Source organism: Aphelocoma coerulescens, chromosome 5 (genome assembly GCF_041296385.1).
Source record: "Aphelocoma coerulescens isolate FSJ_1873_10779 chromosome 5, UR_Acoe_1.0, whole genome shotgun sequence".
Taxonomy (NCBI): Eukaryota; Metazoa; Chordata; class Aves; order Passeriformes; family Corvidae; genus Aphelocoma; species Aphelocoma coerulescens.
In genome coordinates, this window is record NC_091019.1 from 56,813,158 (window position 1) to 57,079,093 (window position 265,936).

The 265,936-nt window shown below is 38.9% G+C and overlaps 6 protein-coding genes and 1 long non-coding RNA gene across 17 annotated transcripts; 3 read left to right on the forward strand and 4 right to left on the reverse strand.

Annotated features, from left to right (window-relative positions):
- The first annotated feature begins 32,874 nt into the window (after nucleotides 1–32,874).
- Nucleotides 32,875–110,857, forward strand: PPP2R5C (protein phosphatase 2 regulatory subunit B'gamma). 4 transcript variants are annotated; one of them, XM_069018278.1, is made up of 16 exons: nucleotides 32,875–32,979; nucleotides 34,542–34,607; nucleotides 49,829–49,988; nucleotides 82,456–82,655; nucleotides 90,026–90,136; nucleotides 90,748–90,840; nucleotides 90,937–91,067; nucleotides 93,363–93,422; nucleotides 95,346–95,454; nucleotides 97,558–97,611; nucleotides 99,374–99,544; nucleotides 100,101–100,228; nucleotides 101,779–101,880; nucleotides 103,753–103,825; nucleotides 106,137–106,253; nucleotides 109,229–110,857. In XM_069018278.1, exons 1-16 carry the CDS (start codon nucleotides 32,953–32,955, stop codon nucleotides 109,358–109,360), a joined length of 1,734 nt encoding a protein of 577 aa, XP_068874379.1. In that variant the 5' UTR covers nucleotides 32,875–32,952; the 3' UTR covers nucleotides 109,361–110,857. The 4 variants fall into 4 exon arrangements, with proteins under 4 accessions (XP_068874379.1, XP_068874381.1, XP_068874380.1 ...); XM_069018279.1 differs by lacking the exon at nucleotides 32,875–32,979 and adding an exon at nucleotides 33,499–34,038; XM_069018280.1 differs by lacking the exon at nucleotides 97,558–97,611.
- A 6,104-nt stretch (nucleotides 110,858–116,961) lies between these two features.
- DYNC1H1 (dynein cytoplasmic 1 heavy chain 1) lies at nucleotides 116,962–162,852 on the forward strand. Its single transcript, XM_069018283.1, has 78 exons — nucleotides 116,962–117,264; nucleotides 119,790–119,877; nucleotides 120,497–120,670; nucleotides 120,900–121,155; nucleotides 122,052–122,238; nucleotides 122,410–122,681; nucleotides 122,791–123,018; nucleotides 123,530–124,606; nucleotides 124,929–125,108; nucleotides 126,039–126,188; nucleotides 126,437–126,583; nucleotides 126,730–126,870; nucleotides 127,003–127,179; nucleotides 127,292–127,402; nucleotides 127,485–127,604; nucleotides 127,825–128,064; nucleotides 128,609–128,764; nucleotides 129,135–129,248; nucleotides 130,428–130,538; nucleotides 130,617–130,826; nucleotides 131,209–131,355; nucleotides 131,579–131,745; nucleotides 132,420–132,593; nucleotides 133,286–133,451; nucleotides 133,532–133,720; nucleotides 133,802–133,990; nucleotides 134,669–134,951; nucleotides 136,280–136,380; nucleotides 137,863–138,022; nucleotides 138,289–138,532; nucleotides 138,724–138,907; nucleotides 139,396–139,608; nucleotides 139,779–140,017; nucleotides 140,123–140,279; nucleotides 140,667–140,894; nucleotides 141,189–141,419; nucleotides 141,531–141,671; nucleotides 141,910–142,143; nucleotides 142,740–142,946; nucleotides 143,044–143,165; nucleotides 143,518–143,683; nucleotides 143,924–144,087; nucleotides 144,365–144,494; nucleotides 145,262–145,395; nucleotides 145,650–145,764; nucleotides 145,886–146,047; nucleotides 146,124–146,338; nucleotides 146,425–146,629; nucleotides 146,769–146,942; nucleotides 147,043–147,162; nucleotides 147,289–147,409; nucleotides 147,995–148,190; nucleotides 148,843–148,960; nucleotides 149,929–150,144; nucleotides 150,688–150,900; nucleotides 151,087–151,214; nucleotides 151,636–151,789; nucleotides 152,523–152,669; nucleotides 152,752–152,902; nucleotides 153,090–153,343; nucleotides 153,494–153,628; nucleotides 153,723–153,817; nucleotides 153,910–154,084; nucleotides 154,917–154,992; nucleotides 156,075–156,235; nucleotides 156,487–156,598; nucleotides 156,680–156,740; nucleotides 157,119–157,242; nucleotides 157,568–157,681; nucleotides 157,963–158,133; nucleotides 158,280–158,497; nucleotides 158,695–158,798; nucleotides 159,203–159,414; nucleotides 159,901–160,054; nucleotides 160,876–161,018; nucleotides 161,396–161,564; nucleotides 161,914–162,041; nucleotides 162,459–162,852. The coding sequence occupies exons 1-78, from the start codon at nucleotides 116,994–116,996 to the stop codon at nucleotides 162,585–162,587; spliced, it is 13,950 nt and encodes a 4,649-aa protein (XP_068874384.1). The 5' UTR covers nucleotides 116,962–116,993; the 3' UTR covers nucleotides 162,588–162,852.
- A 1,982-nt stretch (nucleotides 162,853–164,834) lies between these two features.
- On the reverse strand, nucleotides 164,835–169,371 carry LOC138111853 (uncharacterized). Its single transcript, XM_069018284.1, has 5 exons — nucleotides 169,308–169,371; nucleotides 168,773–168,840; nucleotides 168,069–168,122; nucleotides 166,484–166,543; nucleotides 164,835–166,263 (listed from the first exon to the last, which is right to left on the reverse strand). Exons 1-5 carry the CDS (start codon nucleotides 169,369–169,371, stop codon nucleotides 165,775–165,777), a joined length of 735 nt encoding a protein of 244 aa, XP_068874385.1. The 3' UTR covers nucleotides 164,835–165,774.
- A 3,522-nt stretch (nucleotides 169,372–172,893) lies between these two features.
- On the reverse strand, nucleotides 172,894–180,186 carry HSP90AA1 (heat shock protein 90 alpha family class A member 1). Its single transcript, XM_069018285.1, has 11 exons — nucleotides 180,079–180,186; nucleotides 178,201–178,359; nucleotides 177,742–178,108; nucleotides 177,133–177,266; nucleotides 176,351–176,659; nucleotides 175,643–175,808; nucleotides 175,172–175,362; nucleotides 174,891–175,038; nucleotides 174,278–174,546; nucleotides 173,822–174,155; nucleotides 172,894–173,640 (listed from the first exon to the last, which is right to left on the reverse strand). The coding sequence occupies exons 2-11, from the start codon at nucleotides 178,357–178,359 to the stop codon at nucleotides 173,531–173,533; spliced, it is 2,187 nt and encodes a 728-aa protein (XP_068874386.1). The 5' UTR covers nucleotides 180,079–180,186; the 3' UTR covers nucleotides 172,894–173,530.
- Nucleotides 180,187–185,724: 5,538 nt separating this feature from the next.
- On the reverse strand, nucleotides 185,725–192,970 carry LOC138111855 (uncharacterized). 2 transcript variants are annotated; one of them, XR_011151479.1, is made up of 3 exons: nucleotides 192,891–192,970; nucleotides 187,585–187,805; nucleotides 185,725–187,157 (listed from the first exon to the last, which is right to left on the reverse strand). It is a non-coding gene; the product is annotated as an uncharacterized lncRNA (long non-coding RNA). The 2 variants fall into 2 exon arrangements; XR_011151480.1 differs by lacking the exon at nucleotides 192,891–192,970 and adding an exon at nucleotides 190,238–190,516.
- An 8,252-nt stretch (nucleotides 192,971–201,222) lies between these two features.
- On the forward strand, nucleotides 201,223–248,430 carry WDR20 (WD repeat domain 20). 7 transcript variants are annotated; one of them, XM_069018289.1, is made up of 5 exons: nucleotides 201,223–201,503; nucleotides 228,994–229,176; nucleotides 233,417–233,639; nucleotides 236,428–236,494; nucleotides 245,803–246,311. In XM_069018289.1, exons 1-5 carry the CDS (start codon nucleotides 201,255–201,257, stop codon nucleotides 245,849–245,851), a joined length of 771 nt encoding a protein of 256 aa, XP_068874390.1. In that variant the 5' UTR covers nucleotides 201,223–201,254; the 3' UTR covers nucleotides 245,852–246,311. The 7 variants fall into 7 exon arrangements, with proteins under 7 accessions (XP_068874390.1, XP_068874387.1, XP_068874388.1 ...); XM_069018286.1 differs by lacking the exon at nucleotides 236,428–236,494 and adding an exon at nucleotides 239,581–239,711 and having other exon boundaries at nucleotides 233,417–234,694; nucleotides 245,803–245,889; XM_069018287.1 differs by lacking the exon at nucleotides 236,428–236,494 and having other exon boundaries at nucleotides 233,417–234,694; nucleotides 245,803–248,430.
- Nucleotides 248,431–251,474: 3,044 nt separating this feature from the next.
- Nucleotides 251,475–253,582, reverse strand: LOC138111858 (MAPK/MAK/MRK overlapping kinase-like). The gene is given in 5 exon segments (XM_069018293.1): nucleotides 251,475–251,974; nucleotides 251,977–252,169; nucleotides 252,172–252,204; nucleotides 253,154–253,264; nucleotides 253,491–253,582. Coding segments are annotated over 5 exon segments (543 nt in total). The 5' UTR covers nucleotides 253,569–253,582; the 3' UTR covers nucleotides 251,475–251,846.
- Nucleotides 253,583–265,936: the final 12,354 nt, after the last annotated feature.

Sequence of the window (265,936 nt, forward strand, 5' to 3'; positions counted from 1 at the left end):
CTAGCACTGTTTAACTATCAGTGTCCAACACACTGTATCTTCATACAGCTCCTTCTCATAGAATTTCTTCCTATGTCATTTATAGACATATTTTTGTTAAACATTATCTGGAGAAGAATTATTAATCCACAAAGCAGACTGAATGCATCTTAAAAAGAAGAACTTCTGACATCAGCAGGTTGTTGATACACAATTATTGTTTATTTAAAGAGCTTCTGAGAAACTGTGAGAAGGCTCATTGCTATTTATCCCGAAGCATGGATGTTAGCCTGCAGTTGGAATGGAAACAGACTAATGTTTCCAATGAAAAAAACCCTTCTAGCCAAATTTTAATTGAAGCTAGATAGCAAATGAAACAATTTTTTTGCCTGGGGAATAGAAGACTCTGAAAACAAAATTGTATCAATGAATTTGGGATTATTTTAATACCAAAAGTCTAAACAATATAAATTATATACAGAAAAGTATTTAGAAATTCTTTTGTGGATAAAGAAAAGCCAAAACTTTTTTCCAGAAAATACTGAGGTGGATACTGATGTGTTTTTCCAATGAGAAAATACTTATCTGCTAGCAATCTGATATCCCCAGCTCTGTCTGCTCATGATCACAGACTAATTTTCAAAATTAATCCTTAGGATTTTCATTCCACAGTTTTAAAAGGAGTATCAATGTGTTTTGAAGGCTTTGTTGTCTCTTAGAATTTCACATTAGTCATTAAACAATCATCCTTCATTGTATACACTGTTTACATCTTGCAGCAATGTTTATCTTTAATAGATGATGGTCCAACAAATATACTGGAACAGATTAATTGTTTATCAGTACAACTCATAGACTTGTCTAAGAAGGAAGAGATGTTGTTATTCTGTAACTCAGTGAAATAAAAATATAAGGCACCCAAATATGCAATTGTTATCTTTTTTATTTTGTTTACACATATACTAAAATTTATTCAGCAAAGCAGTTTGGAATTCTTAATTCTTCTAGGAAAGCTTTGTACAGAAGCTTCCTCTGTAATTCATACTTACCTTCACACATACAACTTACTAGATCCTAGATAAATACTCCAGATCAAGACCATAGCTGTAGTATTCCATAAACAAGGAGCATCTGGAAAAATTATTCTTAAAATGTTTGGATCCCCAGAAAATATCAAAACTGTTACTTTAAAGCTTGTGTAACACCTGAGATCATGGTGGAACTAAAATGCAGTCGACAGCTATGCAGAAAAGTTGTGCAGGCTTGGATGGGGAACTTTAAGCTGTGTCTTAGCACTGCCTAGACCAGAGACATTATACAGAGATTCCATTCCACATTGAAAAGAAAAGAACACCATAAGCCCTGAAGAACTGTTTTCTAAGGGCTAACAGTAATGCCATCATATAGAATATTACCATTAGGCACTACTATCTATCCCCTTCAGTAATTAATTACCTCTGATAAAAGACAGTTTATTCAGTCTGAAATACTACTCGACTTCCTTTCTCAAGTACTTTAATTGCTAGACATGGCCAAGCCAGAATGTCTAGCTCGCCAGTTATTTCAATAATCTCTTTCAGTAGCCAGAGTCTCCACCCAAAATCTGAGTACAGCATGTAGAAAATAGGGGCATCCTGTATCTATTGCAAGTTCTCTGTCTGGGAGGAAACATAAATCAAAAACCTAAAATGAATAATGCATAGCCAAGGCTTACAATCTTCAAAGCCTGTGAAGGAACAGTTCATCTAATATCAGTAATTAGTAAAACATTGTTCCCTTTGCAAGAGAAGACTCCTGGCCAACAGAACTGGTCTAAGAATTCTTAAGACTGTAGAGTGGAACTTACTTCTGGAAATGAAAATGAAGGAATGATTAGACAGCAAATTCTCTATGTATGTCCTAAGGTGTTCTGTAACTATGTAAATCACCACTGATGAACAGGTAAGACAATAAAATGGGGACCTATGTCTGCCATATCAAGAACAGTCAGGAATGATGTCATGGCTGAGACACCATCTGGCCTTCATTAAAAAGAGAGAAGAAAGTATTAGGGCAAAAGAAGACAGAGAAGAAGCCATTTGAATCTGTGTCTAGAAAACAAAGCCAAATAGTTCAGCAGCCAACACTGAAGTGATGTTGAGAAATAAGCAAGCCCACTTAGACTGAGGAGAGAGGAAGTTGATCCACATAAGCCAATTCAAGAAGCAGACAGCCTTGGAGTAAAATGCACACATACCACTGGGTAGTGACATGGAGAATTTAGACTCTCTGGCATGAGCACTTCTTTTAGTGATCAGAGAGAAGATGAAAATACAAAAGCTTTCTTAACTTCTGAGAAGAAAACCTCAAATTCTAACCGCCTTTTGCACAGTGTTTGAATCTTGAACAATCAGCAAAGAGAAAACCCCTGAGAACTATGGCCCCAATTGAGAAAACAAAGGTAATCCCACATATAGGCTTGGTCATGTGACTTAACCTTTGCATGTTGTGGCCAACCAAAATGACACTTTGGACCAAATCCTTCGTTCAGGAGAAGCAAATCTATTAATTGCAAAAGGTCTGCAAATCATTCCCTTTCAACAAGAGAACTTCCTTATATGCTATATGCTGAGCAGCAAGGAAAGACCAACAGCACACCTCTACTAATATCACAAGGACATTTTGGATCCTGAGTGCCTGTGATGTAGCAAACCCATTGTAATAGCTAACGTGGACCCATTTCAAGAACTTGTGGTTTGAGAACAGATACTGTTTAAGACCAGAGGGCATATCTAGGACTTGATTTTTTTTCCTCAGCAACAATACCCTTTGAAGAAAGAGTACAGTCTCTGAAAAGGTTGATCAGGCAGTAAATGGAAACAGCAGTGCTAAATATGCAAGGCATTTTTGGGGGCCTGTTTCTTGAAATAAATACAGACTTAGGGCAGGTGCCAGACTTAGAGGGAGAACAGAAATTTGGGGACTGTTCCTCATCAAAGAGATTATCCAATAATAGGGAAATACCAGAAGAATCCCCTTCCCTCAAGGTAAACTGCACGTCTGTTCTTTCCTTAAGCCACAACTAACATACCATGCCTAAAATATGAAGTTGTTCAAAGGAGTAATGACACACATTCTCGTTGCACACAATATCACCCTTAAAACTGCAATAGCAGTAGCCCTGAAAACGTAAATAGTATTACAGTGTTTATCTCTGTACTTGATCACACAAATAAAACCAGCCCAGAAAACCTTTTATCCTTCAATGTGTCCAGCTGCACATTGGTGTCCAAGGTCCTGCTCATTAAAACAAGGTCAAAGCAGAAAGTCACTAATTTCAACAATGCAGGATCTCATTCTACATGGAACATTAGACGGGAGAGTCATATTTTCAGGTAGATCACTAGTCAAAGACCAATTGCTTAAATACAGTATTTATTGCAAAAATACCATGTGAACATAATAAAGGGTTAAGCAGAAACATTTTAAATCAAAACACTTATGAGTTCTTTCCACTTTTATCCCTATTCGTATAATAGCTCCTCAAAAAATAGTGAATTACTTAAACAGTTGCAGCTGGTACAGAATGCATTTGGAATACCCATGTATTTCTACAGCTTAGGCAGCAGCATGCTTTGGCTTAAACAGTCAAAGGATGCCTCAAATTCCTTTAATCTCTTCTTCAAATAAGTGTTTTCTACTTTGTATGAAAAAAAAAATTGGTAGCCAAACTAGCCAAAGTAAGAAATTAAACAGTTTCAGTGTTAAGAAAGGGCTGGAAAAATCATAAACTACATTAGGTATGACAAAAAAAGAGTGGAATGATCAATTAACTGAGGTTCTACACAAACTTAGAAGTTTGATGAACACTAATTGTCTTTATTACTTCAATTAAGTCTAATAGTATAGGGACAGAATAGGAGGAAGCATTATTGATGACAAAAATTAGTCAGGACAGTCAAATCTAAAACTTACTGCTAGCATTTGCAGGAGAATTATGCTGTACTGAGCATAGGAAGTAAAATTCATTAACTACTAAGACAGTATCTCTGACTTTGGAATGTCCTGAACTGCAAACTGCTGGAGCTGGGGAGAATATTCTGACAAAGTAACAATATACTGTTTGTTGCCCTGTTCAAATGCTTTTTTTCCAACAGCATTTTATTTTAGCCAGTGGAGAAGGCAGGAAACTGACCTAGGGTAACCTCTAGTTTAACCTAAGGCAATCATTCTCATGTTCTTAAAATGGATCATGGTTGCATAAAATAAATAAAGGCAGCATACATAAGGTGAAGCCATATAAAAATATAATCCCTTAATATTATCATAATGAGGGATGGTCTAAAGAGGAGTCATTATGGATAATTCTTTGAAAATAGCAGTTCAATATGCACCAGGATTCAAAAAGGCACACAATACAAACTACTGGGAAAGAAATAGAAATAATTCTGGAAAAATATAAAACTGCCATGTTCCCAACATCTACAAAGTATGCAATTTTGACATTCCATCTCAGAAAAAAAGACCCTATAAAACTACAGTTTTCATTTCTAAAATACGATAGTATTTTACAGATTTTTAAATGTATATGTTATACCTATATATAGTATTTAGTATTTCTATAAAACTATAGAAAGAGTATGAAAGACAATTAAAAGTATGGAACAGCTTCACATGGCTGCTCAGGGCCTGGATGGGTGCTCTGTTCACTGGGTAATAAACTGGCTGGATGGCTGAGCCCAGAGAATGCTGATAACTGGATTTACATTCAGCTGGCTAGCAGTCACCAGTGGTGTTCGCCAGGGATCAGTGCGGGGGCCAGTCCTGTTTAATATCTTTATGAATGATCTGATAAGGGGATCAAAGGCACCCTCAGTCAGTTTGTTGATGACACCAAGCTGGGCAGTAGTGTGATCTGCTGGAGGGCAGGAAGGCTCTGCAGAGGGATCTGGAAGGCCGGATTGATGGGTCAAAGCCAATAGTATGAGGTACAAAAAGGCCAAGTGCCATGTCCCACCCTTGGGTCACAACAACCACCTGCAATCGTACAGGCTGGGGGAAGAGTGACTGGAAAGCTCCCCAGCAGAAAAGGAGTGCTAGTCAATAGCAGCTGAACATGAGCCACTGTGAGCCCAGGTGGCCAAGGCCAAAGGCATCCAGGCCTGTATCAGCAATAGTGTGGCCAGCAGGACCAGGGCAGTGATTGTTCCCCTGTACTCAGCACCGGTGAGGTCACACCTCAATTGCTGTGTCCAGTTTTGGGCCTCTCAATTCAGGAAGACCACTGAGGGGCTGGAGCATGTCCAGAGAAGGGCAGTGAAGCTGTTGAAGGTTCTGGAGCACAACTCCTGTGAGGAGCAGCTGAGGGATGTGGGGGTGTTTTGCTTGGAGAGGAGGAGGCTCAGGGGAGACCTTATTGCTCTCTACAACTACCCAAAATGAGGTTGTAGTGAGGTGCAGGTCACTCTCTCCTCCCAGGCAACATGTAATAGGACAAGAGGAAATGGCTTCAAGTCGCACCAGGTGATGTTTACATTGGATATTAGGAAAAATTTCTTCACGGAAATGGTGGTCAAGCATGGGAACAGACTGTCCAAGGAAGTGGTGAAATCATCATCCCTGGAAGTGTACAAAAACTGTGTAGATGTGGTGCTTAGGGACATGGCTTAGTGGTGGACCTGGCAGTGTTATGTTGATGTTTGGACTTGATGACCTTAGTAGTGTTTTCCAACCCTAATGATTCTACGTTTCTACAAAAAGAAAAACAAAACACAGCCAGATGCTTCACTTAAAATTATCCAGAAACTTGAAAGCAAAAGATGACTAATATTAATGTTGGGATAACTAAAGTCATTAATGCAATTAGAGAGGCTAACAGAGAAGAATAATCTGGTTTTTGTTGCTCTGCAAATAATAAGGGTCACCAACAAAATCCTCACATAGCAAGTGAGAAGCAATATCAAGCTAGACCAACCTTTAGTCTCATTTCATGTGACTGACCTGATATTCTAAATTACATGCAGTAAATGAGGTCAAGAATTTATATGTAAATATTCATATAAAAATAAGATAAATACAGCAGATGCTTACTATTATTATCATTATCATTATTATTATTAATATTATTTTATATATATTTATTTTTATGGAAAGAGATACTTAAAGTTGAATCAGATTAGCAATTAGAGTTCAGGAAAATGCCAGCCACAGTAGTTTCCTGTACATTTTTACACCTTCTTTTGAAAGCACAAATGTGTCAGCAATTTTCAGAGATGGGACACAGGACCAGATGGAATTCTTATATTCAGATGAACATAAAGTACAAGCCTTTAAAGTTCTGATTTTTCACAATTCCTGAATAATTTTCATCTCATAAAGCCACATATTATTCCAGGCAACATATTTATGAGGTCTTGTTTATTGTTCTGTATTGTTGATGTTTCTCAAACCTATATCCCAGGACTATTTCTTCTAAAATATTCTTCTTACCATGTCCCACAGCCCAAGCATACCCATGTTTTATTTTTTCTTTTAAATTCCAGTATGACTTAGGCAAACTGAGTAAACAGATTTAATAAGCTGAACTCAATCGTGACTTCTCCACTTACATTTTTTGGCAGAAAATGCCTTTCTGAGTTTCTATTTCGGTAAGATTCACTTAATACATCCAAAGCTGAGTAGGCTTTGATCCACAATTACAAAGTTATAATATATATGGAGAAAGAATAATGCTGGGAAAATGCTCTCTTGGCAAATAGACGCTGGAACAAATTAATCCCACAAATTTCCCACCTTTAATGAGTTCAAGTCTTGCCATCATTAATAATACTGAAATAGTTATTAACATTTATATAAATATAATGAGAAAAGGTCTTTGGGCCTGCCAGCAGGATCGAAAGCTATTGGAACTTTTATCACATGAGCAAGATCAAAACCAAAGCAGATATACTCCTTTTTTTCTTTTGCTTTAAGTTACTCCATAGCCCAGGCATCTGACTATCATCTTGACTTAAAGTACTTGGCTATAACCCAAAGACAGGTTCAAATAAGGTTCTTTGATTCTACACACATGCACATACACACGTTCTTTCAATCCACTCTCCTTGCATGCAGGAGTCAACAGGAGTTAAGGGCAGCACTTCAAAGTATGCTCAGCACTTTGCAGGATGTGGCCCTTTATCCTTATTTGACCCCTTGTACTTGCTTCATTCTGTTTTTGCCAGTTCTACTAATAATGTTCCTCTGCAACAACAAATACTGCTCACACCCCACTGATGCCTACTGCTATCTTTCCTTAAGTCCTATACAGCATCTATCCCCAAGTTCTATATTCTATATAATTAATTTTAGAAACTAAGATAATTCTGAAAACCAAGACAATAAAATTCTCCCTTGAATTTGCAAGGTTGGGAAATTCTTTAGTAAATATATAATTTTTCCCTCAGATATTGTTCTGCTGTAGTCTGCAAGGAGATGTCTATTTATTTTTTAAAATATCAGGACTGAATTCTCATTGCTCATGATCCTAAAATGGGGATTAGAGTTTATCTTGTCATCGAGTTACTCTAATTTTATTCAGACTGGTAAACTGTCTAAACTGAAAACTTTCTGCCTGTATCTTTAAGTTGTCATTCAACACAAATGACAGCATTAGATTAGTGGGAAAGAGGAATTATATACATCTAGAGCTTGTTCTGACAGTCACTTAGGGTGCAGGTCTGTATCCAGGACCTCGCTGACAACATAGCAGAATTCATTAGTTTACAGACTGCAGTTTTACAAAATTAGTAGTGATGAGTACTTTAAAAGCTCATAAGTCTTCTGGACTTTGTTTATGGATCATCAAATGAACTATTAAAATTTCCTACAGATCAGCCACTAGTGCCCAAAGGCTGCATTTTTAAATACATATTTAGATACCAAAACAAAAGTGATTTGAACATTTTGGAGACAGTCAGCAATTTGACTGTTCGTGAGCCTACAAAGCTGTTAAGGAATCACATTTTAGCACCTAAGCTTGCAAATATTAGTTCAAATGTTTTGGACTTTATTCTTAGAGGTCATACTGCACTTAACTATGCAGACATTTAGCTTATCAATTCCCTAAAATTTCTGTTATTAATGGAAGTAATCAATACATTTCCCACAAAGTCTTAGAGAGCCAGGTTGGAAGTTTATCTAATTGGAATCTGAATTGTGGAAACAGCAGTGCAGAAGGATTTTTCATTATTGGCTTTTTAACAAAAAAGCTCCTAATTTCAAGAGGCTAGGTAAAAGGAAGAAAAAGTTGTCCTCCATTTGAGAGACATTGATTGTTTAATATTTCTGAGTTTTTTGCTGTCTACATGAGTATAATCACTTTGTGTATTTTTTCCAAGTAAATGAAATATGAATTGAGTTTTCATATCTTTCCACAAGTCCATTAGTAGCTATAGAAAGAAAGCAGCTAGCAAGACAGGGAAGAGCACACCTACTGTACTATTTGACACTCAGGTTAACACATCCCAACTTCTTTAACAGATCTTCTTTTTCGTGTTTAACCATCACACCTCCTTTCCAGGCCTCCTTTTGTTCATCTGCAAGGGATGTAATATTCTTATCAGAGTAATCAGATGTTTACTATATTAATATTTTTTAAGTGCTTACACATTTTTAGATTATAGGCACTAAATAAATTAAAATTGCTGCATACAACTTGCGGACTCCTTATTTAACAAGTCTCATGAGATAGTTTATTAGCAAATAAATTCTCAGTGAGAAAATGAGAACATTATCCATATATTAATGTATAAATTCAATATTTTAAGAACTCCATTCATAGAATAATCTCTTTTTTGGAAAAATTGGCACTAGAAATTGCTTAGCAGCAGTCCCCACTATTGTTATTTGCGCTATAACCCATATCTACTGCATTAGTAGTACTAATGCATTAATAAATCAGGACGTATTAGTAAGGTACACTAGATAAATCCTGCATGCTTTTCAGAAAAAGTTATGGTGTGCACACTAGATCATACATTACAGATGTTGGATGACATTACAATATAACATTATATCACATTAAATACAGTCCAGAAAATGAAGTAAAATAAAAAGATGAGTTGCAATACCCTATAGAAACACTACTTTCCCAGAGTCTGTCTTATATACTATGATGATTTTCTATTTTTATGTACATTTTAAGAGATAGAATTCCACAATCTGTTTTAACAGACTTAAAAGACAGATATGAATGAGGCTCACTAAAGAGTTTTGGAGCCACCAATGCCTTTGGAGGCAAATAGTAAAGCTGAATGGTCTAATGGTTCTTTTCAATCAAAATTTATTGTTCTTATCCCACATAGGAACTGCATTTTAACATATGCCACAGCTCATTCCTTCCAATGAATCAATGGTAGGAATCCTAAAAAATACTGACCACTGTCTTCTCAAATTTGATATTGTTGCACTATTGCTGATCGCAAAACATGCAACTGCTTCACCTTGATACAAACATACTTTTTAATCTATACTATGTAAAATAATTATTGATTAATTCCATTCTGTCCCTAGTTTTGGAGCATTTAAATGTAATTGGTTTCCAAACTAAAGGCTATTTTCACTCTCTAGCACACACAAAAAAATTAATGCAAAAGGATTACAAGAAAATAAAGACTTAATCTTGAACATACTCCATAATGTTACATAAGTCATAGGAACATGTATCCTGAATGCATCAGGATATTAGGTCTCTAAATTTTAATAGTAAATATTCTTTAATTCATCATTTGCCTCATTCTTGATACCACACAGTTTTCAGAATCCTTCTTGTGGTATGAAATCAATTTTGGTCTTCCAGTGAAATCAGTAAGGAAGTCAAGGAACAAAGAAGCAATTCAGGAAAAAATCCCAACCCTATGCATTTACCATTATGTTAAACTGACTAAAAAAAATAAGGAAAAATTTTAAGCAGTCAAATAAATATTAAGGGAAGTTCAAATATGAACATTCAAGAAAAATGGAAGTCAGAACATATTCTAAAAAGCACCTGATTCTTCATTTGCAGACTAGTTGTATTTTTTCAAAATTTACAATAACCAAAAAAAAGAGAATGAAAGGGTCAAAAAAGCACTCTAAGAACCACATCTTGGGCTCCTCATCCAGGTGTTTTTCTTCTGCAAATAAAACTGAAAGGAACAGACATTCCATTAAACATTTCCTTGTATAAGTCAGTTACTCTAAGATACCTTTGGGGGCACATTTTGTGATCTATTCAGGATAACCAATTCCTACAGTCTAAGCTAGTAACTAGATGACTTTTTAAGGTCCCTTCCAAACCAAACCATTCTATCATTCTATGAACTGGGAAGCAAGCACAGAACATGAGCAGAACAATTCCAGCTGGTGGACTGCCTCATGTGAATCATAACTAAGGCGAGGAATTTGACTGGTCCTCTTTCTCTAATGTTGCAAGGGCTGATGTAAAACTGAATTTAGAATCTGAAAGTTCTAAGGTTCTCCCTGCTGGTCCAAAAACTCAGCCCATTATCACTAACATATTTTGAATCATCCTTCAGCACTTTTACCATACAATTTTTACACAGGCAGTGCCTACATATAAATTTGGTTATTTACTGTAGTGAAGCCCAGAAACATAAAACCCTGCCCTTGGTCCCCACCCAGGCATCCCCTACTCCAAAATATTGTCAATTCAAAGTTCTGAAGTTTTTAGTGCAACTTGTATGCACGAGTAAATAACAATAAAATATGCAGTTCCTGTTAGCAACAGGAGTACTATTTTACAAATCTCAATTCTTTTTTAGAATGATTTGATAAACCTTTTAATGCCAATGAGAATTCTGGTTGTGAAAGAACAGCCACATCAGGGACTAGTCAGGAATATGGAAAAAGCAGAGTACTGTGACTAATATTGTTAATGCCTCTTTACACAAGATTACAGAGTCACATTCTCAAATCCTGAGGGGAATTTGGCTTAGTAGATCACCCTCTCTGATACTTTTAAAGAACAGAATGTAAGGTGCTAAATATATTTATTTGGCAAGAAAATTATCTGGGACACTCCTAGGGGTAAAATAATTTCACAGTAGGTGGGTCCAGGCATAGGAAACTGCTTGGAAGGTAATGAAGAAACTGAAGTGTGCTCTATTAACACACAAAATAATATTCTGGAGTCGTTCTTCATTCCTCAAAAGAAACGTGATCAGTAATGAACTTTTTGCATGAAGTCCCTCAAAGTATCTACTTAACTTTTTCCTTTGAGCAGTAAATAGCTTTGAAAAGTGGTAGTATAAACAACAAACATCTAATGAAGGAATGGTTAGAATGTAGAGTCCCATGGGATTTTTTAAACTGTCGTACAATGTATTAGAAGCCATGAGTTTGTTTTATTAGCTAATTAAACAAACAAAAAAAGCACACAGCATATAAGATTAGTATTTAGTTAAATATCTTTAAAAGTACTATTTTACTAATGTTGCTAATTCCTCTATTCATAAGTTTGTGTTTTCAAACTGTAAAGGAGCATGTAGGATTTAATGATCGATTTTTAAAGATAATGTCAATGAAGAATGAGTATTCTGTCCTAAAGAGAACAGGAAGTGACATAATTACTCAGAAAAATTTAAGAATTAACGTTATTTTAAATTATTATAACAACACTACAGCACTATTTGGTTTAGGCAAAATGCTTCTCATTATTAAATCCCTTAGTCCTGTCACACTCCATTACCAGCAATTTTTGTAGCACTGTTTCCCAGGAGAGACCTGCCGAAATACAGAAATAGGCACTCCCTGGAAAAGCTGTGTGACTCCTCTGTCTGCTAGTACTTTTGTTACACAATATTTTGACCAAAACATTTAGAACTCTTGCTTAATTTAGAAATTTGTTTTTATTTCATATCAGTTTCATTTGTTAATTGATTCAAATATAGAAATAGGATCTCCCATCATGAACCAATATGTTGATGACTTCAGTACCATGTTCTTCATTCACTTCTTTACTCAGCAACTTCTATTTCAGAGAAAGCCAGTAAAAAAATATGCACCTAGAAATGGAGCCATTTTCAAGTTGAAGAAACTACTCCCCCCTCACATCTAAAGGTTCTCAGTTTAAAACTTAAGGCATTAAATTTAATAGCAAATGGCTCCCAGAGCCAGATAATGAATGATTTTCACAATTCTGAGTATTTATTCCCTTATTCATATAGTCCCAGCTCAACAAATAGAACAACTAATTTTTTAAGTGGCCATATTCTGGCCTTCTGTTCTACTTGGTAACAATTTAGTAGTTCTATTGTTTCATACTACTGACAGTATGTAATATTATTAAAAAATGAGAAGGACATAGCTTATTTTTCAACATCCCCAGTCAACTTCTCTTTTCCTCATATAAGATTTAAAATCTCTATCAGCATATACCTGCCTGTAGCCTAGATCTGCACTGAATCCCAGGAGGAGCTTTGCCTTTCACAAGCCAGATTCTGATTTATACCATATCTAGACATTTATTTGAAAGTCTGAAAAGTGAAAAAATAATGTGATATATTTCCTCATAAATCACACAAAGCTGTACATTGAAAACAATTTAATTTTCAAAACTGTAGCTCACAAACTCATACAAAAAATACACCACCATATAAAGTATTTAGTAGTAAAATAGCTTTTTTTAGTAGACACATTTTTTTTCTGACCACATTATGGGAAATCACAAGGCTCTTTTATTCTAGAAAGATTAATCAGTTGATGCGGAACCTGACTGAACAGAGGATTCTGCTCTATGTAGTTCTATAGTATAAAAACTACTTTACAGCTACACTTCATTGTACTTCAGGCTCTTATGCAGATTCAGATCAAATAAATTCAGATCAAATAAATTCTCAACACATGCTTATATGATCTGTCTATTCAATTTATATTAAAAAATAATATTAATACTTTCCAGATATTTAGCTTGGGCAGCAATACACATAAGAGTGAGATGATACTTAAAAAGTTTTGCATCAAAATCTAAATTACAGCAACTGAAATCAGTGAAGACAGACTTTCAGATTTGTTGTCATAGCTCTGCCACATACAGTTGGTCTGCTTTCTCTAACCTGAGATCTCAGTGCCCTTTGTTTAAGACTGATTGCTTCCAGATGTATGGGATAGTGTCAGTGGAGAGAAAGAGAAGGTGTACTTCACACTGGTACAGTTGAAATTGCAGTGAAAAACAGACTCTGCAAATCAAAGTCAATCACTTCAATGTATTTATTTATCCTGTTGTCTGTTACATGCTGAATTATTCTTTCTTATGTTTTTAGTCAAACTCCAGAAAAACAAAGACATTTTGCCTGCACAATTTCTTAGCCATATGACTCTGTGCTGCCCTATTCAGGGCAAGACAATAACCTTATTCACTGAAGAACACCTGCCCTAATGAACCTAATTCAGTTAAGCCATCTGTAAAATGACACATTTGCCATATGAAAGATCTAATATTCTAAGCACTACATACAGTACATCATTACACCATAACAGGGGCTGTTTCATGTGGTTATTAGTGGAAACAGAGTATAAATGCACCAGACTGCAAGTTCACATTCTCCAGATCATTGGTGTGCAACTATTACCTGCACATGACACTGTAGTTCTGCATTGAGCTGTCAGAAATACATCTGATGATTTTATTTCCTGTATTTCTTCACAGATTTCTAACAGAAGTGAACACTCTGCCATTATTGGACTCTCTTTTTGTGCAAATCAGCAAGCAGCATGAACTTCAAAGGAGCAGATAAAATGAACCATGTTAGAGGTCAACAGAGAAGGATATTATCCAAGGAGCTTTGGCTATTCTTCCTGTGTTGTCTGCCCTGCTAATTCAGTTCTGCAGAGCTAGCAGTCAAGACTCATTTAAAAATAGGATATGGGATAAGAAAGTCTGTTTATTAGCGAGTTCTTCTCATGTCTATTCTATACTTCAATGAAACACTGAGAAAACTCTGCATTGGAATCCAAAACAATAAACCATGAGACTTCATAGCCAAATATAATGTTTCCAAATGTTTCAGAATAATTCCTAAATTCCTACATTTGTATTTAAAGTGAGATTCTTGCAATTATGAACACCTGACACTGCAAATTATAATCGTTTGTTTTTACTGTATTTCTTATTACATAAACACAGAATTTTTTTCAGAAGAAAAATTTAAAAGGGCAAAAAACATACATAGAATACAACAACATTTCAAAAAAACACAGTCATCAAGTGTATGCAATTTTCGGTAACATAATACCAAATTAATTTATGTTTAGCCAACAGGAACACTAAAACATATCATAGCCCATATAATACTAAAACTCCATTTTCTTATGCCCTTCAGTTATTAGTTCTAGACATGCAGAATCAAAAAATACAGAATTCAAGAGAATTAGGCAAGTGGAAATAAAAAGAGGAGACAGTCACCTGGTGGTACTGACCTATTGAAGAGAATGTGGAAATTAAATAACTTTTTTTTGCTCTTTCTACATCACAGGCTTATTTTTTCACAGCTCAAGCAATAAAGAGCATTATTTTGGTCCCCTATGATGTAGGACCTGTCTTCATATAAACAGATCACAGCCTGTCACAAATATACTGTTCCCTTTCACGGACCCTCTAAAGCCTTTCTCCCAGGATATTTGGGTATTATTTCTTCCTGACATAACTTTTCATTTCTTTATTTATCTGCAGAACACACATAGCAGAGGCAGAAATTCTGTGACTTCTCTGTATTTCACATTGACAATCCTCAACTCTCAGAGAAGAAATAGAGGAAAAAAGGACAAGTCAATTTCACTGGTGATTCAAACATTGCCAACAAAATCACTGGTTAGTGCTTTCTGACATTGGCCAATCTGTGATGTAAACTGTATTTTTGGGGACTGGACACAAACAGTTAATTCATGAAAGACAGTATTATGATCTGACATTATACATTATTTTTTCACTAGCAGTGTGAACTGGAATTAAACTCATGAGTCAGAAGCAAAAGGATCTGTAACTCAACATAAGTCCCTGAGTAAGATCTTTAAAGTGTTGTAACATCTGAACTCTTTGCATGATGTTTTTAAAATAACAGTATTCATTGCATAGTTACATCTGACCCTTAGTGGTGCACTACTTATAGTACTAATAGTTCTTATTGACGCGTTAAAAATAGTTAGTCTCATTCAAGAGAATTGCTTCTTGACAAGTTATTGTTCCATGGCTACAAATATGTTGTCACAAATTTGTTGTTTTCAAATTGAGCTTACCACTGCATTTTGTATGACTATAGCAAACACTGCTCAAGAGCATTGCGGAACAAAGGCAACAAGACAATGACTTCTCTCTGTGCACATGAGCTGTCCAAATCAAGTATTGCCTTTGGTCCAAGTACAGACCTCAGAGAAAATTTAAAAAAACAGTGCAAAAATTTGGCAATATCAATTGACTGCTGAGGAAAAGAATACTGCATTTCTATGTTCTTATTTTTGCTTTTTTTTAAGGACAATTCACATGGAAATTAAGAAAATATTTACCTTGAATTCTTTGTACAGAACTGAAAAACAACTTGGCACAATAGGAACAAATACACCTGTGAATTGCAAAAACTAGTTCATAAAAAAAAGTTTTATGAATGATATCATGTATATCAACGCCAGTAGAAGCCCTTTAGTATCCAGTGTTTACATCTTATGGGGCATTAAATGGTGACATTTAAAAGACATAATGCCACCTTCTAAAACATGTCTGCTAAATCTGGGTATGGAGAAGAAAAATGAAAGCATTGTTAAACCAGGTATGGGGCCCTGTAACTGGACCTGATACACAAGTGAGCTGGCTGTGTGTCAAATCGTCTTTGAAATCAAAATCAGAGCAGTGGAAACATCAACATGTTCATTTCCATCTGTTCTGCTCCTCATTTGCAGTAATCACTCCATACCAAAAGCTAAAGTCGTGTCTTTAACTGGGTCTTCTCTGTTTCCTGCTTTCACTTGGCCTTGGATTTATGTGGGGCAGGCATGAATGGGAAGCATCAAAACCTTATTAGCCCCAAAATACCCTATGAAATATTTAGATAAAATTTCCACAAAATGTGTCAGAATGCTTAAAAAAAAAAAAAAAAAAAAAAAAAAAAAAAAAAAAACAGAAACACACATACACACACAAAAAAACCCCTCACAGCAACCAAAAAAAACCACAAAAAAGATTACATAGGATTTTTAACATAGATAAATTTCCAAACTTCCAGAGCAGGAACATTTTTAGAGAGTGAGTGAGAAATAATTTAAATTTTTGTACTTTCTATACTTACAGTAAGCAAATACACTTTCAGTATTTTCAAAAGCCCTTTTAGTGGGTAAGTTTAAAATACCAATGCATTGAAGTCTCAGAGTTTGTTCTCTTACACCAAATTTTTCCTTTCATTGTTTTTCCTTAAGCCATATGCTGGATTTTTGAAATTTCCAACCCAAAAAAAAATAAATTAAGAATATTTTATGTGCTTATGGATAACAATATCTAGAGACACTCTGACCATGAGAGTTAGATTTTAACAGCAGAGTTCAAGAGGAGACTAAAATCCAGCTGGTGGTCAGCCATGTTAAACACAATACCTATGAAAAGTGACCATAGCAGAATACAGTTACATAAGTTCAACAGCCTGGAAAATCACAAGAAATCATATATATATACATATATATATTCTGATAGTCACATAAAATATATGTAATGTGGCTGATGCGGGTGGTTGGAGCACTTATTATCATCACATTGTATGCAGCGTTCAGTTAATTGCTTCTTGCTGTGTTACGTAAATCAAAACTCTGAATTTATGGGTAATGACTACCACACACGATCTTTTCAACACACATACCAGTCCCCACTGATGTAGCTGGAGCCTTGTGTTAACACATTCTGCCACTAGAGGATAGTGTTGTCATATGACTATGCACACACATTAAGTACAATAAGTACATGAATTTACTGTAAAGTTCAAGTTGCTTGTTTCCTAAAGCCAGAAAAAAAACCCCCATATTTCAATAAAGGATTTTTTTTTTACTTGAAAAACGCTGAAGCCTTTTTTTCTTAAATAAAAATTAGAGAGCAAAATCACATGGCATAATTGTTTATTAGCTTATACTTAGTAAATTTAATATGCAACCTTAGTAATCTTTAATATGTTATTTGTTTTCAAGTAAATGAGATTAATGCACCTCAGGCTGACTGTGCTACCTGGGAATCTCTTGAAAGGACATGGCCATGGTGCAAGGGTCTGACATAAAGCAGATAACTGAATTTTTTTGTAGTGGTACTAGATATTTGTGAGAATTACAGGTATCAGACTTGAAAATTGACTGACAGTGTTCTGAGGACTATGAGCCAGATCAGGCCAAGCTTAGGAATACTCACTTATGGCAGTAACAGGGAATCAGAAATTCACTCCTGTAATACATTGCTTACACCTTCACTTCAGCAAAGCAGAGATAAATCAGCTGCAGATTTCAATTAAAACAGGCAGACTGCACTTAGGAAAAAACCTGTGCAAGTTTCAGGAATAGGCTGTATCAAATAAAAAGCCACAATGAATTGCTGTCATCAGGCATAAGAAGGGTCTCAGTCATCCCCCGCAGTTCTACCTGACACACTACATCTCTAAGTTTCTCCACGATCAAAATAAGAATTCTAATTTCTGGAAGAAAAAAATTAAAATCTAACTTTAGTCTGGTGATGATGTGGAGAGTATTCTTCTGTGGAGAGATCCGGGATACATTTTACATACTTGTTTTCAGCAATGGGAATCTACAGTGGAACACAGTCAACTCATTTAGACCTGTGATGACCTTATGATGTTATTTCACACACTGAACACCACACTCTTCAGAACCAGAGAGCATTTGTTCTTAATGTTTAATAAGTGCTCACAATTTACTAACATGATTACTAACATTAATTACTAACATGACAATACCTAAAGTAAGGTGTGTATTTACTGAGTTATTTTGTATTGCTTAAATTTAAAAAGTCCATAGGGTTAGCAATTGTTAGTATTTAGAGAAGAAAAATAACAGTACATGTGGCTTAGAAAATGTGACCTATGAGGAGATGAAGAATCTGAGAGTGCAGAATTTTAATTCTCTTTATACATGAAAAAGGTTGTTATGAAAAGATGATCATTTATTGCTCAATGAATTCACTAGAAGGAGGACTGGAAGAAGCATAGGAAATATTAATTAAATAGTACATTGAGAAGAATTAAAATATATATTGCGATCTACAAGCAGTAAACCCACTAAGAAGGCTGTAAAACCTTTTTTACCAAAGGTTTTTTTGGTAAATTTAAAGGTGCTTGTTATAGATTATTTAGGAGAAAAAAACTGACAAGAGCAAAAAGGTTATCATGGATTCTCTCTTAAGGCATATTCCACATTTCCTACATATTTATAATTCTGTTATGATCCTAAACTGTTGTGAGATGAAAATCTCTAGTCATTTGCAATCTTACTAAAATCAATACAAACTGGGAAAATGGTTTTGTGTCTGACACTCATGAGGTCCACTTATGTTATTAGCAATAGTAATATGACATTTTTAGGAAAAAGGATCTGAACTAGGTATATACAAAAGCTATTAATAATTAAGAAAAATCCATCCCCATTCTTGATGGGGTTCTTTCAGTTATAAACACATACTTAGCACACTTTCTCTATGCTCTTGTGCAAAAATGACCATGTAAATAATTCTCTCCTCTTTTCTTAGCTATCAGTTCATCAGTAATAGTGGGAAACCTCCAATCTTGGAAATTCTATTAACAATTTCTGAAAGTTTTTTCACAGTACTGAAACCAGTCACTAGAAAAAGTAAATAGTAGTTACTAAAAACAAAAGAACCCAAATGCTTCAGCTTCGTCACTTCACAACTGAAGCGTTCCTCTTTCAAATAGAGTTATTTAAATTCAGTTAGGATTATAACTTTATTAGGTCATCTTAATTTAAAATGAAGCAAATTTGAGTAATTTTGAACCCAGCAAACTCCAAAAACATTTAACAGGGATTTTTCCTGTGAACTTCTTTATGCATTATATTTCTACAGTTAAAATCACCTTACTGTGGTTGTTCTCATAAACATATTTTACTCCCATTTTAGTAAACTGTTGTATTAACATATGTTAATAATCAAGCTTTACCCTTTAGTGTTTGCAGATGATATTTAAGCAATAAAATTCTGTGTGTGATCCTCCAATCTTGGAAATTCTACTAACAATTTCTGAAAGCATTCTAAAGAAATCCATCAAATCTATCAGATCTTCTATACTATGAACTGCTTCATTTAGATAAGAGTTTGGGTTTTTTGGGTATGACTGCTGAAACTTGTTTTAAGTTGCAGTTCTCATTTTCTAACAAATTAATTTCATTTTCCTTGAAACATTTGCAACAGCTATTTAATTGCATATAATGTCAGAACATGTGTCCTGGGTTGCTCAATTAAATCATTGTTATTACTATTACATAATATTATTATATCTGCACTAACAAGATATTTGGCTGCAGGTATAAGTTTCAGGCACATTCAGTTTTGTTTTCAAATGTACATGATTAAGCAACTGGGAGTAGATAACTGCTGGCAAGTGATCTCTACAGAAATGGCCAACAGCTTTCATAAAAAAGAAGTCCAAATATGTTGTCAACAGAGATACTAAACTCTGATCTATGAAATATTTTAATCAGCATTAAATGGGCTTTTTTGGGCAAGGAGACCTGAAACTGAATTTCAGGTTCGGGATCATGACCACTCACACATTATCCAGGGACATCAGTATAATTTTTCTTAAAATTTAATCAGCAAGTTGCAGAGATTTTAAGAAATTATTTTCTCTCATGTTTCCCCATTCAATCTCTTGTCTTTTGTGATACTGATATGAACTGATACTAGCAAAAACGAGACACAATTTGTCCCACTTGAAGAATAAACCAGTCTAAACCAGTTTAAGACCCATCTGTACCTGTTTACCTATATAACCTCTTCAGAGTTTCTTATAGAAGGATGAATACCAAAAACAGAAAAGGCCTTGATGCTGGTCCTTGTCCTGAAGGAGCAGGACAAAACCAAATGAGCAGTCAGACCAGCAGTCAGACCAGCAGGGAGACCAGTCTGCAGCAAATCCTTAGAGATGCTGTAATTCATGCTGTCAGTTACCTACCAGGCACTGGTTGCCATAGCTATAGATCTCCATCCCTGTGTACTGCAGTAATACAATCTTGAAGCCACAAAAGCATGAAACCTACAGAGATCTGTAGCAGAGGTAAACAGCCAAGCCTTGTGGTGGTTTTGGCCAGTCATAATATCTGATATTAAAACTAATTTTAAAAAATAATAGGCTAAAAAGAACTTTTGTTTTGCAAATGTCTTGGATCAAGGATGAAACCTGGATGCCATTTTCTACCAGACACATAATTATTTTCTAAGTGTATACAAACCACCCTTTCTAAAGAAAAAAAGATCAATAGTTAGAAAAAAGCAAGACTTTCAGAGACATTAAAAACTTAACAGCTAATACAATCTTGTTTTGGCTGCAGGCTTTAATCTGACGACTTTTCAGATCCTATTGTTCAGCAATTTGAAAACAAAAGAACTCCTCCAAATGATAAGGCTGTAAATTATGGGTTTGAATGGCTTAAGTTCTAATGCAATAATTGTATTGTGCCAGTGAAACTGTTAATTAAAAATGTTAAAACACTGTTCAAAACAAACAAAATTCTCTAGATATTTCTGGCTATTTTTCTAGCACTGACTTTGGCAGAGCTGCACCAATCTTTGACAGCATTCAGCTTCTTAAGTCCAAAGCATTACATTACTTGTTTCATAGCATTAAGTAATTTATATTATCAAGTAATAAATTAGTTGTTTTAGTTACAATAAACTATTATACAAGTTATTCTTCTTTGCTCAGACTCCCTCTTTTGGAAAGCTATTTTGAAACAGTGATAAAACTTACTAATGTAGTATAGATTCTTATGAAAACTGTAAGCAAATTCATACTCATGGATCAATTCTAATTTCATGTCATATGCTTTAATTTCTTTTATCCCCTAAAACAGAAAATACAAAAAAACTTGCTGCGGCTACTAAGGAGATGCTGGAGCTCAGAAGCTAAATAATGCTGATATAGCTCATGCTGGAAGAACTAATAGCAACATAGCCAGAGCACAGTCCACAAATACATTATTAATGATGTTTTATTCTCCAATCAGCAGATGGCCACTGAACAGCTCAAGTGACTGGTAATAGGATACACAGCTTTTCATCTCCAAGTATCTGTGTCAGGTCTGCCTCGTGTGGGTTGTAACTGAAAGGTAGTATTTGACAGGCATTCAATAGCAAATATGTAATAGCCAGTCTCAGTCTAGAGACTCTGCTTTTCCTGTGCAATCTGGTTAACAAAGCTGGTGTGTTATTTTCAAACTCAGGGTTAGGTAGGCCGGGAAACTTGATTAACCTTTGAGGTCTAAAGGGTCAGCCCATCAAAACAATTTTGAAACCCAGGTGCAAGTGGGACAATGGACTCAGTGGTCAGTTTCCATTAGTGTCCATCAGGTGGTTTTTCCCAATTACTAGATAAACTTTTAAACACACAAACAAACAAATAAAAAGACAACAAGAACAAAAAAATAACCTGAGATGAAAGGGAAAAAAAATAGTGTAATGAGACAGACTATTTATTGCTTTCACAAAGTTTTGCATGAAGGACATGGTGTGTTCTTTTTTTGCACACTCAAGGCACAAAAATGTTCAGTATGGATTCAAGCATACAGTATGGATGCAAAACATCTGTACCATCAAAAGAAGATTTAGTAAATTGATAAAATCAATTGTAACACAATTACAATGTGATTGTAACTCCCTTCTGCAGGAAGCCTGGTATCTACTGTTTTCAACAAAACTCACCATGTTCAGTGGTCTCCATGAACTTTGAATTTATTAGAGGTTATTTTCATGTTTACTGAACAGAACCACACTTTTTCAGGGAATCCAACTGAAATTCGGAGGATTTCAATACAGACTCAAAGGCTGCCTTCATCGCCTGGAATCTGATAGGAAAATTAGTCATAATGTAGAAGCACTCTTCTTGTGAAAAGAAAATTACCATCAGGGTATATTTGGAATAAGCCTAGCAATAGACATCTCAAACATAATTAATCAGTCAATTTCAAACATAAGGTCAGAATCATATGAAAGGTTTTTTAATGAGAATATTTTTGAAAATGTATGAGGAATGAAAGGGAATTACGCATGTAAAAATGTTGGAGACATGTAGCAGTAGGTCATAGAGTTGTTGAGTCAGAATTGTTAAAAATGTGACCTTGTTACCTCCTTGACATCCATGGACATTATCTTCAAGGTTTATCTGCTTTCAGCTCAGTACAGAACATGAAGGCAGATGCTAAAGACTGCTCTCTGACAGGATTAAATCCCTTAGGTTAAAGATTGCTGAACACATAATTTAAATCTGTATCTCTGTATACATATAAAAACCTATTACAACCTTACCTCAATAGAAAAACTGAAACTCGGTTTGCATTTAAAGCTATTTGTTATCACTGCTATTAGAATCACAGTCCAGATTGCCTCCTTTCTTATTTAGGCACTGGAGAGACAAATTTCCATAAAGATAGACAAGAGAGATAAAAGATGTGAAAAAGAAACAGAGAGATTAACTTGCCAAAATCCCACTACAAATTAATGGTCAAATTAAGAATAGAATCCAGATCATTCAAATCCCAGTCCTTTGCTGAGCTCACAGTGTATTCCCTCAGGCTTTTTCTAAGACATTTTTATTAGCCATCAGTGTTTACTGGTAATTAATGTTAGCCCATAAAAAGACCTTCAAAACACAAAGGATCTGAATTTACCATCTATCAAAATTCCACTTCCTCTGTAACATTTACAGAATAATCAAGAAGTTGGCTAGGAGGCTCCTGAATGTACATGCTGCACTATATGTATTCAAGGTTCACTCAAGCCTACACGAGCCTCTCAGGCCAGCTGATGCCAGACCATCTTCTGCAGCCAACAGCATGCACAGGAGTGCAAGGGGCAGCATTAGGTGATGAACTTCATTTTTTCAGGCCTAGCAATGCTGACCTAGACACAGCTAAGCAGCCTGGAAAAGCACCATCAGAGCTTGAACATTCCTGTGAGTGACCAGCGAGCCTTTGCATCCCTTAACTAATGTATACTTAATACATTTTACTTTTTAGTTGCTCAGCTTTTGGTCCCTTTCCTCTCATTCTGGCTTCAAGGCCACAGCTTATGCATATAGCTAATTTAGCATAGTTAAATAACACTATATATGAAGCAGACTGTTTGGGAAGTACATAGCAAAACCAGATCTTTCTGTGAAAAGGACATTTCCCTACTAATATTTCATATACAGTGCTATAATACTTCAGCCTTGAATTAAAACTTCTGGTTAGTTCCATAATACAAGTAAAATAAAATAAAAATCTTAAAAGATTAGGTATTAGTTAATCTAGTTTCTGACATTCTAGATAAATATTAAAATGCCTTGACTTATTTAGCAGAACTAAAATTCAAATCCAAGTTGGTAGAGCCAGAAAATAATCTAATTAACTTGGGGTGATGAGAAGGATTTTTATATAAATGTATGTAAAGAAACCTTTATTTATGTATCTTACATATCTCATTTCTGTACACATTTTATTTACCTTATTACCATTATCCTCTTTACATATATGAAAGGAGCTTTAAATGTAAAGGGCCATGGGAATTATGAACAGGCACTTATGAATCTGCTTCTTTTCTCTGCTAACAACAGGGATTTTTCATTTCAACTTATATTAAAAAGCAGAGAGCTTTAGTTCAAATGCCTGCTAATTCTTTCTTTGAAACAAAAGTAAAGGAGTACATAAAGAAATTAGAAATGGGCATTTAGTCTATAAATTAGAGAACACACAACAGGTAAAGGGCTGCCCATAAAATTACCTTGGTAGCCCCAGTGAAAGGAAGAGAAGAACAGCTTTCACAATTGGTTCTTGAATCATCTTGTTATATGTATATGGAATTATTTCTCTGAACAGCCAGGAAATGTATGAACCAAGAGTCTTCAGATAAAGTTGAAATTAAATACGTGAGAATAGCAATAAAAAAGTAAAAGCAGAGAACATACAGCATGCTGGAGACCAGACTTGGTTTGGGAAATTAAACTCTTCCAGGAGAAGAGTTGTGATTAATCAGCTGTGCTGACATCAATACATGCCATATTCACAGACAGCAAAAAACTGTGAACAGCAAAAAAGGAGCATAAAGGTAAAACAAAAATGAACCTCTGTGAAGGGAATGCATCAAGTATAAAGATTATGTGTCATGGTTCTGTGGAATGCATGCAGGCAAAAAATCTGTGTCAAAGACCCAATACTTCTAATCAACTTCCTGGTTTTCAAAAGAAATTCTAGCATACCTAAGAAATGATTATAAAATGTAAATACAACTCATATCTACACAAAATTTCTGAACTAAATAATGAACACAAGATGCAAGCAAATTTAATGTTGGGACAAAGTCTGCACAGGCATACCAGATAGTCAGTACACAGCATGATATAAATACAGATGGAAGAGAAATCTGCAGTTAAGTTTGTCTAACACTTCCTATTGTAAGATTCTGGTCTGAAATGCTTATAAGCTTGGCCAATATTTAATTGTTCTGTCTAAATTCTTTCAGAGTATGATTTTTTTAAACCTTTAGTAAAAACGGAGCTGATACCTACTAAAACGTGACTAAGCAAAAACATTCTGGTTTGACGAAGTCAATTAATTCTTAATAACTCTTAGAATTATGAATTTAGAATTATTGATTCCTCAGTACAAGACAGACATGGATCTCCTAGAGCAGGTCCAGCTCAAGGGCTACAAAGGTGATTAAGGGACTGGAGTGTCTCTCTTATGAGGAAAGGGCTGAGGTAGCTGGGCCTGGGGAAAAGACAGCTGAGAGGGGGCCTCATCAATGTCTACATGTATTGGAACAGAGGTAGCACGAGGATGCAGCCAGGCTCTTCTTGGTGGTGCTGAGCAATAGGACAAGAGGCAACAGGCAGAAACTGATGCCCAGCAAGTTCCACCTGAACATGAGGAAGAATTCTTTACTGTGCAGTGACCGTGCATTGGAACAGATTGTCCAGAAAAGCTGTGGAGTCTCTCCCACTGGATACCCGAGAACCATCTGGATGCAGCTCTCTGCAATGTGCTCTAGGACGACCCTGCTTGAGCAGGGAGGTTGGACAAGATGACCCATTGTGGTCCCTTCCAACCCAACCAAATCTATGATTCTGTGACTCAGGATTTTTACCAGCCAGTAGTATCTCCAGCTGAATTAGAGGCCAAGGCTTCCATCATAACACATAAGGAGATTTTGAGTGCACCTGCACTATCAGTTTGAATTACTGCCTGTTTTGTTCCAAGGTCCTCTTCATTACCATTCACTCTGTGCACATCTTTGATTATTCCTGGAATACTCTCTGAATCAAAATAACAAGGCTTCCTCTGAGAAAAATTCTAGAAGCCATTCAGTGACTAGATAGCTCTAGGAAATCGTTTGAGTACAAAATCTCTCTACACTTGGTCCAATCCTCCAACATCATCTTTGCAAACCTTTTGCCTGGCATGACCCCATAACATGTCTCTCTGATAACATGGTAGAGTAGCAGATAAGTAGTGTGCCGCAAGCATTTCTCCTTTTAGCTTGGGCAAACAAAAGAGCGTTTTGTTATTAAAGAACCTTTCAAAATTGTTCAGATGTCTCATATGTAAAGATAGACTTTAAAAGGCCAAGAGGGAATCAGTCTGGCAGAGGCCTCTAGACTATCACAGCTTTCAAAGATAGGGAACCCTGACTGCAGGAATCACCCTGACTACCAAAACAGATCTGTTAAGGCTGCATGATGCTGAGGGGTTCCGGTGTAGACCCAGGCAATGATATTTAAACCCAAATTTTATCCTTCTTAAAGTACACAGTAAGAACTGGCCGGATCCCAGGATGTGAGCACAGCAGAGAAGCGATATCTGTGCGGCGCATGCAGAGATACTGTGGAAGGCCTGCAGAACTCTGTAAGATCCCCGCAGAGCCTGCTCGGTGCAGCGGCAGGCAGCCTGCCCTAGAGGGAGCAAGCCAAAAGCTCTGCTGGTGGAAGCCCCTCCTCGCATTCTGACAAGGAGGCACGCAGTGCTCCTGAAAATCAGAAATCCAGCCTATGCACCATCTCAGAAGACGGACACTTCTGACCATACGCAGACACGGGCCCTCATGAGTCCACAAACTCATGGTACTTGCAGGGTTAAGTCCTGAGTATGCCTTCTGAGTATGTCTTTCAACTCTTCCCACACTGAGATAAAAATACACAGCTATATTAGCTATGACAAATCCTAAAAAAGGCAGGAAAAAAGTATGAAGTGTTGAAGGAGAAAACCTTGTATGGCATCAACAGGAGGTACAATTAATTGGATCTCTTCATTCATTCTATAAATACCAACTTAAATATGACAAAAATGAAAATGTAGGAGTTTTAGCTGCAGTCACCGTTATGTTGCTAGTCTCACTCATCTGATACAAAATTAATCTTTCCTTTGATATCGTGTGGGAAGAAGGAATGCTAGTACATGTATGGGAGCATTGTACTTACTGCAGCAAAAACCTGGAATGAACAAAGACTGCTAAAAATTGCACCAAAACACACCATAAAATACTCAATTTGGACATGAAAAAGAGATGAACTATCAAAAATAAATATGTCCGTCCTACCTCCTAAATGCTAGACATGGACAGTAAATTTTAAACAGATTATTATATCATATTTTCAAGTAACTCAACTCATTATAAAGACAAAAAATAAACCCACAAAAATAGTGGAAATATGAAAGCAGACATCCTCATTTATATATGTCACAGACATATATAAAAACCTCTTTGAGGGTTTTTTCCTGAAAAGATTCAACTACATGACACACAGCAAAATCTTGCTTTTAAGATCTTTTTATTTGCTTCACTGAGGCAGAAGAACATCAAGCGATTTGTACAAAGTGTTTTAATGTTACTATTTTTGTAATTCCCATCTCTCTGGAATTTGGGTATCAGCACACAAATGCAGGCACTTCTCATAGGAATTGGCATTCTGGATAAGACAAATGGTTCATCCGGCTTAATAGCCTGTCTGTTACTTTGATCATCATCCGAATTCCCCCATGTAGGTCATTTTAATACTTAATAACCACTGCGGTAACTGTGGCCACAAGCAGATAAAAATGTTTTAATTATCATTAGGTATTACTAGATTTTTTTGTGATATATTATTTGTCCAGAATATTTCTGAATCTCTATATAGTTTCCTGACAGTAGGCAGTTCCTCCAGTAGGCAGCTCAGCATCACACAGCTGCTTGCTCACTTACCCCCAGTGGAAGAGTGGTGAGAATCAAAAGGGTAAAAGTGGGAAACTTTATAGGTTGAGAAAAAGACAGTTTAATAATAAATAAATACACAAAGAAGAAGAGGAGATAAAAAAAATCCCAAAACAATTGCTCAGCCAACTGATGCCCAGCCAGTCCCCAAGTAGTTCCAGTCCCAGCCAACCTCTGCACACCACCATCCAGTTTTGCTGCTGAGCAAGACATCATACAGTATGGAATATCCCATGGGTCAGCTGGGGTCACTGTCCCAGTTGTGTCCCCTCCCAGCCTCTTGTGTACTCCCAGCCTCCTCACTGGTGGACTGGTGTGAGGAGGAGAAAAGTCCTTGAGGTTGTGTAATCACTGCTCAGCATTAATACAAACATCCTTATATTATTAGTACTGTTTCCATCACAAATCCAAAGCACATCTAGCCCCATGTGCATGAAGAGATGTAGCTTTATCCCAGTTAAAACCAGTACAATGCCTTAATAACATTCTGCACGAGTCTTCCATTCTCATTATTTATGTTTTTCATGTTCATTTTAAAATTAAGTTGGCCCAAACAGAAATCCAGAATCCACACATTATGGACACTGGCTACTGACAACATCTAACGCCAGGCGTGTTACCAGCCACATGTGACAACATTTCCAAGTGGTCCAGAAGCTCTGTTTAAATTCTGGCCTGGGCACCTAAACCTGGCCCACTTTGTCAGAGCTGTATTTGTATCCAGCCATGTCTCCTTCGAACATGATTTATTAATTTAACTTCTTAGGTGGACCTCAGGCTTACAGTGCAGGTTCACTATTCTCTCTGGCCCTGGTCTCCTGGATGAACCTTAACCCTATAAGTAGCCTTCTGTCCAGCTTTGCCTCCTTGGCTCTGATCTGTGTCATAGGAAGTCTTGTCCCCACTCTGGTCTTTGGCCCTTTCTCCTGTCACTTCTGAGGGAATTTTTTGGGTGGATCCCTGAATTCTTGCTTTGGCTTGTCTCAGACTGGTACCATCACCATCCTGACCCCACTGGGTCAATGCCCTGGTAAGAGAGGCCTGCCTTTGTTGCAGCCATGCTCTGCTCCCAGCTCTTTCTCTCTCATGGAGCATCTCCTGCTGCTCCCCAATACAAGACAAGCAAGCTGACTTCTGGTTTTGCCAATAAGCTTCTGGGAGCTTACTGAAGAGTGTTAAGAGGAGTTTCACTACTTACCTGAAGGAAAGAGAGTCCTGAATTTTTTTTAAAAGGGGAAAATCTCCTAGCAAGCATTTCCTATAATACCATAATGGCTTAAATAACTGAAAATATTATTCTCTACATTCAAAGGAAGCCTTATCAATTTTTTTTAAACTCAGAGGCAAGGAAGAGAGTGAAAAGAATTTAGAGCAGACAAAACTTAAAGAAATCTGTATTTCAATGTAATAGTTCCACAGTCATTGAAAATTCTTAAAGCTAAGATTCAGATAGCATAATTAATCATACATGAACATTTTTTCATTTTTTACTAGTCCAAATTTTACAAAAATACAGAGTAATATTAAAGATAGAAGGCATCCCATACTGACACTATTACACATACATACGATTAATTATGATTCTGAATGTGCATCTCTGGTTCAGTGTTAAGTGACGCCAATAATTGCCATTTGCAACTATGTGGTCACACATCGGGCTAAAATATCATGTTGTTTACATGCATGAAGTTCCAAGTTTGACCTGTTACTAATTACCTCAAAAGAGTCTGACTTTTTTACAGTTGTGAATAAATTGTTTTGCAACTTTTACAACGCTGCAGATTCTGACAGCAGGGTATCCAGCACTAATTTTAAAATAATTGAGGAGAATTAAAGCCTTACAATTTAGATTGAGAACAGCACAAGAATTATTTAATGTGATTCAGGGTAAGCAGAATGAACCCACACTTGTAGACAAAGTTCCCAAAAGATGTTCAAGCTCTTTTGTGAAGTTGAGTATACTGGTTTTGCAGCTTTTGATGTTAGATTGCAAAGCAGCAGAATCTATTACAGGTGCTGATTACATAGTTTGTTCCCTCAGTTCCTTCATACATAATCTGGCAGTTTCACTGTTCTTGCCAGGAAAGTTACCTGAAGTAGTATTTTGGCCTGTACAAACATGAGAAACAATCTGTTTCTATTTCAACCCATTTATTCTAGCCTCTTTACTGCCATTGGTGCTTCAGGTTTCATTTCTCTCTTTACAGCTGACACAATGCGCCAGACAACAAAATTCGGCATCAGTCAATGAAGAGGTGTTTTGAGAAACAGCCTGACAATGTTTGACAATTATGTATAATGGTGACAGTTCACTGGCTGCTAAAACCTTGTCCACAAGTTGCATAGTTTCAGCTGAGCCAAATTAACAGCTTCCAGGCAAAAGGTCTCATTGTCTCCTGTCGCCACTGCTCAGTTAGTTTTCTGCCATTTTAACAAGCTGGACTGGCATACCACCCAATTAAACCAGAGAGAGTGCATGGGAAGCAATAAAGTCATGTAACTGGGGATGGAAGATGTTATCCCTATCACAGTGACAGTTTTCTGTTCAGTAAACTCAGGCCAGAGCATGACTGCTCAACCACTGTAAAGGGATTAAAAAACAAGCAACAAAAACAAATGAAAAGCAATCAAACAGAAGAGAATATCCAATACAGCTGGAAAGGACTAACTGTGTAAATACTTCCCTTTCACACAGGACACTTGGCCCAGTTTCAAGCTATTAAATATTATCCAGGTGTTTTACACAATACTTGACATTATTTGGTGATTTAACTCTTGCAAATTTAGAGAACTTGATCAGTACAGTAAAAAATGCAAATTGCAGACTACGCTACATACATTAGTTTTTGACATTTTAATTATAGAGATAACCTAATCAGTGTGAATGTTCTAGTTTTTGAAAACACCTAGTTTGCATAAAATGTTCAGAAGTTAATGCAAATATTAATATAGTCATACTCATGCTCAAATTACATCACCTTATTTACATAGTTATTCCTACTCTGTAGCAGAATAATTAGGCCCAAAGTGACATACTGTTGTAGTAAAAGTAAGATTTCATCATGCAAGTCACTTATCTTAGTCTCATGTTTTATGAGGACACTAGAGCATACAGATGGAACTATTTTTCTTGTAAACCTCCTCCACCCACTGATTATTTCATATAATAGAGCAGGCCCTGAAAAACACAATTGCTTTCTGTTACTGGTGAATTAGACTCTGCAGAAAAGTGAGGTGAGGGGGAGTCAAGTTTTCACAAGGGTTTCTACATCTGTGGTCACAAAGAAAACCTCGTAAACGTTAACTGAGTCAGTGCCATCTTTTAAATCTGTATCCAGTTCAACATATTGATTCAAGGTTTCCCAACTAACTGCAAAATAAGGACAGAATTTTTGCTGCTCCTATTCAGAAGTACTTGGGTAAGAACGAAACTGACAGAATTTTTCCATTATTTGGAAAAACTATGAGCACTAGCAGCACAAAAGAGGCCAAGAGCCAATGAGAAACTCATTAAGCTGCTTAAACTGATCTAAATCTAGGCTGCTGAGGTCACATCCCGCCCCCGCCACATATTTCCACCCCCTTCCTTCAGCCAATGCTAGTGTTTACAGAAGCAGGTGGTGGTGTGCCAGTTCAAGGAAAAAAAAACCCAAAACAACAAACTCCAAACCAAAATCAAACCAATACATCACTTTGGGAGGACAGTTTTCAACCTGATAAATTCTACAAACAGGTTTAAGCTTCACAGTATCAGCATCAGTGTAGGGGAGTGAGACAGGAGCACAATAGCTGAGAATTAAGAGTGCTTTAAGCTTCTACAAAACTGAAACATAACAAAGAAGTGGAAGCTCTTGAGTTTATCTTTAGCTATACAAACCCTTTCACACACTGATCGAACTCCGGACTACACATGGAGGTAGATTTCTTTCCTTTGCTGTCTCTTAGTATGTCCAAAATCCATGTTATTCTGTTATTCCATATTAATCCATGTTATTCATTTATTAGTAGCAACTCATTCATGATCAGCTCTCAGCAGAGGCACAATAGTGGTAACTGCACCTCAAACTCTCAAACCAGAGAAGATGAGAGAAAGGATAAGAGACAGACATGATTTGTTTCCTAGCACTTAAGAAACAGGAAAGGAAGGGGCTGAAGTAAGAGAAATAGCTCTCCACAGTCAGTAAATTTCTTTGCAGCGCCTGGAAAAGGGAAAGTTTCTTTGTCCTTTTCACCACAGCAAAAGTAGTATTCAAATATAATGGAAACAAGCATCTAACATTAGATACTATCCCATCAGACACAAATGTTTATTAGAATCCCATTTCATAAAAATGAGAGCATACCTGCTTGCTCATGCAAGATTTGATACTCACAGGCTAGGTAAGGAATGAGGTAAATTTCACTTTTATGCTGTATTTATTAAGTTGTAATTTTTCTATCCTTTAGCAGTACAACACAATTAGAATTTAACAAGTATGTCCAATCTAAATTTAAACTACTTTATGTCTTGATGCTATTATGAGTGCTAATGTCCGCTGCACTTTTTCCTCAGCTAACAGTAATTTGTGGCTTAATCTGACCATGTGAGAAATACAGTTTGTAAACTTTCCAGATGGAATATTTGCATATTTCTTCTTTTGTCTAAGATTGTCCTAATTTTTGCATTCTGGTTTTGGGAGATTAAAAAGCGGTTTGTTTGGAAAATATTATCTCTGGTACCGGTGGGCATAATGAAAACGTACACAACTGCACTCAGGCTTTTAAAAGCAACCAAGATATCATTACAAAACCAGGCTGCAACTTCGCAAAGCTCACCTTCCTAATCCACATACTGCAAGCGCATATTGAAGACCTCAAAATGATGGACACACTGGATTTCTACGAGAGGGCCAGCGAACTTGAGGCATGCCCTATATTGTTTTATCTCCTTTTTTTTTTTTTTTTTTCTTTCCTTTAACGTTTCCGCTCCCCAGTGACGGGCGGCCGGACGCCCACGGCCGGAGCCCGCGCCCCTCGCTTAAGAGCGGCTGAGGGAGAGGGTACAGGGACTCCTCGGCTCCCACGGGCTGCCACCGGCTGAGAAAGAGCCTGCCGGAGGCTCGGGGCCCTGAGAACACCTCAGCCCTCCCCGCTGCCCCCGCTCAGCCTGCAGGGTCATCCCGAGGCGTGGCCGGAGCCTCGGAGGAGCGGGGGAGCCGCCGGGTGAGCCCCAGGCCCATCTGAAGACCCTTAATCCCGCCGGGAAAGCGCCGGACTTGCCGGGAGAACCCCGGACGTGCCAGGAGAGCCCCGGAGCCGACGGCGGAGCCGCTGAGGGGCGGGGGCGCCGCCAGCCCCGCCCGCGCGGTGACGCGCCGCGAGCCTTGGCCCACGTGACGCGCAGCCAATGGGCGGGCAGGGTCCGCTCCCCGCGGGCGGGGGAGGAAGGGGGGGCGCCGAGGCCGCCGCGGAGCGGGGGAGCGGCAGCGCGGGGCGGGCGCGGCGCGGAGCGAAGCGGGGCCGGCGGGGGCTGCGCCTCCGCGGCCATGCCGAATAAAAACAAGAAGGAGAAAGTGAGTCGGGAGGATCGGGGGAGGCCGACCCCCGCGGGGAGGCTGTAGGGTGCAGGCCCCGCGGGGAGGAGGGGCCTGGGGTGGGGGGCGGCAGCGGCGAGCGCAGCCCGGCGCCCGTTCCCCGGCGCTGGGAGAGCCGCGCGAGGGGCAGCCCCGGGTGAGGGGTAGCTCCCTCCCTCACTGCTGTGTGCCGGTCTCCGCCTCTCCGCGGGTGCCGGGGATGGGGCAGCTCCCGGCGGGGCCTAGTCCGGGGGTGCCGAGGCGGGGTCCTGGTATCGTCTCGCCGGCGGCCGTCGGAGGGAGGGAGCTGGTGGAGGGCGGCCGTGGGTTTGGCGTGCGGGGGAGTGCTGGAGGGAGGGGATGGAAAACGTGTCCTCCTCCGGGGCTGGCTGAGGCGGAGCGGGGAGGAGGGGGTCTCGCTCAGGGCTGGCCCGGGGATGTTGGGGAGGGGGAAGGGGTAATTTCTATGGCAGGGTGGGGGGGGTCCGTCTCTACGGATACTTGCCCGGGCCCCGTCCTGGAAGTTTCGCTGCTGCGTAGCTCTGGCTGCAGTGGGAGTTGCGCTTGGGGGATCTCCATAGGTATTCAAGGAGCACTAATCGCTCCTCGGAGTCTTTCAGCTCCTTTTCCTGACAATAGGAATGAACCTAGCTTTTGCCCCGCTTTGCCTCAGGCTCCAGGGAGTGATTTGTCTGGTGGCTACGAAAGGGGCTTGCACAAGTAGTGATCGCAGAAAACTTGTAAATCCGGCAGGAAGTTAGCTGGATTGCGCTTTATTTTGTGTGGTAGGTAATTAGCCGTATGAGTGGAAGTCAGAAACAGTGAAGTGTGCTGTCTGCCTCAACCAGCTGCTGTCCCCCTCGACTGCTTCTGTTTGGCTTTTAGTTTGTCAATGTCATTTTAAAATTAGATGTAGGGAGGTGGGGTGTTGTGGTTTGTGGGGGGTTGTTTGCTTTAACATTTTCCCAATATCCTTGGCACTTTTGATGTTAAAAACATTGAAACTTTTCGTCACTTTTTTGAGAGTAACAAATCTCAGAAATGGGTGAAGGATTCAAGGTAAGTGCAATTCTGTGAGGGAGAAAATTGAGTGGTCGGCCTACTTCTAATACGAGACTTTCTAGCCCCTAGAACAGGCAGAATAATGAAGTGTAAAACGTGTACTATACTGGTACTAGTTTCAAAGCCAGCTTAAATATAAATATTTCTGAACCAAAAAACCAAAAACAGCAAGGTAGTAAAACTAAGTAATTTCTCAGACATAGTTCAGATCACTTGCATTCTTTGTCCTTGCTTGCATACCTTTGTGAAAGCTTATCTTTATAGGTGAATTTTGAGGCATAAATAAAATTCCAAAGTCTTTCTACAGATAAAAAATGTTTAAAGTGGCCTTGTAGAGACTGATAGATCAATATTATCATCTTCCAGTAAGATAGTATCATTTTTATTCTGTCAGTTTTATTATTAGCGAGTGTCTAAAAAAGCCTGATTCCTTGACTTGAAAATCTATCTAGATCTCTGTTTAAAAAAAAAAACTGAGACTGCAAACTTTTTTTTTTAAGGAACCTGCAAAATCAGTGAAGAGTGGAAAAAGTGGCAAAGATGGACAAGATAACCAAGAACATGAGGTAAATATTACTAAAAAACATAGTATTTTTCATATTAATTTGTAGTAACTTCTAAAAACTGTTTTAAGTTTTTCTACATTGTATTTTTGACATGACAGGTAGTTTTGAGGGGAAAATGGTTGTGGAACTACTGCCCTGGTATTTGACAAGATAAGAGACAATGGCTTTTAAGGAAGTCAGTTTTATTTAGAGTAAATAGATGTTTCCTTGCTACAATTTTAAATACTCATCTATTCCCTTTTTTGGTTATGAGATGTACATCTGTCTTATTTTCTAGTCTTACTATGAGTTTTTGGGCTTCTCTTGTTGCTCATTGTCGTTTTTAGCATTCTCTGTTATTCCCAGAGGTCTCTTTTCTCAAACTGTCAATGCTGGCATGTCAGTTAAGTGTCAGTAGCCTGGTTTATTGTCAGGAGACCTTAGGCTTAATCAAAGGCTGCCAGCTGTTGTGTTTTGTGGGTTTTTTTTATAGGTATAAGTGTGCCATTTTTGACTAATTATTCTGTTGATTTTTTCCTTTTGCATTTCTCTCTGTTTTGCCCACCAGCAAGTCACAGCAACTTGAAAGGGGTCAATTAAATAATTACTCACTCCCTTTCCCAAATTAATCCAGAAATTCAGAATTAGTAGTTTCGTTTCATTTGGAAATCCACTGTTTAGTTGGATTTCCTGAAATTTCCTTTAAAATGTTCATAGTAGCTTGAATGTAAAAAGGCATACTGCAAAGTTATGTATTTCAGCCTCTAAACAACACATCTTGATACTGAAAGATAATGTTTTAGAACAAAATATTCACCCAGCTTTACCATTTTTCCTGCTCTGAAATGACTGTTAGGGATAGGTGGGTTGGACTATTTATTATGTGCACTGCAATGAGTTCTTATTTGTCTGTTGTGCAGAGTGATTCACACTACTGTCATAAATGAAGATCATTAAAACTTGTAAATTACATGTAAAAGTATTTTGGCAAATTTCCATAAGAGTGATTGAGTTTTGGTGGAGGGAGCCTAGCTACTAGAAGGGATCTTAGCTATTAGGGGAGCTTGTAGAATGAAATGGGAAATGTCAGTGTAGATGTTTATAGTGGTGTAAATAGATGTACTTCATTGTGGTGTGTTCTGTCTTTATATTGCTGTGATATTAAAAAGAGTGTCACTTGGCCATAATTTTAACTCCTGTGCAGTTGTAAGGCTTGTCATTATCACCATCTTTGCAGAACATTTGTTGAATACTTATTTTCTCAAGCTTCTGAATGACAAGTTGCTGAGACCAAGACTTACTTTCTTATCCCTCTTGGTACTTCAGGATCGAGTGTAAAGCTCCCCAAGATAGTAGGTGAAGAGCTTTGTATGCTAGCCAAAAATGTGTATGTGGGTTTCTTTGTCATTTCTGTGTTTGTAGATCTAGATTTTTGGGTTTTAAACTTGAAATGTGAGAGACATGAATCTCAGTTGAAGAATATGTTTTACTGTTCATACACTGTTTCTTTTGTCCATCCAGGTAGAATTCCCAATGAAAAATACTGTTCACTTGTCTATGATACTTGATCATGTGTGAGCAGGGGCAGAATGGGAAAGGAACTGGGAATGGGACTGGCACATATAGTACGGTTGTCATTCCCAGGGGGCATTATTTAGTCTCTGTACAATTTTGAACACCTCAGTGCTTGACTCATTATCTTAATTAGTAGACTAATTGCACACAAACAGTAATGTAGACTTTGCATTCTAACGTGGCTGGCTGTAATCATACTGTATGCTAGCTGGTGCTTATAGGAGCAGAAAGGAGGCTATTTATTAACATAGTGAAGATTGGTAAATACAGAAATATTCTGGAGCACACTGTTAATACATTTCTAGGTTTCCTTTCTCTTCAAAAATGGTTGTTGTCATATGTCCTACATATGTTTTAACATGGCTTTTTAAAAATCTTCTTCTAGACTATGAGTAGGTTTGGAAATATGCTGGTTCATTTGGCTTTTTGTTTCTCGAAATGCATTTAATGCATATGCATTTAATACAAATTAATTTAATGCAAATGGCAGATTGTAAAGACTGGAAACTGTCTGCTATTCAAAGAACAGGGACAACACAAGCAGCAGCATCCCACAAATACTTTATTTATAGACACTTTTATAGCACTTAACAAAATTCATGATGCCTTGAACTTCTATAGATAAAAAAGTACAACAGATCTTAATATTTACAAAAATGAGCACGTGTTTTTCCTGTCTTGCAGTCAGGGAAATGAGGTTTCAGTTGATGGAAGCTGTATAGCAAGTTTGAAAAGGGATTGAAATGATTCCTGGTATACCAGGTCCAGAATGCCCATGCTAAAAGAGGGTGAAAATTACTTAAGCTGATGGTTCTTGCATTAACTGTGCTTGGTTGCTCAATGTAATACTAAAAAAGCCTTGCTACATGTGAAGTAACATGGACCTCTCTTCTTATTTGCTGTGTGGTCAGCTGCTGATCCTCGAGGAGAGAGAATCAGAAACAGTAAATGTGTATGTATGGTCTTCCATCCTGGTATACTTTTCTTTAAGCCAGTATGTGGTTTAGAAAGCTGTTTAACTGGAAGTTGCATAGAATTGTTTTAAAAATATTAATTATGAAATTGACATTTTTATGTTGGGGTTTTTTAATGTATATTTTATATTTAGATATTTTTTCCTCCAAAACCCTGCTTAATGACCCCTAGGCAGGAGGAGTCCTATTACTTTGATTGTCCTTCTCTTGTTTCCATCCACTGTTCCGCTTTCTGTGACAGAGGTACCAGAAATGCAGAGTCTGTATGAGGTGAAGGTACCTTATCCTTCTGTACCCGCTGCCATTACTCCAGTTTCCAGTTGTGCATGTTGTTCATTTATGAACAAAAGCTAATATGATTAAGCTTCTACTTAAGCTTAGTTTGTAACCTGTTAGTAAATGTTAATAAACTAGACTAAATAATTGCCAGAACAGTTGAATGTATTCCTTGAAGTATAACCTCTTATTTCAGTAGTTAGTCTAGCATATTAGTGTCATCAGGTTGTAAACAAAGACGTAATCTGTTGTGTATTGGTTTTCCTCTCTATGGGAGTAACGTCTCTACTCTGGTAGATTCTTGGGGTCTTTGTTTATCAGTGCCCAAAAACTATACTTGCACCAAAAACTAATAATGAAAATTAAATCCCTTGGATGTGGTGATTGGCTATTCTAACACATGGTAACTTGTGGACATATACCCTGTGATCTAACTGGCTTTTGAAGAAGTTATTTGTCTCCTGGGTAAGCTTTGTTGAAGAGTTCTGCTTTGTCACAGGGGTGTGGAGGTCTCCTTTTGAGGTAAGGCAGTGGTAATTTAGGGACAGGCTAATTTTTTTAGAAAAGGTGACTTGGTAATAGTTAATGACTGTTGGAAAACATGACCTTTTCTATCTCTAGAAAAACCTAACCTAAAATAATTCAAGTGCAGTACTTTAGCAGTGGTTTTCAAATACTACCACAGGGGAAGGAAGTTAAAATTTTAACCCTATATGTGCTTTATTTCTGACTTTTTGTCTGTGGGAGAGTACGTGCTAAAACTTGCTCTTTTCACCAATCACTGTAACAGTCCAGGACAATTAATTCACTACTGTGGTTCACCTGGTGGATGGAAGGGTCAGAAGTAGCTGGTAGCCTTTCATACAAGACAATAGTCTGGTATAAAACTGGATGACTGGGAGTGATAGCTGCTTCTAAGTCTAGCTGGACTGGCCTAAGATGGCATGAAGCTTTTAAATGTAATTTGTATTAATTTTCAATCCAGATGCTGAGTGGTCTGTAGGAGGCAAAGACTATTTTTGTTGTTTGAGAAAGTATTGGCTTGATGACTATCAGCAAATGAGAACAGAAATTATAACCCATCCTTCTGCCATGCAGAAAAGCAAACGGAAGACTAATGTAGTTTTAAGGAGCATGTGTGTGTTTGTGTATTATCTTCTTGATTCCACGTGCTGTCCTGGTTGGTTCTTTCTGCTTTAAAGGTATTTTGATGTGTTGGGTTTTTTTTTTCTTTTTAATAGACACAAATCAAAATGTAATAAAATGCAAATTGTATTAGCCATTTTTCTTGCTATGCAAGAAATGGATTTATTGACAGCATGTGTTGCTGATGTTGGACTACAATCACTGCTGAAACCAATTTTAAAAAGAATTTAAAATCTTTTAAGTGCTGATCCATGCTTCTATCCTGCCACTGTCTCACAGCCATCACTTTTCAGTAGGTTTATTACTGGTAATGGCTTCCAGTGCAGAAATTCTGTAAGGTTTTGCTCTTAGAAGTTTTTCTTCTGTGCTTTTTGAGGCCTTTTTAATTTAATTTCTTAAGATACTCAGCATTTTTGGATACATCAGTAAATGGAATTGCTGAAAAATTACAGAAATCTCTGTTTAATGGGCCATCTTCAAAACACTTCAGCAGAAGTAAGGATTTTCATCCCTCTGAAAGAACCTGAAGAGGTGGCTGTCCAGTTTTCCATGGTCACCTTTCCTATATTGGCCAGCACATGGTGGGAAAAGATGGCCACTATTCTCACTACTACTTTTATTGATTCCTGATTATATGAACACATATGATTGTCACTTCCATTAAAAGTAGGAAATTACAAAAGGAATGTGTAGGAGGAGCAGTGTTGATGGTTTTGCATGGCTTTTTTAGCTGAGATTGTATGTAGAAGTATCCAAACCTTTAAAGGAAAGCAAAGAATAGACAAAAGCAATAAATCCAGCATCATTTTGTGTTAACAGGTTTCTGTGATCGCCACCAGAAGTTATTTAGAAAGTTGACTGGATATTTTCTATATCTCTTGTTTATTTTTCTCATGTTTACTGTTTGTGATTTTCATTGTGGTGCTGTTTACCCTGAGAAACAAACATACCTGATCTTGGAAGATGGTGCATAGGGACTGTTACAGTGTCCAGTTTGAGAATAGAATTTTCTACTTCAGAATTTTTTAAAGTTATACTTGAAAGTCTTGGCACAAGTAAGTACTAATTTGGCAGTTCATTAAGGCACCATAGCAGAGGAGGTTGAGGTGTAGGGATTGGGGAGGGGAGAAAGTTCTGGGGTTTTCTCCTCCTTGTTAACATGTATTAAGACTACTCCTAAATAATTTCTGGAAATACCTTCTTGTCACAGATACGTATTTATTCATTTATATAAAGTATCCATCATTTAGGTCTTTTCCATTATTGTTGTTCAGTTGTAGAATCACAGAACAATTTGGGTTGGAAGGGATCTTAAAGACCATCTACTCCCAAATCTTCTGCCATGGGCAAGAATGCCTTCCACTAGACGAGGCTGGTCAGAACTCCATCCAGCCTGGCCTTGAACACTTCCAGGGATGGAGCATCCACAACTTCTCAGGGCAAACTGTTCCAGTGCTTTACCACTCTCACAGTAAAGAATTTCTTCCTGATATTTTATCTGAACCTACTCTCAATTTAAAGCCATTCCCCCTTGTTCTCTCCCTACATGCTCTTGTAAAAAATTTCTGCATCTTTCTTGTAGGCACCCTTTAGGTACTAGAAGGCTTCAGTTAGGTCACCCCAAAGCCTTTTCTTCTCCAGGTTGAACAAACCCAATCCTCTCAGCCTTTTTTCATAGCAGAGGTGCTCCATCTCTCTAATCATCTTTGTGGCACTCCTCTGGACTTGCTCCAACAGGTCCATGTCCTTTCTGTGCTGAGGACTCTACAGCTGGATGCAGTGTTCTGGGTGGGGTCTCACCAGAGCAGAGCAGAGGGACAGAATCCCCTCCCTGCCCTGCTGCCCAGGGTGCTTTGGATGCAGCCCAGGATGCTGGTGGTTTCTGGGCTGTGAGTGCAGATTGCTGGGTGATGTCCAGCCTCTCATCCAACAGCACCCCCAAGTCCTTCTTGGCAGGGCTGCTCTACATCTGGTCATCCCCAGCCTGGATTGGTACCAGAGTTGCCTGGACCCTGGTGCAGCACCAGCCCTTGCTCTTGTTAAACCACATGAGATTCACATGGGCCCATTTCTCAAGCTTGTCCAGGCCCCTCTGGATGGCATCCCATCCTTCAGGTGTGTCAACCTCACACCAGTTGGGCAGTCTCTGTAACTCAGTAGCACTGCATTTTTGGATACATTGCATTCGTCATCTTTGAGATGTAAGATTGTTCTTTACATGTTCTTCATAGAAGCTGGTGTCCTTTACAAAGAGATACATTTAGCAGTGGTAGGCATCTTCATCACATAACAACCCTGGCTGGGCCCTGGCTCTTCTCTTCAGTATGTGCACAGCTGTGTGCCCCAGCTGGACAGGCAGAGTAGCCAGTGCTTTCATGAGCCAGTCCCATGCAGTAGTAGTTAAAGAAAACTGGTGGTCTTGCATTTGGAAGAAGAGATATATTATGAAATAAAATTGAAATTTCAAACAACTTGTCCTCTCAAGTTTGAACCATGGAAGGACTATAAATAGATAGCATCAGACCCATTATGTAGCTTTCTAGGGCTATTAGTTTGGGATTTTACTTGTAACATTAGCAAAACAGGATTTTAAACCAAACTCTGTATGAAGTTGGGATGGATTTTCGCTTGAATCAGTTATAACTGATAAAAAATAAAGTCTGTGGGCTTTGAAGTGGGTTTGTTTGGTTTTAAACTGGTGTGCCAACTTCTTTAAAAAATTAATTTGAAACTAATTTTTGATCATGGCTTGCAGTTCTGATTTTCTTTCCTGGAGAGATTATTTTAGTGGCTTGATATAACCATTAAAAAATATTTAACATGTATACACTCTTAGTACTAAATGAGGGACTATTTGATGAGTAGAGAGATGCCATATTTGTTACTCAGAGCATCTACGCAACTTTTGGTTTGTCTTTAACGTCTATAATTTTCCTATTTCCAGTTTTTATTGACATCTTGGCTTTTTGGTTTTGGGAATGGGAATTTCCTTCTGTGGTCCAAGCAAAGGCACCTTAATACTGAATAGTGGAGGAGTTACCTTAACGGCATTTGTTATGTAACTTTAATGTTATGCTTTTGAAACTAATGGAATTATTAAAGTGTACCAAACACTGTTTATACAAGTATTGCCTAAAATGGGATGCTTCTGAAAACAGGATCTTATGCCCTTCTACTTCTTACACAAGGCTGACAACTACTTGTGTAACATACTACGAGGTGTGAGAACTGTGTGTGGTTTGGTTTAGTACTTGCTATCCTCTGCTTCTTAATCATGTTTTTAAGCTCTCTGAATCCTTCCTGAAGCAGCACAGCAATGAAGGTAAAGGCTGTTCTGATCAAAAGGAGCAAAGTGACTTTCAAACATGAATACCAGCATTTTCTAAACTGAAAACATCCTTTTCATCCTTTGTTTCAAATTGCTTCTCTTATTTTTTTTGTAAGAGTTAAGGCCTGCCACTTAGAGAGTACTCAGATATCCATTAACACGTGTAATACAGAATTTTTAATGTAGGTGTATCTCTTGGAGAATACAAATACTAAGAAAAAATAGGTAGCTGTTGAATCTACCCATATTCACAGACTTGAAAAACATACCTTGTATGCATTTTTTCCCCCCCTCAATTTCATTTGAAACCAGAATAAATTTGTAATTCTGGAAGTGGGATGCTAGGCTTTGGGGTTTTTTGTTTTTGTGTAGTTCCCCTGCAACAGGCTTAGAGGGCCATTTACAAAACCCAACCAGCCAAAAGCTAGGAGAAAAATCCTGGCCTATTCCTAAATACGCTTCTTAAAAGATGACTGCCAAATATTATAATTTGCTACACGTTTATAGTGACTTTTATATACTTCCTCATCACTTCCCAATTTAGCAGTCTGAAATACTTGTAAGTGAGCTTCTCCAGTAACATGTAAAATAAAAGCATGATGAGAGCCAAAGATGAAATGATTTGGTGTAACAGTTCTGTAGAAGCAGTTAAGGTTGTTATTCATAGAATGGTCTAGGTTGGAAGAGACCCATAAGATCATCCAGTTCCAACCCACCTGCCATGAGGAGGGACACCTTCCAGTAGACCAGATTATTTATCGTGGACTATAACTCTCTCAAATAGCATCCAGTACAAATACCAAATTGGTGGGCAGGAGATGAAGTAAAAAAAGATTTCAATATGAGTGTGTGAGGTGAGAAGCTTCTATGAATAGATCAGGGAGCACAAAAGTACAGACCTCAGTGGTAAAGCCACATGTGCAGTTGCCTTAGCTCATCAGTGGCTGTATATAATTAAAATTTACAGTACAGTATAGGAGTTAATCAAGTAATTTAAACCAGGCTATGTTTTATGCAGATTCTTTATCCTTATATTTATAGAGATGTTTTAAAATAATCCTTAGGACATTATCTGGTTTAAATCTTACTTAATCAGCTAGCTGATCGTTGCAGGTAGCAATTTTTTTTTCCTAAGGGCATTTGGTGCTTTGAAGTTTTGTGATAGAAGATACATTAGGAAACAAGTGTTGCTTTGCTGCTTTTGTGAAGTACCAGGTGCTCACTGATGGTGGTGTTTCAGCAAACACAAAGCTGCATGAATCCACTTAAAGTCTGAGCCTGGGCATCCTCTCATCTTTGCCAGTATCCTGCAACCTCGGGCTGCAGATCTGAGCTCTGACTGAAAGGAATCAAATATCAGCTTGTTCCTGGAGTAAACTAGTTAAAGCAAAATTAAGTTTACAAGAAGCAAATGGAAAACAAGCCTTATGCTGCTGATATTTAATTGTGAATGTAAAATTATAGTGTATTAATGTCAAGGATGCAGCACACTGACAGGCTGACACATGAGATTGGTTTGGTGTGTTGCAAGTCAAGTCTGTTACACAAAGCTGTGATGATACAGTTCTTTAGAAGATAAAATTTGAGCCTTGTCTGTAAGCAACAGGAAATACAAGCAATGCTTTGTGTTGTGAAAAATAAACAGCAGCAAGAAAGACGGAAGAGGTTCAGCAACTTGTGGATCAGTCTACTAAAGTGATTTGTGACTGTAAAATTTGTTGTGGGCACCCCTCCACAGCAAAGAGGGCCAGATGGCCTTCACTGCTTGTAGGAAACATCCCAGTCACTGATGCAATTCAACAGACTCCATGCTGTCTCTGGCAAAACACTAATGGAACTCCATAGTTAGATCTTGAGAATAGCCAGCAGTAGCACTTCCATGTAAATGCAAAATCGTGGTTGTTAAACAAGTACTACAACATAAATCCATGAGTGCTAAAATATATAAATTTTGCCTTTTTGCTTATCATTATAGCAGCATGAATCCTCAAAGCTTTAGGATGCAGCTCTTGCTATAATAAAAACATAGTAAGTTATGCTGAGATACACTGGATAGTAATCTCTACTACTGCGACTCTTTAAGAGTAATAAGCATATTTGCTAGAAAGGCAGCTGCAGAGATCATTCTAGCAGCTAATCCAGATATCATTCTGGCAAATGATTTTGTTGAGGAAAAACAATAGACACCTAAATGGCCATCTGTGTGAAACTGCCCAAAGCCTTCAGCACGGTAAGATGCCTCTCCAGAGACTCCTCCGTAAGCTGTTTGTCCAAACTGGCTTGTGGTAGTAAAACTAGTGAACAATAATGGCATAGTAGCAAGAATCTTCAACAAAGAACTTCAGAAACGTCTGCTGTCCAAAATGGTACCCAGCAAACATGTTGTTTCCCTGCTGTTTTTAACTGTGTTGTTTATGGATCAGTGCTTCCTTTTGTGTATCCAGTGGATTCCATATCAAGCTTTATCTACTGATTCTCTGTAGATTGAAAATATTGATGTTAAAAATCATAGCTACTTGCTCCATAATAAACTGTTTGCCAGCAATTGGGCACTACTTGCATGAACTAAAATTACTGCAGACTGTCTGGATAGCTCTGTCGGGCCTTATCTTTAATAAATAAAAAGGGTTTATTCTGTTGTTATCCACTTGGAAGGCATGTTGAATTGCTGCTGTTAACAACACAGAATTGAAATCAGCTGATGAATACTGCTCTCCTGGTAGTGTGTTGTTTTGAGTAACTTGCCTTGGTCCCAGCTGCTAATGTCACATCACCAGCCCACTTCTTGCAGGTATGGTGTGGATATATTTACCAGGTTGATGGCAGCTGGGCCATATGCCAGAGACGATCTGTCCTTGTTCCCACCCCCAAACCAGTAAATGAAGATCTGGAGAGAGCTCTGTGGTAGTATTCAAGATTCCTGGAGTGTTGAGAGATTTTCACACTACTTTGAAGTTACTGCAGAGGGGAAAAAATTACATGGAAGGCTCTTTAACTGCTCTCCACCCATTTTGACTCCTTGATCTTTGATTTCAGTTCTCATCTCAAGAGACTATATTAAATTCAGTTTCTCAACCTAATTACATTGATTATGTAAAAAGCCTTAACCTGTTAGCCAGATTTTTTTGGTTACATACTGGGCCCTCTTACAGTTTTGAAAATCAAGTTGTTAATGTCCCTTTCATGTTTTGTGATGATCTTTGTTTAGTTTCAGTAACCTGTATTTCAATTTCATTGTAAGTATGTTTTAGATGTAATCCAAAGTGCTTTCATAGCATTCTGAGGCTGCCTTGGCAAGAAACAAGCTCTTCTGGGTGCTGTAGATCAGACTTCTGTTCATCTTAGTGAAAAATAAGTCCATGGAGGCTACTTACTATACCAAAAAGAAAACAGGGAAGGGTTTAATTCTGCATTAAAATAAGTATTTCCCTCTGTTTCAGATTCAGACTGGTGATTCTTTTAAAGTTCTGTGATTTTTGCTCTGTGTACTTGTCTTTCACGGGGAACCTTAGTCATGTGTGAATTGGTACAGGGTTCACCTATCCAGATTTCATAGTTCAGAGTTTTTTCTCAAGGTTTTGCTGCTGCCGTCATGGAATGGTGTGCATACTGATATAAACTTGAATTCAGTGGTGATACCTATTAGAAGGCAGAAATTTGCAGATTAGTGTTAGACTGATGTGTGTCAAGAAACACCATATAGGGTGCTGCCCAGCACAGTGTTTCTTCAGGCAGAGAATCTCCATTGCGTTGTGCTTAGGAGATCTGATTTTTGTCACTAGTAAGCCATCCAGTTTTTTAAATCTTTTAATGACAGATACATCAAGGTGATTTCACTGTCATTTTCAAATCCTCACCTTACTCTTATCAGTTTATCTTAGAAAGCAGCATGCAAGTTTGCTGCATCATTATAGAGTTGGCACCACTTTGGGCTTGGTTTGGTTTGGCTTTTGATTTTGTGGATCAGAAGGCTTTGTGTCCTTTGGTCTAATTCAGTTACTAGTGAGTGTGCTTTGAAAGGTAAGGTCAGACAGAGTTCTTCTGGTTGCCCTTGTTTATCAAGGTAGCTTGAATTTTTGGGAGACTGTCAGAATGGGAGGAATAGGGTCTTCTGAAAGACTTATTAATGTACGTGGGATGCAGGGTGGATCCTCCTTCCGGTCCCACTGTGCTCTCTTATGTGTTGTCCAAAAGTAAAAGCTGCCTTGTGGGATGCTCGATGATGATCAGTTTAATTTGAACACTGTTAAAGCTACTGTTAAACACTCTTAAAACTGTTAAGCTGCTACAATAGTAAGACTCACTCCTTCAACTTTATATCAAAGCGTGAATGTCCTGGCCAAGCTTAGGACTCTGGCAGCAAGGCACAGGACGAATAGGCAGTGAAAGGTTCCCCTGCTGTAAATAGACAAGTTTCTAAAAGAAAAATCGGCTGTAGCTGTAGATGTGCTTGGTCTACTCATGTCTTTCTTTCCCTGGCTGAAAATGTAGTGTTGTGTTCTAATCTATACCTGCCTGTGTAATGTCAGAGGGGTGAAAGATCCAACTTTCCTCAAAAGAGTGATGTTAAGAGAAGGCATGTACCAGATCCTGCTTGATGCAGGACTCAAGGGATGAAGGGATGCAAGGACTATCTACCTTGAACTGTTGTGACTGGCAAGAAACCTTCTCTCCTTCTCACCTTTCACTCTCTTGAATTAATTTTAATCTTAGTCAAGAGCACTGAGGAACATAAACTGTATACTTTCAATCGTTAAAATCAGAATTTAAAAGTTGAAATCACACTTTAGCTGATTGTCGTAATGTTCATTGAAATATGTAAAGCTCTAGCTTTTCAGAAATAAATGGATCAGAAAACCTGAGGGTTGTGTTTTAATTACGATTTGAAGAAACACATTCTCAATGTGACGTTTTTCAGAGCAGTTTGTGCACATTTTTAGATATTTATCAGCACTTTTGGAATTTAATGTGCCTATCTATATAAATATTTGGGTAGGAGGGAGCCATTTGTCAGAACAAGGGGAAGAATAGGTATTTCTTATTCTAGTCATAGGAAGAGAACCAATAAAAAGGTATCTGTAGTTTGACTGTTCTGGTGTCAAGTACATCGAACTGGTCACTGATGTAGCAGAATGTCCATCACTTACTCTTGGGAGCTGTGGTGTCTGTGGTAGTTTTGTTTGTTCCTGGGAGGAAAAAACTGAGCTTGGCTCTTCGATATGAACTAACAAGCACTGTACTTTCATAGAAAGTGTGTTACCTTGAAATCTTTAGCAGATGGATACACAGAATTGTTAGTCTGAATTTGTTTGCCTTTTTTAAAGAGATGTAGTTAAAATTGCTGAGCTTTGTGACTTAACTCATTTTCTCCAGGTGCCCTTCTATCCAATGCTATCTGCAAGCTCTGGAGGCCAGCTCTTTTGTGGTAGCACCACAGTGCCTCTTGCAGAGGTCAATGGGCACGGCTGTGTGACACTGAAATAATGTTTTAGAACTTACTCTGTCAGCTTTCTGGTATGTGCTGGCTGACTGGATCATGACTGAAAAGCAGGGGTGATCATGCTTGATGGTAGGAAGGAGGAGAAAATCTGTTGGATAAGTGGTCCAGTGATTCAGGGCTAGCATTACTCTGGAGTCATCACTTCTAGATGGGAAGTTGCCATAGCAACAAAAAATGCTTTCTTTCAACATTTCTGATTAGAAATGTTACCCATCCTCTTAAATGACCACTTTTGGCTATTTTAGAATTCTTCTGCAATTTCAAATACTTGCTTCCCTGAGCTGTGTGCTACCTTAGGGTACTGTAGTCTGTGCATGTGTGCAGACATATGAGAGCACCTGTTAATTTGAAATGGAGAATTTGTTTGCGAATAGAGGGAACAGGAAAATGGCTTTTCCTGTTCCAAGTAATGAAAAAATACAGGTGGCAGTGGAAAGTAGCCAGTTCAGAAAAACACCATTAGGCTGAAGAACAATATTGAAAGTACAGAATCCTGTGCAGTAATAATGTTTATAATGCATCTTAATTAGCATTTATTGCTTAATACACAGTAAGTCATTGCTTCCTAATTCTTAGTGCTGTTTTTCTTTTGGCTTAGTCTATTAATAATTTTGTTCTTAATGCTTTTTAAAATGTCAATTAATGGATAGAAATTACGTTGCAGATCACTTGTATTTCAGCATAAACATGTTTAAGCATTTAGTATTTGAGATAAAAAAGTGAAATAGTCTGAAAAATGCAACGTAACAGGTATTACTTGCACATAAATGCTTTCAACTTGCTGATGTATTCCATTTTTACTGGAACAAGTTCTAGAGTGTTTTTGGTAACTGAGGCTTCTAATATTCACTGTACTGTCTCCTCTTATTTGTTCTATAAGTTTGTATAAGGGGTTTTGCTTTTATAATATTAAATTTGCAAAATGGTCATCTTTAATGTGTTTAATGAAAACTAAATGTTTCTTTCAGTCATCTTTGGTATATTAAGTACTGTGTGTATAATATAATACAATTGTTAATCTATTCTTGAAGCATATATTCTTTCCCAGTTACGCTACTAGAACAAAATTTGAATGAAATTAGTGTCTTGGAGACTCAAAAGGTAGATATTTATGTATGGTAACATTTCCATGCACACTGAATGTATACACTACAAGACTATGCAGAATTTTCTGGGAATACTTTTCAGAACATGAAGAAAATTGGTTTCTCTTGCTTTAGCAATAGCTCTATGAAAATGCCACCAATGTTGTTTCATGCAGGAATGAAGCTGCTTTCATGCCTACTATACTTAACAAAATTCTTAATTAAGTCAAACTGCCAAAGTACCAGCGTTACAGCTTGATTTCCATCATGAATCCTATTCCCATCTTATTTTTTTCCCTATTTCTTATCTTGTGGGCACCGTCGGAGAACAATATGATCTTTCCTGTAAGGAAAGAGTGCCAAGGTATATTTTAAGTTGTGTGTGCTTCTAGTTGCAAATTTGAGAGACTTCTACAGCAAATTAAGGGCCTGCAAAATGAATTATGATATTGCAGCAAGAGGTCCTTGTCAGCTGTTTCTATATTTTTAATGTATCACTCCTAGATGTTTTATCATTCTTGTAATGAATATCATGAAATTATTCATATTTTTAAAGTTAACTATTGCCTCCTTTAAACCTGCTTTTCCTCCTTCAAAAAAAAGGGGAATGAGAAAGGCAGCACAAGTTCTGACAGGCTTTTGTTAAGGATGCATTTTATTCAGCTTGAGAGAGAGCACTGTCAAGTGTAGTCAGGGAAAAAAAAGCCAACTGGAAACTTATAGTGGGAACCATTTTTCTTGGTTTATGTTATAAACTTCATACAGAGGTACAGTGACAGTCTGATAAGGATTATTACCATAACAGCAACTTGCTTTGAGTAGGCAGTAAACCACTACAAATCTTAAGGTACGTTTTAGAAGCTGTTAAGCTGCTACAATAGTAAGACTCTCCTTTATATAAAAGCCTGAATGTCCTGGCAAAGCTTAGGACTGGCAGCAAGGCACAGGACAGATAGGCAGTGAAAGGTTCACCTGCTGTAAATAGATAAGTTTCTCTGATCCCTTTGAAGATGAACTTTAATACCTTGGAGACCTGGACTTCTCAGAGGGGGGGAAGGTGTGAGTAACTGAGGAACTACATTATTTGAAATTTTTTTTCATTTGCCTGGTAACTTCAAATAAATGGGCTACTGCATGTACTGAGGTGATCCATTCCCATCTGTATGAGGGCTATGGTACAGAAATGAATGCTGAAAAGATGAGCAGAACAATAGGTGGCAATACATTCAGAGGGTGATGGATACAATAGTTTAATTAAAAGCATATTCATTTTCAGTTATTTCTGTGACTAAAATGGCTTTTTAGAAGACTTTTCTAAGTTCAGCTCCAGTTAACTGCTTTAATTTCTTTTTAAACAGGTGTCAAACAAAAAATCAAATAGCACTCCTCCCCCAGCACAACTATCTAAAATCAAAGTACCAGCACCACAGACAGTAGTGAAGAAGGAAAAGCGTCAGAGTTCTTCAAGGTTTAATGTTAGCAATAACAGGGAGCTTCAAAAACTGCCAGCTTTAAAAGGTACGTCTTTCCTAAGTAAAATTACTCTTATGGGGAAATTGGGGCATGAGACCAAGAAGCATCTCAGCTATCGTACTTCTAATAACTGGACAGCATACATAATATATCGACTGTGCACACAGGCAGACTGCATATACTTGCACTGGGTGGTTTTTTCTTTTGTTTTATCAGTATTTGAGGACTTCCAGTATGTTGCCTTCTTGGCAATCACTATGGGCAATGTCTGTGTGACAGCATATTCACTCATCTTGCGTAAAAGCAGAATTTGGGCTCTCTCTGCAAAATATTAGGCATCTGTCCTCTGTGCAGTGTGCTCAAACCATGCTTTGCTTGTACTAAAATTTCTCTTGACATTGTTAGAATACCTGGTCTGTCACTATTTATGGGTCTGTTTTTCCTGAGCACAGGTCAAGCAGAGTGGTGTCTTTTTAGTGCATATGAATTTTTCCTTTGTTGATTTTAAGGCTTTGTTATCTTTTAGATTTATATTTACTGCCGTCTGTGACAAAAAGATGATGATAACTGATGTGTCTTCTCTTACTAACCCAGCTTTAATCATCTTTATTTGTTCTGAAGGCTTATTTAGAGGAAACAAAAAAAAAAGGCAGTTTTGAAGTGCAGTGTGTACTGCTTTCCAGTGTTCAAGACTGGCAGTGAAAGGCTAATGGATCACTGAAATGTTGAGTACTGGTGTAGGCAATGTGAAATTATTGGGGAAATTATTGGATGACTTTCCTCCAGTCATCATTTTCTTAAGATAATGTATTAGTGTTTCTTTAAAATAAACTCTGCTTCTCAGCCTATCAGAATTACACTGCATTTCATACAGATCAAATTGGATTGCAAGATTTTTCTCTTCACACAGATACTTTTTTTACAAAAAGAATCTGAAATATTGTCCATTATGTTAGTATAGCAGCCTGTATACAAGATGCTGTTTAAAACATTCCAGTACTAAACTACTGCTTACTTAGTTAATTTCAATCTATTTATTACATTTTTAGATAAGAATATTTAGCACCACAGATTATGAATAATATGTTCTGTCTTTAAAACTGACATAGAAGGTTCATGCACAAGCTGTGATATCCAGGGCATGAGTGACATCAGCAAAAGACACTGAATTAAAGTAGTGATTTTTTTATAAGAAGTTATGCATACAGCCACACTGACTGGCATAACCTTTTGTTCAAAGACTCAGCCACAAAGCAAAACATTTGTTTCTTGGTCCTATTTTAAATACAGTGGTTCTGGTAGTGCCTGGTACTGCAGCTCAGGGATACCTGAACTGAGCATGCAATTACAAGCAACGTGGACAGAGAGCTGGAAATGGGAATAATGAGTGCAGATGGGAGAGGAGAGAGTGAATCCATCTTACAGTGGTGAAGTTTCAGATGTTTCCACCTTGGCTGTGTTGCACTTTAAACCAGTAGGCCAATGAAGGGCAGAAGAATGCTTGCTTGTACTTAGAAGAGGGAGGAGTAAAAAAAAAATCTTAAAAACTGTCTGAGGTTTTTTCACAGAACATTCTAGCACTTTTTGACACAGTGTACCTTGATGTGAAGAAATGGTAGGAATATTGTGCACTGTAATTGCCTTGAGTCTGCAATCATTCCCCCCACCCTCAGGTGAAAGGAAGGAAAAGATCTTGAGCTTCTCCCTGGTGGATGCCTGATGCTGTGTGTACATCCCCAGGCTGTCAAGGGCCAAGCTTTGTTATGGAACACTGGTGCACTTGTTGATCTAGTGAGGGTTAGTAATTGCCACCTTTTATTAGTACAGGTAGTAGTAGCTTTAGTATCAAGCTGTACCCAGTCTCATGGTGTCTGCGTAATGGCTGTGCTGCTCACTGCATGTGCTTACTCCTGATGTAATTCCAGCCTGTTAGGGTTGCTGAGAATACTGTTGGCCAGTCATGCTGTTCCTCTGAAAGATACAGATACGTGACTTAATGCACGTTTAGTGGGTCAAGTGAACCTGGGAAGCTTTCTTTTTGGACATATTTAAGTGTATTGTTTAATGTCTGTCTCTGGACAGGAGTTAAATTGGACTGGTAGGCTGTAATTTAAAGGACTGAAATGATTAAGACAGGTTTGACTTCTATGAAGTGCTGGGAAGAACATAGTATTCCTTCAGGTTAGCTGTGCTTAACCGGCTTTCAAACTCCTGTTACTTATAACAGGTGGCTGTATTTCTATGGCTACAGTACCAGGGGAACCTTTCTTTTGTTGGTAGTAGAGAAAGAGTTGTGTATTTTCTTACAAATGTTGCATTGTGGTGTGATACACTTTACACAAGACATTATTTTAAGCACAAAATATAGAATGAGGTTTTCTTTGTATACATAAAGATCCATATTAGAGATGTGAAAGCTTGTCACTGGTAAGTTCTAAATGACCTGTAGTATTGGTGAGATAACCACCTTTCTTCTGCACTGTGGGTCTGGAGATGAGGTCAGCAGATCACTTGAAATAGTGGGAGGGAAAGGAGGAGCTGCCAAGGTGGTTTTCCATCAAGATTTCGTATTTAAGAAATACTGTTTTGATCTTCAGGCATGCTGCAAACTTTCTCTTGGGTGTTGCACAAAAGTGCTGATGATAAGCTTCTGGAAATACCAGCATATTTTCCCTGGTGACTGGTATTAGTGTGGTATGATTTGTGTTCATTGGAGCAACTTATGATTAGTGTTACGCACCCTCAGATTATCCAGGAAGTGGAGGAGCAGGATAGCTCAGATAATGCACAAAGAAAAGGAAATAGATTATGAATTAAGAGGCTCTAAGAATAGAGCTGAACGTAGAAAAGAGAAGTCTCTGATGTAATTTGTTTGTGGAACATCAAGATCCGCGTATTAGCAAAGCTGCAAGCTAGTGAAGCTCCCTGCAGCACAGTGCAGTGCAGCCTCATTTAGCTGGGTAGAACAGGTAGCTTGTCTGCCCACAGATAACCCATAAGTATCTCGAGAGAAGTGCCTTCAGAGCAGTGTCAAATATATTGAAAACATCTTACCTCTTTTCACCAAAAAAAGAAAAATTCTGTGCCAACAAACTTGTGCTGTGTTGGTTTCTGCTTATGCAGTTCCCCTTGTTAGCTAACATTGGTAGTACACGTACTTAAGTTACAGAAAATTGATTTTTGCTCTAAGTTGTTTATTGGGAAAAAATTACTTACTGGACTTAAAGGTGTGTTTTATTTTATTGTGGTCTGAAAGCTTGCAGGTTAGTGCTTTGATTGTATCAAATATAAATGGCAAAGGATGGCAAAGGCAAAGGATGCTTCAGCCTCAGCCTTGAGAAACTTACCAGTTTCTACATTTTTGGTTTCCTAAGAAAGCAGTTTGTAATTTAGAATATGTTAAAACTAGTATATTAAATATAAAATATTAGAATTCTGTAAACTGTGAAAATTGTTTAAAATTTAAAAAATATGTTCTGTATGAAATAAACCACTTAAGTGTTCAGTATTATTATGTAAATATACTTAAAATGTAGCATATCCAAGCTTGTGCATACCTGACCACTGACACACTGAAGGAGTTTGTTCAGCTTTATGCAAGAAGCTTGAATTCATTGTTACACTGAGTAATTTTTTCATGGTAAATGAGATTTTTAACTGTGCAAACAGGTGAATGTACTTGTATTTGTACATGTTATTTTGCAAGAATGTGCTGATTTTAGTAAACAGTAAATGTAGTAAACTAAAATAGAGATAACTTTGTACAAAGTGGTGAGATTTTTAAGGATGTGGTCTGGATCTTTACAATATGTAAGAAAATGCCGCAATGAGAATTTTTAAAAATAGTATTTAGACACCCTAACTAGGATAAAATGTTTTATGCACTGTCAACTACAGTTGTGTCACAAATCTAACTTTAACCTTCAAGTAATACTCATTAAAAAAATGTTCTCTGTCAGTTCTAGAATAACGAATTTGAAAAAAATAAGTCAGTACTACTTAATATTCTGAAATGTTGCAAATTTTCCCAATGAACATATGTTACTCATGCATTTGTAAATTTGGGCATGATTCAAAAATACACTTTTTTGTAGCATTTCTGTATATACTTTTTAAAAGCTGGGTAAAATCCTTTTATAGCCATATAAAGGCCTCTTGGATGAAGTGTTGTGATTTAGTTTGTGGGTTTGGGATTGGATTTTTTTGCTGGTTTTATTTGGGGTTTTGGGCTTTTTTTCAGATAAAAGTGAAAATTGTTTGATGTGATCTTAAAGATGGAGATTGGACATCAGCTTTTATTTTCAAATACAGTTCTGAATTTATTTTAGAAGTTACTATTTACCTTTTGGAGTTGGACTTTTGAGCTCAAAAATGTGGATACAATATTCTTACAAAGGTTTTTATCAAGGTAGGAAGAAATTAGCTATATTGACAGCTGTGGACATACGTACTGACTTTTAGTGCTGAGAAGTACAGAATTGGTTTTTTGAAATAGAATATCTGCATGTGATAGGATTAAACAGATTCTGGTATTTTGTTGTTGAAGATCTTGCCATTTTGATCAGTCCTGGTTTTGATCTGGTGATGTCAGTTTCTGCTTTAGCATTGTTTCAACGTTAGAGGTACTATTAGTCATATCTATTTGAAAAACCCAAAAACAACCAAAAAAACCCCACCCAATAAAAGTGAGGGGGTGGAAAAGAAATGAACATGACAGGTCATTTTTCTGAGCACATTTCATGCAGAGAGCATGGGTCTTGTTTTATTCAAGTAGAGACTTCAGAGCTCTGCCAAATTCTGACTCTGTTCTGTGTAAAAGAACATCAGGGTGGTGTCTCAACTTGTCTGCCTCTGATACAGGACTCTGATAGGGAGGCAAGCATTATTAAATCTTTCCTAATGTTTTTAAGTTGTAAATGGCTGCCTAGGAGATGGCTCTGTTTTCATCGTCTGTACAATATTAAAGTCTGATGAATCAAAATTGCAGAAGAAGTGATTCTAGTTTGAGTCTGACAACTAAAAAAACAATTGTACCAAATTTTGATTGGTAAAACTGATGAAACCATGAGAAAGGAGGAAAAAGTGAGAATTTCTCAAGAGGTCAGAAATGTAAACTTATTGTGTGTTTTTGTCAACTGCAGAGCGCAGATAAGTAAGCAAAACTGATAGCAAGTAAATGAGAAAGCAAGTCAAGTTTTGTTCCCGGTACAGCAGAGAAATTCCACCATGTATGTTGTTAATTTCTACACACTCTTATTGGATTACTTAAGTTTAAACTTAAGCAGTGTGTGTTACCTGTTCGTTTAAAACTAGCATCTATTTTTGTTATACAAAAGAGACTGACTGGACATGTGCAATGTAATTGAATTTATGAGAATCGGGGTGCTAATGGACTGCTTTGAGGTTTGGAGGAGCATTTTTCTTACAAGCTGCTGAAATTTGAGATCTCAGTGTTTAAGATCACTTTCATTGCAGAAACCTACTCCTGCCACTTGTAATTTATGTAGAGAACAAATACTCAGTACTTTGGCCTTTCCAGTGTAATTGCACTTCTTATGTGCGTGCATGGCAATTAAGGAATTGTGTCCGGCTGCAAGGTGGTAGCATCTCTGTTTAGCTAAAAGTATGTTATGCAAAGTACGATGATAGATTAAACAAGATAATGCTGCTATAAAATATAATTTGCCCTAATACATAATTCATTTAAAAGACAAACCACTGAGACAAAACAAATCTCATGTAAAACATCAACGAATGCAGTTTTGTGAAACAGATCGTTCTCTTCTCCCTTGTATGTGACCTACAGTGGAGTGAGTATGCTAAATGCTGTCCTTCTGGTCCTGTGTTCATGCTTTTATAGGTTTTTTTGACATCCCAGTGTTGTATTTAATTTATTGAAACAAAAAGTCCCTCATGGAAAATACTACAGAAGCTTGTTCTTTCCTATATCAGTATGGTTGTGTCAGTGAATGTATGTATTATGTGAAGGAACTGTGGAGGCTCTTTGTCCTGTTACTTTAGCAACTTGTCCTTGAACTTTGATCTTAAAAGCATTATCAGTATTGCGTAAACAGACTTTCCTGTACCGATTTTTTCTTTTAAATGTTTAAAATAATTACTAAAATGTGTGTGCTAAGCATATACATTTCTTAAACCCAAAACTAGCAATTGTTTGGTGTTCATCCAGGAAAATAACATCTATCAAATGAGTAAATATTTTAATGTTAATGGTTATAAAATAACTAATATTAAACTCTTTAGAAATTATCCAGTCTGTATTGCTATGTAGCATTTTAAAGATTAAGAAGCATGTTAGCCAGTGAATGAAGAACTACCAAAAAAAAAAGGTAGTAGAGAAAAATACTTCGCTTGAGTGTGTGAATTTTTTTCCTTCAACTAGTTTTACATTAAATCATAGGCTTGGATTAATGAGCCGTTTTTCATTTCAACTGCCCTATCAAACACCTACTCATTAGTCAGCAGCTGAAAGTGTTAGAAGAATGCACTACATCTGTCACTGGCAGCATTTCCTACCAAACTTGTTTCCACTAAAGCTTGGATAGAATCCATGAAAATAGGATTTAAAATGTGGCATTTATTTTCTAGATTCTAACCTGTCTCTGAATTCAGCTTAGATCTCTCTTAAAATGTCTTTTATTATGCCTTCATTTACAAAAGGAACATTTCGTTCCATTGCATAGATCCTCATTATAATCAGATCTATACATTTTTGCTGCTGCACTGAACTTCTTTCTTCTTAAGACCTCGACAGATCAAACATTGAATTTACACACATAAATATCAATTAGTGTTTGTTGGATAACTAGCATGGTCTCAAATTTCTACTCTTAAATGTAATTTTTACACTTTGTTTCTTTAAAGTGGTATGTGTGACCTGTGTAATAGAGCCACAGACAGCACTGAGTTTGGTGTTATTTTGGTGGATTTTGCATAGGGCTTGATTAAAAGTGTGCCAGTATCTGAAATGAGTTTCCGCAATCTGGCCTAGGAGTTAGGTTTTGGTACCAGATGCTAATTTTAAAATAGATTTCTTTTAAGGTAATGATTTTGTGTTGTACAGCTTTCTGAGCTCAACCAATATCTACTGGTTTTTCTCCCTACCCCCACTTACAAAACTACTTAAGTATACAAGATTGGTTGAAGGAAAACTTGGCACTGTTGAACCTGTGTGCTACAGTGACCATGCAAATATTTGGAAATCCAGATAGAGACAGGAAATCCAGTCAGCAGCAGACGTTTACCAATTTCTCTTTTAACTGATTTTTGCTGTACTAGAAAGAGTAAATACTGTCAATTTTTCAATGAGGAATTGTCTTTTGCCATGCTTCAGTCTTGGGAATTTTTTAAGGAAGCTGCATGGATTGTTCATATGCCTTTCATTTATCCAGGTAAGGATTTTTTCTTATCTCTGTGTTTCTCTTGATAGCTAGGTATTAGCATGGTGTTCACAGCCTCTGTTTCCTTGAAGAGTTTCCTCTTGGCTGTCCTTTGGAATTGAGTCAGAACCTAGTAGGAGAAGCCCATATCCTTCCTACTGCTATGGTTTCTCCTCCAGAATGTGTAGTATCCAGTACCTTTCCTTCTCTAAAACAAAGTTACTGTCTTTGAGTAACTCATTGTTCACGATTGTGATGAGACCCACATTTTCTTTGACATCATTTATGTATGTGTTGTGTAGGCTGTAATTGGAGTGGGGAAAAGTAAACTATATTCCTCCTACCAGAAAAAGCAAGTCATGTTTATTCCTGTCCCTTTTTTGGGTGTCTGTCTGGTGGGCCAGATAATGGAATCAACATGGCTCAAACTCACCCTTTTCTTATTTTAACTCTGCTCAGTTTCCTAACCTGATTCAGCCATGGAGCTGCACAAACCTGTGTACAGCAATTTCAGACAGTTGGGCACCTGTGCCTCAGAAGAGAGGGGTTTGCAGCAGTAGCTCCTATAGGTTTAGCTCAGCTTACCTGCCATGGAACACAGTCTAAGTTAGCAGAAAACTAACCTGACAATAAAGTGGCTTTCTGTCGCTTAGGGGACTGCACCAACTCAGCTGTGGGTCTCATGACCACTGAAGCAGATGAGAGCAAAATATTTTCAAATGTAAAGCAGAGAGGAGTGCAGGAAGGGGCCTGAAGCAGTCTGCAACAAGGCTGTCTTAGGTTGATGAGGAATAGCAATTTCAGCAGTTTGTGGAATTATGCCTTTAGTAACCTTAGAGCTCAGACTAAATACACTCTCTTCCTCTCTCAATCAAAAAATGAAAACTCATATAGTCTGAGAGGTAACCAACCCAAGTGACTTCATGTCAATAGAAGTTTGTGCAATTTTAATTATGTTGTTGATTCTGTCACTGTCAGTTAGAATAGTAGGTGGTGTAGAATGGAAATAAAGGCAACCTTTGGGCAGGTGAATTTGCTGTGTGTGTTGTGGGGGGGATGAGAAGCAGGGTGGGTGGTTGTTTTTAAAATCAACAACCCAAATGGAATGTTTGTTCTTGAAAAAGTGGTACATCGCCTCCAAGTGTAAAGAGTATTCATCAGCTATAGTGCTGGATCCTAACTAAATGACCTTTAAGGTCACTTCCAACCAAAACCATTCTATAATTCTAAAAAGTTACACAGTTATATCCTGAGAACTTTATAGGATTTTTCCTTCATTCCCATCATTGGAAAGTTAGAACTGATGAGCAGGGTTCAGAGGAAACCTATAATAGCTACAGTTTCACTATGCTGTCAATATGGTTTTTTATTCCTTTAATTCTAAAAATGGATAGCTGAAGTTAATACTGTTTTTCATTTTCTTGCAACAGAAATGTCTTCATAAATTTGTTAAAGTAAGCTCTTCTTCCTTCCATTGATATTCATTAGCTCTGTTCCACTTGCACTAATATTCTTTCCCTTCCATTAAGAAGTCAATTCCTAACTCAATTTTCTTTGCAATTTTTTCCCAAATGAAGTTGCACAAAATAATTCAACTTAAGTAAATATTTTCCTTCAGTGGCAAATCAAATATTTTAAGACTGAAACAAAGAGAGGGTATACAAACCTCCTGAGTAGAATGTACTCTCAATCTCTCTGTACAATGGTGAGAAGACTGCAGATGTTAAAAAGCAGAAAGTCTTACAAAGATCGAAGTACTTCAGCTCCACTAGTGCCCTGTCAGAATTACACCAGAAGTACACTGAATAATGGCTGTTTTAACCAGTTTCTCAGTGGTTTACTAAGTACTGGACTCAGACCTAACAGAGTCCAACAAAGAGGAAGAAATGAGAACAGGGTATGTGTTTTCTGCAAGAGAAAACTTACTGAATGTGACTGAGTGTTCTGCCAGTAGAAGTGCTAGTGCTGTGAATGTCACATTTACTCTCTCTAATGAAGAGCTTTCTAGGGGGCTTGACTCTTAAAGCATTACCTAAAATTTGCTAATGAACCTTCAACTATGAAAGCCATGCGGATGTGTAAATTGGGAAATGGCACTGTAACTAAAGTAATGTTCCCTTTTTGGTCTGTTGTTAAATTGTGTCCCTGGGGACCAGCAGCCTTCCTGGCCATTTAATCTTTGCAAGGAGTTCCAGAGAGAAAGAAGCAGCAGCTGACCATTAAAGAAAGCAAAGACATGAGTACAAAGGAGGCGTGATAGAGCAACTGTTCTTAAATGTATGGTTACCAGATAAACTGGAATTTTAAACCTAATTTTTGATGCTTCATACTGTGGTTTACTACTATAAAATAATCTAATTCTGCTTTAAGATGGGAAAAAACCCCAGAATTTGCTACAAGATCCTGCATGTGAAAATATTTCTTAAAATTACTCAAGTTGTTTAGTTTTTTTCCTTCATACATCAAAATCTTGTAGAAAACCTTGTTTGAGGTCAGTCTTGGTTTTATTTTTCAGTCTAGGTTTTTTTAAAGGCATATCTCTATGGTAGCTTTTCGTTTTATAAGGCTGAAACTCACATTGAATTTGGTGATTTTAAAAGTCTCTTCCAGCCTTGATGATTCTGTGATTGTAAGGTATACTCAAGGGATAGATAAAAAAGTTTTTGAGGATACACATTCCCTGGTTTTGCCTAGATTGTAAGGACAAAGGATTTGAATCTCTGTAGTCTTAAAGAAAAGGTTTAAAAAGTTCATGTGGTTCATTTTGATGTTGTCAAAAGCAGGATCAACTACATTTATGTTACACATTATGTTTGGTGATTTTTCAAACTACTAGAAAGCTTTCAGTCTTTTATTTTGTTTCAGTGTGCTTATTGTGAGAGGATTTTATTTAATTTCTAGCCTATTCTTCCTTGAGGTAGGATGCATTTACTTTTTGTAGTGAATGTAGAATAATTAATTCCTTCCACCTCCATAATTATTCTTTCAAGTACTTGGATATTCTCAGTCAAGTCCCTTCTATTTATAAAACAAACACACCAACAACAAACAATCCACACCACATCAAACAGAGGAGCTTTATTTTTTTTTTTTTTTTTTTTAGCCAAGTAATATTTTACAGATTTGTTGTCTTTGGGCTTTCTCATCATGTTTACATCCAGGATGTACTACTTTAAATTTGGCCTTGTCAGCAATCACTAAGTCCAATTGATTTCTTATGGATGATATTCTTCTTTTTTATATCCCAGTTAGTCTTTTCCCTTCAGCAATTGAATAATATTCATTACAGCACTAACTCACCTTTGACAGTGTATTATTGTAGTGTGATGTAATTTTTCTAACCAGGTACACATATGCCCTATAATTTGTTTTTACTTCAAATTTTCATCAGCAAATTACCTAATGGAAAAGTCTCTTCTGATGTGCACTTTTTTTTTCCTTTTCTTTTTTCTTTTCTTTTCTTTTTTGAGTAGATATAAGTTAGGACAGTGTCATAGATTAAGTAATCTACATACTTATTTGCACTATATGGGACATACAGTATTTGGGGAGAACGATAGATGTGGAGAGTAACAAGTAACTGTGCCGATTTCTCTGAACATCACTCCAAGCAGACAAAATGGTCTTTCAAATAACTCATTGTAAAAATAAGTGTGCAAGTCTCACATGATGAAAAAAAGGGTGCTCACAGGTATTTTTGTAAATACCTTAAATAATCAAACTAATAAGTTCAGAAATTGTTATACAGTGCTTTTTTTATTATACTTCTGAGATTATGCAGCAAAACTCTTTTTCGTATGCCTATATATTGCTTCTTAGTCCTTTCCTTTTCAGTAATAGTTTAAAAAGTTTTTTATAATTACTGATCTTTTTAGAAAGGAAAACGAGTATTTTGCAAAATCCAAATTTAGCAACATTAACCTAAACTGAAGGCCGATCCATTTCTAGATTAAAAGAAGTATTCTGGTCCATTTCTAGATTGAAAGAAATATTCAGCATGAAACATGAGGTTTTCATCTGCTTGTCATATGTATGTATATCTATTCATAATGTACATACTAGCAACCAGTGATAAAGCAGTTCATGGAATGCTTGTGAGGTTTTATATTTCTAAATAACCAATAATAATCCAAGGACCTGTATTTTACTGTGAACTACCTACCTTTTGCTATGGCCTTTGGAAGCTAAAGTTGTAAATGTTACCCTCGATGCTGTGTTTTTCCACGGTTAAACTGAACATCGGTTTGGTGATCCTGGGAAACCTTACTGAAGGAAAGGCTAAGGAAAGAGGAAAATAAAAATACATGCGCTCTTTCTAGCAGGTGCTGCTGAATATTATTGAGGGGGCGGGGGTACAACAGCAGCAGTGAGATCATCCTGGTAATAATAAGAAACCCAAACCCAAAAGCAGCAGACCCGTCATCTCCGCAGCCGCTCCGCCCCTGCCGCGGGCGGCGCGGGGCCGGGGCCGGTGCGGGCGCGGGGGGAGCCCCGCACCGGCCGCGCTCATTCGCGGCCTCCTCGGTGTCATTTGAAGTTGCTGCCGTCGGCCAATAGGGCTCCTCCCGCCCGCTGACATCACTCTCCAGCCAGTTCCCTCCAGCTGCAGAACGCTTCAGTTTCTGTCTTTTTTTAAACTAAAATGGAGGCTGGTTTCTTGCCTTAAGGAATACAGTGCCGTGCCTGCTGGAGCCTAGATGTTGACATGTAACAGAGCTGGCAGCAGGATGGTGGTTGACGCAGCCAATTCCAATGGGCCGTTCCAGCCCGTGGCCCTTTTGCATATTAGAGGTGAGTTATTGTGCGTGTGAGAGTGAATCGAGACCCTCTGACGAACGAATAAATGGCTATTGTGGAGCTCGGAGAAGGGGAGCAGGAAGTCCTTTGTAGCTCAGTCCCTCTCGGTTTGTTACAGCCGCAGTAAAACCAGCGGAGAGCAAAACCCATTTTCTATTAAATGTGTTTGGGGAAGATTTAAGAATTCGTGGAGGCATTGCATACATAGTTAAAAGCAGGTTTTACAGCTTTCTGCCGTAACTCTCCCATCCCCCTTCCAAGCTGTGCTGATGTCAAAGGATGTGAAGTCACTACCCCAGAAAGGTACTGAGGGGGGAGGGAAGAGCCAAGTTATCCCTATACCGTTTCTGTAGAATAAGGTCAAACCTTTAGTGTGCTTCAAAGCCTTCTTTTGTTTGAATTGTTCAGATAGAGCTCCCTTAAAGTGCACTGCAGCTTGTAAAAGAATTGGAAGTGTTGTCGGAGAGGAAGGAGGGGGAAGAGATGTGACACTTACTATGAAAATATCCTTTATGTATTTAGAAGGCATTTCCTAGAAGAGATGTGGTTTGGCTTTAACAAGGAAGCTTTTATGTGCCTACTGTGTTGTGCGGTTCTGAATGTTCAGTTTCTTCACATAATACATTCTTTTGGGTTTATAGAATTAGTGGATTGCAAATTACATTTTATATAATTTGAAAATACATGTTGGTATGACACTTCTTTATAATATTGAGTGTGTATCTCTTGTTTTGTATTTTTTTACTCAGTAAAATTTTGCATTGTGATGATGGTTTTTTGTGTATTTTTTTAGCTGGCTCTTAACCAACCAGTGCCTTTTTTTTTTTAATATCTTCCATAGGGTGGTTCTGGTTTAGAACTTTATGAAGGCAGAACATGTATTAGCTGGGATGAGCACACCTTGAACAATGGTATTTATATGCAAGAAACATAGCTAATACCGTTCTTAATTACCTTTGCATCTCAGCTTTCACTGGCATAGGCTAGATGTTAGTACTGGAAAGATTTTTTTTTTTATTATTAACACTCCATGCATTGAAAAAATTTTGCTTTGGAAGCTTATAAAACCCCAACTGTTCAGAAGTCTGTTCCTTTAAGTAGGAGCATGGGTGTTCAGGTATTTAAAAATTATGAATTCTCTTTACCTTTTAAAAGAGCCATATCCTTCTCTGTCTGAAGTGGCAACGGATGAATTCTAGAAAACTAGTTTTGATCTGTGACTGGGAAGAAATGCAGTAAAATTCCTTTGATTTCAAATAAGGGGACTATGCTTGTTGTCAAGAGAATATAAATGGAACTGCCTGACCTGTGGACAAGCCTTTGCTTTTCACTCTGCACAAATCATCTTAATTTAGATGCTGCCTTTTGGAAGAGGAAAAGCACCATCTTTTAAAGGTGCAAGTTAGGAAAACAAACCAAGATTGGAGTCAGAATGATGAAATATTGCAATGATTGTCCTTAATCCTTTGTCTCAATATGGTAACAAGGTTCTTGTCATTGAACTTCCTATCCTGCCTTTGCTCCAATGAAATACATAATAGTGGAAACAATGAATTTTGAGAAACTGTTCTGAAATTTACTTTCCCAAGACCTGTTTTTGGTGCACTGAATAATACAGTAATAAATAAGAGGTTAAAGGGTTTTGTGGTTTAAGGCTTTCTTTGGGTGGTATGGTTTTTTTTCTGTTTCATTGGTTTCAGTTTTTTAATGGCTTATGAGAGTAGACTTTCTTGTAAGCAATTAAAGAATAACTGGGTGATTGTTTGTTTTTCATTTTTCAGGTGGCAGGAAATAAAATGGGTCTCTGGTATTATAGCCCAGAGGGGTTTTTTGACATTGGGAGAGCAAAACATCTCTTCCATACATACATACATGTGTGCAGAAGTTCCTTTGGGTTTTTTGTGGGTACCTCATGTCGCCAGCTGCGCTGGTGCTACCAGTACTGATCCTTCCAAAATGAAGCCTATCAGAACAATACATACAAAATTAATGGCATTAAAAATTAACTGGTAGTTCTGAAGGCTACTGACATGTTATTACTGTTTGTTCCAATGCATGCTGCTTTTACAGTTGTCCTTTTGCATCGTCTGTTGTAATATAGGATTAAATTTCTAGTAGAAGTGCTCCTCTTGGCAACTGTAAGAGCTAAAACTTCAAGGTCAAGGCGGGAGAGGTAGGGCCATAAGCCCCTTGGGTGTTTGTCATAGATACAGTTTGTTGAAATAGAAGAACTATTTCTTAAGCACCAGTTTCATAAAATCTTTAAAATTTTGAGATGATGTAGCTACCATATTTGAACTCAGTCCTGCTTCTAAAAAAAATGTGAAACCTTGCTTCTTTGAAAATAAAAATTGCAATCTTACTTTTAAAATAAATTCCAAAGCAATTTCTGTACCTGTAATGTTTGCAGAATGTAATGTTTCAGAACAAAAAGGAAATTTTCAGCTAGCTCTGATATCATGCCAGATCAGAACCTTTCTCCTGTGCATCCTGAACTGTAGGCAGCTTTGTTGTCTGGGTTGCTTACAGCTTTGCTGAAACAACACAATTGGAAAAACAGATGCAGGTGTTTTTTAAAAACTACATTAAAGTCTTGTGAATAGGAAATAAGAATGTTAGAATTTTACTGATTGCCATTGCTGACATTGGTATCTGCAACATCACCAAAAGAAGGAATAGTAGGTACTTGTAGGATAGGAGGTGTCACGGCCACAAACATCCCATCCTCCTGCAGTTCATTTGGCTGCCGGTGCTCAGTCATCTTGAGTATGGTGCAGCCATGTAATCCTGACTTAGGCTGCTGTGGAAACAGCTGGGAGTCTTGTTGGGGTTCCCCTTTGATTAAGGAGCTGTCTTTAAGCTCAGGCCCATGGCTTTGGTTGTTGCCTCAGCTGGGTTGCAGCCATATGGTTGTCCTGTCATACGCCTCAGTGATCTGGATCCCGGTGTGTTGGCTACCCAGCTTGGTGTGTCCCTCTTCACTGTGCACTTGACCCTGCTCAGTATCAGTATAGCTGCTCTCCTTCCTTCATTTAGGTACTGCAAGACTGTGCCCTTTGCCACAACTGTAGACTGTTGGCAGTTGTTAGAGAGCAGCGTGTAGAAATCATAAATGGAGAACGTGATTTTTGACCCATTGTTGGAAAATAACAAGCACCAAAAGAGCCTAATCCACACTAAATGCAAGTGGTGTGGCACCATTGATGTATATTGGTTGCTTGTGCTGAAAACACTGGCTCAGTGAGAGTGATTGGCCTGCTGGGTAGTGAGTCTTTGGTTGCTCCATCTGCAACAGGCTTTCCTGGGGGTCCAAGTTATGCTACTGCTGCATTGGTCTTTCTAGAGTACAAAGGTAGCTGAATGTTAGCGTTGAGTTGATTGTCACTGATTATCATCATAAACTGAAAACTTAGTTGTATTGGAAAGATAGAATGCTTCCAGGAAAATTACAGTTTCAGTTCAAGCAGCTGTTACAGCCATGGAATAACCACTGTGGTTTGTGATCTTGGATAAAGACTTGACCTTGTGAAACAAATGTAGCTAAAGGAACTCACCTGCATGGAGAGCTCCTTTAGGATCTTTATACATCCACAGGGCACTAGCTATCAAGATGACATTAAGACAGCACAGAGGGTTAATAGGCATTATGCATTTAGCATTTTTACCGCAAGGAGGGAAGCAGAGTTTTCAGGATGAGTCCCTCCTTATGGAGCCCTTCTGGAAGCTGAAGCCCTAGGGTGATGGAAGTGCAGTCAAGGCCCTGACAGGAGGAACCACATAAACAAGGTGAGGCTTGGGGAAAGGAAACATTTTGATTTCCGTCTCAGCACTTCAAGCAGAGGAAGTATCTGTAAAAGCAGCATGGATTAGGACAAACAGTAAACATTTGTCACTAGACTTCAGAGTTACCAGTTCATATTTACTGTTGAGTGTTGTCCTGCTCAAAACCATAACTGTAGGACAGAGTGCAGTAACAGGTAGAAAATAATAGTAATTAATTCTGTAGGCAGAATATGAATGTTCAGAGGAGCAAACGTTTTTCATTAGGAATACAGTTCAGTGTTGATAAGAAAAATCTCTTAATACTGTTTTATCAGAGTGTAGAAGTAGCCCAGATGCCAATGTTTTCCTGAACTCAAGACAAATATTTGAACAAAAGACATATAAAACTGTCCTGATTTGCAATGGCAGAATTAGCAGAATGTAAAGGTTACTTTAATGGCTTAGTTGCTGACTGGCTGGAACTGGTAGTGTCTGTTCATGCTTTTCAAAAATTATTTTCAAGATGTTTTGCAAGACGTACTGAAAGTTGTGTGGGAAGAAGGGTGAGAACACCCTGATAGTTTGTTAACTCAAACTGATGCTTCCTGTAGGCCGTAACATTTCAAATATCTCGTTGTCCATCCTTCTCCTCTGCCTTCCAGAGCAGCAAATGTTTTTTGAGAGATTTTACTTGTCATTTTTTAAGTTACTTTAGATTTTGTGGGAGATGCTTTGACTTTTTTTCAAAGATGATGTGATGTTAACTTTGTACATTTTTTCTGTGTTCCTTGTATATATTCATCTTGAGTGAGGGATCACGGAAGGTAGTTCAGTTTCCATCTTTATATAGTGTTCTCCAGGGCAAAAATGTCAGTGGTAGTGTTGTTGTGATGTAAATATCTGAGTATTTCGGTAGAAATTTGCATGTTCCTCAAAGGTGATGAAAGATCGTTGCTTTTTCTTAAAGGAAAAAGTCTTTCATTTTAGAAAGAATCCATCGTGTGTTTCTTTGTCTGGAAAAATAATTGACCTGAAGATACTTCTGTCTAACCACACTTGCTAAAAACCGTTGCTAGACTGTTGCTTTGCAGGAATTGTATCTGAGCTAAAATAAGAATAAAAAATTATCCATTTGTAATTAAAGGGGAGCAAAGCCCAAAGCTCGCACTTCAGAAGTAGTACAGACCAAACTCAGCATGAAGAACAGTAACCATTTACCTCATGATGTACAAAGGAGGCTGAAAGAACTGGATTTGTTTGGCCTGAAGGAAGGAAGGTTAAGGGGAGATTTGATCTTTGACTAACTGATGGGAGGGTGTAGAGCACAGAGCCAGGCTCTTCTCAGACATCCACAGTAAATGAATGAGAAGTAAGCAATATGAGTTTGCAAACACTGGAGATTGCAATTGTACACAAGGTGAAAATATTTTCACCATAACATTGGTTAAAAGCTGGAACAAGATTCCAGAAGGGGCTGTGAAATCTCTGTGCTTGGAGGTAGTTTGACTGGACAGTGCTGAGAGCAGCTGGGTTTATGTAGTGGGGGATTAGACTAGCAGGAACGACTGTCCCTTCTGGTGAAGATTATTCTATGGTTCTGTCATTCTTTGGTGCTTGTGGGACCAAAAAATGACTGGCCTTGCTGTAACTTAAAATATCAATTTTAAAGTACTTTTTTTTTTAAGTTCAAAGAGCAATATTCTTGCTGTAAGCTCTCTCTTTTCCTGTTGTCTTTTCTCTGTAGTTACTAAGGCAGACTTTCATATGTTTGGTGCTAGCATGCCTATTAGTAGTACTTTTACCTCTGTTAATTCTCAGGTTGTGGTGTTAATGGCGTTTTAAATTATTCTTGCCATGTTTTAGCAAACTGTTAAAGATGAATGACTGGAACTGCTTGCAGTATTAAAAATACTGGCATGCTAAAAGGATGTTTTGTTCATTTCTAAATCTTCAGTTAGGAGCTCAGCAGCAGTCCATAACTCTTCTGAGTAAGCTAGAATTATTAAATGTATGCAGGCAGCTATTTCACCCACATTTCTTTACATTTATCAGCTTTTGGAAAGATCTAATAGATTGAATTAATTTGCTCAGTATTGTGAGATTTTTCTCTAGATTTTTTTTAACAAGTTTGAACTGACAGTTAGTACAGCTTTTAACAAACTGTGTGACCTTGCTATTCATCTTCTGTGGTGTTTATGAAAATGTTGAACGGCGTCATTTCTAACACATCCTTACAACATTTGTAGTAATCTTCCTGCATTATAACAACATTATGTAAAAAATTTAAAAGTCCCAGGATAATTGGCACTTACCAACTTTCTAATACTTTCCAAGAACTTGATACATTTCAAGCATAATTTCCTTTACCTATGCTGAGTTTGCCATTTTGGGGGTAGGGTATTAATATTTTATTATACTCTGAAACTGGCCTATGCTGATTGTAAAAGCATACCTAAAAGTCTCAACGGCACCTTTCATTATACTGTTTTTTTCCTCTTCGTATATTCTGCAGCAGAAAATGAATCTGGTTTATTCTTTTTGTATTTTCTTTGTAACTGTAATACTCACCTGCACATGCATCTTGCACCTTCCACATAAGTAGGTATTTTTAGGATGATGAACTTACTTGGTCTGGGGATGTATGTTTATTTAAATCTTAATTTTCTTTATTTTTTTAGCTTAGTTAAATTCAGTTAACATTTAAGGTACAGTCGCTCTTTGTTGAGGGAAGTGAGCAAAGTCTTCCTGGGAGGAAAGGTACATAGAGGAGACATCTTCATTTCCTTCAGAGATGCTTCCATAGTAGTGATGAATTGTGTTAATTCTCTATGAGTAGATTTAAAATTTAAAATGGAAGGCTTGTTTGTACCTTTGGAAGTATTTCTATGCAAAAGACCTTCAAAACTTCTTTTAGCCCTGCCAATTCAATAAATGGGGTTTCCCATGGTCAGCACACATGTTCTATCCTGCTTTGTGTGTCATAGTTGTTGTCGGGTTTGGATCTAATAGCTCATATAACTTGGTTAAACCTCAGTTGAGATTTAAAGGAGATGAAAATGCTTGTTCTTCCCTTTTCTCCCCTGTTAGCGAACTATAATTTGGTAACCTGAAGGGATGAGAACCAGTATCAACCTTGTGTTCGGGCTGTTCCTTCCTACCAAGCTACCTGGACTCTCCTGGAGTTCGTAGTCATCCATCTTGCCAAAAGTTTCCAATTTCTCATAGAAAATACTCAGCCACTGCTGCTCTTTAACATTGCTTAATGACTTGTACACTTAATTGTTAGCTTTGAAACCCATCCCCTGTTTCTTTCTAGAAGTGTTGCCTCAAAAAGGAGAAAGCAAGGCCATCTTCCTCAAGGACAAGCAGCAGTTCTATTTTTAATGAACCTAGGCCTCTTGTATATATGAAATTATGAGAAGTTTTTTATCTGTTAGTATAAGATAATCTGAATTATCAAAGGACTGATATTGGTACAAATGACTCTCTTATTGTATTACTTCTTGTACTGTTTTGCTAGATCTTTTGGAAGGACATTCAGACATTGCCAGACATAGACTGATGGGTTTTTAATGTATCTACCAAAGAAACTCATGGGGGAGTGTTTTTAATACTTGACCAAGAACAGATTTAAAGGAGGTTGCTTAATTATTATTCCTGCTGCCTTTAACATGGTGACATGCTTATTAACTTTTCACCATGCATCACTTTCTATCAGAGTGTTGCTGCTGCTTTTACTCTTTGTTCTCTGTCACTCCTTTCTTGACTTTGTTGGGTTGTTTTACCTTTTATAGACCCCTTGCCCATAGGAAGAATGCATGTATAGATTCTTCTGCTGGAAACAATAAGGGTGTTAGTGTTCACACTACATGTAAAATATCTAAGGGCATGACTGTAAAATGTCTCTAGAGGGGACTTTTTGTTGAGCTAAAAATACCAGGAAATTATAGGAAGGTAGTCAGCTGGAATTTTTACATTACATTTACTGACTCATGGAGTAATGTGCATGCCCTTTCAAGGAAGCAAGAATGTATGCCCTCAAATTTTTATTCATACTGGTTTGTAATGGTTGCTGTGAAATACATTTTAAGGTTAAAGTTAAGTATCATCTGTTTCTGTGGAAAACTTCTTTTTCCATTTCTGTTTGAAGCTCCTAATAATTAATTGAGACTTCCGTAAAATCAGCTCATTCATTGAACTGATGCCTTGAAGTGGCTACCTGAAAACAGAGGCTAGACAAGATTTAAGAGAATAAAAGCAGGTATTTATTTGAAGGGCCTTCAAAGGTACACCTTGGGCAGTCAAAAAGCCTCCACCCAAGATGGATGCTGGGTCACGGGTTTTTCACACTTTTATAAGTTTGGTCCATTTGCATATCAGGGTTAATTCTCCAAACCTAAGGCATCACTGTGTGCTATCAAATACTGTTAACTACTGAAACTGCAGTGTAAACCACATAATTTAAGTGAGCACCAGCAATATTTAATAGATACAGGATTATTTGCATCATATGCAGACAGGATGTTCATCTGGGGGAGGTGGCTTTTATGCTCTAACCTTGATGCCGAAGGTGGACACCTCATTATCAGTGAAAGCAGAGTCTCAGCAGCCTCACGGAGCCAGTGCCTGCCCTCTGTGTGCACCATCCTGTCTCAAGTGATAAAACTGAGATAAATGGCATGTTGGGTGCATGATGTTTTCAAGCCACATCCGCACATCCTCTAATCAATTCCACTTAATGCACATCAAATCATGTGGTACCATTTCTGCTATAACTTGCCAATTAAGCTTTCTTTTATAAAAGTATAGTTAAACTTCAGGGTGCGGTCTGAGTCTGGGTTGTTGTCAGTAGTGGAAGTGACAGTTTGTGTCAATTTTCATAATTGCTCTTGTTACTAAGAGTGATGTGAATTTTATGTAGTAAATATTTTCTTTGTAAGTTACACAAAGAAAAAATTATACATTAAATGTAAAATTTAAAAACTAATTTTAAAATTGTTCTTTTGTGACTTTTCTAGTTGTTTTTAGAAATCTATTAATTTGAAGCACTTTTTCATTTTAGGGATTTTTATGGATGGTTTTTAGTTTGCATTTTGGATTAAAGCTACCAGCTGTGTGACTTCACACAGCCTCTAGAACCAAATTCTGTTACTGCTTTTATATTTAAAGTGAATGGATAACAATGTCAGTGGTGTTTCAAAGGTATCCTGTGCTCATTCAAGTCATGTTGGAAAGAAAACTTGAACAAAATTATCAAAGCTTGCAAAAAAAATGTGATGTCAATGGGTGCAGTAAGTTTTTCTTGAAAAAAATTTTCCAAACAAACTAGTCTTAACACTAGAATCTTTCTTCTGACCTATTCCCGGAATATTTCTGTATCTTTTGCTCCTATTACATCTAATCTTCTATATAAACTGTCTTAAAATCCAAAAATTGATGCACAGAGTTTTTTTGAGGACTGTCTTAAAGTTAATTGCATGCTATAAAAACAGAGTTGTTCTTGTTCCAGTACAAAATTAAGATTTTATTGGCTTTTGAATTGGAATATAACACATCCTCTCAAAGGCAAAATTTTGAGCGTATATATTTTACTGCATAACTTTCTCTCTTCATGTATTAGAAACTCAGTAATCATTAATGTATCTTAAAGAATAAAGCATTCTAAAGTTTGTAGCTAAATGGCAGAAATTAGAACAAGTTGCTTTCATTCCACGTTAAATCTTTTGTTTAAAAGGGAAAATGTAAATAGAATAGAGTATTTGGGGAAATGTGCTGGGAGTGAGATGTCTTAACATGTCCAGGACTTCTGGACATGTAGCAGGGAGTCAGTCTTGGATTCATAGCTTATACAGCCAATCAGTTTGTTTGTGCCCTGTAAATTTACAGATTTCTTGTATTCCATACTGCAGTTCATTCTTTCTGCTGTGTGAGAAGGGTGGAAATCTAGTGGAAATTATCAGCAGAATGTCAGCTTTTCTGGCAGCTAAGCAATAGGTACATTTTCAGTTCTTACTGAATTCCTTTGTGAGACTGAAGATCAGTTTGACAGAGGCTGAAGACATCTGCTGAAGCAAATATGTCTTGTTTTCAGACAAATATGAGGAAAATAATGTTGGATTGTGCAGGAATAATTTTTGGGTTAAATGGGAAATTATTCCACACTTAATTCTTGACAAGTGTGCAGGTATATAGCATCTTTAACCTTCTTAAATGTTGAAAGCATGTATTTTAGCAGATTTTTAAATGGGCATAATTTGCTTTCTACTTTGAGTCAAAACTTAGCTTGCTTGGAAAGTAATTTTTATTTCCTAACAGGGAAGTACTCATAGTTGTTCTTAGGATTTGACATGGCCAGCACTGACATCTAAGCAAGTTACTGACCTAGTTCTAAATATATTTCTTTATTTTCTTACCAAATCATTGTTGCTATGCTGCTTGATCATTTCTTTTACCTGTATCCCCTCACACAAGGCAGCTAAGTTTGACAGGGTGTGGGACTAAGAAAGGGTTGTTTATGCCAAAAATTGAGGAAAACTATGCACTGAATTGAAAGATAGGGTTTTTTACAGTGGATTAAAAAAAAACAAACAAAAAAACCCAAAACCAACAGCAACAAAAAACTCAAACAAGAAAACAAGCCAACCAAACAAAAACCCTACCACAGCACCCCAAAAAAAACCCAACTGCATACCAAAAAAAACCTGTACTAAAGATAAACTTGTAGTCTATTGAAGTCTATTAAGAAATTGATCTCAAGAAAACCGCAAAAGCCCTGTTGATTTCTGGTGAAAACACTCTTGCATGTCATTACAAAATAATGTGTGACAATTTGGGATGATTTTAAATGTTGGTCAGCCATTCAGGACCTTAGTTTGTATCTCAAGCTCAGTGTGACCTGTGCTGTTTAAGCTCTTCCTATGAAAAAAGACTTACCCTTCCTATTTCTAACTTTAAATAGAGTGGAGAATTTAGAAAACTAAATCAGGGTTGTCATCAAGGAAGGTTTATGGAAGTTTTTGTTAATTTCAAAATAAATATTTGTTTCAGACAAGCAAGGAAGTGCTTATAACTTAACTAAAGTTCCTGCATGAGGACTGGGCATTTGCTTTAGGTTAGAGTGTGAAACATACCAGTTTAATCACAGGAAAGCCGGGGGGCGGCTTTTCTTCCTGTTTTGTAATTTATTGTGTCATCTATCTCTAAGCCTACACATGACCCAGCTTGTGATACCCGTTAATGATTATTCCAAGTGTCGTCATGAAGTTCACCTATTTTGTCATTCAGAAGCATCCAACAGAAAGCAAGCAGTAGGGTTAGCAGGGTTAGCAAATGTACAGGGAGTGAGGAGAGGTGGAGGCAGACTAACAGGCTCTGGAGAAGGAACCAAGTTATTTTACATTTTGCCAGTTGAGTGTTCTTTGAATTGTATTTATCAAGGATGTGTGACAGGTACTGTTGATTGACAGGTTGCTCAGAATCAGAGCAGTATCTGACTAGAATTAGGGGTTGGTGTGTGGAGTTTGGGTGTGTTTAAGGAAACAGTCCATTTGCTTATAGCAGATGGTTAGGCTTGATAAGCTGATTCTTATTTCATCCAAGCGTCCAAAGTGGCAGAGTTTATTCAGTCGTTCATGTGTTTCTTCAGTTTACTTAATATAAATCTTCTTCTGAGTTACACCATGCACTTCATTTATGATACAGAACATAATTCTGGTCTGGCCTCATGAGAGTAGTGCTTCATTTTCTCAGAGAGGCTGTTACATATATTTAAAACCAATTTTAAAGTTTTCAAACACATTTGAAGATACAGGATAATTTGGTTTGTACTACTCCATGAGAATGGATTCAAACACACTCTAGTGGCTATGGAATTGAGGGGTTTTCTAGTGTTTTGTATATAAAAGTTAGATTTGCTGTCATATTAACTGTATGTGTGCCAGGAAGCTTTACTGAGAGTTGTCTGGTTTCTCTCTTTCCCTGTTAGGACACTTTTTTTCTTCCATTGTCTATTTGATTATCCTCCTTGCCATTTTTCTCCCTAATTTTCAGGTAGAATTTCCATTTCATTAGTTCAAGCCCATTTTGGCTTGTTTTACGTGTCATTTCCTGTATAAGCATTCCTGTTTTCCTCTTTATGCTACATTGCTTTTGAAATATTTATAGAGTTATCACTTTTACTTTTCACTTTCTGTTTTTAAACGTTTTAATATAGTGTAAAAATCTTTAAGAGGATATTTGTAATCATACTTTAGAGAAATACTTTTAAAATTTCACATGGCTTCTAATAAAACAGTTGACTTCTGATAAAACTCTGTAAAGCAAGAGCTTAGTTCAGCGTGGCATTGGTCTGCTTTTGAAAAATCATTAGCTAATTTGGTGTGTATATTATTCACTGTTGATCTACTCTTATCATCATTAGACTTATGATGTACACCTGGAAAAAAGTAATTTCAGTGTCTCAGGTTGTTTAATATGCAAAAATTATGCCATATAGTTTAAAATGACAGCAGACAGTTTTTCCTATTTCATTATCAGTCATTCCTTAAAATCTCCCATCTTAAATCTTTGACAGTTAAATGTCATTACTTAGTTCCTCTATCCTCAAAACCACGGTGTAATCTCACAGTTAGGAGATAGCTGCCACCAGTTCTGGATTCCCCAAGGACTGGAGCTTTCAGAGGGGATTAGTGTTGTAAAGCACCTGCTTTGAGCTTCATTATGGGACTGACAAAACATGTGTTTCCCATTCCTTTCAGGGTCTTTTAAGCTGTGGGGTTCTTGAGGTGTTGTCTTTTTTTTTTTTTTGTCTCTCTCTCTTTCTTTTTTCCAGTTGCTGTTTAATTAGTCTGGTAATAGCTCATTTGATTCTAACAGCCCTTCTTTTTTAATTACACAGAAAAATATATTACATTAAAAGCCTCATAATCAAATGAAAAGTCACTCTTGAATAATAATTTAGACAAGAGATTTCTTCATGTGAAAACCAAAAATGTTAAATGCTATGTACCTTAATGAATTCCATCATGTTGCTCTTGCCTCGCCCCCCAATATCATAGAATTATATCATAAAATGGTTTGGATTGGAAGGGACCTTAAAGAACATCCAGTTCCAACCCCCCTCCCATGGGCTGGGACACCTGCCACCAGAACAGGTTGCTCAGAACCCATCTAACCTGGCCTTGAACACTTCCAGGGATGGGCATGCACAGCTTCTCAGCCCAGCCTGTTCCAGTGCCTCACCACCCTCGCAGTAAAGAATTTCTTCCTAATATCTAGACTAAACCTGCACTCTGTCAGTTTAAAGCCATTACCCCTTGTCCTGTCACTCTACTCCCTTGTCAAAAGTCCCTCTCTAGCTCCCTTGTAGCCCCTTTACATACTGGAAGGTGCTATAAGGTCTCCTCAGACTCTCCTTATATCCAGAAGAACCCCAGCTCCCACGTCCTGTCTTCATAAATGAGGTGCTCCAGCCCTCAGAAGCATCTTCATCACCCTTTCCTGGACTCACTCCAGCAGGTCCCTGTCCTTCCTGTGTTAGGGCCCCTGGAGCTGGGCACATTATTAAGGCTGTTTTCATACACAAGCTGTCATAGGTGAAATAACTTTTTTATTGTAAGTGAAGTGACAGCTTCATCTAGGCTGAAGATTGGCATAAAAACAGTGTCAGTGTTGTTGCTTTATTAATTTAAAGCTTGAATGTGTATTACTACACAGAACTTGTTTGATGGTAAGAAGATATCTTTAAATAAGATGGAGTACCTCAATGTCCAAGAAATTGAACTACTTGAAAATGAAATAAAAAGCAGCTTGCTTTTGGATTTAGGTAGAAAATGTGCCACATATTTGTAAAGTATTGTTTTTAAACCTTATTTTCTGTCAGTATTTAAGGAGGTAGTTACTGTATTTTGTGCGTCTGTCACATTTTGGGCGTCAGCTTTTCAGGTGAAAATGTGAAACAGTGGCAGATAGGAACAGTGTAATTTCTCCAAATACAGGGAGATGAAAGGCAGGGTTTTTTCCAGTTACAAATTTCTGTTATCTGAAGAACAGCTAAAAGGTATTTCTGGCAGCAGTTTAGTTCCTTGGGTGCAGAGGAGTTGACATTAGCAGCTGTAATTGCAGCCGGTTCTCATTCTCCTGTCTCTGGAGTACCTGCACAGGTACTGAACATCATGGGGCTGCATCAGGGCAGCTGATGCAGTTGAAGGATGGACTTTGGAAGTTTTGGTTCACTGTCTTAATTACTTCCTGAGACTGGAAACTTCGCTTGTACACCCACCTACTCTTCTCAGCTCACCTTCTAACTGGCCTTGAACAAAATAACTTTACTATGATAATAACTGGTTGGAATACTTAAATGTTTTCTTGTAATCCTTACGGAAGCTCTAAGTACCTGTAAAATACTTTTAATTACTGATCAGGAGTTGTTTGGGAGTCATGAGCCTGTTGTAGACGAGACAAAGTCTATCTACTCTTCAGTGTCCTGTTTCTGATCAGAAATGTGTTAAGTGTTTCAAAAAAAAAAAAAAGGCAGGAATGTTTACAGGTCTCTTACATGGTAATTGGAGAAAGACCTTAAACTTGCAGCTCAATTCTTTTAGAGTAGCCTGTATTCTTTACGACACTTTACAACACTGACATGTACATCCCTTTATCTTCAATAGTGAGATAAGGAACAGAAGTTCGTTCCTCTTCTGTGCCACTTAAAATGTTTATATGCGGTGCTCTCTTGAGCTTAGTACTAGCACTCTGTTTTTCCATGAGTGTTCCTGTGGCTTTGGACACTGTGGTAATTTTTCTTCTTTTAAGCATTTCTTTTGGTGAAGAAGTGTTTCTGCAGGGTCAGTAAATAAAACAATATAAACAGCAGTATTTTCTATGTATTTGTTAGTCCAGTGTATCCATACAACATCTTGCCTGCTTTGAGTTATCTGGAGCCAAACTCCCACTACTAGAGTTGCTACTTACAGTATAAAATGTATTGTGTGTAATTACAGTACTTTCTTGTATTCCTTGTGGGTTTTTTAATATGCTGCTAGAAGTAATAGCTTTAATTAAATTTGTTCATGCATGAGTTGGAAGTTTTCTTCCATGTGCCACCCGCTTATTTCCAATATCATGTGTTAGGATAGAATTCTGTTAATGGGAGACTGTCATCTTTAATTAGTGTTAATTATTGTCATCATGATTTCAATAAAATCACTGAAAACTATAAAGTTTTTCACATGATAGAAATGCAATAAAAATCATCTCAGAATAGTGTTTCTTGCTTTGAATTAGGATGGTAATTAAACTGTTTCAAAATAAGGTAAATATTTTAAATGGAATGTTATCAAATATTCATTCAGTTTTTATAATTTTTTTTCTATTTTTTTTCTGATTCTTCTCATTTTTAAGGACTTGATCACTAGTTTTGGAAAAAGTGCTAGTTCTGGTAAACCCATGTTTTGACAGATGATGTTCTTTCCATACCATGCAGCTCCTCTGCGTTCGTGTCTGGCAATTTCCATTTCTCTTACTCAAGACACTGAACTCTATTCTTTGAAAAAATGCTGCATGGTATTGTCAACTGAAATGTTTTAAGAGAACATTGCAAGATACTAGACTCCTCTTGCTGAAGTCCAACTATACAGGGCATATTACAAAGCTTGATTAAAGCTTTAACGCTGCTTTTTTTGCCAGTGAACATCAAAATTGATGTTCTGACCAGCAGAAGGGACCACGTGACCAATAAATTTAGGGGTATCTTCTGGATAGTACACTGCTTGACAGTTAAGTGTTGTTTTTCCAAATAGTTAACAATTCCAGTCCTTCATTAGGGTTGCAGGCATGTTTCATGAGATGTACTGTCTGCTTGCAAGCAGGAGTCATCCTACATGCTTGGGCTTTTGCTCTATACCAGTGTATTAAAGAAGCAGTTACTTTCAGCATATGGTTTATGGGGTTTTTTTCTGTGACCTTGTTTTTGCACATGCTCCTTCTCCTTTGTGTGATAATACTCTTTGGCTTAAACTTGTGTGTGTGTTTCTATATGAAAAAAATCTAGCTGCCCATCTAAAATGAGAGGAGTTTTATTTACTGTGTGCACATAGTCCTGACTGGTAGCTGTGGGTATCTGACAGTTTTAAAGAAAAAAGAGCTGCTTTTCTTTCAGTGAAATAGGGAGCTGTCAGCCAACCAAATCTGGTACCTCTGCTAAGCTTTTATATGCGGGTAAAAAAGTATTTGCACAACTGAGATTAATTTTGTCTTGTGAATGTATTTTTTGCAAGTTGTCAACCATGTCTCTTGTTTTCTGCTTTCAAAATGATGCAACATAGTGAGTTTTATTGGCCACAAATTGTGTTTTGTGATAGGAATTGCATCAGCTCTTCTCTGTGTCAGGCCATGACCTAAAACTTGAAATTATACCTTTATTTCGGTTCCAATCTGTACTAGAAATCAGCTGTTTTATGTGAAAACTCTGGGTCACCCACTTACCCTGACTTGCCTCTTGTCCTCCATTCAGGAAGTATTACATTATACTGTTGTCACAGAAAAATGGGCTTCAATGAAAAAGGTAGGGGATGGATCTATCTTCAGTGCCCAGTGATGTCACAATTACAACACAAACCTAAAAATATAATTTTAAGATTTGAAGGAACATAAAAAATATAATTGAGAAAACAGTAAGATCTCTACAGTCCTACAAGGAAAAAATACTTGTGTGTCATAGAATATTGAACATAAACTCAGGCACTGTAAACATGAACTTCAGTGTTCTCTGGTTTATTTTTACTCTTGCTAATTTTCTTAAAAACCAGAAAAAAATTGTTTTAATATGAAGACAGGGAACATCTTGATTTGTTAGAATATTAGCAGTGGTTTAGTTCTTTAGCTAGTCTATACATTACAAAAGAAAAGGTGGAGGCGGTAGCTGCTGGGTGCAAACCGATGCCACATCCTGGCTGAGAATCACATGAGGTCTAGGACAGCTACCGGTGTGAGGTCTGTTTGCAGTGAACTCACACAATAGGAGTTGCTGAAGACATGCCTGAAGCTTCCAAGGAATCTGTTTCCATACAGAGTTCGGTGTTGGAATTTCAGCTTTTCTGGCTAATTTGTTGTGTTCTGCTAAGGCACTTGGTAGCTGAGTACCTGATCTTTACCTGGCTGTTTCAAACTGAAATATGGACTGAAAGTGCTGCCTTCGAGAGTGAGACACTGGTCTAGTTAATCTGATAATAAAAGCACAGCTAGTATCAGTTGTAAAGTGGAAAGTAACTTATTTTATACTCATCAGTATATAGACAAGTCTGGCAAGGCCACAGACTAAGATGATGTTGAAAATTTTAAGCAGAATAGCTATTTCTGTATTGATATTGTTAAACAGAAGGGGCAGAACTTGGATATCTCTAGGTTGTGTAACTTGATCCAACAGTTATCCTGTGATTATAAGCAAAAAGCTCTGAAAAACCCAATCAAGACAAAAAGCTGATCTCTCTGGCCCAGAGACCTTGTTCTCATAATACCTACCATCTTTTGATACTTTTTCCAGTGTGTATTTCTCAGGCTTAGGCATAAAACATGCCGTAACAAATTTCTGTAAAGCTGTGTCAGGAACTGATGGACGTTCAATCCAAATTAAGACTGACCTTCTTTGGGATTATGAAAAAATGTTCTTCTGTTCCAGTAGAAGACCAGAAATAGTACTCATTTAAGGTATGAGTACTGATAGGGATGAGTCTTTGGAGTGAATAAAAAGTCTTAGATTATTCTACTGCAACTGTTTAGATGCAAGTCCTGTGAAAATTATGTAAATAGTTGCCACCAGTTGGGGGAAGGAAGCAGAATATATGGGGGTTTGGTTTGGTTTGGTTTGGAGTGATGGTGTTTGGGTTTTTTTTTAAAAAACATTGCTCATTGAATAGCTCTAAGTATCAGTTCTGGTGTAATTTTAAGGAGTAGCTTCTGAATAATTATGACCTTCCCACGGTCACTGGGGAATGGAGCACCAGAGTTGCACAAGTAGGGAATTTTTTTCCTTAATGTCAATGTCTTGGGGTGACTTTGTGATGTGTATCCCCTATCGCTTCCGCATGCCCAGAAAATAATTCTGTGCCTTTCTGTGCCTTTAAACTGAGCCTGAGAGGGGGGAGAGACAAAACTGAGGGAACTTTCTAAGCAGTTTGTTTTCATGTTTTCAAGGACACAGAGATAGCGAGGGCTCTGTGTTCAGCTGCGGCAGTGGAGCAAGAGTGGGGAAAGCACCCTGCTTGCTTTCGGCCGTTGTTTTCGGCTCTGTTTTCTTTCTCCGGAGAGAGACGGAGAGTTGAACTTTTGTTTTCCTGGGACTTTGTTTTATGCCAGTTAATGAAGCAAATGGAAGTGAGGGGTTATCGCTTAATTGAAGTGGAAGGCGATTTAGAAATCGGCATGCAGTTAACTGAAAGAACGTAACCAGATAGCCCCTGGCACATGGCTGAGGATAAATGACTTGTTGGGTGTCCCAGAGTTGCTCTGCAGGTGTGCAGACATGCTCTGCACAAAAATTATGGGCTACTCAAGTCAGCTTCTTAAACACTTTCTGCTTGGTGTCATGTTGAAATCATCCTTTCAAACCTTAAAAGTAGGGATGATCCTGGTTTCATGGCAACTCCTCCAGACAAATACTAGAAGAGATGTGAGGTCCAGACACTTGAAAGCTGTGGATGAATGCTTCTAGAGGGGGTTGTGTCTCACCCAAATAAACAAAACACAGTTCATTAGGAATATGGTTCTCAGTCTATATAAAGAAGATCTCTCAAATAATGAGGATGACTGAGGTACTTAAAATAGTTAAGCCACTTCAGAATAAATAGCAAGGGAGGTGGCTTTCCTAGTTGAGGGTGTTTCTTGACCCTCTTAGTTGTCGGTCTTTAGCTTTCACTATTAGTGGTAATTACGTCTTTAATGCTTCCTCTCCTTTAAAGTTTGTGTACTGTAATCACTGTAATTGTGTGCCCATTACTTGTATAATTATAGTCTGTACTTAGGCTTTGGATTTTGTGAAGTATGCATTCATAGCACCATATCCCTGAGTGTAACTGTTGTTAGGCTTCAGGTTGAACCATTTTCCATTTTACAGTTAATTGGGAAAAGGTAATCACTCCAACCACTTTGTATGTCTGAGACTTTTTACATTCAGGTCATAAATTTGGCTGGCTTTTGGTATGCAAACTGCTCAATTAATTACTTTTTTGATATTTTCTCAGGAGAAATTATTCATTACTATAGGTTTTTAATTCAAATAAACAAAAGCATGGATATTCAGATACCAAATTTGTCTGGCTTTGTTCACGGCACTGGACGGGAATTTTGGTTTATTTGTCAGAAAGTTGTTGCTCTGCATAGGGACACCTGTTATCTAACACCTTCTTTCTACTTCTAGAATTCTTCACTGTCTCAGGTGTCTTGGTGACACTGAAGTCTAACTGGTTGTGGTTTCTTTCATGAACACTACATTTTTATACTGTATGTTCTTCAGGGCTATTACTTTACAGAGGTTTTTTTACTGGAATTACTCTTCAGAACAATTAGGTGCATGTAACTTTAAAAAAAACCTGCCAGCTGTTTTAGACCAAATAAGTCTTCCAGGTTTATAATAACAAAAATACTTTTTAAAGCAACTTCTCTTTGAGAGAGAGGAGCTATTCCAGCTTTGTTATCATAAGAAGTTTTTCAGGCACTTACAAGGAGAGCAACTCATATTTAAACAACTGGACTGTTGTAGATATGTTGCACATTCAGTTAATTAGATTGTACATACATGTGCTTGTATTCAGTAATACCACTTGAAATACTTGGAAGGTAGCTCTTGCTGCTTGTGTAAGAAAATGCTAGCATTTTATGATACTCTAAGGAAAAAGTCATCAACTGGAAGAAGTGGGAGTAAATTGCAGAACTATTTACAAAGTCAATCTAGTCCTATTTTTAACATGTTATTACTGTCTTAGCTAACAATAAAGAAGTCGTTATGCAGAAACATAAAATGTGTTATGGTCTAAACTTAGGCAGGCTCTCTGTGGTGTGTTCACATTTCATCTCTTAAGCTTCGTGCTGTAGTCATGTGGCCATTTTAATTCCACACGAGTTTTTGCTGCAGTCAAAACATGCTACTGCTTTCTTTACCTCTGGCCAGTTTTCTAGTATTTCCTAAATGTTTAAGTCCTGATACTGGAAGCTTTTGCATATATAATTTGTAATCTCACATATATCCATCGTTTTAACAGCTCATGGGATTACTTAAGCAAAACACAAACCACATGCCGGCATTTTTTCAAGTATGTATTTTTTCCATGCAGTCCCTGTTTCTGGCAAGGGCAAGTTATGCATCAGTGTTGCAATTTTTTAAGTCATCCTGACATGTACAGCATATTTCAGTGGGGTTCATACGCAGGAAGTTGTGTGAGGATTTAGAGAGTTTCCTTGTAGTCTTCAGCACTTCTATACCCGTGTTTCACAAAGTAAAAATGGGGAGAGGAATGAAATCCACTACCATATAATTTAAATATTGTATAATTATTTTCACTTTTCAGATGTTCCTCCAGCGGATCAAGAAAAGCTTTTTATCCAGAAGTTACGACAATGTTGTGTTCTTTTTGACTTCGTTTCTGATCCACTAAGTGACCTAAAGTGGAAGGAAGTAAAACGAGCAGCTTTAAGTGAAATGGTAGAATATATCACACACAATCGCAATGTGATTACGGAACCTATTTACCCTGAAGTAGTACATATGGTAAGTGATTTAACAATGAGAACTTTATGTTTAATCATTCAGTGTCGATTCTTCAGCTGTATCACTTTATCTTAAGAAATTTTGCTGAAATCTTCAAAAACAATCAACTCTGTTTGCACATCTGCAAAAGAATAAGAGGGCTTTGAAATTTTATTGCTAGGGTTGTTTTTTTTCTTTTTAAGATAGAAACTAGACAAATATATGAAGCAGAATTAGATGATGGTTTAAGTTGGTAAAAATAAAATCTTGTATTTAAAAAAAAAAGTGTTTCTTTTCTTCCCCTTTTTTGGAATAGATGTTTATAAAAATTGGGAGGAAAGTTAAAAAAGAATTATATATACATATATAGTTAAAAAAAATGTAAATTGTAAAACTGGAATTTTAAAAAATTGGAAGATTAGAATTAAGATCACCTGTGCAATCTTGACACTTGTTGTCCTGTTCAGTACCAGAGACTGACTTTATTCTGTGTTCAGAGGTGAGAATGAGAGTCAGACTTAATAAAGTACACAGGATGGCAGATGAGGTTTCTGCTGGAACAAGTTGTGTGAACCATTCAGACCTGTATTGTTCCTCCCTTCTCACTGTCCAAATCCTGGCTAGCTAGACCTAGCTTATGTTTCTGTTGTGTGCAGGGCCTCTCCAGAGGAGGCGGCCACGAAACTACAGCAGAGTCCTTCAGCTCTCAGCATGGTAGTGACCAGACACCAGTGGCCTGGAGTAGCAGTTGGGTTTGTAGCTGTTGTCTGCAAGGCCCTGAGAACAGAAAGCATCTTTTGAAATTCCTGACTAATAAGCCTACAAGAAACTCTTGGCTATGTGTAACAGGATGGTTTTTCCTAAGGGTTCATAGCTTAGGGTGAATTTTCAGGGGTTTGAGAAAACAGTGCTTCTTTAACATAAATATGAACTTAGTCAAATTTTAGTGGTCCTTCTGCAAATCAGAGACCTTGAAGCTTCTTCAGAGATTCTAAGGATTTATACTATGTAGGATGTTGCTTATGATGAAGACTGTTATCTAAATCAGCCATAAGTGTTTACTGATACAGAAGTTATTTTCATGAGAACTTAATGATTATATGATAATGACACATAACTGGATGTCAAACATGTACCCAAAGCATTGAGGATGGTTAATGAGGAGATGTGGGATCACGACTTCCCCCATGTTTTGATAACTTATTTATATATCTGGGTTTTTTCTAATTGATTGCTTATTTTGGAATACTTGACACTGTTGAAAAGAGAGACATGAAAGAGAATAAGCTTGCTGAGACTTTTTTTGGATAAAATGGAGTTCATGATGAGTTCTTGAATTACCAATGTCAGACTTTGGTGCTTGCTCTGTGCAAGAATTCTTAACTGTCCATATTTTATCACTTGTGCTTTCCATGCCTGTATTATCTTCCTCCATCAAACAGTTATGGCCAGAGTACCTTTGGCTAAGGAGAATATAATACTTCCTTTGCGTTCAGATGCAGCCCAATGGTAATCAAGTCTGCACTTGGGTCAGTTGAACAAATCTTGCAGCAGAATTTGGCTGCTATCTTGATTGCCAATGTTTTGCTGGTAGCATGCAGTGTCCAAAGATTACTTCAGTGAATTTAAAATGCTTTTTGTGTGCAAGGATCTAAAGGGTGTGGGGTTTCCTTGCATTGGTTTTACACAGCACTATGAGAGACACTGTCAGTGAAGGCACCTGGACTGGCATTTTGAGGTTAAGTTCAGATAGGTTTTTTCCTTTGATCATTTGTTGAAATAACTGTATTCTTTCTCCAATAGTGTTACAATCTTTCCTTTAGACATGTATGTGTAGATTGTCATTTACATTTGCTAAATTCTAGCCATATATCTTAGTCAATTGTAGCGATTTTAAGGAAAATTAATGTAGTGTCTTCATGTACTTTAAAACTCTTCCAAGAAACAATGATAAGTTATGTGCTGCCACTGAATTATATTAATAAGGAATAGCATTTTCAGTTAAGTTATGAGGATTAAGAAATACTCAGATTTAAGAATGGTTCTCAGATTGGAAAGTTTGTGGAGTTGGCAGGGAAACTGGGGTTTTGCTGTGCTATTCTGTCAAACTTCAGAGCTTGGACATTACTTGTTTATGTACGTACATGTGTACATGCTAGATGTATGTCTAAGTTCTGTTTGGTGTTATTGAATTATTATTTAGGCCAGTCACTTAGAGCAATGAATTTCACAGGTTATCCATTTAATAGAAATAAAATAATGTTTCTTTTTCCATAGCTTCAAACATTCTTTCTCTCTGACAAAAGAAACATCTACCTTATAATCTGATTCTTCTCTATTCTTTATAATTCTTAACGCTTGTGTCATGACTCTCCACTCCACTCTTCTTTTTTTTGTACTTTAAGTATCCAGGACTAAATTATAATAAGATCTTTTCATTAAGCTATGTGTTCATCTAGTGGCTTAGCCAATAATTTAATGTTAAGCCTAAGTCTGTTTATCAAAAGTTATGAGAAACTAATTTGTAAAATGGATTTAATGTTCTTCGTCAGAGTGCATTCAAGAGTGTTTTCTCGTTCTTCCTCAAAGAGCCAGCTGATACGTCCTTCAAATTCGTTTTATATTTCTAAGCAAAGGTGTCATGAAAAAAGAAATGTTTTATTAGCTACAAGTTCCATTTCCTAGGTATAATATAGTTAAGTACCTCTTCTCAAAATTACAACATGTGTAGGCAAATGTCTGAGTAAATTTTGTAAATGTACATGATATATTTAGGGTTTTGTGATGAAAAGCATCCTTTGCAGATTCTTACTTAGAATAGAATATATGCTTTTTTTACCTCAGCTTTTGAAGAAAGCACAGCTTTATGAGAATATTCTGTTGTGCACTAGCACATAGGGTAGTAGTACTTTTTTTTGATACTATATATAGAAGCAGATCTAATTCTATTCAGCAACTGAAGTGGTTTTCACTGCAACTTTTCATGCATTATTAAAACTACATACTCAGTTATACCCATGTGAGCTTGAGTTTTTTGGTGGTTTTTTGTTTGGTTTTTTTTTGGTTGGTTTGTTTTTGAAGGGGTGTTGCAGGTGTGGTGTTCCCTCTCTTGAGTCTAGAATAAGAGGAATTGCTGTGAATAGAAGTGTGCTACTTGTTGCCCTATTAACTATTAGGTTGGCTTTCTTCATATGAATACATAAGGCACAGTCTTTCAGTTTATATGGCTGTTCATTCAAAGCTGTTCATGTCAGGCTTCACTCAGACTGCTCAGCAGAAGGGAGGAGAAAATGTGTAGTATCTCTGATGCCTACTTGCTTGAAAATATTCTCTTGTTGTATGAAGTGGGCCACGAGAAAAGCAGGGTTTGTGACTACCATTACAGCAAATGCCCCTGTACTGGTAAAAATGCAGGTTGTTTGCTTTTCCTTTTTTTCTTCTCCCATCCTCCTATGTCCTTTGAAGTCGAGTGTTAGTGCTGACAGCACAGACAGAATTTTGACATGCTAGGCCAGTGTTCATAAAGCCTTTAATTTCGTAAGTTGGGGGGGGCTTGTGGAATTTTTGTCGTCATGGGGGGAGGAGCTGGGGAGGGAATGTTTTTCAGTTATGCTGTGTTCACTTACACTTCTGTGGGAAATTTGCCTTAGAGGAAATGAGGCTTTGCAAATTGTGTCTTGTTTGTTTTGACTGAGAAGTTAGAAAAAAGATCAGCCATTGGATGGGTAAAGGACTCAATGATATTAATTCCTTGTAAATTTTCCTAAACGTCAGTGGCTTAATAGACAAGAGAGTTTCAGGTTAGTGCTTTCAATGCAAGATACTGCAGCATGATTTGAGCATATCTGTATTCTGTTGGTCAAGGATATAAAATGCAAAACAGATCACATCAGGCTTCACTGGTTCATTTCTCTTTCCATTTGCTGTTTTCAAAAATACAAAATACAAAACTTTGTTGCTAACACCTGATAAGACACAGATTTTCTTTTTTATAGTGAGAGCCTGAGACTTTAAGAATTCTTTAGATTAGATTATTCTTCCATTTTTTTAACAACCTTAGCAAGTTTTAAATTTCAAGTCTAGTCTTCCTGGATTTTTTTTTCTTGGAAGCCCACTGATTATAGCAAATTTTCACTGTATTTTTTAAAAAAAGGGTGATCACTTGATGTCCATGCTTTTAAAAAGGGGAACATAAAGATATATCAGCTTTGCTTTTAATTCTCTGAAGTAGTAATTATTCTGACATGTCAGTCTTTGTGTGTATCACTTATATCTCAGTTGCTGGAATGAAGGAATATTATGAAGAAAAACAGCGTCAGGATGACTTTTCCCTCATGGGAATATAACGTAAGCCTTGCAGACTTAGCTGATGCAGTTTGATACTGCCTCCCCCTGTCTGCTCAGCCATCTGTCAGATGTGAGATGGCAGGACAGCACATACATATGGTCCTTGGCCCTGCCAGTTAATAGGTAATTTGCAGCATTGTTTTAAACTGGGAATGGAGGTGTTAATGAGAAGTCAGAATGTGAAGAGGGAAACATGGCATTGTTGCTTTTCCCAGACTCCCACCAAAGATGGGTGAAATGCATACCTCTGCAAAGAAGCGTCTTTACAGCGAGACAACTTAGTCTGTCAGAGCTTTCTAGTAAATGTCATGTGATCAACAAAAGAGCTTTGTTTGATGCTATTTAAAAAAAACCAAACCAACAATCAACAAAAAGAAAAAAAAAAACCAGCTCAGTAAACCTGAGAAAACAGTAAAAATGTGCATATGGCACATGTGTTTATTATCTATGGTGGAATTTGAACATTAATAAAGACTGAAATTTTGTCATAAAGAATAGATTTTAGATGTGATGTTGGAGTAGACCTTTCATTCTGAATAGCTACATTGTAAGCAAATTCAAACTTGTGGGGTTTAAATTTTTTTCCTTAAATTGATCTGTACTTGTTGAAAGCGTAGGAACCTTTCAACTGATGCAAAAGAATGTTTTGTTCATTTTATCTTCAAATAAGTCATTCGTTCAGTGCAAGTGCCAGTGGAGGCATCTTTTATTCTCTAACTGGCCCTGGAGATTTCCTGTACTGGCATGTTTGCTGAGCCAAATACTGATTTTCTTGCAAAGGCTCTGTAAATGTTTCTGCTGTTCCTGGTGATGTAGCCTTCTGCAAATAATTTTCTTTATCCTGGCAAATCAGCTTCTCTGCCCTGTTGTCTCTTACTTGGCCAGACTTGGGAAATGTTGACTCCAATTTTCTTCTAAATACCTGCAGAAAGACACCTCCAATATGTTACAGCAATAGAATATCAATAACAATGTGTAAGTTGACTCTTGCCAGTACTTGTGGTGCATATCTAGGATGGAGCCTCACTATGCCTTGTGCTGAAGCCCCATGCAGCCAGCTGCAGTTGATTTGATAAATCAGTTTGGCAAAGGATATAGCTCTCTGTTCAATGTAGTCACCATTCTTATCATGAACGAATGTTTACCAAAATTTATTTTAAAATATCTTGGTATTTTTTAAGCACAAAATTATCTGTTTATTTGAAAACAGAATTCATTTTAGTCTTGTAAGGAGAAATGGAATTGAACAGAATTTCTTTATGGAGCCTAATATGCCCAGTCATAATGAAGGGTCAGGACAATCCACCACTGTGGATTTGTTTTGACCGTCTTCTCCTTCTGCAGTGTGTTCAAGCTGCTGAGGGACTGGGGCATTTGTCTTAAAGGATCATTCTGAAGTAGCAGAGGGGATTTGGGACCATATACTAATTTGAATTGATCTCTGGTTTTTTTTCGTTCTGTACAAAAATAAGATCAGATTGCTTGGTATTGGACTGATGATGAGTAAGCAAGAAAACAGAACAAGAAAGTCTGTTGAGCACACTTGCACTGCTAAACAGATGACCTTTTTCTACTTGCTCAGCAATTCAGTTGTCTCATATCAGTGACTGCCCTACTGAGCATTCTGGATTGCAAGTGAAGTTAAGGAATTTGCCTCCTTTCAGTACTGACAGCCATAGCTGTCCTGCATATACAGATAAAGTCTTTCTCAGGTTTTCTTACTGGAGATACACCCAAACCTTACACTTGCACAATAAACCCCCGACTTGAACACACAGTAAAGTTTTAATTAACTCCTCAGGGTGTGAGAAGAACCATTTGTATCCCTAGCTAGCTATTCCATTCTTACCCACAAGGAAGCCAGCTGGTTTTGCAACCTGTCCTTACAGGTGGAGAATTTGGGATACTGCAGACCTTTTTAAAATCTTTGCACCATTCTAGGTAAGGTTACTCTTGCAAATGCATGTTAAATTTATTCCCAAAAAGTCATGTAAGATTTGTTTTGTTCAGCCAACAAGTTCTTTTTACTTGCATTATATGCATTGTAGGAATTAATATAAATGTGATTATTTCAGATTATATATTTTTATTTAAAATCAAGTTACATGCATTTAGTGATGAGGCGGTTTTGTCTAGAATAGGACCTCTTAGAAAAGTTTTCATTCCATGTGTCAGGGAAGGGGGATTTGTTTACTTTTTTATGGACTTGTAAACTTTCCTCATGCTTAAAGGTTTTGTGAAGAGTGCTGCTTTGATTCCTGCATAGTATGAATTTGTATCTAGACAAGCACTTGTAAACACTAAAATATGTGTGTATCAACAACTGGAAAAGCAATTCATGTTTGTAGACTGGTCCTCTTTCATGAGGATGCTAAATGTTTTGCAGGGGGTTCAGAATTCAGACAGTGAAATACTGAAGGGATTAGGGTGTGTATTTCTCTCCCATCAATGCTCTGTAATGTCAGGTATATGGGCATGGTTTAAGAGAAATACCACTGGGGATGGTGGTATTGTGGAATTTGGTTTTGAAGTGTTCCCATATGTGTGCAGCCACTATGTGAAATGAAACTAATAATATTTTACAGAGAAGAACAGATGTGAGTAATCTTTGATTTGCGTCTCTACTTCTGACTTACATTTTTGCAGTTTGCTGCAAGGTCTTATGAAGTGTGTATATATAAAAATGTTTGTGTAAACATTTTACGTACTTTTGCTTACATACATGTCTGTGTGTAGAGAGATCAGGACAGTATATTATATATGTATAATATAATATATATATATATAAAATATATAATATATATATAACACATCCTGACAGTAGCTTTGTGCTTTAAAGAGTTACTGTGTGGAAAAGTGTTCTCCAGGTTGGAAGTCTTTCAAACAGTTCCTCAGTGTTTAAAATACTGCATTATACAGCTTGTATTTTTGCAAATGTTAATTCAAATAGTTCATGTAAAGAATTCTTAGTCAAAACCATCTTTGAAATCTTTTTTATAGTCATTCACTTGTTTCAGAGTTCTTAAAGGCACCTGTAATTTCAGTTTGCAGTTAATATGTTTCGAACATTACCACCATCTTCCAATCCAACGGGAGCAGAATTTGATCCAGAGGAGGATGAACCAACCTTAGAAGCTGCATGGCCTCATCTACAGGTACTTCATGGAGACTGAACGGTCACAGTCTGTAACAGAATTTTGGCATTAAATTCATAGTTCTAAATTGTTTAGGTTATGTGTTTATCTCAAATCAGTTACTTTTCTATGTAATTTTAAAAATGTGTTTCTTGAATTAAAACTGATAATCTTAAAAAAAAAATCAGTTGTTATCAGTTAAAGGCTCATTGTTTCTTGTGGTAGAGATGTAACTGCTGAGATTTTAAATGAGCTTGTATTTGTCATTATGAATGCTTTGATCTGGCTCTGGCACAGCTTTAGCTTTCAGAGGCACCGTGACAAACAGAGAAGAACAGAGAATTCTTAGAACATGTACTTCTGGGCATGATAAATATTAGATTACTATGTGTCATTTGAGTAAAGAGTAGTGATGGAGCTCAGCAGAATTTCAGCAGTTTAAAGAACCTCAAGTTCTTGTAATTTGTCAGGAGAGCAAAAGCAAAGCTTTTACTTGTGTTACATAGATAAATATAACTAAAAACGTTCTGCAGTTCTGAGCAACTAATTACCAGTTTTAGTAATGTGATGCTTATAAAATGATTCTTGTTTAAAAGACTAATACTGGTTTTCTTGTTGTTTATTTTTTCCAGCTTGTTTATGAATTTTTCTTAAGGTTTTTAGAATCTCCAGATTTTCAACCTAATATAGCGAAGAAATATATTGATCAGAAGTTTGTATTACAGGTGAGGTAAAAAAAGAAATTATTTAACTGCAAGCTCTGAATTGGATTTACAATGCATTAGATTCAGTTAAAGTCCATCCTTTTTCCCTGTTTGCAGCTTTTAGAGCTCTTTGACAGTGAAGATCCTCGTGAAAGAGATTTTCTTAAAACAACTCTTCACAGAATATATGGGAAATTCTTAGGCTTAAGAGCTTACATCCGGAAGCAAATTAATAATATATTTTATAGGTATGTCAACATCTTTGTATTACGGTGAGCATGTTATCAGGTATGCAATTAAAACACTCCAAGACACTACTAGCAATTTTTTTAATTCTTTATATGTTTATACTCAATATTGCTACATCTAACAGTAATTAATACCACTCTGGGAGATTTAGATTAGGGTAGTCTTGCACATGGTGTAAATCTGGCAGCTGAAATTTGAGTTAGTATATGATTTAGTGGGTGGTTTGATATCTTTGTGGGAGGCTTTTTTTTCTTATTGGGTGGTAGTGTTGTATTACAATAATGCCTTCATAAGGTGTAGTTCTTCATAATGCAGAAAATGGGCTGAAATTGAATGACTGAGAGATCTGTAATTTGCTGGAAGGAACACATTTGCTGCTTCTTCTTTCCTCAAAATTGAGATGTACAGTTGAGTTCTTGTGAAGTCTTTGTTGATCACCATAGAATAAACTGTAGTATTATCACTAATACAAAAAAAAAAGGAGATGAAAAATTATTCCCCTGTATTACCAAAGGTCTTTGGAAGTGTGTTTTTACTGCTTTTATGTCTAGTGTGAATGCAAGATTATGGTGCCTGTTTCAATTTTTTCATCTTGATATTCTTTGCTTTTCTACAAATAATTACGTTGTATATCAGTTTTACACTCTTTCCATCACACTTCCCTTTTTCTCTACCACTGTTTTCATCCCAAAATGAATGTGTGGTGCTACCTCTTTAAGAAAATAGTGAAAAGCTGCCAGGCCCTCAGTGCCATCTAATGAATGGCACCCGGCAGTACCAGCTGTAGAGGGAGCTGATCTTCCCTGCCTATGGCAACAACTAAGCCTTTAGAAAATATACAGAGGAGCTACTTTAAAAAAATTAGTGAGCCTCTACTGTCTTGCAGTCAACTGCTCTTGACAGGACATATGAAGAGCCAGTATATCCCAAGGAGAAAGTACAGGTGGATCTTAAAGATGCAGATTTTTTTTCCCCACACATGGATTTTATTTAATTAAATCCATAATGCGTAATTTGGTCAAATATCTGAACCAGATGGTAAAACAGCATTGCAGTGCATTATAGTGCACTTCTGCAAAGTGTTTTTATTTGCCACTTTGCTTTCAGAGATAATGGAAGCAAGGTCTTCAAACACAGATAGTTCTGGTGCTAAGTTTTTGAAATACTTAAGAAATTATCTGGTCATTAGATCAACTTTGTATAGTTTATATATAAGAAAGTTCTCAATCTGATATGTATATGGAAAATTATATAATTTGCACAGCTACGAAGTTGTGGGAGGAAAAGTAAAGCCAACCACAAACTTACAGGAAAGCACACTTAGCTGTATAATATTTAGGAGCTCGAAGTTTAAAAATTTTGCATCCAAATGTAAATTGGTGCACTTGGATATGACCACCAAGGAGGGAAGTTGTTCCAGCTTCTGTCTTGACTTGGTGTATTGAGCATGATAAACTCTTCAGCTATGTGTAGAATTTTAAGAATATTTAATTCAATCTAAACCTTTTTGTATCAGTCTTTAATTTTGCTTGGAATTGTTGTCCTGAATTATGCGGAAAGGGTCTTTAAGTATTAAAAGCTGTCCGTTCAAATATTCTGGATTTAAAGTAGCCATTAATATGTCAAATTTTCAAATTAAAATATGCTTTCAAATTAGTGGAATAACTTTCTCCTAAGTGTAAATTTTTGTAACTCTGCAAATTACCTGAACCCATGCAGAGAACTTTGACAATAAATTTACACTCCGGTGAAGGAGGGTGGAAAGATAGCTGCCTAGTAAATTACAGTGCTCTGTCAAAAGAAGATTCAGGAAAATGTGACTTCCTCTGTTCATTACAGGCCTTTTGTATGCACACAGATCTGTAATGCCAGAGAGCTTTTTAGATTCAGAAGTAGTAACTTTTGAACACCTTGTGCTTGCATTTGCTCTAGAAGGTTGAGTCATGGCATTTAATTATGCCATATACTCATGTGTTACTTTAATATTTAAAACATTGTTTTCTGTGTTCAGTTTTGCATTATTAAAATGGCATAACATATGAGTGTTGAGAAAAGCTTGAGTGTGGGCTGCTTTGTTAAATGTGGGGGAAAAGAGCAAGAAGGTGTGAAGGTTGAAAGCAGTTGGGTGTGCTAGTGATTTCTTTTTCCACAAAGTTTCTTTTCCACTATGTCTGCTTTCCTTTTACTTAGTGGCTAAAATACTTGGGATAAGGCTACCTGTAATCTTAGATGGGGATCTATTAGATCTGTATCTCTCTTCAGCAGTAACCCAATAAAATGTTTCATTTATTTAGGTTTATTTATGAAACAGAACATCACAATGGCATAGCAGAATTACTGGAAATACTGGGAAGGTAAGTCATAGGTTTTGTTTAATTAAACTCACTTGATTTTAAGAGTAGACCTCAAAAATCAAGGGTGTTTTGTGTAAGATTGTAGAAACACAGAAAAAAATTGAACCTCGTGGCAATGGTTTTGGATGTGAATTTTTTTAATACTATTTTTAAGGTCTTATTTTCTGCTTAAGATTCTTGTAATTAACATTAGTTGTAAAGCAACTACCAGTAAAATGTAGTGAATTGAAATTTATTAAAAATCCTTCAACATCACTGAATACATAGTGGATAAACAAAGGAAACACAGGTTATGAAACTTCCGAAACCTCATTTTGCTAACCCAGTCATTTTTCAGATTTCAGTGATGTATCTGTAAGCCCTTGACACTAAAATGTTACAACTTAAAGCTGGTAGCCTCTTTGAAACTAGTGAGGTTTTTTATTAACCAATTTCTGTAATCCTGTGCAAGTGTCTGGCATTTTTTTATACATTAATACAGTGCAAAAACTCCGTTAGGTTTACTTTCTGGTATTTCCATATCTTTGCACATGGAAGGTCAGCAGGAGCAGGTTGCTCAGGGTTGTGTCTGGTCAGGCTTTGTATATTGCCAAGGATGAAGACCCCCACAACCTTCTGGACAAGGGGTTCCCATGTTTGACCACACTCACAATAAAAAGGAGTTTTTTATTCTCTTTGAATTATATATCCCATGTTTCGATTTGTCTCTTGCCCTTTCAATACACATCACTAAGAAGAGTCTGACTCTTCACACCATCCCTTCATGTATTTGTACATGTTGGTGTGATCCCCCTGAACCTTCTGTGATTCAGAGTAAACAACTTTTTCAGCCTCTCTGTGAATGTCAGATGCTCCAGCCTCTTCATTGCACTTTGCTGGACTCCCTCCAGTATGTCTGCATCCTTCTTGTCCTGGACACAGATGCCAGATGTCTCACCAGTGCTGAGCAGAGATGAAGGATCACTTACCTCAACTTACTGGCAATGCTGTTTAAATTGGAAGGATGTTTCAAAATTTCCTAGGTCTACGTTCCTGCCCAGAATAGTTCCTTAATTTTCTATTAAACATTCGGTGATTAAAGAAGTTATATATCCATCATGACTTCAACACACTGTACTCAAGTAATGCCCATCAAGACATACTGGAAACTGTAAAGCTTAAGTACTAGAATATGGAGCTAAATCTTCAAAACCATTATTGAGTCATCAGCTTTTTCATTCTTGGTTTTGTTAGGTTAGCTTTAAGTATTACAAATTTAAAAGTGAGGTTATTGGTTTGGTTTGGGGACTGTTTTTGCCCCCTCAGGCTTCCAAATCAAAATTTCTGTGAGCTCAGTGAGGCTTCTGAGCTGTAACTGTTCTGTATTGGTCATTCATCCAGTCCATTAGAAGTTTCACACAGCATGTTGTTGACACAGAGCTTCTTGTTCTAGTATTGTGAGTTTAGGTAAAGGTGCCATTGACCCAGTACTGAGCTACATCTGCACTCAGCTATAACTGATGGGATATCTTGTGTTGAGGTGCTGTTTGGTTGTACTCTAGGGCCTTGCAGAAATACTAATAGTTAAGCAGAAGTCATGTTTTGACTTGTCTGCTGTTCTAGTTTACCTCTTCTACATCCCATCTCTGTTTCACTTGTTAATACCACAAAGAAGCTGGGAGAAAGTTGTATTCAAAGCTTTGAATCAGTGAGTAGTTCATGGTGAAGTTTGAACTATAGGTACAGTTGTGCACAGCTTGGAAGAAGAATTTGAGACTTTTGAAAAACTTGGCTAAGGGATAGACAGAGATTGATTTGACTATTCTATTCATTTGTAAATATTAGAAAACAAGTGCTAAGTTCAAGATTTTTTGTATATCCTGTACATCAGTGCAGACTAATATATAATTACTGATTTTTATTTTTAAATTTCTTCCCTGGCAGCATAATTAATGGATTTGCCTTACCATTAAAAGAAGAGCACAAAATATTCCTATTGAAGGTTTTGTTACCATTGCACAAAGTGAAATCACTCAGTGTCTACCATCCACAGGTGAGTTTTGCTCGGTGCTTTTCATGCTAATGTTTAAGTAAGCTTGCTTGAAGAGGTTGGGAGATCCAAGTCAGTCTGCTGTGAGTTCAGTTCTAAGCTCCAAGACTTCCCTGCTAACCAGCCTCAGGGAAATCATTTAACACGTATGCCTGTAACGTTTCACTTGTTGATAGAAAAATTAAAAAGAAAACACGTCTGTACACAATAACACCTTTTTTTTTAAAAGCACTATAGTGTTTATAGATGAAACACATGTAGTTGGTTAATGTGAGAGTTCTTAGTATTTACCCACACAGAATTTTTTTTCTTGTCTGTTATGTTTAGACATAAAATATTGCAGAAAAGTGTGGTTTTAATAAATGTAATCTATAAACACTTTATTCTAAATTACATGAAGCAATTCGGCTGAATTCAGTTTGTTGATGTTTTGAAAGGAATTGGGAATTTACTAGGACATCATTTTTTAACTCAATAGATCTTTTTAGAAGTACACAAAAAAGGGAGCTTCTGAGCTGTATCTTTTCTGTGCTAAATTTAGTTCCATTCAGAATTTCTAGAGGAGTGGGAAATCATAGAGTGTGAGAGAAAATACAGTATTGTTGTGATATGCTGAATTTTCCCTTTGAGAGATTGTTACACAACTTTCGGGGTTTTGATTTGAAAGTTCAATATTTACTATGTAGTTTGAGTACTCCAAATTCTAAGTACCATTTCTTCAAATAAAATTACTAACAGCTTGTATTTTTAAGAATACCATTTGTATAATTACAATTCTCTAGCAATTGGAGATGCTTATAAGCATTTGCTTTGGATCTTGTTTTCAGGGACTTCCATCAGTTGCTGTTGAAGTAGTAGGGTAAAACACTTCCCATTTCAAAATTTATTTTTTATTTCCTTATGTCATGAACAAAACCTGTTGAGGGTGTGTACAGCAAGACCTTTTTAATAATCTCAGCTAGCGCAGATGCCTGTGATCATCGGCTTTTCTACTGACCTGAGACATACCATTATCTGTTCCCCTTAAATCACAAAGTAATTCTCCAAAACCTTCAGCTGGCTTGCATTGGTTTTCAGCATCAGGAAAAACAGGGTAGTGACCTAGGGATGCCTCTCTAACATGTCCTACTGAATGAAATGGGAAAGTACTTCAGGTGAGTTTAGTGTGTGAAACGCCGGAGTAAACCCATAAAAATTCACATTGAAACCATGGCAGATACTCAGAAGGATTTGCTGCCAGATACATACATGGAGAAAGTTAATTTCTGTGTTAAATCAAATTTACTTCAGAATTGGGAAGAACAGTAGCTGTAGTATTCTTGGCGCATTCCTCAAGTTATTGTGGGGCATTCTTGGCAGGAATCATCAAAAGAAGAAAAGAAATTGGTTCATCAGCTGAGCTTCAATAAATGGAGAGACTTTAGGAAGATGGTTAAACAGTTTGTGAGGTGTGCGGTGATCTCCCCACTTATTTTGGGACTGTTGGCCTATGGAATGAAAGGGATGTAATAGTTCATTAGTCACGGGTGGACAGTCTCATTCTCAGCATTGCAGTTGGTAAATACTGTAATTCAGCCTCTGGTTGCATCAGCTTACACTGATAGGCATAGTTATCTTTAGTTGTCGTATATAAAAAATCCTAAGATTTACAACTGTTCACTGCACTTTTATCTAGCTTAGGTTATGAAATAGAAAATACTAAACCAGCACGGGACACCAAAATGTTAGCGAGTGGAAAGCACTCTAGAGGACAAGATTGGGATTTTTAAATCCTGTGTTTGAAAAGATGAAGTGTGGTGTAATGCAAAGTACTAGGTCTAAAAAGTTGTGTGTCTATATTATAAAAGTCATCAGGTTGTGTGTGTCTGTATTATAACAGAAAAAGGTGAGGACAGACTTGGAAAGGTTGGAAAGACTTGGTAGAGCCCATTTAGCCTTCTGTTTAAATTGTCTGCCCAATAGGTTGGGGGTTTTTTTTAAATTACAGAAGAACCTTGTGGTTTTATTTGAAGAATTCAAAGTTATTCTTGACTTATGGAAGTGATTTCAAGATGTGTTCAGTTTTATAGTGAAAATTAATAAAACTCTTTTTTTCTTTTACTGTAGCTGGCGTACTGTGTAGTTCAGTTTTTAGAAAAGGACAGCACACTTACAGAACCAGTAAGTTTATCTTGCTAATATTACATATTTTGAACTATTAATATTAATATACCTTACATCTGTCTGAATGTTTAAGGAGGTTTGGGGAACAAAGTATTTATATGTAATCATTTATATTAGAGTCAAATATTTAACCATTTTTATCTATCAAATACAGTTTTTTCCAACAGTCCTTTGGAATATCCAAAATGAATAAAAACAACATTAATAGCATAGGTCTTACAAAGAGACCAGATTTTATTTTGCTTATTTTGTTCTGGCTGAGCAGATAGGAGATGGTAGATCCAGAAGCAGTTTAGTCAGAAATTAGCTTGCCTGAATTGTGCTCTGTTGAGAGATGGATGTTACGATGGAACACAAATTTCTGACACACAGCTACCTATTGGTGCAAGGCTTTTGAGTCAGGTCCTATTCATGTCTACCAGCTTTGGACAAAATCAGACTTTGGTCTGGCTGCACATAATTGCATGGATGAATAATTTTAACCATCCTCTGTAGTATCTAGTGGTTTGCCTCATTGCACCCAGTAGCAAGTAGGTGAGAACTAATCTGTTTAATCAGGAGATCAGTAAAACAATTGCTACTAACAAAAGTGCACATTATTAGATTATGACCATTTCCATTGTAAAATGGGAAACTGGATTTCTTGAAACAAATGGAAGTATGCACCTGAGCAAGAGTTATCTTCTAGCTGGAGCTTTTAGTATTTATTAAGATAGCAAATGTCAAACATTCTATCATTTGTACTATATGGGATCTTGAAGTCTTAGCTTTCTTCCAGACATCAGATAGGATGTTGGATATTTCCTGGTAGAAATCTGAACTAACATGCAACCAAGTTTGTTTCATTTTTTTGATCCCTAATTAGTACATGATTACAACATTCTTTAAAAACTTAGCACATGCATTAGCAAAGTACCAAGTTCCTCTTCAAAAGATTCTGGTCCTTTCAAATTTAAATGTTTTGCTTCTCCTTATAGTTGTCACATGAGATTTTTTGACATCTTATTTTTAAAAATCTGCGTCTATTAACCAAGGCTTCATTGAGGACATACTGTCTGCTTTCATGATTAAATAATACATACGTGAACGATGCACTTCTCAGAGTTGTTTTGCCAGTGATGATATTAAATATTGCTTATAGCTTTTATAGTAAAAAATCATAGAGTCGTAGAACGGTGGTTTGAGTGTTCATGGTTTGGTACGTAAGCAAGCTGGGTGACTAATTTATTAATCATGAAGAAAGTTAAGACTAAGATTAGTTGACTAATAAGATAGTCAAATCAAGCTCAAAGTTTAGGATCAACATAGCTAGAGTAGTTGGTCACCTGTCAATTCAGGCATTTTTAGTAAATATTTTGTTAAAATATATTGATAGAACTTAATTGCTTGAGTTTTGGAGTACATCCCCAGGAAGGTAGAGATTTAAAGCTGCTGTCACTTAAGTGGCAGGTAATGTTCCTGATAATGTAGTAGCAGATTTGCACTTCGATCATGTTAAGTTAGATGTTAAATTTTTTCTCTAGTATTTTGATTATTATTTTTGAACATGTCTTTTAGACACTGTTTTTTGAAGAAATGGATTTAGACCTATTAACAGTTATTTCTGTGACACTGAACTATGTCTGTTCACTGCTGTTAAATGGGACGAGAAATCACGAGTTTTGTGTTCTGCTTAAAATACCAGACTAATTAATGCATTATAATTCGGCTCAAGGTAAAGTGATATTACCATGAAATTATTTTATCTTTGTCTCTACAGGTGGTAATGGCACTGCTGAAATACTGGCCAAAGACTCACAGTCCAAAAGAAGTCATGTTTTTAAATGAACTAGAAGAAATTTTAGATGTTATTGAACCATCTGAATTTGTAAAAGTTATGGAGCCTCTCTTCAGACAGCTAGCCAAATGTGTGTCCAGTCCACACTTTCAGGTCTGTATTTACTGCATGTACAATGATATCAGAATTTTTGTAAAGCAGACTTGTAATGTGGTATTATTCATCATAATGAATTTTATTTGTTGCAAAGAAGTCTTCAATTCTATGTCAAGTTTCAGGGATCCAAACACTAGTTTTACTGTTCCTTTTCAAGAGTGCAATATGTGCATTCGTGTTGGGTGATTCACTTCAGTGTTATGCTTAACATGCAAAAGCTGAAAAACTCAGTGTTTTCACAAGTACCTGAACCCTTTTAGTACATTGTTAGCATTTCATTGCTTGTAATAGAGTTCTACAAATACTCATTCTTTTGGAAAGTATTTCTTTGCTTGACTTTCAGAGTTTATGGGTTATAGATTGAATCATGTCCCTATCAAGGAAAAAAGCAGTTTTTCCATCTCTCTTCCCATCAGGTCCATGACTCTCATTTGCACTACAAAATCAAGTCTGAGTTGCAACTTCTTTTACCTTTCCCTTATATTTTCCAAATGTTGTAATTATTTGCTCTGTAAGAGATTGAAGAAGTGTTCCTTTTTTCATGTCGTCTTAGGTTGCAGAGCGAGCATTATACTACTGGAATAATGAATATATTATGAGTTTAATTAGTGATAATGCAGCAAAGATTTTACCCATCATGTTTCCATCCTTGTACCGGAATTCAAAGACGCATTGGAATAAGTAAGAAACACTTGTACAAATTTCTGCTACTTCACTTATGTGTAGTTCTAGGCTTAAGAGTTCAGATGTGTGAGTTGCTAGTTTAACAGTGTGTTGAGCTGTTTATTCTATGACATTGAAGTTGCCGGATAAAGAGACTTATTTTTGTCAATTTCTAGGAAGTATTAAGAATTGAGGAAGATAGCTTTTCCTTTTTTCATTAAACAAGAAAGAGTGTTTTTAGTGCATCTAATCCATGACATTCTTCTATAAATATGAAGTGAATTTGTCATTCATCTGTAGTTCAGATACTTCTAAAGACTAACTTTGATTTCTGATCACTAACCTCTTTGCTAATTTGCCTTTCTTCTGCATTCTAGTGAAATATCTTGTAAATCTGATCATTTTTTCCTTCCATTTTGTTTTCTTTTTTTTAATCTTTTTTCTTTATTCTCCACTGATTATTTTCACTTTTTTCCCCACAATAACTGAGTACTTACGCATGAAAACAGTCCTGGTCAGCTCCCTTCTGCAGCTGTTCCATTGTAAAGTGCTTCTTTGTTTGAGCTATTGTGCAACTTCTGGGGTAGTGACAGTATCCCAGTCTGGCTCTAACTGTGAATTGAGGACTGCTGGTAGGCAGGCCAAGAATGAGTAATCAGTCTGCAATTAAACACTGGGAAAGAAATGGAAAATAAAGTGATGTTAAAGTGGTTGCTTACTGTCGCTGGGTGCAAGCAGTAACAAATAATGTACTCATTAATAAAATTCCAATTCAATGATGCAATTATACATAGTAAATGTGGGTTGCTGTTGGTTGTTTTTTTCTGACTTTCAAGGTCATGCATTCATTTTGTTCTGAGCAAAAGTCATGCTACCCACTACAGCTGCACTCTTACTTGTAACTCCATGTATTATACAAAGTAATCATTTAACCAATTGCTTTTTGAGCAGTGGTACATCGTAGCCTGGAACTGTAAATTAATCCATAAAAATGCTTCATAAAGCAGATTAGTTATGTGTAATTTTTGTGATGTTTTCAGCTTTACTTTTCTAACACATTTCTAAAGAGTCCTGGCCTAATTGTGTTGAAGTAAGTGCTGTTGCTGTGTGGCAGTTTTCAAAATGAATGGTGTCTTTTCTACACTCCTTTTAATCACTAACCCGTTTTTTCTTGAATTTATCAGTTGCCAGTAAGTTACTTACATCAAGATCTTTAATGTCATCTTGCTGTTTTTCTAATAACCCTAATGGGATTACTGTCAGCTACTAAATTTCACAACTACCCCTGTATTGATACATGTAGTATTAGGAGTGAAGTTCAAACATCAGAAGTGCGAGTGATGAGTAGTACTACAGAGTAAGAAAACTGCATTCGAAGTTGGTAATTTTAGTACTTGTATTAGGCCTCTTGTGGGTAAATTGAAACTTCCACTAATTAATTTTGTTTCCACTTATTCTGAAATTATGTAATTTTCCAGTTATGTAGGCTATTGGCTACTGTTGACCAGAAAAAGTAGATTTCAAAGTTTAAAGTACTCTTGAGTTTCAACCAGAAGTTTTACTTATAGGACAATACATGGCTTGATATACAATGCTCTGAAACTCTTCATGGAGATGAACCAAAAACTGTTCGATGACTGCACACAGCAATTTAAAGCAGAAAAACTGAAGTAAGTTTTCATGTCAGTGTGTCTGTCTGTTCTTGAGTAATTTGTTAAGAGTGCTTTAGCTCTGAAAAAACACTGTGTCGTTAGTGGGAAGTTGCCCATTTGATTCCAGTACAGCAGTTTCAAAGTTGACTTGCTGAAACTTCTTATATGTGAACTGTAAATCTTCTTAACGATAAGGTGTCTCATGTAGGCTTAGACCTAATACTTCTGGGGTCACCATCTTCCTAAAAATTCAGGTTTTTCAGGACACTGCTAATCGTGGAGCCCAGTGTAGAGGATCTGTTTGACAGTTCAGTTCACATTCTGTATTTATTTTTGCATACTTTATTTACCCAGTGTTACTTCCTTTCATGTTGTCACTCAGTTTGTCCCAAAATACTTTCCCAGTATTTTTCAGCATTGCATTGTGTGTGAGCATATCTTCATATTTTTATAAAACTTACTGAAATTCAAGTTGTTACTCTGTTGTATAGTACAGGTCTGTAGTGTAGACTTTATTTGACAGAAGAATCCTGCTAAAATGAGATAGAGAAGTCAGAAGTATTAATGGTTTGGGTCTCATTTTAGGGGCTGAAAGCAGTTAGAAAGTGGGTACTGAAAATACCTGGATTTTACTTTTATTTTAAATTTCAAAGTAAATAGGGATTCTTCAAATAGTGGTTCAGATTATACACCTATTTTAAACTGATATACTGGAAGTAGTACAGATTCTCAACATAGATTGATTTGTCCAAGTTTTGAAGTGCCTTATTACAATTCAAGTAGAAATGAGCTTGTACTGTAACTAATTCTTAAGGTGTGTGTGTTTATAGATGACAAAATATGAGCATTGGCTCTTCAAAAAAAGACTGTAATTCTCTTTTCCCTGATTGCAAGTATGTGGAATCCCTGTTAAATGAGAAATCAAATCTTTTCTTCTCTGATTTTTAGAAGTTTTTATGATGGTGTTCTGAGTGTGAATTAAAGCAGGCAGAGTGCTGAGCAATGTCGTAGCAACACAAAACCAAAACAAAAAATCTCCCACCACGTAAGAACTGAAAAGGGGAATGGTTAAGGAGGTCCTACCTCCCATCTTGAATTAACTTAACTGAGAGCTGGAGGCAAATTGTGTATGTGCTTGGATATAGCTGCTCTTCCATTTTTTTTCTTGACATTTGAATCGTCTGCTCTGTGCATTGAAGCCTGAGAGCGTTTTTAGCACTCCTAGTTCAGGGTTCTTTTAAATTCCACCAGCCTTCAAAGACAGGTGATCATTCTAGTCTCTGCAAGAAGATGTTTGTTTGTAAGAAGGGTAAACAAACCCTAGATTTTACAATTTCAGATTGCATTAGAAATAAGAAAACAAACCTTTTCTACTCTATAAAAATTTTTTTAAAAGCATTTATGTCATTCCTCTGGACTTGCTACTCTGTAGAATGAGCATGGTTTTTATTGAGTACTCTGATAGAATTCAATTCAAAATGTCTCTGTGCCTTTTCCTTTAACCTATTACCTGAAGCCATTGGGCTGACAGTAAAAATCTCTGCCCTTCCCATGGTCAGTTATTCATTTCTTATTTATCAATATAGAATTCTAATATTATAAATAAAACACAAACGTGCTTTCAGCCTAGATCAAAACTTTCCTGTTTTAATTTTAACTTTTAACAATGTGCATGTACTAAAGATAAACTGATACCAGCCAGTTTGTTGCTTTCATGAGAAAATCTTGAGTTTTTTCCCTTTTATTGTTGATTTGAGATCATGGGGTATTGATACGATGCAAATTAACCTGTCAACAGCGGTATTTTGGGCAGTAGACTCAAACAGGTATAGCTAAATAACTTATTCTGTTGAATTCTTTTACTTCTGTATAATTTTTGTTTTTTTTCAGAGAGAAGCTAAAATTGAAGGAACGGGAAGAAGCATGGGTTAAAATAGAAAATCTAGCCAAATCAAATCCCCAGGTATTTAGAAAAGATTAACAATGATCATGTTTAAATACTCTGGTTTTGTTAAATATCAGTGGGGAAAGCAGGTCTGGCTGATCATGGAAATAAAGGAATTTCACTAATTGTATTATGAAAGATACAAAATAAAAGTACTTTTCAAATTTGTAACCTTTCTCTTGTGCAAGTAATTATTTTTTTTTAAAAAGGTTTCTGAAAACTATGATATGAAGTACTTTTTCATTTTCTTATAATAGGACTTACACCATATTGTGGTTTGAAAAGTTAATGTGCAAAATTATGGAAAAATATAGAGAGGCCATAATTGGTTTTTCTTGAAAAGCTGTTTTGCAAACAATAAATTACAAAAGAGATCTTTCTGCCAACTGTGAGTTATGACTGGTCAGTTTTCCTTTGTGTCAAATGGATTAAAATAACGCTGTATGTTCCTGTCTGCTGCATTTGTTCTCCTGCCTGCACTGGGCCAGTCTGCTGGTGAACCTACTCCTCAGGTCTTTCCTAAAGGAAAACATCCTGTCCAGCATTACTTGATGTAACTCCCAAGTATGATAAAGAAACAAAGGTCCTTTAGACTATTCATTATATTTTAAAATTATGGGAGAACGGAGTGGTTTGGCTTGGGTTCCCCACCCCCTTCGTTTGTTTGGAGAATGCTGTCAGCTTTTCTTTATCTCAATCATACAGTTTGCTGCTATGAAGAAAAAAACCTCCAAACATTTAAACTACTTTGCAGCCAGAATTTTATTATACTGAAGTAAGAAACCTTATGTACTGTGTATTTCCAACACCATCTAGCTGAGTTTAAAATGGTGGAAGAGGGAGAAATGGTACTCTAAACAGAAAAGGGACACTTTCTGTTCTCAGTGCTATTTTAAAATAGAAAGTATGAGGTAATCTCTTTTTCTAAGAAGATGAAATTCGTAAATGTTTTTTTCATCTTGGGTCATTTGTCAGGGAACAATTACTAAACTGCTTAAATAAAATCTATTAAAATTAATAAAATTTCAGTTGACAACAGATCAGTTAAATTAATCAAAAAGGGCTATTCATATGAAAGCAGTAATTGACTTTGAGTGGCAAAACATTTCTCTAGTGACATAAGTCCTACAAAAGCCTTGCTTGAAGAGTTACTGATATACATGGTCATTTGCTATTACAAATGATGAGCTATTGCATGTTTGGCTAAGTAAGTGGATTGAGTTGTAGAAAAATTCAGAGTTCTACATTGTCAATTTCCTTTTCTTCCCAAACAACTTTTTGTAAGTACATTTTCTGATACCAGTTAACACTACATGTATACCATACGTTCTGCATAGTCTGCTTGAAGAAAGCTAGTAACTGGAAGCAAATTAAAATAAAAATAACTAATTTTAACACTGAGTGCTCCACTGAATTGACATAAGGATATAAATGCTTTTCATGCTCTAGATAATGGATTTTTAGGGGTTTCTTTTTTCCTGGAATTTCTGTGAACTTTTTCGTTTGTCTAATGACTGATGATTCTTTTTGTTCAGAGTTGTTCCTGATTCTGCAAGACACAAAAATACAATTTAAGATTTTCTATCATTGTAATTATATTTGTTAAGTCCTTGCTGTTAGGGGTTTTTCTAATTTTTCTCATCTGCATTAAATTGTTGGTACACTCAGATTTTAAAATACTTGTGAGGAAAAACTGATGAAAAAGTCTGTGTGTGCACGTAAATAAGTTCTGAATTTAAAACTATATACACCTCATCTGAATTAGAATAAGATCTGAAGTATTGAGATTACTGGACAACAAAGATTTTTTTTTCTTTAATTTCTAAAAGACTTTTGTAAATTTTGCTTTCTGAAGACAGGAAAGTTTAATATTTTGGTTTGAAATTACATTAAATGTATGTTAGGTATATTTGGTCTCTTAACAGTGTATTTCCTCTTCCAACACAAAATTGCACCAGCAAATAAAATGATTGTGTTTGGATTACTACACTGTTCACAGATCACTTAACAACATATTAATAAGGTTTCAGATAACTGATTGCCAAAGTAGATATTCAATACTGACAAAATCTGAGTATTTTAAAATTGAGTCTCAGATAATCAAACCATCCTTTTTTTTTTATGCTGTCTATTTTTCAGCAGGATATTTCTGCCAAGTGAAAAGTATTGGAGTTCCATTCTAAAATTTATTACATAGTCCCTGGAAGCATAATATATTAAACTTAATCTCAAATAACTAGTAGTCATATCATTCAAATGCTCAAATACACTCTTAGTATTTAGATATTACTACTAAGAATGATTATTTTAACACTTTGCATTTTATTAGTACCCAACATATAGTGACACGAGTTTGCTGAACAGTCCTGTTGCAATGGAAACAGATGGGCCTTTAATTGAAGATTTGCAGACGCTCAAAAAGACAGTGAAAGAAGAGGCTTGTCAGGTAAAGCCTTGTGAAGATAGCAAAGTACTCCAATTTATCAATTCATTTAAGTGACTATTAATCATAAACTTGGGTTATATTTTCAGCCCTGTAACCATTTATTCTTGAGTAATACACTTCATTAGAGCTGCTACTTTCAAGTGATAGTATAGCAGCCAGAAATAGTGTTGTTTCTAGTGCCTGTGAATCTGCTATATGGTCTCTTTTAAGGTTTCTTCTACAGAAACTTTAATTTTCACTTAGGAATAGCTTTTTGTGTCATTATGGGAACAATGATTCTGCTTTAAGGAGAGTGAAAACTATAGGTAAAATCTATGACATCATGTTCTAGTCTCATTTCTATGTAACAGTTTTATCTTTCATAAGAAAAGCTTGTCAGTACTAGAATCTGAATGTATGTTATACATTTTTGTTTGTTATTCAGAGCCTTGTTTGTGGCTGAAGCTCTTGTGCTTTGAAAAAATATGTAAAGTCTGTGTCTTGCCCACTCATGGGTCTTCTTCCTCAGTCCACCATCTGTCAGATTCCGTTACCCCATGCAGGGTGAGGATTCTCAAGGTCATTTCCATCCTTTTGTCTGTAGCTAATGCTCAGTAATATTCATGTCTTTTTAATTTAACATCAGTTAAGTGGAATTAGAATATCAATGTTGAAACTAGAGATTTCAACTTGGAGCTGGTTGAAAATGGAGAGATGCCAGGTAGCATTGCAGAATCACTAAGATTTCTGGTAGGAATGTGTACTATATGGTACTATAAATCTGTCTGAATCCAGCAAAGTCTAAGACTGGAGAAATGGAGCCAGAAAAAAAAAGTTGAGTTTGGAGATAAAGTCAGTTAATTTAAACCAGTAAGACATTTAATAAAAATAAGCGTGTGGTCAACCTAACTTGCTAAATTACTGTCTTAAAATTCCAGTGTCATTATCCTGCAAGATTATATTTTATTTGTTATATGGCATTTTGGATGAAGGTTGGAATTAAAAGAAACGCTGGAATGCAAAGACACACTCAAGGATCTCTGTTTTTTAAACACTTGTCTATGTTGTGGATCCCTGTGCATTATATGTAAATCTTGGTGGCTGAATTACTTCCCTCTCCAGGGCAATGAACAAGAGTAGCATTCTCCTGAATGGGAATGATGGTTAGAGCTAGTCAGTGAGAAGCACTGGGCTTACTAAAGTTTCTAAACCTCTGCCTTTCTTCATACGGTGGATAGCTTAGCCAGGCCCACAGGAGGGAGAATGGGGCCTCCTTTCACTTGCTTCAGAGCCTAGAACCAGTTCTAGTAGAGAAAGGTGCATACAAAATTATTTAAAAGAATTAGTACTGTTTAAGTTTAAAGTTGTGTTGATCACAGTGTCTATCTTTGTGCTATTTCCTAACACTTAACTATTTTCTCAGGGTTTATGAGACCTTGGTTCACTTTCTATCCTGCCAGAGAGCATTAAAATTCCTACTTCCTAAGTCTGAGTCCTCCAACATCAGTTCTAGAAGAAAAGCAGCCAGAGTAGGATTCTATGCTAGTAGTTGGGACAATCAGTTAAAAATAAAATTCCCAGTCCCAGCTCCTGGAACAATTTGATGATTTGGGCCAGTATTATACAATATCAAATGCAGAAACAGTAATGTCAGCCTAGACTAAAATCAAGGACTCTCATCTAAGTCTTACCTTCTTTTCTACAAAGAACTCAGCTTTGTGAGCTATAAAGTTTGGGCTATATACAGCTTCATTGGTAGCATTCCAGCTGGAAAACAATGCATCATATCCCTATGAATGAGCTTGATTTGCTACCACCCACAATTCTAAGAAAGGGTGGGGATTTAAAGAAATGACACTAATGGAAAATAAACAAATTGTAAACTAAACAAAATTCTGAAACTTGGGTTGGAACTGCTTAAGCATTCCTTAGCCATCTCTCCAAGTGCATGCTGTCTTCCCTTTCCTTGCTCACCAAGTGTGCAAGAAATGAGATGACTAAAAGATTATAAGCCAAGTTTTCAAGGAGAGGTATTACCTAGCCGAGGTAATAGAATATTTTTAATCAGGAATTCTTTCATTAGAAAAACTAAGCCTGCAAGAGGATGGATAAGTTCAGATCACCGGGCAGGAAAAGAATTGATTTTGGATTAGAGTATTGTGGAAAGCAGGCTAGGTAGCATTCCTGCATCAGTCTTTGAGAGGACACTGCACGGACAGTTACACATCCCTTGCTAAGTACCATCAGCAGTTGATGTTAAAACAAGAGCTACTACTGTTATCCATTGGGAAAAAAAAAAAGAAAAGGCAGTCAAAAGGACAGCTTTGTTTCTTAAATTAAACTTCAGAAATGAGAAACTACCTGAAGATCTATACAGTTTCAGTGAAAGTAAAGTTTATGCTAGAGGCTGGCAGTATAACAGAATGTGCGTACTGAAGAGGTGCTGGACTGACTGAGGAAAGTAGATCAGGAATTTTTTCCTGAACCAGACTTACACAAGCATTTTTAGTGAATACTCTGCCACAATAAAGTTGGACTACTGTGACTTAATAACTTTGAACATGCCAGTAAATCAGTGGCTAGGTAAAAGCCAGGCAGTTTTTTTATAAGGACTTTTTATATAAAAACATGAATAAACAAGCAAATTAGAGTAGGTGATTCAGATATTGGAACTACATAAAAACACTGTTATAAATTGTAAAGATACTTTGATAGGAATACTGTCTGGTTTTGAGAAAGCATTGGTAAAAAGGTAGTGATGTCATGATTGTTAATAGCTTAGAATTTCATAGCTGTTTAATTTTCCTCTTACAGAAAAAATTGGTTTTAATACTTGAAACTGCATAGCTGATAGGGTAAAGAGGAGAAAGTATAAACTTTTTTTCCATATATTTTTTTCTTTTTCTGTAAGTGAATGTACTGATGTGCAAAAAGTACTCTTAAGTAATGTTCAGTAATTAGTATGTTTGGCTAACTTTGTTCTGTTTTTATTTCAGGCACAAAAAGATCAGAAAAAAGATCGTCCTCTTGTGCGACGCAAGTCAGAACTGCCTCAGGATATCTATACCATGAAAGCCTTGGAATCACATTGCAGAGCTGATGAATTAATATCACATGATGGGCATTAAACTATTACAGTGAAATATTATTTTGGAGGAAAATTTTTTTCTGGACTCAGTTCTACAGTAGAACTTAATTTTTTGTGCCATACCAATCAGTTACACACAAAGTCAAAGCTTTCTTCAACCCAGTTCTCTAGGCAATAACTTAATAGAGTATGCAGCTCAAGATTAGTAGTTCAAACAATGGTAAATTACCCCGTTCCATTTGCAGAATATTGGGTTGACTATCATGAAGTGGACGCAATTTCCTGGAGGTGTTGTCATAGTACCAACTAGCTGATAACATGCAGTTTTTATAGTTGTATTTGAGAAAAAGCATTCTGTAAAATCTTTCCATCTAAATAAGTGAATGACCAATAGTTGGTACTAATGATAAACGTGTGTTTTCAAAAGTGAAATTATTTCAAATATAAGTATTAAACTTTTTCTAGGATTTCTCAGCTTTACAGTTGTTTCCACATTATTGCTGTCTTGTAATATACCAGCAGTTTTGAAAATACAGTTATTCTTTCTTATTATAAAACATGGCTTACAAACTGGTAACTTTCATGACAATCCTCAGTCATCATTCCTTTCTAAGAATTCTGTAAATTCATTTCTCTTTTATCTAGGGTAAAGATATATATATCTCTCTCTATATATATATACCACATCCTAATACTTTATGTAGATTTAAAGCCATATCTTCCAGTCTTTAGTGTATAATATGGCACCAGTATTCCAGATATGAACTGGTAGAAAAATTTTTCCTAAAATGAAAATTTGTTTACTATGACTGGGAACAGACTGAATATAAAATTTCATTTTAAGTTTTTTCAAGTCAATAAAATAACTCTTTCACTGTTTTTTCCCTTATCTGAGCTTTTAATACTCAGCATTTTTCTTGGGCTCTACGAGTTCAATATTCTGTGGCAGATACTATGTGTGATTTCAGTTGTATCAGTCTTTATCTGAAAGATGAACAAAACCTTTCAGGTAACACAACATCATAAGCTTATTAAAATAAAAAAAAAAAAAGAAAAAAAAAAAAAAGAAAAGGAACAGACTCCTGAATTCCATTCTGGCTTCTTTTTAAATGAATCTAAGAGCTGAGGAGATAGTGACCATAATTTTACCGTGAAAATATTTTTGTTGTTGTTGTAAAGAGCACATGTGCTGCAAATACACCTCACAAGTGAACTGAAAATGCATCTGAGTTGCTGATGATCTTCAAATGCTGCTATATATTCCACAAGATTACTTGCATGTAATGAGCTTTTTGTTGTAGATGGAAAAGCACGGGAGGAAAATCTCTTTAAAAATATAGTGCTTTGTCTTCAATATTTGATTTCTCTCAGGGTGGCCAGTATTTTGACTTACTTATCCTGCTTACAAGCTGTTTGAAATGTGTTCTGCTATTCTAAATGGGTGATTAGTTTCTTTTGTCTCTGGCAGTAACATGATATAACTTAATGTTTAATGTCTTGATGCATAAAGAGATAAAAAACGTGGCTTCTTTAAAAATAGTTTTGTTTTATTTTTTAAGGAAGTATAACATCTCCTGCATCCATAAAAAAAAATATTGCTCAAAGCAGACATTCATAGTAACCTTGTGCAGATGTAGTGCCTGCTGTTTGTTGGTTGCATTTAACATTCAATTTCCAATATTTGTTACATTGTCTATTGGAAGAAAATTGTGAGTGGTAAATATTGGCTTACAACAACTAAATTTAAAGACCAACCCAACCTTTAAGTGGAATGTCCACTGTGTCTGAAAACATTTCCTGTAAAACTTGAAAAAGAAAATGCTTTACCATTAGGATAAACTATATGAAAACAGTTTAAAGATGCCTTCTACTTTTGAGGGAAAAAGGGTGCTTTTTTAATTGTGTAAAGCAACATCTATGTATTTTGATATACCATTGTTTGAACTTCCATCTTTAGCTGGTAGATTATCAGTTAACTTTGATTTTGGGTGTTCAGTATGTCTGTGCAAGAGATTGCTGAAAGGAATTATTCTTATGTTACCCAAGGGGAGGAAAAAACCCAACTGTATATCAATGTTTGATTGATTGTGTGATACTCAACGTGTAAGAACATCTTTTACTGTCTAGATTTTGTTTCTTTATTGAAGATGAACACTCACCAAAACAGGAAGTATTGTGGTAATTTAGAGGCTTCAAGTTCCCTATAAAGGCATATTTGAAGTTTTGGGCCACTGAACATTTGCTTAGGCAATATTCCAAAATCTTATCACCACTAATGGTTTAGCATGTTTATTATCAATATTTATATATTTCGTATAATCTTGTACTAAACAATTCTAAAACTAATATGTCCAAAATAAAAAGAAAATTTAAAGTAGAATTTTGGTGATTGTTGTTCTTCATAAAGTTCTGTCTGATACCTTCCCCCATTTTCCAAAATTACACCTGTACATCAGGAATGTCAAAAGTAATATTACAAGTGTCTTTTTAGTGTGGCTTTAGTATGGCTTCATTTTAATATTGTACATACATTGTACCTTGTTTTATGGTAATAAGTAATAAAAATGTAGACTTCATATTTTGTACAGAATCGTCCTATGTACAGAATAAAAAGTTCCTAGAAACAGCAAAAATAGGTAAGTGGCACAATTATTTTTCATTAGACAATATCTGTAACATTATACATTAGTGGAATGTTAAGTTCAAATGTACCGACATATTTTTTAACATTTTGTAATTCAATTTTTTGTTCTGGCATTGTTTCTGAAGAACTTCATACACCTGCCATTTAATATGCTTTTATCTAATTTTAAAACTTAAAAAAAAAAAAAAGGTGTATTATATGGACAAATAAAGAACATGTGAATTTTACTTGTTCATCATGAAACTAAATTTAACACAGGGTATCTGGGGGTGTGTTCAGATTATCACTGCTAGCAGAATCAGCTGTACAAATTAAAATAATTTCATAAATTTCTCAAAAGCAAAAAAAGATGGAAGGCCATTAGTGTAAAAAAAAAAAAAAAAAAACAGGAATAATTGATATATTGATATTCAGTAAAAAATGCAGACTTGTAGAACACCAGTCAGTACTAAAAGAGGTTTGGTAATACTCCAACCTACAAATATGAAAAATGCTGCTTTCATACTGTAGTATTTTCCCCTGTAACATTTCTGTATTGACAGGCTTCAAGCAAAGTAGCCACAAAATCTGGGATTATATTGTGGTAGTTGATACATGATCAGGTGGCAAGGGTGTAGGGAAAAACTGAAGTCTGCAGTAGGAGTCGTCTTCCCTCTGCAATCCATAAAAATCTTCAAAAGAGCTAAGGAAAGATTCACATAAAGCTGACCTTCAGCCGCTGGGGGAGTTGGGGGGGCGTTGAGCCTGGGATCAAGAGCTGACTACTGACTTGAGTTATAAATGTAAGATTTGAGTTACAAGTTAGGTTTTTGTGTAGTGAAAAAAAAGTTTTCTTCATGAGCTCAGTAATAAATTCATCAAATCATGAATGAAAAACAAGATACTGAAACAACTGAGGATCCAGTTACTCACTTTTGGAAATCAGGGTTAAATACATCTCAAAATGTTTTAAAATGCTGACAGGGATGATATTTTTTCCATATAAATACCTTAGTGAGTTGCCAACATGTTCAGGAAATGACCTTTAATCCTTTCCCTCTAAGGGAATTAGGCTCTGGGGCTTTGACCAGCAGCCTTTTTTGGCAGTGCTTTCGTGGTTTGGCTTTGTGGAATTGGAAAGGAAGGTGCTAGTATAGCACATATTGCTTGTGTTTGGAGATACGTTCATTTGCTTTATGCACCTCACCAAGGTACTTACAGGAGATAGCTGTGATTTCAGGTTATCCTAGTGTTCTGGTTCCCTTTATGGGTCACCCACCTAAAAGTGGAGCGCTTCTGCCCCTTGGATCTTGTCCTTACTATGTGCAGTGATTGTGGAGACTGACTGTGTATAGCTAATTAAGAAATGCCATTCTAATTACCATATCACTGTCTCCCTAGATTATAGTTTCTTTTCTATGAGGACACTTGGCTTGAGCTGTCTTTACTTCATGAAATAAAACTTTGATGTAGTTAAACATTTTGTATGAAGAAATTCCCAAGGGAGAATTTACTGTGGAGCTGAAGAAGGCAGTGCATTATTCCTTCCTCACCTAATGGAAGAGCAGCACGACTGCAGCTGGCTCTTCCTGGAGCCAGGCACACGGGGACTGCATTCATTCCTGCCCCAGCGAGGTCTGCTCACACTCGGGAAGGTTTGTAAGCAGTGGCCCTGTGGTGAGGAGGGGAGAGGGCAGTCACATAATTGCCTTGAGCTATTTTAGGCATTTTTGTGATCCAGAAAACCGCACTGAGAGGGTTCAAGCTAGCATGAAGACCTTGCCGTAGTAATTTTTCTTGTACACTCACTATAGAATTAAAGATGCAAGAGGATTAGAGATGGGAAAGCAAGTGATTTGCACTAATGGTTACTTGTTGGATTTTTTCCCTTTGTTTTTGGTCTCAAATACTACCAAATTAATATTAAGTATAGGGAAAATCCTTTTTTTTCCCCTGAAATTGTTTCTTTTATAATTTATGGTTTTCTTTCTACATATATTGTATGGCATTTCCTAGGAGCAAGTCTTGTGCCTTGACAAGTCCTATTCTCATGATTCTCTGAAATACATGTCTTTAGTTAAATTATATGGGAAATGTGTCATACTGGCAATCTTGCCTTTGGATGGCTGATTTCAGTGGCTTCTCGTACCTGTAGGAAGGGCCAGGTCTTTTGTGTGCTCAAGAAAAGGACATCCATAATTAACTAGCACCACGTCAAGGCAAATTATTTTTCACCCTGATTGAGCAACATAAAGCCTTTTATCTCTCCATAGACTTTTTCTGCGGAAGAGAACCTGTGCAAAAAGTTAGTTTATCTTGTCTCTGCTTCAATTTCCTTTAACTTTACTTGCATCTTCCTCCTGCTCCCCTTGGCGTAGTAGATTAGGCTGAAGTGATTAAAGGAATACAAAGTCTCTACCTACGCTGGCTTCTAGTTGCAAGTAGCCTAGCACTTAGATACCAGAATTCAAGACTTGTTGCACATGGAGCATTTCTGATTTTAAAACCTACAGTAAGATGAGACTTGTTGAGGGTTTTTTGACCCTGCTTTCTCTGCAAGTCAGCAGCAGTGTATATAAATGTTTACTTGAATTTGTTTCCTCTGCCTGTCCTTCCTTCTCCTTACTTCCCTATTTTCCTTATTTGCATTTTTTCCTTGCAACAGTTTTACAGCAATGAAATATTGTATCTCGCTTTGTAAGCTACAAAATTCTATGACAGTTTGGTGCAGCAGGTGATGACTGCTCCAGAAGAACGAGCATGCCCGTACTGGGAACCATCACTTGAGCTCACCTCCAAAGAGATGCCGAGTTACACTTGAGATGTATGTAGATTGCTTAGGTATATTATCAACACCCTTTAAATGAACATCTCCAAATCCAGAGTGTTAATTTAACCTGTGGGTTTGAGGTTTGGCCTGTACTGGTGCTTACTATGTGGATGTAAGAAGTAGCTAATTCTCCCTGCATTGGAAAGCCATCCACTGAGACCAGATGTGGGATAGCCGTGGTGGAATTCAAACAGCCTAGCAAAGTTAGCGCTTTTTTTCGTATGAAACATGATCCTGAAACAACGTACATGTAGAAGAATTACAAGATGTCAGCAAACTAGACTTTGGAAAATTGAAAATAGGTGAGTGTTGTATTAACCACTGTCTCAGTAACTATATTCAGAGAAGAATCTACCACTATTTTTCTTCATCCAAAAATTTACATTTCTAAGGGGAGGGAGGGGTTTAAATAGGTTTGATTCATCAAAAAACAATCAGCTCTGTTAGTTTTGGTGCTTGCAGTTGAAACTTAGTTGCTGAACAAATAATTTTTCTTCCAGAGAATGTTTGAGATTTTACTTAAGAAATCTGTTTTTTTCAAAGTTGAACTGCACTTGTAAGTGCTTTAGGAGCCTGCCTGAGCATGGCATGCTTTTTCCCTTGGTAGGAATGGAGAAGCTGGGATATGTGTGTGAGCTTTCCTGATTTCTAGTGTCATAGCTGGACATGCATGCTTTAATGCTTAGTTACACTTGTGTAGAGGCTTACAGATCAGGTCTTCCTTTACCAGGCAGGATATTCCACCCCAGCTTCCTTACTTCTTGGGCAGTACATCTGAGCAGATCCTGGGCCTGGGGAGTCTCTGCATTTCCCTGAGTATCTATTGAGGAAATGCATGGGAGGTTCAGACGTGGTTTTGTGTGGTTGCTTTGCTTTTCTCTTGCGGGCAACATTCCCTTTTCTATCTCCATATGAGCAAAAACTGGAGTTTCAGTCTGTGGGTCACCCACCATCCCTAAGTGTACTTTTGGGGAGTCAGTGGAGTTGCTTTGGAACTTCACTGCCCCCTCCCCTCTCCCAGACACATCCAAATGCCAGCCAGGACTGGGGGACTAATTTGGGCAAGGAGAAACGGGATTGTCCATCTCAGCAGCAGTGAGCTAAACTCATCTAATACCTCAATCAGTCAAACACACATTGGGATGGGGCTGCTGTAACATGTTTAGGAATTTTTAAAAATTAAATTCTTCCATTTTTAATTAAAATCCCCTTTCTCACTGACGTACTTTTAGTCCCTGTCTCCTTTTATGTCCTTTGCTTTTGGGATGCAGTCTCACAAAAGACTAGGATTAATGGTTTGGGTGCCGGATTCATTAAATGGTAATTAGCACAGCTGGCTGGCTGGGCTGGGTACGTAAAGCACCGGAGATACTTCAATGAAGAAGCCTTGCAGTTGGCCTGCTGCTTTCTTCACGGGAATATGTAATTTTTGCCACCTGACCTATGGCTTCTGGGTTAATTTTTCACATGAAATAAACATTTTTTTCCTTTGGACAAATGAACCTCGGGTCTGCTTTATCTTCCGGGTAATGAGGCAGCAACAGCAGAGCATATATCACCTGGGCGCTGCTGCCAGGGCACGGTGGGGGGAGGCTTTTTCCTTCTCCTTTCCGCTCACATCCCGCCCTCTATTTCCAGAATAAATCACTCTGATAAAACCCTTGTGGAAGGGTTTCCTGCGGGGAAACCTTCAGTAACTGAAGGTAGCTTACAAGACGGAGAGGGGCTTTTTACAGGAACGTGTAGTGACAGAGCAAGGGGGAATAGATTCAAACTGAAAGAGAGTAGGTTTAGAGTAGATATTAGGAGGAAGTTCTTTACAGTGAGAATAGCGAAGCGCTGGAACGGGTTGCCCAGAGAAGCTGTGGATGCCCATCCCTGACAGTGCTCTAGGCCACGTTGGACGGGACCCTCAGCAACCTGGTCTAGTGGAAACTATTCCTGCCTATGGCAGGCATGCTGGAACTGGGTGATTTTTAAGGTGTCTTCCAAGCTTAACAGTTCCATGATTCTACGAATAGATGATGGCGGGGAGCAGCGGCCGGCGGGCGAGGCGGGGCGGACCGGGGTGAGGCGGGGCGGGGCGGAGCGGCCCGGACCGCCCGTCCCAGGCTCCCCCGCGGCGCGGCCGGGCGGGGCTGGCGGCGCGGCGGGCGGGCATAGCCGGGGCGCGGCTGGGCGGGCGGAGCGCGGTGCCGGCCGGTGTCACTCTGCCTCGGCATGTCTGACTCCGGCGGCGGCGGGGGCGGCGGCCCCGGCGGCGAGGAGGGCGGCATGGAGGTGTCGGGCTCGGCGGTGCAAAACGTGGCCGACGTGTCGGTGTTGCAGAAGCACCTGCGCAAGCTGGTGCCGCTGCTGCTGGAGGATGGCGGCGAGGCGCCGGCGGCGCTGGAAGCGGCGCTGGAGGAGAAAGGCGCCGTGGAGCATATGCGCAAGTTCCTCTCCGACCCGCAGGTCCACACGGTGCTGGTGGAGCGCTCCACTCTCAAAGGTGAGGCGGGAGCGGAGCCGCCGCGGTGGCAAAATGGCCGCTGCCGACCGCAGCCGCCGCCCTGCCGCGGGTGGGAGGGGCGCGCCTCCGCCGTGGCCGCGCTCCGCCTCAGCGCGGGCCCGACCGGGAGTCGCCGGGCTGGGCACTGCGGACCCGCTCCGCATCAGTACGGCCTCAGCCGGGAGGCGCCGGGCCGGGCACCGCGGGTTCGCTGTCGGGCCGGGGGGGCGGCGGCACAGCCCGGGCGGCAGCCGGGTCCCGCTGGCTGCCGCCGCCCGGCCTCCCCCGCCGCCTTTGTTCCAGGGCCCGGGCGGATGCGCGGCGGGGCTGCGGGCTGGCTGTGGGCGCATATCCGGGCGTGCTGCCGCTGTGGCCGGTCCTGCTTGGAAAGGCACCGAAAGTGCTTCGTCAGTCGGCCGTGGCACCGCTCCTGCGGCAGCCAGGCTGCTGGGGAAGTGACCTTCTGGACGAGGCAGATAGCCGCTCTGAAACAGAACAAAAGCCCCAAAACCCCGGATAAAGGGGGAAGAAATACCCCTGGCCTGAATCGACCTGTAAAAAGTATCTTTTCATGGTTAATTAAGGAGTTCCTGTAATTGACAAACGAAGACGTGGACCTTGCCGTGCCTTTGTTTAGTTATCAAAGCCTGGTGGCCGTGCTGCTTGCGCTCGGAACGGCGTCAAATGCTGCATGTAATACTGCAGCTAAGCTGAGACTCTGGCTTGAGCGTCTTTGTTACTTACATGCTGCTGTTACTGACTATTTATTTTGAAAATGACTTGTCAACAAGTCTGTTGCTAAGTAGGCTCTTACTGTCACAGAATGCAGCCTAATGAACGGTGACAAAATACAGCTAGGTTTCATCAATAATGCAGGCTTTTACTATTAAACAAACCCCTGCGGTCTGTAAATGGCTACCTGCCTGCCAGCGTGAGCTTGCAAAATTAAGCTTCTGGATCTCTGCTCCTGGTGTGCTGGTGGTTCTGTTCCTGTATATATCAAATCCTAATAAAGTCATACTTCATATTGCATTATTTAACATGTCAGCAGAAAGAGTGTAACGTCCTGATATATGCCTTGCAGTTGCTGCACACATAGAGAAACATCAAGAAGGTTCTTCCATTCACTGTCTATTCATTGTAAACTTCAGATGTTACTTAAAAGTACCCCATCTTTGTTTATTTTTTTGCCTATTTCCGCTGATTATCCTCCTCCTGCTGTTTCCAAAGTTTGAGACTTCTTTTTCAGTAGGGTTAATTTTCTAGAAGAGAACAAAAGAACAGCTGTCTATGAATTCCTGATGCAGTGTGTAATAAGATCTAAAGAAAACCATTTAATATTAATGCAGATGATTTCTGCATTTTGCTATGCCTGGATCATGCCTAGTTCAGGCTGGAAGCGTTATCTCTAGGCTTATGGCATAGATATTATATATGTATGCATAAAAAGAAATGGAGAGACTCACTATGTGTTTCAAAAGCCAAATACTAATTTATGATGCACAGAGACCATTTCTGTCCATGTCTTCTGGTTTAATAGCAGTTACTTGGGCAGAGTGGATTTTATGATTGCCATCCAGGTGTTCAAACTTAACAGATCTGAAACCTCCAGGAGCATATGGAGAGCTCTGACACTATTAAAAACAATGTTGTTATTATTGAAGCTTGTCCATGGACTACATAGCATGAAGTAGATTACTGATTACAAGTACAATAAAACAGAAGCCTTATTTCTGCATAAAAGCTGCTCTCTGGTATCACCAGCTCCCCAGCCTGCCAACAGCTCTCATATGGATTCTTGTGGTCTTGAGTGCCATGTTGCTCTTTGACCAGGGTTCTGGTGCTTGGGGCCACAGATGTGACACCCTGAGGCTGTATCTCCTAAGGGCTAAAGGAAATCGGAGCAGGACGGAGTCTGCTGTAATGTGTCCAGTGAGAGTGTGTCCCCCTACAGGGAGTAACCTTCTGCACTGAAATCACTGCATTGCAGCACGACTGCCTGCATCCCCAGCAATTACATCATCTGTGATGCACTGACTGTGCTAATGCCTGAGTACTTTCCATAGCTTGGCTTTTTGTTCTGTCAGATTTTTTTTTTTGTTCAGAGACTTAATTTCCAAATAATTTTCAAAGTAGAAGTCTGAAAATACAAAGCCACCTTTGAAAGGAAAAAGCAGCTGTTTAACGTCCTCACTGAAGCATAGTTGTCCTGGCAACATGTCTCAGCAAATAAATGCACGGTCTGTATTGCAGATTTCTCTCTCAGAATGTGAGTTAAAATTCACTTACTGAAATATTTTATTAGTTTTTATAGCAACCTAAATCTTAGTGGAGTTTTGTTAAAAGACAGTGAACCCATTCTGCATCAGAGATATTGCAAAGCTACATTTGACCTAATTAAGTTAATTAAGTTGGTGTGGAACTTAAAGGTTAGAAAATAGCCTGGTAATAGCAGAAGATGGTTGAGAAGGAGTGGCAAATGTGTTAGAAATTAAGTATTTCTTGCATACTATATTTTTTTGCAGAGGATGTGGGAGATGAAGGAGAAGAAGAAAAAGAGTTCATTTCCTACAGTATCAGCACTGACATTCATTATGGAATAAAGTCAAACAGGTGAATTAGTGAAATAGATCTTGACATTTCTACTCAATGTATGTAAAACCACAAGCAGATGTACCTATTTTACCTACAAATTTACCTCTGGCTTACCTAGTCCTTTCAGGCAGTGTTTTTATTCAAGTGGGGCAATAGCTTTTCAAGGTAGAGGCTCTCATTAAAAAAGGGTGTGTCATGAGGCTGAAAGGAGTGGACCTAGGATTTCTATCTCTAGGGTTAAAGAAATATCTCTGGGGTTAAAGAAACAAAATTTTACTAATTTTGGCATACATGCAACTGTCATGTACGCAACTTGAGTTCAATAATCTTTGGTTATGTCTGACTCTTACATATTTGTGATTTATCCTGAGGCATATTTGACTCTGGAGCTTTGTAAAATGTGTGTTTCTTTAGTGTGCCCCTACTTCAGAGTCCTTATTGATAGCTCAGCTTGCTTATTACTGAACAGTAAAGATGTATTGATTTGGAAGACTTGTGTTCAAGTCTCTTAGGAGAAAGATTGTGAAGTATGATGATACAGGTTACCATTTGACTCCTGAACTTGCAGTTAGATTAAAGCTATTGTGTCATTTAAATTTCAGATGATTAGTTAGTAACTCTCTTCTCTGTTCCGTAGCCTGGCGTTCATTAAACGTACAGCAGTGATCGATGCCGACAAACCAGTGTCTTCCCAGCTCAGAGTGCTCACTCTCAGTGAAGATTCTCCATATGAAACATTGCACTCTTTCATTAGCAATGCTGTTGCTCCCTTTTTCAAGTCCTATATCCGAGAATCTGGCAAAGCAGACAGGTAATTAAGTATAAATACTGCATTTCTGTGCTCATGAAGTAAAGTAAGTGTTTAATGATTTAAAAAAAACTCAAACAACAGTGACTCTTCAAGGTGAATCACGTGAATTGTTTAAGCACACAAACACATATGATGCTGTTGCTACCTCTGGAGAAGCAGTTCAGGTCTGAATGCATTATGTATGGTTTTTGGTTTGGCTTCTTACATGGAAATGTCTGTGCTTTTTCAGGGATGGAGATAAGATGGCTCCTTCTGTTGAGAAAAAGATTGCAGAGCTTGAAATGGGCCTGTTGCATTTGCAGCAAAATATTGAAATTCCAGAGATCAGTCTGCCAATTCATGCAACCATTACTAACGTTGCCAAGCAGTGTTATGAACGTGGAGAAAAACCAAAGGTTACAGATTTTGGTGAGAAGGCTGAGGATCCATTGTTCCTCAATCAGTTACAGTCTGGAGTCAACCGCTGGATTAGAGAAATACAAAAGGTAACCAAATAAAGAACAGGAAAAGGAAAACAACCGAATAATAAGAACTTCTTTGTAGTACCTTGTATCTTCTTCATAGTTTATTGGTAAAATGCTGCTTCATGCAGGATACTCTGAAGATCTGAGACCAGGTGTCTCAGTCACCAGAAGACACTGGTCTAAATTAGGCTAAGCCTAGTCTAAACTTGGAATCTAGTCTAAATTGTTCTACAAATGGCGAAGACTATGACTGTTTTATACATATTGGAATAGACTCAAGTAACTGGCATTAGCTGTGAATTTTGTAACTACTCTTCAGATCTTTACTTCAGATTGAGAGGAACACATCTTACTGGCTTGTTTCGTTACTTGCCCCTGGTGCATGCACAACCAGTTCACAGTTGTTGCTGCAGCCCCATCTTGTAATCTCATACTTCCGCCTGTTACTTTTCAAAAGAACTGCTGTTCTGCTGGTGTTACTTAAAATTAGCATCTCAGATAGTACTCTGGGTTCGTTGCCTCTGTGTCCACAGTAAACACATATTGCTCTGTAACAGTTGTCTTTCCTTACCTGAGAGCATAAAACATTTGTTATCTTGCCTGGCTCATCTGCTATTAACCAGAATACAGACACTGCTCAGGAAAGCAGGCAGGTAACATTTTTAGGCTGTGCTGAAGATTGTTATGTGGGGGTTCTAAAACCGACCTTTAGGATCTCTGGAATTACACTCGTCACATGTTGCATGCAGTTCCTACACTTTTCAAAGAATAAGTGCCAAAACTCTGAGGTTGGATTATTAAAACCTAGCGGTTGTTATGTGTTTCAATTATATTTAGTAACAGCAAGTTCTTACAATTGAAGCATCTAAATTAAACTATTTTCTCCCTCCCTTCTCTTTCTCTCCATTACTTCGAAGGTGACCAAATTAGATCGAGATCCTGCATCAGGCACTGCATTGCAGGAGATAAGTTTCTGGTTAAATTTGGAACGGGCCCTGTACCGCATTCAGGAAAAACGTGAAAGCCCAGAAGTTCTGCTGACTCTGGACATTCTAAAACATGGCAAACGTTTTCATGCAACTGTCAGCTTTGATACAGACACAGGTAAAATACTTAATCAATAACATTTTTCACAAACGTCCTACAGTTAAGCTTTTAAAAATTTGAACATTGTGGTACAAAGAACAATGCTGTGAAGAGGAATCTTGGAGTAGTTACAGGTAGAGATTTTGGTCAATGAAATGAAAAGTTATATTCAAAATCTTTTCCATTTAGGTCTGAAACAGGCACTGGAAACCGTGAATGACTACAATCCACTGATGAAAGACTTTCCACTGAATGATTTGCTGTCTGCTACGGAGCTGGACAAAATCAGGCAGGCCCTTGTTGCAATATTTACCCATTTGAGAAAAATCAGGAACACAAAATACCCAATCCAAAGGGCATTGCGTTTAGTGGAGGCTATTTCAAGAGATCTGAGCTCTCAGCTGCTTAAAGTGTTGGGAACGAGAAAACTGATGCATGTTGCTTATGAAGAATTTGAAAAGGTGTGTTCATGGTTTTGTGAAACTGGTTGCTGTGGTTTTGCGTTGGACAGTGACTTTCAGGAAGCATTTAGTTTGGGAGCTAAAGTTCCTGTTCTAAAACTTTTTTCAGGTAATGGTTGCATGCTTTGAGGTATTCCAAACCTGGGATGATGAATATGAGAAGCTACAAGTTCTGCTGAGAGATATTGTGAAAAGAAAAAGGGAAGAAAACCTGAAGATGGTGTGGCGCATCAATCCTGCTCACAGGAAACTCCAGAGTCGTCTTGATCAAATGAGGAAATTTAGGCGTCAGCATGAACAGCTGAGGGCAGTCATTGTGAGAGTCTTGCGACCTCAGGTAATCTTGGTTGTTACCAAACAGAAAATCTGTGTGGCTTCTTCAAGAGTGTTACTATTACTTGAAGTTACCAACACAGTAGTAATAGCAATAGCAATAGTAATAGTAACGTTCAGTTTCCATATATGCTTCCAAAACCAGTTTAGTTTTGAACCCTTGCTAATAGGCTTAGCTTTAATTCTGACTTACATTGCATAATACATGCTCATGTTAGTAAACACAGCAAGTCTAGACATAATACAGAGGAGATTAATAAATGTTTAAATCCTTGAACTTGGCTAAAACCATGGTGGAAAATGAGCTTATGCTGCACAGTAACGGAAGTTTGTAAAGTAACTGTGCTGCCCTATTCCTACTGGAAGTTAAATCTGAAGCATGACCAAAAGTTTATTAAGAATGTATCACTGGATTGTTAGGGGTTTTTTGCAATGTTTTTAGAACCCAACTGCATTTTGCTACTTCCAGGGAAATTCTGAAGTATCCAACTCACTACACTGTGATTCTAATGTAGGTAACTGCTGTTGCCCAGCAAAATCAAGGAGAGGTACCTGAACCACAAGATATGAAAGTAGCAGAAGTCCTTTTTGATGCTGCAGATGCTAATGCAATTGAAGAAGTCAATCTTGCTTATGAGAATGTTAAGGAAGTAGATGGATTAGATGTTTCCAAAGAAGGTACAGAAGCCTGGGAGGCAGCAATGAAGCGCTATGATGAAAGAATTGATAGAGTTGAAACAAGAATAACAGCCCGTTTGAGAGACCAGCTTGGTACAGCAAAGAATGCCAATGAAATGTTCAGAATCTTCTCCCGGTTTAACGCCTTGTTTGTCAGACCTCACATTCGTGGTGCCATTCGTGAATACCAAACACAATTGATCCAGCGTGTGAAAGATGACATTGAGTCTCTTCATGACAAGTTTAAAGTACAGTACCCACAGAGTCAAGCATGTAAAATGAGTCACGTTCGTGACTTGCCTCCTGTGTCTGGGTCTATAATTTGGGCAAAACAGATTGACAGGCAGCTCACTGCTTACATGAAGCGTGTGGAGGATGTCCTTGGCAAAGGCTGGGAGAACCATGTAGAAGGTCAGAAGCTAAAGCAGGATGGAGATAGCTTCCGCATGAAGCTCAACACTCAGGAGATCTTTGATGACTGGGCAAGAAAAGTTCAGCAGCGCAACCTTGGTGTGTCTGGTCGCATTTTCACCATCGAAAGCACTCGTGTTCGAGGTCGAACTGGAAATGTCCTGAAACTGAAAGTCAACTTTCTTCCAGAAATAATTACACTTTCAAAAGAAGTCCGAAACCTGAAGTGGCTTGGTTTCCGTGTCCCACTAGCAATTGTCAACAAAGCTCACCAAGCAAATCAGCTCTATCCATTTGCTATTTCTCTAATTGAAAGTGTCCGCACATACGAGCGAACATGTGAGAAAGTAGAAGAGCGTAATACTATCTCACTGCTGGTCGCTGGCTTGAAGAAAGAGGTGCAGGCTTTGATTGCAGAAGGAATTGCACTTGTGTGGGAATCATACAAACTTGATCCGTACGTACAGCGCTTGGCCGAGACTGTCTTCAGTTTCCAGGAAAAGGTTTGTGTTATCTTTCAAATTCTGCAGAATTTTTACATTTATAGTTCAGTAATGTGTGGTTATCCAAAAGTGTCACTGAATAGCTGAGAACCAGTTCTGCAGCTCTTGGGTTAAGTAGTTGATTGAGTCAGCACAAATTGATCAGCTGGATGGATCTTTTAGTAGTGCTAAAATTGCTATTAGCAGTGCTATTTTCATTTGATATTGCTAAAATTGATTGACTGCTGCATCCAAATAAAGACATGTGATTAACTGTTACTGAGTAACTATTGTTTCCTTGATCTAATCTGTCAAACATCCCATTTTTCCTAAACTATCTCAGGTGGATGATCTGCTCATTATTGAAGAGAAGATAGACCTGGAAGTCAGATCATTGGAAACATGCATGTATGATCACAAGACTTTCTCCGAAATCTTGAACAGAGTTCAGAAAGCTGTGGATGATTTAAATCTTCATTCATACTCAAATTTGCCAATCTGGGTCAATAAGTTGGATATGGAGGTAGGTTGCAGATCAAGGAGTAGTATATGTGTAGAGGTAGCATTCAGGTGCAAAATATACTTCGATTATTCTCTTTTTAGTCACCCAGGGGAAAATTCTCATTCCCTGAAAATTTCAGTGTATTTTTGGTATGCAGAAGATGCAAGACCTGTGTTGGGTTTTTTTTGCTGTTGTCTGTTGGGATCAGTTAATTCAAAGGGAGTTTTGTCTTTTGAAGAAAAAGGTTTGATACAGCTTGACTGCCTAAAAGATGCTGGGGAGCAAGGTAGATAAAGGGTGGTGGAAATTTGCTATTCTGGTAGCAAAGACTTATTGCCATCATATTGTTTGGTTCTGCCTGTTAAGTTTCAGGTTATTGGTCACTAGGCCAACTTCAATACAGTTAAAATGGTTTCATTACATTAAAGTCCATAAGAACCAGGAGAAGCTTTGAACTATATTCAGTGAAAATCTACCAAAACTCCTAAACCTCTTTAATCAGAGAATAGTTTGGCTTGCTAGGGACCTTAAAGATCATCTAGTTGCAGCCCCCATGCCGTGGGCAGTGATGACACTGATTCAGTAGCTCAAAGCCCCATCCAGCTTGGCCTTGAACACTTCCAGGGATGGGGCACCCACAACTTCTCTGGGCAACCTGTTCCAGTGCCACACCACCGTCACGGTGAAGAATTTTTTCCTAATACCTAATCTAAACCTCCTCTCTTGCAATTTAAAGCCATTATCCCCTGTCTTATTGCTACAAGCCCTAGTAAACAGTCCCTCTCCAGCTCTCTTCTGGTAAGCCCCTTCTGGTGCTGGAATGGCTTGGTATAGGAGCACTTGGTTCTTCGAGGTGCTATAGTGTGCCTGGTGTCAGAATATATTGATAGCAAGGATCTTCATGTAGTGAATCTGCAGGTTTTTCCTCCAATGTGCCTTACTTTTCTTTAGATTGAGAGAATCCTGGGTGTTCGTTTGCAAGCTGGACTGAGGGCCTGGACCCAGGTTCTTCTGGGACAGGCAGATGACAAAGCAGAAGTTGACATGGATACAGATGCTCCTCAAGTGAGCCATAAGCCTGGTGGTGAACCCAAGATCAAAGTAAGTTTTCCTGTGAGGTTTTTTTTTTCTTGCATTAGATTTTTTTCTTATTGTCAGTTAATGCATAAATTATTTCTGAGGCTTATATGGGAGATAAATATTTCTTCTGCATCTGTTTTTGGAGAAATATTTTCCTCTTCCCATTTAAGTGCAAGTTTATTTTTGAAAAGTGCTTCTTGAAGTCCAAAATTCTTGTCTATATGTAGCAGTATCTGCCAGTAAAACTGGGTGTTTTACTGTTTCTGCAGAACATTGTACATGAACTAAGAATAACCAACCAGGTGATATACTTGAATCCACCAATTGAAGACTGTAGATACAAACTTTACCAAGAAATGTTTTCTTGGAAGATGGTAATCCTGTCGCTGCCAAGAATTCAAAGTCAGAGATATCAGGTAAGTGTAATGAAACGGTGTCTAAGTCTGAGCAATTGCTTTCACCTTGTCATTAGTTGTCCTCAATATATTAGTGTGCTGCTCTAAAACCAAACCTGAGTGCTCGGGAAATTCATGTATGTCACAAGTATGACTGTGGTTCTTAGGTTGGAGTGCACTATGAGCTGTCTGAGGAAGAGAAATTCTATCGTAATGCATTGACAAGGATGCCTGACGGCCCTGCAGCTCTGGAGGAGTCATACTCAGCTGTCATGGGAATTGTGACTGAAGTGGAGCAGTATGTCAAGGTAGGAGGCTGACAGGATATAATGGTACAGCTAAAATGAATGTGGACTTTCAGTTTTCCTGGGGGTTAGAGGGAAACACATCTTTTGGAATATACTGGGGAAGTTCTGAACATTGTGAAATACCTCCATTAGGTTTGGCTGCAGTACCAGTGTCTGTGGGATATGCAGGCTGAAAATATATACAACCGTCTTGGAGAAGACCTGAATAAGTGGCAGGCCCTTTTAGTTCAGATAAGAAAGGCAAGAGGAACATTTGACAATGCAGAAACCAGAAAGGAGTTTGGACCTGTTGTCATAGACTATGGCAAGGTAAGAAACTGTAATTTTTTTTTGTGATAAATGCATTGAATTTCAGAATAGGTGTATAACAGAAAATAACAAGGGTGACAAATAACTATTATGTAACATTATTCACTTGTAGGTACAATCAAAGGTGAACTTGAAGTATGACTCCTGGCACAAGGAAGTGCTTAGCAAATTTGGCCAGATGCTTGGTCAGAATATGACAGAGTTTCATTCACAAATTTCTAAGGTAAGAAAAGTCATAATCCCAGTTTTTCACTTTCAGATCAACTGTTGTAGAATGCTAAAACACTGATTTGTGCCCTTAACAGTCCCGTCAAGAGCTGGAGCAGCATTCTGTGGATACTGCTAGCACATCAGATGCTGTGACGTTCATCACATACGTGCAGTCCTTGAAACGCAAAATCAAACAGTTTGAAAAGCAAGTTGAGGTATGTTTGTTGTCTTTTGCTAGTGATTCTGACTTGCAGAAATGTCAGGCTTAGCTCTTAAGATGCAGCTTCATGATATTCACGTTCACTTAAAAACAGGCTTGAACTTCATATTCTGAAAAATCCTGTGAGCTTTATAGTGAGCATTTATTGAAGTATGTTTATTTAGTCTTGCAGCTTAAGTTTTGTCTTTTTAACTTAAAACCACTGTGTCTTGTAGCTTTATCGCAATGGTCAGCGCTTGCTTGAGAAACAACGGTTCCAGTTTCCTTCTTCTTGGCTGTACATTGACAACATCGAAGGAGAATGGGGTGCCTTTAATGACATCATGCGTAGGAAGGATTCTGCCATTCAACAACAAGTAGCAAATCTGCAGATGAAAATAGTTCAAGAGGATCGTGCAGTGGAGAGCCGAACAACTGACTTGCTTACAGACTGGGAGAAAACAAAGCCTGTAACAGTAAGTAGTGATGACTAATATTCAGTAAGTGTGGTAGATTTTCTGCATTCAGTAAGAAGTAGGGAGTTTGTTTTTATGCTTTTTTTGCAGTTTTTTGTTTTAGGTGATAGTAGAAGTCTTTTTAAGGGTTATATAATAACCTGTCAGTGTGTTGATTTTTGGCAATAGTTGCAGCGGGAAATTTACCCTTAATACATGGGCCTCTGTTAGGTGCAGAAAAGTGAATGACTTCAGTGACTAATAGAGCTTTGTCTGAAACAAGGATATGTCAGAGGTACGCATGAAGGAGGATTCAGGAGCAAGCTGCTTTTTGCCTGTTTTTTTTTTTTTTTTTTTCCCCCCTGAAAAGCTTTTTAGTATAGCCAAAAACTGCATGTAAAAATGTGGTAAGATTTACTGTGGACTAGTACGTTGTCTTATTGTCAGAAAAATGGAAATGGAAAAATAATGAGACAAACCAATATTTATATTTAGTCCTCGCTTTTAACTTGCCTTCAGCGTAACTGTAGGATTATTGGATTCATGTATCCCATGTAAACTTTAGGGAAACCTGCGTCCAGAAGAGGCTCTTCAAGCTCTTACCATTTACGAAGGAAAATTCGGCAGGCTGAAGGATGACCGTGAGAAGTGTGCGAAGGCCAAGGAAGCTCTGGAACTGACAGATACTGGACTGCTCAGTGGCAGTGAAGAGCGCGTCCAGGTACAACCTGCTCATGCACTTTCTCGGCAGTTTGGGATAAAAATGTTTCAGTTCCATAATTTTCTCCCCCAGGAGAGTGACTTGTAGTGTGTGCTGTACTAACATCAGGGCATAAACTCCACACTGACTCAGTTCTAGCCTTCAGGGATTGTCTGTGATCTCTTCCTCAACTGTCTTATTCTTTTGAAACTATTATGTGACCTGAGATGGAAAAATCTCATCTTGGTCACTTGCTGTTGCAGTTCTGTTGAATTGGCAAGCTATCTGAAGGTTTTTGATGGATTAGAAATATTTTGTTTAATTCACCCATGCTAATGACTTTGAAGAAATTAGGAATAACTGCTAATGTTTGATACGTTCTTTACTACAGGTAGCCCTTGAAGAGCTGCAGGATCTCAAAGGTGTCTGGTCTGAACTCTCCAAGGTCTGGGAACAGATCGATCAAATGAAAGAACAACCCTGGGTCTCAGTACAGCCTCGCAAGGTACTTCACTTTTGTGTACATGAACAACACATGGCCTGTGGTTACCTGCCACAAATATATGCAAATTAGAAATTAGGCCTCTTGAGATAGACATGCTCAATTGTCAGTCTGGATCGTTTTCAGTGTTTAGGTACCTTTTTCAGTTTCTCGTGTGTGGAGGGCTGGGAGCCCTTGGCACAAGAGCCCTCTGCACTCCCTTGGAGGAGAGAGGCCTCAGGTCAAAAAGACTTTTCCCCAGAGATAAGCAACGTTCCTCTGGGTCATGGTGACAAAGTGAACCACCCCCAGCATGCCTTGTTTCTATATGGTAATAGCCTGTACCCAGTTGGTTAGTTGGTTTCTACCCCACCCCCTGCCTTTCCCTTAAAAGGCCCTATTTCTGCCCCTCAGTAGGGAGCCTTTGTCCCTGGCCTCCCCTTCACAGGGGTTGCTGGACAATTAAAGCTACCTCTGTGGAATTGCCAAATGGGGCTCCTATCTCTCTGTCCCTGAGTTCACCTTGGGTGATTTCAGAAAGAGCTTAATCACAAGAGCTGGAATCACTTGTAGCTGAGAAATTGCTACACGTGCTGAAATCCCCTGCTGCCCAGGGAGGCCTGCCACCGCCCCTGGAAGAGTTGTTCTTTGCAGGACGCTCTCTCTAGGAAGGTCGTGGCACACTGGGTTGTCCACCCCCGGCTTTCTGGTAGCAATACTTGTGAGCATGTTTCTTCTGAGGCTAAGCTAAATACTATTCACAGGATTGTCATCATTTAAGTAATCTTACAGGGGATTTATGCAGTTTCCATAGTTTTAAGATTGAACTGCATCTACAGAGAAGAAACTGCTGTTTTTAAATAGGCTGTTGGACCTCATTAGGGAAACTTCATTATACAGTTGGGTAAACACGATCAATTTTAGTTCAGTGCTCAGGCGGTGAAGAGTAGAAAGAACACTAAACTATAACCAAACTGCCTGTGACAAGACTACATCATAAATCTCAGTCAGACCAATAAAATTACATTCTCGGCTGTAGAGTAACCACATCTTAGGCAAATACGGGTAACACTTAAAAGAGCCGTCCTGTTGCTAGTGTCTCATTAGAGAGAGTTTTCTGTAACAAATATATAGGCAACTTGTATGGTTATGTGCATGGACTTGTAGAGAAAGATTTCAGTGCTTTTATGTTACTGATAACAGCTTCGACAAAACTTGGATGGCCTGCTGAACCAATTGAAAAACTTCCCTGCCCGTTTGCGACAGTATGCCTCCTATGAGTATGTTCAGAGACTTCTGAAGGGCTACATGAAGGTAAGGTACACTCATTGCTAAAATGGATGTCTTTTATATTCAAGTTCAAAGATGTAATTGCTTCCTTGTCTTCTGTAGATAAACATGTTAGTTATCGAACTGAAATCCGAGGCACTTAAAGACCGACACTGGAAACAACTGATGAAGAGGCTTCATGTTAACTGGGTTGTCTCAGAACTGACCCTGGGCCAGATCTGGGATGTGGACTTACAGAGAAATGAAGCAATCGTCAAAGATGTTCTGCTTGTGGCTCAGGGAGAGATGGCTTTGGAAGAGTTCTTGAAACAGGCTAGTATCAGCTCTTGTATGTATGCATGTAATAGCAAATCAGAGGGTTGCTGTTAGGTGGCTACTTGTGTAGTAAACTTGTCACTCAAAGCTGTTGAAATAAGTGCCAAGACTCCATGGAATGCTCTGTTTTGGGGAACAGTTTAAAGCTATGGAAACTTCCTCTGATGGAACTCGCATTATTTGGGAAAAGCAATTCTTGGTAGTGACTGCAAAGACCCACCTTGAACTGCATCATGGTCTCAATATTTTTAACAAAAGTTTGAGCGTAAACCCAGAATCTTTGGGTAAAAAAAATAAAATCTGATTACTCTATTTCAACTTTGTAACTATGTTGGAGCAGAAATGATTGATGTCATATTTTAAACATCTTTTTCTTCAGATAAGAGAAGTGTGGAACACTTATGAGCTGGACTTGGTCAATTACCAGAACAAGTGTCGTTTGATTCGTGGATGGGATGACCTTTTCAACAAAGTCAAGGAGCACATTAACAGCGTGTCTGCTATGAAGCTTTCACCATACTACAAGGTAAAATGGAGAACAAAGCTGAAGAATTTTTGTTTATTTCTGTCTTCCCCTTTTATGTAGTTTATATTTTTGTCAGGGACTGTATTCACTGTTTAAAGTTGACCAACTCTTAATTGTATATGCATACTTTGTAACTATCAAAAAAATGTTTCCTCTAATAATTATTAATAGTCAGACACTTGATAATATTAAAATAAATGTTAATGCAGTATTTAAACTTCAGGTGTTTGAGGAAGATGCCCTTAGCTGGGAAGATAAGCTGAACCGTATCATGGCACTCTTTGATGTCTGGATAGATGTCCAAAGGCGATGGGTTTACCTGGAGGGTATCTTTACTGGCAGTGCAGACATCAAGCACTTGCTGCCTGTGGAGACCCAGCGGTTCCAGAGGTAACTTTTTAATTGTTTTGTTCTTTTCTTGCCTCCCTTGGAGCACCATGTGGGTAGGCCTGAAACTTCATGGCTCACTGTAGCACTCTCTGAGTTGAAATAGTGACTGCATTCTTATCTGGTCCAGCTGGATTACAGCTGCTGTAGATGAAAGTTCATCAAGCAAGGTGGTGCAACTATGAGAGAAAAAGGTTTATAGTAAACAAGCTGATGTGTAATTTTTAGAAGATGGTAAGGACTCAGGTGGTTTTCCTTGCTAGTTCTTGTCAGCTACTTCAAGGGTTTTTCTGGCATTGTGGCTGCAGCAAACAGGCTTCAGCCTTTAATCTCACCCTTTAAGCATTATTTACTTCCTCTCTTTTAAGTTGGTCTGATCACACTTACTCATTCCACACACTTCCAGTCAGATCAAATAGTCAGATTTATGCATCTCTTCAGGAGGTAAAGAAAAGCAGACCTTCTGCTCTGGAACTGGTAGATTGAACACTGCAAAGAAGTTGCAAGTTGTGGGCTTGAGGTAGATAAAGAGGTATTTGGGGAATTCAGGCTTCTGTTCCCTAGAGCCTCTGCAGCTGCTAGAGGTGGAGTGGTCACTTAGAGATAAATAACTTTGGTGTTCTGCAGGCCTGTGGTTACTGAGTTTGCACTAATGTATTGTGTTATTTTACTTGCAGCATCAGCACTGAATTTTTGGCACTTATGAAAAAGGTGTCCAAATCTCCACTTGTGATGGATGTTCTTAACATTCAAGGTGTGCAGAGATCATTAGAGAGACTAGCAGACTTACTTGGGAAGATACAGAAAGCACTGGGAGAATACTTGGAAAGGGAGAGATCCTCTTTCCCTCGGTAAGAAGTTGACTCTTGAAGTAATCTGATGTTTCTGTGCAGGAGTTGGTGTACTGCTCTGTAAAGCCTCTGCCAGTTCTTCTGGGTTGCATATGCATGAGATGTTACAACCATACACAGATTTAGTTAGAGCTACTTCTCAGGAAATGGGACTAAAACTTCCCTTACTTGCCCATCTGTGGCTGGTTGCAGGATCTAGATATTGTCTAAGGAGCTGTTGCAGTTGATTTCTGCAAACTTAAGAGGTTCTTCTGCCATTTGATTGAAGGACAGTGTCTAAATTGTCACAGTCCAGTATTTAGGTCGTTGATTTTGACTTACCTGTAGTCCTCAACTAGTCTGTCACTTAGCATGAGATAATAAGGGTGAGGAGGGTACTGAGTGGGAGCTCTCCCTGGCTCATAGGACAATTCAATCCCAAACTCTACTGTGGGTATTTCAGAGATGGATAAGTAAAGAAAATGATCCGCGGTATGGAGCGTGTATATGCTTCCATATGGTACAGACCATTTGAACTTAATGGTAGCACTGAGGTATAACTGCTGGCAAATTTATGGTTCATGCAGTCTTGCAATGTTGGGAAAATGGTTGTCAATTACTTCTGTTAGTAGTGGCCATGGATGAAGCATAAATTATAAATTTAAAATGATAGTTGGAGTTCTGATACAGATCTAATTTTATGTGATTAATAGGTTCTACTTTGTTGGTGATGAAGACTTGCTTGAAATCATTGGAAACAGCAAAAATGTTGCTAAGTTGCAGAAACACTTCAAGAAAATGTTTGCTGGAGTTTCTAGCATTATTCTCAATGAAGACAATTCTGTGGTTCTTGGGATATCCTCACGTGAAGGAGAGGAGGTATAGCTGCAGTATTTCTTTCTAAACAAAATTCTGAAAATAAGGGAATGTGGACTGACTTAAACCTTTAATTCTTGCAGGTGCTGTTCAAAACACCTGTCTCCATCACAGAACATCCCAAGATCAATGAGTGGCTCACTCTTGTTGAAAAAGAAATGAGAGTGACCCTTGCTAAATTGCTTGCAGAGTCTGTTACTGAAGTAGAAATCTTTGGAAAAGCAACTTCAATTGATCCAGCAGTCTACATCTCTTGGATTGACAAATACCAGGTATTAATGTGGAACACTTCAATATGCTTCAATATGTTACTTCAGCAAGGAAAACTGTCTGATGAGGTTTTTTTTACACAGGCTCAGCTTGTTGTACTGTCAGCCCAGATTGCGTGGTCTGAGAATGTGGAGTCAGCCCTCAATGGTGGAGGTGGAGACAACAGTCCTCTCCAGTCTGTCTTAGCCAATGTTGAGGTCACACTCAACGTCCTGGCAGACTCTGTGCTGATGGAGCAGCCACCCCTTCGCAGAAGGAAACTGGAGCACTTGGTAAGTAAAAGCCTCCTTTCATCTCTGGGGTTTACAGGTGAGCATTTTTTAATTTTAATGCACAAGTTGATCAGTCTAAGACTTATTATTCCTCTAGGAAAAAGTTTTGTGCGATTTAAGCAATTACATTAAGGCCTGATCCTTAATGTAGAGGTGGTAGTTTTTCACTCTAGTCAGCTTAATGCCTGATAGCATATTACAGACTAGCTCAGTGAATTGACCTTTAAACTGGATCTTCCAGGTATAGAAGTTACTTATTTTTTCATTCAAATCTGAAATACATCATTATGCTGGTTATTATTGTAATTATGATATGCTTTTGTTTTTAGATAGGGATTGGGGGTGGGGGGAGAGTTAAAAATCATCCTGGGTTCTTTCTAGAGAGAAATACCTGATTTCTGGCAAGTAAAATACTGAGTTCAGTAGTGTAATGCATTAACAGGCTAACTGGACTAGAGTGCTTTGCTGTAAACTAGGAAAGTTATTGACAGTAGGCAACATGGTTAGTTTTGGCTTTGTAGCAACAGATTTTGAAGCAGAGGCTGGTTTTAGGTCATTATTTCTAAGTGATGGCAATTCACTGTGCCAGTCTGAGAAGCTGTAGGAGTCCTGTCTTTATTAGCCTGTCTTTATTGACTTGTATTGCTGTGGTCTTAAGGAGTTAACTTCATTCTCCAGATCACTGAGTTGGTGCACCAGAGAGATGTTACAAGATCACTGATCAAAAGCAAGATCGACAACTCCAAATCTTTCGAGTGGCTCAGCCAAATGCGGTTCTACTTTGACCCAAAGCAGACAGATGTGTTGCAACAGCTCTCCATTCAGATGGCAAATGCCAAATTCAATTATGGTTTTGAGTACCTCGGGGTTCAGGATAAGCTGGTACAGACTCCTCTGACTGACCGCTGCTACCTGACAATGACACAAGCCCTGGAGGCAAGACTTGGAGGATCACCATTTGGTAAGTTTGTGAGACAAGTGTATGAAATTCTTACCTTCTCTAATATGTATGAGAATGAGTGGTTTAGGTCACTTAAAGAATCACTAGTGAGGTATCAGCTAAGGCAGGTTTAATATGAATTTGTAAAAGCATAACAAATTCTATGGCAAGATTCATTCTATTACTTACTGTATTGATCAAGCACACAAGGAAAATTCTGATTGAAAGCAATCTAGAATGGTTTATGTGGAGACTGGGGACACAAGGATAAGCAGGGATAACAGTAAGGGATGCAAGAGGGTAAGAAAGACTACCATTGGGTCAAAAGGGTCAGAGTGGACTCCCTTGCCAAACTTAGCTTCAGACTGGATCAAGTTTAGGTCTGAAGGATTTAGCAATATTTCATTACTTAATCAATACAATAATAGCAGTACTTGAACAATTGATTAATTTAAAACAAAATGATTCAGTAGGATTTTCTATAAGCGGAGCAGTAACTTGACAAAAAGTTTTGCTTAATTATAGACCTAAATTGGCAACACTCATGAGGCACACGTGTGGGCAAAGGTATACCTATGAAAAATTCCCCTTGAATTCAGCGGATGGCTTTGCATCTCTCCACAAATGAAGGGTTGGGTCTTAAGGAGTGGAGGGTATCAGCCCAGGTTCAGTTGTCAGCTTTCAGTGGCAATCCTCCATTGCAAACTGGAGAGATCGCAAGCTCCAAGAGGCATCCCACGATCCTGGTCACAGCCTGCTGCAGTCCAGGAGATCTCAAAGGGTCTTAGGACCACTGTTGGTAGAGTTGCAAAATTATTGGCTTTAGTCATCACTAAATTTCCATCCTGACCACAATCTGAGTTGGTTACTGGAATTTTCCTTGAAAAGTCCAACAACAAAAATATTATTCTACTTGGTCTGTTGTTCAGACAGAAAAAATGTAAGTCTCAAGGCTATTAATTGAAAAACAGGAGCTCATTAGACAACAGATGTTGTGGGAGCAGACAGTTTCTGATAAGCTCAAGGGGAGCCAACTGGTGCCGTTAATGTAGGCCAAGGCCTAACAAGCATTCCTGAGACTGTAGTGTGGCCTGGATGGGGTTTAAGGGGTGGAGTGGGGAAAGGATGTGCACTCCCACAATAAAGTGTTAGTGTAAACATGCAGAACACTTATAACTAAGATACCAAAGAATAAAATGGTGTTTTGGGGGAAGTCGAAACGGTTTTAGATTTCAGTTGAACCCTCTTGAACAGGCACCTTCAGAATCCTCATGCTGGCAGATTGCATGAGTTGGCAGTGCTGCTCAGATGATAAACACTAAAGCATGTCCATCCCATTTCAAAAATAGGTCCTGCTGGTACTGGTAAAACAGAATCTGTTAAAGCTCTTGGGCATCAGCTTGGCCGCTTTGTGTTGGTTTTCAACTGTGATGAAACATTTGACTTCCAGGTAAGCTGTTTGATTAAAACAGTGTAGTCTTCGTTAACAAGCAGTAGGAATCTCTTCAGAACTCTGAAACAGCCAGCAGTGTTTATTTTCAAGATGATTATCTGTAAGTCTTAACTGAGCTGGTGTCTGTGGGTCATACAGAACCTCTGTAACAAAAAAATGCCTAAAGCAGAAGTGGGGCAGAACACTGCTGGAGCAGAGGTTCTGGGTTTTTTGAACAGGTAGTTCTGTAACAGCAAATGGAAGGAAAGGAAGAGGAAGTACAGGGCAGGGGCTTAAGACTGGTTTTAGGAAAGTAACTTTAAACTATGTAGTTTGCATTTATAGTACTGGTTTAATGAGGAACAGATGGGAGTGTGAGACTGCTGAAGTAGCTGCACTTTACCAAATTATCCTTTACAACACAGATAATGCAGTTTATCTCATCATATGAAGAATTCTTCAGAACTAAGAAAATTTATCCAGATATTTGAAGATGAATGACATTTTAAAACTGAGAACCAGATGAAATGATTCTGTAAACCCCAAATGAAAACTTTGGTCAAGTGTATAGATAAAAAATAATATAAAACATGGACAAGTAATCACTAAACTTTTCAGACTCTGCCAGGTTGGCCATGTGTGGGTTTTTTTCTGTACTGCTGTATTTTGACCAGATTAGGATTCCATTAAGTCAGCATTTGGCTCACAGGGCTGGCTGTAAGAAAATGCCTAGGGAGTATAAAAATAACCAATAATGTGATCCTTCCTTGCCCCAGCTCCCTTCCTCCCTCTGGCAGTTAAGAGGATCAGGAGTCCCACTGGAAAAGTGTTACTCTGTTCGTGCTCCAGTGAATGTTTCTTCATGTACCATTTCTCCCCTTAAATCCACTTGCACACTTGGTTCTGTAACATCTTTACCAAATTGTTCTGTGCACTATTACTATGCACTTAATGAAAACGCACTTTCTTTTTGTCTTTTTTTAATGATTCCTCTGTTCTTGTAGTAGAAAAGACCGTGAATAATTGATTCCTATTCATCTGAAACCAGTAGATTCTAGACCATCATATTCCCTCATGTTGCCTTCTACAGAATCTTACCTTAAAGGTTGTTCTTTATGTGGAAAGGTTATCATACTCTGGCCATTCAATTTCCTCTTCTGAAATGTTTTGTAGTTCTTGTATCCTCCTTGTGATAAAGGACTAGAACTGCACCTGATGTTATTGGTATCAGCAGACAAAACATTATGCAGTGGACTTAGTTTGCCTGTTTTGGAACACACTGCAGTACAGTATGGAGTAATAGAGAGCTATGGTTGTCCTCTGTGGTTCTGTGAAGCAGTGAAAGCTGAATGTCAGAACCCTTTCATAACTCTACAATACTACAAATACAGTACCCTACAATTAAACACAGCTTCTTCCTGCCTTGGATGCATTGTATAAAGTGCTCTTCTCTGCTTCCTTTGATGATGCAATTGAGTGAATTTTCCCCTCTTCGTGCAGGCAATGGGGCGCATCTTTGTGGGACTTTGCCAAGTGGGTGCATGGGGCTGCTTTGATGAGTTCAACAGACTGGAGGAGAGAATGCTCTCTGCAGTTTCACAGCAAGTTCAGTGCATCCAGGAAGCCTTGCGAGAGCATTCCAACCCCAACTATGACAAGAGTATGTAATTCTTCTCTAACATCCTTCATGCTGTTTTGTTGCTCAGCTACATTTCTTGCAAATAATGCAAGGATGAAGCTATTTTATGTCAAAGCTTAAATATTTGATGTAACTTTCAGCTAGTAGAAATTTATATTGTTTGAGTTGCAGTATTGGAGAACCTGCTGTCCATTACTGTAGGAAACTAAAATAGGATAAAGTATGACTTCAGTTCTCAGAGTGATTGATTACTGACTCAGGTATAACTAAATACACTCTCTTTTCAGCTGCAACACCCATTACCTGTGAGCTGCTGAACAAACAAGTCAAAGTGAGCCCTGACATGGCTATCTTCATCACCATGAATCCTGGCTATGCAGGCAGATCTAATCTGCCTGACAATTTGAAGAAGTTGTTCCGTAGCTTGGCAATGACAAAACCAGACCGTCAGTTGATTGCCCAGGTCATGTTGTACTCCCAGGGTTTCCGTACAGCTGAAGTTCTTGCCAATAAGATAGTACCATTCTTCAAGTGAGTAACAAGTTTGGCTTCAGTCAGTAACAATAGAACTTACTGTTCAAAGCTATAATATTTGCAACTCACTAAGCACATAGTGCAGCAATCATTTCAAGCAAAAGTTTCAAGTAAAGAATGATATTTACTGAGTATTATGTTCGTTCATACTGAGAATCAAATTGTATTTTGCCTCTTTTGCTTCTTAGGCTTTGTGATGAACAGTTGTCCTCCCAAAGTCACTACGATTTTGGCCTGAGAGCACTGAAGAGTGTGCTGGTTAGTGCAGGTAATGTGAAGAGGGAGAGAATTCAGAAGATAAAGCGGGAGAAAGAAGAGCGTGGTGAAGTTGTTGATGAGGGAGAAATTGCTGAGAACTTGCCAGAGCAAGAGGTAATGTGGGTGCAAAGTCTCTGTTTCTGTGATAGATGATGCACACTAAACAAAGAAAGTAACCCTTCAGTATTTACCATTTAGTATTAAGCCATGTGAACAAAGTAATGTTAGTTACCAAAGGTAATTCGATAGCTTAGAAGCACCAAGTTAAACATGTTTTCCAACTCCCTGAATTCTAGTGAAAAATTCATTCCTATGAGGTGGTGCATCCATGACACTTATTGCTGCTCAGCATCTCAGCAATTAATGCCAGAAGCATATTGAAGAGACATGAGAAACCAGACTTGCATAAACTGAAAATCAATAGGAAGTCATTGGGTAGTTCCAAAGTTGAATCCCTGTCAGTGGTTGTTTTGACTAAAACTGCCCTGGTCTGGTACCTAATCAGTTAAGTATTTAGTGAAGTATTCCTTGTCAAACACATTTGGTGAAGTGAACTTAACAAAAAAATCTTAAATGAAATGTGTCTCACTCTCTCTCTGCAGATTCTGATCCAAAGTGTATGTGAAACTATGGTACCAAAGCTGGTTGCAGAAGACATTCCACTGCTGTTCAGTCTCCTTTCTGATGTATTCCCTGGAGTACAGTATCACCGTGGAGAGATGACAGCCTTGAGAGAGGAACTTAAAAAAGTGTGTCAGGAAATGTACCTTACCTATGGTGATGGAGAAGAAGTTGGTGGCATGTGGGTTGAAAAGGTAAAATCTAAAACTGAAAATGTGGAATTGAAGTTTATGTATAAGACTAAATTTACTTTTATATTATGAAAAGTGCAAAGCTTTTAAATTTTTCTTGTCTTAAACAAACAATACCTAAAAGCTTAGATTAACTGCTGAAGTTAATTGGTACGTTATTTCTTGTGTCACAGGTTCTTCAGCTGTATCAGATTACACAGATAAATCATGGTTTGATGATGGTTGGTCCCTCTGGAAGTGGAAAGAGCATGGCTTGGAGAGTACTTCTGAAGGCTCTTGAACGTCTGGAGGGTGTGGAAGGCGTCGCTCACATTATAGATCCAAAAGCAATCAGCAAAGATCACCTCTATGGTACTTTAGATCCAAACACCAGGGAATGGACAGATGGCTTGTTTACACATGTCCTGAGAAAGTAAGTCTTTAATAGTACAAATGCAAAATGGCTGGTACATTTGTGCCAAGGATAATCTCACCTTACTGAGTCTTAATTCTCTACTTCAATGAATATTTAATATAGAATCATAGACAACGTGAGAGGTGAACTACAAAAACGCCAGTGGATTATCTTTGATGGTGATGTAGACCCTGAATGGGTTGAGAACTTGAACTCTGTTTTGGATGACAACAAACTTCTGACTCTGCCGAATGGAGAACGTCTCAGCCTCCCACCAAATGTAATGTTACTTTTTTCTACATTGTGCTTATGTGCTGTATATAAGCTTGTTAGTTTAATTTAGTATTTACTAGTGTTGTCCCTCTTTCTCACCACAAGCAAAGTAATACTGAGTTCAGGTTGTGGTTTGCTGGAGTAAGGAGTTTTTGTGGAAACATTTCATGTTACACTTACTCTGACCCTGTAAGACAAAATGTGAATTAAGTCTTACGGTAAATGTCAATAATGATGAACTTACCTTAGGACGGTATAATGCTGATGCTGATTATTCAGTGTCTAAATGCGAATTTGCATATTTTAAAAGGTCTCTGTTTTTTCAGGGAAAGGGTTTGTATTGTTTTGCTCTTGGTTGGCTGTTTTAAAGTCATTTTAAATTTCTGTTTTTCAGGTGCGTATCATGTTTGAAGTACAGGATCTGAAATATGCCACTTTGGCTACCGTGTCAAGGTGTGGTATGGTCTGGTTCAGTGAGGATGTTCTCAGTACAGACATGATATTCAATAACTTCCTGGCCAGACTCAGAAGCATTCCTCTGGATGAAGGTGAGGAGGAAGCTCAGCGCAGGCGAAAGGGCAAAGAAGATGAAGGAGAAGAAGCAGCATCCCCAATGTTGCAGGTATAACTTGAACTACATTATGAGATTAAGTAGTAAAAATGCTTGTGTCACAGGTACACCATATGTAGAATTTATGACAGCCTATCATAGAAAATCTGACTTCCTCTTTACATATTTCATATTTTTTTCTTTTTCTGGTGTTTTGTTTGGGTTTTTTTTTTTTTTTTTTTTTTGGTTGTTGGTTTGGTTTGGTTTTTAAATATGAAGCGTTTCACCTTAAACAAAATCATTTCTTTCTGCCTGGTAGTCAAATGAGAAGCAAATGCTTTGAGCAGTGTTTGTCTCCCCCAACAGATTCAGAGAGATGCTGCAACAATAATGCAGCCATATTTCACATCCAACGGCCTGGTAACCAAGGCACTTGAACACGCTTTCAAGCTGGAGCACATTATGGACCTCACCCGCCTGCGCTGCCTCGGCTCTCTGTTCTCCATGCTGCACCAAGCGTGCCGCAACGTGGCCCAGTACAATGCCAACCATCCCGACTTCCCGATGCAGATAGACCAGCTGGAGCGTTACATCCAGGTAAATGCAATCTGCTGTTAAGTGACTCCTGGTTTTGCCTAGATTTGAGTTACTCATTGAGTTTCGTTCCATTACTCTCAAACCAATAGCTGCTGTTGCTGCTTCTTACAGAGGTACCTGGTCTATGCAATACTCTGGTCTCTTTCTGGAGACAGTCGTTTGAAAATGAGAGCAGAGCTGGGAGAATACATTAGGAGAATCACCACTGTGCCACTGCCAACTGCACCCAACATACCTATAATTGACTATGAGGTAAACGTTTCTTGTACTAGAAGTCTTGCTCTTTAATTTTCTTAAAGGCTTGCTTTAGATTTTGAAGACAAACCTGGAGAATAAACTGCTAGACTATCTTAAATTTTGCAGTTTCACAGTTCAGCAAACAAGCTGCTCATTTAAATAAATACATCAAATTTGACGTCACTTTAAAAATTAATTAAGGTTTAGCTGGATTCCTGTCCTAAAATGTCTGATCATGTTTTTGTGCTCCTAGGTGTCCATAACAGGTGAATGGGTGCCATGGCAATCCAAAGTTCCTCAAATTGAAGTTGAAACACACAAAGTTGCAGCTCCTGATGTTGTAGTGCCGACCCTAGATACAGTTCGGCATGAAGCATTGCTGTACACTTGGCTGGCAGAGCACAAACCTCTGGTGCTCTGTGGCCCACCAGGTTCTGGAAAGACCATGACCCTCTTCAGTGCTCTCAGAGCTCTGCCTGACATGGAGGTACACAAGAGAGTGTGTGTGTGTGTGTGTGTGTGTGTGTGAATTACAGAGTAGTAGCAAGTCTTTAATCTTTTTAAGATTAAAGATAGCATGGAAATTATTTCCTAGCCAGAACTCAGTGATAGCTTCACCTCAGTCAGTCATGTGTATATATAGCAAAAAATAAAAATCATATTGAGGAGAATACAAATTCGTTTCTCAAGTTCCTTAGCCTAAAACTGCTTTCTTTGTTTGCCATTTTAGTAACAGAGGAACATTGCTGCATTCGGTATTTAAAAACCTGTGCAAATGTTTGAGTAGCTCTCATCCTTCTGTATATTTAGGTGGAATGACAGTTACATGAGGCTGTGATATTCAAAATACAGGGTTGGGCAAGAAGCACTGCTGCATGGTAAATGGAGAACCTGCAGTGGGAAGCAAAGAGTATATAGGCTGTATATACCTGTATATTTATGGTAATATACCTGTAATGTGGATGGTAGATACATTTCCACTGTGAACAGCTGAACGTAGCTGTTTTCAGGACTCTTAATACGCTCTCTTTCAAGCCTTAGTGTATTTTAATTTATTTTTTTTTTCACTGTTCTCTTTTTAAGGTGGTTGGACTCAACTTTTCAAGTGCTACCACTCCAGAACTGCTGTTGAAAACTTTTGATCACTACTGTGAATACAGGCGTACCCCTAATGGAGTGGTGCTGGCTCCTGTGCAGTTAGGAAAGTGGCTGGTGCTGTTCTGTGATGAAATCAACTTGCCAGATATGGATAAGTATGGCACACAGAGAGTCATATCCTTCATTAGACAGGTTTGTTTTTCTTTTTAAGCAACTGTATCACAACAGCTACTTTTAGGGAAATACAATGTTCCACTGATTTGATTTTATTTTTATTATTTTGTTCCAGATGGTGGAACATGGAGGATTCTACCGTACATCTGACCAGACCTGGGTGAAACTGGAGAGAATTCAGTTTGTTGGTGCATGTAATCCACCTACTGATCCTGGAAGAAAACCTTTATCACACAGGTAATGTGTCTAGTAGATTCTATATAACAACAGAATCAGAGTCAAAACTGAAGCATTGATTTTGTAATCTGTTCTTAATACACTTGTTTAGCAACAGCTGTGCTGAAGTTGTGTTCCTTGCTTTTGCACTACCTGCTGCTTGGTTCTTATCATGACAGCCAGGCAGCGGACTCAGTGTTCTGAAACACTTCAGAATACGTTTTGGTCCAAGTCATTAAGGAGCAATCAAACCAACTGCAGTTACTGCTGATGATTTTTGAAGCAAGGAGTTACTTAATTTTGGCAAAAGATAATGAAGAGAATACAGATTGTAATTTGACTTTCTGTACTGTGTAATTTGCTAATCTTTCAGATTTTTACGACATGTTCCTGTGGTTTATGTGGACTATCCTGGACCAGCTTCACTTACTCAGATATATGGAACATTCAATCGTGCAATGCTGAGGCTGATCCCATCACTTCGCACGTATGCAGAACCTCTCACTGCTGCTATGGTAGAATTCTACACAATGTCTCAGGTAACTAGTTAAGTGCAACTCCAAACTCTAGTTAGAAGGCTTCCTTTTATGCTGAATCATTTAACATGCATTGTTTACCTTTCACATGGGATAATATGTGTACAGTACTCAACCAGTTACTTGAGTTCTGGCAAAAATGACTAAATTATGCTGTCAGCATAATACCTTGCAATGCCAAGGCCTGTACAAAAATATGGTGCAATTTTGAGATAAAGTAACTAATTAAGTTTAAATTTTTAGGAGAGATTCACTCAAGACACGCAGCCACACTACATCTATTCACCTCGTGAAATGACTCGGTGGGTGAGAGGTATATTCGAAGCATTAAGACCACTAGAAACCTTACCAGTTGAAGGTCTTATCAGGATTTGGGCCCACGAAGCCTTACGTCTCTTCCAGGACAGGTAAAATAATTGTGAGCTGGGGAGGCAAAACCATAAAGAGTCGAAAATTAATTCTCCCTATTCCTTGCCAACTTTCATAAGAAGATCAAACTAAAGTGTGCTTCATGTTAAATAGCTGGAATGCCAATGAGAGTATTTCCCTTCACTCCAGCTTGACTCTCTTGGGAGTTGTATCTGTACAAAGCAGAAATATACTTCAGTCACAGTGCTTCCACGTGGTGTGATTATATCTTCCCATTACAGAGGACTGTACTCACTGGCTTACTTCTTTATCCAGACTTGTGGAAGATGAGGAGAGACGCTGGACTGATGAGAACATTGACATGGTTGCTCTGAAACATTTCCCCAACATTGACAAAGAAAAGGCTATGAGCAGACCTATCTTATACAGCAACTGGCTGTCAAAGGCAAGTAAAAATTTTTAAAAAAAATTTTAAATAGGTTGGATGCAACTCATCATCTGAGTGATGCAGCTCTTATGACTGTATTAAAGTGATAATCAGTGTCCATCATTTTGTTAAATTGATCTCCAGTGAATTTTTACTGTGATTATCTGTGAGCTTTGCCACAAAGTTAATAGCTGTTGTGCGAGGATGCTATTGTGAGAGTTACCATGGGATGTAAAGGCAGTATTAAATAATATTTCTCAAGAATAGTGTGACACTACCAGGTGACAGTTATTCCTTATGGAATCGCTTGGATGAGGCAGTGACCCTTGAGAAATACTGGTGTTACACATTTTCTGGTGACCTATTTCTTGTAATCTGAAGTGATCCATCTGGGCAGTCTGTACAAAATCCCAGTGGGTTGAGCCAAAAGTCCACCTGGATTGCTACCCATCTCTGACCAATAGTAAGTGACTAGGAAAGGCTGTTTAAAATAAACTGGGGAAGGGAGTAGGTCTGTATTGCTACTTCCCAGTGTCTTTGGTAACTGGCAGCACAGGCTCAGCCTGTGATAGTTTCAGTAGATACAGCGTTTAAACCCCATGCTGCTATCTCTGACGCTCTAGGCAGTGGACATGTTCCTGTGCAAGTTAAATGGGTATAGTATTCTTAAGCTTTTGTAGAGGATTGCTACTTCAAGTATTCTAGCAGTTCTGCTTTTGTGTACTCATAAATTTACCCCTAAGCAAATTCCTTAATCTCCATACTGTATCGACTGGTTCTTTTAGGATTATATCCCAGTGGATCAAGAAGAGCTAAGAGACTATGTGAAAGCTAGGCTTAAAGTCTTTTATGAAGAAGAACTTGATGTACCACTTGTCCTGTTCAATGAAGTCTTGGATCATGTGTTAAGAATTGACCGGTAAGTTGAGACTTCCATTGCTGCTCATGTAAGCCATATTTAGACTTATTCTAAAACAGAGTAGCCTCAGTACAAAGTAAGAATGAAGCATGGTCTCATTGTTGTCTATAGAAAATATAGTGCCAGCCTCCAGATAGCAGGATCCTATCTGGAAAGGTATGTCAGTTTTGGTACTAACTTGAAGCTTAGGTGTTCTAGGAAAAGCTTCAGTAAGTTTCTAACACTTACCAATCACAATGGGTTGTGTTTTTCAGAATCTTCCGTCAGCCACAGGGCCACTTGCTGCTAATTGGAGTCAGTGGAGCAGGGAAAACAACCCTGTCAAGATTTGTTGCCTGGATGAACGGTTTGAGTGTCTACCAAATCAAGGTTGGTGTGCTAGTTTAACTTCTGAAAACCTGTAAGTCAAAACTCCCACTTACATATTGACCCCTAAAATCCCATTAAAAGCTAAGCCAAAATGTTAATGACCAGTGTTAACTCTTACCAGGTTCACAGAAAATACACAGGTGAAGATTTTGATGAAGACCTTAGGACAGTATTGAGACGTTCTGGGTGTAAAAATGAAAAAATAGCTTTTATCATGGATGAGTCAAACGTCTTGGATTCTGGATTCCTGGAGAGAATGAACACTCTCCTAGCCAACGGAGAGGTAAGAAGATTTTGAGTAACTATTTTAAGCACCTTTTTACAACCATAAATTACAACAAAAATATCTTTTGAATTAGGTTCCTGGTCTCTTTGAAGGAGATGAATATGCTACCCTAATGACTCAGTGTAAAGAAGGAGCACAAAAAGAAGGTTTAATGTTAGATTCGCATGAGGAACTCTACAAATGGTTCACCAGCCAAGTTATTCGGAATCTCCATGTAGTGTTCACTATGAATCCATCTTCTGAGGGCCTGAAGGACAGGGCAGCTACTTCTCCTGCACTCTTTAACAGGTAATTGCTGCATATTCTAACATGTTTTACAAGTATCATTAAAACACTGCTTCTGGGGAAGTCTTCACAAATGCTTTTTATTTCAGATGCGTCTTGAACTGGTTTGGAGACTGGTCAACTGAGGCACTATACCAAGTTGGCAAAGAGTTCACAAGCAAAATGGATCTTGAGAAACCAAATTACATTGTGCCTGATTACATGCCAGTTGTATATGATAAGCTGCCACAGCCACCATCACACAGGGAGGCTATTGTTAATAGCTGTGTGTTTGTGCACCAGACTCTTCACCAGGTATGTTATTATTACGCTGCTTAACTTACACTTACCTCTAGGCTATGGCATCATTCACCAGTTTCCTAAAAAGTATGATCCTTGGCATCCAAATAAATTTTAGAACAGTGCATGTTCTACAACTTTTTGTTCCCTAAAGGCTAATGCTCGGCTGGCAAAACGAGGAGGCAGAACAATGGCAATCACACCACGTCACTATTTGGACTTCATCAACCATTATGCCAACTTGTTCAATGAGAAGCGAAGTGAACTGGAGGAACAGCAAATGCATTTGAACGTTGGTCTTAGAAAAATCAAGGAAACAGTTGATCAGGTATGTATCTTTAAAACTTTGCTCTTTGTAAGGCTGGAGTGATTAAATAGATCTCAGTGCTTAATATGAATTCTCTCTTCCATGTTAAAATTGATCTCAGGTGGAAGAATTGCGGCGTGACCTAAGAATAAAGAGTCAGGAGCTGGAAGTGAAAAATGCAGCAGCCAATGACAAGTTGAAAAAGATGGTGAAAGATCAACAGGAAGCTGAGAAGAAAAAGGTAAAAATTTTTATTAAATCTCTGTGCATGGCAACTATTTTATTTACAAAACAGAGTCTACAGAGCAAGTACTGGAAGAAATTCAGCTTCTAAAAAGCATATTTTGTCTGTGAAATTTCCTTACAGGTTATGAGCCAGGAGATTCAGGAACAGCTGCACAAGCAGCAGGAGGTCATTGCAGACAAACAGATGAGTGTGAAAGAAGATCTTGACAAGGTGGAACCTGCTGTCATTGAAGCTCAAAACGGTATGTAAACATTTGAAGAGATCACACTGTGGTCTTGGATATACAACTGGTCTATGGGAATGTGTTCTCTTGTGATCTGGCTTGGTCCTGTCTAATAAAAGTGTAGGCTCTTAGCATGGGGCTGAACAGAGTTGAAGAAATCCCTTCTTCTAAATTCACAGTCTTTGAGCTGTGATTTTTGTGCTATTTTTTTTTTCCTGTGTGTAATAGTACCAATCTGATACTTGATACTCCTGTGGCTTGTGGCTTAGTTTCTGGCAGACCAGCTGTAGAAAGATCAGTGATGCCTTGCTTTTGTACATACAGCATACAGTCAAGCTGTCCATTCATTAAACTGGGTAGACAAATCACTGGTTTTGAGTCAATTGTTTTTAGGCAGCAAAGTAAGTTGCCATTTGGCAAGTTGATACTCATGGAAGTCTTGTAATATAGTAGTTATTCAGGAGTATCTGCTTCTGTAATAACCTCATATTCCTTTCTAGAATCTTGAAGCATTTTTACAAATCCAGGGTGTACTCTACTGGGCTTTGCTAACTGTTTGCTTTCTTCCCAATCAACACTCTTCATCTTTCTGGCCCTGGTTAGCTGTGAAGTCAATAAAGAAGCAGCACCTGGTAGAGGTCCGTTCCATGGCTAATCCACCTGCAGCAGTTAAGTTGGCGCTGGAGTCCATCTGCCTGCTGTTAGGTGAAAGTACCACTGACTGGAAACAAATACGTTCCATCATCATGAGAGAGAACTTCATTCCAACCATTGTTAACTTCTCTGCTGAGGAAATCAGGTAAAATGTGAGATATTTATGTGAACAAACTATTTATAAAGAATGGAGGGTCTTAACTGGACTGTCCTCTGTGTAATTGCTTTGGTAGCACGTGACTTCCTTTGACACCAGCTTACTGTACATGATGAGCATGCAGGTGGTACAGGAAATGGACTGCTGAAACCAAAGTGTATCATGCAAACTGGAGCAAAGCTGCTGCTTGTTATGTGACTTCAAGGCATGGTTGCAAAGCAGTGTGTTAGTGTCCAAAGCCCCATTGTCAGTTGAAAGTGGCCTTGCAGCAATAACAGACCAGGCTGCTGAGGGCTTTATTCAGCTTAGGAGGTCAGCCTCTTAGCTGACTCTGAATGTGAGTTGAAGGTCAGACTAGAGACATCTGAATTCCCTTCCAAGTCCAAATTTTTCAGAGCAGAGCTGAGCAGCTTGTGAGTGACTAATCTTAAAATATTGATAAAATTTTTTTATCACCTCTAAGCTGTGATGTCTGAAACAACGTATGGAGCTACTTTAAACATCCCAGCTACTACTCAGCAAAACTGCCAGGGAATGTTCATTGTCCCCTGTGGAAGGCAGGCTAGATAAAGGGATACTGAGCACCTCTGTGCTGACATACGGTGTACTCACGCTATGTGTAAAAATTTTTCCCTTGCAGTGATGCCATCCGGGAGAAGATGAAGAAAAACTACCTGTCAAACCCAAGTTACAACTATGAAATCGTAAACAGAGCATCACTGGCCTGCGGACCTATGGTGAAATGGGCAATTGCACAGGTAAAGTCAGCTTGAGGAAGCAAAGGCAAGGTGAAAAGAGTGAGCCAGAAGGCATATAGCAGTGTCTAAAGGCTCTGAATTTGCCTTTATTCAGCTAAGAACTGCAAGCTATTTTGCTTCAAAGAAATGGGGTAGATGGTTCAGATGAATGCTTATGCGATATATAGTGCTGTGCCAGAGAATTATTAGCCAGTTGTGGTACAGCCTCTGCACTGGAAAACTTTGGGTTTACAGTGAACATTAGTGGATACTTTCTGTATGTAATGTCGTTCTTCAGGACAATACAGTTCTTCACTGGAAAGTGCAATGCAGTCTTCTTAATGAGACTGTATTTGTCTTGCCTCAGAGTAGAACACACTCAAGGCAGTTGTGCCAAGGTCTTTTAGGCAGACTTTTAAATACTTGACTAGTTTCCTAAAGGAATAGGCTTTGGGGAATCTTGCCCCCAGAGTGAGATACCCAAGAAGGGTTTTACCTGCTGTTGGTGTTCAATACAGCAAAATGTTTAGCTTGTTAAAACTGTGCCTGCTTGGAATGGCATGATCTGGAGAGACTGTATTTAATTTGAATCTTGCCAACAGGTCCTGTCCTAATTGTTCTGTGGCTTAGCTTTACTCATTTCATTGCTAAGAAAGGCAGATTAGCACAGTACTGGCATGGACACCATGTTGAATATTTATGTAAAATGATGCTGTGCACTTCTTAATGTGGTCTGAACCTTTTGAATGACTCTGTAAATCTACAGAGCAGCACAAGAATCTTGCAAAAAGCAATTATGTTTCTGTGCTTAGTTTAAATTAGAGTCCTAGGGATTGATAAACAAAGTTTCTCTAAAGTAGTTTTTAACTCTTACACAGGTCAGAAGTACATAAATTTGAAAAGATGCAGTTGATAGTATATACCTGAATGCTGTGGTCCTTGTTAACAGTCATTTTTGAAAGTATAAAGGTTCTATTTACCATTTGCAGCTGAACTATGCTGATATGTTGAAAAGAGTGGAACCTCTACGCAATGAACTGCAGAAGCTGGAAGATGATGCCAAAGACAACCAACAGAAAGCAAATGAAGTGGAGCAGATGATTCGTGATCTTGAGGCCAGTATTGCCCGTTACAAAGAAGAATATGCAGTACTGATTTCGGAGGCTCAAGCTATTAAGGCAGACTTGGCTGCTGTAGAAGCAAAAGTAAGACTTTATATACCAATAATTTTCCATTCTATAATCTTTGATAGTCCAAAATCGAATTGTTCTTCAAGCTTGAGAGTGGACTTGGTTGCTTCCCTTCTGCAGTGCATTTAAACTGTTTCATCTCTGGGTGTCATGAGGCTTCTCAAGAAACCTATCTGGAGTTAGAGAAATATCAACTCGTGTTGCTACTAGATTAACAAGACAGTTCTCATAAGGTTTAAAATACGTATAAAGCCTTTGAAAACAGGCATGGATGTAGTGTGATTGTAATGTCTTAACTGGACTTAAAGGAGGGGAGGGTGGATTTTCTATGTACTTGATCTCATACATTAGTATGTTGCTACTGTACTAGTACTTAGCACTTTTAAGTTCCTCAAGGTAACAGTTAAAATCAACATAATAAATTAGCACTGAAGTGGAGAACCCCAAATTTAATCTCATGCTGAGCTTTTAAATTTAACTTGGGCCTTGAGTTCTGAGAGACTTGTAATATGACAACAGTTCATCATCTAAAGAATCTACTTTGCCACTTATTTCTAGGTAAACCGTAGCACAGCTCTTCTGAAGAGTCTTTCTGCTGAACGTGAAAGATGGGAGAAGACAAGTGAGACTTTCAAAAACCAGATGTCCACTATTGCAGGAGACTGTTTACTTTCGGGAGCTTTTATTGCTTATGCTGGCTACTTTGATCAGCAGATGCGTCAGAATCTGTTCACTACATGGTCTCACCATTTGCAGCAAGCAAATATCCAGGTAAAGATCCGGTCATGATAAGTTAACCATAAACTGATTTACTGCAGGAGTTAAACTTTAGGATTGCTAGGTAAAGAATGGAGCAGTTGGAAAAGAGCACTTTGTAGAGCTGCATTTACTTCAAATGTCTTCAGCAGCTGGTTGGAGAATGTCACGTTAAATATTAACCGTGTTTGCTTCCTGCAGTTCCGCACAGACATCGCAAGGACCGAGTACCTTTCCAACGCCGATGAGCGGCTGCGCTGGCAAGCAAGTTCTCTGCCTGCAGATGACCTGTGCACTGAGAATGCCATCATGCTCAAGCGCTTTAACAGGTACTTCATTCTAAGATACCGAGTTCTGAAGCAGCATTCTCACAGGAGGCAGGCAGGGTTTGCACCTATTGAATCACAGTAGCTCCTTCAAAAAGCACTGTTTCACTGGTGTGTGAAACTAATGTTTGTAAAAGCTTCTCAACCATGTGTAAAACATAAAAACTCCCGTTCACCTTTGCTTGCCTTTTTTTTATGCTTAGCTGTTAAAATAAGTTGCCTTGAACTGAAGCTGTTTTGTTGCCCAAATACAAACTTACCTTTCAAAACTCTGAAGTGAGTCACTGAACCTGCCTCAGCTTAGTGAAGGAATAAACAAGGTTTTAGAGTTGAGACTAATAATGCAATGTAAATTCATAAAACTGTTTCAACACTGTCTGCAGTCAAAACCTAAATAATGAAAGTGGTCTATTATTAACTTAAGGTATCCCTTGATCATTGATCCCTCCGGGCAAGCTACAGAGTTTATCATGAATGAATATAAAGACCGTAAGATAACTCGTACAAGTTTCTTGGATGATGCTTTCAGGAAGAACTTGGAAAGTGCCTTGAGATTTGGTAACCCACTTCTGGTTCAGGTTAGTGGCACGATGATGTAGAAACTATTTAAATTCTTGAATTCTGTCCTGTGTACTAGAAAAGTTTGCAATTGTTCTCTTAGTAACTTGCAAACAACTTTATTTTCAACTTACAATTTCACAAGTAAACTAGTGATACATGTGGTGTTAGTCCTGAGAAGAATTAGTGAGCTACAGAATCAAAAGAATGTATTTCCTTTTCTACCATTTCGAGATCAAATTCTTTTATTTTGAAATGATCTTTTTTTTACTTCCACACTATAAAATGACTTGCAACCTGTCTATCTGTTCCTTTGTTTTCATGTGCTTTCTCTAGTCATAGATAATGGCAACTGATATGGCTAGTTATCTAGAATTAAATCTATTCTGAGTATCAGGGAGAAATTTCAGTAATATAAAGAAATAGGCAACTATAGGAATAGTTGACTTTCACTTGAAATGGGTGTGTTTTTTGCTTCTTAGTATGGAAATGGGAAAGATCAATAACTGTTACTTGTGCTGTTTGGATAGGGTTTCCATGCAATAGAGCTAACAAAATTACAACCACTGATAATACTCCTCTTCTGCCCCTGTGTAGCTCAATTACACATCTAAAGTGCAAATACATTCTGAATGTGATCCCTATTCCAAACCAACTGCCAGTTGTTTACTCACCAGAATTTTAATTCCCAGTTGGATTGGGAGTTTTAGATTGAGACATTTGCAAACAACAGTCTTTAACACATCTTTCTAGGATGTGGAGAGCTATGATCCAGTTCTGAATCCTGTTCTGAATCGTGAAGTCCGAAGAACTGGAGGCAGAGTTCTGATTACTCTGGGAGACCAAGATATTGATTTGTCACCATCCTTCGTTATCTTCCTTTCCACCAGAGATCCAACAGTAAGTAAAACAAAAGCTGTCCTGTTTGTAGAAATGGCACGTGAAGAGAGCTGAGAAAGTTTTCCCATGTTCCCTGTGATAGGTTGAATTCCCACCAGACCTCTGCTCTCGTGTTACGTTTGTGAACTTCACAGTAACTCGCAGCAGCTTACAGAGCCAGTGTCTGAATGAAGTCCTGAAAGCTGAAAGACCGGATGTTGATGAAAAACGCTCTGACCTCCTCAAGCTTCAGGGTATGTTTACCAAAATTAACTTCCTTCTGTTCTAGAAGATTACAGTGGGTTTACTCTAGTGATACACAGTGAAATATCTTCATACACTGTTGTTTCAGGATGTCCAATGGCAAAGTACACACAATACACATAATTCTTAAAAACTAACATATCTGTACAATGTGACCTATCTTTTCTTCTAATTAAGGTGAATTTCAGCTGCGCTTACGTCAGTTGGAAAAATCCCTACTACAAGCACTTAATGAAGTGAAGGGACGTATCCTGGATGATGACACCATCATTACTACTCTTGAGAACCTGAAGAAGGAAGCAGCAGAGGTCACCAGAAAAGTAGAGGAGACTGATATTGTCATGCAAGAAGTGGAGACTGTTTCTCAGCAGTACTTGCCTCTTTCTACAGCTTGCAGCAGTATCTACTTTACTATGGAGTCACTGAAACAGGTAGGTTGAGTTCTTCCAATCAGGAGCTTGGTGTATTTACTGGATAAAGCTAAATAGGCACTGCCCAGTATTGCACTTTGGTAGGCATACTCTGCTGGTTATCAAACATCAGGATTGTAGAGAGAAAAAATAAACTCTCTTCTCTTTCAGATACATTTCCTGTACCAATACTCCCTCCAGTTTTTCTTGGACATCTATCACAATGTCTTGTATGAGAACCCAAATCTGAAGGGAATTACAGACCATACTCACCGTCTCTCAATTATCACAAAGGATCTCTTTCAGGTTCAGTTTCTTAACTAATAAATGTAATTCTTTAATCATTTTTGAAGGGTCAGAGTTCAAAGCTTCTTACACTACTACTCTGTTTTGTTCCTAGGTGGCCTTCAATCGAGTGGCACGTGGCATGCTACACCAGGACCACATAACGTTTGCCATGTTGTTGGCCCGAATCAAACTGAAAGGCACTATTGGGTAAATGTTTGTTTTCTTGCTTCACTTCAGTTGAAAAAGGGAGGGCTATCTTAAAGGCATCTAGCTAAAGTCTTCTTTTCCCTTAACATTAGGGAACCTACATATGATGCAGAATTCCAGCACTTCTTGAGAGGGAAGGAGATTGTACTAAACACTGCATCTCTCCCCAAAATCAATGGTTTGACTGTAGAGCAAACAGAGGCAATGATGAGGTTGAGCTGCCTTCCTGCATTTAAGGACCTTGTTTCAAAAGTTCAAGCTGATGAGGTAAGTGTTGGCTAGGGTCTGTCTCTCCACTGAGCTATCTTGTTAAGCTTTCCAGGTGTGTCTGCTTGAAGAGCTTCATACTTACATATAAGCTCTCCTGCTGTGGGAAGAGAGGCCCTGAAGATGAACTAGTTGTAGTTGTGGAAATGAATGTTCTTAATTCCTTCATAACCCAGCTGTGAAACTTGTAAATACCAGCATTGTTCATCCCTCAGAAACAGTTTCACCATTCATCTGGCTTTGTGGTTGACCAGCTCTGGTTCCCATGGTAGAAGAAAGTGTGACACTGCAAGTCATTTACTGCATCACCAATGTGTGATAATTATGCAGTAGAAGGAAGCAGCCCCAGCCGTACATAACTTCATTATGGTGGGGTCTTGGACGTGTCTATGTGGCATAAATTTGGAATGTACTCATCTGCTGAACACTGCAGCTTCTCATGACTGAAGTGTTCAGAGAGTAATACATCTTTGTCTTGACTGTGAAACTGTATGTCCCAAATTATGTCCATGTCATAAATAGTACCTGTTTGGTTTGCCCTGCCTAGTTTTTATGTTAGAAGTTGAATTCTCTTTGCTACATCTAATTTTTCTCAAACTGTTCAGCGTGGGGTAAAATAACATACAGCTTGGGCTGGGACTTGGTAGAGATCTGTAGAATCAGGAGTGCTGGAGGCAATCAGTGAAATCAGGCATATCAGTGACATGATTTGGCACATCTAAAGAAAGCATAATAGACAAAGTGTAATTTGAGTTTTACATGTCCTTGCAGCAGGTTTCTGTTGTTATGAAACTCCAGTTCAGGTTTTTTGCTTTTTTTTTTTTCAATACAGCAATTCTGTATCTGGCTGGATAGCAGCTCCCCAGAGCAGACTGTACCATATCTTTGGACTGAAGAAAAACCTGCAAGTAAGTGAAGTTGCAGTGTTGTCCATACCAGTCCTACTGTAGTGATCTAAGCAGTTACTATGATTTTAAAAGTAATTCTAAAGTAGAATTTAATTTGGACCTTAATGGTTAGGAAAATCATGAAGTTGGGACTGTGTAGGAACCTCAAATCTAGTGGGTTTGATTCTGGATTGTTTTGGAAGGTTTCTTTGTTTGGCTTCATTGGGTTTTTTAAACCAAACTGTTCCAAGCAGTAGTTACTACACTTGGTTGCTGCACCTTAACCTGTGTTCTGGTCTTCCACTAAGGATGAAACATAATTCTACAATCTCATTAGATTGTATAATAGTTTGGATTAACCTTAGTCACTGCCAATCTGGAGATAGCTCGGTACTCTGAAAAGCTCCAAGACACAAATTTTCTGAGAGCAGGGCAGTAGAGTGTTTCAAGGTGCAGTTGTATCTAAGCATGAAGTCTTACATCTTGCTACATTAGTTGTCAGTGCTGATATGTTAAGAGTGAGAACTTGAGGGTAACTTGCCCTTCAGTTCCTCCTTTGTCTGAAAGGTAACTTTAGGAAGTGTTTGCTGTCTTTGATCATTCTGGGCTCGTTCCTGCTGCTTGCTAAATTAAGGATTCTAAGCTCGTATTTACTAGCTGCTTATTAAAGTGATGCCTTGAGAGGCATCAAAAGCTGCTTGACCATTAACTGAAGCAGCTCTAGGTTATCTACCCTGTCCATGATAGACAAGTGTACAAGTGTATAGTAATTCTAAGTTTAGCAGAAGAGCAGATTATTTTGTGAGTGAGATGATGTGAAGAGATCTGTTGTCCCTGGAAATTAAAATCACTCATGGCAATAATTCTAGCTTGTAGATTTTGTAAACCAGCTGGAGCTGGTAAGTTTTTTTAAGCTGTCAAATTGAAAGCAGAATATAAGCATTTGATTAAAAAGTTGCATCTGATCTTTCAAAGGATAATTAGCTTTCTATATATGTAGTCTTCAGAGCAAGATGGGGAGAAACTGAACGGAGAATTGAAGACAGGAGTGTGTTGAGGATGGTTTTCTTACCTGTCCAACTAATCCTGTCTCCTCTTTCCAGCTCCCATTGGACAGGCCATTCATCGCTTGCTTCTGATCCAGGCCTTCCGTCCAGATCGTTTGTTGGCCATGGCACATACCTTTGTTTCAACAAATCTTGGAGAGTCTTTCATGTCTATTATGGAGCAGCCTTTAGATCTGACACACATTGTGGATACAGAGGTAAACTACTTGTTTTTGAGATGCTTAGTGCCACCTTGCATGAATTCCACAGTGAGTTAAGCTATCCAGTGAATATTTCTTCCACTTACCCTTCTCTGGTATGAGGAGTGGATTGTTCTTCTATTTGTTAATGTAAAACTAAGAGTAACATCATGGGTTTAGTTGTACAGAGGAAAGAAACACTGAACTTACTGCATTCTCATATTTATCTAATGATTGATTCATATCCTTTTCAACTTCTTGGGACACAGGTGAAACCGAATACCCCTGTGCTGATGTGTTCAGTGCCTGGTTATGATGCCAGTGGTCATGTTGAAGACCTTGCAGCTGAGCAGAATACACAGATTACTTCTATTGCTATTGGTAAGAGCATACCTTATTTCGACATCTAAGCATAATGAAATTGTTAGCAGTAAGAAATTTAGCAACCCTTTTGTCTTTTAGGTTCTGCTGAAGGTTTTAACCAAGCAGATAAAGCAATAAACACAGCAGTGAAATCTGGAAGGTAAGTTCTGTTTCATTTTCAGCTAGGATACTGCCTAGTAGAAAGGTAAAAGGGGGAAGTTACCTATTGGCTAGAGAGATAAAACTGTGAGTAAAACAAAAAAGTAGGCCTGTCTTTAGAATTTAAGTTTGTAATAGCAAGCACATCTGTTTACATCTTATATTTAAATATTATCAGGCGAAGTAGGTTGTACCTGCAGAACAAGAAAATTAACCCATTTACAGTACACAGGAACTGGTTCTATGTAGATGGTAGGTTTAAAAGAGGGAGGAAAATCTGTAGCATTGATATCATGTTCTGTTATTCTTTGTGATGATCACAGGCAGGATCCATAAGCTGTTCACTAAAAAGCACTTTCTCTGTTTTAAAAATTCACAGATGGGTAATGCTGAAGAACGTTCATCTGGCTCCTGGCTGGCTCATGCAACTAGAAAAGAAACTACATTCCCTGCAACCCCATGCTTGTTTCAGACTCTTCCTTACCATGGAGATTAATCCAAAGGTAATACTGATTTAAAATTTGATTTTCTCAGGCAGAGTAACTGACTTGCAGAGCTAGGAATGCTCCCCAGGGAAGGCTTTCTCATGACTGCCTTTCTGCAGTAAAGAAGGAAAATACACACCAGGGGAGTTACTAGGCTTGCTTTCTGATAACTGAATTGTAGCTGAAAACTTCATATTGTTCCTTTTGCTGATTCCCCTAACCTCCAAAAGAAAGGCAGGACTTGATGTGCTCACCATGAGGTTTTGGAAGGTAACAGACTGTGCTGGAATTTAATTTAGTGAAGGCTAAAGCAGCTGGATTTGAGCTTACTGATCTTCTCTAGGTGCCAGTGAATTTGTTACGTGCCGGCCGAATCTTCGTGTTTGAACCTCCTCCTGGTGTAAAGGCAAACATGCTGAGAACCTTCAGTAGCATTCCAGTTTCTAGGATGTGCAAGGTGAGACTGTGATTTGTGTCAATGAAACTGAATGCAAGAACACATTACTTGAAGTCTTACTTAGATGTTAAAATCTCAGCTTCTAAGATGTGCTTCAAATGTTTTTCTCTCCTCCCCCAAGTAAAGTAGTAGTTACTTGTTCTCTTGGTAGAATGTATTCAGTTTCAGTAGCAATCTAACATTGTCTGATACTTTGTAGTGTCTTAGCTGGCCTTGGTTTTATCAGTTCACTTGAAGTAACAGTTACTTGGTTTTGTGTTGGTTTTTTTCTCCTGTTCTAGTCTCCAAATGAGCGTGCTCGTTTATATTTCCTCCTTGCCTGGTTCCATGCCATTATCCAAGAGCGCCTGCGCTATGCTCCGTTGGGTTGGTCCAAGAAGTACGAGTTTGGAGAATCTGACCTGAGATCTGCCTGTGACACAGTGGATACCTGGTTGGATGATACAGCAAAGGCAAGTAGTGTTGTGTGCTTAGGCACAGGTGACAGATTACTTTGGATCTTCAGTGAAACAGTCTGTTCTGGAAACATCAAGGAAGCTAAATGAGTAGGAACAAAAAACCTGTTGGTAATTTAACAATTGTTTCCTGCTAATTATAGGGTCGCCAAAACATTTCCCCTGATAAGATCCCCTGGTCTGCACTGAAGACACTGATGGCCCAGTCTATCTATGGAGGTCGTATCGATAATGAATTTGATCAACGTTTGTTAAACACTTTCTTGGAACGTCTGTTCACTACCTTAAGTTTTGACAGTGAATTCAAACTGGCTTGCAAAGTTGATGGACACAAAGATATTCAGATGCCAGATGGAATCAGGTATCATTTTTTCCTTATCCTGATTTCTGTGTACAGCTTTGGCTTTTTTAATTAAAAAACGGCACACAAAGAAAAATAAAAAACCAAGCACATAACCTGTATTTCTGTGCTGTGTAAACATCTGTCTCAGGCAAAGCATTACCTTGGCATTCTGACAGAGGAAACCTTTTAATGAGTATTACAACTGTGCCTTGCAGGCGTGAAGAGTTTGTCCAGTGGGTTGAGATGCTTCCAGATACACAAACACCATCATGGCTGGGCCTGCCCAATAATGCAGAGAAAGTTCTTCTCACCACACAGGGTAAATCCAGAACTTTAACGATGTCTTCCATAGATTACCAGACCACGATTTTAACTAAAAAGCAGAAGAGAAATATAAATTTTGCTGAAGAGTCAATAGCTTTCTCCTTCTCTCTCTCAACATAATTGGTTTAACTTCCACAAGGGAAGACACTTGAGTAGTCCAGAAATTGACCAGGAGCCTGTGAATCAAAAAAGCCAGTCACATTTAGTCTTCCAGATGGCAAGCTCCTATCTTGATTGTGAAAAGCTTTATTGTAAGCTTCTGGAGCCACCTACAGCTGGGCAGTTCTGAATCTTAGGTCTAGACTGGGAATAATGGAAAGTCCTGGTTCTTGCATGTAGTGGGATGTTTTAATCTTGATGCCACTGCTTCTCTGACTAACAGCAAATCTTCTGTTTTAGGCATAGATATGATCAGTAAAATGCTGAAAATGCAGATGCTGGAGGATGAAGATGATCTGGCTTACGCAGAAACTGAGAAGAAGACAAGAACCGATTCTACATCGGATGGGCGCCCAGCCTGGATGAGAACACTGCATACCACAGCCTCCAACTGGCTTCACCTTATCCCACAAACCCTAAACCATCTGAAGCGGACTGTGGAAAACATTAAAGTAAGAGCTACATTTTATTTAACGTGGTCATAGGCAAAGCACAAGTTCGGGTGCATTGTGATTTGCAAGTACCGATTACACTGCTGAGGGGTCGGTGGAACCTGTGTTGATGCTGATTCTGGGTTGCATAGCCATGTAATGACCTGCTGGGTTTCTTGAAATGCTCCTAAAACCTGGTTTATGTCTTTTGGGTATTATCTGAAGAAATGCAATGGCAAACAGTCTAGTCAGGGAGCTGCAGCAGGCAGTCTGCATTAATTGTTCAACTGTGACTTCTACTTCCTTGCTTCTCCAAGGGAGAGGAGATTGTTGGTTGTAAAACAGTTTCTGCAATCACTTCCTGCACCACAGCCTGCATCTTCGTGTTCAATGCTTGTAGTCACAGTGTCACTGCTCAGTCCATCCAGAATTAAGGGGTTGCTTTTCATAGCAGTTTTCCAGCAAGAGCCTTGATCTGCAACTTACTTTCAATGTTTTAACCATCAGGATCCTTTGTTCCGGTTCTTTGAGAGAGAGGTGAAAATGGGAGCTAAGCTGCTCCAGGATGTTCGTCAGGACCTGGCAGACGTGGTTCAAGTGTGTGAAGGGAAAAAGAAACAAACCAACTATTTGCGTACACTGATAAATGAGCTGGTGAAAGGTATGGGAATTCAAATTGGCATCTCCCAGTGCTCTCTTTGCTTCTTGCACTGTGTAAGAGGCTGTTGTGGTCAGCAGCTTAAAAAAACCCCAAAAACAGTAGAAAAATGTGGATAGGCTTTGCCATTTGACACAAGCAATACTTAAAGTTGAGCATAAAATTCCCATTGGTTTGGTTTGAGATTTCAAGTTGAGGTTGATAATAGCCTAATAATTAGGCTATAGTAATAATAATAGGCTATAATAGTAATATTGTTAGGCTTTTTGATACAATTTATATTAGCAGCTTATTTTTTAAGCTGAAATCTTACTAAATTCTCTCAATTTCTGACTTGTGACAGAACAGTTATTTATACCACCAAGTGAGTAGTATTGGTCCTATAAAATCTCCTAGAAAATATTCAAGTTCTCTGAATTTCTATTTAAAGATTGTACATACATGTGGAATTTTCACTCACATCCTGCATGTTATAATATGTGGTGATTTGAACAAAAGCGTTTTCTGAAACACAGATACTTGACCTCTTCAGTTTTTTCTAAAGAACTCAAATCTTCATGGAGAGTTGAAGATAGGTCTTGCAGTAAATAGCTGTGTGTAACTGCAGCTGCTCTTGAAGGGTGTCTGTAGCTGTGAGGTGGCATTTTAAATATAGAGTAGGCCTGGAGGCCATTTGCTCTGTAATCTTTGAAAGTGCTTTCACTTACTGAGGGGCCTTTTAAAATGGAGGTTGATATTCTAGTCCAAGTCTTCAAAGTTTCAATATAGTGTGTAATTTCAACCTGTATATGAACAAAACTTAATTCTAATCACATTTTTTGTAGGTATTTTGCCTCGTAGCTGGTCTCATTACACAGTGCCAGCTGGTATGACTGTTATCCAGTGGGTGTCTGACTTCAGTGAGCGCATTAAACAGCTCCAGAATATTTCCCAGGCAGCTGCGTCTGGTGGAGCAAAAGAACTGAAGGTACCTTGTGCTGACTTCTTGGGGTTATTGGTGGAGCTGTGTAACTGCTTCCTGGAGTCTTCACATCAGGACTTCAAAATAGCTGCTCAGTCAATGAATTTGAGTCAGTGTTCTCTGAGATGTCTCTAAATACTGCTGAGCGTCTCCTGATCGCAGTGTGATGAGGCTTAGCTGGCTGACTGTGCACAGAGGGAGCATTAGTACTGCAGAACTACAGGAGACAAAGCCTTAGAGCAAAAAGCATCTTAGCAGTTACATGGTGTTCCAGTAGCAGCAGGAGCATTTTAATGTAAATAGATTGCTGAAGTATTTATAATAGTCATTAACTAATACTGCAGCTGAAATACATTTTTCCCTATATTTTCCCCCTTAAATAGAACATCCATGTGTGCCTTGGTGGCCTGTTTGTACCAGAGGCGTATATTACTGCTACAAGACAATATGTTGCCCAAGCAAACAGTTGGTCCCTTGAAGAACTCTGTCTTGAGGTCAATGTTACAACTACCCAGAACGCAGTCCTGGATGCCTGCAGCTTTGGAGTCACAGGTAAACTTAGCTGAGGGAAGGGACCTTGCTCTGAAATGTTTTCAGAAGCTTCTGTTATTAAATGGGCTTTTTCAAATGAAAAAGATCCTGTCGTTGCAAAAGTTAATACACGCTTGCTGAAAATGTTTACAGATTAGTTATTAGGGAAGTACTTGCAATGCTAATAAATCTCAAGATTGGGGCCAGTATATATTGAAGTGGTATCGCATAGTGTATCACCTACAACTTCTTCATTTTGCAGTATGAAATGCTTCTCATTTACTAGACTTTGCCCTTGAAAGATACAGGGGGAGACAGCCTTTGGATGTATGAAAGCTTGTAGGACTCTAAACTGTATTGCAATTTGCAGGCCTGAAGCTTCAGGGAGCTACATGCAGTAACAACAAGCTGTCACTTTCGAATGCTATTTCAACTGTCCTGCCCATTACACAGCTTCGCTGGATCAAGCAGACAAATGCTGATAAAAAAGCAAATGTTGTAAGTGTTGATGAAATTATTTAGATATACCTAGCAGTTTTTTTCCTAAGCCTTTATGGATACTTGTACCGGGCACCACAAATCAAGTTGGTGTTCTCTAATCACTCTCATTGTCATCTGGCATCTCATTTCAGGGCTAGCAGCAAACTGACATAGTGCTTCATGTCTTTCCTTTGTAGACACATAAAAACAAGAGGCATCCAAAAATGCTGTTGAGTGCTGTTTAGGTCAAAACTCAATTTTATACCTGTAGCAGCATCTGTGAATTTATTAAGTCTTGGGGTTTTTCCTCATATTTTGAGTACTGAGTTATCCGAGAGTAAATTCCCATCTCATTAGTACCATACAGTGTTACAGAAACCTGTTACACTCTTCAGCTGTCTTACACAACTCTTCTCTATTCATGTTTTTCCCCAGGTTACTTTACCAGTTTATCTGAACTTCACCCGAGCTGATCTGATTTTCACCGTTGACTTTGAAATAGCCACCAAGGAAGATCCCCGCAGCTTCTATGAGCGTGGCGTTGCAGTTCTCTGCACTGAGTAAACAAATTCATTTTCACTGGTTAGTGCTATAGTAAGTGTCAGTCTTCTATGTAGTGCTCACCTGTACTTTTGTAATCAGGGTAGGTTAGCAGATGGATTTGTGTCAAGTTGGCTGGAAAAGCAATGGTGCATTGGGAAGCTGATAGGCCAGAGAGATTTCTTTGAAGGAAAATTGAATGAGATTTTTAGATGGTTATTGGTAGATGTGATATTTGATGGATTATGTTATATTAAATAAAATATATAGCAAAAATGCTGACTGTCTATTTCTGTTCATATAATTCTTAGTGGTGTTTTTGGTCTGGAAAACCTATACCCATGATCTTTTCAGAGAATAAATAGAAGTTGCTCTTTGAGCTAACCTCCAGTAACAGGAACCTTGGCATGTAAGGCTGTAGTGCAGTAAGACACAAAGCCTGGCATCTGCTGTGATAATTCAGGCCACTGCATTAATTACTTGCAATGCACTGGTTCTTACTTGAAGTGACCTGCCACAATGCACTGAGAAGCTGGACCATCCTGAACTAAACTTCCTTGTCCTATGGACCACAGAGTTTTCCTCTTTCTAAAACTGCTTTTGTGGTGAAATAGGCCTCCAGATTCATGTCTCAGTAACCTAAGAGGAGGCTATTAAATGCTTACACAAGGAGTTACAATATTATGTGACCAACTGTTACTAAATCAGGGAGGCTGAGAGTTCCTGCTAATTCCTTGAGTTGCTGTAATGGTTTGGGCATTTGCTTACTTTTTCCAATCCTGAATTCATTGGCTAAGCATTTCTACCTTTTGACCATCCTCTCAGAACAGCTGTTCTCTCTGACAGTGGCTAAAATCAAGTGTTCAAAGACACGTATGAAAAATGCAGGAGCACAGCTTTCCAATCTCAAAATAGAAATTTTGGGAGCCCCTTCCTTCAGTGATTGCTCCTATGAAAGCAGTGACTTTCATCAACTCTTGTATTTTTCTGTGATAAAGGGTTCTATAGTACAAGCCTGTGCTGGGCGGAAAAATAGCTATCTCAGTCTGCCTCACATACTTGTTTTGGTCAATGCTTGCTGGTTACTAAAACAGAATCCTGCTTTCTGCCCTCTCACTACTGTTTTGCAAAGTTAATCGCTGAGATTAAACTGTTCTGGCTGGTTTTGTTACCTTAAAAAGTGTGAATCCCAGACCAGTAATCTTTGTGCCTGTAGCTCTCTTACCCAGCTGTGAGGAACAGAGAGGAGAACTACATGCATCATGATCCAAGATGAGTTGTAACTACAATGCCTTTGCTTTGTTTCAGCCTCGATGAGAGACTTGGCTTTCCAGTACCAGAATACATCTGGATCTGGTGTCACTGCTTCCAGCATCATTTCACTTACATTGTACAGAAAAAAACAGCTTTCCTGCTAGCAGCATGCTCTGGGTAGCAGCTGCAGTATGAAGTATTAGCTTAAATCAAGATCTGGCACATGCAACTTCCTTTCAGCAACTGCTGTTTGTGCACAGCTCATAGATCTGGGCTGTGGTAACTACTTTACAGCTACTGTTAAAATGCTACCTAAACCAGTTCCATCTATTGGCAAATGCTGATGGGGAGATCAAGGGAGTCTCAAGTATCCTAGAGCTTCAGCTTCCCAAACTCTTCAGCTCTTTTATGTTAACTTCTGCATTAGGCCTGAATTAACAACAGGTCCAATATCAGTTCACAAGTTAATCCACAGCTGGATTCTCATACTGAATAAACATGCCAATGAGTATATGCTGTCCCACGTGGTTTACCTTTCCACTTACTTCCCTCCTCTCCTGTTGTGTTTTTTCCATGCTGTGCAAAACAGCTGGTTTAACTAAAATCCTCTTTAGGTGAGTTTAGGATTCTTGGCTGCAGTTTGAAAGTCAGGGGTTCAGTTTTATTTAGCCTCAGCTGATGGGGCTGAGAGCTAGAATGTCTAAGAGCTAGGGCTTAAAATGAAGGGCTGGGCTGCATCACTGTCATATTTTTAAGCTTTTCACAAGTCTTCATTCCAGAGAGAGCTGTAGCCTAGTTGCAGTGCACACAAATCTGTAGCTGCAAGTGGTTGGTTGTTGGTTTGTTTGGGTTTTTTTCGATTAACTTCACAGTTTTCACTGTAGCAGTCTTGGCCTCTGGGACAAGTCAAGGGCAACTACAGCAGCTTCTGTTCAGGGGCAAAGGCCTCTGAAACTTACTGTTTAACCACATCTGTTCCAAGCTGGTTGAAAACATTTCCAGCTGGAGGAATAAGGGTGAAAGAAAAGTTGCTTTAATAAAATAAATATACAGGCAGAAGGGTACAAAGCTAGCAGTTAAGTAATATTTTTAGTGGCTTTCCATCTTATGAAAGAAACTGGAAATTAAACATCTCTGCCAGTTGTACAAAACAAATGTTTTCACAAGTGGTTGGTACTAACATCTTTCAAGCCATCATCATTTCATAGTTAGTAGTTCCCCTCCCACACAAATAGACTACCCAGATTGTAAAGATGATAAGAGTTTTTGCTCCCTAACTGGCCTCCCATCTGTGGGCACTACTCCCACTTCTCCCAAGTGACTGCTCTCACCAAGAAGCTCTAAGCTGTGTTCCACATCACATTGTAAACACTAATCTGGCAGCTACACAGAAACTGCCCAAAACATCAGTCAAACCAGGTTAGGAGCAGCTATGGTAACAGCAACTTCTCCCTCTTTGAAGGAGAAAATAAATGCTGGATTGCCAGTAGTTGCAGCATGATGCAGTTCAGCTGTTGGTAGTCAAACCTGTATCCTTCAGCACTTGGAGGGAGGTCTGACACACCAAGAGCCAAACATGACATGAAGCATGTGCCAGACAAGCCAAGCTATTGAAAGCTAATTGCATCCAAGGGCTCATTCTTCTTTCCCTCCTCAACAAGTCCTTGTCAGAATTGGTGAAATTACGCTGAAACTGAGCAGGTGCCTCCGGGTACTGCACACAGGAGTTGGGGCTGGGGCTTCCAGAGGACCTGGGCACCAAGCTTGGCTGCCATGCTGTGGATATACCTTTGCTAGTCTTCACTGGAATTGCCACACAACTTACTTGATTCAATTTTTCAGGTGGGTCTCAGAGATCACTTGTAACAGGCTTGAGGCAGCCTGTTCAGTTCAGGTACACTGCAAAAGAAATCTACCAGAATGATCCTTCAGAACAATTTGTCCAGTGATTGATTCATTAGGTTGCACGGAATTTCTTTCTCTTTAGCTTTTCACTGACACCCTCTGGAGCAGGAATCCCTTGTTTTCTTTTAATTATGGGCTGCTTGGCCATTGTGCCTTCACAGTGAGCTGTGAGTTGGGGGTGCAGAGCAGTGTCAGCCAGGCTTGCAGGGAGATCCGTGGAGGCTGAAGGATCAATGCCCATGGGTAAGGCATGGTCAGGTGTCAGCCCCGTGGGGGTAAATGCTTCTGTGGGTGGAGGCAGTTCAGGTGATTGCAACAGATCCTTCTCGAGGCAGTGAAGCTCCAGGGCTGCTCTACAGTCATTCACTGCCTGAATTTCATTCACATTTGGAGGATTAGGGAAGGATTCTTCATCTTCTAAACTATCAGCATCCTCCAGAGGCATTGCTTTTGGGGCACTGTTTGTCCATGGTGCATCTTTTATACCACAGTCAGTGTGAACAGATGCATCTTCTGAATCACCATCATAAGGATCTAAAAACTAAAATAAAATTTCTAAACATGGTGGATGCTTATTTATCCTAAAAAAAACAAAAAACCAAAACAAAACAAACAAGCTGCACCATACAGTGGTCTTTAAAATCCCTTTCAACCTAAGTCACAGACTTACTGTGGAAGTTTTACTATTTATCCACACATTCCTACTTCTGTTTTCATTTTTGGATGCTACACCAAGAACTGTGTTAATAACCAAAACCTACTTGTAGTCCCCTGGATTCCTTTGCTTTCTTGAGTCCTCCAGCAAGTGGGCTAGGCATGACCTATTTAAGAGAAGTTAACATAGGTTTATAAGGCACTTTTCCGTAAATATCAAAAGAAAACCAGAGTAGGTGGAAATCCTAGAGAAGAGGAAGCCAGATTGTCACCTTGCTAAAAGACAGTAAAAGTGTGTCTCAGTCTAATTATTAAAGGTCTGGTAAAGTTAACCTGAAATAGAGCTATGGTAAGTCTTAGTGCACTTCAAGCATTGCACTAAAGAGAACAATGAGTAATTAGATGCCACCAGAAAAATAAACCAAATCAGCACTTAAATAACGGTAGTCAGGGTACAATTTAGAGTCTGGAGAGCTTCCCTCCCACTCAGGTCCCTTTTTGTTCTTTCACATAGGGATGATTTGAAATCCTGAAATAGTGCTTAGAGCCTGGGCCTATTAATTAAAAAAAAAAAAAAAAGAAAAAGCCATGTAGGGAGACTCTATTTAGAAAGCAAACCCCAGAAAGGGAAAGAAGTTAACAGCAAGGAAAGTAGGAAAGTGCTTCTTGAGAAGGATCCACTGCAGGTGCTCAGAGAACACACTGCCAGTCAGTGCCATGCTGCTTCCAGTGGGAAGGGGGAGAACTGAGCACAGCTGAGACAAAGCAGGGCTCAGGAATCTGGACTCAACAGGAAACTAAAGGCTTTAGCACAGAGGCTGAAGTCCAAGCCCACTTGTGACCATGTATTCTTGTGCTGATTCAAGGACAGAGACATCTCCACAAAGCCCTTCTGCTTCTCCAAAGAGCCCAGAATTCCCCCAGTCCTGCCCTGCCACCTGCCTCAGCAACCTCAGTGAGAGCAGCCAGTTCAGGCTGGGAGCTGTGCAAGTCCCCCTTCCCCCCTGCCCAGCCATCACACAGCTGGACTTCCAGGCTGGTTTCTCCCAGGAGAACACAGACAACTCCAGCCTTGCCCTGACCTTTCTGGAAGGTGAAGCAGTGGCAGGCTCCCAGCAGGCAGCTTCTCCGAGCCACAGAGCACATGGACCAACAGCAAGCATCAATTCCAAAGACTTTTACCCATAAATTAAGTATTTTGTTCTCCACTACAGCATCAGGTCTTTTTTCATCAGCACTAAACACACTTGTTTGACAGAATAATTTTCAAGTTACCAATATCCATGACTAACTGCCACAGCAACAGAACCGCTCTTAATCTCCCCCAAAATGGACAGTCAGAAGGTAAAGGTTCTCCACCCAGAGCTGTAGAAATCCCACTGGACCAGAGCTGCTGAAAGTTAACCACCAAGAACAGCCCAGGTCAGCATTTTCTTAGCATTTATCTGCCTAAAACACTGTCTCTTTCCTGCCTCATCCCCCTAGAATCAACTTTAGGAAAGTTAGTTGTTAAGAAAAAGCCTCATAGAGAGGGTAGTGTTGGGTTTGGGATTGTTTTGGTTTATTTTCCAGTCACAAAATCAACAACCCCCCACAACATGCCTCAGATGATCTCTATTGAGACTGGAGGAAGAGCTGGATACACATCAGAGAATCACATCACCATCAGAACACTTCAGAGTCAGTCCTTACCTCCGCCCTGGATTCAGACTCGGACTCTGTGCTTGACTCCACTGTGCACTTCTGCTGCAGAGGAGGAAGGGAAAGAAATGCCACTCAAAGCAGAAGTTACTCCAGCTTCAGGCTAAAACTGAAGTTCTAGTACCAACTGTAGGTGCTGAGTTTCTCCACAGCTTTCCCATCTGAAGCCAGCTTGTCTTTCTAAATATCCTACAATTGTGGTGCTGGTTGGGTTGTGTGAGACATAAGGGGAAAACAGAAGTCTCTCTTATCACTCCTCACCCCCAAAAACACAAAGGGAAGCAGTCCAGAACATGCCTTGCACTTGCTAAGAATTGTTACTCCAGGCTTGTGAGTAACTTTACAAAACGATTTTTAGTTTGCACTGTGGTTCTGTTTGTTTCTTTGCATTTGGTGGCCCTACAGCTCAGAAATGTAACTGCAGATAAATGACTCAAAACACACCCATTTTTACTAAAGCTCTTGCTTAGAAAGAGACCTTACAAACAAACACCTCCCCTAGTCCCCAGAGGGTAGCACAGAGGTGGAGGATTTTCTTCCATCCCTCCCATTTAAATTAACTCATCCACACCTGTTCTTCACGCACTCTTTTCCAGCCCCACCAGCTGCACCATCAGGCCAAGGGCAAACCAACAAACACTTTCTGAATTGTATTTTAATAGAGAGGTAGAGAAGCAGCAATCAGAAAAAGTTACCATGTATTTTCGTGCCAGTCTTTCTATGCAGTCTGGGCTTTTAACTGAATCCTTTTCTTGAGCATCTACTGAAACAGGCAGAGGGTAAGAGAGCACATTAGAAAAAACCTTCTCATAGATAAATTGCCCACACATGGCTACTCCCTTTATGCTAGAAAAGTTGATCAGTCTGTGTTAAGCTCTCAAACAAAGGCAGCTTCTGTTTAAAAAGTAAGAAGCAGCCACTGTCTTCTACCACAACAAGACTTCCCACACTAGTCCTTCATGCAGCATGAGGAAAATATAATCTTTTTTAAAATAAGCTGATACCAGTAACGTGGACTTTTTTTTCCTTTTCTTTTAGGCACTACAAGTTTTCACAATCCTAGAAGAGGTATTTTTACTCAAGACATCCAACCAGACTAGAGAGGGATAAATGCAAAGCTGTGCCATAACCCAGCCCTCTATTCCAGTTCCCCACGCCCAAAATTCAGTCTCTGTACACTCAGCCCCCATCCCCAGGACTCTGTTACAGGGGTCCCCCCCCCTTCCATACCCCCCATGGGCTGCCCAGCATCCCTCCTCTTCCTCCGCCACTGCCTCTTCCCAGCCGAGGCCATCCTGACCCCAGCACCTCCCACCTCTCCAGCTTTATGGGCTGGGCCCCGCTGCCCCCACCTCCACCCTCACACCAGCCCTGCTCAACCTCCTCCACCTGGAGAGCTGCTCCTTCAAAAAGAGGGAATGAAGGAAGAAAACTCAAGAGTGAAGCCCTCCCATGAAAGAAAGCCCTTTGTGCCACTGCAAGGCTCCAGGCTGCTCTGTAGCAGAGCCAACTGCATGGGGCCTTTAGTCACTACATTTCCCAAGTGTGTATATAAAATATACACACACACACATAATATATAAAAGCACAAGGCCTGGTGGCTTCTTCTTCCCCTCTGCTCTCACCAATTTATTTTCTGGAGTCCCATTTCCTTCATACCACCCTCAGGCAGACAGAAGAGTCAACAATCAAAGGGAACAGCCCTCTTCCTTCCAGAGGCAGCCAGGGTGTTCAAAGATATTTCTTCCTGCAATTTGCTGGAGCAGACGATCTCCCCTGTAGCATCCTTCTTGAAGACTTAAAATCCAGCACAACAATTTTACCATTTATAAGTTCCAGGAATAGTATTTTTTCAGAGTTACTGGAGAACTATAAATCAGGTCTGTTTTTCACAAAGAAGCAGGTCTGATTTGACCCTTTAAAAGCCACATCTCCATTCCCTTTCTTCTTGTTCTTTTTATGGGAAATGAGGAACTATTTTTACTTTCTTCCAAATCAAATTCCTTTTCTTCCCATTATCTCTTTCCTGCTACTTTATAAAAACCTCAGCAAAACAAACATCTCACTCTAAAGCCAGCAGTGCCTCTGAAAAGGCACAAGGAGCAAGTCCCAGTGGAGGTGACAGTGACAGCAGCTGTACCAGCAGCAGCTCACAAGCCTTCACCCCACTTTTGCCTCCAGCTGAGCTTAGACCCCGTTGCTTACACCTCTTTTCTTCCCAGACACCTGCCTTTCCATCTCCTTACCTCCCCTACCCAGGCCAAAACCATCTGATGATTACTCCCTCTCTTCAGAATCTCCAACCATTTTCAAAACACAGCAGCCAAAAATCTCACTCGATACCCCACAGCACCTCCCACCACCGAGGTGGGAGCTAAGGAGCTGCTGCCTGCATCACCAGCTGAGCTGTATGAGCACAAATGACCATCATGCTTCACCCAAATACATGGCTGGGAGTGATTACTCTCACAAAAGCCTGCCCAAAATTAGCTATGGATGCTTCACAGGCAGCAGCTGTTGGTGACAAGGCCCCAGGCTCCATGGATTGGTCTGCCAGGCAGTGCAGATGAAATGGCAGCTGCAAGGGTGAGCACAGTTCAAGGCTCCCCCCTGTGCTCTTCTGGGCAGGGCCAGGCAGCAGTTACAGTCACACAAGAGAATTCCAAAGGAGATCTTGGGTGTCCACTTCCCAGAGCACACAGGTGATGCCACCACTGAGCCCTGGGGCTGCAGCATGAATGGGGAGGTGGCCAGAGGGTCACAGGGGCGCAGCAACGCTCGCTCCAGGGTTCATTCCCATCATTTCCCACTGCTCAGTGCTCTGCCTCTCCTCGTCACTCCTGGCCCTGCACAGAACTTGTGCCAGCCTCAGCAAGCTCTGATTTCCCTTGAGTCCAGGCTTTCTTATGGTCTAACTGCTCAGTGTAACGTAGGGAACAACTCAAAACACCCAACACGTTCTCAGGGCAAGAAATACTGGAGATAACCTGCAAGTTTCACTGGAATTATTCTCTAAGAGATAAATTAGTTTTCAAGAGAGGTTAAGACTTGTGCCATCACTGACCAAGTGGAAAAGTCTTCAGCATTTTTTGTCACAGTAAATTTTAAATCCCAATGTTACTAATTGGAAGGTATTTTCGCTATTTTTTACACATTATGGAAGATCTTGTGTAATAGACTTTAGTCACAAGTCACACATACCTTAAAATCTACCTTAGTCTTGGTACAATACTACTGAATCAGAATTTTTTACAGAGGCCTTGAAGTAGTAACCGAAAGCTTGCTGAGCTCTGCTCTCCTGTTAACTTCCAACACTGCACATCACAGAAGGAAGCCTTTTCCTCCTGATCATTGCTTCTGTCACTCACACCGAACTGGAAGTCAGTACTAGTGCACACATTGGAAACTTTAACTCCCTTCCTGCATCTGGTTTGCTGTCATGTTTATTACAGCAGCAGGACATCCATCACTACACGGGATGGTGATGGAACACAGACATCACACCCTGGCTGCGCTGTGCAGAACAGGGCAAACAGCTCCTGCCAAGGCACAAGGACACTTGAGTTGGAGCACATCCCACACGGGCCCCAGGCAGGGCTGTGGGGGAGCCACAGCTCCTGCCTCACTCTCCAAGAACACTTTGTCCTTGCTTTGACAATGCTTCTTTCACTGACATGCAGGAACCAGTCTGTTCTGCAGACTTCATGAGATAATTTGCAAGGGTTTTGAATGTTTCATGTGACACAGAATGTGATGTGTGTAAGACGAATGCCCCACTTTTACAGACATTCAGCCTTCAGCAACTGTGTGAAGAGTAACTGAAGTGGATTTTCATATCCCATCTCTTATTTATCAAGTTTCATTCTTGGAAAAAGAATTCAGATTTGCAACCACATGATCACCTCAGTCTAGTGAACTGACATGCAGGAACACCAGCTTGAAGCAAGTGGCCCAAGGCCAGTGAACTCCTGAGCTCACAGTGTTATCCACTGCCCCATCCTATCCTTAAAACAGGAATTGCCCTCTCCCCACCCCCAGAGTGCTGCTTTGACATAAAGCTCTCCTTACAAAGCCACAGCTTATACAAGTTACTTTGAACTAGCTACAGGAACTGACTTTAGGTACCTGTGAAATAGTTAGGACCAGAAACTCCCATATTCTCACATCACCACATTAACAAACACCAGCACAGCATCATTGTATGTGAATTATTTTACACTGGGAGCTCCTGTTCATGGAGCAGAACAGATGGACACAGGACACCAGCAGGGCAAGGGGCTCAGAATGTGCCCTTACCACCCCCCCTTTGATCAGTTCCTTGAACTCAAGCTATCGTGAACACCAAATAGAACCTGCCTGAAGTCAAAGGGCACCCAACAGGCACCAAAGGCAAGTTGCTGGACAGAGAAGTCAACAACTTGGATTCTTTTTGCTACTCGAACACCAAGGAATACAAAATGCAGCACAACCAAGTAGCTCCATGGCAGGTTGTGTGATGTGTAACTTCTCAGGCAAAAGCACTTGATCCACCGCCCTGCAGCAGCCAGGAGTGGAGTTGCAGGGTGCATTCACCCAGACTTTGAAACAGCTGCTGAACCACAAATGTGCATTAAACCCAACTTGGAGTGAATCACTTTTTCAGAAACCCTTCCTGCTCTGGCATGGCACTGGTTTGTAGCAGGACCACCAAGCACACCCTATTAATTATACATGTAATGTGAGAGCAGCTGGAGGCTCAGGATCCAGAGCCACAACTCACATGGGCATGGGCAGAGCAGCTTTGTTTCAGTGTGAACACAAAGTCCAGTGACACAGCTCAATTCTTAACACTTTTATTCTTACAGTTCTAGGTTTGAACTGTACATGCAGAGTTGCATAAGTCACAATAGAGATTTACAGTGGATTCTATTCTATGGTAGAGTGCAATCCAGAATCCTTGAACAGTATAAAAAACAACTTTAAACATCAAGACCTTGTTAGGAGCAGAAGGATTAAAGCTTCCCCAAGAGATTCAGCTCTCCTAGATACCTAGTTACTAGGTACTGTATGTTAGACACGTAAGAATTGAAGAGCTGTGGAACACTAAACAAACTTGGAACACCCTGATGTCTTCCCATCTTCCATTACTTCTTTCCGCATTTCTGGCAATTAAGAATAAGTCAAAAACCCTGCCACCTGCAACCAGCTAATACAGACAAAAATAACTACTCCTCACTTGCCTGTTTAGGGTCGTACAGTGTTAAAGAAAATATTCCCTCAATGGCATTTGTATCTCACATCAGCTGAAAAAGCAATGTAACAAAAATAAAGGTATAACATCTTTGAAAATAAATATAAAGAGGGAATGCAGACAAAGTGTCAAAGATTTTTTTTGGCAGGTAACATTCATAATATACAAAATATAACTTATTCATATTAGCCAAGGAAACATTCATGAGTTCCTGTAAACTGGTTTAATCCACCTCCTCCATGCGTGATGTGTCATCATCTCCTTCAAGAGGTGGCATCTCCTCAGTGACTGCTGGACTGGCTTCTTCTGCAGCAGTGTCATCTTCATCAATGCCTGCACAGGAAACACACATACACCATTAATGCTAACAGCACAACTCAAACCTTTCATCTCCACAGCACTTCCAACCACCTGAGGGGTCCATTTTCTACACTACCAAGCAGGACACCAAGGTGACCTCTAGACAATACAACACCCCAAGTTCACTGGAGCCAGGACAGATTCGGGAACTTACCCAGCCCAAGTTTGATCATTCTGTAAATGCGGTTGGCATGTGTCTGAGGATCTTCTAAGCTGAAGCCAGAGGACAGGAGTGCTGTCTCATACAGCAAGATGACAAGATCCTTCACAGACTTGTCATTCTTATCAGCCTCTGCTTTCTGCCTCAGTGTTTCAATGATGGAATGATCAGGATTAATCTCCAGGTGTTTCTTTGCTGCCATATATCCCATTGTGGAGTTGTCCCTTAATGCCTGCGCTTTCATGATCCTCTCCATGTTGGCTGTCCAGCCATACGTACTTGTCACAATGCAGCACGGGGAAGTAACTAAACGATTGGACACCACAACCTGCAGAGGGAATAAAAAGCAGAAGTTTGCAATTTAAGCATTTCAACAAGTACAACTGATTTACCCTGAATTCATTTTTATCACAGAACTTGTTACCTAGGTAAACTAATTACTACTTTTACCTTTTCCACTTTCTTTTCAAGGATATCTTTCATTATCTTGCAAAGATTTTCAAACTTTGCTTTCTTCTCCTCCTGTTTCTTTTTCTCTTCCTCATCTTCTGGAAGCTCTAGACCCTCCTTTGTTACAGAAACCAGGGTCTTGCCTTCAAATTCCTTCAGCTGCTGCACACAGTATTCATCAATAGGCTCAATCATGTAGATCACTTCCAGCCCATGTTTGCGAAGACGCTCCACAAACGCAGAGTTGGCCACCTGATCCTTTGTTTCACCTGCAAAGAACACCACCACAGATGAGCCTCAGCCCTAACAGCAGCTTACTCATGTTCTGCAGAGCCTCTGCAACATCTGTGGTGCTTCATGCCCCAACCACAGGAAAAAAATAAAGGGCACCAACAGCCTGAAGACACTCAAGCTGCTTGAACTCACTCCAGCATCTAATACTCTGAACTGATTTGGAAGCAAATTTGCATTTCCTGGAATCCCAGGTAAAAAACGTTCCTTGCTTGGCAGGAGTGGGAAACTGGGAACCCTTGTAAGAGCATTTATGAATGCCCCAGAAGGTAACCCTACATTATGGGTGTAGGCATTTACAGAATTTCAGTTCCCAACTCACCAGTAATGTAGTAGACATGTTTCTGGTTTTCCTTCATCCGAGTGCAGTAATCCTTCAGAGAAACCATTTCATCACCAGATGCAGATGTGTAGTACCTCAGCAACTCTGAGAGCTTCTTGCGGTTCTGCGAGTCCTCATGGATGCCAAGCTACAGGAGGAGAAAGAAAAATCACCAAGTGCTTCCTTTAGTTAAATACTGAACTGTGGCAGTTTAGTAGTTCAGGCACAACAACAATCTCTAACTGCAAAGATCAGCACTGTTCAGCAGAAAGACAACAAACCTTGATGTTCTTGGAGAACTGCTCATAGAACTTTTTGTAGTTCTCCTTGTCTTCAGCCAGCTCAGTGAAAAGTTCCAAGCACTTCTTCACCAAGTTCTTCCGGATCACTTTCAGGATCTTGCTTTGCTGCAGCATCTCACGAGAAATATTCAGAGGTAAATCCTCAGAGTCTACCACACCTCTCATGAAATCTGGAGAGTGACAGAATTACCTTTTTTAGTCTCAAGCAATAAATATTACCAGTCACTCTACCTACATGCAGCTCTGCCCATTAAAAATTATGAAGTGGTGTCTACAGAACTCTGGGAAACATGAACTGAGCAGTACTTCTAACTGCTCAGATACCTCATCAGCTATTTAGAACTGAGATCTTCCCCCTTCCAAGTTTCTTTAAATTCAAAAGGAAACCACAGAATAGCTAAGCAGTTCCTCTAACATTTTAGGTAACACTATCCCCAAAATTATACTCACTCAGATATTCAGGGATCAGCTCCTCACAGTTGTCCATGATGAAAACTCTGCGCACATACAATTTGATATTGTTCTTCTTCTTCCTGTTTTCAAACAGATCAAAGGGTGCACGCCGTGGGACAAAAAGGAGAGCCCTGAATTCCAGCTGCCCTTCCACAGAGAAGTGCTGTGAGAAAGCAGTATGATAGTTTTAGTCCATTTGCATCGTTTCCCACTGTGGTAACTACTTAACAGCTCTTCAAATGCAATACACGAACTGATCCCTAGAGATCAAATTAACACAGCAGCTGAGACACTGGTCAGGAACAAGCACTTTCCTCAGACAGACACATTGAATTAGTGCTCAGTTACTCAGGCCAGCAGACCAACTCTGAACACATTCAATTCCTTAAACAGCATACTGAGATTTAGAAAGCAAATGTATTCTTATTGCACTTCCTGCTTTCAGACAATGAAAGGCATAAAACCTTTTCAATTAAGAATTACAAACATAATTTATATGTAACCCAGTTTTAAATTAGACATGGAAGCTAAGCTATGAACTCAGAAGGCATCTGCACTTCCGGACTGCAGGTTCAGTTCAGATCATGAACACCAATGCAGAGTTCAGCAGCATGTTTAGCAAGCTTCCAGCTTCAGTGCTGTGTACTATAGTTTAAATGTCCACATATACAACAGCTATAATTGTGTCTCGAGAGAAAAACTTACTTTGACAGCCAGGTGGTCTTCCCAGTCATTAGTCAGACTCTTGTAGAATTCTCCATACTCCTCATTGGTTATGTCATCTGGGTTCCTGGTCCAAATGGGTTTGGTCTTGTTGAGCTCTTCCTGATCAATGTACTTCTCCTTAATCTTCTTTTTCTTCTTCTTATCTCCATCCTTCTTCTCTTCTTCTTCATCAGAACCAACATCTTCAATCTCTGGTTTATCTTCTGTCTTTTCCTCCTTCTCATCTTTTTCTTCTTCCTTTTCCTCAGCCTCATCATCACTCACCTCCTTATCACGCTCCTTCTCCACCTACAAAAAAGACAGCAGTACTTGAATTTCAAAAGCTGTAAGTTTATTAAGTCACAGTTCTGAGGTACCCCTTGTAGTCTCACAAAGCCAGAAAACTCCACAAACATTGTGTCAAGCTTTCCCTCCTACACTCCAAGGACTCTGGGTGCTGACACAAGTGGTGTTTTGTTTTTATGTGCTATGAGCTAAATTCTTACCATTCAGTGCCATTACACTGAACGACTCATAATAATGCACCCAGATGCAGTCAACAGTTTGGAGACAGACACTACTGGCTTGGGAAACACCTGTGGTTTTTTTAACCTAGTCCTGTGAAATATCATTTTGAGTAACAACTGCACTTCCCAAGAGCTTTCTCCATGTAACATGTGGAAGAATTGACACTAACCAAATAAAAACTAACTGCTCCTTCTTACACAAACTCACGTGTGAAAGCAGCAATACTCATTTAGTATTTCAAGTAAGGTACGTACAAAGAGCGTGATTGGGTAGCCGATGAACTGAGAGTGCTTCTTCACAATTTCCTTGATTCGACGCTCTTCCAGGTATTCAGTCTGATCTTCTTTAAGATGCAGGATGACTTTTGTTCCACGGCCAAGAGGTTCACCTAGAATGGAGTTCACACATTTTACTTTGCTGCAGCACAGCAAACCTTGATTCATTTTTTAAAAGGACACTGCTCTATCAGCAATTTTCTCACCACTAGGTAAATGAAGCTTCTAGGTCTAGAAACAGCCTAGGTTACACTTTCTCAGGTTTCCCCACGTGTATTTCAAACAGGTTTCAGGAACTGTTTCCTAGACTGTTCAGGGTCTTTAGACTGCATACACAGTCGTTGAAGCCTTAAAGTATTTTTCCACACAAACTTTGAAAGCTTAAGTCTTAATACACCATTTACCTGGCCATTCAGTATATATCAAAATATGCCAACTTAAATGACCAGGGATGAACCTGGACCTGTGCATGATGTGACACATGATTTGTACTAATTCCTTTTATCTAGTGTCTTTTCCAAGACAAAGTATGTGCCACTGTCAAACATATTTAAAAAGCACCACTGAGCCAGAACGCTGAACACTCACCGTTATCCAGTCTGACAGTGAAGGACCCTCCAGCTGAGGACTCCCAAGCATACTGCTCATCATCATTGTGCTTGGTAATCACTGTTACTTTTTCAGCAACCAGGTAGGCAGAGTAGAAGCCAACACCAAACTGACCAATCATGGAGATATCGGCCCCTGCCTGCAGGGCTTCCATGAAAGCCTTGGTGCCAGACTTGGCAATGGTACCGAGGTTGTTGACCAGGTCAGCTTTGGTCATCCCAATGCCAGTATCTACAATGGTTAGAGTGCGATCATGCTTGTTTGGAATCAGGTTAATTTTCAGCTCTTTTCCAGAATCCAGCTTGCTTGGGTCAGTCAAGCTTTCATATCTTATCTTATCCAGAGCCTGTAAAAGAAGAGACAGGTTTCAGCATTCCCTGACTATTCCTAGAAATTCCAGCAATTGTCATAATTTACCAGGGTAGTACTGGTACTCACATCTGAGGAATTGGAGATCAGCTCACGGAGGAAGATTTCCTTATTGGAGTAGAATGTGTTGATGATCAGAGACATCAACTGAGCAATCTCAGCCTGAAAGGCAAAGGTCTCCACCTCCTCCTCCATTGGTTGGTCCTGAGTTTGCACAGCTTCCGGCATCTGTGAAGATAGAGGGAGGAGTTTAAATTCCATCTGGAACAGCCTAGCTAACATATCCTGTTTCATGCAGTGACAATGGCACTCTGAGATCAAGTACTTTAACCACGTGGCTTCAGCATCAGAGGAACACACACATAAAAAAGCCCTTCCCAGATCTTATTTCCAGCCAGTAACCCCTCGGAAAATAGATGACAAGAACTTAAACTACAGGCTCACTTTACGCTCGCTTTACTTTGCGGCACTTAGGATAAGACAAGACTCTTCCTCTCTAACTTCCTTAATTTATGAGTTGGTATGAGACCTTTATTTTCCCTCTCCACAGAACTACCTAAAGTCTTCATTTGAGTGGCTTCTCTCTTATTCGCATCCATCTATTACTTTGCATACACAGTTATGCCCTCCAGCAGCAAACACTATGCACAACTCTCACTTATGTACCAACACCGCTCCACCGGACTCGTTTCTCTGGACACATACTAACGTGGATAAATATTCGTCCTTCACCGGCTACCTGCTGCCCATGGTCCTCCCCTGCGGGAGCCAAGCCTCAGGGGCGGCGGATTTCGCCCGACAGAGCTTTGTCCAACCACAGCCACGATTCGCTCTCTGCAGGACACCGGCACCGAGCGCGGCCGGAACGGCCCCGGCTCCCCCCGCCCGCGCCAGGGCCGCGCCCCCGGGCGGGAGCGGCGGCGCAGCGCCCCCTAGCGGCGCCCGCCGGAACCGCGAGACGTTCTAGAAACTGCCAGAGCTTTCCCTGCCCCCCCCATCCCGCCCGCGCCGCGCGCGCGCCCCCCTCACCCCCCCAAAGCGCTGCGGTGCCAGCAGCCCCCGAGCCCGCGCCTGGCCTCACGTCCTTGCCCCGCTCCTGCCCCTTCACGCCGCTCTTTCTCCCCATCCCCCCTTCCTTTCCTCCTGCACTCCGCTTTTCTCCCGCTCCTTCCTTCCTGCCGCCCCCGCTCTCTCCCCCTCTGCCCCTCACCCCCTTCTCTCCCGGCGCTCCACTCCTTCCCTCTAGCCCGTTCTCCCTCCTCCCACAGTACTCCTCTTTCTGCAACCCATTTCTTCTCCCTATCGCCGCCGGTCCTTTTCTCCTGCTCCCAGGCTCCTTTCCTCCCCTCCCGCCCCCGCCGCTTTCCCGGCCCGGCGCTCCCCCACCGCCGCTCCTCCATCTTGTCCTCTCATGGCTAGGCACCCATTCATTGAGAACAAATCCCTCCAGCCCCCCGCTCCCTCCGCGCCAAAGCGGGCTCGGGTCACCCCCGCCCCCCCAGCCACCCTGCGAGGCGGAGGCGGCGCTGCAGCCCAGGACGAGAACAGCCTTCCCTGACCGCCACCTACGCTCCCTGCTCCGCTACGATACCGGACCCCTTCCCCCCCAAGGACTACCCATCAGTTTCCCCCCCTTCCACCACCTTTCTTAAGGAACATAAATTTAATAAACCAAGTTCAGAAGCACCAGCGACAACCCCGCTTTCAGCCATACCCAGACTCTGCACGCGACCACCCTCTGACCCCTAATCACCTTTCCTAAAATCTAAAGAGGCACGGACGGAAGCACGACCAGCGCCACGCGGCTCCTACAGCACACCCCATCCCCCACGCAATCTCTAACACCAGCCCCGCAGCCCCAACGACCGAGCCCCGAGATTCGGTCAGAAAACACTCCCTGCAACGATCCAGCCCTAGCAAGAGCCGACTGCCGCCTCCGCCGCTCACCTTGGCAAGGGGAAGGGGCGCTGCTCTCCTCGCTGACGCTGTAACACGACCCTCACGCTCCGCGATACCCTCGGTAGTGCGCGCTCCCCGCCGCCCGCCCGGTTTATATACGGCAGGATCCGCCTCCTTCCAGAACCATCGGGAACCTTCACCGCCGGCGCGGGGGGGCCCGGGGAGAGGGGCGAGAGGCGGGGGCGGAACCAACCGGCCGAGGGGAGGGGCCGTGCCGCTCGCAGCCAATCGCAGCCGTCCGCGACAGGCGCCGCGGGGCGGCGGCTGAATGAGCGCGAGCGCGCGCCTTCCTCCCACCCCGCCCCCCTGCGCCCCCAGCGATTGGCTCGGCCGGGAATCCGAGGGGAGGGGGGAAGCAGGGAGGAGGTGGGCGCATGCGCAGTAGCTGGCCGCGCAAAGGGGCGCTGAATGGGCGGGGCCCGGGGCGGTTGCGCGAGTGGCTGGTGACGTCACCCGCTCCCGAGCGCCGCTCCGAACGTCCTAGAAGGGGGCGGGGCCGGGTCCCTTGTCCCCCCAATCCTCCTGCATCCTGCCCCCGCCCCCGCGGAGCGGCAGGGAAGGGCCTGGAACACTCGGGGTGCCCCCCCACTCCTGCCGGGAATGGCCCAGGGCCGGGGTGTGGGGTGGTGGTCAACCTCTCTCCCCCGTTCCGAGCCCCCGTCTCTGCTGCGTGGCCGGTGCGCCGGCGTGCGGGAGTGCCGGGGTGCGGGTGCTCAGGTGTGCGAGTGCGGGGGTGCAGGTGTGTGTGAGGGCGCGGGGTGCAGGTGTGTGTGAGCGCGGGGTGCAGGTGTGTGAGGGTGCGGGGGTGCAGGTGTGTGAGGGTGCGGGGGTGCAGGTGTGTGTAGGTGCGGGGGTGCAAGTGTGTGTGAGGGTGCGGGTGCTCAAGTGTGTGAGGGTGCGGGGTGCAGGTGTGTGTGTGAGTGCGGGGGTGCAGGTGTGTGTGTGAGTGCGGGGTGCAGGTGTGTGTGAAGGTGCGGGTGCTCAGGTGTGTGAGGGTGCGGGGGTGCAGGTGTGTGTGTGCGGGTGCGGGGTGCAGGTGTGAGGGTGCGGGGTGCAGGTGTGTGTGAGGGTGCGGGTGCTCAGGTGTGTGAGGGTGCGGGGGTGCAGGTGTGTGTGCGGGTGCGGGCTGCAGGTGTGTGTGAGTGCGGGGTGCAGGTGTGAGGGTGCGGGGTGCAGGTGTGTGTGAAGGTGCGGGTGCTCAGGTGTGTGAGAGTGCGGGGGTGCAGGTGTGTGCGAGGGTGCGGGGGTGCAGATGTGTGTAGGTGCGGGGGTGCAAGTGTGTGTGAGTGTGCGGGTGCTCAAGTGTGTGAGGGTGCGGGGTGCAGGTGTGTGTGAGTGCGGGGGTGCAGGTGTGTGTGAGCGCGGGGTGCAGGTGTGTGTGAGTGCGGGGGTGCAGGTGTGTGTGAGGGCGCGGGGTGCAGGTGTGTGTGAGTGCGGGGTGCAGGTGTGTGAGCGCGGGGTGCAGGTGTGCAAGGGTGCGAGGTGCAGGTGTGCAGGAGTACAGGTGGACGTGTGCGGCTGTGTGTGTGCGCAGGTTTAGGTGTGCAGCTGTGCGGGTGTGCCGGTGCAGCTGTGCAGGTGCTGCCATCCCCTCGGGTGGGGTGAGGGGCTGCGGGAGGGCGGCACCGCTCCCCTTCCCCTGCTCGCCAGGCAGGATTCGGCCGCGCTGCCGGGCGTAGCCGGGTGAATCACAGCCTAGGGATGCTGTGGTAACGCGTTTCGCCTGCTCAGGGAAAACAACACTGGTTCTCACGGAGCAGGTATCAGTCTGCCAGTTAACAAAACTCTGCCTCTCGGTCTCTGCACTTCCACAGGGTAAAAAGAGCCATGGGACCGAATCCAAGCGGCTCAGCAGACCTACATAGCTATGCAGTTACTTAAGGATTTAAGCGCTAATAGTAGACATGAGACGTAGGTCAGTGCTGTTGGGTTTGTAACAGCCCAAAGCCTGAAACCTGCTGGGATTATCAGCCTGAACGTGGCCTTTGCCAGTTCATCTGGGAAATCTTGGTTGATGTTCAAAGGACACCGCAAGAGACAACTTTATACATACAATTACACATCCTGCATAAAGGCTTTGATATGTACATGTCTCATTATACCCAGCAGCTCTGTGATTGCAGCATTTAGTAGGGAGGGTATTTTTATATCCTGAATGACCTGATTGGGAGCAGGGAGTTAAATGCAGATCTTCCACATCTCAGGAGAATGATCTGCATCCCATGTGTTCCAGACCAGACTGCTAAAACTTTCTTCTTGGAGCTGATCCACTTTCGAGGATATAAATACCAAGAGAAACTACATGTTAAAATTGTGCACTGATGTAAGCATGAATCTAGACAAATCTCCTTGCTCTAAAGAACAGCTATTATTTGAGGAATAAAAAGAATGTTGTTTCTGTTGCAAAAATGCATGCCAGGTGCAACTTCTTTCTGTTTTCTTTAGGCTCTTAGATGTACCCCAGACTTCTGTCTAGTTCAATATCTTTGGGAAATTGAATTTTAAGTTGCCTAACCGGACCTTCTCCAAGTTAATCATCTGAAATAGGCTGGCTAGCATGAACTAGATATTCCAGTACTTACATCCATTGATGTATTTAATCAAAAATCCTCATGCTGAATGTAGTATTCTTTGCATTCATTATCCTGCAGTTTAACCCAGACAAGCAAATCTAATTGAATTGGGGTCCACTGGCTTGATTTTGTTGTAGCATTATATTTTCAGGGAGTTTTCAGTATTCTGACAAGAAGATACATTAAGTACATGTGTAAAACATGTAGGAACACCAAAGAATTAAAATTACAGCTTGTCTTGCTGCAGTTTCTGCAGTATCTGGATCAGTACATGCATTGGTGCAATGTCTTAAAGGACTCTGCCCTTCTAAGAGGTGCTCCAGCTCTGACCCAAGCAGTTGGCCAAAATACAGGATCCTGCAGGTTATTTTAATTAGGTGGAAAAATTAATCGTGGTGCAAACGTAACAGGGTGTATAGATGAGCTGCTGCTCAGCCCACAGGAGAAATCAGACCACTTGTAAGGGTGAGGTTATTTGCTCACTGTTCTAAGCCACTGAAAAAGCTGGATTTCAGCCAACATTCAGCCTCGGAAGTTCTGCACTTACAGTCTGGGTCACCTTCTTGGTACTTACTTTGGCTGGTTGTTACTCTCTTCAAGTTTGATTTTGAGGTGTTCTCAATACATTTCTTTTCCTTTCTCTCAAACATGTATGCCTGTACGAAGTAATGTGCACCAAAATGCTTTCTTGAGTACAAGTTCCTTTCTCTGCACAGTGACTGTGATTTCAGTGATCTGACAGCTGCTTTGGTTGTCTGCTTCCATAAAGCAGCCTAATGGCTCTCCACTACTATCCTAATGAAGTGTGGCAGATAAGCATAATGATGTAACTTCCATGTTTTTTCTTAGATTAAAAATAGTCATGGTATAGTATAAATTCTATAGTATGTGCCTTTTAGGCTGAAACCCTCTTACATTCAGATTCCATTGACTGAAATGCTCCTAATGTGTATTTGCATCAAAGTAACTTCTGTACTTCAGAGAACTGCTAAACTGTTGCAATATATGGAAAGCTGTCCAAGCATTTTATCCAGCGATATCCTACTAAATTTACTTGCATGCTCTCCTTTTGAGGTGTCCAGAATTTTAAGGGTGCCACTTTTATAAAAATATGCAAGATGTTTAAGAAAATATTTTCCTTTCTAATCTCTCGATTAATGTGGGTCCAGTGAGTCAGACTTAGGGATATATATCATTTCAAGCATGTGAAGACCTATGGAAGGCTTTGCATATGTCTGCAGGATCCCATGCCTTTATACTGTCTAATCTCCAGTCACATCATTCTGTTTTCTCTTTTGTGGTTGTGTTATTCAGCCTTCAAAAGCAGACTGATTCCTTTTGTCAAAGTTGTTTGACAAGTACACTGGGAGAACGTAATCTCATACCAAACCATCTAAATTTTCCCAGCTCTGCTTAATCCGAGTTCCTCTGTGCCTGTGTAAAATTTTCTTCATGACTTGTGAATAACCTGTATTCTTTTTGTTCTGTTATGCAGTGAGGACTAGCAAATATAGACACTTTGTTCCTATGGTTACTCTATTTTAACTGATCCCAGTTTTGTATTGCTTCACTTTTAGGCAAGGGGGAAAAAAAGAGACTTGTTCCACAGTTGGTTCGTGTTAGAGTTAATTTTGGAGGAAACTCTGACCAAGACAGATCCATTTTTCAACCAAGAGATCATGCTGGTTTTTGTTGGGGTAGACTTAATTTTCTTCATAGCAGCCAGTATGGAGTTATATTTTGAATTTGTACTGAAAACAGGGTTGATAACACACAGATGTTTTTGTTATTGCTCAGCAGTGTTTGCACATTGTCAAGGCCTTTTCTGCTTCTCACACTGATGCCCAGCAAGAAGGCTGGGGGGACACAAGGACCTGTGAGGGGACACAGCTGACCCCACCTCACCAAGAGGACACTCCTTACCAGAAAGCCTCCATCGTGCATTTCCTGGTTTCCTAAGGATTAGTCCCATGCTTGTTCTCCATATACATTTGCATCCTAATAGAATCTTTAATTACACAGTTTCATGGAACTCCTTACTATGTGGAAGTTATAATATTTAAAAAGAACAAAGTAAAAGTTGGCTGAAAGAAAGTTATTTAATGTTCAAAGTGTTGAAATAACACCCAGGAAAACTGGGGTTTATTCTTAATTCAATCAAAGGCTTCATCTGTGTTGCTGAAAAAGTTTTTTTGTTTTTTATAAGTCACAAAGAAATTAAAAAACATTTGCATTGAGAATTCAAATTCCAACATTTCACTTAACTTCTGCTTGGTTTTGTAGCCTTAATGCTTTTAAAACATTGCTTTAAAATTAATTTTAAGTTCTGACACAGTTTTGCCATGTTATCTCAGTGCTTCAGGGTTTACTGAAGGAAAACAAAACAGCAGCAACTGAAACTGCTTAACAGTAGATTTCAGAAGAATGATGTAAGTAGAAAGATGTGGTAATATATGTCTAGTTTGCTTTAACACATGGGATTATGCATGTAAAATCTGTGTTATCATAATGAAATGTAAAGCTGGGAATGGATATCTGTCTGAGCAAAGCTTCATGCTTTCTTAAAACGATTTCCAGGCTCTCTTCTCTTGTGCTTCCTCATTGCTTGCTGGAAGCTAAAGTGATCATAAGATCTGTAGGTCACCAAAAAAAGGTGATTCATACTAGAAATAGGATCAATAGTCACGCAGAAGAAGTATTTTTGTGGTGAAAAAGCTACTTAAGAGGCAGGGAACAAAATCAATCTCATGTAATGTAGTTGTACTGTAGAACTGCAGGTGGCAGCAATAATTTCATGGTTCGTGGGCTGCATGTACATACTCTTTTTTCCTAAAAACTTACAGTTCTTGAAGTATGTGTCAGGGATTGTGAAAACTGTCAGTCATTTCTCTCAGAAGGAATTCTAAAGGGAATTGCTGTTGAACAAGAATATATTTTTTATAACAAAAGTCAACAATTTCACTACTAACAAGTGTCAATTACAATTTATATTTTATATATAGTATAACATATATAATATATTTATATAGACATAGATATGTAAAGCTCAGCTGCACAGGAAAGCTGAGGGAATGAGCATGGAAAGGCCTGGATTCGTGGAATGTTAACAAACCCCCAGAATAATTGTCCAGTCTTAAATTACTTTATGTGGTGTTTGTTACAAAATTAATAGGTTAAGTTTATAACAGCTGCAGTTTGATATTTTAATTTGTTCCTCATCTTAATATTCCCTTGTGACTGGAACAAAAGATATTGTCTTTTATAGCTTTAGACATCATGTAATGTTTTACACTTTCTCAGAATTAATGTAATTTTTTCATTTCTCAGCTGAAATTATATGTACAAATCAAGCATTATACCTATGCAAACTGAGCAATACAAGACACTTTGTTTTCCACCAAGTTAAAAGTGTTTCTTTCACTGTCTCCTTCTGCTCTTTGTTTTAAGAGCATTGCAAGATGACTGCAGTACCTGTTTTTTGAAATGTGTGCAGTCTCTGTCTAGCACGGGACCAAAAAACCAGGACATAGTTACATGGCTTGGAGAGTGACAGGAGAATGTCACGCCCATCAGAGCTCCCCTAAATCAGGAACAGTTCCATAAAACTGTTAACTTTGGAGGGAGAACAAGAGGTATGGTGGCAGCTGTAACTTTTATTATCCATAGTTAAGAGCTTTGTTCTATTCATAGGCATACATTTCAAGAAATCCTAATTCAGAAGGACAAGAAACTTGGAGAAAAAGCCCTTCCAGACAGCAGAAGGTTTGACTGAAATGTCCCTAGACAAACAAAAGCCTAGACTTCCCATGAAGTTGTTAAAAAATGATAGTGATGGTAAAGTTACATTATTATAAAAATAACTCCATAGAGCCCCAGCATCAGCAAGCGTGGAAATAAACCTGACACTTTTTTCCCTTTCAAGTTCTAGGAGTTGAATTCAGTATAACAGTAAGGGTTGGGGTTTAGCACCTATAGCAGCTAAGCACTGTTGCACACTGTTTACTAGCAAGTGTGGGTATGTTTGGAGCACTTACATACCTTATTTTGTGGGCATGGTAGATTTGGACACAGAACTATCCTTCAAGCCACTTTCTAAATGTTGGATACTATTGGTAATTATGTCACAAAGCATGTGTTCTGTACTTCACTAACATTCTTGATGCAATAGTATTAATTCTTCAAATTACTGAACACAGATGACTTTTCAGAGTTGAGTTAGGTGCTTATGAGTTAGGTGACAGAAAAGTTGACAGTAGGAAATAAATTTTCAATTCATTTTAAATAGAGGCACAGAAGGTAAGTTCTAGTCCTGGGTTTTAAGCAGATAAGAGGAAAGATCATGTATTTTTGCATTAGGAAGATTTTATATAAAGAAGATATCTTTGGGATCAAATTGCTCTAGTGACTTCAGCAAATGCGAGAAGAAAATTGTTGGAAAGGCCTTCATAGTTCAGGAACACTTCCAAAGGATCTACTTCTTTATAAGCACATTTCCTAGAAACAAAGAAAAAAATAAAACCCCTTCATAGAAAGGTTTACCATTGAAATCAGAGGGAAAGAGAGAGAGCAATCTGGTGTGGAGATCACACTTTCAGATTTAGTTGGGAGTGGAATTTTAGTTGTGTAAAGAGCTGAGAAAGTAGATTTACTAAGCAGTATGATAGCTGGAATCAGGGTGAACTAGGTTAAAGAAAATCAATTACACATTTTTATTGAGGATACTGAGTATGCAGTAACCTCAACCATTCCACTTTAAAGAGGGCACAGAAATGGAAAGAATTGAAGAATCTTGCACAACTGCTTAAATTGATGCTAATATGATAAACCTGATTCTAGAAAGTATTTGCAGGGAGTACTTTTAGCTTTTATTAAGTTCAAATTATAGCTCGAAAGTAGCTCTGGTGTCATGCAGCCAAGTTACCTTGGATCTGACCAGTAGGAAAGGAATTCTGTGAAAAAGATCTGTTAGAAGCCTTGGCCAAGGCTGACTCTTTTTACTCCTTCAGAGAGGTGTCCAGGCAGAACACCTCACAGTCCAGAAAACTGCTTACAAACTTGCTGTCTTCTTTCCTTCTGAAGGTCCAGGAAAACTTGGAAGAATTTTATTATTGTCACCTTTGTAATTGTGCTCTGCTTCAATATCTGTGAAAAAAAATATTTGAAGTCAGCTATTCAGAATTCAATATATGCTGGGCTATACTATGAATCTGCTACACACCCAGAAGTTTTAAATTTCATCATGAGGGATGTTTCAACAATGGTCTTAGAAGTCACAGAAATTTTAAAAATCTGCAAGCTTGGGATCCACATTTTTCTGGGTGGGAGATTGTGAGCATTTAAAATACATGTCCATGAAGCTGATTCTTTCTAGTATTTCAAACAGGATATGGTCCTTAATTTGGCACTATACTTGTAAAAAAAAGGCAAGAAATTAATTTATATTTGTCCATATATTCTGAGTAGACTTTTTTTTTCATATTCCAGACAGTACTTCCATTTTATTAGCAAGATACTGATGGGATAAAAAACAAGGTAGTAAAATTATAGAGTGCTTTCAGATAATCATAGATTAAGGCTTAACAGCTATCTGTGATGAACACTCAGCTTAGGCACAGTTTAATGTTATTTTCTTGCTGTGTCAGACAGCTCAAAAGATTTATTTCTTGTGAAAAAACAGGAGAACTCTGAATCCCAGCTTCCTCTCCACAAAAGAATGCTGATAAAAAGAATAGTAGCAGTAAGTATTCTGATTAAAGCTGACTGTGAGTAGGTACTTCGAGAAATTTTGTCAAGAGCTGTGTAACTGCTTGATTAATCATTACAAATTTATCTGTGGGCTACAGGAACCAGGCATAGTGAATTAGAGGGAAAATCGGTTTTCATCTCTTTCAAGGAGATGCTTCCTGCCATACTGAGGCAAATCTTCTGATGTAACTTGGCTCTTTATGCTGAAATCCTTCTTTGCAGTCAGCTGAGCCGAGGGTATTCTTAGCAAGTTAATATGCAGGTCAGTATAATGCAGCTGCTCTGCACTGTGAAAGTAGGACAGACCAGTTACTAGAAGTCACCAGGTTATTTCTTAACCAGGGGTGCTGGTTAACACTTGCCAGGAGATGCCTCTGCCTTTTTTCCCCACATCACTGACAAAACAAAACGAGGAAGAAACCCCCTCCAGAATGGGTTTTTCAGCGCTGTGGGAGTTGCAATAACTTGTGATTGACAAATTTAAAACTGTTTCAGATGCTGACAACCCAGGATTTCTTCTCTGCTTTATTTGGATTAGATATATCTGGAAGAGTGAAAGTACTTTTATTTTGTCAAATTCAAGTTACTTTTTAAATGTCTAGTGATTACAATAAAATCAGCAAGTTCACTCTAGCCAGTAAAGTTTATTATGAAATTAAACTATAAAAAAAATTATGACAGAATGCATTTTCTGTTTCTTGTTTTGGCTGCCCTTCACAGTAGATCTACAAAGCTAAGTTGCAGGAAGGGGCATTAAAGGATTGGGATAGTAAAAGAAGGGATTTTTCAGCTTTTCTTCCTCAGGGTTTAGCTGCTCTTCCTAATGACATACCTAAAATTGTGTTTCCTCAGACCATTTGTTCAAAATAAAATATCTCTTTTAGCTGTGGTTCTATAGAACTGTTCAAGTCTGTTTCATCTGACACAAATACAGTTCTGAATTTATACCAGAAATAACCATGATGGCTTGGCTTCCTTCTCCTTAGTAGTTCAAGACAGAAAATTACAGGGGGCCATTCTTTTTCTAGAAACCTCTGCAGTCACATTCGTATTATATTATTTAATTTGCATGTTATTTCCATCTCGATGAACTTCCCTGCATGTCCCTGGGTTTGTATGAATAAACATAATTACAGGTCATATGAGAAGTATTTCCAGCTCTGCTTTGCAGTTTTGTAGAATTAATTTATTAAATAATACTGATGCACCTGGCGTTCGAAGTACCTTTCTACATTGCCTTCTGCTCATCTGTTCTCACTTTTGGAACTAGAGCCATAATAAGTCTGGCTTAAAAAACAGAATTACTAGTTAGTCACTGCCAACCAGACCTCTTTCAGAAGCATATCTAAATATGTCAGGAGATTTCTCTGGCCCCAAAAGCAGAACTTTAGAATATATCAATATAAAATGCATAATCAGAGTTTATTGCTTCACCTGCATAATTAGGATCTTCATCTACAAGCATGTATTTTCATTGCCAAGTAGTCCAGATTTTAACAAAAGCATGTAATGTGTCTTACTAAATTCACAAAGATAAATGTTATCTTTGTAAGATTTCCTCTGGGTTGGTGAATGAGAAGCTCAGCATCTAGACTGATACATGGTGTAACTCTGTCCTACATAGGCAGTACTCTTTCAGAGCTCATTAGGAAAGCAAACCAAGAAATTATCACACAATACAGAGTTCTTCTTGCAAATGTTAATTTTGGCAGTACAGAGACAGCTTAGTTAATGTTGTACTAGTAGCATCTGGGAATGATGCAAGGACATTAGGTATGCAACTAGTGTTTCAAAGCATGTACAATTAGCATCTCAAACAAGGCACTTACAAAGAGTGTAATTGGATAGCTGATGAATTGAGAATGCTTCTTCACAATTTCTTTGATTTGCCTTTTCCCCAAGTATTCTCTTTGGTCTTCCTTCAGATATAGGATAATCTTTGTTTTACAGTCATGTGGTCCCCCATCAATGAAATATGTGGGTTTTAGTGACAGCACAAATGGATGAATAGCAACCATCTTCCTGAAATTAAGAGTTAATACAATTGGAATAAGAAATTCTTAAGCATCGCTGACTAGCTGATAATGCTGAGCTGCTGTTTTATACCAGTTCTGTGCTCCAACAAATGCAACAACTAAAGCAATTATACCATTTCAATGTGTATTTCCCCCAGCTTTCATAGCCCTCATGAAGCACAGCATAACAACATAGGAACTGCAAGAGGGAGACTATAATGCAGAAATTCATTAAGTTCGACCTTTCTCTTTAAATGTTACACATACTAGAAATGAAATGCAGCAGTGGTGCTGTATTGTGTGATGCACTTTCATTCTCTGCTACACAAAGTTCAGCCAATGGTTATTACTGAGCCAGGCAAATTTGCTGCTAAAGGTAGAGATCCTGTGCCATCAGACTGTGCACCTGTGCTCCCACTCTGTTCTGCAGAATGTTCACTTGACTCTCACCACCCACGAGACAGAGAACAACGAATTCCAAAAATAATTACCATTATCAATGACAGCAAGAAGCCTGGAATGAAGGTGACTTTCCTACTGCCTGTCTTTGCTTTGTGACCACAGTCACTTTTGCAACCAGGGAGGCAGAGAAGAAGCTGACCTCAAACTGACCATTCCCAGAGACACCAGCACAAGCCATGTTTCTGTAGAAGCCCCACTGCTGTACCTTGCAGTAGTCATGGGATCAGCTTTGGTTACCCTGTGGTCAGGATGAATCCATGATGGTCAGAATGCAATTGTATTTGTCAGGTCCATCATTCCCAGAATCCATCCTGTTTGGATCAGTCACAGCCTCAAGTCTCATTCTGTCCACGGATCACAACAGAAGGCTTGAGCATTCTCAGGCTACACTTAACGAATCCAGGCAGTGTTTTACTAGCTGAGTCACATTAATAGCCAGATTACTTGCAAACAATGATTTGCTAACTGCTTCCCTCAGAAAGTTTTTCTTGCTGGAACAGAAAGTGTTGATGAGCAGTTATTTCAGCCTGGAAGGCAAGAGTCTGCTCCTCTTCATCCATGGGCTGATCTTCAGCTTGCACACACTCAGTGTTAATAAGGATGCAGAGAGTTGAAACCTCTCTGCATGTACACCCACACATACAGACAACAGACAGTGGCACATGTGTTTTTAAACTGAAAAAATACAAATAATTTGTCTTGAGAGCATATGGCAGAGAAATTTAATTATTGTTTCAGATGTATCATTAATAATCCAGTACACATTTTAGGTTTTTCACTTTTCTCTGATTTCTCACTTAAGATAACATAGGATGAATAATTGTTTAATCAAGAGGGAATCAGTAGGCTTTTTAATATAATCATATTAGATTGCATTATAAAGTAAGAAAAGTAATAACAGGATTTATTATCACAAATTAATTTCACTTGTACATTCTGGGACATCCCAGAGACAAAATTTTGCAGTTATGACAAAATAACAAACATGAGATTTCCACTCTCCTTTAACTGAAACACTACCTCAACAGGAATATTCTGAGGTAACTCTTTTTTTTTTTAAAATAAGCTTGACATTTCTCTGGGGGAATGAGAGATATTGGCTTAGTTGGCATAATGATGAGACTAATACAGATTTGTTTATAGTCCCTTCAAGTCAGAATAACACTGCAAGGAAACACATTTTATTGAAGGGACGTGTTATAGTGCGAAGTCCCTTCTCTTATCATTTAACAGAAACCAAGTCTGAAACCACCTAAGATGTGGATTTCCTCCTTAAGATAGGCTCTTATTTCATGTTCCTATTTAAGTTATGGCTAAACAATCCCCTTTATTCACCTCTTGAAAAAAGACCACAAGGCCCTTGTGTCTGGCTACTAGCTGTTTTTATTTTGCCCCCAATTCTCTCCTGTCACAGCTGTGGGCAGGAAAGTAGATAAGAAACAGAATAAACTATAATTTAAACTGACTAGAAATATTACTATGAGATTTTGTTTGAATTTTCCAAAAGGAAGTGATGGAAAGAAACATACTGTAGCCACATTTCAGCTTACATTAGAAGAGCAACTAATCTTCATCAGCTAAGTCTGGCAGTAAAAGAATCACTGTCATCACTCATCTTTCTGCAGAATTTATGTAGGTAACCTTCAAGCCACCACAAAAATAAAAAATCAGCCCATCCTTTGTTTTAGACTTGCAGCAGGAGAAGGAGAGTAGACAGAAACTGAACAAGACTCCTTAGGCATGGAGCAAATCAAGGCAGCCGTGGAGAGTGTCTTATTCCGACCTACCATGTATCAAAGGCTGACAGGGTTTGCTAACCCATGTACTGAAGGCAAGCAGCCTCCTCGTTTCTTTTTTACAGACTAACATCGTGATCGTGCTCTTCAAAAGAGCTTTATAAATATTTATTCTTGCAGAAGGTAAGTAAAATGCTACCTACTCAAAACAGTGTTGATTTATATTGATATTGCACAAATGTAAACAATAATGTTAAGGGTAAACTTACAGAATGACAGTGTTTGAGGGTGGGAGGAACCTCTGGGTCATCTCATTTCTCCCTGCTCAAGCACGGCCACCTGGAGCAGGTCACCCATTATAGTGTCCACTAACAGCTGCTCTGAAACGAACTAATTAATGGGTGATATCCCTTTGCAATTACAGAAAGTGGGCCACAGCCCTCCCAGAAAAACACTGAAAGGTAAAGTCTCTGTAGGAGCACCTGTTTTAGCCCTGGCACACACAGCCTCAGCTCAAACCAAGGAACAGAAATGGAAGCTATCTCTGCCTGTGAATGGGAGTGACTAAAGTGCACTGATGGGCTGTGCATGCTTCTGGATGCAAATGAAGAGAGTAGCACCCTGACTTGTGAGATTAATCCATTAAAGCAAAAGAGAAGCTTATGAACCATGTTACTTGCCATGCTAATGAGGTTTCCTTCCGGGTGTTTGTGCTGCTGCTGCAGAGGGAGGAATACGGGTCTCGGTGCAAGCCCTGCCACCTATCTAAGAGCTGGGACATGAGTGCAGCGTCAGGTCTGTCCAGTTTGCAATGCTGTTAGAATTCACCAGATGGGGCTAATACAGCAAATATAAATATTCTCTATAGGAGTCATACTGAACAAATATATAGAGATGGGTAGAGAGAGCAATACATATTTGTGTATATGGCATAGGAGTTTTAACCTTACAAAAGTTGTTTGTTTTGGTTTTTTTTTTAAGTTAACCCCTTCAAGGAGTCTATTTTTTAAAATAGATACTTTGTTACATTAATTTCCTGTTAACCAAATGTTTAATTATTCAGCCATTCTCTCCCAGCCCACAAACCAATAGATGTCTCAGGAAATCTATAGGTTGGATCAGGCTTAGTTATTTTAAAATTTTTAAAACTCTAAACAACTGTAAAACCACATATATAAAAATTGAAGGTTTATGTTGAGATCAATTCCTAATGATTGTGCTTTTATCTATGTTTAACTAAAAACACAAATGAAAGTTGTAAAAATCAGTTTGTTTATAAATGTACACAGCTTTCCCTTTGCCTGTAGTATACTGATGCAGAGACTGATCCTGTCACATCAGTCCATCCCCCAGATTTATTTTCCTGTAGAGACCAAACATATTTAGACATCACAGTCAAGTTTTAGTTAACTGATTTAAAAAAAAAGGAAATACTTGTATGCCAGTGCATCTATTGAATGTCCTCATCTGTGTCAAATCACTGAATCAGGAAGTTAGTATTTGAAAATTGAAAGTAATTGCCTGTGAAAGATGCCAGACCGGTGCTCTCTGTATTTTACCATGCCCATAAGAAGCAATTCTATCATTTTTACTATCGAAAATGATGAAAATACATGATGATTTAGTATGCATCTACCCCATGTCTGATTGTAGCTTGTTATACGTACTCATGAGAAGAAAAATGACAGTGAACAAATAGACTTCAGATGGGATTTAGCTCAACCAACAGAACAGCTATTGGAAAATGACATAAATCTTGTTATACCTAGCACATGGCCTTAGAAAGATGGAGGCTAAAGACAAGGAATGTCACAGGAATGTGCATACTTGATTATGTGACTACTGGTAAGTGCTTGTTACATAAGAACAATATTGTATGAGCTGCATAACGATGATAGTTTCAGATAAACCAGAAAAGCAAGGACCTAAGAGCCTACTCTACACAGTAATCTTTTAAACCACACTTCTATTTAGTACTACCATCCCAAGGGCTTTATGTATGCAGCGAGAGAGAAACTGAACAAGTCTCATTAGGTCTTGCGGCCGGGTTGGGGTCTATGGCTCAGACCTGGGAAGCCGTGACCGCCCAGAGAGCGTCCCGCAAGGAACAGCACCCCAGAGCTCTGCGGTGATCCCTCAGCCGCCGGGGTGCCTCCGCACAAGGCTGCCTGTCTCAGCAGGCTGTCAGCTCCCTAGTGATTTCAGGTCTCGTTCTGCGAGGCAACCCCAGGCCAGACCAGGAGGAGAGAGACGAGAGGCTCGTCTGGCCGTTCCACATGGGGCAGCTTTATTAGTCCCGCACTCTGCAAAGGGTAGGCTAGGGACGAGGTCTCCGATCTCTAAGGGAGAATAGGGTAGCTCTTATAGGGATACAAGGGTGGGTAGGAGAGGGTAGAAGCCAATGGGTTACAAAGAATCTACATAGGGTCTCCCAGAGGATCATGGTTCTTGTTTTCGCTCACCCTCACCGGGAAGTGCTGTCTTTTCCAAGGGGATCTTGCCGGGAGGTTATGCAATCCCTCCAAGGCAGGGGCTGGGCGTACCCCGCAATTAGGCATGGAGAAAGTCAGACTTCCACTTAGACATGCACTTAGGCTGCTGAAATCCTGAGTGATGATAATTTTTTATGATTAATTAAATTTCGTGTATGATGAAATTATAAGGTACATATGGTATTATGTAAGAATACATATGTCATAATAATAAGTACCCTTTCCCCTCAGCCAACCTGTCTGGTAGATGACAAAACCCCAATCATAAAAAAACTATCCCACTTTGACAGAAAAAACTGTTTCATCTAAAAAGTTACACATAATCTTCCTATATATGAGTAAGTTCTGGACACCAGATGGATGGCAAAGCCTTGTGAATTTAACTTATGCCCTTCTTGACTTGCAAATGAAAATCAGTGACCACATAACCATAATGAAGCCAGAACATAATGATGACCAGAATGGAGCCAGCACATAATTCAGGGAAATAAGCTCTCCTTTCTTTATATGTGCAATGATTCAACCAGCACTGAATGAAGTCAGTGCTATGCAGTATCCAGAGCTCCCATGCTTCAGTAAGCCTATGGAAAAACTCATAAAAATTCCCATTAGACGATCATTTATCTAAAGCTTCAATGCTTCATCTAAAACAATTTGGAGACACTCATTCCAGACATGGAAATGGAATTATGCTTATGACACTGATGGAGAACCTCCTCCTATGACTGGACAGAAAGCAAATAGCCATGCTTTTTCTGAAGCTCACTGCACCCTTTGAGATGTGAGAAAGCTGATAAGGGAATGAAGAATCTGCTAACAGGTTTTCAGTTCCTCTTTGAGTAATACACCAAAGCAACAGAGAAAGATCTCACCATCAGTTAGGTAGATGACCTGAGGGAGACTGAAGAACCTGGTATAAATTTAAAATATACACATAGCTGTCTTAAGTGCAAAATGTTCAGCAGCTCCTTAGTCTGGTCACCTTTAAAACTCAGTCACTGTTTTTCTTTTTTCTTTTTTTCTTTTAAGTGCTGGTAATGCTTCCCTTTCCTTGACTGTTGAAGTCTACTCTTTCCAAGGACACTTTTCTCAGCTTTCCTTATTTCTTGTTCTGCTTAGGGACTCCTAAATCACACACTGGCAGCCACTTTTCTTGCATGGATGGCTGTTAACTCGCTGTTGCTCACACTAAATGCAGGTTGCTTGGCTGACCTGCAACACCCATCAATAACCAACCATGCATTATCATAACTCAATATTCACAAGCTTCCCAATGAAAACCAGCTGAGTGAAATAGCCAGTTCTGATGAAAGAGAAAATAATTTTCAAACACATATTTGCTGAATGTATTGTTTCTTAAGTTAAAAACATGCAAGAGTCTATTGCAGACCACACTTTAGGAGTGTTCCTGGCTTTCTCAATGGCACTGTGTTCTCACACTGCAACACTGTCTAGAAATTCCAGTTTTGTGAGAAACTGAGTGGCTGCTGCTGGCCAATAATCAGACCTTATTTATTCACAGATTGTCATCCCTCAGCTGATTACAGCAGTACTGTATATATATGGATAATATGTCTTCCCTATTTAGGGAGTTTTGAGAAGTACATAATGCTGCAGCACATCTTAGAAACACAAGCTATTTGTAGGTATATCAAACCAATCTCTCTGGCTTTCCATAGAATTTAAATTAAATTCATTATCTCAGTCTTATCTTCAGAGAACATAATTTCCAGGACAACTACGGCCTCAAGATAATAACTGTTGTTGACAAGAACAGCACTCCTGGCTATGGAGGCAAGGTTGTCTTTTCAGGAGACAAATCACAGAGAGCTGATTGCAAACAGCAGAATGAAGTTTTCCAAAGACACAACAGAGTTCACCCATCATCCTATCCCAGCTGCAAAGCAGACTTATTTTACCTTGCCTTCTTCAAGCCAAATGTCTGTTTTTAAGAATATGCATTTGTTTCTCAGTAATTACCGCCCTCCCCTCCCCCCATGAAAACAAAACATTTCACATGCTCTTGCTCCTCTTGTGGAGGGATGCAAGTATAAACAACATGCAATGTGTTCTAAGAGAGCAGAAACAACCTTGGTAACATCCTTTCACTTTGTAATACATAATGCATTACATCATGTATTTAATGTTAAATGTATGCAGTGGTTAAAAAGAGATGCCTAAGGCAAATAAGAAACTATGAAACTATGCCAGAAACAATATTTTCTCATGATGAAAGCAAGTTAAATGTACTTTTAAGACCATGTAAGTTCTTGGAAACTTATTTCCAACATGGCCATCCTTTTTCTTCTCCCCGTATTAAGTAGAACTTGCATGCCAACCTCTCACCAGCACCAATCCTTTGCCTAGTTCAGATGTGTCACGTACATGTCTGTGTATCTCTGTTAGTAACTCACACACACGTTTAAAAATTGTTAAAATTTGACATATTGCAGAGCTTTTTGACTCTCTTGACTCTTAAGCCAGTCACACTAAATGCCTTAATTTGTTTGGGCATCAGAAGTCCCAGAAAGACTTGACAGGCCTGCTATAGTTGACAGACAGTGCAGAGAGAGTTTCCTGATTTCTGGAGCATAATCTTCAGGCAGTGCATGCTAGAATAGATAGTTTGCCTGATGGAGTATGGTTGTAATCACCATCCTCTCTTTTTTTGTCTCAGAAAAGCTGGTAAAAGCATCACTAATATCAGTTGTTGCACTTTCTGTGAAGTAACAGATGGCATTCAAATTCAAGTACAGGAAAGTTTTGTTCATAGCTGTACTTGGATTGCAGTTTCCTCATGTCCAGTAAAAGCACTATTAATATTACATTCTGAAAAGTTGCAGGACCAACTTGTGCCCTGCATAAAGCAATCTCAAAGGACCACACTATTTTATTACTGTTAGTGAATTTTGCTCATGTGTGTTTTCCAATTTGCCAAAACAATTTGCAAAAAGTAAAGGCACAATACAGCAGTGATTGTGACTGACTTCAGTTTATTGGTTGTGTGGTGCATACAAAACGACTCATCTGGGGTGTCCTCATGGGATCATTTCAGAACTATCATTCTTGGTTAGCTTGAAACAGAAGAATTTACAAGTGGTACAGGGAATTTTTCATAAGGCTTATCTCTGTAGTCTCTGTTTCCCCTAGTATTTTGATGAGCATTGTTGTTGGGGCTGTACAATAGCGTTCTTGTGACTTGCAGCTGTGTTTTTCAAATGAATATTTGTCTTGGATTCTCAGTGGAATCTCTCAGCAGCTTTTATTGATGTTTCTTGTAAATGTTAAACACTACATAAATTCTTTGACTCTCTGCACCATCATGTACTGCTGATAACCAGGTACTTGTATACTTTGTTTATTCTTCAGATCACACTCGTTCCATCAGTGACAGATGGCCTGCTGTGGTTTCAGTACGATTTGCATTCCACACAGTCCTTCTACCAAAGTTGCCTGCTTTCTTCTTCAAAGTGATCTATTCAATGTTGTCAATGGGTAATGAATAAGACATACTGAGTATGCCTGTTTGGAGCAACACTTAAAAAAAAATTTTGTTGTTGTTGTTACATCCTTATCTGTTTTGAGTATTACTATTTAGAGATCCATGCTCATCCTGCTCTTCTTTGTTGACTGAAAATATTCTGACTTTCTCTCTGGAAGTCACTAATTTCTCATTAATGAAATTTCTGTATGGAACAATCACTCTTAAGATGATTTTTTAAAAAAATTGTGGGTCTGCTTACTTACTTTATGGGCTTTTAGGAGATCATCAATACCATCTGGCAGGACTGGCTGATAAGCTGACAAGATCTATTGGTCATTATTGATTGGCTTTATCTTAAGAATTTCAAGCAAGTTTTCAATACCTGGCCTTTTAGAAGTCTAATTATCTGTACTTGTTCAGATATTCACCCAGATACATACTCTTTTCTCGTGATCTTTGGCTGTTTCATGTCTCTTAGCTTCCTTGTACTAATATTTTGATGGTCAGCAGCAAGACAGTCTTCAGCTACAAACAAAATCTCTTTGAATTAAATTGACCTGAAACTAAATCTCTTTAACCTCCTGCAGTCTGAGTGGACTTCTTCAGCTGAACTGATCTAATGGAAAGAAGGAAGGTCCTGCTTCCCTCCAGCTCTGCTGTCCATTGCTGTTCCCTCCCTTAAGCAGTTGGTGGTTTTAGTTTAACCCAATTCATTTCACATTTGCAAGGAGTTTAATTCTCTATCCATTTATCTTTCAGAAATGGCTCCTCATGAGGTCAGAAGAGCACTGCTGCTGGTAAAGGAAGCAGTAGCAGCAGATAGTCATAGTCCAGAAAGAAGAGAGCAGTACAGTGCTTTTTGTAGCAGTCACATTAGAGCCCCACAGCAGGAAACTATACCTTCAAAGTGTGTCTTTTGTTGTTAACATAAGATGATCTAACTCTGTGCTGCTTATCTTCCCCTCGTCGCACATTCCCGATTCCTTCTTTATTTTGGCTCCGGCAATTCTGTGGTGAGTTGGATCAACCTGGTGGCTGATCAACACTTTGCTTACCTGAGAACTCATAATTTCTGTGTGTGTGTTAATTTTCAGGTGGATTTGACTCACCCTTGGGTTGCATGATTACTAGAATTGATGCAAGGCAGCTAAGAGAAATACCTGTCCAAGCCTTTTTTACAGCTGGAGATCAGTCTTAGATCAGTTTGAGTCAGTCAGTAGGCTGTAGTGAGAAAAACTCTTAAAGCTGAAACTCTTGTCAGAAGAAATAGGCCTGCCTCCCTGCCCAGTGAATACAATCCTTGCCAATCCTGTGCCACCTCCACCTGGCACTGATCTGGTTCACCATGCAACACAGCTGGCTGTATGGTTGCAGGATGATCAGAACAAGGAGGTGAGTGATCTGAAAACCAGTTTTTCAGGTTCACACCTCAGGCCAACTCCCAGGCCTGGCTCTGCCTGCAGCAGGTTGGAGGCTAGTGCAGAGCTGGAGGGATGGAGGTACCATCTCCATCAGGGGCAGCGTGAGCTTGGCATGAAACGTCAAATTCCAGCTGCACACCTGGATTTGCTATCCCTAAGCTGATGGACATTCACAGCGGGGTCCACAGCCCCACCTCACCAGGCTTCCAGGTGCTGGCAGTTCTCTGTGGGCAAAGCTGGCCAGGGCCATGGCAAGCAAGCCAATGGAGGTGGCCAGGGTGGTGGTGCCTCACTGTGATGGCCCCATGGTGAGTGGGGGCTCTCACCTGGGAGCCATTGCCCCAAAACCAGCGCTGCATATGGACACCTCCTGGCTCTGATCTGGCACCTCCAGCAGCAGGACCACCTCACCCCACACTGTGCCCGGGCAGATACCCGCATCCTGAGGTGGCAGGTCCCTGTGGGCACACAAAACCCCTGCTCACAACCCCCTTCACCCCCTCTCCCCCATCCCCCAGAGCAGCTGCCCCGTGGAGCCACCATGTCGCGTGACCCTGCTGAGGCCTCTGCAGCGCTGTGTCCAGTTCTGGGCGCCGCAGTGGGAGAGAGACACGGAGCTCCCGGGGTCGGTCCAGCGGAGAGCTACAAAAATGATTAAACTACTGAAGCATCTCTCTTATGAGGAAAGGCTGAGGGAGCCGGGACTGTCCAGAGAAAAGCTGACCGAGAGGGGACCTTATCAATGCGTATAAATATCTAACGGGGTGGGGGGTGTCAGAGGATGGAGTAAGGCTCTTCTCGGTGGTGCCACGGGCAGAAGCTGATGCCCAGGAAGTTCCACCCGAACGTGAGGAAGAACTTCTTTACTGTGCAGTGACCACACTCTGGAACAGGTTGCCCAGAGAGGGTGCGGACACATCCAAGAGTCCTGTGGATGTAGTCCTGCACTCCGGGATGAGCCTGCCGGCGCAGGGAGGCTGCTCACAGCGCCCCACCGCGCTCCCTCCCTGCCCGACCCACCCGGGCACTCTCTGAGGGCCGCCCCCCCCGCCGCCAACCACGCCCCTTCCCCGCCCCCCGGCGCGCGGGCCCGGCGCGCGCGCAGCCGCGCAGTAAACAGGCCCCGCCGGCCCCGCCCCCTCGCGCCGCCCCCGCGCGCAGGGGCCGCGCGCGCGCCGGCGGCTGCGCAGTGTCGGCACATCCGGGCACTGGCCAGGATGAGCGCTCCTTTCCAAGATGGCGGCGGAGGGAGGTGGGAAGGAGATGAACGAGATTAAGACCCAGTTCACCACCCGGGAGGGGCTGTACAAGCTGCTGAGCCACTCGGAGTACAGCCGGCCTAACCGCGTGCCCTTCAACTCGCAGGGCTCAAACCCCGTCCGCGTCTCCTTCGTCAACGTCAACGACCAGAGCGGCAACGGGGACCGGCTCTGCTTCAATGTGGGCCGGGAGCTCTACTTCTACATCTACAAGGGGGTCCGCAAGGTACCGGGGCTCCCCCGCCGGGATGGGGCGGGGAGTGGCGGGGGCTCCGCGCCGCCCGCCTGCCGGGGTGCGGGAGCCCCAGGGCCGCGGGGCCGCGCCGGGGGCGGGGGGCAGAGGCCGGGCCGCCCCTCCCTCGCTGTCCTCCCTCCCCGCCGCCGTGGGGCTGGCGGCTCCTCGGCTTCAGCCGATCTCCCGATTAACCAGGTAGCGGCTGGGGAGGGGGAGAGCAGGCCTGGGCCGAGGGCGGTGTGAGGGCATCGGCGCTGGGTCGGTGCTTGGGGCTGCTCCAGATACGGTGTCACCGACGGGAGTTGTGTGTGTGGGCCCTGTGCAGGGATGCGATCTCTTGGGCCCTCCTTGTCGTGCGGGAGTGAGGGTTGGCTTTTCCTCCCTGGGCCTCCTTCACCTACTGCTTCAGGTCAGAATTTGTTGGACACACTAATGCCTGTTGTGATTATGGTGGTGTTAAATCCCTGCTTCCAGGATCTTTGTAGCTGTGGCTGCATGGCTGAAGCATTCGCTGCAGTTTTAGGCCTTTGTTGTGGCTTGAAAGTGTGGGTTGATTTTAGGATTGTTTCTAAATGGGAGCGGTGCAATGAGATGAGTCTTAAATATCAGATAATTGACAGAGAGAGTTGCTTTTGCAGGAAAGATTGATGTGCTTGAGAGAGAGAGACTCCTTACCTGTCGTTATTGTATGCAGGACAGTGCATGCATTTGATCTCTCAGGTCACCATATTTATGAACAAACCCTGGATTTTATAAGATTCGGAGAACAGTTCTGAATTTGTCATCCTAGGTGAACGAATGTCACTCTCAGTAGACGTAAACACAGATATAATGAATGTCACCTTTCTGCTTTGTTTCAAGTAGTGGGTGTTCATTATTTTACATGCTTGGGTCTCAGCTGCCATCATGTGAGTACCTTGAAATCTTCCTGCTCTTAGCCAACCATTCCACATGGGATGAGTGCGCAGAGTATTAGAGACTCACACAAGGCAGTGCAGGAAGCTTGTGGATAACAAGGAATTGTACCTGATTCTGCTGTGTCCTAGGGTAGTGCCCCTCACACTCTTCCTTTATATAAAATGTCAGCACCAGCAGGAGTTTTAAGTTTGTATGGTTATTTGTTGAATGTGACCTAACAGATCTGATATGTCCTGTATAATTATATGGAAAAGTGTGTCTGTGTGTAGTTTAGTTTCACCCTTTAATGAATTTTAATAATTTAGTTATGTTTCAAATAGTGCTTGGACAATGGCTTCTTTAAACATACTAGGAGTATTTAGTGTCAAACAGTATTTGCTATTTACAAGTAGTTGCTATCTTTACAAGGTATCCTGAGGAGCAGTATCTCTGAAAATCTACATCCTATATTATTGCCATGGTTGGGTTCTGCTGTGTTTGTTTGTTCCGTGCAAAGTAGCTGCAGAGTTCTCTCAGCTCACAGAGCGAGCCTTTATGTAGTTTAGTAATGGTACATGTGATTCTTGCAAGTTCTTTTAGTCATCTCTTGCCACACTTCTGAAAAATAAAGATCTAAACCCTGGAACTTCGTTGAAAATAAGGAACAGAATAATTATATCAAATTACAAAAATCTCCTTGAGCTGGGTATTTGGATATTTTTTCAGATGCTAAAAGCTACTGGTATGATACACAGTAACTGATAAGTTTGAGTTTGTGAACTCATGAGCTCTGAGGCATTTGTACCTGTTACAGTGTGAAATGCTTTTTTCTCTGAATGGAGTAAAACATACACATTGTTAGGAAAGAATTCATCTCAATAACCTTTTACAGTATTAACTATCTAAAATAATACTGTATATTCTCTATGTATAATATATTAGTAAAGTGAACCTAAAGAAAGCTGAAATAGATGGACTCACTCTAAGGGAAGTGCTTTAAATGAGAATGGGAAGATGGTCTGTCTAAAATCTGCAATACTTGCTGCTTTGGAATTTATTTTGAAACTTCAGTTGGAAGCAACTGTTTTGTCTATGTACGAATGTGAAACAGGAACAGGCTGACAGTCTTGTCAACTGATTATGTAAACTTCTCAGAATCAAAAGTTCTGTCTTGTGGCTATCATAAAGGGGAGAGAGCTATTGTTACCTCAATGGACAGGATGTAATTCTGCCTTAAACTGGGCAGATTATCACATTCTGTGTTCCTTCCTGTTCCTGGGAGCAGGATGGGGAGAGGGACTTGACCTGTTTAAGACCAACCTATTTGTGCTCCTCTGCATAACACAGATGCTGATAACTTCAGTTTTGGTTGTTAGTTCATAATTATTTAAGTGTCCCTTAAAAAATTTCCCTGATTACTTTAAGATTATGATTTTCATTCTGGCTAAATCATATTACAGTATTGAGTTGTATTTAATGAAGCTATGCTGTGTGAACATATCAGCTAACTATGTGTGATTTTATCTTTTTTTTTCTTTTTTTTTTTTTCTTTTTTTTTTTAAGAATTTTTAAACACTTCTTTTCTGGATGGAAAAATGCTATATTTTTTTTAAAATGAGTGAAAGAACCACCAGGACTGTATTTTAAGTGACTGTGTCTGTTAGGTACTGAGATAACCCATTGCAGATCAGTACACATCAAGGAAGAGTAACACTTAAGCCATGAATGACACTTCAGAATAAACAGTGTAATATTGAGTCAAAGATACCACTTGGGAGGATATTTCTTGACATCAGTAGTGCTAATCTTTCTTCTTTTAGTTTCCCTTAAATCCTAAATGCGTTGTGAATGCTATGTCTGGTTTCTAAGTCACCTTTTTAAGTGAACTGCTGATGTGTGTGTTGTGTTTAGGGGATTTAATTTATATAAAGAAAAATGTTTCCAGGTAACCTTGATCCTTCTTCCAAGACACTTGGTGGAGAAGTTAGATCTGGTATCCAGGACAATGATGTGGAGTTTGTCTATTCATACTCAAATCATGAAGGTTTGGTAGAGAGACAAGAGTTTTGGACAGCATTTCAAGCTGTCTCTAGAGACTTTTCAAAGCAAAAAGGTATTTTCTCCTGACTTCGTTCTTCAACTCTTTAAGAAGGAAGCTGAGATTTTACTGTTTAGTGTTTCCATGTTACTACTAAATTTTACTATTGTCCTGAAATGGACATGGTCCTATAGTTTAGTAAGAAATTAAACTGTGATGGAATGAGATGTGGTTGCTCTACTTAGATAAGCATGTAATTGTTCTTAACTGCACTGAGTGTCAGTGGGCTTTCCCCTTCAGTCCTCCTTTACTTTGGCTTTAAGATGAGATGTGTGCAATGATCTCTTATTAACCAGAAAGGGTAAATTTCCATGAACTCAACTGATCTAGTGACAGCTGTAAATGATGGACTGGCAGTATAGGATCCTCTTGGCGGTGTGCTCCTATCTCCTTGTTTTTGGCAGTGCTCAGCCTCTGGTTGATCTAGTTCAGCTTGCTAAACCAGCAGCAAAGTACTTGCAGTTTTTCTGGGTAGATTTTCTCTTGATTTGGTGAGTTGAACGGTGTCATCTTGGGGTTGATTATTAGCAGGTACAGTGACAGCAAGGAAAGGGTTGGAGGGGCACTATCCCCTTCACTGGCCTGGACTGCCTGCTTGGATCCACTGCCTTATGAGGTCTCTCCTGAATAAAGCCTCTGCTTCATCCTTAAGTCAGTTTTGGAATTATCTGTTCCTAAGGGATTGTTGACTTAATTTTGATTGAGAGAGTTACAGGTGTTAAAGGAAGCTTTTCCTGATATTTTAGGCATTTCCCTCTTCATGGAGTGAAAAGACAAAAAATTATAACGTCATAATTCAAAAATTGTTCAAATTATGGTGCTCTGATGCTCTGGGTAAGTTGCTTTTTCCTGCAGCCCCTAATCAGGAGCGAGGGCTGTTACTTGACTTTTTTTATGAGACAGTCTTGAAGTACTTAAATATGGTTTGTGGCTAGCTTTGCAAAATGATTTATTAGTTGATTCATTAGACTGGAAAAGGAGAGTGCTATATCATCTTCCTTGCCTTAGCAATGACTAACAAGACAAGGTTTTCCAGATTGCTGCTGACATTAACTATCAAGTCCTTTTCCTACTTCCTGCAAGGAAGCTTGTGCGTTTTCCTTATAGAAGTTGTGTGTGTGATGATGTGTTATTCTCTACATGTTGTAAAAGTTTGTGGGGAAATTAAGCTGCAGCTGTCATTGCAACACAAGTACATATTAGCAGTAGTGTTGCATGGTGCACAGTCCTAATTTTTATGTAATATATCAACAAGTTAATCTGAATGTATAGTTTAGCTTATTACATGACATAAAACCTTTTGCATTGTAGTTAAATTCTGGCTATCTACTCTTTGGTAACGTGTGGCAGACTTTCTTAACATTGGTAATTTCATTTTTTGAAATCACCTTGTTGCAAGAAGAGGCTTTGTCTTTAGTTTGACTTTTTTCTTGCAGCTAACTAAAGCAGCAGTCTGTTAATAACTACGAAATATTATAGGATGTTGCAGTAGTGTTGGATTAGAAACATACATAGGTGAGAAGCACAGGTTGATGGAGGCATGGAGGGCAGAATTTGTTGACTGTCTTTTTAAGCTTAGACTTAAGCAAGTGTCTTGGAAATTATATTTGTACTAGGATGAAAATAATCTTGTATCTCAACTTCTTTTATTGAGAGTTGGCATATTGGAAGTCCCTGCTTATCAGTAAAAAGGCTGAAGTACAGGATTCCTTCCTTTGCAGTTCTCAAAATTACCTTTTTTTATGTCTGGCTTGATTTGTTGTGCAGTTCAGTGTTATCCTTGGTGGTGACTTTCATTCTATAGTCTGTTCACCTGGGAACTTGTTGCAATGACAGAATGATAATGGGTGATATTTGTCACTGTGCTTAATATATTGCTGACAAGAGCAGCGCGAGGCAGTTCTGTGTTGGAAGCTGGGATGTGTGGAGAAAACCATCATGTTTTCTCAGGATGTGGTGGGAATGTGAATTAATATTACTGTATACTTAGCAATCACTAAGCTGTGTCAGGCCCCTGAAAACGATGTACATTTAAATAGCATATATGAGCTATATAAATACTGAGGTTTGTAAGGACCTTGGAAGATACAGTAGTTCTGAAGCAGAGGGAAGTATACCTACATCTTAGTCATCAGTTCTTAAACTTGCAGTAATGAGAATGCCACAGTTTCCTTCAATAACTTTTTTTGGTGTTACTTCTCTTTCTTCCTTCAATATCTAACTAAACTTCTTGTTCAGGGAAAACCAAATGTGAAAGCAAACCAGGCTGAACAGAGTTAATTTACTGTGGACATAGAGGACAGTTGACTATTGCCTTTGGCTTTTGCATATTTAAAAACTTACTAATTTGTCCTCTCAGTTTTCCTAAGGTAAATAAATCCAGCTCTTTAAACCATTCTTCTTGGATTGTGAGTTCCAAATGTTTCATTGCTCTCCTCTGTTAGCTTCTGTTGTCTTGTATTTGTGGTACTTAAACTAGACCCAGTGCTTGCACTGCGGCTGCAATACAGAGCAAGGCAGAATTGTTGCTTGCTGTGTCTGTCTTCTAATATTCTTGCTAACATATTGAATAATGTTGACATTTTTCAATCCTGCTTATAGTGATGACTCACTTGGGTTGTTTCTTATCATATTGCTGCTTTTCTCCATTTTTATCCATGCCTTGATTTTTGTTGATGTTTATAAATGTCATGTAGCATTTTCATTGAATTTTGTTCTATTAAGATTATTAGAGAGTGGTTTTATTTCCAATTCTGTGCTGCATAATGCAAAAAATCCTTCCAGTCTTGATGTTATTCACAAATTTGATGTGTACTCTCATCCATTAATGAAAATCTCTCATAGAATAGAAATCCAGCCATGTGTTGGATTTGCTGCTGACATTTCACATTTTTCAGGTGTGTTGGATGTGACTCTATTCTGTCCCTTCTTAAAAGGGTGTTGTAGATTTCTTTTTTTCAAGAAATCCCTTAATTTCTTGCTGAATTTTTTTTCTTCTCTTTGTGGGGGATAATAGTTGTTATATTGGGACTGGACTAGCCAGTCTCATGGAGGTATTGTGGCTAGATCACTAATACTTTACCTCTTGATCTGTGAAGGTATTTGAGAGCCTCTTGGACATTTGTTTCAGGTGTTTAATGGGTGGATATATTTACCACTTTGAGCTTTGTAATGTAGGTAGATACTTTCTTAATTCTAGCTGGGCTGTACTAGGGACTGACAGACATGTTACAAAATACTCTGTAGACTTTTCTGAAGGGTAGAATTTTTAGTAATGCTTTTTTTTCAACAACACTGCTGAAGGAAACAGTGAAGAGTTAATGTAGATTACAGATGTATAGGTAGCTTTCAGTGTTTAATTTTGTTATTAGGCTTATATAGAGCAACTAGGAGTAAGATAAAAAGACTAAAAAGCTGCTTTAAAATGACAGTTACACTGTTAAATGTTTCTTGCTCTGGAGGAAGATGAAATGTCTATGGTTGACAGAGCTTGCAAGATGATTTTTATGTAGGAAGTGGTATTAGTCTGTAGTGCTTTTTCTTGTTCTAGTCTGTGCTTCAAGCCCATATCACAACTGTTTGACTTCAGTGAGCTCTTGCTCTGTGTTCACTGAAGGATTGCTCTCTGAGGTAACAGTTCATTTGTCTGTGACTGCTTGTTTGGCTGGCATGTTTGACAGTGAATGCTGGGCTATGCTGGCCAAACCCCTACGTTGGGATGCAGTATTTTATAGGCAGGGAACTTCTGTGTGTGTCTTTGGTTGGGGTTTTTTTTGCCACAGCAGTTATAATTTTGGAGGTTTTGTTTTGTATTGAAGTGCATTTATGGTAATATTGCACTTACATGAATTCAGTTGGGGAAATTTAAGTTAGCGTAAAGCCAATAATCGTGGCACTTATTCTTTGCAGATTGACAAAATTTTAGTCATAATGCTTCACAGATGCAAAGAGGGGTCATTTGTAACAAACACTTCTGTGCCTGTGGTGAGTTTTATGGGCCAGCTTTGTCAGAATATTTATAAAAGTGTTGTGCTATGTGCTTAAATTACAAGGAGTTTGCATTATACGTTGGCATCTGGGAGTCTGCAAAACAGTTAAAATAGTTAACTGTTAATAGTTAAAATGTACATTGAAGGTGCCTCACACTCCAATTAAAGGCTGCCTAGACCTGCCTCTGAGAGGATTGCCAGCCATAATTGTCTTGTTTGACATTCTAGATTCAAATTTAATTCCCTAGTTTGAAGTATTATTGTAGTTTTCTGGCTAAAAGGAACCATCTGAAGTACTTTCCTGTGAAGGACATGTACCCAAAGGCCACTTGCTATCCAGTTGTCATGACTATGAGTTGACACACTTGGACAAATGACTATTTGAAAGTGGTGTCATTTAGTGCAAAAATAGCGCCTAATATTTCCATTATCTGTCCTCTTAGAAGGCTTAAGGAAAAGAAACCGCAACATTAAATGTGCTGTACTTTAAGTAATAATATTTGGTTGTGTCTTTCTGGGAAATAGAGTATTTTTCCTTCCTTACATCACCCCACTTTCTGGCCCAAGCAGCCCATTTTTTAGCATCTACATCCCACCCATTTCTTGCCCCTGAAAACAAAGCAGCTGCTGTTGCCTGTTGGGCTCCTGTTGAGCAGCTGTTGGTGCAGCGTTTGCAGCCCCCTGCTCCTTGTGGGCAGGACCACCAGCTGCTGCATTTGAAACCTTTCCAGTGGCAGTGTTGTAATTTGCATTGGGATTTCTCGTGCGTTATTCAGTCCAGCTGTTCATAATGGAATGATAGATCTCTAATAGATACTTCCTGCAAATTGATTTCAGTTTTGGTTTACCAGCTATATTCATTCTTTAATTTCCTGAGTTAATCATAATGTTTACATGTGGTTGTAATGGTAAAAAAATAATATTTATAATTTTTTATTATTACTTTTTAACTCCATGTGGGATTGGAAGGTGACTGTATGAAGTTGTTCATTTAATAGCATATAATTTTTGTACAGCTAGAGATTGTGAAGTGCTATGTCAGACAAAATACTAGTCTAAGCAAGAAATTTAACTTAGGAATATGCTGGTGTAGGGAGAAAACATTGCGTGTTATAAACAAACTCCATTATCCCCAGTTTCCTAGTAATTAAAAAAAATGTTATTTAGCAGGAGTTTTCGATATATTTTTTCAGGGAAATGATATCATGTGAAAGTTGGAGAGGACTCAAGTTTATGGTTTTAATGCTCTCTTTCAGCTAAAGAAAGGGGGAGCAATGACAACAGGAGAGAGAATGGATACCAATATGCATTGAACTATGTGTTAAAAACCCACAAGTCTGGTGAAAGAAATTATTTAAACAAGGCCTTAAGGACACTTTAGCCTGCCCAGGGCTACAGTCAAAGGGATAACTGTCAATCTGAGTAACATAAATGTCTTCTTTTCCTAACTTAAAAACATAACAAATACAGAATCCTAAAAGTTGTAGTCTCATCCTGTTTTAACTGTGGCAGTTTATTTCTAAGGATTTTTTGTATGGTTCTTCTAAGACTTCTACAAAGGTTTTTTTCAGGTTTTCTTGATATTTGAGGTGGGTATTGGAGCATGACCGTGATACATGTTTGAAGCTATCATTGAAATGAAATTTTGGCACAAGTTGTAAAGGATTTTTTTGTTGTTGTTGTCTTGATTTTTCTGGTTTTCTGTTGGTAACTGTCAGTATTATAGAAAAATAATTTTGCAATGATTTGTTTTTTAAGTCATGTTACTAAGATTTAAATTATAGTCTAGTTGTTCGGATTTGCATATTTTAGTGGTTTGAATGGCAAATACCACCTCATAACATCAACTTAATACTGTAGATGTGAAGCTGTAGATGAAGGCTTAGTATGCATTTTTCTTCAGATTTTTGCCTTTCTTACAGAACAGCAAACAGTTGGATTTCTTTTTCAGACTTTATTTTTAAATGAAAGTATTTGTAGAGATTGCTTTTCTTTAGCCTTTTTAAGAAGAGAGTGGGCCAGAGACCTTCAATAGCTACCTGTTTGCACTTAAGGTGTCAAGAGGGTCTGTCTTTAAAAAATAATTTATGGGGACAGGAATAGTTGCATGGTTAGGCAAATACCACTTTTGAAATTTGATATCATATACTGCCAAATGCAGTATTTCTTATGTGTTTTGCAGCCCATTTTGCATTGTCATTTTGTGTCAGTTCGAATTATTACTTTACTGTCCATAAATAACTAAAGAAGAATTTTTTTAAAGTGTGCCTGTTCAGTGTGGTATATTGATCCAGGAGATTTTTTCTCAAAGGAGACTTGCAGAAATACAGGGTGCAGCTTGTAAAAGGAAGATGCTTGTGTTGACTAGAGAATTATTGCTATTTAATAGCATTAGCTGTATATCTCAACATGTGACTTCAAGAAATGTCTTGCTGTTATTTCAGTGTGAACTTATGCTCCCTCCCTTCTAAAGGTAGAACTGTCCAGTTACATTCTCATCAGTTTAACACACGGGATGGCCTCTCCTGCCTTCAGCAGTGGAACTGTGGTCCCTTGTACAGAATAACTTCTGTCTGTGTGTCATGAACTGTTTGCTAACACCTTCAGAGTTTTAAGATGCTGTTGCAGGTGACGTTTCTGACCTAACAGCATTGGCAGAATAACTTCTGTACCAATGAAGTGACTGAGTGTAGTTCTGTGTTTTAGCCAAAATGCTGCCTCTGTAAATTCACTAGATGGAACTGGGATGGTTAAGTGTGGGCACTTCTAAATCAGAAAGATGGGGCAAACAACTGTTCTAAAGAACTCAAATGCCCAGGTTAAGCTACCTCTAGTGATGCTCAAGGTGATCCATACTTCTCATTTTTAGTGACAAAGTACATGTTACCAATGAACTGCTGCAGCAGTCCAGTGGCAGCTTGCTCAGCTGCTCTAGGTGCTGCTCTTTAAGATCTCTGTTCCCTGTGAACAGTAGGTAACACCTTGTATTGGCTTTGTGTGGCCAGGTTTTGGGGGCTTCTGTTAGAAGCTGCTGTGAGAAGCCCGGGATGGACCTGCTGCTGGCCAAGGCTGAGCCAATCAGGAATGGAAGTAACACCTCTGTGATAATATATTTAAGGAGAGAAAAGTTATTGTGTAGGTGTATTTGCAGGCAGAGAAGAGCAAGGTGAGAATATGTGAGAGGGATAGCTCTGCAGACACCAAGGTCAGTGCAGAAGGAGGGGCAGGAGGTGCTCCAGGTGCCAGAGCTGAGATTCCCCTGCAGCACGTCGTGAAAACCATGGCTATACAGGCTATGCCCCTGCAGCCCATGGAGGGCCACAGGGATACAGGGATCCACTTGCAGCCCGTGGAGCAGATGTACATCAGAGCAGGTGGATACCTGAGAGGAGGCTGTGAACCTGTGGGAGGCCCAGGCTGGAGCAGGTTCCTGGCAGAGACCTGTGAACCCATGGAGGGAGGAGCCCATGTAGAGCATGTTCCTGGTAGGACTTGGGACTCATGCTGGAGTAGGCTGTGCCTGAAGGAGTCAGATTGGAAAGGTTCATGGAGAACTCCGTCCTGTGGGAGGGACTCCACGCTAGAGCAGGGGAAGGATTCATCTCCCTGAGCAGTGCCAGGAACAACATGTGATGAACTGACCATAACCCCCATTCCCTGTCTCCCTGTGCCACTGGGGAGGAGGTAGAGCTAGGAAGAAGGGAGGAGTGGGGAGAAGGTAGTTTTAAGGTTTGTTTTTACTTTTCATTATCTTGCTCTGATTTTGTTAGTAATAAATTTGCTTAATTTCCCCAAGTTGAGTCTGTTTTGCCTGTGACAGTAATAGGTGAGTGATCTCTCTTGGTCCTTATCTCAACTCATGAACCTTTCACTGTATTGTTTTCTCCTCCGTTTGGTTGGGGAGGGGAGTGATAGGGCATCTTTGGTGGGTGTTGGCATCCAGCCAGGGTCAACCCACCACACGCGTTCTGCGAAAACGTGTTGGACTGGCATTGATCTGGTTGATCTGTATGTTGTGTTTTGTTAGTCCTAAACTGATAGAGGCATTGCGTGTACATAAGAGAGAGCCAGAGGGGGATGCTGGTAAGATCAGGGCCTGGAGAAGCCCAGTCTTTGAAGGCTAGAAAAGGTTTTTGCTGTGCTTTCTCTTCACTCATCTGGGAACCCTTTCTTCATTTCTATCTCCTCTGGTTAGTAGGCGTCTTGCAGTTGCGGCACTTGCAGTGCAAATTGATATAAAGGAGAGTTTTGTTTTGGACAATGTGCTGACATCAGGTGGTTAAAGATACAATTATTTTTGACAGCAGAGCTCCCTAGCATGCCTGGTATTAGTATGCCCGTATCAGTGGGTGGGATGATTTAATAGCTGGGCTATGTTGTGTGTCCTCACGCAGTCTCCTGGGAGGACCTTCAGCAAAACGCCTGACGTGGGCAGTGGCCCCTCAGTGGGCAGCACTGTGTCTGTGAGGTCTGTTGGTGACAATAGACAGTCTGATCACTCCCTCCTCCGCTTGAGACAAAAATCAGCCTGAGGAAGGAGACAGTGTTGTGTGACCATTTGGTACGTGGAATACTTTTGGCCCTTTGAAGGTAATTTTTAAAGACAATCATTAATAGCAGGCAAAAGGTTGTGGGATTTTTCCACATGATATCTACACCAGTGAAACTGCTAACACTTATTATTACTTAAAATATCTTAATACTTTGCTTACTTTAAAATAAATATTTTTATTGAGAAAGCTAGTGCCTGCATTTGGAACATACTGCCTTTTGTTCTAAAAATTCTGAAGGAGGATTCAGCTTTGCAGACTGGGTTATATCCCAGAACTTGTACACATGGGATTGTGGGAAATCAGAGTTCATTGTATTTGTTTTTGGGGTTTTGTTGTTGATACTTGTTTTCTAGTAGCTGTGCTTGTTTTGCAGCACTTTTCATCTTGTTGGGCAAGCTTGTAATGAAAGGTCTTCAGCCCCAGAAGGAAGATGCATTGCAAATTAACAACTGCAGGACAATAGTTAGAGCAAATATGTTATTTCATCTGTCTGTTACTGTGTATGACCACAAAAAGCATAAACCAATGGGCCTCATCCTGGTTTTGGAACACAGGTTATACATTTGCTCAGTATTTTATTCACATAACTTCTGTGGGACTGTTCTGGTGCTCTTAGGATAAGAGCCAGCTCTATCTTATTTTTAGTACTGAAGTAATTAGGGCTTTCTTCTAGTAATATTTTCTTAACATGCTGCAACATGATGGAATTATGGGCTTGATAAAAGCACTGTATCAAAAATGTCCCAGATTCCTGTAGGGCTTGCAAAATCCAGCAGTAGCCAGAAGAGACATAATTTGGACTTGCTGGACAGACATGACAGTGTTGCATTTGACTTCTATTGAGCTTTGTAATGAAGAATTATAAATTGATTAGCAATTAACTGCTACAGTGAAGTAAGTTTCTATAGCAACAGGACAATGCAGGGTACAATTATTCAGACTGGTTTCCTTAGCAGATATTTTTTTCTTGCAGGCACAGAGTTTACACTGTTGGACTAAAACATTGTTTTGTTATAGCAACGGATAATCCTCAGCTTTTGCTGCTCTTGCCTTTTAATTTTTTTTTCTTTCCTAAAGAAATAACTTTTATGAGCTGAAAAGGGAATGGGGGAAACTTTCTGAGATAGATAGCAGTGTGGTAGACTGGTGGGAACTCAACCTGCAACTATTTACCTGTATGTTATTAGTATAATGAATGGAGTTATATTGAATATATTGTTATGCAGTATGAATTTCTATTTCAATTCTTCGTGTTGACAAGTCTACGTGAAACTGAACCTGCTCTAATTTAATAATAATAGTGATCATATAATAGCTTGCAAATTTCAAGGAAATCAATTTAGATAAGTTGTAATGTTGATTCCCTGAATCAGCCAGACTTTTTTTTATTTGTTTTTTTTTGCGTTTAAAGTCTCTGTATTTGTTTTTTGGTTTCAATACTTCTGAATACCTTTAAAGAGAGGAATATTATACTTTAGGCTTCACTCTTAAAATCAGAAAACATTAGGGTTTTGTCAAGGGACTGCAGGCATTTGGGGTGTTTTGCCACAGAACACTCATAAATCCCACTTTTAAGTGTTATTATATTTTGATCTTTTTAAAGTTAGAGGAAATGGAATTTAAACAACTTCAGTGGTGAAGCTACAGCACTCTTGTTTTTTTAACAGGACACTTAGTTTTGTGTTAAGTATTTTAAAGATACCTCAGATGTCTGATCACTTGAAAGAAAAAACAAAAGCCCTTTTTGTTTTTGTCAGTCAGCCTCAATGTTTGTTTGCAGTTGATAGGTGTGCATGTATTGCACAAGTACATTTTCCCAATATTGTCACAAAACCATACCAACGTTTTAGAAAAGAAAAAACAGGATTCAAAGGTAAAGTGAAAGTAAAGGCTTTGAAGGTGTGACTGACTAGAACACTGGTCCAACAGGTCAGGTAACTTGTGTGTGCATGGGAAGGAGGTGATAACTCAGAGATGACAATACCATTAAGTCATGCAATGTTTCCAGTTTGTTCCATGTTTTGGGTGCCATCTAAAAGTAGTCTGCCAGCTCTTAATAATAACTTAAATAAGTGTTGCCTTTAACAGGTATGATTTTTTTAACCAGTTTTGCTTGCAGAGCTGGGCCAATTTAAACAATTTCTTAGTGAAAGTAACTTACTAAGTGTTTAATAAGTATTGCAGCTGAGTATGTGAACTGAATGAGAACAGCTGTTGAATTGTGCCAGAATGTGTGGTTTTACTTGGAATCCATTTGGTATTTACATACCTATTTTCCTTATTTTAATTTGTTTCTTATATCTAGTACATGTATTCTTATCTCTCTTAAGCTCATCTGAATCATGCCTCACTCAGCGTTAAAAACAGGTGAGAAAGGACTGATTATAAGTGTAGGCAACAGTGTGACTAGACTGTAGGAGTAGGAGGAAATAAAGGGATACACTGGAAAATAAGGAGCAAGAAAGAGATCAGAAAAGTAACTATTACTTTTTTGACTTTAGAGCAATGAATCTGTTATAAGGTACTAAATTGTAACTATTGAGAAGTGAATTTAGTTAACTAAGCATAAATATTAAGTGAGACTTGCAGAAATTAATTATTAAGTGTAGTTAAGGAAAGAGATGATTGTTACTGTACACTTCATTTTCTCAGCTCCTCAAAAGTGAAGAGACTAAAATGTGTGCTTCAGTGCCTTCCAGTCTTTACAGAAGGTGACATGTTCTTTACCACAGCTTGTGACAGTCCATAAGTAGTATTCCAGCATGAACTTTATTTAGTGCCTGTGAATATTTGGAATGCTCTGTGCTATTCTGGAATCAGTTGCTTTTTAATTCACTCTATTCCTAACAGTGAAAATTCTGCTAAAAACCTTCTGACTGCCTTTGGCTCAGCAACAGGCAGGTATTTTCGTAAGGCTTATCCTGGATTGTATTCAGAGAAAAACATGCAGGAGTGCTATTCAGCACATACCCCACCACAACAACAACAACAACAACAACAATCCCCTTTCAGTTTTAGCTCTTGAAATTCAGACATTGTAGACTTCTATGTTAGGGTAGGGGTTTTTTTGTTATTTTGCTGAAAGTAAAACATTGTCTGCCCATGGTGGGAAAACATTAATATATAACGTGTATATATAGATGGCTTTTTATGAAGTTCAGGTGCTCAGCCTTTCTAGTGTAACACTTTGATAGTAAGGGAGAGTTGTAACTTACTAAGTTCATGTCCTTGCCTGACGTAGAAATTTAGATCCATGTAATAGATATTTAAAAAGAGGGAATTTTAGAACTTGGAAATTCTTTTAGAAAATGTTGAGAGAATTAAAAGCTTAGTTCTTTATATCTGAGACAACAATTGGGAAGAGACCTTCAAGCTGAGGTCTTCTAGGAGTGCTTTTGGAAATAATTTAATTGATGACACTGATACAGAGAAGCAAGACCATGTACATGGTGCTTATAATAACTTTGGGAGGCATCACTGTTCATAATCAGAGTTACTTTATAAGGAGAACCAAGCTGATATCACAACCATAGATGAAATGAAAATTCATTGAAAAAATACACAGGGAATTTTTGCTTCAGCAATAAAACTTTGAAAAGATGATAACCATAGTGTAGTGTTGATTACAAGCTGAGCCAGCTTGTGATACAGCTGTTGAAGGCTGGAGGAGATAAATGCAATTCAAAGATGTATCAAATGAGGTTTACCAATTGAAATAAACAATGTCTTTAGTGCCATTGTACTAGGCATTGAGAAGATGGCTTTAGTATTGTATGAAATTCTGGTTGCTTGTGTTGAAGGTGATTTTTAACTCCTACTAAAGCAGCATGGTGTCTAATACAAAACAGGAGAAAGGAGTGTGTGATTTTAATTTTCTGAGCCCAGCAGTCAGTAAATATCCTTTTAGTCACATTAAAAGGAAGAAGAGAGGAAAGAAGGGAGAGAATAAATAATACAAAACCTTCCCTGGATGTATGAGACATTACCAGATCTCCCACAAATCCCAATCATGCACAAAATTCACTATTAATTTAGAAGGATCCTGCTTTTTGACCAGCCCTGCTGTAAGCAGTTTGTAATAGTTGAACTGCAGAATGAAAATACTGCGGCGTGATAGGCTGCAGACCCTAAGGGAAGTACAGAGTAAGTTTTACCAAGAGACAGAGTGTTTCCTCCAGAAGCCTCTTAGGGCTGAGCCAGATGAACAGAGTGAAGAAAATTTATTTTTAGTGATACAAATCCAGCTCTGTGTGGTACCCAGTGAGGCCACCTTACTGGCTTTCACATCAGGAGAGGAAATGACTGTAAGAGACTGAGGAGCTGGAGGCAGTAATGTTTAGTGAAAAAATGGATGTACAACTCACTTGGCAGATGTCATGGAAAGAGCAGGAGATGTTTAGTGGAAACTAAATGGATGCTAGAGTATCTCAGTAGTTTTGAGGGGAAGCTTTAGGAGGGGATTTTGTATTTTGTGTATTCTTGGAGGTGGTTTTCTATATTCTAAGTCTCCATTTGTATAGCAGGCATTGAAGGTCAGAACTATTTCATCCTGTCTTTAACCATGAGAAGAGTAAAGGATGATATTTTCTTAACTGTAACATCAGGTAATGGTAATGCTGTGTGTATTAATTGATTACAAAAAGAGGTGACCAGGCAGCCCTTACCTTTTTTTTTTTCTTTTTTTAAATTCCTATGGTGTAGTGAGACTGAAAATGATGACCAGTAAGCCTGGCTTTTTTCCCGGTTTTCCTAATCTGTTTTTTACTTTTATATAAAATTTTACTATGCTGAGGTATTTGATAGGTTTTACAGGAATTGGAAAAGATTATGTGTGCTTAAAACATGTTTTCTCGTGATTCTGTTTGAGAGAAATGTTTGAAGAAAGATCTTTCTTCAAAATGGAAACTAAAAGGAGCAAGCAGTTGTGCTTTGGCTTTGCCCTGCTAGTGTTAATCCTAGAACTTCAAGTTAGCCAGTTACCTGGCCCCTCTTGCACTGGAACAGAACAGTTTTCCACCAAGGGAACAAACTTTAATGTAGGAAACAGTCTTTCTCATTCAAATGTACTCTTGGAGCAAATTTTCCTTTCTGATGTGCATTCAAACTCTTCATTCACAGGGGAGAAGATAGAACAGCAGTCTCTATCTGACACTAGTGTTGCTCCTTATAAATTGAATATGCTCTTTTCCTCACATCTGAGCGCATTCTCTTTATTTGGTAGCTTTTTATTTACATCTTTGGCAGAGAAGTTTCCCTATTACCCTGCCATTTTAAACAACAGCAAAAATCCTTTAAGGTTTGTAGTATACAGTGGTTCTCCAGTATGAGAATGGCTGCTTCACTCTTTGGAGTACTTTAGGATGTTAATGTATCTGATCAATATGCGGTGCTAAACAGTTAAATGGAATTTCAAGTAGAGGCTCAGGCTGCTTGGTTACCATGGCAGACACAGTAGGAAATTCATGCCAAAGTTTGGAAACTAAGATACACAAAAGAAAACTTATAAACGGAAATAATCACTTTGGAGAGCAAAGATACTTGTTTATATTTTATTAGAGTCTGCTTCCCAAAGAATACAGTTTTAAAATCCTATTTTATCAAGCAAATCTTAATTGCCAGTCCAGAGTTTTGCACAAAGGAGGCAATATTCACAAGCAGGGAAGAGTGAGATTCTTTGTTGGCTTGCCCTCTAACTGTAAGAGCATTGAGTGAATAGAGTAGCCTCTTGGAGACAGAGGAATTGAATGGCTTAAGTACTGTAATCAAGGTTGACATATTTTCAGTGTACACTGCCTTGTTTCACAGATGACTCAGATACACTCGTCTCTCTAAAATTTGTCTGTGTTAGTGACTGTATGTATGTTAGATCATATATGTATGATGTGTATATATATGATCTCTATATATTTAGTGGTTTGTCTATGTTCCTGGTTGCATATATATCCTTTAATTACTTGTGTATGTTGAAGATCTTGCCATATTTAATTCACGTTCCCACAGTTGTTTGTCTTAAGGCTTGCTACCTGTAACCAAGATCTATATGTGACTATTTTAATGGGGTGATTTTCAGTTTTGATAGGTTCCCTGTGTAATTAGCTGCCTGTGAACACAATATTTGGGACTGCAGTCCTGTCGGGGTGTTGTGGCAAAATCTGATCCTGTTGCATGTGACTTGCTGTACAGTTTTCCATAGGTGTGGTCACATGCAAATCATGCAGTTATTTTTCTCTTTCTGAGTGTAAATTAGTATGTCTATTTCCATGTATCTTCTCCAAAGTCTTATCCCCCAAAGGGGAAGCTGTTGCACAGAAAGGCCAATCTGTGGCTTGAGGGACATGTTACTTTTAAAGACTTCCTGAAGATCGAGGTTAGAGCTTGAGTTGGGCATTGCAATCATGAGCACCTACCCTAACATGTGACTCTACCTTATCACTTTATGCATTGCATAACCTGGATTGGAGATTATGGTAGACAGTTGGAGGCTCAGGGAAAGCAGTTTAGGTTATTATTGAGAAACTATGATGAATTTGCCTCTGTCTTTATTATACACGGTCTCTTGGGAAGGGAGGCTTGATGTCATTATAACTGGGAAGTAGTGGTACTGGAACACGAAATGTTGGAGGTGATGGAACAGTTTATTAAATGGTGTTCAGGAGTTCTTGTTGTTAACAGTAACTGTTATATTGAATTACAGGTTAGTCTGCTTTTTGCTGACCTCTTTTAGAAGGACTTACTGAGCACTTTATAATTAAAACAAAAGTAGAACGTGAAAACATCTGGAAGATTATACTAGGGCTTAACTCAAAGGAAAATAAGAATTTGGAGGCCACAGGAAGAGAAGAATTGTGCCACTGATTAGCCACAGTAAATAAAACTGTTTCATCCCACTAAGTTTAACATATGGTAATTTATAGTTAACTTCAGGAAAAGATGTAAAAGGGGAAAAGCAGCAGAAGTGGGAAGTGGACTGATGTCACTGACTAACTGGCAAGAGGCAACTGTAGGAAACTTGGGAGATGCAGTTAGGCTACTTGAATGTATGTGTTCCCACTAACCTCTTGGTAGCATGCAGTGGAAGAAGATACTTGAGTCAGTTTGGAGCCACTACACAAAAAGAGGGGATTGATGTTGGTGATTGACTTAATTGATCAGTACTTGGGTTCTAATAAATATCTATTTAAGAAATGGAATGGAGAAGAATGTTAGAAACAAGAATTGAATAAATCATATTGCATTGTATAAATCAGTAGGTCCATCTCTTCATACAGGTCTATAAAAATGTATTATTACAGAGCTACTTAGAGAAGTGGTGAAAATAGTGACATCTGAAAACTTTTGTGTAAATACTGAGGATAGGACTGCTTATTCTAGTAATCAGTGTAAGTGCTATGTATATAAGGAATGTTAGACATCATTGTCTCTTCCTGGGTACAAGACTGTGTTCAGCAAAAATCAGAGGGGAACAAAATTTGGAACTGACACTTTTTTCCACGTTAACTTACCAGGGTACCTTGCTTCGATTGTATAAGTGAATAATGAACAGGAAGTGGGAGTTAAAATCTGCCAATATTTGCAATTCCGTACAATAGTTAATGCAAAAAAAAATCCCGTAAGGGTTATTAAACTTCCATATTTGCAATTTAAATAGCTTCATGAAAGAAATCTAGGATGGACAATATTCCATTAATGCAGCTGACTTCATGAGTTTACTTCTGGAACATGTATCTGCCACTATTGAAGAAATGATAATGGAATAAAAAGTCGTGGAGAAAAAGTCCAGTTTGGAGTCCCTGATTATGAAGTATGTATTTGCTATGACTTGTTAAATCTGTGTTTTAATTGTTAAGCCAGTGAGGGGGAGACCAGTATAAAATATGACCTGTCACCCATGGTTTTTAAATAGCCCTGAGAGATCGTTATTTTGAACTTAAAACTGCACAGTGAGATCTCTTTCTTACATATGTTCTTAAAAAGAGCTGAGTAGGGGGAGAAGAGGAGGAAGGTGTCTGCATCACATGCACAACATACGTGATTCTGAATTAGGATTCTGCTGGAGAGGTTTTTATCCAGCAGGCTGAGTTACAGTTGAGGAAAAAAACACCAGGCACTGGGGAGAGACAATAATGCTGATATCACAGCTTCTTCTCCCGTTTTCCTATTAAAAAGAAGGCAACTAATTGCTTAAACCAAAATAGAACATCTAATTCAGTTCATGTCTGTTGGGAATGTGTGATACAGTGACTTTATTCAGAGTTGTTTGAGTTTAACCAGTCTGTTTACAGATTTAGTGTGACCAAACACATAACACTGGAGTCATAGTCTCAATTTTTATCTGAGTTGATCATGTCATTAACTGGCACCCACAATGAGGGGAACTTTGCAAAAGGACCTGTGGATACCTCTTTTGTTAGCTCTTCTTCAGTATAGGTTTCTGAGGGATTGTTTAGAGGCTCAAGAGCAAGTTAAAGCTCATACTTTTTTTTGTCTCATAGTAAAGCAGTGTTGTGCAAAGTGTGTAATTTAAGTGCTTTTAGTGAGCAAAGGGAGCAGGTTTTCTTCTGCAGGTGTAATAAATAATTGACTTTGTTAAATATGGGAAAGAAACACCTTTTGAAAAGTTACAGTGTTACATCACTTGCCCGAACCTTAGTGGTTTCATTATAGTGCAGCTGAAGATTGCTGGAGTTGCTTAAAGTGCTTCCAGTCGACTTTGTGCAGTGAGTAAGATGTTGGGTTTCTTTTGGAGATGCTAAACTCTCAGACCTTGTCAGGACTGACCAGGACAGGCTCAGGAGAGCTGTGTCATGATCAGTTCATTAGAACAATTTGGGTCTGACCTGGCTCTTTGAACAGCACTGTCCCAAGTTGTGTGTTTTGGTCTTCCACTCAAAAGAAGCAGTGTCAGCATGGGTGAAAATTTTACCAAGTGAGTAACACCTTGAATTGAAGATGCATGAAGTTTCTAAAGGAACAGCTTCAGGGACTTCAGACCTCTGTTGGGTTGTGACAGGTGGAAGCAACAGCAGCGTCTGTGCTCAGAAGACAGAGGGATTTTTGTGTGGAGGGGTTCAAAACCTTGTTTCAACATCCCTTAGCCTTCCTGGCCTGCAGTAGTTCAAATGTGTTAATATTCCTGTACTGTTTTAGTTCCCTTTGCTCAGTCTTGTAAACAAAGAGTAAATTGATGCTGTATACACCTGTGAAGTGAATGGGGACTTGCAAACAAATTTTTTTTTTTTTGAGTGCGCTGTTCTGGGGTTTTGAACACTTTTTAAAAATAAAAATGTGTACTTTTTTTAGAATTATTGGTAGACTGGTGCTTTCACCTTAGACGACTTCCAAAAGAATGTGCTGATCTATACTGTAACCACAAAATGTTTTGGTTTATAGCCTTACTAAAATGGAGTTAACATTGTTATGGTATGCTGTAAATCAAACAGTCCTTTATGTGTGTTCTTTATGGTGTTCACATCTACTTTCTTGATCTTGCCAATTATATAACCATCGGTTCAGTTAATAGGACATAGATTTATTTCAAACCAGTGCATGCTCTTTGCTCTGTTTGAGTGCTTAGAGTAATTCTTCTGGAAACAGAATATGATTATTTTATTGGATCCTTCAGAAAACTGCACTGATCTCTGCCTAAATATGGATTTATGTCCAGTTATCTGGATTAGAGCTTTTCTCTAAATGTAAGTGGTCATAGTTGTCGGCTGTATGAATAAATGCTTAAATCTTGTTAAGTAATGTTTTTTTCCTTTCAAAAGTCACGTGTGTCTCGTATGGCCCCAAGTGGGAATTAAATCTAGAAGGGAGAAGAATATCAAGTAGCTTCCCAAATTTGCAAGCAGCTTTGTACAAAATTGATCTTTAAGACTTTGTTATGGATGAATTTTGTGACAGACTTGAAAAAAATTAGGTTAAATAAAATTACTTGGTGTCCGTGTTTTACTAGCAGAGCTGTTCTTACAGAGTATCCTAGAAACTGTCACATGCTTTAAGTGTTCCTGTTCAGCATTTAATCAAGTGCTTTGTAACTTATAAAAAACCTTCTGCAAAGATACAGGAACCCATTTATGAGGAACAGTACTGCGAGTGGCAAGCTATTGATGCTTCAATTCATGGAGTTGAAAGATCAGCTAAATTTTAAATGCAGAACTAAAAATAATATTTTTATTGATGTTTAGAAATGTGACTTTAATATAAAGCAGGTGCATTGAATGCAGTATAAAGACCTAAAATTTCCTTAGCATTAATGGCTTTGCAAGGCTCAGGAGACATTTAAAACTACTCTGTGTACACACACAACACCTATTATGCAACCCTTGAAACTAAGCACATCACTCAGGTATGGAAAAAGCAGCTCTTATTTATTTAAGAAACTATCCTTACATTTAAGAAACCTATTGTCACTATAAATAGGGCAACTTTACAAATGGTGATTGTCTACTGGCTTTTTATTGAATCCTGAAGAGAATTCTAAATTTTTATTTTCTTTTTGGTTTCTAAGTGAAAGACGAGAAGCTTTTAAACTGCTTTTTCTGGGGGGCTTCTGAAGTGAACTTGTGTTCACTTGTGTACACTACCTGAAAGGTTTGTGAATAGGAAGGGATGCTGGAACTGATGTGAGTTCTTGCCAGACTTTAAACTTTTTGCTGAGAAAGCCAAGTCAGCAGTCTGTCAGCTTACGTGCAGTTATATTTGTAGAAGCCAGTTTGCTACTGACAGGCTGTGGCACTGTCAGCTGCACTGAAGAGTGTTTTGTTAGGGCTTTATACTTGCAGGAAGTGTTGCCTGTTGTGTATTTTATACGAACTAAGCAGAACTCTTGCCCTACATCAGTGGTTTTTATAGGGAAGGACAACCAACTTGTTCCTGGAGATTTTTTTTGCTTCCTGAAGTTCCTTTAAGATGCAAACCAGACCTGTTAAGTAAGCTGGGAGTGGCCCTGTTGCTGCTGCTTTGGTTGATCCTAAGCTTAGGATTCCAGGGCTATTCAGGTTGGAAGGGACCTCTTAGAGTCTCCAGTCTAACCTGGCCAAAGCAGGGTCAGCTGTGAGATCAGACCAGCTTGAAACAACAGTGATGTAACTACAAATTATTCTGTTGCTAATATTAAGTGACCTGTATTTGGGATATAAAACCAAAAAATCTGGAAATCTACTCCTTTGGTAATAAAGTAATTAGAGAAATTTCCAGTGTGAAGTATTGACACTGGTATTTCTGGCAGAAATTTGTGTACAGAAACAAGGAACAGAGTTGGCCAGAAAATTCTACAGAATTACTCCACTTTCTTGTGTTCCTCAGCGTTCTCTGTCCTTCATCTAGCTCTGCAGGAAGGAGAGACATGGAGGAAGAATAAACAGGTTTAGTTTTCCCTGTCCTTGCTAATGCAGTGAGCAAGTCAGGGAGGGCTGTGTCCTGTTCACAGGAGAATCTGTAAAGCAAAGGGCTGCAGCAAGGGTTGCCTTGCCTCTTTTTTCAGCTAAATTTTAAAGCGCATCTGTGAAGTTCAAAGAAATTCACTTAATAATAATTCTAAGAGTTCATTTCTTCTGTTACTTGTACAGCATTATAGCAAGCACAGCTTTCTCAAATTGTTCTGTTTTTAGACCAGGGACCATTAAATCCCTGGACAGCAAGGTGTGGAAGAGATAGCAGGTTACAGGCAATCAGTTGTGAATTCCAAGCTCCAGAAATACTGAGGAAATTGTTTTCAAAAGTACATCATCTTGGTTCTGTGTCTTCTCTTTCATTGTGCACTAGAGCTGTACATACATAGCCAATCTGTAATCTGCTGTTCAAGATCAATTAATTCTCTGGACAAGAGAGATTTTCTTAAGAGGATTTTTTGGCAGTAAAATTTCTATTAAATGTTTGCCTTCACTATTCTCAATCTCACTTACAGCTATGACCCATTGAAAAGCCAGTCTCCTGGCAAATGTAGTATTAAATACTATTAAGTACCTAAAGGAAACCTTTTGATGAATACAGTTGAAATTACCTGAAATAAACTAATAAAGTAATTAATTTAATATCTTGGCAATGTTTTCTGCTTGGAAAGAATTGTAACATATATGACACATTCCATTCAAGTAAAATTGCAGAAAGCTGCAAATATAAGTTAGGAAAAGATATAGTAAGAAATAACAGCTGTCAAGGAGTGTGATTAAATGCTGACTTAAAATAATGTGATTCACTGTTCAGGCAATCTTATTATGAAAGCTTGAAGTCTAGGATCAATAAAATAAATTTTGGATAGATATTAATCTTTGGCTTTGACCTTAGAATTACATGCAGCTACAGAACCAAGATTATTGATGTCCATCCTAATCAGACATCAGAATCTGAATACTTAGATATTTGCTTCAGACTAAGTTACCTATTTTTGGTTCGGTTTTTTCTGCCTTTTTCTTCTTAATGTTTGTGCAGTTAAAGCTGTGATTATTATGTTCCATTTGACTGCCCTTCTACTGGAAGTCATGAATCCAGGGTGAATAGACTACTGTTAGACTGTTAGATTTTTTTTTTCCCCTCCCTCCCTCCTCAGCAGAGTGGGAGTAATTTTGCTAAAATAGTGTGCTGTGAGAATTAACTAAATGAGACTAGGAAGTCCCCCAAACAGTTACATGGTTTATGTTTTATTTCTAGAGTATGAATTCATCACAAAAACCTAAATGTTCAAGTTTTCTTCTGTGAGCAAGTGTGAGGTTCTCTTAAGGCAGAGTTTTAATCTGTCCAGAGACAGGACTTGGAAGCTGTTGATGCCCAAGGAACACCAATTTTGTTCAGCTGTGTCACTGGCACTCTAGAGGTGTGCGAGCTTCCTGTTGTTACCTAAAAACTGTTATTCCTTGTCCATTTGCCCGGGGGGTATTTGCAGTACCCGCTGTTTGTTGGAAGGAACAGACTTTTAGCACAGGTATCAGTTGGCCAAGGTGCCAGTACCAGAGCCTTGATTAGCTGGGATATACTTCAAGACTTGCACAGGTAAGGGATGATGGTCTTGATTCCTTCCCTTGCATCAGCTGCCCCATTCTGCTTTCAGTCGTGATTACTGAAAGTGTTGCTCTCATCATGAATCATCCACAATTGAGTAAGTTTCTCAAAGTGGACAGGCTGGAATAGTGCTGAGTGTTTTTCAGAAGAAAATTTTAAAGGCATTGGGACAGGAAGTGTGCATATAGCTTGCTGCCAGCTGCCATGGTGAGGGTGCCTGCTCTGTGCTTTTAGCCTCCATGTCTGGCAACACTTAGTCCCAAGATCTTTCTGGCTTTTTTTAAAGCACATCACCATTCTAAGAGGGGGGCAGTTCATATCACCTTGTTCAGTAAAGAGCATCAAATCCTAGGATTTGACAGTTTTTTATGGACTCAGATATCATGTAAAAGCTTTTCTCTTGAGAATCACATCTTGCACAAAATAGCAAATGGGCTTAGTGGTGAGCTAATGCAACGCCAGGCAAGATTGAATTTTATGAGTAAGCACTTTTCTTGTTCATAGCAAAATCTGATAGCAACCTTCAACCATGCAGAAATAAAGAAAATGTCTCCTAGTTCCTGTGCCCATTGATTCTACTCTCTTTCAGTTAAGAGAGATCTAGACCAAAGCAGTACTTCAGTGCTTGTAGATTTGACTTATCTCCATGAGACAACTGTGCTATAACTGAAAGCAGTAGCTGCATGTAAATAAAAGGCATGGCATCCCTATCAGTAGAAGCCTGGTTAATTCTGGGTTGAATTAGTTATTTATACTTCATTAAGTTCTGACAGCTTTTCACTGCCATGAGGTTCCCAGAGAACAGCTAGAATAAGCACAGTGGAGTCTGTGCTTAGATGTAATTTATCAGAATTTCATGTCTTGCTGGGTCTGTTACCACACAATTTCATGAGACAGGGAACTTCATTCACACCAAAGTTGTTGGGCAACAAAAACAAAAGTTAGTGATGTAAAACCTCACCCAGACAGAAGAGCAAGGTAATAGTTTGAACATAGCCACCTATTGACTCTGCTGCTTAAAGGGACAGTGAAGATCCAGAAGAAGGTGGTAATGCCTGTGTCCTCTGCTGGCTGGGAGAGTCTGTGGTTCTCTCATCATTCAGTATGATTCAGGCCAAGTTTACTTTAGAAGGGATCTTCATTCTTAGGCATTGAGTCCTGCTGCAACTTTTGTCCAGAGGACAGAACCTTGAGTCTTACAGGTTTGCTCTAATTCCCTATTTACGTGCAGTATGGAGGATGTGTCTATGTGTTCGTGTAGCTTGCTCTTCCAGATAGAAATGCTACCCCAATTCTGAGAGTTCTCTCTTGACATCGCTTGTTTTGTAGTGATACAGGACAATGGAATGTTACACAGTCTAAGACCTAACAGCAAGGCCTTTAGGATTTGATCTTTCAGCTTCGAATCCCAGATTTGCATCAGACTGGGAATGCTTTGTGGCGGGCATGCCCATTATCCTGCCATCTCCCAGTAGAATAGTATTCTATTTAATTTCTCCTTGAAGAGGTATTGGTAATACTCTTTTCTAGCTTATAATGGATCTCTGGACTCTGGGGAGTAACTTTTTAGTCTGCTGACTTAAGAAATTGTAATACATCATTTCATTTTGGAGTTTTTAATCAGGAGGCCATACACCTGATTAAACTGGTTTATAATACATGCTGCAAAACATAAGTGCAACTTTAATATTGTTGTGTATATATGCTTATTATGCATATCCTGTAGTTAAATTTGCCTTGGAAATGGCTCACCTGTGTAGCTAGCTAGGATTTTTCCCTACTGACAGGTCTAGTTTCTCTTGGAGTAACTCCATGAATACCAAAGATCTGCTGCTCTTCAGACCTTGTCCTCTAAGGTTTAATACTCTGGAGCAATTCTATTTTATGTGAAGCTTGTTTACTTTCTCTTTTATTGCTGGTCTGATTTCCTCTGACTAAATATACTGAAAAAGTATATATCAAATTAGAATTCGAGCCCCAAATCACAGCTACATCTGAGGCCTGTAATACTGTTGAGTATCTGCAGCTTTCTAATTACAGACTCTGAACCTAGTAAATAGGGAGGTTAAAAAACAAGGTTGAACCTGATGTATGATCTTGCATATTAAATGTGTGGAGTTTAATCTCTGGATGATGAAAGATTTAGTTGTCTGTTCAGAAGTGATATGGGGATAAACATGGGTGACACAACTGAGAGGGCATTTTAAATTGCTTTTCTGTTCCTTTTGATTCTTCTGACACTTAGTGCTAGATCTTAATTTGTTTATATTGAAATTCCTCAGTTTTGTTAGCACTTATTTTGTCTGAGTTATATTTGAATTCTGTTTTCAGAAGCAAATTACTTTGTAGCTCAGTGGTGTAAAATGTATTTTATAATCAAAGTATCAGCATCTTGAGTCACTATTCCTAGAAAATGCTCTCCTAGGAGCTGGTTGATCATTTTTTGTGATTATGGAGAACAATATCATTTGTTTGCCTGTTGTTAAAAGATAGACTTACAGTTCAAGAATTGTGTGATTGATAATATGGTATTTTTAATGCAAAATTGGTTGTACTCAATACTGAGAAAGTGCTACTAGAAAAGTAGGAGATACCTTGTCTCTGTGACGGTTCTTGTGGCAGGAGAAGCCTTGTGGTATCTTGAGGGCTCACAGGAACCTTCGTGCTACTGAGTGGTTGTCATTGGTTTGTCACATGCTGTAGGTGCAAAGGCAAGGGCAGGTGTAGTTTGTAGCAAATGTGGAAAACACAAATATTGCGTAATACAAAGAGAGAAACATTTTGATAAGATCTTGGATGTCTTTCATAAATGCAGAGCTGCTTTTTAAAAGTAGGGTTTTGTGATGGCATAAATTGTTGTGTAGTATAAACATTATTTTCAAATAGATGTGGTTATGTGCACATATTGTGATAAACTGTCTGAATTCTGTTTGCTCTCTTTGCAGGCTGCGGACTTGAGTAAACCAATAGACAAAAGGATATACAAAGGAACACAGCCTACATGCCATGACTTCAATCACTTAACAGCCACAGCAGAAAGTGTGTCTCTTCTAGTGGGCTTCTCTGCAGGCCAGGTCCAACTTATAGACCCTATTAAAAAAGAAACTAGCAAATTATTTAATGAGGAAGTAAGTAGAAATCTTATTATTGTTGCATGCAATGTATCTGGGATATTGAAGTTCCTAGATTTTCAAAGTTCAGTAGATGTGGCTCCATTTGCCTGTGTAGCTTATTGTTCAGTCACTGCCTTTGTTTTTCAGCTGTTCTATTGGCTTGGAATGCTTACACAAAAATGGTATTCATCTTGAAAAGATAAAGGCATCTTGTGGGGTTTAAGAGTAAAAATTAGAATTTTCTAGTTTGGGTAATACTGTAACTAGAGTTGATGGCCATTTGCTGATGGAAGTAAGGTCTACAAATCTAAATGTTGCTGTGTGTACTCCGAATTCAGTTGTTTCTGAGGCTTCTGGTTGCCAGTGAAGAAGACTTTTAAGCCCCTATTTAACAATATATTATAGTTAAAAATACAAATTTTTATGGTCAGGACATTACAGCAGAGACTGCCTATATCAAGTATTCCTAAAGGCTTGCTTGGATAAGAGTAGGATATAAAGCTGAGTGCACAGAAGAAGCTGAGGGCTTATGAGGTCTTGGCCATGTGATGTTTGGAAGGAAATTCACCCTCTGCTTTTTCTGCTGCAATGCAATAAGGAAAGATAGAAGGAGTACTATGGGGGGCACTAATGCCAAGTTACAGGACCACTGGCTCTCAATATCTGGTAGCATTGACATTTTTAGAAGAGTAAGTGTCCAGATGCTAATAAGGAAAGAAATCTGGTAAGTGGGACAACTTATGACAGCATTTTCTGCAGGGGATAAGCTATGGGAATTTGGGTGGTCATGGGGAGGTGATTTTCTTTTGGGGGTTGTTCTTTTGCTCCTATTTTGTTTTAATCCAGCTCTGTAGAGATGTTTGCAGGTCCCTTGGTTGGTTTTTGTTTGTTTTTCTTTTCTTTTTTAAAATTTCAAATCTGGATTAGAACCTTACAAATGAAGTTAAAACTTGCTCAGCATTCAAAGTATACCTTTCCCGCCTCAGAGAGATGTGTTGCCTTGCTCCTTCCTTGTGCAAAGAAGATTGAAGTATTGTTCTCACTGGGGATGTTTTATAATTAGATCTAATTCCTCCTCAGCTTTCTAAAAGTAGCTACATGTAGAACAGAAGAGGAGCCTTTTTCTTCCTACCTGGCCTTGTCCTGACTGCTCTCTCTCTGCTTGTTGAGTGGGAAACAGTGCTGGAGAATCTTTCAATGAATCTTTTGTCTGTTGGTAGTTGAAATGTTAATTTTAGCATTGTCCTACCACCCCCCAACCCCTCCTCCCCAAAATAGTCTTATTTATTCTTGTATGATAATATTGTAAGTATTAGGAAGAGTAGCAGAAATGCTCTAAACAGCTGGTTTCATATCACAGAGTAGTTCCCACTCCTGTAGCTGAACTATAGTTCCTTTGAGAAAAACCAGTTCATTTGCTTCAAGATGAAGGTGCCTGTTGGGTTTTGAATATATTGAGTTTAGATGGTGTTTAAGAATAACCATAGGCATAAGGTGGTCTGAATGAGTTTTTACATTGTTCTACAGATCTAGCACTCATGCCAGAGGTAGTAGAATTCACCACCTGTCCTGTGAGTAATTTGGTGCTTCAGTTAGCCCAGAGCTCTGCTTTGACTATCAGCAGTGGTAGAGCAATCAGAGTAGCAATGAGAATATATGAGATACATGAAATAAATCAACCTGTTATGATAGGTTATGTTGAACATAAAATGCAATAGCCCTAGCATAGTCTTAACTTGTTACTCATTTTTGTTAATTCTATTGATGTAGAAGATGATAGGGACTTTAAAGGCTGAGGTGAGTGATACATACTGTGCAGCGGCTGCCTACATAAATCCATCTGTATCCACAGTGGTACTCCTTCCAGCTGTGTCAAAATTAAACTAGTGATATTTTCTTACTCCCCAAACCAGCCAAGTATACCTCACAGATCCAGTTGTTTCCAGGCGGTAGTTGGTTATTATCAAACAAGCCAGTGCTTTTTTAGCTTATTTTTTAATCCTTTCTAAAATTTAAACTGAAGCCTTAAGCTGCAATTTTTTTCCTAATAAACTTGTCCTGTATCTTTGTTGCCAAAGCTGTGTCAGACCTTAATGCAAATTCTTTGATTGCCTCAGATTTTTCAGTCCTTTGTGGCCTGCGCCTGTAACTTTGTCCCTTCAAGTTCTTCAAAACATGACCAAGATAACCTTGGCTCGTGTTTCTGACCGGTGACTGAAGCTTCTTCACTTACTAGTCTTCCATCAAACTGAACATAAGCTCTTTATCCCACCTCTCTCACAGATTTGGTGATACTGCATTCAGTCCATTCTTGTAATGCATTTGCTGCTCCTACTGACTGCAGGGTCTGGATTTGTTATGCTGCAGAACTTTGTGAGCCCAGTTGAAAGCTTTTAAAACTCCTGAAAGTCATAACTTCAGAGTTTTAATCTTGAAAAGGGGATGCATTGTAGTCACTTGTACTTGTCAGGTTAAAGTCTCTCTGCATCTTGTCTCCTTGAGCTGATCTGTTCTCATTGCAAATGGTAACCTCTTTTTCACAGCGTCCTTGAAGTAAAGATCAGGTTTGCAGGGTTTCTTTGCAGTATTTAGGATCACGTAGCCCAGCATGGTTATGGACATAAAGTGCCATTTCTGGTATAAAAGTTGAGCAGGTGCTCTTATGAGTAGAGGTTGTATGGCAGATTGAGGTGCTTTAATAGAAGAGAACAAGAAACTTTGCTTTAGTTGCCATGTTGGTGATGAAAGACTGTTGTATACAGGAAACCAGTGGGCTGGTGTTCCCTGTCCGTGTTCTCCTGGTGTGTGCCAGGTAACTTTCTCTCTAATGTTTATGATACCATCGTTATTGAGATGTGCATGAAATATATCAGTGAATACATGACAAACTAGTTAATATATCACAACAGAATCATAGACTATATTATTTTAAAGCTACCCCATTTGAGGGAACTTTGCCATATTTAGTTACACCTCTCAGCTCTCAAATACAGCATGGCTGTTTTAACCAATGAGAAATTACAGGAGAGAGACTTTCTGGTTTTACTCTGAGGTTAACAGCAGCAGAAGTGTAATTTAAAATGGCCAGGTGCTGCTTTCCAGTGACAGTTCCAGAACAGGTAACAGTTGATGTATTATCCCTTAGTTTGAGGTTTTTGTGTGTGATAAACAGCACAGCAAGGTTTTGGGGGGATTCTTTTTTCTTTGATTTTAGGGCTTTTGTAACTTGTTCTGGTATTCCTTAGGCTCTATATTTGCACTCTTGCCTTTTGTGTAGCTCAGCTCTTCTTTCTGCTTATAATCAATATGCCAAATACAAATCTTGAATGTGCTTGTAAAGAATTACTTGTCTGTTAAGTTGCAGTTTAGTGGTGCCATGGCCAACATGGTAAGTTGTGGAAGTCCACCACAACTACAGTAGTCAAAAGAGTCAAACTTTACCTCTCAGTTCTTAGACCATTGAAGACAATATGACCAGGAATGTTTGTTCAATGTGTGTCCATTCTTTTACAATGATGAACTCTACTAAAATGTTTTGCTCTAAAGGAAAGTGCTTAATCAAATGGTAACAAAGTATTGACAGGCCCTTGGCTATTGAAAGAAAAATAATTGGAGGTTGGGGATTCCAAGGTGAAAAGTACCACATACTGTACATACACATACACATAAGTGCCTTGTGAATTCACCCAGGCACGTGCATTTGCCTACTGACTTTTGAGCCCCATGATAACAGGGTCACTGTGTATGCAGCCTTTGCTCCCTGAATCAGTAAAAGCTGGTGGAGCTTTTTTCAGAGATTGGATTTTATTTGTGATTTCAGATAAAATCAGAGCCTGAATTTACTGTTGTTGATTTGTAACCTGTTTGCTGTATAATACAGATGAGTTAACTGCCTTTTTTCCCTTCAGCTCATTCAGTGTTTTCTTGTTTACTTCTCATGCTCGTAAACCTGCACAGGGAAAGTAAACCGAAGAGCACTGCTTTTAGATTTGTAACAGATTGGCTTGATTGAAGTATGGTCTTTGTGGAATGTGACTGGACCAAAATAATAACCTTTGACAGCACTTTGTCTGAAAATAATTTCCTCTTTACTGCCTGATAAATTTTTGCAAATATAGTAACATAGTTCCTGTCTAAAAAGTTAACTTTATTTAAGTATATTGTTCCTCATCCCCCTGCAAGCTCAGATTTACAGTTAATCATGAAAACTTTAATTTTCAGAGTTTCTGATGTGTATCTTCTTTGTTTTTCACAGAGACTAATAGACAAGTCCCGAGTAACCTGTGTAAAATGGGTACCAGGTTCGGAAAGCCTTTTCCTAGTAGCTCATTCCAGTGGCAATATGTACTTGTATAACGTGGAGCACACTTGTGGTACCACAGCCCCGCACTACCAGCTACTTAAACAAGGAGAGAGTTTCGCAGTGCACACTTGCAAGAGTAAATCCACAAGAAACCCTCTGCTTAAATGGACAGTAGGTGAGGGTGCCCTGAATGAATTTGCCTTTTCCCCTGATGGGAAGTTCTTGGCGTGTGTGAGCCAGGATGGTTTTCTTCGTGTGTTTAACTTTGATTCAGTGGAATTGCATGGTACAATGAAAAGCTACTTTGGAGGACTGCTGTGTGTGTGTTGGAGTCCTGATGGGAAATACATAGTGACAGGTGGAGAGGATGACTTGGTGACAGTTTGGTCTTTCATGGACTGTCGAGTTATAGCAAGAGGCCACGGACATAAATCGTGGGTCAGTGTCGTGGCGTTTGATCCATATACCACTAGTGTAGAAGAGAGTGACCCAATGGAATTTAGCGGAAGTGATGAGGATTTCCAAGACCTTCATTTTGGCAGAGATCGAGCAAATAGCACGCAATCTAGACTATCCAAAAGGAACTCTACAGACAGTCGTCCAGTAAGTGTAACGTATAGATTTGGTTCAGTAGGCCAGGACACACAGCTCTGTTTGTGGGATCTTACAGAAGATATCCTCTTCCCCCACCAACCTCTCTCAAGAGCGAGGACACATACAAATGTCATGAATGCCACAAGTCCACCTTCAGGAAGTGGTGGAACTAACCCAGGAAGTAATGGAAACAGTATCACAACACCTGGAAACTCTGTACCCCCTCCTCTTCCACGGTCTAACAGCCTTCCACACTCTGCAGTCTCAAATGCTGGCAGTAAAAGCAGTGTCATGGATGGTGCCATTGCTTCTGGTGTTAGTAAATTTGCAACCTTATCGCTACACGATCGGAAGGAAAGACACCATGAAAAAGACCACAAGAGAAACCATAGCATGGGACATATATCTAGCAAGAGCAGTGACAAACTGAACCTAGTTACTAAAACCAAAACGGACCCAGCTAAAACTTTGGGAACACCTCTCTGTCCCCGAATGGAAGATGTTCCCTTGTTAGAGCCTCTTATCTGTAAAAAGATAGCACATGAAAGACTGACTGTGTTAATTTTTCTTGAAGACTGTATAGTCACTGCTTGTCAGGAGGGATTTATTTGCACATGGGCAAGGCCTGGTAAAGTGGTAAGTTTTAATCCTTAATGCTGCATCAAAGAACTAGAACTCTGAATAGATAGTTTTCTTGAAATATAATGAATGTTGAATATAAAATTTCTTTATGCTTAATGTAAAAAAAATATCCTCAGAGCCATACTTTTGGATACTGCATGCCATATTTCTGAATGATTTGAAGTGTCTTGGATACAATTATTAAATATAGTTGCCTTCCAGCAGAAGAAATAAATACTGTGCATCTAAACTATTGATCAGTGTTCTTATACTTAAGCATAACCACAATATGGTGAAAGCTATATATGTAAAAATTGAAGTAAAACCTGTCAAACACTAAAATAATTATAAGCCTTCTAATGTTTTCTACAAAATAAGCACTCCCAATGAGAGTAGCTTATGAAAAGCTGCTGCTTCTAAGTCTAATGAGAAACTTGAGCCTCTGAAAAAATTAAAACCAAAGTGGTTTATTCCTCCATACTTTTCTGTGGTGGCCTGCCATTAATGTGAAACCACTTATTAAAACATCAGCCATTTTATGCACAGATTTGTGAGCCCTGTACTGACTGTAGTTTATGCTCTTGAATTGTGAATCAGTATTATCAAGGAACTCTAATTTTAGCCAGATTTTGATTTATGTATTTAAGTTGGGGAAAATCCTGCAAGCTTTCTCTCAGTAGTTTCAGTGTTCTGTTCCTGTCAGGTTTGTTAGGCAGCTCAACCACTACAAGCTCATGCTTTTGATGGCATTTGTTCCATCAGCTGAACCTACATTAGTCTATTACTAGTTTTCACTCTTGTTGTTGATGCACTTGAACACCTATAAAATTTTATTTTTCTTCTGTCCAGTGTATAGATAGCTAAATTTTGACTGAAGCTAAATGTGGTGATTCTTACATTAAAAAGTACTTCGTGCTACAATAGCTCTGCCTGCCAGCAACACTTCAAAGGAATACAACTATGAAAACATTTCCAGAGTAGATCTGGAAAAAGGACCATTATTTCTGTGAAAATTTCTGAAAGGGGATGTAGATTATCACCTGAAGTAAAAGAAATGATCTGGTAATACCCGAATATTGCCATGTTGAGCAACTTAAATGAAAATCTGTTGTTTGTTAGGTTTTAACCATTTGGTTCATGAATCTGACTTTTGGAGTAGAGGTACTGTATATATTTAGATACCACATCTTCATTGCTATAAACTTGCAAGTAAAACTCAGTAATTTTTCTTAAAACTGTTTGTGTAATATAGACTTTTTTGAGATCTTACTAAATTTGTCACAACATAGGTATGCATAAAAATCTGTGTCTGCTCTGCATCTTAATGCATATTTAAAGGTTGAATCTAAAACCTAAAAGTGAAAACCCCTTTATGGGAGAAGGGAGGAGGGTATTACCTAAAAGTATTTTTTTGCTTGAGAACTACAAACCCAGCATTAATTTAAGGAAAAAAACAAAGCACTTCCTCAAAATACTAAATTTTAAAATGTTTGCTCAAAATGAAAGTCTTAAAGCAGTTATACTTTTGTGACTCAGTGTACTTCACATCTTGTTAATTACAGCAGTGCCTCAGATTGCTATTGTGAGCTACATTATCTTTTTTGTTCTAAAACTCCTTTGCATACTATTAAACACTACACTGTCACATTTATTTTCAGTGGCTGAGGTGGGTTTTGTTAGACTGAGTATAACTTAAATAGTTTTGTGTATTGACTTTGATTTGGAATATGACATTTCAAATATTTCAGAGATAAAGTATGCAGTACCAAAAATCAGGATTTATGTATTGGCCAATATGGAAAACTTTAACTACAGGTAAGTAATTTTCATGCTGAAGTTATCATTTTCAGAATTAATATATTGCACACTGATGTAAATGCCATATTCTTTAGGATGTATTTACTTAGAAATTTTCAGATTAATTTGTTTTTCTGATTTCACTTGCATTTCTAGTGAGCTCACTCTGCTGGTAAAAACTAAATTTTGGTGGCATGTTTACAGGGCTTTGATAGGAAAATACTTGTGCCAGAAGGACGTTATGAGCATCCTTTTTGTTTATAGGAAAGCACTTAATTTTATTTAATGAGAATTGTCAAAGTATAAAACACTCATGGTGATGTCTTTCTTACTGGGTTATATACCATCATTTCTGTTTCACCAGCTGTTTTATCCTAGGATGTCCCATTACTGTGGGCTTTAAAGTTTCTATTTCTAGTCTTCCTTTGACATATGGCTCCCCAAGTGATCTTAAAGCTCCATCACTTTTTTGTCTGCCAACTCTATAGAGTGAAAGCCTCTGAATCTTACTGCTAATTCCATCATTGCCTCAAAAGGCCTTCATTAAATTAATGCCACTGCCTAAAGAAAGAATTGGATGGAAAAGCGAAGGAGGCTTGCAGTGTCTAATGTAATTTCCACTGAGCCCATGCTACCTTTCCCCCTCATTTCCAACAGCCATCAAAACACGCTGGATAATTGGACAGTGTATGACAAGTTCTGATTATTTTTCTGGTTGGGCTTGTGCTGCCCTGAGTGGAAAATAAATCCAGAAGTGTCTCTTCAGCCATGATCCCTATGATAGTCGATAGTGTGTATAGTGCTGACAGTGTCCTGAGAGTTTGTTCTTAAATTTTCCAAATTACTGCTTCAGTGCATACAAACTCATACCTTGAGCTTCCTCACGGGATCTATTGTTCTTGCACTGCACTTCCAGAACTGCCCTGCCAACTCCCAGTCAGTGAGGTGAAGTGAATGGCAAAATTCAATTAGAAACAAGTTGGACGAGGCTCAGGGTTCATTAGTTTCAATTTTTTTTTTTTTTTCTTAGCCTTTTTCTCTGAAAGAAGCTTCAGGGTGGTAAGAAAAATAGGTTGCCTTAACAAGAGTATGAACTTTTCTTCTCAACGTGGTGACAATTAGCTGTCATCTCTCACCCCTGTCTTTCCCAGGCCCTGATGGGAAACCTAAATGGGATTACAGAACTGTTGGATTAATCAGGAAAAGAATTTGGAATGAACAAAAGTAAACTTTATTGCGCTGTCTTTATAGCTACGTCAAACTGAATTAGAGGATCTGCAGAAGCAATTAAAAACCCCAAGAAAACCAACCCACAAAACCACCAAAAATCCAAAGTGGTACTTGGATATGCAAAATAAGTTTTCTCTGAACTCAGTGGTCAGAGTAACTACTTACGTGATTTCTATGTTGGATTTTAGAACTGACTATTCACTGTCTGTACAGCAACTCCATTTCATGTGAATGGAAGTTGCCGATGAGTTCCCTGTGTAAGAAAGCTCAAGGTAAGATTGGCCAGAAGTACCCCCAGGTGAAATGGCAGTGTATAACCTAGCAAGAGAAACATCCTACCACTTTGTAAAACAAATGCACATGGAATTTATTTATTTGACTTATTGTACAGGAAAACTTAGACTTAAATTATAACATCCTTGAATTTTCTAGTTAACTACAATTGTAGTACAGTATCATGTTTTAGTATGACTTCTGTTTTAGTGAAAGTACTTAAACATTCATGTACTATATTTGAGTGAGACGAGCAGCTATACATACTAATTCTTCCTCAGTGGAAAGGAGCATTTCATCATTACAATTGAAGTTCAATTGCTGGTATTTAAGTACTATCAAATAGATTTCTTTCAACGTGATACGGTATCTGTATAAACTTCAGGGATGATTATAGTTAAACTGAAACACAGCTATACGACTTCAGGTTACCATGCTAAAATTTGAAGCTTTCTGTAATGTGTGCAGTAGCAAAGTTGCACATGGCATACCCGCATTATCAGGGTGAATTAAACCTAGAGTACACTGGTGTGATATTTATAGCAAGGTATGTGTGTGTGCGTGTGTGAGGAGGTGTGACAAGTGGCTCCAGTAAAGCCAGGAGAGATCATAACCCTGTAAAGGCTTTATGATGAGGATGTCTGGATTAGGAAATAACATGACTTTTACTAAACACTTTCTAGAAAACCCATGTTCTGAATTATCACCTCTTAAAATTTGAGTATGTACTTGGAATGACTGTATATGTCTGCCCCTTTAACAACATAAAACTACTAAATTAATATTTTAAATGCTGGCCTGCTTATGTTACAATAATAAAATTTGTGTCAGTTAATTTACTGTCAATTTACATGTAAAGATTAAACTATTTTTTCTGCATTTTATGATTCTGTATACTGGAGTTTGTTAAAGATTGACATGTTAGGTGATACTGTACAAAATTGTATTGACTACCTTTAGTGAAAATCAAAAGTAAAATTCATATGTATTTCCTTTTTACACTTCCATCTAACTTCTTGACAACTTGAATAAATTTCATAGAGCCTTTCTAACATGAACTATTGTTAATTTAACTGTTGCAATAATTAAGCTTTAAGAAGTATTGTTGGTATATTTATAATTTTAAGAAGATCATGTTTGTTTCATACTGCTTATTTTTAGCTGTTCTATTGTCACTGTTACAGCTGAAGAACTTTACTAAATACTTGACATTACAAAATAACTTGCTGGGGTTGTCCTCTGTATACTGATGTTAAATAAAAATGTGTGATTGAACTGTAAATGTAGATAACTTTCAATAGTCCTTTCCACATTTGAGTTTTAACTTATCTTGCAGTGCTTAGGTGGTTTTATGCTCTCGCGCTGTGCCGAACAAATGGCCACAACAAAACTGTTAACTTGTCATGCTTTAAAGTAAGAAGCTGATCACATCTGTAACCTGCTCTGAGAAAATGTTTCAATTCATCTCAAGACAATGCAGATGTTTTGATGTTTAAATCTTGCTGATAAGGACATGTCTCATGGTAGCTATTTTTTTTAGGACTACAGTAACATTAAACAGAATACTTACCAAACCACTTTTCAAACTTGTTTAAACTCAGATTCAGCAGAACACAGACATGGCTGTATCTAGATTATCTCTGCACACCTGTCCGGTAGGAGCTGGGGCAGAGTGTCGTCATTCCTTCTAGGACTCTACAGGAGCTCTTTCCTCTGTGGACTCTGGTGCAGGGTATGTTCTTTATTCCAGCTTTAGATCTTGATGTTTACCTAATGATTGCTGAATTTACAGCCCCAAGGATATGGCTCATACAGATGATACAAGCATTTTCTGTCTAGAAAAAACTAGTCTAGAATAAAACTCACCTGAACTAAAATTAAACTAGTCTAAAACTTAGGCTGCAAAATTTCTTGGAGCAAATTTAGGTGAAGACTTAAGATGCTGCCCTTCCATTTAAGGGGTTAGGGATTGTCTCACCCTTGCAGAAGTGATTCTTTGTTAACCAAAGAAAGAGCCAAACAAGTGCCATTTACTAAAGTGTTTCAGAGGCATTTTTGAGGAATTTTAAGTGTAAAAGTAGTTACTTTGGCTCCAGTATGAGTGGGAGGACTCATGTTTGTCTCTTATGCAAAAATACTCTGTAGACTAAAGCTGAGGGAATCATCTTATGTAAACTTGAGAACTTTGTGGTGCTTCAAAGGTATTGATTGACCATTGTGATGATCTATACATAGAACATAGATGTATATTTAAGGACAGGGGCTAGCAGAGGAACAAAATAAAATCTGCTTGAAAGCTTCTGGAACATCCAGTTATATCAAATGATGCAAGAACTGGCTGGTCCAACCAGTTTCTCAACAGTCAGTGTGAGCCTGAAACAAAGCCCAACTTCCACAGGTTTTGTGGTCAGAGAAGGTATTTGGCAAAAGATGTCTTGAAACATGAAGGTGTCATTTTACTTGTCCTTAATAGTATTGCACAAACTTCTCAAGGAAATAACTTGTATGATCATGTTCTTTTCTGGGCTTTGAAGCTGGATTTTAGGTAGGTGCTGATCAACCTTATCAAATTCATTTGGCTCCTTTCTTCTGCTGAGACCACAGTAACTTTACAGCTAACACACATGGGGTTGCCTTAAGTCCTGTGCTTTTCCCTGAGGTTTTTCCTGGTTTATCTCAATTTCATTATTTTTTAAACTGAAAATTTTACTCCTTACTCTTGTAGTTCGAGGTAAGTAGAGAAACAACTGTTTCTAAGCATGTGAGCCCTTACTACTTGAATGAAGCTTAAGGTCCTATTATTCAAGCCAAGTCAGGTTTCTGCTGGCAAAGCCTTTTTTGCATTTTCAAGCACACGAGTAGTTGCATCTTAATTTTTTTCTTCCTGCTGGACCTGCCCATCTTCCATTTACCTAATGCCACTGGACAGATTTTAGTTACTCTGATGGTTTTCTACTGGCCTTGAATTTGGATTTTTGGTGACAGTGACCTCTGTTAGGAGAAAAACTCCTTTATGTACACAGAGGTGAAGTTGCAAGTGAAACCCTGAAGCTGCTACAGTCTTTTCTAAGGTCTGGTGTCAAATGGTTTATGCCTTTATACATTTGTGTAATGTTAGCAGAACAGAGAAAAAAAAAAAGGCAAATGGAATAAAAATTTAAAAGCCCATTTAGCAAACACACAAACTGTGTAAAGATAGGTATCAGCTTTGCTGTGTCCCCCTAAATCCCATACAAAATACTGCTCTGTAGCATGTTATGTGAATGTACAGCATGTGCTTTCCTGAGCATTTTCAGTTAATTAATTTTATTACTCCATTAGAGATTAATACCTGATTTAGTGACTATATGCAGTTCAGAAACTTTTGCTATTAAATGCTTATTCATTTGGATAAGAAACTTGGATATTTTTTTCAACCAGTTCAGCTGATTTAAGTACAGAATTTTAAACAAATGTGAGAAATCTCTCTGTGGTTTTGGGGTATTATTGCTCAAACACCATAATGGACCATGGGCTCTTTTCTCAAGCAAAGGTGTCAGTCCAGATTACTTTGTAACCCTATTTACTCCAGGAATATCACAGTTGTGGACAAGAATAAACTACTCCTGGAATATTTTTCAAATAATAATAATTTCCCATTATTTTATATACTGGCAATTGTAGAAATGGTTTAACAAGCCAGTGCCATTCTTGTATGGGCATTTGTTAATTCAGCCATATTTTAATTGGTTTAATTGCATTAGTGAAGTGTACTATGAGACTTTTTTTTTCCATGGGATTGTTTGTTATGTTGGACCCTTTCCTTTGTTTTTTCTACTTTTCAATTTCAAACCAGAAAGCAGAAAGATGAGCAGTTTGACATCCAGCATGTTCTGAGTGCCAGCAGAGCTGTTTCCCTGAAGGAGACATGCACTTCCTGTGTTCTTCTTGTGTGTCCAAACTTGCCCTTTATTACCTAGATTAGTGAAACTATGTCGATTGCAGCTTTGGCTCCAATTAAACCTCTCCTAATTTAAATTAAGAAAATATTAACTCAGTAGTTACTGTTGACTTTTTTTCTTGCTTAGTATTGTAGTATCTTCCTGATTTTTTTTTTTTTTAATACAGCAATTACATACTGATCATTCATAGAATTAGTTTCTGTTTTGAAACCTTATGTTTCATGTCTTTGGAAAAAAGCCCCAGACTTTTGTCTGGATTGTATGTGGAATTTTTAAAAACATACCCACCCCTCTCCTCACAATCTCATAAATGGGGAGGAGGGTTTGTGTTCATGCTGCTGCAGGGAACAGACCACAGCAATGAGTGCCACGAAGCCCGGGTGCAAATGGCCTTCCTGACTGTATTTGTTATGGCTTTTCATTCTTACTCATGCCAGCCTATTTTTAGCAGATGTGCAAAGTCCTGTGTGTTTCAGGAAGTCAGAGAATGCATGGATAAACAAGATAGCCCTAGCAACTAGTGCTGAAGCAGCCTGTGTTCAATATTCACAGCACTAACTGATTTAAGAAAAATGATCCCATCTGAAAGCTGCATCTCTCAGCTGTGGAGTGTCCCATTAAGAAGGCAGATGGGACAGTGGCTACTTGGAGGACCCTCTCTGAGGTTGAGATGAACATTATTTTACTAAATTCCTGCCTTGGATCTCATAACTCTTCCATTTCCCATGCCTGCTAGACTCATATGCTGACGAAATACCACTGCTAATAAAACACTACGTTTATTTCCAAAACTTTGAGCAGTCTCTTAATTTGTTCCTGCTGCTTGCTCAGTGGGATCTGTTTGTCCTTAAGCCTGAAGCTGCTGCACTGCGCAGCAGAGCTCCAGCTGTTGTTGCTCTGCTCTTCCATGGTTCCTGTCACAGCTGTTAAATGGGCCAGCTTGGCTGTTGCCATAATAAATTGCTGCAGCTTTTGTTCCATCTTTTCCCACCTGATTGACCAGACTTGGTAGCTCCATCACAGAAAGCACTGCACTCCAATGGCTTTATTCTTTCTTTACAGGCAGGAGCTTTTTATATACTTTTCATAACCTTACCCATCGTATTATTCTAGAGAATATAACTACACCTATTCCAATCCCACACCCTTTGTATCACAGATGCGACTCTTATGGTGAACTTTTGTATCAAAACAGTAACTTTATTTTAGCTCTCACTTGCTTTTCTTATATTGGTTTCCTGTGTTTCCTATGTTACACCAAACACAACCTCATGAATAGCCTTGCTTGGAAGGCTCCGATATAATGGCAAAATTCTGTAGAATTTTTGTTGTCATCAGGACCCACTGAGAACTACCACTTCAGTGAAACTTCTGTGCCTAAAAAACAAATTCACATTCTTGCTTTTCTTGTATGAATATCTGTCTTCTGAAATCAGGGACTTGGAAGAACTCACAAACCTTCTGGTCTCTCCCATGGGAGTGAATTTCTGAACAGCCATCATAGCCTAGTCCAACTTTTGAGGCAGTACTTGCGTACATTTTTTCCATCCGCAGGAGCACAAGGATATTGGTCTTGAGGTTATTTCCACTTCAGTGTTCCTATGACTTGCCTGCTCAGAGTTGCAGAATTAATTCAGAGCAAGGACTGAAATATAAGGAAATCCTAGTAGTCACTGAAAGCTATCTGCACTGCACTGCTGCTCTTCAAAGCAGGGAGCATTCACAGCCTACAAGATGGAACTAGGACTGACTCTTTGTTCCTAGTATTGGAAATTGTATTCTAGAGTGACTGGTAGTTCACAGGGAGTAAGGCACCACATCAAATTTTAGTATATGCTGCCAGTTTCTAGAGGAATCCTAGGAAAATAAATAACTCTTCATTTTGTTTCCCAACAATTGGTTGTGTTACAGCGTAAATCCAATACTAGAATAGTATTGGAATATAGAATACTAGAACAGTGCTTATTTCTCCTTCTGTATAGGGTAGTTATGAGCCTGTTGAAAAAAACATTATGCCATCCCTAGAGCTTTCTGTGTGCTTATAAAGCACATATTTGCATATGAACAGTTTGGACTGCCGATTTAATTAAGACTGGAAATAATACCTTTGGACATCTTTTTCCAGGGTACTTCAAAGTTGCTTAGTGGATGTAATCTTCTGACAAGAAAGACCTTCCAGTTGCTGCTGAATTTAATAGACTTGTGAAGAATGCTTCAGTAATGAACTAGTGAATTCTGATTCAACCTTGTCATTTTCCAACAAAACTTTCCTGGTAGAAATTTCTGAAGTGCTTCAGTGGCTTGTTTGCTCTAAAGCTCTGCCTTCTTTCACCATCTACTCCTTAACTAATAGCTAGGAAACTTTTTGTTCTCATGAAATAGGCAGGATCTTTGCACATCCTGAATGTCAAGTGTAAAGAACAACCCACTTCAGTATACCTCAACAGTATTTGAATCAGATATTCCCTACATAAACAAATACAATTAAAGGTGTTCAGGTTCTTTCAGGTGGTCTATGGAGGGCACCAAGTTAAGTGCCATGTGCTTTGTTATCTATAAATGTAATATGGACCATGTGCAAATGTACACACAGAGTCTGCCACAAATCCTGCAAACTATCCAAGTTCATGATGTATCTGAAATGATCAGATGGTTTTTTAAAAGGGCTTTGGTTGTAACAGAAACTTGATGACTTGAATCCAGTGTCTGGCCCTCTTTCCCCTCTTTCTGCCTGGTGTGAGGTCAGGGTTTACTTCCATCATGGTGATCTCTCAGTTCTTGGATCCAAGTGTGAAAGAGCTCCTGTAGATTCTGAAGTAACATAATTCTTGTATGCTAATTGCTGCCTGATCTTGTCTAGTTTGATGGATCTGAGTCCTGGGATCTTAATTTTGAGGTAAGAACATAAGCTGGGAGCTGTTTAGATGAGTTGCTGAAAGTGCATTTATCATACCTACAAGGTGAGGAGTTGCATGGGGATACTTGCTGGTGTGCTTCCAGCTGCCAGTGTGCTTCCAGCTGTCAGCATGCTCCTTGGCCTGCTGGCACTCCATAGAACTAACTAATGACCTTTTAAGAAGGCTAAATTGTATTTTGACATTAAGCTTTTCCTAAATAAGCCTGATCAAGTTTCATGAGAATGATTAAAAATGGGCTACTGTGTATAAATCTGAAATGGAGTCTGTCCATTGGTACCCACAGGTCTAATCCATAAGGTGTAGTTGCCTTAATCCAGAGCAGCAGCCTCTGTGTAGTGAGGGGTACCACGCAGTCGTGGGGCTGCATGTGAGATAAGTCTCTTGATTTGAATGGCAGGGTAGTTAAAAGAGCTGGTAACAAGTTTTCCTGAATGTGAACTTAAATTGTAATGGGAAATCTTTACTGAACTCTTGTCAGCGTTTCATTTTGTTTTAAAATTCCCAAAACAAGTATTTGTTTAGACAATCTATTTTTCTATTCAAAGCTTGTAATACTCAATCACATATAAGAGATGGAACATTTCCCTGTATCAGGTCAGGTGTCAAACATATTGATACTGGAATAGGTTTGTTTGTCACCACCCTAGTAAAATGCTGATCACTTCTTTGGTGTATGATTTTTAAAGTTTCACAGTTCACAATGACTCCAAGTGCAAGGTAGATTAAACCAAATGCTGGGATCAGATCCATTCCGTGTCATAAACGCACACATTTCTTCCTGAGAGCTCTGTGTGCTGCTTGGCTGAGACCGTGGTGGCTTAGAGCCTTTGTAGGAGAGAAGGATGTCTGAAGTAAGCAAGTGTTTGTAAAAATCAATTGTACTCATTGTAGGTTCAGGTTAAGAACTTTATAAAATTCATGTCAGGTTCTCTTGCTGGATTAATGTAAACTGCTTTGTTTGCAGGGTTTATTGTCATCCCAAAACCAGGCCAATTCTCCAAGTGGAACTGTAGTATAGCCATCACACTACTGCTAGCAAATCTCTGAACACAGGACAAGAAGTAATGACAGTGGAACCAGGAGCTGTTCTTCAGGCAAAGAGCATCACAAATTATAATGTGGCAGAGTGTAAACATGGAATTATGTGAATCACATAGTGACTTGCAAAGGACAAATGTAAGGAGTTCTCACTACAGCTGATCCTGCTAGGCTGCTCACCCAAGGAAGAGTTTGCATGGAAGAAAAAGCAAAAAGCTTCCTTTGGTGCTGCAGGAAAAAGTAGTAACATTTTTGTTTTCTTTATACTTTTTAAGTCCAGTGTAATTTAATCTCTCTATAAATATATAAATAAAAGATATATATATATAGTGTAAAATAAGATATGTTTCTTAAATTCAAGTAAGTTCAATGGTTAAACTAGTACTTCACCATTGTTTATTTTGCACTGATTTTTTTAACCAGAGATGGCTAGAAGACAGCCTGGAATGCACTCATGGAAAATGAAAGTCATTACTTTCTGGCTTCAAAATGTTTTTCAGGAAGATGGATGCTGCAATCATAGATTTTTTTAAAACAAAATTGTTTTGCACTTAAATAGTTTAATGCTAATAGAGAATTACTTTAAAATTGGTGTCCAGACACCAGAAAAACTATGTTGTGGAGAAAAGATCCTTTGTATCTATTAAACATTTATTTTAATATTGTTGTTTCCAACTGCAATTGGCTCTGTATAATATGTATAAATAATGTAATTCAGTGATGGGGGAGGGGAGTAATGGATCATTACACTAGAAATTCTCATTCAAGAAAGTGATATTTCTAATTCAGAAAATACATATTAAACTATATTGAATATGCTTTTTTGTTTACTTTCTGTTCAAATCCAATCACTTTTGATGTAACCAATTCTTTGTTGAATTAAATGTTTGGTACAGAAATACTATCTAAACTTTGTAGAACAAATTCCTTTCAAAAATACCTCGTCTAGAACATTGCTTCATATTTAATAGAACTGAATTTCAATTAGGAAAGAGAAATACAATTGTTCTGTTCTTGTTCTTAATGGCTTATCTCCAAACACGTCCTGAAGTTTAAATACATCATACACCAGCAATCTCACAGAGAGGCAACTTCATGGGGTAAGGATTTTATCATGTAGTCCTGTGCATTTGGAGTTGGGAAGTGGAAGATCCCACAGTAGTACCTGCACACACTTTCTGACTTGTCAGTCAGAAACTGGGTTAACATATTGGAGTAGCATTTCTGAGACTCATGTCTTAACATCAGGCATCTCATTTATGATTCAGTGGTCTTAAACGGGTAAGTGTGATAGGGATAGGCATATCCATGGATTTGCAGAGGTTAATGCTGCTTGTCTAAATACTTGTCATTTTTCATCAGTCAACACACCACTTAACTTGTTTTCAGTAGTTCTTGCAAAGATGAACCACCCATGTCCAGCCCCAGAAGGACAGAAAATAGAAGTATCCATCATACACTTCTCTTTTTCCTGTAGCAGTGTTCACAGTAGGGGTGTGCAGGATCCTGCAGGCAGAATGGAGCAGAGGCTGCTTGCCCGGGACCATGAACTTGCCCGAGGGTGCACGTGCTGTATCTGTGGGCGCATGTTAATGCACTTCCTGCTCTCCAACAAATAAAGCTGGGTAGAATTTTTTTAATTACAAGTAAACTTAAGACATTTTTTGGCACAACAAGTGATTTGTTTTCAGGAAATGAATGAACATTTGGGGAGAAGCAACTGCAGTAGCTTATAACTAAGTCTTATCCTTGCAGTACAGCCAGCATGTTGAAAACTGCCAGATCAGTTTATAAACCAGGAATTAGTTCCCTACTTTATTCAAGATGGAGCTGTGCTTTACAATTCTTATCTGTCTTCTTCTGTAATACGAGGAATGGGGAAAATACTGAAACTGAGCAGGATTATTTTTCAGAAGTTTTGTTTTATTAACATAGTGGGTTTAACTGTTAAAATACAGATAAACCTCATCACTGAAAACTAGTGTAGTTATCTCCCCGTAGACTTCTTTTATATGAGTGCTTCATATGGTCTGAGTCAAAATGAAACAGTTGACAAAATATGCAATAACTTTAAAAGACTTTTTTCCTTCAGCTGGAAAAATACAAAACCAGTAGGGAAAGAACTGCAGTATCCAACATCAGGGTAACAACAGGAGCTACTCACATCTGTGTTGGCAGGGTATGTCCCTGCCACAAATCGTAGTTCAGCAGCACACAAGGAATGTGTTTGGGTTTTCTTTTTCAGCCTCTTCTTTACTATTAGAAGCTTCAATTGCCATACCACACTCTATTCCATATGGAAAAAAATTATTTTAGTAAGAAATAGGACACTAATAACTTACCTGGAAAGAACTTAAGTCCTCTACTAGAGATACAGCTTTTGATAAAAATCTTTTTCCTAATACATTTAAAATAATTAAAAGTGAGCAGAACACAGATAATCTCAGTATGGAATTTTAGCTGGAAGAATGAGGGTAGGAACCATACTTGCCAGTTTGTAGTTCAAAGTTGGGTGTATTTTAACTATAAAGCAGGTGGGAAAATTCAAGTTTGCCTATTCATCCAACAGCCAGGGAAGTGTAAGTTGTCTCCAGAGGTTTAACAGCAAAGAACTTGTTAGGAAATAAATATCCTTGAAGCACTGTATGTGCCAAACTGAGTAAGATCCACCTGAAAGCATAAAAGAAATGAAGAAATATTCCAATGTGGTCCTTCACTTAGGATTTGCAATTTTATAGCAAAAATGATCTGCTGAACATGAAATTACCATTCTCATTATAACAGCCTGACAGCCCCAGGTACACAGCATGTGATAATACACAAGATGTTACTCTGGTAGCCTTTTCCCTCCAGGTTAAAACTTACCAAAAATTCTGATTTCATCTTCTTCCTCATGTATGAATAATCACCTACCTGATATATGAATTAGGGAAGCAAACAGTGGCAATAACATTTGAAATCAGAAAGGTACCTTGTGCAAACATAATTTGATGGAATTTTATATTTTTTAGTCAAATTACTTGAACTTCAGCATCTGTGGTTTGAGGCTTCCAGAAAAAGATTACAGGAAGAAACCAATACAATTAATATATCTCCATCAGGAATATAGTTTTGATAATCTGAGCTTTGACTTACTGTATCGTGCTAGGTAAGAGAGCTCTGAGTCAGAACAATCCATCAAATGTGGGTAGTTGGATTTGTCCTCTTTTTTTGTAAGAAATTAACAACAGTGGAGAGCAAGTTCCCTTGGATCCAGTTAGTTACCTATTTTTAGACCATCAGTTTTAATGCTACTCATTATGCTCAACTCCAAATATATCAGCACTAAGCAACTCACCATCTTCCTCTCTAGAAAAAAACACTGGATAAGCTCATGGCACCTTTTGCTCAGTGTTCCAGAGGTAAGAACTTGGACGTTACTGTTGCACTGTGTTGCCTATAGACCTGCAGTCCTTAATTTCATTTTCTAAGTGTAGCATCACACCTTTCTCATATCTATCTATCTGTCTATAAAAAAAACACTATGGTAGGTATTCAGACAAATACTGTATTGCCTTATTGTTGAAGTTCTCTGTTCTATCAGTATGAGCTGCTAACATGAAAGCATGACAGAAGTGGGGAGATGATTCACTGAAACGTAATAGAGCAGGAAAACTCAGCCACTCACTGTGGTTTTACGTACTTTCACTGCACTTTGAGCTACTGTGTTCAGGAGAACACTTTTTACTTGGAACTGGAGGAAAGCAGCATCCATGCAGTAGGAGTTTCAGTAAAATGAGAAAGAGCAGTTAACTGTACCACTGTGCTGTTTCCCTTTGTTACAATGCTCTCAATTCTACTGATGTAAAACACTTCCTCCACTAAAACTTGGCTTATGTATTTGTTCAATCTTAGTAAGAGAAATCTGCTCTTCCTTTGGTACACATAATACAAGTAGCATCAGTAGAGGTTTCCCTGCAGAGCCTTGTTCAAATGCTTTAGCCTTATTTTAAAAGAATTCTTCCCAGGGCTGGGATATTTTTTCTATTCCTGCTATTAAAATTCTGAAAGTTTGCTATGGAGAAATTACATAAATTGAGCAGTGGTGCATGATGCAGGTGCACGATAATCAACTTGGACAGTCAAATCTGAATCAGTATCAAATACTCCCACAGTCTGCACCACATTTACCTGTGAGTATTTTCACATTTTCAAGAATCTCCTTAAAAATGTCATGTTGATCCTCAGTACAGTATGTGATAGTAATACCATCTTCTAAACACGAAGATAAACATAAGGTAGACAAGTGCTTTTAAAGAGTAGATGTCAAAAGGATTCATAAAAAATTCAGGCTTCATGAGCTTCTCCACATGGAAAAGCTACAATGTGGAATTTGGGCATGCTCAAAGTTGTCCAGAACCTGAACAAGGATTAGGATCTAATCCAGTCGCAACAGAACCCTCTAAGTGTTGAGATGCCTCTTCTTACAAAAACAATCAACCAATCAACAAACCACAGCAAAAAAACCCACCTACTGGAAGACCTTAAAGTAAGTGAAAAGAATAATTATTTTCACAAAGGCACAGCCCTGTGGAATCTCAGAAGAGCTGAGAGCAGGCATAATTTTTACTCTCACAAGATCTTTATGTTAACCTGAATTTTACTGCATTGTTTTAGCTGCATCTCAACTGGTCAGAATAAATAGTTTGTCTGGATCTAAAACATCAGTCTCAAATTGATGCATAAGTGTTGGCTCAGTGACTTGGATGTGATGTGCTCCCCCCAGTGCCCCATTTTTCCATGGTGCTTCCCCACAGCAGCGCCTCTCACACAAAATGCCCTTTGCTTCCTGCTCTCCTGCTCATGGCTGGGTTTTTGAACAGCAGCACCAGAGCCCAGTGTTTGGTTTTGGAAAAAAATGATGATCACTTCCCAGTTATGAGCAGAGTTAACTTTTCTAACTATAAAAATGTCAAAAAAAGTTATTTGCCGAACTTGTCTTGCATGCACACTTGGTAGGCAGAAGATTTTTAACCCCCAGACAAGAATGACTTTCACAGACTTTTGTTTTCTAAATAACAAAACTGTTCTGTAACACATCACCAAATTTAAGTATTGCAAATTAATTAATGCAAATTTTTAGATCTCAGGAATTTTAACATCAGTGGTACCAATTTGGAATAAAGATTCTTTCCTAGTAAGGTAAGATACTGCCTTTTACCTTATATAGCAATCAGAACCATTCTATTAAATTGTTACTGATGATCTGTGTCCCAGATTTCTGAAACATGATCAGCTATGTGTTTTTACTGCTCTTTGAAGCAACTGGCTGCAATATCAGCCCCTGTTAAGACTTTTGATTAATGTTAAGATCAATGTCTTGAAGCAAACGGTGACTAAGTTTTACTTGCTTTTGAATCAGATAAAAGGTTGGTTTAGCTTTAAGTTACATAAAAATACTCAGCAGTTACAAAAACTGCATCAAAATCAAGTATCTCATATGATTGTACAATTTGCACATTCTCAGTAAAACCTGAGGTGGAAGTTACTGAATAGAGGAGAGGAATAATTTCCAGAGCTAACTGAAAAGAACCCAACCAAACCCTTAAATCTAAAAAAAAAAAAAAAAAAAAATACAGCAGTTAGCTGTCATTTGTAATACAATTTGAAAACTTAAATTCTGTAGATAACATTCCATTCCTAATACTTGAGCTCAAAGAATCCTTTCATGTTATTTTTAACTAACCTCCTCCTCCACCAGGTTCTAAAAGGAACAAATACTTAGGAAGTTCAATACAGAATACTCTCTGTGCTCTGCAAGAACAATGCTTTAATTAAATATTGACCCCCTTCAGGAACAGAATATCAAAATGGTAGGAAAGCAGCCCTCAAACCTTGTGGGGTTTTCCTACAAATTGTCAGAGCAACACAAATTCAGGCACTGCTGTTCTTGTTAGATCTCTAACAACAGAAGCATGACTGGGTCTCTTGTCACTGCATAGCCAGGCTTTTCCTCACTTCTACTCCTTCTATAACAGGCAAATGGAAATGTTTCAGGGAAGACTGAAGTGCCTTCTGTTTCTCAGACTGTTGAAGAAACAACAGAAGTTTCAAATGTGCTTCAGTGGGCAAGTGAGAGTCTACACCTCAGTATTTGATCCAATAAATCTGACAGACTGGAACACAGGGGTTCCACCACCTTCCTTACATCCCTGGAAAACTGAATGCAATGTAGGAGTAGGACAGGAAGTCAATTTGGCTACTCCTGAAAAATTTAATTTTGGTAATTCTCCCAGAGGAGGCCAATGTTGCAGATTTGGGTTTTTTCCTGGATGTTCCTAAGAGAATGCTTTTAAAATAAATAAAAAAGATTCAATTTCTTTCTGAGAACATCTTAAGGAATACAGTTAGAAGAGAAAACCCAAATAATCAGAAATAAAAAACCCTCAGCCAAATACAATTTCACCTCATTCCTTTTAAAAAATTACTTGCCTTACTTGATGTTTCTTGAAATCTTGCCCAAAGGAACTTCTTAGAAAACCTACACTGATTAACCCCAGAACTGAATTAGTGGGAGAAGTGGCTTCTCCCGTAGAAGGAGAATTCATGCCTTCAAAGCTGAATGCTCAACAGAAAATAATTGTTCTCTGGTAGTTTGTGGAGGTTTTTTGAGAAAAACCTGTATTTGGAAGTTTTCCATGTAGTACTAACTTCCACCTCACCTTGTTGATAACAGCAAGTGTATCCGAGTTTTTTTCACATAGCTGATACATAAACAAAGTTTCAGTTTGTCAGAATTTTGAATCTAATTATTTTTTATTTCATGTCAAATACACACTTAGACTTTTCCCAGATATCGACTATATACAGGATAACTAATTTTTTTTTAAAAAGTTTTTATTTGCTCAAAATGTAGACTGAAGCCCTGAAAAGGCAAAAGCATAATCCCTGTCTCCGCCAGAACTTCATCTGGAAAACTCTTTAACTCAAAGAGAGACATCAAAAACAGAATGATGATATTTAAAAATAAGGTGGAGCTGACCCTTTAAGTAACAGCAACTCTAACTAGAGTCTACTGAAGGGATTATGAGGTATCTGAGCTTCTAAATTTTAACTCGTGTATGTTAGGGATTTGGGGGGAGGGGGAACTGCATCACACCAAATAAAGATCTGTGTTTAGGCAGACAGAATAAACCCAAGTAATCAGCTTAAGTAAAACATTTGTTTCTAGCTAACAAGCTCAGTGCTACAAATTACTTTCTCTAAATGGGCTGACAATTCTTCCACTTAAGTACTACCTGTCTTGGACTTGCCTTTGAAATTTGCCACAAATACTGAGGTACTTGCCCTGATGTATTTCCTACTAGTCTTAATTTTTTGTGCATAGTTAAAGCTTGTGTACTGGCTGCCTTAAAAAGGTTGGGGCAAAAAGAAAAATAGAGACAAACACCAGTAGTGTTTTAGGTAAGGTTTGGACTCAATGCAAAGAACTATGCTGACTGAATTATGTTCATTGCTGACAAGCCAAGGACTAGCACTGGAAACAAATTTAATTTTACTCCACTTGAAACATGGACACAACATTCCCCCCACCTTTTGATTTGATTCTTCAAAATTGAAGTGATTTGAAGTCACTTGCCGGAATTCTTGAAAATAAGGGTGCTGTAAGGCTTGATGGGCAGCAGTTCTCTCACTGGGGTAGTATTTTAGCATTGCACACAGGAAATAGAAACCTTTGAAAGGCAATTTGTGCAAAATAGAAGATTTTCCTTTTCCTTTCTTTAAATGGAGGATTCAAAACTCAAAATTCTTGACCTGTGTTAAACAAGTTGAGAAAAACATTTATTCATGCATATTCAGAGAGGATTACAATTTACTGAAAAGAAAGAATTCACCTGATTTAGGTAATCATTCATAAGAGAAAAGTAAGTAGTACTTGAAAAAAAACCCTTTTCTTTCCTAAAAATTTATGTCATTGGCCTTAAAGGTACTAAGGAAATAAAAGGCCAAGTAAGGCTCAGATTTCCTCTGCTCTGCCTGTAAGGTTCATTAATGGGTGACTGTCTCTGGGTAGAGATAGAAGACATTGCGCAGATTTAGGTTTTTCTGGTGGTTCCCTGGGCAGAAATTGCACACAGCTGTACAGCTCTATTGTGGATATTGAAACAGTGAGATTAGTAACTATGGGAGTACATACTTACTGCTTGAACTTTTGGAGTTTTGTTACCAGGAGTGCCTATAACTTCATGGATTTTTGAAATGTGGTCCGGCTCACTAGTTCCAAGAAAAAGAGGCTGGAAACTGCAAGGTAAGAGATGGTATTAGCACTAGAGAAGATGGTTAAACTGTCACTTTTGATTAAAAAACCCCTTCTTTTATGAGGAAGAGAACATGTTAGAATTATTCATGGACAGTTTAATACCTATCAACAACTGGAGGATGTGAGCAGCAGAGCAACACAGCTGCTGGTTTGTATTGAAGGAGTAGTTTGGGTTATTAAATGGAAATCCATAGCTTCCCTCTCCTGCTGGTTTGGGGCAAAATATGTAAAGAGAACATCCCTTGTTGTGAAGGGCAATGGATCTGGGATTGTGTTTGTTTCTAGTAAAATGGCAGATCCTAAAAGACAATGTGTAGAATCAAGCAGTCCCTCTTTCTGTGTATGCACATAGAAATGTATTTATAACATTCCATTCCTACACAGGTTCTTTGCAAGCAGCAATACTGGAAAGATGGTAATTTGAACTGCATTCCTGAGCTTGATCCTCAGTTAATATAAAACTTGCACAGAGTCATTGAAAACATTGTTATCATATTAAACCAATCTGACTTTAGTCAGGTCCACTAACATTTATTTCCTGCACATGTTGCTTTTTTCCTTGGGCTTATAATTTAAGAAACACTTCAGTAGCACCACATGACTCTTGAAAGCAAAACACTCAGCCCCTTTGTAGACACGAGAAACTTCTTTTTAACTGTTTGCAAATTCAGTCAAACAGCTGGCTGCACACTCCTCTGAGTGTCTTCATAAAGCTTAGAGTAGAGGAAGGCGAGAAAAGATCTGATTCACATTGTGCAGCTGCATGAAGACATGCAGCTGGGACTAGCTTCTGTGTGAACTAAAAAATGTGCTGTCTTTGAATCTAAAACTGTACCAAAGTGAAGAACAACTGTGCAAGCCACTGAAAAGTGCGATCCAGGAATCATGATTTATAGGGAAGAGAAAGAGGGAATTTTGCCCTCATGGTGAGAGAACAAGATTTGAAAGATCAGCACAGCTGTGTAAAAGACTAAAAGTTCTTATACAAGGTGGTGTAAGGCATAAAGGCTTATGCAACCATTCAACAGCAACAACTGCAGGAGGCACTGAAAAAGAAACAAACCCATTCATAACTGCCTTTAGTTTGGCAAGACTGTATCTCTTTCAATTCCGTAATTTCCAATGAACATCCCTCCTTTCTCTCTGAACACACCTATAAGGTGTCTGAAAACATTTAGTGGTTGTAAAGCGTGAAATTTTTTACATTAAGCTGAAACAACAAGGAAATACTTTTAAGGTTTGGCTCTTTTTCCCTAAGAAAACTTAAGTTTGCAGCACGTAATTTTCTTACAAAGCTACAAAGCCCAGCTGATTCAAGCTGAAATGAAAAAATGTGGCGTTCTTAAAGCTTTTGGTCCCGATTTACTTTGCAAGAGTACTGCCACATTTGGGATTTTTCTTTTAACAGTTTTCTGGCTGGAGAAGTAGAAATGTTTCTACAAGTTAGCAGGCAAAGCATAATGGTTGTCATTTAATGTGATGGTGATGGCAGCAGCTGCACTTGCCATGTGGAGGAGGAAAGAAGCAAAGCAAATGTTATCAGTCCTGGTTGCATATCAGAGACAGCAGTGTGGGAGGAGAATAAAGAACTGCTGCTGTTGCTAGGGCACAAAGATACTGGAGAAATACTCATGGGTATTTTTCCTTTTTCCTTGAAGACCAGTGACAAATTTTTTGAGTTATAGTTTCATCATTACCAAAAATCTTAAAAGACTTTAGTTTGTGTTTTCCTGAACTCTTCCTTCATCAGAACCTGATTTCAAAATATACCAGCACACAAGATCTTAGTAGCACAGGGGTCTTAGACACACTATACTGTAAATCAAAGTCATAAATCAGAGGGAGGGTATTCTCTAATCTCCTCTGTTTTTGCAGAAAGTATTAGTAAGTCCAAAGAAAGTGGGAAACATTTTACCCCTAAGTACATTAACAAGACTGAGGGTATTCTGTGATGCTCATGAGAGGAAATGAGCTGTACTCTACACAGAAATAAAGCAGAGAAAATACATTTTTACTAAATATGAAGCCATCGGAAAAAAGTTCCAAAAGTGTTTCTTCGTAAATCACTTTTGTTTGTACTGTGTTCTCTTGAACTGCTTCATTACTAACCTGCCATCGGGTGAAGAGAGTGCCAGACCAGACCGGATTACTGCCTCATGAACCCTGCAGACTTAAGCACAGAAGCTTCTTCTACAAATCCATGGAAACAAAGATCATATTACCCAAACCACATGCTCCTAATTTGAGCTATTTACCTTTGATTATCTTGATTAATGATATGCAAAACCCTCGACTGAACACTGTACCTTGTGATTTCATAGAAAACACAGCCAGGACTCCATATACCAATTTTGTAACTATAATGCCCATTTGTAAGCAAACATTTGGGTGCTCAGTACCAGCGCAGGGAGGTACATTCCCTATGTGCCTGCTGAGAATAGATACTCATACAAGATCCAAAATCTCTTAACTTCAGGGTGTTCTGCTGGAAAAATAAATAATTTCCACAAATTACAAACAGTAAAATATTCAAGCAATGACTATAATAATCATAAAAGAAATCACAGATTACTTGAAGAGGAAACTTTCCAAAATCCAGGGGTAGTAGTATCACAGCAGTAAAGCTGCATTAAAATAGTAAGTAGCTCCAGGTATGAAGATATCTGTGTCCATAGTACGTAATGCAAATACTGTTCTGTACATCATGAAAAGAAAGGCCTAAGAGCATAGGGACTATCACAGAAGGAAAGGCTACTAAATAGGACATCTGGATTAAGTTATTAGAGTTCTTCTGTTTAGCAGTGATATAAAAGGTGGCTTTGGCTTTTCCTGTACTCTTCTATGACTTAAAAGAAATATTTATCTTCAGAAAATAAAATTTCATAAACTGAATTTAAAAATCCTTGCTTTTCAAACATTAGCAAAATAGCTTTGTAAAACTGTCAGGAGAGATGGTTACAATGAAATCTTCTGCAAGCCACTATCTTCTGCTCTCTTTTGTATGTGTAACTTCCACTATGTATAGGAATTGAATGTAGAAACAAAGAACTGCAAAACTAAACCCTGTTTCTTGTGTCTAGATTAAGACAGAAAAGAAAATATATCTTAAGAGTGGATAAAAACAGGTTTTTAGGTTGGAGGGAACACATGCAGGGTGTAATGCATCTCAGCCATTTCAGGTTTTAGCCAATAACAAAATTGTTTGTTCATTCCCCTAGATCAGGAATACAGTAACCATCTATGTATTTCTTAAAAAACTTTACTTTTATTCATGAAGAAACATTACCTTCTCAGAGTAAAGAGAAAAATACTTATATACTTCACTCTTAGTTAAATATCCTCACATAAAATTAATTACCTTTATTATTATGTTTTCTGGTTGCCCATCTCTCTGAAATACTCCATTTCTGTACTAATACAAACACAGCAGAGAGAAGAATTCAGTAAAAAGATAAACATTATCAATGCTTCCAGTTATTTGTAAAAAAACCCCAAAACTTAAAGAAACCAGCACTTTTTTCAAACTTATCAACAGAATAGTAAATTACACTTTATTGTGCCATAAATTGAGTCTCTCCTGATGGGAGAGGATTTGTTGAAAGTCCTTGCAAGGAGTTTAAAAGATAAAGCGAGATGTCTTCTTTAGTTTCAGTGCTTCCAGATAGTTGTTTATTAAGTCTTATCAGAGGAACTGAGCCACTAGTGTGACCCAGGTACAGCATGGAAAGAGGAAAAAATAGGAGTGAGAGCAAGAAAGACTCCTTATCAAGATTTACACAGCCTTTTAAAGACATTTTAACCAATAGTTATTAAAAACGTACATTATTTTTACTTTCTTACCAATTATTCAGTAACACGACTAGGAACTGCGGAATTTTCTATCCAATCAATCCAAACTACTTTTACTGCAGAATATGGAGTGGTAGAAGAAGGAGAAGAAGGTCTAGAAAACGACAACAATCCTCCATTTTGATATTTCTTACTCTTATCTATTTACTATAAAGAGAAGCCTAAAACCTCTAAATTTTTCACTATATGATAATCTTACATAGTAGTCTATCACCTAATTCACACCACTGTATTTTCTAGCTGTGTTGTCCAGGGGGGTAAAAACCCTTAAAAACAGGCAGAGAAATATTCTCAGCACTCTGGGTTCCTACAGTAAAAAATTAAATTTTGCCATCATGGTGAGACAACAGCTACAGATATGGGAATGGGAAAGTCCAGGAAGGAGAGGCCAGGCTTTCTGCTTCTGCTCTCACCAGGGCTACCAGAGGGATTGCAAGGGCCATCTCCTCCCAGGAGGGCTACCTGCAGCAGGTACTAGAGCTCCTTTGGGATGCTGGCAGCAGCTCTGGCTGCCTGCTGCCTCCCAGGACTCGGCTGCAGGCAAAGATGTATCTGGGCCATGGCCTCTTCTCTGCCTCCAGCAGTCTGCTGCTGCCCCAGACAATTCTGTCTCTGCTTGGAGATGACCCTGAAATAAATGTATGCTACATTTGCTGTAAAGCTGTTGCTGAACCAGGTCTTTTACCTATGTAAAACCTATTGTACACAATCTAGAGATTTGCGTAACTGGTACATGTTGCTCCTAATTTTTTTTTCAAGTGATGGCTTTCTCCTTCCTAGAATAAAATTTCAGGTGGTGTGAGTCCTTTTTAGTAAAGAACAGAATACAAATACCATAGTCTTCAGCTTCCTGTGGTGCACTGATACCACCTTTTTCAATTATACTACTTCTGTAATTTATAGCTAGCTTTGTAATTAATTTTCCACTCAACTTCTGACATAATTTATATTTCAGTATGCACCAGAATAACTCAGCTAACAACTGTCAATTCAATATTCTGTAAGATGCCTTAGTTTTTACTGCATGTATTACTTGCAGTATGTATTTCCTCAAGTTCTAGCAGAACTGCAGAACTTCACTTCTAAATATCTCATTTGCTCTCTACTCAAAGTAATTGTCTTTAAGGCTCAAGATTTGTATCAATCACCTCAAGTTACTGCAATGGTTAAATGACTGTGATTCACATCTGAATTGCAAATTAAAGGCTAACCTATGTAGTTTAGCTTGCTGTTGCCATTAGGCAATAATTACAGTTATAAATTTTATCTATTTTTCAGAGCCATTCAGTAACTGCTCAGCTTTTTTCTTTTATAGGCTCCAAAGGCCTTTTAATCTTGCTGTAATGCCTTTATGTAATGCTGCAATGCCATCAACGGAGGCAGAAATGATCACATTTTTGAAAAACAAAGCAGGTACTGATCTGCATGATGACAGTAGTATGAGTAATTGGCTGGGGAGGAGGAGGGAGATTATGAGGACAGTAACTCATTGAGGCCAGGGCCCCAGCAGCCAGTGGGATTTGTGTTCCCAACTGATTACAGAGCTCCTCCAGGCAGTCACATAATCCACTGAGCAGGATTAGATCACAAAGCACTTGGAACAGAGTACCATTTACATCGGGAATTGTAGTAGTAGTGCCCCTGTAGAGATAAATGGTGCTTTCAACATCAGGATTTTTGTCATTTATAGTGGAAAAAATATTATAGAATGCTGCTATTCAAATCAATTTAGATTATTATTCATATTTAAGGAATTGGGCCTTCATAAAATGAAGTCATGCTCAGTTGCTTTTTTATTACATGTCACTAGTAAAATCTGGAGCAGATGCTCTCCTGCTTCCAGATTTATCATTGGAGAAACCTTATTTGGCAGTAATGGTGAAGAGAATCCTATAAAGCAGTGGCACTTGAAGCTTCTATCATTTCTCTTGAGAGATACTCCACACCTCTCTCAGAGCCCCTTTTTTCTTTGCTTTAAATGACCAAACTGCTGTTGATTAAACAAAGGGCAAGACTGTTTTTCAGTTTTTCAGTTATTAAATGCTTCTGCTATAAATTAACAGCAAGAGAATTATGACTTTCTGTAAAGACAAATATCCTTATCTTGATTGAAGTAACATGGATCTCTTGATTTTTTTAAGGAAAAAAACAAAAGTATCAGCTTTCCACATTAGTAGCATTACAGTGAACTGTCCTCATAATTAAAGAAGTGTCTCCATGTCAAATTAAAAATTCATTTTCAGTTCACTTTCCTATTATATTCTATGATTTGACAAGCTCCACCACATGTGCCACTACCTTATACAACATTAAAAATAAGGCACTGTATCATGGTAAACACAATCCAGACTCAAAATTCAGACCATAAAGAAGAATCAGCAGTTTATAGAAGTTCAGGTAAACCTAGATTAATGTTCAGATAATCCCCAACTGCAGCATTTCAGATTACTGTTGAACACAGATTTCATTTTGAACTGATTCACCGCACCATAGGAAAGGAGGTTACTACAACTAGGTGGTGTGAAAACAATCTTCTTCTGGAAAACTTTGAAAGAAATTGTATTTTAAAATTGAAAAAAAAAAAATCTGAACATACTGAAAGGATGATTTTAATTTCCATCTGAATACCATGCTAATATAGCAAACCCAAAATGTCTTATTAAAACCAGTGCACACTAATGTCTACTTCAGCAATCAGCAAACAACTCAATTTTTGTCTCACATTCTTATCTAGGTCAGAAACAGAGTTACTCCTTTTGTTAGAGATCTCAATACTCAGTGTCACCAATGTCATGTTCAGGAACAAGTCTTTATTCTATCACACTGAATGACAGTTGAATGACAGTTCAGTTACTTAAATTAATCTCCCAACTGCTAAGACATTACAAATTCTTAATTATTCATTTTAAAAAATCCTCTTTTACTTATGAATTGTAAGCCCCTTCATTTGCTGTATACAATTATATAAGATCTGGTTTTAAATCAGCTTTTGTTCTACATTTTTTTATAGGAACTCTTCCTTAAGCTTTATGGTCTCTGACCTGCTTTGACAAACAGCTCCAGAATTTATATGAGGTATCAGAGAACAGTGTTATTTTATAAAGAAAACTTAGTGAAAGGCTTTTTTACTAAGTATAAAAACTGAAAATCCTTATTCATTGATTCAATAGGTTTGAAACAAATGGGAATAATTTTCTTATTACCTCACTGCAGCCCTGACCAAAGAATCTATTTAAGTTCTATTTTTTGTTACATAAAGCAATTATTTTGTGTTTTGCAGTCAAGGTTGTTTGACTGTAGAATAGATGGCTATGGACTTGGCTCATGGGAAACCTGCATGCACCCATGCCTTAAACAGTTGATTATATTCCACCGGCAAGAACTAAAGGGTAAAGCAGTACAGCATAAAATTCCCTATGAGTTTTATAATCGGTAACAGCGAACAACCAAGGGAAAAATAATTAATTCCACTATCTGATCTACACAAGGAGAGTTTGTGTGTTTCTTAAGCATATGCTACATACCTTTTATCAGCTCATAAATATTCATGAACATAAATTCACATAACAGTGAAAGGGAGCCAGCATTTTCATCACTGCAGAAACAAATAAGGAGACTTTAAGCTAGAAATAAAACTTACACATTGATTTGTACACAGTGTAGAAAAAAACCCACTTAGTTTAACCAGTATTAAAATGGACATTTTCATTTTTAATTGATACTGTCTCAAAGAAGTTTTTAAACTTAAGTCTGACATATCATAGTTTTAGTTTATACTATCCAAAGTGCTCACTGCAGAAGTTAACTGATTTACTCTGTGAAGCTTTTTGAAGATATGTTTTCTGGGCATATCACAGTGTTCAGTATCAAGAAATTTCCAGTAAATTCCTTGATACAAGCTTACAATAAAGGAGAGGGAAGCCATTACACCACATGTGAAAATACTTTGTACATAGATCTCCAGTAGTATTCTGTTGCATGGAAATGAGTATCTGTCTGGAATCACTGTTTTGCTGACAACAGCAATTTAAAGTATAATCTGACACTTTATTTTCCATTTCACTGCCCTGCAGAGGCAGACATCTTTAAGTCTTCAGTTTTTCTTGTAAGATAATTGCATTACAGTACATCTCCCCTGCAATGTTGTGTTAACCCAGCCAATAAAAGGTTGAGGGTACAGTCTGCAGTTCAGCTTGCAGACAGACTGCAGGAGCTCAGCAAGCTGGCTGGCCAGCTGGATTACACTTAGTTAACACCACAGCAGCTGAGGCTGACAATTCCAGAAAGCCAAACTGCTGACACAATTAGCGGCTTCCCATGTATTTGTAGAAAATGGGCCTGGCAATAACAGTGTAGTACCTGAGCCTTGAACAGAGAAATAAGACAGCCTGAAGGGCAAGAAAAAATACTTCAGAGCAGTCAACAAGTTTTGTGTCAAGTATTTGAATAATAAAGGTTATGTCTGCTGTAGCATAGTGATGAAATGTAACATGCAGTAGAGGAGCAAATGCTATCATAAAACGTGATCACTCAGTGAGACAGAAAATGTCCCCAGAAGACACTGAAGTGCTTAATGAGGACAAGGAACCCAACTTTATCACTGACACCTCTTTCCAAAAGCACAGCTCAGCTACTGCCTAATTCTGAGATCTAAACTTCAACTACTTGCACAGGGGTGTTTGCAAAGTTGTCTATTAAATGATACTGCCAAATAGTTTGCCTTGATCCCTAGTTCAAATTGATAAGTCAAGCCAAGATCTTTACATACCAGAGGGCATTTCAGCTCTGAGTGTGCCTAATCAGAACACTGAGCCACGGTATACAGTTAAAGCACTAACTGGATATGGGACATGCGTTGAAATCACCAGCAAATATTACATAGTATGAGATGAAATTTAACTATGCTTTGCATATATTTAGTTTGTAATTTTAATACTGATGTTGAAATATTTTTGGTCTGTTGGAAAAGAGCCACAGAAAGCAAGAGCTACATCAGACTCTCTTAACAAAGGCAGGCATGTAGACTTCAGATTTTGAGAAACATGTTGCTTTTTTCTTTCTTTTGAAATAAAAAGCTGATTAAGAATCTACAGGTTGTCTCTAGACCCAAAAGTTACTGGATATTGTTCAAATACAGGAATAAGGAAGAAAGAAATCAATGCACCATGGATACAAAACAACTTTATGTAAACATAAAGATAGTAAGATGTGGACTCAGCCTCCTTAGGGCTTGTATTTATCTCAGATTATTCACTTGTTCTACACTAAAGTTGAATTAAACAGAAAAGAGAAAGACTGACTTGCAGTCAGGGACTGGATTATAGTTGACTTTTTTCCCTACCATGAGGCTGTCAGAACTTTAGTTTGTCACTGAACTTTCAAATGCAGGGCCTGATAAATTGTTTGCTTGCTGTTTCTTTATTGAGCAAATCAGTAATTAGTAAATGGCTTATTCCTTCTTGCAGCTTGGAGTAGCTGGGCTTACCCCAAGAAAAAAAGTAGTCATGTGTTGAGCTCCAGACACCAGTTACCATGCCAAGGAGCTACCCAGCAGGAATTTTGTGTTGCATAAGAGTATGTATGATACTGTTTACTCTGTGCTGCTGTAGCATACATTCCGAACATTGCTTAGTGTGATGCATTGCCAAATTTAACATTTAAAATTAAGTTTTGATGGAAACCTTTTAAATGAAAAATAGACACTATTCAATTATTTGTATATTATTCCACTGCCCTCCTAGGCTTTAATAAACAAAAAAAACATGCTACAGAAACTCTGGGGAGGAAGCAGGAAACAAAGAGCTTTGCACACTATTGAATGGATCAGAGCAGGACATACGTCTTTTCCCAATCAGACTTACAGCTAAACACCAAAACAATATTTTCCACTTTGAAACATGGAGAAATACCTTATATGGGCAGGTTCTGTTTAAAATAATGTTGTTATCTGTTGTTAAAAGAGTTCACTTCATCAAAGGAATTTGTCAGTCAATTTATCAAAGGGTTAAAGGCCTAAAAGATGTTTCAGATGAAAAGATGAAAGAGTCTGCTTGTTGTGCCTAACCACTGAGTTGTATACATCTGCCCTTGATACAGTTAAGCAGATAGTTTAAATATTGCTTTGATCATAAATTGGAAAATTTTGTCAGTTGTCGGTAATGTATAAATTGACCAACGTCTCTAACAATATAACAGAGAATCAGAAGCCACATTCCTTGAAGATATTTGAGTTCTCTTTTTTTAACTTACATTCTTTGAAGCTCTGAGTTACATTCTGAAATCTCACCCAAGAGCAAAATGTCCCATCTCACTTTGTATGTACAAATGAGTCATTCCCAGTGATTTCATTAGGAGCTTAATATATTTAACTGGGAATACAAAATCAGTAACCCAAGAGGCACTGGTTGGCACTTATATTCTTGGAGGACAATGTCAAATCTATGTCTACTTACACACAGCCCCCTCCTCTATTTTCCTAACTGATAAAAAGCACCTATTTTTTTTGTGACCGTAAAACATCTGGATGATGGATGTAAATATAAATGCAAATATGAAGGAGAACTAATGCTATACATTGACTAAGGATAAATACACTGGTTTTAGCCTGCATTAAAACAGTTATTTAAAGAGACTGAAAAAAGTATTATCCAAGGAGAGGACTGACACATTTCCTCCAATCATTATTGACAGCTAAAAGAAAAACAGCACAAGTATATTCAGTGCATTTGGCAAGGCAGAGATCAACTATTTATTCCTCATTCATCTTGTTTCACCCTAGACCCAGTGGCCAGGCACCATTTAATACAGTGGGTGACATCAATTAAGAGTACTCAAGGAAATAACCCCCCAGTGCCCAACAGGAAGGCAGAGCTCCCTTTCTGTACCACATGCAAACCTTTTTAATTCATGTGTATTTAAAAAGCTTCACTTAGTCTTAATTTCGTATTCCCTCACTGAATTTAAACAAGATTTTCTGTAGAATTTCCATTATTAATTATGCATACCTTTCAAAATGTTGCTTCATGTGTTTACTTGCATAGTACTCTCCCTCCCTAAGACTCACTTTCTCCAGAACATCAGAAAATGTTCCCTCTCCTTATCTTACCAACTGGTATTTTAAAAACAAAACCACACTGTTTCAGTATGTTTGAAATTGTTATGAAGATTGTTTATCAATCCTTATTTGATTTGTCAAATGCTGACTAATGGAAAACTTTCAAATAAGAGGTATTTTGTTAACATATAAGTTGAGAGAAAATAAAATGAAAAACAGCAAATGAAGTTTTGCTGCCCAGATTATTTTGCTGCCTATATTCCAGAAAGTAGAATACAGTAATTCTTAGACAATAAACTACCACCTCCTTGTTCAGAGTCATGATGCCTCTTCACACTGTCCTTCGTACCTTTTTTATGCTGCAGCACATTAGCAATTCATATTTGAATTTATTCTTTGCTTCTTTCACAAAACAAAACAAAAGAACTTCCTTTATTTACAATGTACTGAAAACAAAATTGTCTTGGAAAGCAAGTGTATCATGGAATCACTGTTCCATGGGGGTTATTAGTTGGGGGTTTTGTGGAGGTGTTGTTTGGTCTGTTTTTTTTTTATTTTAAGCAAAGCAGTTTCTGATTTTAAAGCTTTATTCCCATAATAAATTCAGATATGAGATTTGCACTGGGCCAAAAGTAATGTTTGGCTTTGATAAGTATGTGCTTCAAATACAAGGATGTGAAAAATCAGTCAGTTCTAATTCTGCACAACTTTAAGAGATGAAGCAGATAAGGGTTATCAGAAAAGTTTTATTTATATTAATTTTCAGGTCTTCTAATTTCCATCAGAATTGACTTTTTTCTTTCCTCCTTTATTCTCCTTCAGCTTTGTGATTAACTGTTCCTTACCAATCCCAGTGCC

Excerpts from the sequence above, each read along its gene's own strand:
- PPP2R5C (XM_069018278.1), top strand. The coding sequence starts at position 32,953 with ATGCCGAATAAAAACAAGAAGGAGAAA. Across the intron at positions 90,137-90,747 it reads CTGCATGGCCTCATCTACAG|CTTGTTTATGAATTTTTCTT; the intron begins GTACTTCATGGA and ends TATTTTTTCCAG. Across the intron at positions 95,455-97,557 it reads TCAGTGTCTACCATCCACAG|CTGGCGTACTGTGTAGTTCA; the intron begins GTGAGTTTTGCT and ends CTTTTACTGTAG.
- DYNC1H1 (XM_069018283.1), top strand. The coding sequence starts at position 116,994 with ATGTCTGACTCCGGCGGCGGCGGGGGCGGCGGCCCCGGCGGCGAGGAG. Across the intron at positions 124,607-124,928 it reads TCTTCAGTTTCCAGGAAAAG|GTGGATGATCTGCTCATTAT; the intron begins GTTTGTGTTATC and ends AAACTATCTCAG. Across the intron at positions 158,498-158,694 it reads CAGATGCCAGATGGAATCAG|GCGTGAAGAGTTTGTCCAGT; the intron begins GTATCATTTTTT and ends TGTGCCTTGCAG.
- LOC138111853 (XM_069018284.1), bottom strand. The coding sequence starts at position 169,371 with ATGGCCTCGGCTGGGAAGAGGCAGTGGCGGAGGAAGAGGAGGGATGCT. Across the intron at positions 168,841-169,307 it reads TGCTGGGCAGCCCATGGGGG|TAGATGCTCAAGAAAAGGAT; the intron begins GTATGGAAGGGG and ends TGCCTGTTTCAG. Across the intron at positions 166,264-166,483 it reads AGGAATCCAGGGGACTACAA|TTTTTAGATCCTTATGATGG; the intron begins GTAGGTTTTGGT and ends ATTTTATTTTAG.
- HSP90AA1 (XM_069018285.1), bottom strand. The coding sequence starts at position 178,359 with ATGCCGGAAGCTGTGCAAACTCAGGACCAACCAATGGAGGAGGAGGTG. Across the intron at positions 178,109-178,200 it reads TGATCTCCAATTCCTCAGAT|GCTCTGGATAAGATAAGATA; the intron begins GTGAGTACCAGT and ends CTTCTTTTACAG. Across the intron at positions 174,547-174,890 it reads ACATGTCTACTACATTACTG|GTGAAACAAAGGATCAGGTG; the intron begins GTGAGTTGGGAA and ends TGTTCTTTGCAG.
- WDR20 (XM_069018286.1), top strand. The coding sequence starts at position 201,255 with ATGGCGGCGGAGGGAGGTGGGAAGGAGATGAACGAGATTAAGACCCAG. Across the intron at positions 201,504-228,993 it reads TCTACAAGGGGGTCCGCAAG|GCTGCGGACTTGAGTAAACC; the intron begins GTACCGGGGCTC and ends CTCTCTTTGCAG. Across the intron at positions 229,177-233,416 it reads GCAAATTATTTAATGAGGAA|AGACTAATAGACAAGTCCCG; the intron begins GTAAGTAGAAAT and ends TGTTTTTCACAG.